The sequence below is a fragment of the Cervus elaphus genome, chromosome 21, assembly GCF_910594005.1.
Source record: "Cervus elaphus chromosome 21, mCerEla1.1, whole genome shotgun sequence".
In the NCBI taxonomy this organism is placed as follows: Eukaryota; Metazoa; Chordata; class Mammalia; order Artiodactyla; family Cervidae; genus Cervus; species Cervus elaphus.
Window position 1 is genome coordinate 37,956,653 of NC_057835.1, and position 288,358 is coordinate 38,245,010.

Below are 288,358 nucleotides of genomic sequence, written 5' to 3' on the forward strand. Positions count from 1 at the left end.
CTGACACTTTGCAACGCCACGGACTGCAGCACGCCAGGCTTCCCTATCCTCCACTATCTCTGGAGGTTGCTCAAGTTCATGTCCATTGAGTCAGTGATGCTATCTAACCCTCTCATCCTCTGCTACCCTCTTCTCCTGCCCTCAATCTTTCCCAGCATCAGGGTCTTTTCCAATGAGTTGGCTCTCCGCATCAGGTGGCTAAAGTATTAGAGCTTCAGCGTCAGTCCTTCCGAAGGGTTATTCCTTTAGGGTTGACTGGTTTTATCTCCTAAGTGTAATGTTATAAGATGTGGACCTTGCTTGATACTGCTGAACTTGAAATGTGGGCTTTTTGAGGAGGAAGGATGTTGATGATCAGATGGACTCCATTTTAAATTTTTAAACAGTTTTCTTTTCACATCTGGAAACACTAGCTGCAGATTTAGTATGCCATATGATGTTTGTAAAATCAAAAGGAATTTGTTGGAAGATCATGAAGTTAGGTGACAACTCAGCAGAGTGCCTAGGATGCAGATGGCTCTCAGTCAGTGTTCATGGGATGAGTGAGTGAATGGCCAGGAGCACTTAGCATTCATTGAGGGGATGAACAAGACAACAGTGCTCTTGACACAGCTATGGAACTCAATCAATGGGTGGCCAGAGGGAACATTTTACCATTACAATTTGTTATTGATACAACTCACAGGACAGCTGCTCATTAGAAGACAGGGAATTAATGAGGCCAAGGATCTCCGTTGAATGCCTCTAGGGGCCAGTTATCTTTGTTCTGTCCCAAGGCTGCATCCACCACCCATAACCTTTGCCAGCTGTCACACACCAGGGCATGCCCTTTGTCACACAGAGGCCCCAGAAGGAGACAGTGAGCAGATTAGTTCAGGCCCAGTACCACTCAGGAGGAAGAAAGCTACCAGCAAGCACTCTTTAGAGAGGACCATCACACAATGGAGTAAATGGAGAACAGTCTGTTTGCAGCCAACTGTGGCTGTCGCCACATGTTGCGGTTGTATGTGGGCAGTGCCCAGCACAGTTGACTGTAGACAACCTAGCCACGTTTGCTGAATGTGGAGTCGTTCCAAAGCCCTGACTCTAGCAAAACGCTCTGTACACAGAATTCAAAATGGACTTGGGCATATTACAACTGCTTACCCCTTCCAGAAACCTCCTTTTGCTAAACCCATATATTTCAGAGGACTCCAGCATTACCTAGTAACATTCTTGGAATAATGGACTAGTATATTTTCTTCCTGGCAAGCCTCACCTTGATCTGCATTATCATTTAGCCCCCATCTGAAAACACCATTCATTTAAATAAGCAATAGAGACTGAAATAAAATTCCATTCATGCTTAACTCTCCAATGTGGTTTGGAAATGCTTTCTTCTTCAGCCAGTCTTATGTTACATGCTGGATGGTCTTTTCTTTGACCACCTCATAAAAAAGGGCTCATAAATACTTTTCATGTGTTATTTAAACTAGCGGTACTCCCCGAGGCACTGCACTCCTATTTTTTTTTTTTTTAAATCCTTTGTGTATTTCTAAAGCATTTCTAAACCAGTAGCAGAGGTAAAAGCATATTCTAACTTGAGAGGGCCATGTTCTATCACTATCAGGCCACAAATTTCCTTTACTGATAAAAGAATTTACTTCTCAGCGAAATGTTGCCTGATTTATATGTTTTCTTTCTAAAAATAATCTGGTGTGAGCAGTAAGTGCCAGAGTTAGAATGTAAGTGTCTTTTCTTAATGCTCAGAAATTGTGACTTTTCAGTACAAGGATGTTCTAGGATATTTTGCTAAATAAGAGCTTATTCTCTCACAACAATCTATTAACTTCTGAATAATAAGGCAGAGAAGATAGAGGAGTTGATGTTGCCCTGTGTACAGGCTCATCAGGCTATGCGTAGCATAGGCTTGACTCAGAGCTGAAATGGTCCATCTCCCGTTTCTAACATGGCTGGCACTTCACCCATGCCCTGACTCACATGTTTCTTTTTTCCCTCCAGTGTCTTTGCTCTTGTATTTTCATTATGCTTGTCCTTCCCACTCTGAGATAAATTTTCATTGGCTGTACCACTGCCTCCAACTACTGTGTTCTTCATCTCAAGTTGACACGAATCCATCGTTGCTCCCTACTTCTCACTCAGATCATAGAATCATAATATCTATTAGGGTTAGAAGGGGGTTGACAGACCATCCAGTCTTTGCCTCTAAGTGCAGAAATCCTTCCTTGGATAGTCCTCATCGATACCCCTTTAGTATTTGTTTCCATCATCTTAGGAACAAGCAGTTTTCAGCTTTGCAGGTTGTACTGTGGCTCAAACTGAAAGAGATCCTGAACATGCATTCCATCTTCAGCCTTCTGTCGGCACTTACCTTCAACGTTTATGAACTCAGTGGAACTTTGTACCTAATTTTGCTAGACTCTTTAACGATTTGAAAATGTCAGCTCTAACGCATCTAACTGCCTTATTTGCCATCATCTTTCAATCTACATGGGCTGCCCTGGTGGCTCAAACAGTGAAGAATCTGCCTGCGATGGAGGAGACCTGGATTTGATCCCTGGCTCGGGAAGATCCCTTTGAGAAAGGAGTGGCCATCTATATATTCCAATCCATATGAACAGATGTGACTTCTGGACAAAATTCATGGACCCATATTTCTAGTTGCTTTCTGGTCTTTACCTGGATTGTTTTTTGTTTTATTCATTTAGCAAATCTTTATTGTTCTCCTCCAGACATTATGCTAGACACTGGTGGTACAGGCATAAACCAGACAACACTCTTGGTCTCCTAGCGCTTACCTCTGATGGGGTATTTAGACAACAAACATATAACCTGCCCCATAGGTTCCTCAAACAAACTGAGCTTGGAAATTAACCTGACAGCTTCCTTCCTCTTGAACTCTTCATGCCCTGAAATCCTACATGCGTGCTTCTCAAATTGTGTTCCCCAGAGTAGTGGCAGATCTGAGACCTTGTTACTGGGTTGAAACTTTGGGAACTGGAGTCTAGAAATCTATGTTTTCATAAGCCCTCTAGGTGATTCTGATGCATGCTCAAGTTTGAGAACTTCTGTCTATGTGTAATCACTATATGGCAGTCCCTTGATATCTGTAGGGTATTCGTTCCAGGACCCTTGTGGATATCAAAATCTGTGGATGCTCAAGTCCCATATATAAAGTGGTTCAATGCAGTGGGTTCTCTGCATCCACGGGTTCCACGGTTGGTTGAATCCATGGATGCAGAGCCCATGGATGTGGAGAGCAAAGTCTAGAGCCTCTCAAATTAGAGCAGTCACAGCCTCTTGATTTCTCTTTTTCTTATCTAGTCACAAAATCATGTTAATCCACCTTGGGATCTTCTTCCAGGCTTTAAATTCAGAAGTTTCTTCTGCCATTGGAATCTGCTAGGTTTTAAGTTCAGACCCTTATATCTTGCCTGGTGTAACTTCCTAATTGGCTTCTTCCCCATCATTTACTTTCTCTTCTGGTGCATCCTATACATAGTCAACAGAGTTATCTTCCTAGGTTAAAAAAAAATTTCTTGTCCTGAAAAGCAGTAGTGATCAAACAAAAATTCCTGTTGTCTTCTGGTTACCTTCTGGATAAAATCTAAAATTAATGAGACACACAGAGGTCCTGAATTTTGAATGGACCTGATCTCGCAGACTTGCCTATGTATGTTTGTGCTTATTCCCTGCTTTTCCCTGACCCCTGAATACACCAGCTCTCCATTCCCTTTTGTGATTTTCTCTGCAAATAGCTCTTGGTTCTGACTACGCAATCACCAAATCTCCTATCCCAGAGTCCTGTCCCTGTCTTTTTCAGCTAGCAAAACTCTCCTTCTCCTTCCAAAACTAGACCGAATGTCATCTCCTCTGTGAAGCCTTCTTTGACTTCTCCTGGGGGATTTACTTGCCCCCCTGGCTCCCCACAGTGCTTTGTTCATACATAAGGGAAGCACAGCTGTGTTCAGTGTCCATTTTAATCAATGAAAATGTGAGACACAGAGACTGTATGCTTTGTCCAAGGTCACACAGCCGGACAACAGCAGGGTCAAGAATGAATCAAGGTCTCCTGGCTACCAATCCAGGATAGTATCTTCTGTGCTTACAAATCCTGTTTGTTGTGTTGAGTGGTGGGAGTAGCAAGCAATTTTTCTTTTCTTTAGACAATGCCAGTGAAATCCCGGAGATTGTTTCTAATCCCACTTAAAGTGGGAGCCTTTGTTTTCGCTAAATTGAGAGCTAGAGAAACTTGAGGATCATTTTATGCTGCTGGAGTCTCCTGCCGAATTCCCATACTATCAAGGTTGTCTTACAACATCTGGCCACTTTACAGGGCATTTCATGGAGCAAATCAATTAACATTAAAAAAAAAAAAAGTCAGGGCTGAGAGAAAGAAAATATTTGAATGGTAGCATAGCCCTCTCCAAATTCCTGAATTGAGATGGCTGAATTGCACAAAACCTTGTAACTAATCACTTCTACATGACACAACTTATTCTTAAACAAAATATAAACATTTTATTTTCTAATTTAAAATGGGATCATCAGATTCTTTGAACCACAAACAAAATATAGACATTATTTAATACCAGTATCCTTAGCCATATTACTAGTTTATCCTTTCTCCAACAGTGGGGTCTGAGACCAAGACTATGGGTTGTGAAACTACGTTTAGCAGTTAAGACCCCAGGGGTGGTTCTTTTGAGGTGTAGTCACTGGATTCTGTCTAAGTAGTGTGGAAGAATCTTGGCAATGGCTACTGAATCACTTAAACAGTGCTTGCTGAAAACATAGAAGCTATTTCCAGTTGTGACGTTAAGTCCTGGTAAATTCACTTCAAATCAGTTGTTCCTACAGAGACTCAGTAAGTGTGTGCACACACACAGAATTGTAAAGTCACTCATTTATCTCTGTTTTGAGCATGTAAACATCACAATGCTGATATATCTGAAGTACCCAGAATAGTGTTTGATGCATAGTGGGTGCTCTTATACATAGGTTGTCAAATTAATAAAGGAGTGTGATTAAAGAGGGGCTTCACTGGTGGCTCAGACAGTAAAGAATCTGCCTGCAGTGTGAGAGACCTGGGTTCGATCACTGGGTCAGGAAGTTGCCCCGGAGAAGGGGATGGCAACCCACTCCAGTATTCTTGCCTGGAGAATTCCTTGGACAGAGGGGCCTGGTGGGCTACAGTCCATGGGGTTGCAAAGAGTCAGACATGACTGAGCGACTGACCCTTCACTGTGATTAAACAATAGTGTTGGTGCTCTAATGGCCGATTAATCTAGTGTCACTATTTGATAAATTCTGTGATATTTTGGAAAGAACCTAATTGCTTTGATTTGAAGAAATCCTCACCCGTAATGAAAGAGAAGAACCCTTCTCTTATGGGGCTGGTATAAGAATGAAATGGCATTTATGAAGGGGCTCAATCACTAATTAACAGTTTTACAGAAATAAATATATTTAACTTGATTCTATTTCTTTATCTATTAAACTGGGCTTCAAATGTCTGGCTTCTGACTCTCTTAGGGTCCAAAAAGTCATAAATGTGACCATACTGTGAAATAGATGACCAGTCCGAGTTCAATGCATGAAACAGGGCACTCAAAGCCGGTGCACTGGGACAACCCAGAGGGATGGGATGGGGAGGGAGGTGCAAGGGGCATTTGGGACCGGGGGACACATGTATACCTGTGGCTGATTCATATCAATGTATGGCAAAAACTACCACAATATTGTAAAGTATTATTAGCCTCCAATTAAAGTGGATAAATTAATTTTTAAAAAATGTGACCATACTTACTAAGCTGCCAGTGCCATAGAATGTAAGATGCTGTTGTCACATACCTCTGTTAAGAGTTGACAAGCCAATGCCCTTCCCAGGCACCTAGCTTGACCAAAGTGAGGAGTATTAATGAATATGACTTTGAGATTACAAGGTTTGTTTTGTTTTTATTCACCTCTCAAACTCAACTGAAATTACTACTAAGTACCTTTTAAAAAATTAAAGGTTCTTCACTATCACTTAACTGATATAGACAGTGCTGAGACTAGAGGAGAATATTCCCAGTATTCCAGTTAATGGGAAAGGGTTTCCCTTCTTTTATCCACTCATGGAACCTCTTGGAAGGAGACTTTTTATCTAGTTATTTAACATACTCTTTCCCTAGTCCTTCCCCACTAGACATTGCCTGCCTCAGACACACACACACACACACACACACACACACACACACACACAGATATTGAAGTGATACAGGCTTCACACTTTGTTTCTCTCTCTCCTTTCCCTAAGTCTTTTTTCATGCTGTGGATGGTAACGGACTATATATACTCTTTTGGAAATGAGAACATAGCAGTAATTCCAACAGAGAACCTCGCTAGTTTGAAAAATTTAGCCAAGCTGCTTGACTTTCTAAACATTCCATTGCATTAATACCTTGTAGGTCTATGGGGACCTTTCTCTAAATCTCTCCAAACACTTGCCCGAGTTTGGTTAATCCTCAGTGTAGCCATAGTGAGACATTCCCACATGTTGGAGGGGCTGTGAATGAAGCCCCTACCCAGGCCAGGAAGCTGCTCAGGGACCTGGGTGGGAAGAGGAAGCTTCTACCCTGAGTTCTGTTGTCTCTCAGCCCATGTGGGCACAGCCAGTGAAGACGTGCAGCCAGACATGGGGAGAAGACAAGGAAGTTTGTTTCAAATCAAAATAAACTTTCAGATGAAACAAGAAACGTATTGCTTTATTTTCCATAGCTGAAAGATTCTGTATTTGCCAAATGATAGAATCAAAAGACTCTGTCTGTAGTCAGCTGCTCTCTGTGGCCCCTGCCTGGAATTTCCCCTATGACCAAATTAATTATTAATAATGTTATTCAACAAACATTTACTGAGCACATTCCAGGCACTTTTCCTAGGTATTAGAAAAAATAAATGTGGACCAAACAGTATCTCTTGCCCTCAAGACACTTGCTGTGTAATAACTGAGAGAGACAAACAAATGATTAAAATAACATGGGAGAAATTTACATGTACCACACAAATGCTTGTGAATTCATTGTTCAGTCTTAAAAACAAAAAACCAACTTCTTTCAGGAAGCCTTTCCTGAGTGTTCTCCACCTAAAATTATTCCTCTGACTTTCCCTAGGCTTCTATCTGTGCTTCCCTTGTGGTTCTTTTGTCCTCTTAATTGTGATACCTTGCATTATCATTATGTACATACATTATTTTCCTCAGTAATCTAAGTCTCTTGAGTATTCTGAGCACCTAGCACAGTAACTTGTACACAATAGCCACTTAATTAATAAATGTGAGTTGAATGAATAAAGAATAAGTCAAAACTTGGCCAATAATGTAAGAGATGTTATACTTTGAAACATAACAATATATATCTTTGCTCACCACTTACACTCTTGGTGGGAATGTAAATTGATGCAGTCACTATGGAAAACAGTATGGAGCTTCCTTAAAAAAACTAAAAATAGAACTACCATATGATTCAGCTATCCCACTCCTGGGCATATATCCAGAAAAGATGAAAACTCTAATTCTAAAAGATACATACACCCCTATGTTCATAGCAATGCTATTCATAATAAACAAGACATGGAAACAACCTAAATGTCCATTAACAAAAAATGGATAAAGAAGATGTGGTACATACATACAATGGAATTCTACTCAGCCATAAAGAGAATAAAATAATGCCATTTGTAGCAAATGGCATGTAGCAAATGGATCTAGAGATCATCATACTAAATGAAGTAAGTCAGAAAGAGAAAGACAAATACCATATGATATCACTTATATGTGGAATCTAAAATATGATACAAATGAACTTATTTGGCAAAACAGAAACAAACTCACAGACATAGAAAACAAAATTAAGGTTACCAAAAAGGAAGGGGGGGTGGGGAAGGGATAAATTAGAAGTTTAGGATTAGCAGATACAAACTGCTATATATGAAACAGATAAACAACAAGGATCTGCTGTACAGCACAGGTGAATATAATCAATGTCCTATAATAAACTATAATGCAAAAAAATTAAAAGTCTCTACATATGTATACACACATACACATACATACACATACACGTACATATTAATGTGTGTAGTTGAGTCACTCTGCTGTATACCTGAAAGTGATACAACATTGTAAATAAACTATATTTTAATTAAAAAAAACAACTTTGTTCAATAAATGTTTCTAGTAGCTAGTCAGGTGTAGAAAGGGAAGGAAGGAGGAAGGACAGAAGGAAGGAAGTCTACATGTGTATGAGCTGAACATCTATAGGGAATTTTCAACTATATGAATGAGAATTTTCAGGCAGTACCACTGATTTAAATGGACTTTTGTTCTTATAATTCACTTCAGTAGATAAATTGAATAACAAATGATGGGATTCCCAAATCGTTCAAAGCTCAAATATCAACCCATATCATGTGTGTGTAATTCATGTTATTCTTTTTTTTTTTTTTTTGATATGACAAATGTAGGAAAGCTTATGCCCTATGCTCTTTCCTGTTCAAAATTGGTATCTGGTGAATAAATTAGGACTACCTTTAATTTTCTAAGGGAAAATCTTTGGTGCTACACCAGTTAATCTGGTCCATGTAAATGTGAGAAGAACTTGTAAATAACAAATGAAAACATGTGAGGGACAGTAGAAATCACAAAACTCTATAATATGAAGCAGAAAAGTCAAGGCATGCATTTAAAAAAATAGGCATAAGGAAAGATGTTAATTCTGGGAAATAACCAGCAGGATCCAGGTGTACAAATAAATGCCAGAGCCTAAGTGTATGGGTGATGACATAATATTAGCCATAATAGAATAAGCATGTGAGAAAAAAGTGTCAATTCATTTTTTGGAGCGCCTTAACCATCTGGAAGCATGCTTACATAGAGCTTAGTAACCAAATGTTTAATTTTCCTTAGATGGTTGCAGGACACATTTGGAACTTAGAACTGTGGCCGCCTACTCTGCTGGGTCCTTCTCGTCTTACCAGGCTGGGGAGGTGGCTTTGCAATGGGGTTTTGGCATGGTGGATACATGGACGAGATTGGGGAGAAGAGGGGCGACGTTTTCACCATAAGGAAAGCTGGAGCTACTTCGTATCCTACCGGGATTCCCTTTCAAGGAATACCTTGGACTCAACTGTCTTTTTCCTGATGGATCATGTTTTGGATCATCCTTTTCCAAGGATATAATCATGGTCTGTTAACATTTTTTTGGACTTTGATTTGGCTGGCAAAGACACTGTTTTTGGAAACCTGTTTTCGCTTAATTTCATTTCCTCTTCCCTGTTAAGCACATCATTGGACCAGAAGAGCAGAACCTCTGGTTTTTGGAAGTCTGTGTTCAGTGCTGCTGCTCCATTCATTTTGGGGAGAAAACTGAAACACTCTTCTGACTTGTGTGGTTCCCTCCACGGGTAAGCCAGAACCCACACCCCAACCTGCCTGAGGTGGTTAACATAAGCATGGAAACAATAGTCATTTAATACTATCATAACATTACATAAGTCATTTCCTTCCCTTCTAGAATGTGAAGGGATATATGAGAAGCAAAGAAAAACTCATATTTTCCACAGGCCTCCAATTACCCTTTCATCTGTCCCAAAATATGGAGGGTGATGTTAAAACCTTGTGTGAGAATCTGGCTGGGTTTTGTATGTGCGTGTTGTCTCTGGTCTGGTTTCTAAAACCAATCTAGTGATCTGGAAGATTTGCCAGTAAGGGCCGATTGTTCCGCAGGAGTTGTCAGTTTAATTCTTAGACAGTGGCTTTCCGTGGTTTTAAAGAATACAGAATATGGCATGGCAGGATTCCTGCTTACTCCCTTTTGGCAAGTGTGTTTGGCATCCATGCAACAAACAAATTAGTGGCACCTTTAGAAAACACAGGAATTTTATGATCGGAGAGAAACGTGATGAAAAGGAATGAAGAAAAGTCTGAGGGACTGAAATTTATTCTCAGACATGCAACTTTGTGAATCTAATGGGAGACAGCTTTTCCATTGCTATCAAATAGGTAAAATGGATTGGTTTCACGTATCCATTCATCTAACAGACATCTTTTGAGCACCCACTGTGTGACAGCACTTAATCAGTTGTCAAGTCCAGTCTGACTCTGCGACCCAACTCCATGGATTACAGCACACCAGGCTCCTCTGTCTTCCACTATTTCTCGAAGTTTGCTCACATTTGTGTCCACTGAGTCAGTGATGCTATCTAACCATTTCATCCTCTGCCAGCCCCTTCCCCTGTTCCCTTTGATCTTTCCTATGATCAAGATCTTTTCCATTGAGTTGGCTTTTCACATCAGGCGGCTAAAGTATTGGACTTTCAGCATCAGTACTTCCAATGAATATTCAGAATTGATTTGCTTTAGGATTGACTGGTTTGATCTCCTTGCAGTCCAAGGGACTCTCAAGAGTCTTCTCCAGCACTATAATTTGAAAACATCAGTTCTTTGGTGTTCAGCCTTCTTTAGTCCAACTCTCACATCCATACATGACTACTGGAAAAACCACACTTTTGACTACATGGACTTTTACTGGCACTATCTGACAGTACTGTTCTTACACTAATGGTACACAGACAGACCTGGAGATTATGCAGGTTTGGCTCCAGACCATTCAGTTCAGTTCAGTTCAGTTCAGTTCAGTCACACAGTCATGTCCGACTCTTTGCGACCCCATGAATCGCAGCACGCCAGGCCTCCCTGTCCATCACCAACTCCTGGAGTCCACCCAAACCCATGTCCATTGAGTTGATGATGCCATCCAACCATCTCATCCTCTGTTATCCCCTTCTCCTCCTGCCCTCAATCTTTCCCAGCATCAGGGTCTTTTCAAATGAGTCAGCTCTTCGCATTAGGTGGCCAAAGTATTAGAGTTTCAGCTTCAACATCAGTCCTTCCAATGAACACCCAGGACTGATCTCCTTTAGGATGGATTGGTTGGATCTCCTTGCAGTCCAAGGGACTCTCAAGAGTCTTCTCCAACACCACAGTTCAAAAGCATCAATTCTTCGGCACTCAGCTTTATAGTCCAACTCTCACATCCATACATGACCACTGGAAAAACCATAGCCTTGACTAGATGAACCTTTGTAGGTAAAATAATGTTTCTGTTTTTTACTATGCTATCTAGGTTGGTCATAACTTTCCTTCCAAGGAGTAAGCGTCTTTTAATTTCATTACTGCAATCACCATCTGCAGTGATTTTGGAGCCCAGAAAAATAAAGTCAGCCACTGTTTCCACTGTTTCCCCATCTATTTGCCATGAAGTGATGGGACCAGATATCATGATCTTAGTTTTCTGAATGTTGAACTTTAAGCCAGCATTTTCCCTCTCCTCTTTCACTTTCATCAAGAGGCTCTTTAGTTCTTCTTCACTTCCTGCCATAAGGGTGGTGTCATCTGCATATCTGAGGTTATTGATATTTCTCCCAGCAATCTTGATTCCAGCTTGTGCTTCCTCCAGCGCAGCGTTTCTCACGACGTACTCTGCATCTAAGTTAAATAAGTGGGGTGACAATATACAGTGATGACATACATCTTTTCCTATTGGAACCAGTCTGTTGTTCCATGTCCAGTTCAAACTGTTGTTTCCTGACCTGTATACAGGTTTCTCAGGAGGCAGGTCAGGTGGTCTGGTATTCCCATCTCTTTCAGAATTTTCCACAGTTTATTGTGATCCATACAGTCAAAGGCTTTGGCATAGCCAATAAAGCAGAAATAGATGTTTTTTGGAACTCTCTTGCTTTTTCAATGATCCCGTGAATGTTGGCAATTTGATCTCTGGTTCCTTTGCCTTTTCTAAAACCAGCTTGAACATCTGGAAGTTCACAGTTCACGTATTGCTGAAGCCTGGCTTGGAGAACTTTAAGCATTACTTTACTAGTGGGTGAGATGAATACAATTGTGTGGTAGTTTGAGCATTCTTTGGCATTGCCTTTCTTTGGGATTGGAATGAAAACTGACCTTTTCCAGTCCTGTGACCACTGCTGAGTTTTCCAAATTTGCTGGCATATTGAGAGCAGCACTTTCACAGCATCATCCTTCAGGATGTGAAATAGCTCAACTGGAATTCCATCACCTCCGCTAGCTTTGTACTCAGTGATGCTTCCTAAGGTCCACTTGACTTCACATTCCAGGATGAGTGATCACACCATCATGATTATCTGGGTCATGAAGGTCTTTTTTGTACAGTTTTTCTGTGTATTCTTGCCACCTCTTCTTAATATCTTCTGCTTCTGTTAGGTCCCTACCATTTCTGTCCTTTATTGAGCCCATCTTTGCATAAAATGTTCCCTTGGTATCTCTCATTTTCTTGAAGAGATCTCTAGTCTTTCCCATTTTATTGTTTTCCTCTATTTCTTTGCATTAATCACTGAGGAAGGCTTTCTTATCTCTCCTTGCTATTCTTTGGAACTCTGCATTTAAATGGGTATATCTTTCCTTTTCCCCTTTGCTTTTTGCTTCCCTTCTTTTCACAGCTATTTGTAATGCCTCCTCAGACAGCCATTTTGCTTTTTTGCATTTCTTTTTCATGGGTATGGACTTGATTCCTGTCTCCTGTACAGTGTCACAAACCTCCATCCATAGTTCATCAGGCACTATGTCTATCAGATCTAGTCCCTTAAATCTATTTCTCACTTCAACTGTATAGTCATAAGGGATTTGATTTAGGTCATACCTGAATGGTCTCGTGGTTTTCTCCACTTTCTTCAATTTCAGTGTGAATTTGGCAATAAGGAGTTCATGATCTGAGCCCCAGTCAGCTCCTGGTCTTGTTTTTGCTGACTGTATAGAGCTTCTCCATCTTTGGCTGCAAAGAATATAATCAATCTGATTTCAGTGTAGACCATCTGGTGATGTCCATGTGTAGAGTCTTCTCTTGTGTGTTGGAAGAGGGTGTTTGCTATGACCAGTGCAATCTCTTGGCAGAACTCTATTAGCCTTTGCCCTGCTTCATTCCGTACTCCAAGGCCAAATTTGCCTGTTACCCCAGGTGTTTCTTGACTTCCTACTTTTGCATTCCAGTCCCCTATTATGAAAAGGACATCTTTTTTGGGTGTTAGTTCTAGAAGGTCTTGTAAGTCTTCATAGAACTGTTCAACTTCAGCTTCTTCAGCATTACTGGTCAGGACATAGACTTGGATTACCATGATATTGAATGGTTTGCCTTGGAAATAAACAGAGATCATTCTGTTGTTTTTGAGATTGCATCCAAGTACTGCATTTCAGACTCTTTTGTTGACTATGATGGCTACTCCATTTCTTCTAAGGGATTCTTGCCCATAGTAGTAGATATAATGGTCATCTGAGTTAAATTCACCCATTCCAGACCATCTTAGTTTGCTGATTCCTAGAATGTCGATGTTCACTCTTGTCATCGCCTGTTTGACCACTTCCAATTTACCTTGATTCATGGACCTAACATTCCAAGTTCCTATGCAATATTGCTCCTTACAGCATTGAACCTTGCTTCTATCACCAGTCACATCCACAACTGGGTGTTGTTTTTGCTTTGGCTCCATCTCTTCATTCTTTCTGGAGTTATTTCTCCACTGATCTCCAGTAGCATATTGGGCACCTACCGACCTGGGGAGTTCATCTTTCAGTGTCCTATCATTTTGCCTTTTCATACTGTTCATGGGGTTCTCAAGGCAAGAATACTGAAGTGGTTTGCCATTCCCTTCTCCAGTGGACCACATTCTGTCAGACCTCTCCACCATGACCCATCCATCTTGGGTGGCCCCACACAGCATGGTTTAGTTTCATTGAGTTAGACAAGGCTGTGGTCCATGTGATCAGATTGGCTAGTTGTCTGTGATTGTGGTTTCAGTCTGTCTGTCCTCTGATGCCCTCTCTCAGTGCCTACCATCTTACTTGGTTTTCTCTTACCTAGGATGTGGGGTATCTCTTCACAGCTGCTCCAGCAAAGTGCAGCCACTGCTCTAAAGCAAACATCACAGTAAAGCAAATCATATGAATTTTTCAATTTCCCAGTGCATGTGAAAGTGTTACATACACTATAGTGCAGTCTGTTAAGTATGCAATAGCACTATGTCTAAAAAGTGCATAGGTTTTCATTAAAAATGCTGTCCTGCTAAAAAGGCTAACCATTATCTGAGCCTTCAGCTAGTCATAATCTTTTTGCAATAGTAACATCAAAGGTCACTGGTCACAGATTGCCCTAATAAATATTATAACCATAATTAAAAGGTTTGAAGTGTTACAGGAATTACCAAAATGTGACAGAGACACAAAGTGAGCAAATGACATTGAAAGATAGTGCCAACAGAGCTGCTTGATGCAGGGTTGCACAAACCCTCAATTTGTAAACAACACAAACAAACATGCAGTCCCTGTGAATTTGAAGTAAAGCAAACCACAGTATCATGAGGTGTTCTTGTAAGAGTTAATAAAACTGTGTGCACATGCTCAGCTGTATCTGACTCCTGCAACCCCATAGACTGTAGTCCACCAGGCTCCTCTGTCCATGGGATTCTCCAGGCCAGAATACTGGAGTGGGTCGCCAGTTTCTTCTCCAGGGTATTTTCCTGACCCAGGGGTCAAACCCGCTTCTTTTGTGTCTCTTTCATTGTCAGGTGGGTTCTTTACCTGCTGAGCCACCAGGGAAACTAGGGCTATCCTGAAACTTAAAGTAGTGAGATCATACAGTAGTGAAGCAATGTTTGATTTGAATAGAAAAAATATTACTGGCACTCAACGTCCCTTTCAAAGTGAAAGTGTTAGTTGCTCAGTCATGTCTGACTCACTGCCAACTCCATGGACTGTAGCCGGCCAGGCTTCTCTGTCCGTGGGATTTCCCAGGCAAGAATACTGGAATGGGTTGCCACTGCCTTCTCCAAAAGCCACCATGAAAATAATTAGAGATCGACATGATTCTTTGAAAAAAAGGACAGTGATGTGATGACTGATACCCCTTTTATGCTTTTCAACTTTATAGCTGTTATCTTCCAGTGTAGCTTCTGGAAGAGGTGGAATGGATTATGATGGCACAAAGTGTAAGAGAGAGAAGACGTAAGCACAGGTTGTGCACGTGGCAGCAATGACTTCTGGGGAAGGATTTATTGGTCCATCCAGGTGTTGGCTTCTATCCCTCAGTGTGCCAGCTGGAACCCTGGTTCCACATCTCAGTCCCAAGCGTTTGATTCCCATCAGTGCGCTTTGTTGTTCTGACACACTTGTTCCATGCAAAAGCTTATCATTGGCCAAAAGTGGCAGGACACGGCCAAGCTCACCACCTCGCACCGCCTGCCTTCTCCCAGTGTCCTCGCTCACCATCGTGCCCCCCATAAACTCAGCATCAAGCAAATAATATGCAGTCTCTGGGTATCTGTAGAATAGTAACAAAGTACTAAAAACATCTGGTGCTTACTGACAGGAGTGGCAGGTCTTGCCTAGAGCAGTCAAGGATCATATCAGAGAGCAACTGGGCTTTGAAAATAGCTTCTCTCAGCATTCCCAATTCCCCACCTGATACAAAAAAAATAAAATTAATAAACGCACACATGCACACAGAGTTTTTTCCCTCTTTTTTCACCATGTGATAGATATTGGGATAGATTTCGTGTCCCATGTACTTGCCAACCAGCAACTTAAGTGCTGACATATTTGAGAAAGATGGCTATTATAGAATGGATTTTACTTAAATACCAATAAACAATAAGCCTCCTTCTATAATATTATTCAGCAGAGATGAAAGTTAATGCCATCTTCTCCCAGCCTGATGCCCAAATCAAATATGATCACTAACTGGAATTTTTTATTGGATCGAAACAGTCAACGTTAAGCAGTAGTCCTACCATTTCTTTTCCACCAAAAAAAAAAAAAAAAAAAAGTGTTCTCCTCATAAAAGGAAAGGGGAGAAATAATTAAAAGGATAAAAAACAACCCTTAAATAGCATGTGCTCCCTTCTTTCCTATTGAGAAGAAATCGGATTCTCAGCTTGTTAATTAGCTTATAAATACAGGAGTTTCCTGGTTATTCTCTCTTTGGTGGCAGAGTGTGACTTTGAAGTCAGCTTCACTGTTGAGTGGTTGGATGTTGAGCTAATGAGATTTTACTGTTTTGAACAGCTGGTCAGATTTGGAGGTCCCTCGAGCCTAAAGGCAACTGCTGATTTACAAGGATCCTGTAATATACGCAGTCGTGGCTGATGCTTTTGTTGTTGATTTAGGCTGGAGCAAAGGTGTAGATTTTGTGATGCCATAAAAACGTCAAGTGATTGATTTGAGAATATGTAATACCTATAGGTAGTCCCCACTAGGAGCCAAGCATCTTGTGTGGCTCATATTCAAGACTGTTTTAGGAAGATTTGGGTGTTCAATGTGCCATGTGTTTTAAAGGAGGCCGCTTTGGATGAATTGGCTGTTTACAGCTGGGTGGAGCTGCAAAGAAGCCTTTGAAAATTCAAACTGCCTACTCTTCTCCCTCCCTTGTTGTTAAGGATGTTAAAAGCAAATTCCAGAACTCAAATCTTGTTACCCGTACATCTGTGTATCTCTAAAAAAAAAAAAAAAAATAGACATGTTCTTCAAAAGATAAACATCATAATTCTTTGCTATCATCTAATACCTAGTCCATCTTCATTTTTTTTTTTTTTTTTTGATTGTCTCGGAAGTATCTTTTGAAACTGTTTTGTTCATCCCAGGATCCAAACAAAGTCACTCGTTATCATTTGGTTGTTAAATCTCTTCATCGAGAATAGTGTCCTCTGAGGTAGATACTTTTATTCCCATTTACAGACAGGAAAACTGAGGCCCAAAAGAACCCACAGGGAATGAGAGGAGACAGTGGTCTCTCAGAACCCAAATCCCTTCCTATACTGCTTCCTTCTTTTTCCTGACAAATTTATTCTTCCTGTTGAGGTTGGGTTGATTTCCTCTCTTCCTTTCCACCTTACTTATTATTATTTATTTATTTTTGGCTGGGTCTTTGTTGCTGGTGAGTTTTTCTCTAGTTGTGCTGAACAGGGACTCCTCTCTAGTTGCAGTGAATGGCTTTCCTGTTGCCATGGCTTCTCTTGTTGCAGAGCATTGGCTCTAGCCTGTGGGCTTCAGTAGTCGCGGCTCCTGGCTCTAGAGCACAGGCTCAGTAGTTGTGGTGCACGGGCTGAGTTATTGTGTGGCATGTGGGATCCTCGTGGATTGAACCTATGTCTCTGGCAGGCAGATTCCTTACCACTGAGCCACCAGGGAAGCCCTCCACCTTACTATTTGATCCTCATTGCACCTTAGTAGAATTTCAGATCAGAGTTCAGCTTGTACTGCATTCTTGTTCCATGTGTTTGGAGCTTTTTCCTGAATGATTTCAGAATAAAGAGTGGCTGAATCAAAAAAAGTCATGCAGTTTGTCCTAGACCCTGGAGGTGCGATGCTGCTGCTTCCCTTGGTCACTTCCAGAATCTTGCTGGTTGCTTCAGTCAGCTCCCTGGCTCTTTATGGAAGAAGTGGAGGCTGCTAATGAGGAGATGAATAATTCCCTGATGGCTCAGACGGTTAGAATCTGCCTACAACATGGGAGACCTGGGTTCAATCCCTGGGTTCGGTAGATTCCCCTGGAGGAGAGGATGGCAACCTACTCCAGTATTCTTGCCTGGAGAATCCCCATGGACAGAGGAGCTTGGTGGGCTACAGTCCATGTGGTCGCAAAGAGTCAGACACGATTGAGCAACTGAGCACACAGCACACACAAGACAAGTTTATTTCTCTATTCTTTTACAGAATTAGAGACAGGGCCTCTGTATTGAAGCCGCTAACTAGTCTAGGTACATATTAGAGACAGAATTTATGAATCATGTGTTCACTAATACCGGTTCAGAAAATAGAAGTTCCTTTCCGGTACCAGTGAGAGCACAGAGTCCCCCTGCTGCTCCCCTCGCCGTGGTGGGGTGGTGGGATCAAAGGAAAACACAGGAAATATTTCCCACATCCATAAAACCTAGGCTTTACCTCTCTTCATCTGGTCCAGCATTCCATCTCTCCCAGAGGCAACCCTATTCCAGTCCCACCCTCAGCCAAGCCCTCGCATCCTGTCGAGGAACGGTGGTGTGTTTGAAACCCCAGTGCTGAGGTCTGCCTTGGCTGCTGCCTCTGGGTCTCCTCCACTGATGTACTCATTTCCCCTCTCAGCCCCAACCCCTCGCCCTCCCGATGCTGAGCCCTGCCAGAAGTTGCCCCTGTGCTGTGGCCCAGTGCACTCTGGACTTGCTGTGTGCTTTTACACCGAATGAGCGTGAGTTTAAAGCCCAGGTCAGCCACTTACTCCCTATAGGATCTTGTGCAAGCCCCCTACTCCCATCATTCCAGTCATGCAGGGCCTGCTTTCTGATGGCAGACCCAGGATGGGAAGATCTAGCCCGCTGGGTTAGGGGAGCTAGCTGTTTTTTAAAAATATGTTTATTTGGCTGCACTGGGTCTTTGTTGCAGCACATGACCTTCATTGTGGCATGGAATCTTTTAGGTGAGGCATGAGAACTCTTAGTCGCAATATGTGCGATCTAGTTCCCTGACCTAGTATCAAACCCCAACCCCACGGCCTTCACTGGCAGCATGGAATCTTAGTCACTGGATCACCATGGAAGTCCCAACCCTTTGTAATTTTTAGTCTCCATTATCTTAGAGAAACTGGTATAATTTTTTTCTTGTTATCTTTCCAGAGTACTAATATCCTCAGACTTAAGTTAGTGATATTTCTTTGTAATAATCATGATTTTATTTAGGTGACCTAAAATACCTATTATTCCATGTAAAACCTGGCACTTCTTCTGTTCACCCCTAAATATCCCTCTCTTGAATTTATAGTAAGTTGTCATTTATTTGCCCAAGAATAGAGGGTCTAGAAATCCTCTAACAACTTATAGCTCACCCCGGGGAGCTGATGGCCAAGGGCTTGGGTGGTGCTGAGCTCTGCTTGAAAGTGGCTACACAGAGAGCCAAATTGTGAGGTTAGGGCGTAGTCCTTCAGACTGCCAAGTCTGCCAAAGACTCATGGAAGTCACTGAAAGCTATTATACTTGCAGCTGTGATTTATTACAGGCAAAGGATACAGACTAGAATTAGTAAAAGGAAGAGATGTGTAGGGCAGAGTCTGAGAAGGTCCCAACACAAAACTTCCATCATCCTCAAAAATGTGTTACTCCTGGGCATCAACATGTGACAGCATATATGGAATATTGCCACCCAGGGAGGGTCGCCTGAACTTGAGTGTTCAGGGTTTTCGTCGGGGCTTCATTACATAGGTATGATTGAGTGATTGCCCACATGGTTGATCTCAACCTCCTGGTCAACTGCATGATCTAAAGCCTTCACTCAAAAGCACATGTTTGGTCTCTTTCAGAAAGCTGGTCACACCAGATGTTAGGGTGGGTCAGAAATATACAGTAATCTGAGGTGTGAGCTGGCCACCTTTCATCTGGTGTGGTCAGCTTTCTCCCTGAACAAAGACCCTCCTATCACGGATGACATCAATTCCCTACCAGGAACTGAGGGCAAAGGCCACACCTCTTATTGGGCAAGTCCACATTCTTTACCAGACAGTGACTTAGCAAGTCTCTTTTCTGTGCCTACTCTTCAATTTCTGGGGCTGTTTTCCTGGCAAGTCAATTAAAATAAACCAGCAAAGCTGTTATTCTCTAACACTTCCCTTTAATCCTTGGACCCAAACATCATCACTTGCCAGATTAATGTATATGGCATTGTATTAATTCACCTAGCACAGTTTATAGGACAAAGTTGGCATTCAGTAGACCAGAAGTTCTAGTCTGTGAGCCCCCTGAAATCATATGTAAAACTTTGCAAGTATGTTTACATTTGGGTTTGGGTGGGGGAATCAGGGTTCATATATTTCATCAGATTTCAAAGAGGTCTATGTTCCATAAAAGTTGGAGCCCTCCTGGCCTAGATAAAAGTGAGTTCTCTCCCCACACATCACCACTGTTGGCCTATTTCTTCATGAGCTCTAGGAATTTTGTTTGCTAAGAGAAGGAAGCACAGAGGAGACAGTGCCTGGGCTGGAAGTGTAAGGGCAGTTTTGCTATCTTGGTTTACAAGGCCTCTTGGGTTAATTCTAGAAGCATCAAAGCAACCATTTCTTCTGTCTTTCCTGTGCTCGGCAGGCCAAGAGTTTCTGGTGCTAAAATAAACAACTGGCAGTTTCATTAGACTCCACAGAAGGAAGGAAGAAGTTTATGTTTCATACCTTTTACATTATATAACTACATTACTATGCGATCTTCAATTCTTCAATCTGTTTATTTAAACTTAAAAAACAGTACTGATGCTATAAATGGAATAAACCATCTCCAAACCTGAGCATTTACAATAAGCATGCAGCCAGTAATATAGCCCCTGAAATAATAAACCACTTACCCTTGATGGTCAAGAGATATATAGAGAAAATAGATAAAGATCTCTATCTATATATCACCTTTAAATTTCATTAAACTACAGCTAGCTGGGGGAGGGAAGGAGAGAGGTTCTAGTTATTTTAAACTATAAAAAAAATTCCACACACTTTATTTTGCATCCCTCAAAGCTTTTATATAATCATGAAAATTATGTGTTTGCCCCAGTCAGGACTCAACTTTGTTTTATTTTATGGAGAAGAAGAAATCTGGCTAATTTTCAGTTTGCTCAGTTTCATTATTAAAACATCTTGGCTCTTATCAGACAAGGAAATAAGGATTTGATGCTCAGTAATCCTGAGTCATTCAGAGGCATTAATTGAGTTCTGCCCAGCACATGATTCAGTAATATATTCTGAGGGGATACCTATGAAATAATTACCCTTTAAATGCATAGAGTCTAGTGGAAAAGATTAGTGCTTCTCAACACTCACAACATTTTACTACAGTTACTGATTTACATGTCTTTGTTGTGAACTGTTTTAAAATCCCAATGAATTATTTTTGCAGAAATAGAAAAATCCATTCTAAAATTCATATGGAATCTCAAGGGGCCCCTAAGTGAAGTATAGTGAAATGAAATCGCTCAGTTATGTCCGACTCTTTGCGACCCCATGGACTGTAGCCTACCAGGCTCCTCTGTCCGTGGGATTTTCCAGGCAAGAGTACTGGAGTGGGTTGCCATTCCCTTCTCCAGGGGATCTTCCTGACCCAGGGATAGAACCCGGGTCTCCCACATTGCAGGCAGATGGTTTACCATCTGAGCCACCAGGGAAGCCCCAAGGGGCCCCTAATAGTCCCCCAAAATCCTGAAAAAGAGTTGGTCTTATATTTCCAGATTTCAAAACTTAATACAAAGATAAACTAATCAAAACAGCATTATACTGATATAAAGACACAAGTATAGACCAATGGAATAGAATAGAGAGCCCAGAAATAAACCCTCACATATACCGTCAAATGATTTTCAATAAGGGTGCCAAGACCATTGGAGAAAGGTCAGTCTTTTTAAGAAATGGGGCTGTAGAAACTGAATATTCACATGCAAAATAATGAAGTTAGATGCTTACCTCACATGACATGTAAAAATTAACTCAAAGTAGATCAGAACATTGAAGCTCAAACTATAAAACTCTTAGAAAAAAACAAAAGAGAAGCTTCATGACAATGAATGCGGCAGTGAGATTGTGTTTTAAGCTCTAATAGAGAAGAGCAGTCAAGTTTAGGCTAGAGTCAGAGACCTGGGCTCTGACCCAAGACCACCACTGTCTACCTGTGTGATCTTAAGCACATTACGTACTCTGACTTTCTCTGCAATTACCTACTCTGATTGCCTAAAGCTGACTTTCTTCTCTGTGAAAAGATGACAATCATGAAGCAATAGTGGCAATTAGATAAATTAATGCAGGTAATTAATTAATCAGTGCTGGTATCTGGCATAGAGCATACGATCAACCATTCCTGTCCATTTGGGGTAAGTGGGAGGTGGCATAATATAGTAGTTAAGTGGGTAGGCTTTGGAGTCAGATTTTCTAAGTTCATATTCTTGTTCTACTCTTTACCAGCTCTGTGACCTTTGGCAAATACTTTACATTTCTATAACTGAGAAGTTTTTAAAAAATTCTGAATACTAGAATGAACAACAGTACTCATAAAATTGTAATGATCAAATGAAAGAATCCCCTTCTCTAGCTCTTAGAAAAATATCACTCTCTAGTATTCTCACAGCTGCTATAGTGCTCAGCACAGCATTGGACAAAGAGTACATGCTCATAAAATGAGCCATCATGCTGCCCTAAACAATGGTTTTTAGGAAGTGCTTAATGACAAGGGTAAATAGTAATCATAAGCTGTCAGGAAAAACAGCATGTGCATACCCTAATTCAAAAATAATTTTACTGCTAAAAGATGTTAACCATCATCTGAGTCTTCAGCAAGTCGTAATCCTTTATGCTAGAGAAGGGTCTTTCCTCTGTATTGGTGGTGTTGACTGATTGAGGTAATGGTTGCTAAAGATTGGGGTGGCTGTGGCAGTATCTTAAAATAACAATGAAGTTTGCCACATCGATGGACTCCTCCTTTGAGGAAAGATTTCTGTGTAGCATACAGTGATGTTTCATAGCATTTTACTCACATGAGAACTTCTTTCAAAACTGGAGTTGATTCCCTCAAGCCCTGCAACTGTCTTATCAACTGAGTTTATGTCATATTTTACATCCCTTGTTGTCATTTCAACAGTCTTCACAGCATCTTCAGCAGGAGTAGATTTCATCTTAAGAAACTACTTGCTTTGCTTAGCCATAAGAAGCCACCCCTCATTTGTTAAAGTTTGATCATGAGTATGCAGCAATTCAGTCATGGCTTCAGGCTCCACTTCTAGCTCTCTTGCTATTTCTACTACTTCTGCAGTTAGTTCATCCATTGAAGTCTTGAACCCCTCAAAGTCATCCATGAGAGTGGGAATCGGCTTCTTCCAAACTCCTATTGTTATTTTGACCTCTTCTCATGAATCCCTGCTGGTTCAGACGGTAAAGAATCCGCCTGTAATGCAGGAGACCTGGGTTTGATCCCTATGTCTGGAAGCTCCCCTGGAGGAGGAAATGGCAATCCACTCTAGTATTCTTGCCTGAGAAATCCCATGGAGAGAGGAGTCTGGCGGACTACAGCCCATAGGGTCACAAAGAGTTAGACACAACTGAATGACTCACACACACACATGAATCACAAATGTTCTTTATGGCATCTAGAATACGAATCCTTTCCAGGAGGTTTTCGTTTATTTTGCACAGATCCATCACGGGAATTACTGTCTATAGACACTGTGTATGTGTGTTAGTTGCTCAGTCATGTCTAATTCTTTGAGACCCCATGGACTGTAGCCCGCTCAACTTTTCTGTCCATGGGATTCTCCAGGCAAGAATACTGGAGTGGGTTGCCATGCCCTTCTCCAGGGGTGTCTCCCCGATGCAGGGATCGAAACTGAGTCTCTTTTGTCTCCTGTTGGCAGGGAGGTTCTTTACCACTAGTGCCACCTAGGAAGCTCTAACCTTACAAAATATATTTCTAGTAAGGCTTGGAAGTCAAAATTACTCCTTAATCCTTGGGCTCTAAAATGGATGTTGTGTTAGCAGGTATGAAAACAACATGAATCTTGTACATTTCTATTAGAGCTCTTGAGTGACCAGGTGCATTGTCAATGAGCAGTAATGTTTTGAAAGGAATTTTTTTTTCTGAGCTGGGTAGGTCTTAACAATGGACTTAAAATACTCAGTAACCATGTTGTAAACAGATATGCTGTCATCCAGGCTTTGTTGTTGCATTTATAGAGCACAGGCAGAGTAGATTGAGCATAATTCTTAGGGGCCATAGGATTTTTAGAATGGTAAATGAGCATTCCCAGGTGGCTCAGAGGTAAAGAACCTGCCTGCAATGCAGGAGCCATGGGTTTGATCCCTGCATCAGGAAGAACCCCTGGAGAAGGAAATGGTAACCCAGTCCAGTAGTCTTGCTTGGGAAATCCATGGACAGAGGAGCCTGGCAGGCTTCAGTCCATGGGGTTGCACAGAGTTGGGACACAGCTTAGTGACTGAGCACGCACACAGGCAAGTAAGCATTGGCTTCAGTTTCAAATCACTGACTGCATTAGCCCCTAACAAGAGAGTCAGCCTGTCCTTGGAAGCTTTGAATTCTCCTCTGTAGCTATGAAAGTCTAGATTGCATTTTCTTCCATAATAAGGCTGTTCTATGTACATCAAAAACCTGTTGTTGTGGCCACCTTCATGAATTATCCTAGCTAGATCATCTGGTTAACTCACTGCGGCTTCTGTGTCAGCACTTGCTGTTTCACTTTGTACTTTTATGTTATGGACAATGACTTCTTTCCTTAAACCTCATGAACCAACCTCTGTTATCTTTAAACTTTTCTTTTGCAGCTTCCTCACCTCTCTCAGCTTTCACAAAATTGGAGAGAGTTAGAGCCTTGCTCCAGATTAGGCCTAGGCTTGAGGGAATGTTGTGGCTGGTTTGATCTTCTATCCAGACCACTAAAACTTTCTCCATATCAACAATAGGGCTGTTTCACTTCCTTATCATTCCTGTGTTTATTGGAGTAGCACTTTTAATTTCCTTCAAGAATTTTTCCTTTTCATTCACAACTTGGCTGTCTGGCACAAGAGGCCTCACTTTCAGCCTATCTTGGCTTTCGAAATGCCTTCCTCACTAAGATTAATCATTTCTAGCTTTTGATTTAAAGTGAGAGATACGTGATTTTTCCTTTCACTTGAACGCTTAGAGGCAGTTGCACTGTTATGAATCAGCCTAATTTCAATATTGTTGTGTCTCAAGGAATAGGAAGGCCTGAGAAGAGGGGGAGAGACTTGGGAACAGCCAGTTGGTCAAACAGTCAGAACACACAATATTTATTAGGTTCGCTGTCTTAATATGGTTGTGACTTGTGGCACCCCAAAACAATTACAATAGGGACATCGGAGATCACAGATCACCATAACAAATATAGTAATAGCCAAAAAAAAAAAACTTGAAATACTGTTGAGAATTACCAAAATGTTGTACAGAAACATGAAGTGAGCAAATGCTATTGGGAAAATGGTGCTGATAGACTTGTTTGATGCAAAATGAAAGTCAATCAGTTGTGTTTGACTCTTTACAACCCCATCAACTATACAGTCCACAGAATTCTCTAGGCCAGAATACTGGAGTGGGTAGCCTTTCCCTTCTCCAGGGGATCTTTCCAACCCAGAAATCAAACTGGGGTCTCCTGCATTGCAGGCAGATTCTTTCCAACTGAGCTATCAGAATGCAGGGTAGCCACAAAACTTCATTTGTAAAAAATGCAATTATCTGCGAGGTATAATAAAGTACAGTAAAATGAGGTATGTCTGTATATCAGTTTCAGGTGTAAAACATAATAATTTGTATGTGTTGCAAGGTGATCACAGCAGTAAGTCTAGTTAACATCTAATAACACTGCATATAGTTACAAATTTATTTTTCTTGAGAACTCTTAAGAACCACTCATTTAGCAACTGTCAAAGTACAATATAAGTAAATATAGTCACCACCTTGTACATAATATCCACATGACTTATTTAGTTTATAACTGGAAATTTGTACCTTTTGATTCCTTCACCGATTTCACTCACTCCCAGCCCCTCCTCTGGCAGGCAACAATCTGTTCTGTGTATCTATGAGTTTGGTTGTATTTTTAGGTTTTTTTTTTTTTTTTTTGTGGGAGAGTTTCAACATATAGGTGAGATCATAGTGTATTTGTCTTTTTCTTTCTGACTTATTTTACATAGCACAATGCCTTCAAGGTACATTCCTATTGTTGCAAATGGCAAGATTTTATTACTTTTTTAATCACTGATTAATATTCCATTGTGTGTGTTTTCTTTATCCATTTACCCATTAATGGACATTTAGCTATTGTTTTGGCTATTGAAAATAATGCTTAATGATCATATCATTTTGAATTAGTGATTTTTTTATTTTTTGAATAAATAACCAGAAGTTGAATACTGGATCATGTGGTAGTTCTATTTTTAATTTTTGAGGAACCTCTGTACTATTTTCCATAGTAGCTGTACCACTTTACATCCCTACACACACTGTACAACCAATTCTTTTTCTCTACACCCTCTCCAACATTTGTTATTATTTTCTTTTTGGTAATAGCCATTCTGACTAAGGTGTCAGAATGTGTAAGGTGATGAGGTGTAAGCTGATATGTCATGGTAGTTTTTATTTGCATATCCCTGATGATTAGTGATGTGGAGAACCTTTTCATGTACTTATTGACCAACGGTGTCTTCTTTGGAAAAATGTCTATGCAGATTCTCTGCTCATTTTTAAAATCAGAACTCAGTTGAGTTGTGCGTTCTTTGTATACTTTGGACACTAACCTTTTATTACATGTGAGAGTTATAATTATCATCTGCCACTAGTAGCTGCCTTTTCATTTGTTGATGGTTTCCTTCTCTGTGCAGAAGCTTTTCAGTTTGTCTTGCTTACTTTTATAATTAGTCCTACTTGTTTGTTTTTTATTTCATTGTCTCTGTTCTTGATGTCAAATCCAAAAATTCCTTGCCAAGACTGATGTCAAGCAATTTACCACCTATGTTTTCTTCTAGAAGTTTTATGGTTTCAGGTCCTGCATTCAACTCTTTAATCCATTTTGATGTAATTTTGGTGTATGGTGTAAAGTCCAACGTCATTGTTTTGCATTGGCTGTCCCGTTTTCCCAAAACCACTTGTTGAAGAAGCTGTCTTTTCCTAGTGTATATTTTTGCCTCCTTTGTCATAGATTACTTCCCCTTATAAGTGTGGATTCATTTCTAGGTTCTCTATTCTGTTTCATTTATATATGGTGTTTAATGCCAGTACAATACTATTTTGATTATTATAGCTTTGTGGTACAGTTTGAAATCCGGGCATATGATGCCTTTATCTTTGTTCTTCTCTCTCAAGATTGCTCTGGCTATTCAGGGTCTTTTGTGTTTCCATACAAATGTTTTGAAATTACCTGTTCTATTTCTGTGAGAAATGTCATTGGAATTTTGATAGGGATTGCACTGAACCTGTAGATTGCTTCAGGTAGTATGGACATTTTAACAATAATAATTCTTCCAATCAATGAGCATGGAATATCTTTCCATTTCTTTGTATCATCTTCATTTTCTTTCATTAATATCTTGCTTTTTAGTGTATAGGACTTTCATCTCCTCGATTAAATTTATTCTTAAATGTTTTATTCTTTTTGTTGCAGTTGTAAATAGGACTGATTTTCTAGTGTTGATCTGCTAGTGAGTGGGGCCAGTTCCTGACACAGCTGGCTGTGAGGTATCCCAAAGCTGTGCTGTCCTGCTTGTGAGAGTTGGGTCCCAGGGTGGCTGGCTGAGAGTCCAGGGTATCTTGGAGTTGGTGTTGGTCTGCTAATGGGCTGGGAACTAGGTGGTCCTGGGTCTGGTATTGGCCTGCTGTCATGGGGTCCTATGTTGGCCTGAGGCATCTCCATACTGGTGCAGACAGACTGGTGGGTGGGGTGGGGTCCCCCAGCTAGCAAGGCAGAAGAAGGATTCAAAACAGCACCTGCCAGCACCGGTGTCTTTGTGGTAGTGTTCTTGGGGCTTATCTTTCTAGTCAGGACCACTGGGCTGGGGTGCCTGATGTGGGGCTTGGCCCCCCGTTCCTTGATGAGAACCTCTGCTATTCTAATCTTTCTCCTGTTTATGGGTCTCCCACCCAGGGATATGGATCTTTACTATATCTCCTCCCTGCTACCTGTGTTGTTTTGGCTTCTTCATTATATTTTTAGTTGTGGCAGGTCTTTTCTGGTAGATTTTGGTATGTTTCATTAATTGCTCTGTATATATTTGTGATTTTTGGTGTGCTCATGAGAGAAAGTGAGCTTAGGGTCTTCTTACTCTGCTTTCTTCATCAGTTTCATAACTTTTCCTCCTTAATTTCTGATTTTATTTGAATGCTCCCCCACTTTGATGAATCTCCCTAAAGATTTGTAAATTTTGTTTATCTTTTCAAAGAGCAAATGATATTTTTATTTTTGCTTTGAGTTTTGTTACTACCTTCCTTCTACTAACTTTGTTTGTCATTTCTTCCCCTGGTGCTTTGAGGTACAAAATTAGGTTGCTTACTTGAGATTTTTCTTGTTGCTTGATGTAGGCATTTATCACTATGACAATCCCTCTTAGAGCAGCTTTTGCTGCATATGATATGTTTTGATATATTTTCACTTTCCTTTGTCTCTTTTTCAGTTTATCTTTTGGTTTCCTCTTTGACCTATTGGTTGTTCAGTAGCATGTCTCTTCGCCACATATTTATGAATTTTCCAGGTTTCTTCTTGTAATTGATTTTCTAGTCTCATACCATTGTTGTTGAAGATATTTGATGTGATTTCAGTTGTCTTAAATTTGTTAAGATTTGTTTTGTGCCTAATATATGAACCCTCCTGGAAAATAGAATGTTCCATGTATACTCGAGGAGAATGTGTATTGTTCTGCTTTTGAATGCAATGTTCTGTGTATAATATATATGTTAAGTCCATCTGGTGTAATATGTTGTTTCAGGTCAATGTTTCCTTATTGATTTTCTGTCTGGGTGATCTATCCATTGATGCAAGTGGGGTGTTAAAATCCCCTACTATTATTGTTTTGCCATCTTTTTCTCTCTTTAGGTCTGTAAATGTTTGCTTTATATATTTAGCTCCTCTTGTGTTGGGTGCATAAATATATACAAATGGATGTCTGTTTTCTTCCCAAGATGAGGGAAGTTTTCAGCCATTATTTATTCAAATAAATGTCTGCTTCTTTCTCTCATTCTCTCTTCTTTTTCTGGGGTCCCTATTATGTGAATGTTAGTCTGCTTACTGCTGTCCTTTAAGTCCCTTAAATGATCTTCATTTTTTTCATTCTGTTTTCTTTGTGCTATTTTGTGCTGCTCCACTTGGGTGATTTCCACTGTCCTGTCTTTGAATTCACTGATAGTTTCTTTTGATTTATCAGTATCATCTTCGTTGGGTCTTTAATTTTAGTCTATCACTAGTACTTATATTTTCTGTCTCTTTTTTAAAGTTCTTGCTGTGTCATACATTCTTCTTTCAATGTTTATGAACATTACTTTGAACTCTTTATCAGGTAAATTATTGTGCTTCATTAAGGTTTTTTCCCCTTAAGGTTTTATCTTGTGGAACATATCCCTCTATTCCTTCATTTTGTTTGATTCTGTGTTGGTTTCTATGCCTTAGAAGAAACAGCCACTTCTCCCAGTCTTGAAGGGTTAGCCTTGTGTAGGAGATACATCTTATCCTTCAATCCTGCTCTGGTTCTTAGCTGTCTGTCAGACCTTTGTAATTGTCTAAGAGGTCTATTTTATTTTTACTGGCTCCCAGTAGTTAAGGGCGTTGTAAGAACTACGAGTGATCTGAAAGGAAAGATCTTAGCACTGAGATTCAGTCTGACAGGAAGCCTGAACTTCAGGCAACACCTTTTAAAGTATACAAGTATATTTAGTCCTATGGGACCACAAGTGTAAGCTCCATCGGCCACCAGAGCCAGGCATTCTAGAAATGTCACTTGGGTGACAGTTGCAAAAATTTGGGCTTCAGATGAGTGTATAAGTGCCTTTCTGGGAGATACTGGCAAGGTACACTGAGGCAGAGAGAGAGAGCAAAGAGTGTGTCCACTGGCCTGTGTTTCCTGAGAGCATCTCCATCAGGCTCTAGATGTGTGCCAAACCGGAAGTCTGCCCCTTGGATCGAAGCTCTAGGACAAGCAAATGGGTTTCTTTTGCAGAAAGACTGGGTGTGTGTTTCTGTCTGCTGTGCTGTGCCTTGTGGGTAGTAGCCAAGAACTGGGTTTCCAGTTGTTACAGTCCTGTGGGGTCCAGGAACACAAGCCCGCCTGGCCATCAGAGCCAGGTGATCAAGGGGTATCCTCTGGGTGGAAACTGCAAAAAGCAGGGTACCAGATGTGTATAAAAGCTCACCTCTAGGAGATACTGGTGCTCTGGAGCATAGCAGAAGGATAGCACAAAGATAGCATCCATCCTCCAAGATCTCTGGAAGGGATTTAGTCAGCCCTTAGATGTAGGTTTAGTTAGAAGCTTGTCCCTCAGGCTACAGCTGTAAGATAATAGGCTTCTTTCTTAGAAAGACTGAGTCCTGGGTCTGTTGCTTTTTACTGTTCTCTGGGGGTGGGAGATGGTAGCCATTTAAAAACTCTTTCTCCATTGGCTCCAGTCCTGTGGGACTCATGAGCTTAAGCCCCACTGGTCTCCTCCAACATAGAGGTTCCTCTGATGTCAGCCACAGAAATAAGGGCACCAGACAAGGATGTAAGCTTCTTTCTGGATATACTAGTGAGCTGGTCTGAGGTGAGCTGGAGAGTGCAGAAAGAATGTGTCCACTGGCCTCTGTTTACCAAGGGCACCTCTATAGGCCTCAAGATACATATGCCAAACCAGAAGTCTGTCCCTCAAGCCAAAACTTCTGAACATGCAGAAAGGTCTCTTTTACAGGGGTGTGTTTTAGTCTTCTGCCTGTACAGTACCCTGGAGATGGTAGTCTGCCAAGAGCTGTCTTTTCAATTGTTACTGTCCTGTGGGATCCAGGATCCAGAGCCAGGTGACTAAGTGGCATTCTGTGGGCAGCAGACCCCAAAGTTGGGCACTAGACCTAAAACTCAGGATACCAGATGCATATCTTCTCCCCTCCAAAAGATATTTGCACTCAGGAGCATGGCAGAGAGAGAGCACCACAATGGTGCTTACCAGCCAGCAGGCCCCTAGATAGGCATTAAATGAGATGGCTCAGGCTAAAGGCTTAAGATTCATGAATGAGCCTCTTTAGCATAGAGTCTGACTGCTTCTAACGGAAGGGCTGCTATTGCACTGAGCCCTGGGTTGGATGGGTCTGTATGTGAGTCCTTTAACAACTGTTTCTCAGATGGCTATAGCCTATGAGTCTCATGGACACAGGTCCCATTGGTTTTTTAGTCTTTTTTTTTTTTTAATATTTATTTGATTGTCCCGGGTCTTAGTTATGGCACACAGGATCTTTGATCTTTGTTGAGGCATGCAGGATCTTCAGTTGCAGTATGTGGGATCTTGTTCCCTAACCAAGGATGGGACCTGGGCCCCTTGCATTGGGAATGTGGAGTCAGCCACTGGACAACCAGGGAAGTCCCCTCCCCCATTGACTTTCAAAGGTAGATTCAGGTCTTAGAAGTTGGGGTGCCCACTGTGGGGTTCAAATCCTTTACTCCTCAGGGAGATACTTTAGGTTTTGAATTCCCACAGTTGTGTGTTGCTGTGCCAGGAATGGGATTTATGGAGAGACTGTGTCCCAGCCTCTCCTGCCTGCTTTGATGGGGAACTTCTCTCATTCACCCAATGAGTAGGAGTTGCTCAGCTAGGTTTTAGCTTTTTTTTCAGAGAGAGTTATTCCATATGTACTGCAGATCCAGGGTGTCCATGGGAGGAGATGAGTTCAGGCTCCCCTGTGTCACCATCTTGAACCATAACCCAAGTATTCATTTTTATGCCCTGGTCATGATTAGTCCAGCCAGGTAATTATTTTTGGTTCCCATTGCATCTCAGCTGCATTATGCCTAATACAACTTCTGGTGAATAAATAAATCAATAAATAATATTCCTCTGAATATATTCCCAGAAATTGAGCTGTATAGAGCTTATTTATTTAAAATCTAAGATACTAGTATATTTAATATGGAGAAGATATCAAAGAAAAATGAAATAGTGGATTATGATTTTTTGGGTAACATAAAAACATGTTGTTGAGCTACACTACAAATCAACAGTACTTTCAACTGATCCTGAATGTTTACCCTGTGATGACCTGGATACTCTATTGGAACAGGAGGTGAGGAATTGTTTCCACTCTAAGAAGTTTAAAATGTTGGGTAGGGGGTTAAGAAATATCAAGGCAACAGATAATACAGAATAAATGGCATAAAGAGTATATTCCCAGTAATGCAGAGGAGTCCAGCATGATCAAATTTAGCAAATATTGCCAGTTTTACAAAGAGACTATACTAATGTATACTTCCACTTGTATTATCTCTTTTTCATTTCAGCCATTCTGGTATAATAGAAAGGTATCACATTACCGTTTTATTTTGCATTTCTTTGACAAACAATGAAGTTGAGCAACTTTTTCTGTATTTATCAACCAGTTGGATATCCTCTTTTTTAAAATTTATTTTTAATTGGCAAGTAATTACTTTACAATATTGTGTTGGTCTCTGCCTTACATCAACATGAGTCAGCCTTAGGTATATATATGTCCTCTTCTTCCTAAACCTCCCTCCCACCTCCCACACCATCCTACCCCTCTAGGTTGTCACAGAGCACCTATTTGAGCTCCCTGCATCATACAGCAAATTCCCACTGTCAGCCAATTGGACCTCCTTTTATAAGGAATGTTCATTCAAATCTTTTACCTGTTTTTTTATCTTGAGATTTCTTGTTTGTTTATATTGATTTATAAGACCTCTTTATATATTCACTTTATGAGTACTTTATCAGACATATGTATTGTAAGAATCTTTTCTCACTGTACCTTGCCCTTTCATTCTTTAAATAGTATGTTTTGAGCAGAACATCTTTAATTTAGTCCAATTTATAATTTTTGAAATGGTTAATGATTTTTTGTGTCTTATTAATAAATCTGTCTGAATTCATAAATATATTTTATATGTATTTTTCTAATATCTGTATCAATTTAAATTTAGACATACATCTCAATATGTTATTTGTGTGTATGGTGAGAGTTAGGGTCAAGTTTCATTTTTTCCCCTAAGGGAGATAAAATTTTCTGATCAACACCATTTATTTAAAAGGCCATCTTTACTGTACTGTAGTCTCCTAGTCATCAGTGACAGAATATATGGAGTTTTTTTTTTAATTCTTTTCCATTTTTCCTTGTCTCTTCTAGAGCCAATACCACACTAATTGATATAGCTTTTGACTGGTTTTGACAACTGCTAGTATAGGTCTTCCTTCTCTTGTTTATTTTAGCAATCAGCCTGTGTTTTCTCTCTCTTTCTCTCTCTGTAATATTCAGTATTCTAATTTATGAACATTGTACATCCTTCTGTTTATTTAGGGCTTCAACTTTTGTCAACAATATCCTTAGTTTTTAGATTTTTGTTGCAATTAGATAATACACAATTTGATGTCTACTTGTACTTTTTGAGTACAAAAGCTGGCAAATGTTAGAAATACCTGCAGAATTTTTAAATAATGTGGATTCTAGATACTACCTCAAAACTACTGCAGCAATATCTCTGGGAGCAGGGCTCTGAGAGTCTAAAGGACCTTTTAGATTTCACAATACTTTGAGTGAAAATGTAAAAAGTAGTGCCATTTTTTTGCATAATAATTTGGCAAATTTTATTGCATTAAACAGTCATACCTGTTAACCTTGCACTTATATATCTAGGAAGTTACTTTCTATGAATTATTTGTGCACCTTTATAAATACCCATGGGGTTTCCCCAGTGACTCACAGGTAAAGAATCCACCTGCGATGCAGGAGCCACAGGAGACCTGGCTTCAATCCCTGGGTCAGGAAGATTACCTGGAGCAGGGCATGGCAACCCACTCCAGTATTTGTGCCTGGAGAATCCCATGGACAGAGGAGCCTGGCGGGCTACAGTCCATAGGGTTTCGAAGAGTTGGATATGACTGAGTGACTTAGCATGCAAAAGGTCCTCCCATGTTTGCGTGCACATCTTTAGCCAAGATGGATTCTAGAGAAGAGGTCTATGGGTAGTTGCATCACTTACTATGAGGTGGCACCCTCCCCCCCCCTCCCACCCTTTTAACCTCCAAGGAGCACATGCATAGTCAGGGTGGTCTCCTTAACTTTGAGAATGAGGAATATGTCATCTTTTATCTGGTCAATTCCAGCCTCCTCAATCATCCTGCTATTATGGAGGTTTTGTTCAGCCTGAGGCCCTTCTATCTCCTGCCTCAATCCTGTTCCTTACTGTTCAAGTCAAAATCACCCAACAGCACCTTTATCTCAGCAGCCCCCCAACCCCACCCTGGGAATCATGACCTTCTCAGGGCCAAGACTCTGTCAGCACCTTGCTCCAGGCTGGGCACACAGTGGGTCTTCAGTACGTGTGGAAAGATTACATGCCAAAGGGAACTATTTTTTCAGCATCTCATTTTCTTTAAAGTCTGTTGATGTTAGGCTGTTTGGAGCAGTCTGTTGTTTTTCCTGGTTCCTGCATTTCCCTTTGTTTTTCATGGAACGCGTAGCACTGATTTCCTGTAAGGCTTTGCAAATAAATATCAAGGTCGGGCTGGGAGCGTTGCTGGAGTGATCCTGTCACCTTTTGATTCCACTGGGCCAAGAAATGCTTTCAACCCCAGAGGGCAGAAGTTTTTCAAAACAAGACTGTTCCAATAAGGGCGTGGGCTTCCTCCATCAGCGCAGGCACCCGCCTGCTTGCATTTTAACTACTTGGAGAAGAATGGAAGTTCTGCAAAACCCTTGGTGTTTTTGAACCACTGAGTTGGTTAGGTGATGGGGCCTGTGGTGATCTCTCAGTGAGAGGTTGGTACAGACAGGAACACGGTGGGAAGCGGTGAAAGAGGCCCTTTCTGAAGAGCCAGTGGAAGGGGCAAGGCCTCTTCTGCTCAGACTTCCTCTCCCCTTCTTCCTTCACCCCAGGGCTGTCCAGGGCTCACGGAGCCTTTGATCCCTGTGACTCGTGGGGGTGGGGTGGGAGAGCTGTCCAGACCTCCTGCACGGCAAAGTGAGGGCACGTGCAGGGGGTACTGTTCAGTGGCTTAGTTCTTTTGAACGTCCAAGTTGACACAACAAGCCCTCCTCTTCTCCTTCACACTCTGTCTTGGTTTTTCTTCTCTTGTCTTTTCCTCTTCTTTAGTACTTTGCCATCTGTCTGAGGTGAGCTCTGTGCTTGTAAACAGGGAAATGCAAGGGACACCGTCAGAGGGGTTTTGCATTTAAGGATCTTGGAACGCCCTCTGGGTACCTGGTTCATCCCTGGGGATGCAGTGTCCCTTAAGGGGAGGTGCAAGGAGTGAGAGTTTATGGGGACCCTTGTCCTTCTGGAGATGTTACCTGAAAACTGGGTTTGCCTCTTCTTGGGTGTTGAGCCAATAGACACAATCAAGCCAAAGATGGGAAGAAGGAGGGATTTATTATTACTTGCAGCCAATAAGAAGCCTGGGGATATTTCCCAAAGCAGGGCCTCCCTGCACAGCAAAACTGGGGAGTATTTACGCTAAGGGTCCATGCATGTTCATGAATGGGTTTGGGCAGTATATGCATATTCATGAAGGCGGTTGAGCAGAGCAGAATTCAGCATAAAATTGGAGCAGATGTCTACAGAGTTCAGGCTGTAGTTGCCTCAGGTCAGGAGGGTCAACATCATCATTCTGTCCTTTCCCCATGGATGAGGGCGTTAGTTCCTTGAAGAATTCAGATATATTATTCTGTATATCCCTTGAGGAGACATAGGACTCTGCTTTGTCACTGCACTGTTGTTTGGCTGCCTTTTCTCTGTTCCTTTATTCCCTTAAGATCATTGATCATTGAGACCTGTTCAAGGTCAAGCCTGTGGCCTGGCTTACATCACAAAATGCTGAGACCAACATGGCCCTCTTTTGTCAGGAAAGCCATTCCTACTTCTTTTTCTCTGGGGACCCTGTGATCCATCTGCTTACAATATTACAAAGGTCCCGTCCCCTGTCTCCCACCCAGGTTATGTTTTTAGAGGATGATAGTAAGGGCCTCCACAGAAGGGTTTAGCTTCTTTAAAAACTCCTTCAGCCAATACCTGCCCTACCCCCGCCCCGCCCCCCCAATTTGAAATGAAAAACTGCCATTTTCTCAATTACTTCAGCCTGATTGATGCATTTCTTGGAACCATCAGGGAAACCTGGTTACAATTCTTGCTCCTTTAAACAAGTCAGTGCAACACACACACACACTCTCACAAACAGCAAAGTCTTCCAGGTTTGGATTAGAGAGAAAATTTAGAAAGAACCAATACCTTACACACACACACACACACACACACACACACACACACACACAAAGAACCAACACCTTACACACACACACACACACACACTCACAGATAGCAAAGTCTTCCAGGTTTGGATTGGAGAGAAAATTTAGAAAGAACCAACACCTTCCCCTTAGCTATAATCCTGACTGGATTTTACACAACTTTATACCTGGCTGGATCCAACAATATCCTTTCCAGTGTTGGCTGGAGGTGGGGGAGGGGGTCAGCAAGAGGACCTTGGAAGCTGGCCCTATACACTCAGACTTGCCCTGCCTCTGAGACACCTGCTGTGTGGGTTCTGAGTTTCTATCCCCAGGGCTGCCCTAGGATAGACCCTCCTTCCATCTTGCTTGGGTTATCGCCACCACCTCTTGCATGTGTCCCAGCGACAGTTACTATACATCTCTCTCTCGTTAATCTGGGGAGGACTGGAGTCCAGGTTTAGCAGCCTGAATGCTGTGTGCTAAGTCGCTTCAGTCATGTCTGACTCTTTGTGACCCCGTGTACTGTAGCCTGCCAGGCTCCCCAGTCCGTGGGGATTCTCCAGACAAGAATACTGGAATGGGTTGCCATTTCCTCCTCCAGGGGATCTTCCGGACCCAAGGATCGAACCCACAGCTCTTCCATCTCCTACATTGGTGTAGCGCCAATTACCACTAGCGCCACCTGGGAAGCCCTATCAGCTTCTTATTCTCATATTTCATTTAGGCCAGTGAAAATGTCATCCCTTTAATGACACCTGTTTCCCCAGCCAACATTCACCACTCTAGCCTCTGGGCTTCCATCATAAATTAAAATTCTTTGCAACAGTTGCCCGCCTAGATTTCCGGTGTTCTTGCAGTCCAGTGAGGCCCTCATCATAGTCTGCATTTTCTCACAGTATCTGTTTTCCCACTAGATGGCCAGCCCCCCTGGGACACCCCTGACACCAAGCAGAACTCTTCATTCACGGAAGGAATTCCCTAGATTCTGGGATGGAATTGAGTTGGGGGTCATAAGGATTTTAGGGGCACAGGCACGGCCAACCAGGAATCAGAATGGTTTGGAAAGGAAGAGCCAGGAGCTGGGAACACACACTCCACACACAGCCCAGCCTTGCGGGGAGCTGCCCTAGGCGGGGGTCTTTCCCTCACACCTGGTTGGCCCACAGCAATGGCTCTCTGCCTTGGCTGCTGCTCAAGCCCCAACCTAGACAAGTTCAATGAGAATCTCTAGGGAGGAAAGGGGGTGGAGGGATGAACTGGGAGATTGGGATTGACACATACACTATGATACTATGTATAAAATAGACAGGGCTTCCCTGGTGGCTCAGTGATGAAGACCTTGCCTGCCAATGCAGGAGACACCGGTTTGATCCCTGGGTCAGGAAGATCTGCTGGAGGAGGAAATGGCAACCCACTCAGTATTCTTTTTTTTTTTTTTTTTTTCCCACTCAGTATTCTTGCCTGGAAAATCCCATGGACAGAGGAGCTTGGTGGGCTGCATTCCATGGGGTCACAAAGAGTTGGACAGGTAACTGAGCATGCATGCATGCACATAAAATAGAAAACAAATGGGAACTCAACTTAATGGTCTGTGGTGCCCTGAGTGGAAAGGAAGGCCAGAAGGGGGGGGACACATGGATACATACAGCTGGTTCATTTTCTTTTTTTTTTTTTTATGTCCAAGTAAATATTTATTTATAAAATATTTATATTTTATGTCCAAGTAAATATGTCCAAGTAAATATTTATATTTTGTTGTCTTTTCCTTTAGTATAGCTGTTTATATAGCTTAACTTTTCTGTGTATGTAAATCTTTTTCATGTTTTAAGTATGTTTTTATGTGTTGTTTTATTTCTCTTTATTAGTTTGCCATTTTCTCAGGTTAATGAATTTTTTTTGCAATCATTATTTTAATAAAACGATACTTAAATTTGGGAGATTTTCTTCATATTATTCCTTGATAATTTTAATGTTAGCATATAAATAACAATATTTCTATTCATATAATTTATTTTTTCTTTTTTTCATATAATTTCTTTAATTGGGAAGTATATACATTTTTACTGTTTTCTTTAATTTTTATTTGGTTTAAAATTATCTTTTTCAAAACTTGCATTCTTGTTAAATGCCTAAATGCTGCTGGTTCATTTTCATGTGCAGTAGAAATGGACACAACATTGTAAAGCAACTATATTCCAATAAAAATTAATTTAAAAGAAGAATCTATAGGGAGGGGCTCGGGGAGTTTTCTGAGCACCCAGGTGATTTCAAGAGGGCAGCCCTTTGAGAACCACTAGCAGAAGGAAATCAGAGCTTGTGGTTGGGTGGGGTGGGGGTGAGGCTCTGATTTTAGGGAGTTAGCAGAGGTCCCTGCAGAGTCCTGCCGAAGGGGCAGCAGACAGAGGAACAAGGTAGGGGTGAGTCGGTGGACAGCACTAGGAAAACACCCAGTTGATCTCCTTTCACACCCGGGGGCACCCTGTCATCTCTGGATCCTGGGGTTTTATATCAAGCCATGAGAGAAGGTGGGACAGGCCATGGAGTGCTGGGAGCAGAAGAGGGAAGTGGGGGGAGTCCATAATCAGGATGGTCAGTCTACCTATGGTCCCAGGCAGCCAACTCGCCCAGTCAGACGAGCCCACAAACCCAGAACCAAACCACGGTGTAGTATGTAGCTGCTAATGCACTGGCTCTGGACACACTCCGTCCCTCTACCAGAAAGTTCACTCCTAAGGGCTTTCCTCTGGAAGAGGATCCAGTTTTCTTCTGTTGCCAATAAAAATCCCCAGCGCTGTTCTTTCTCCTTCGCTTCCTTCTATTGCTTCTGACAGAGTTTGCCAGTTAGCTGAGGTCAGGATTTCCTTTTTACAAACAACCTGCTTTCAGTCAGTGGGGCCAAAAGGTTTCCTAAATTACAAACTCTTTCATTTCTTCTGCCACAAGTTCGCCTGTCAGTTTGGATAATTGCACAGAGCGGAGAGAAATGGAAACCTTTCTGAGAGACACTGGAAGAAGGAAGTGCTGTTGTTAGTTCTCTCCTTTCGGATTGTCAAAAATCCATCCTGAGCAGGATGGACAGGGTGACATGAGTCGGCTGAAGGTTTTGTACCTGTGGGGACTGTTGGGGGGGGTGGCGGGTCCCAGGATCTGGGAGGGAATTTCTTAGAGGTCTTAAATGAACACATAGTGTTCATGGGCCCATCTCCACATTCTGTTAAGCAAATGCATGTGTGCTAAGTTACTTCAGTTGTGTCCGACTCTCTGCGACCCCGTGGACCGTAGCCTGCCAGGCTCCTCTGTTCATGGGATTCTCCAGGCAAGAAACTGGAGTGGGTTGCCATTCCCTTCTCCAGGGGATCTTTGGGACCCAAGGATGGAACCCTGGCCCTTCCTTATTGCAGGCAGATTCTCTATCATCTGAGCCACCAGGGAAACTCTTTCAGCAAATGGCCTCCTTTATATTCAATTGAGTTGGGGAACATCCAAGCCCTATTCCAGTTTTGAAAAGCAAATTTGAAAAGTTATTACAAAATGTATGTGCGTGGGACATGTGTAAATGCTGATTGGGAGTCAAATTTTAAATCAATGTCTGGAAGGATAGCATAGAATTGAGGTGCTATGAGCATTCAGACCTCACTGAACAATTGTATTAATGACAGGATGTGAGATACCCCTTGAAAATGGAAAGGGCTGCCTAAGCCCTGGTGTGGAGCGATGGAGCCAGAGGAAAAGTCAGCTTATACTGACCTGAGAGCCCGTAATCTTTTCATGATTCTGTGTTGTATCCAAGAGTCGCTCAGAGCCGTGACTGCCTGATTCGGCTGTGATCTCTCAGGAAAGAGCGTTTAACCTGAGTTTTGTAATCTGTAAAATAAAAGGGGCTCTGCTGGACACTACTTAGGGCTCTCATCTAATAGTTTAATGTTGAATCAGGGGCCCCAGTAAAGGGTCCCCCAGGCTGTATGTGCTAATGTAGGAGGCTGAGAACCTCTGATCTTGTCTTCTTGCTTTTCTGTCTTCCATAGAGGGGGAACAGCCAAGCTTGTGGGTAATAAAAGCACTAAGTCTGAAGTTTTCCTTGGAGGTGAAGGACAGTTCACAGCCTCCCCTTTCCCTCTCCTGGCCACTCAGACCCACGCTGCCCGTGCTCCTGTAGTCCTGTGGCCTCTCTCCTGTGCTCCCTCCTCCCCACTCTGCTCAGGCCAGCTTCAGCCTGCAGGGCTCAGCTTCGGGGCAGGGTTTCCTCATGTCCACAGGACCGCTCACAGAAGTCTCCTTTGTCATTGTGATTCTTTTTTTTTCTAAAATTTATTCATTTATTAAGGACTGTGCTGGGTCTTCATTTCCGCTCAGGGGCTCTTCGTTGTTTTGAGGTGACTTTCTCTAGTTGCGGTGCGTGGGCTTTTCTGCTGTGGCTTCTCCTGTTGTGGAGCAGGGCTCTAGGGTAGGCACAAGGGCTCAGTAGTTGTGGCATGAGGGTCCCGCAGGATGTGGGATCTTAGTTTCCCCGGACCAGGGATTGAACTCGTGTCCCTGCATTGGCAGATGGATTCTTAACCACTGGACTGCCAGAGAAGTCCTTTTTTTTTTTTTTTTTTTAATTAATTGTTATTGGAGTATAATTGCTTTACAATGTTGTTAGTCTCTACCGTACAGCCAAGTGAATCAGCCACACATATACATATATCCTCTTCCTTTCGGATTTCCTTTCCATTTAGGAAACTCGTTAATTCCTGACCTCAAACATTGGCATGGTGGCTATTAAAAAAGAATTGCTACATAATGGTTGTCTTTTTCATCCTGTTTCCTAGACTTAGGCCTACCTGGTGGCTCAGACTGCAAAGACTCTGCCTGTAGTGTAGGAGACCCAGGTTTGATCCCTGGGTTGGGAAGATTCCCTGGCGAAGGAAGTATCAACCCACTCCAGTATTCTTGCCCAGACAATCCCATGGACAGAGGAGACTGGTGAGCTACAGTCTGAGCTATGATTAAGTGACTAACACTGTAACTTTCACTTTCCTTGACTAGTCCAGAAAAATGCAATCCCCTTGTAAATGGTCTGTGCCATCAAAGAGCTGATTCTTTAGTTGGAGAGAAAAAAAAAATGTCTATGAATACTTAGCAAGCATGTGAATGAATAGCATTCAATAATTTGCCAAGTGGTGTCCCAAGCACTTTATTCACATGAACTTACTTGGTCCTCATTGTAATGGTCTGAAGTGAGTGATAGTCACTCAGTGTAAGATAGTCACTCTTTGCGACCCCATGGACTATAGCCTGCCAGGCTCCATGGAATTCTCCAGGCAAGAATACTGGAGTGGGTTGCCATTTCCTTTTTCAATGGTCTGAAGTAGGTATTATTGTTATCCCCATTTTACAGATGAGGAAACGAAGGCACAGTGAAGTTAACTTGGCAAGATAAAATGGGGAAGCCAGGATTTGAACCCAGGCAACCTGCCTGCAGAGGCCAGGCTCTTAACCACTAGGTGTACTATCTCACAGTGGGTAGGGAGACGCCTTACTCTGGGGGTGTCCACTCTCCTCTTGTGTCCCACTGCTCACCTCTTTCAACTCATCAGCCAGTGCTGTTGTTGCTATTGCTAAAAATAAATCCAAGTGTTCTTTTTCCCATCCTAATCTGAATCTGGCTGCTGCTTGCCTGGACCTTGCTGTTGGCCTAATGACTCATTTCCCCAGTTCTTCTCTTGCCCTTCTGTAGTCCACTCTCCACCCAGCAGCCAGAGTGGTCATTTCAAAGAATGTATCAGTTTGGGTCATAGCCCTGTGTAGACCTCTCAGTGGCTATCCTTTGCAAAATCATCTCTTCTTGGACCCATGAGTGTGATTCTCACTCCTAGAACACGATAAACAGAAGTCTTCTCCTCCAAGGACCTTTGTGCCTCTCTTTTCTACCCCTCATCTTCACATGCTGCCTGCCTCTTAGCAGCTGGTCTCAGTTCAGCTGTCTCAGCTCTGTCCATCCTTTCCAGGGAAGCCCTGTCACTTACATATATTCCCTGTTTTAATTTTCCACAAAGAACGTTTCCAACTGAATATATCTCATTCATTCACTCATTCACTCATTCATCTGTTCACACCTACTCTTGATGTAAACTCCATCCACAGGAGCAAGGACCTCCTATCCTTAACATCTCAGACAAACACTCCCCCACCCTCACCATGGTGGGTGCACAGTGAGCCTTTATTGAAGGGGGTATTATGAACAGTCAGTAAGACTATGGACATTGGAGGTGGGGAGAAGTTCAAGAGAAGGAGCTAACACTGTGTGCCATGATGGGAAAGAAGGTTCTGCATAGAAGGCTCTGGAGCTGAACATGGCTTGGGTGGATTGAGGGTGGAGGAAGTCACTGATGGTAGTGGGCAAGCTCTGAGTAGAGGTGAGGCAAGGATTCTTAGGGGCTGTTTGGTCTATTAAAGAACTCAGTTAACATGGACCGAAGGTTTGTTCGTAAGAATAATGAGAGACAATGTTGGAAAGAAAGTAGAGTTTGTATCTGAAAAGTCTAGAATGGCAGGGAGAGAAATGTGGCCTCTCATCTATGGACCAAAGTGTATCATGTTAGAAGTAGCACTTTAGAAAATCCATCATTTGAGGGTATGTGCTCCATTTGACTCTTTTCCATACTTTCTTCACCTGAGACCTAAAAGTCCTTCCACTCCCCACCCCTGACTTTCTCTACAGACATTCTCCAAATGTCTCACTCTTGGGCGACCAAGCATGCACAGACACTTCATTATTCAAGCCACTTGGCCAAACGTGTGCATGTGAAAAATGAACATCCTCGGCCTGAAGAATGAGTCAGACCACTGCATGTTTGATGTTCATGTGTTCTGTATGTGTGAATGTTGTGTTTCTAAGATGAAATCCCAGGAGGAAGCAAGTTGTGCTGTTATATAGCTTTGTCAGTGATGAAACTGGCCACATCTTAGAGATGTATGTTGTGGGCGTTCTTTACAGATGAAATGGAATGGAAACTAGTTTCCATTGCTGTCCCTTGGGTATTGAAGTGGCTAAATCTATGCTCTGACATCCAAGATACTTGATGCTGAATTCGGTTCCATAGCAGATAAATCTGAGTGAAGGTCTCGTTTATATAGTTTCAGAGGAAGTAAAAGGCTTTTCCATTCATCTGTTCTTAATGGTGATCAAAGAGACAGCTGTTATTCTCCTAGCTTAGTTCCTTGCAAGGGCTGATAAAGCCATTACTACAGTTGCTCCATACAGCTTCCTTTTGTTGGACTATGAGTGTTCTACCACCACCAAGATCCTGCTATTTTACAGAACCAAAAGATGAAGAAAATACTGACGGGGAGCTTACAGTACTTCACAAATCAGTTTTATTAATTTAAACACAAACTGAAGAAAAAGTCTGTACACAGTTGTGGACACGACACACCTTTATACAGTAAGGCCAAGATAAACTTTAGTCTTTTCAGTTTGCAGAGTACAAAAACATAAAATGGAAAGGCTAAAAAACTGTTGACTTCTGTTTGCTTCAAGCAAGAGAGGAAAAAAACAATTGAATTCAATGATTAAACAATTTGGAGATATTCACAACTGACTAATTCTAGCAGCAACATGAAACCTTAGGAAAGGATAGGGCAGCTCTGTAGCTACTTTGGGTCAAAGCTGGTGGGTTTTTTCCCCTCCAATATACTATTAAAGAAAATTCATCCAAAAAGTAATTTCATGACAATGGAAGGCCTTTAGATGAGAGAAACTAGTGTCTAGATAAACTGATGGATTGCTTTTGGATAAACTTTTTTGGGGGTATTACAAATGTGACAAACTTCATTTCTCAGATTTATGCTTGTCATATAATTAGAATGGGGGTGAAAAGAGTAGCATTATTTTCTTGGTGATGATGACTGGACCATGTCCCACTGCTGGCAATGAACTTTTCTGGGAGGTGGGGGTGGGGGGTGTAGGGAAAGAGAAAGAACATGAATATAAGGAAGTAATACAAAGTTGTGCTGATTTGCAGATATGTGGTGATGGCCTTCCTTAAACAAGAAAATATCATCTGGACACATGATAGTGTCCCTTTGCTAATGTCCAATTCATGAACCATTTCATTTATAAAATCTATCCATCATCTACATTCTTTCTGAGGGAAGAAGCATTTGAATAACTGTCCTTTGCCAAATAGCTATACTACATTAATGCTAAAAATGAAAAAGTGAGGTTTTAAGAGGACTTGTCTTCCCCCTCAATTGTTTAAGACACTGATGTGTTATTTACCAAGGCCCTCCTAACAGCATTTTTTTTTTAAAAAGTACAGATTGGGAAAAAAAAAATTAGAAAACAAAATCCTATTAACACTTGACATCCATGCTTTTGGTCTTGACAACATGATCTTAAAAAAAAAAAAAAAATCCATTATCTACATATTTATACCCAGTACTTGGAGAAGGCCCTGCATGTCTGTGCAGGTCCACCTCATACTTCACTATCAAGGCATTGCTACCTTTCAATATCATTTTCCTAAACAATATGTAAAAGAATCATCCATTATTACAAATTTACACCAAAAATTCTTTCTGTACATGATTGTCTCAGTGATGTACATATTATACGTTTAAATTAGACATATTTTAAACTACTTTGCAATGTGCTAAAATTCAAAGTACTTGCTGTGTCGTGAGGCCAGGGCCTTCGATTGCTTCTGTCATCATGCTACTGTCTCTTCAGTTATCTGATGTCAAAAGTCTGTTTGCGTGAACTGTATGGTTCTTGAATTATACCTCGATGAAGCTGTGTGTGTTTTTTTTTTTTTTTTAAAAAAGTCTGTTCATAAATAAGTAGAGATGTACAGAAGACCCTGGGTATGAGACACCAGAAAAAGTAAACCTTTACAAGAAAAATCCCCCCACTGGTACTCAGGAAACCCATTTCAGTCTTTGTTGTGCAATCGAGTTTGCTGTACTGGAGAAGCTGTTTCATGTCACATTGAAGATGCCAGAAACATAGAGCGTCTGCAGGTCCTTTCTTCACAGGTTCGAACCATGGTTGGTTAATGTGGCCAAGACACGCCGCACTGTGCCAGAACATTCTCCTGGCTTATTTGCAACGGATTCACAGTACTAGGAGTCAACAGCTGTTCTGAAGAAAGGGGTGTGGTGTGAGGTGGAGGCGAGGACCCACAGCGGCTGGGTGTCAAAATTCTGAAATGTTAGTTTGGAGTCCGGCGCCCACTTGGGACTCCGCCTGGTGGACATGTCCCCCGGTCACAGGGCGGCTGTGCGGCTTCAAAGTGCTGGGTGACTGTTACAGGTACTCCAGTTCCAGGGCGTGATGGAGGGCCATGAGGTCCGAGTGACTGGAGACCCTCCAGAAGGGCATGGCGTGCTGCGGAGGGGCAGACAATGTGGTGAGGACGGAGGACACTGCCGGCACCAGCCCTGGGGGCTGCTCTGTCAGGCCCCTCACGCACGGCCCACCCCCTTTATTCCCAACTGTGAAAACTGCCCGTTAAGGTCTCAGCATCACATCTGTTTAAAACAAAAGTCCAAACTTACTCCTCCCCTAAGAATACCAGTGTGCGTTTTAAAATGCAATTCGGGAGTCTGTTTTTTTTTAAGAGGGTGATGGGTATTTCTTAAGCAGACCTACACTGCCACTTGAATGCCGATTCCAAACTTCAAATAAAACCCAGTAGCTGTGAACAAAAACGTGTCAAATATTTGCCTTTCAAAATCTGGATCCACTGGGGCTTTCATGCTGCAAGTTTAAGCGATTTTCCTTAGTTGGTAGTATTTTACATTTTGTAAAATTTGATTTTAGAACTAAAATCAAATTTTGATTTTAGAAGCAATTTTTTTTTTCATTTATTTCCATCAGGCATTGTCCACACTGACCTTAAAACAACACTACCATATGGCAAAATTTTAAATGAACATCTAAGGTAGCTTTTTCAGCTTTTTTTGGTGGTAGTTTAAAACATCAATCTAAAAATCTGCCTTATATGATGGGGATATCTTTGTAAAACATCTGAATTAACCAGAGACAAGAAAAACAGCCCCTTTCTCCCCCCCAAAATTTCATCATCCATGAAGGATAAAAACATGATTATCAACTTTATGGCTCAAAAACATTATAATAAGTATGTATCAGCAAAATCTTTTTAGATAAGAGAAAGATAATCATCACCTTTCAGAGAATAAAATTCTATTAAGCCCACAGAATACATTTTTTTTTAACACAAAAAATAATGTGAAGGTCTGAGTATAATTCATAATTATAGTTCTAGGGAGTTTTTAAACAATTCAGACTATTAGAATATGACATGAAAACAAATAGAATTTGGAACTGAGGAGTTTTGGGAGGACTATCTAAGTGACAGTAGAAGCTACTATTTTGGCATAGATCACATACCCATTATTATTCTGGGGATGCAAAATAGTTACTTATTGACAATGTCTTTGTCTCAAGTGATCCGCTAAAAACATATACCATAGTCCAATATCACATGTAGGCCTTTCTGGATTCTATACTATTTTAGGGTATCTCTATTTTTGTTATCCTTTAATAACAGTTCAGTACCAAGTACTAGAGATCTCTTTTCAAATATTTATGATGTTCCACTGGGCAACTTTAGATCATAAAAATATACTATACTATTTTGCATTCATTCATTAGAGATTTTTGTGTTTGCATGCATGGCATAGAAGACACCCCTGACTAACCCTTTCATAGTCTGTGGTTGAGTAGTAGACATGAACAGCAATCATGCAAGTTCACCTCAAAGGAGGAGGAGGAGGCGATTCCCTTTGCCTGGGGAACTGAGGGAGACACTTGGTAAGAGGAGAGGTAATAACTGAACTAGTTATGAAAGGATGATCGTTCAGAAGAGCACTGCAATGGCTGTGTGTGTGTGTGTGAAGGGGCAGAGGATGAAGGACAAGGTCATTGTTAGAATACTAGCTGAGTGAGAGAAAGACATGGCTCTGACATTATTGGCTAAAGGAGTCAAATGGTGCAAGACCTGGTTCGTCCTGTTAAAGAGTTTATTAATAATAATAGTTATTATGAACATTTAATATTAATTATAAAAAGACTGAGTCTAGGGAAGAGAACAGGGGATTCAAACATGTGTTAAATAATTATATTGCAAAATAACATTTTCTCTAAGTAGGCACGTACCAATGTGAAGCTTTTATGGATCAACAAGAGCTTCCCAGACCCAGTAAGTACAAAGTAAATAATTTTTTTCCTGAATCAGTGTTTAGCTTGGAACAAATATTTCTTATATCAAATCAGAGAGTGATGGTGGCAAAAGAGGAAAAGAAAAGTAGGTTCTAGAATGAGGAGACCTGGGTTATACTCTCAACTCTGACTTTAGTAACATGACTTTGAATCATGACATCTCCTTGGAGCCCTAGTTTGTTTATTTGTAAAGTAACGGGTTAGGGGAAATGACTCAGGGTTGCTCCTAGGTTTAATAAAGTCAATAACTTTTTCATTAAAGTATTACTTGTTCAGCACTATAGCTAGAGCAGATTTATAAAATAATATACATACATAACATATCCTCCACTGCCAAGAACCAGCAGGCAAGACATATCTGCTGAAACTTTTTTATTACAATGTAAGGCAGTGTGGGATTAAGACTCAAAATGACCTAGCCAGCACATCAGGTAAGAAAAATAAAAGCATCAGAATTGGAAAGGAAGAAGTAAAACTATTTGCAGATGACATGATTTTATGTATAGAAAATCCTAAAGACACCAACAAAAAACTGTTAGATCTAATCAATGAATTCAACAAAGTTGCAGGATACAAAATTAGCCTACAAAAATCAGCATTTCTGTACACTAAAACCAAATTGTCCAATGATAAAATGATTCCATTTACAATAACATCAAAAACAGTAAAAGTGAAGGATTTTCTACACTGAAAACTATAAGACACAGATGAAAGAAACTGAAGAAGACACAAATAATAAATGGAAAGGTATGTTAAGCTCATGATTAGAAGAACAAATGTTGTTAAAATGTTCACACTATGTGTGCATCCTTAGTTGCTCAGTCGTCTGACTCTTTGCAACCCCATGTACTATTGCCTGCCAGACTCCTCTGTCCTTGGAGATTCTCCAGGCAAGAATACTGGAGCGGGCTGCCATGCCCTCCTCCAGGGGATATTCCCAACCCAGGGATAGAACCCAGGTCTCCCGCATTGCAGGCAGACTCTGTACTCTTCTGAGCCACCACCTACAGATTCAGTGCGATCTCTGTCAAAGTTCCAGTAGCGATTTTTACAGAAGTAGAAAAAACAATCCTAAAATGTACATGGAGCTAAAAGACCTCAAATTGCTAAGCCAATCCTGAGAAAGCACAAAGTGGGAGGCATCACACTTCTGATTTCAGGCTGTATTATAAAGCTGTGGTAATCAAAACAGTATATAATAGAATGAAAACAGATACATAGAAAATGGAACAGAATCAACAGCCCAGAAACAAAGCCATGTATATATGCTAAACTAATATAAGGGAGCCAAGAATACTCAATGGAGAAAAGATGGTCTCTTCAATAAATGTTGCTGGGAATACTGGCTAGTCACATATTCTTTTATAAAAGAATGAAAGAATTAACCTGTAAAAGAAGGAAACAACCTAAAAGGGACTAAAGGCTTAAATGTAAGACCAAGAACCATATAAAACTCTTGTAAGAAAACACTGGGGAAAAACTCCTCGACATCAGCCTTGGTAATGATTTTTTGGATCTGACACCTAAAGCACAAGCAAGCAAAATAAACATGTAGACTATATCAAACTAAAAAGTTTCTGCACAGCAAAAGAAATGATTGACAAAATGAAAAGATAACCTACAGAATGAGGAAAAAAAATTTGTAAACTATATTCTGGTAAGGGGTTAATATCATAAAACTCAATAGCAAAACAATCTAATTTAAAAATTGGGCCGAATAGACATTTTTGTAAAGAAGATAAACAGATGGCCAACAAGTATGTGAATTAGCGCTCACCATCACTAATTAGGGAAATGTAAGTCAAAATCACAATGTGATAATCACCTCACACCTGTTAGAACAGCCTTCATCAAAAAGATAAGGGGTAACAAATGCTGATGAGGAGGTAGGGAAAAGAGACCCCTTATGCACTGTGGGTCAGAATGTAAACTGGTATAATCAGTATGGAAACGAGTCTGGCGGTTCCTTAAAAAATTAAAAACAGAACTACCACATGACTAAACAATCCCACTTCTGGGTATATACATGCCCGAAGGAAATGAAAATAATACATTAAACAGATATCTGCATCTTCACGTTCACAGCAGAACTATTACAATACTCAAGACATGGAAACAACCTGTGTCCAACAGATGAATGGATAAAGACATTGTGAGATTATACTACATATAGATGCAGTTATTCAGATGGATGAAATGGGACTTAATGGACATGAATTTGAGCAAACTCTGGGAGACAGTGGAAGACAGAGGAGCCTGGTGTGCTACAATCAATGGGGTGGCAAAGAGTCATACAGGACTTAGCGAATGAACAAAAACAATAACATGGAGATACTCCATCGGGTAACTAGAGCCTTGAAACCAAAACAGCTAACAATAGCCTAAACTGATGTGTGTGTGATTCGTTTATCAAGATTAGGCATATGTTGAGAAAAATGGGCACCAAGACCTAACTTTTGGGAAGTAGCACATGTTTTTGGGTCACTAGAACCAAAATATTCCCTAATGGGAAGATGATGACACATCCTTTCTGTTCCTTTTGCCCACATGTGCAGTTTTCCAAATTTTCTTCTGCCACCTTTCCTGTCTGGTATTTTGCATTTATCCCTTCTGGTTATACATAAGATCAGTAATATAAAAAGCTGTGTGTGTGGACATTCACATGTAATTTGAATTTTGCTGAATTATTAAAAAGCATTTCAAAACCATAAAAGCACATAGCCTTTGCCCTAGGCATTACACTTCTAGGAATTTATCCCACAAATATATGGATACTTGCCCACACATGAACCACATAAGAACTGTCTGTAATAGTAAATACTGGAAACCACCAAAATGTTGAGCCCCAGGGGACTTGTTAAATTATAGCACATCAGTGTAATGAAATTCTGATGTGGTCATTTATAAGCATTAGAGATACAGAGCTCCATGTGCTCCTGATATGAAATAACTACCAGGATATATATTAAGTGAAAAAAAAAAAAAGGTATAGAAAAAAGTATATAATTACAATTTGTATAAAAAATAAAAAACTTATCTGTGCTTTCCTATGCATATATGTAGAAAATTTGCACATGGAGGTACAAATACTTCACAAATTGTAAATAGATTATTCTGAGAATTTATGAAATTTTCAGCACAGCTTTGCTCTATGACTATTTGTATATCTGCATTCCCCTCTGGACAAAGTGTGCACTTTATGCCAGATCTTAAATTGGATTTCATCTTTATAGTTTGTGCTCATTAAGTTAAATAAGTGTAATGGCTTTAGAATAAAATTCTGTAATCAGTGTTAGTAATCCCTTTGCCTCACTTAAAACTAAAAGCAAAAACTTGCATCAAAAATACTGTCTTTTTTTTTTAACAAAAGTCCTTATTTTTCTCCCAAATAAACTCAGAATCAAGCACTATGAAGCAGATTCTTAGCTTCATCTTGGTTTTGGGCAAGGTTTGGGATACACATTGAAAATGGACATTTTTGATGAAGCTGCTCTTATTATGCAGAATAATGGATTCTTGCCATACCCCCTTCCCTCCATGTTATTCACAAGAGATTCATTTTAAGTGGTTCCCTGAAAAGTAAATAAAGTCAGAGTTATAAAACAAGGCCATTTTGCTCCAGAAACCAAAACTGCTGTCAGTGTGCAGAAGACTATTACTTACATTTTGATTTTCAAATCATGCTTAACTATTTTCACTGGAGGAATGTTAGGAAAACAAGAAACTTTGTGGTTAAAAAAAAGCATGGCAAATTTTGACAACAAAAGACATACATACATCAAAGGAAGATATTGACAGGTAGGGAGATAGTTTCTCTGAACAGTCTTTCTAGGAACAAAGAGGTGCTTGAAGAAAACTCTTACAAGAGATCTTTTTTAGAATTTGCTTATTTCTTCTAGGGTGAAAAACTGAAAGCATTTCCTCTAAGATCAGAAATAAGAAAAGGATGTCCACTCTCACCACTATGTTTCAACATCGTTTTGGAAATCCTAGCCACATCAATCAGAGAAGAAAAAGAAAAGGAATACAAATTGGACCAGAAAACTACTAGAGCTCATCAATGAATTTGGTAAAGTTATAGAATACAAAATGACACAGAAATCTCTTGCATTCCTATATATTAGCAATGAGAGATCAGAAAAAGAAAACCGTAATTAAAAAAGAAACACACACCCCAGTGTTCATTGCAGCAATATTTACAATAGCCAGGACATGGAAGCAATCTAAATGTCCATCAACAGAGCAATGGATAAAGAAAATGTGGTACACATATACAATGGAAATATCAGCCATAAAAAGAATGAAATAATGCTATTTGCAGCAACATGGATGGACCTTACTAAGTGCAGGAAGTTGGACACAGAAAGACAAATACCATATCACTTAAATGTGGAATCTAAAAGAACAGTACAAATGAAGTTATTTACAAGACAAAGAGTTACAGATGTTAAAGCAAGCTTATGGTTACCAGGGGATAAGGCAGGGGGAGAGATAACTTGGAATTGACATAAACACACTAATTAATATATATATTAATTATTAATTATTATATATATAATTATATATATATATACACACAATGTATATATATATATACACACAAGACCTAGTGTTGCAAAGAGTCGGACATGACTGAAGTGACTGAGCATGCAGATATAGCCCAGGGAACTCTACTCAACAGTCTTAATGACCTACATGGGGACAGAATCTAACAAAGAGTGGATATATGTATAATTGATTTACTTTGCCATACATGTGAAACTAATACAACATTGCAAATCAACCATACTCCAATAAAAAAAATTTTTTTTAGATCTTTTTAGAATAATGTTTTTTTAAAAACAAAGGTATCTCTAACCTTTTCTCTTTGAAGGAATGTTTTTTAATGATACAAATTATAGAATTAGATCAAATTACTGATGAAACTCCTGGCATTGTACTGGAAGAGAGAGCAACGGTGACAGCAGATTTTGAGCATAACAAAAACAGGTAATTGGCAGAATACTTCCTAGTTTTCATTCCTGGGCTAAAAAACAAACAAACAAACACAGTACATCTAGCAAAAGAACATCATTTAGGGAGATGAAAGACATCTCTACCGGTAGGAGGCAAGAGTGTTGTACTAGATTTTTAAAAGGACACAGGAAACTAAGACACAAGCTAAATGGTTAAAACTGATTTAGAAGAAAAGCAAAATGTTTTGATTTTGCAAATCATTTTAGTACTCACTCTTGCAGCACTTCACTGTTTCACTGTCAGTCTTATTTAGTAATCTGAAATGCTTATGAACCAAATTATACACTAGAATTAGTGATTTATTTTTAAAATTTTAATCATGAGTGTAAAATGGGGAGAACACTTGACACAGTTCTAAATACCTCCCAAAAGGAAATAAACACTGCACACTATAAAATTATTTAAATCAAATCGTATTTAAGATGTCTAAGTGAAGTTTATAATTTGAAGGAACTTTGTGCGGAATCTCAAAGATATAATCAGCTTCATATCTTAGTTTGGTAGCTTTCAAGCCATGTGATCTTGGCCAAAGTATTCACCTTCCTGTGACATCTGAATCACAGGTGCAATTTTTAGAAATCTGAGTATTTCTGAAAAATCTGTACAATTTACAAACACACATAAAGATCTTACAACTCCGGGTTACAGTTTCATTAGAGTTTCCAAGCTGGTAGGTCTCCAAGTGCAGAGTTCCTTTGTAACAGAGTACTGCACTGATCACAAACACTTATCCCAAGAAACTAAAACAAAGTTGAAGCTCCAAGTTCTCATTCATGGTCAAACAATTTAAAGAGGATGTTCTTTGTAAGCAGTTGTCTAATTTTTTTTTTTTTGGTACAGGTATGTGTGTTTGTCCTGAATAAAAAGAATAATATGTCCAAGGGATAAACAGTGGAAACAATTTTAACTGCTGAACAAATACTCTCAGTACTGTTTCTACTTTCAATTCTAACATCAAACCAGTAATTCCTTTTCTTTTTCCATGTTGTGTTCACCCACACAAATATCTAAGAAAGAAAACTTCTCAGAAAGGCTTAGGAGGAAACTGGTCTACAGAATCCTCGACTGGGGACCAAAGACTTGACTTATGTCTTTTTTTTTTTTTTTTTCATATTAAGTCATCACTTTCATAAACATTCTTCTGTCTACCACAAGCTAGAAAGCCACATTTTGGCTTCTCTTTAAAATATTTTGCTGAATACCAGATGGAGAAGGACCAGCTTGGAGGGCACATTTCACACCTTGGCCCTGGGCCATCCTGGCATGCAATTCTGTTCTTCAATTCTATGATGCTCAGAGGTGCAAAACTATTCCATGTTCCCATCGCCACTAGGAGGTCTTGTCTAGAAATGGCTGGGGATTACAGAGGCTTTCTCAGGAAAAAGACTTGAGTCTTGATTTGCACCAAATATTCTCTTTAACTCTCCAGGGTTGAGTTTGGGGCACTTTCTTTAGTCTAGGAAAGATTTCTTTTTATGAAGACAGCCCAAAGGGCTAACAGATGTACCTGATGACAATGGCCATTGGTGAAGCTGGAATGCAGAGTGAGTGCTTAGATGGCAAATACTGCTTAGAATCAAGTTTTTAAAAAGTGTGGGTGGGTCTCCACCAGTGCTGATCACACTTGGGGACACTGTAATCCTGGGCATATGGTGTATCTATGAATATGAGAAATAATCTATTATTTATAGAATTAGGGTCAGTTTCTATGCTTTGGTGGGTTTTCCTGGTGGCTCAGATGGTAAAGAATCAGCCTGCAATGCAGGAGACATGGGTTCAATCCTTGGGTCAGGAAGATCCCCTGGAGAAGGTCATGGCAACAACCCACTCCAATATTCTTGCCTGGAGAACTCCACAGACAGAGCCTGGCAGGCTACAGTCCATGGGATCACAAGGAGTCAGACACAACTAAGCGACTTACACTTTCTATGCTTTTACTGGAATTCAGGGTTACTGAAGGTGAATTTACCATTCTTGGACTCTGTAACGAGGCTGGCCATGTGCCATACTCCATCTATTGTGTGGTGCCATTTCTGGAATATACTGTCATATTCCAGAAGAGCTTGCCTCCTTTATGGACATATATTGTCATTTCTATGAGTGAGGGTGTGGGCAAGAGATGAAAAAATTATCCTATTGGTTAATCTCAAAATATTTAAAGCTCTTCAACTTAAGAAATATTAGAGCATGACTGTGCCAAGATTTAGGGAGTTGTAAAAAAGAAATGAAGACTGAGGGTCAAACAAAAGTCAATCAAAATATAAGATTCCTACCTCTCAGGAGCTCATACTTAACTGCTGAGACAGGCACAAATAGTTAATAATAATGGCTGCCACTTGTTGCATACTTCATAGGTATCGGCTCTGTTTTATATCTTAACAACTTATTTACCAGAGACATATCAATATATCTCTTGTTACTTGAATGTTATTGACCAGAGTGTTTCAATATTCACTTAGGTAACAAATTGCCAGCCACAGTTGCTAGATTCTGCAAAAGTCTCACAGTCAATAATGTGTTAACTAAATCTAAACCTTAAAATAGCCCCACGAGCTAGGTGCTGCTATTGTCCCTATGTATAGATAAAGAAAGAGAAGGATAAAGTAACCTGTTCAGAGCTGGTAAATGATAGAGCTGCAATTCAAATGCAGGCTGTCTGGCTCAAGAATCCAAATTATTTCCCATAGCTTCTCCAATTAAGGACTGACATCCCTGGTGGTTCAGATGGTATAGAGTCTTCCTGCAATGCTGGAGACTCGGGTTTGATCCCTGGGTCAGGAAAATCCCCTGGAGAAGGGAATGGCTACCCACTCCAGTATTCTTGCCTGGAGAACTCCATAGACAGAGGAGCCTGGTGGGCTACAGTCCATGGGGTTGCAAAGAGTCGGACATGACTGAGTGACAAACAATTTCACTTTTTTCGCTTTCTCCAATTATAGAATAAGTGGTGCTACTTATAACTGAGTTCTTACAAACAATAGAAACAGAAAAGGTGGTACATAAACTGGATTTTGAAACATGAGGAAGACAGTGACATTCAGGCCCTGGGGAAAAGAGCAACAGCAGGGAGGAAGCCCTGGGTGTGGCCAAAGGAAGGTAAGCAGACCAATGTGCCTACAGTGTTTAAGGGGCAAGAGTGGAGGAGCCTGAAAGGTAGGTTGTTACTAGATTGTGTAGACCCTGAATGCCTGGCTAAGGAATGTGGTCCCCTCTCCTTCTCCCTTTTAAAATGTGATGAAGGACATTCATGAGAAAGCTTTTGCTAAAGGAAATGACAGAATTATACTTGCAGGGATGCAGAAAAATAGAAAGAAATATGATGGGTAAACTGGGTTAAGAGACCTAATAGTTAGGTCTGCTTCCTTCCTCCTTTCTGCGCATCCCCAAAGGGTTAATTCACTGACCTCGTGATCAAAAGAAGATACTATACTCTAGGGCAGAAAGTTTTGCATCCTAGCTCTCATCAGCTGGTAGGGTCTTTCTGAACTGATGTTTAGAGGGTTCTCTGAATTGATGTTTAGAAGGTTCATAGGCTACATCCAGGCTTAGGTAACAAAGGTTTAATCACCTGGTGATGTCTGCCATGGGTGCAGAGAGGGGCATGCTGGCATTAGCAGGCATGTATGCTGTCTCTATTCCAGGTGACAGATGCAGAGCTAAGCCTCCTTTTCTGTTCCCCAAGTCCACGTTCTGTGAAGATGAACCATCCATGACCCCTGAACTTGTGAATATCACTCTTCAAAAAGATTATTTCAATAATGATTTAATTCTACTCTGCCCTTGATCAGTGCTTACAGTTCTGAACGCATTCACAATCTGTTTCAGAGAAATGGAATGTGTTTAAATGATCCAGCTCAGAATTTTGAGGACTAAGAAAAATTAAAGGGCACAAGAAACACCAGTGAGGAACACTCACCTTTTTTGCCCCTTGTTCCTCTTCCACACCATCTCCTATGACAACATACACCACTTTTCTTCCAAACCTCTGAATTATTCTCTCAAAACAGCTTTCCTTTCCTAATGAACAAAAGTAAATTATAAAAAAATGTAAACTTTGGGTAAGTCAGCACTCTAGGACTTAAACTTTTTATATAAAATGCTTTGTTTATGCTTCTGATCCAACTCTATCATAGTTGTGTGAACTAGGAAAAGCATGCTTTTACATGCCATTTGGGGAGTATGCAGAACAGCACAATACAGCAAAAACTGTAAATGAATTACCCACGTGGCATCCTGTCCCTGGGAAATTGACAATTTTAGTACTTTTTCCTCCCAGACTCATTTATTAAAAAGTAGGATCTAGTCATTCACAGTATAAATTTGGTAGAGAAAGTATTGTTTTGTAGTAGTACTTTGCCCACTCTGAGCTGAGACTAAACAAAATCATGCCATTCTGCTAATATATTTTAACTTGATTTAAAAAATGTTTCATGGTCTATCAAACACTGAATATAATATCTGACTGACAGGCCATTGAGAAGGATGAACAAAACTGAAGGACTGGTTTTGTTACGGCAAGAGAAATCAAACACTGGATGTAGTTTATCCCTTCATTTTCAGGTTGGAATACTTCTTTGAATCAAAGACACCCCCCAAGGCCAAATGTATTGACTGGAAATATTCTTGGAAAACTATTTCTGAAATGAATGTCAGGTAATTTGGGGCCCTCCAAGAGCATGCTTGCCTGACCCAGGCATCTAATGTTCAGTAAAACACTTTCCTAGAGGAAAAGCGGGATCAAGGTAACAGGATACCTTTATCTGCCTATTATCTTTCCCATGTCAAGACTTAGTTTGGGCTCCAGTGGCAGCTATGCTGTCAGCACATCCCGGCGGTTAATGCAGTCATTGTTGCTTCATAGAACAGGAACTGGGGTTCCAAGTCCAGGGCTGCCAATAAGGTCATTTTAATGGACAATGGGACAGTTTATAGTTTTCAGATGTGAATGGCTGAGCGGGACCTGTACCTCTTTCAAATAAGGATCAGATATACACACGAACAAATTGCTTGTTTGCTTAAACAAATGTCTGCTTTATATTTGTATTTTGCACTAAAATCTCTAGTTTGCATCTGACAGAATGAAATGGAGCCAGCCTTATTCAAAGATGTCATTTCAATGCTTCTGTAGTTGCTCACTAACCTGTGAAATATTAAATCACTTTGAGAAACAAATACAAAGGCTGGTTTTCACTGCAAAAAAATATACAACCGAACACTTGGATGTCATGAAACTTTCTTTTCCCCCTTAGAGGGAAATGTTTACATGTTTTTGTAAAGTTTCCTCTTCACAGGAAAAGGAAGGTAAACTCAATGTGACTTTAAAATAAAGCTGTGATGGACAAATTCTCACCCAAGGTTCATTGTGAATACACAATAAGAATTAATATGATGAAGTTCACTTTTAGAGGTTAATTTGAGGTCTTACATGGAATTTTGATTTTGATGTATCCATTTTGTCTGAAAGAACATCACAGCTCTCTGCTGAATGAGAGACCAGTCCCTTTCCTTCTCTGATTTTGCCATTTTGCCTACGGTAAAAATCCCTGGCTTTTCTGCACTGATCCCCATATTACATCTCATTTGATGGCAAGATTAGCAGTAATTAACAGGAGTTTCAGTCTCTATTTTTATTAGTAAAAAAAAAAAAATCACAGGAATGTGATTCTACCACTGGTTTTGAGATCACTTCTACCACTGTACAGTATTTAAATTGAACTTTTATTCTATACTGAAAAAAATTCCAATATTGCAAACAATATGTCCATTAAAAATACTTTCTTGATTGTTATTATAATTTCCTATTATCCTCACATTTTCAGATTATTTGGGATTAAACTTCAACTTGCAGAACATGTAATATACTATTATTCCTTTCCTTCTAGGAAGTTAAGTACTATCCCTTGTATATTATATGCTTATTTGGAATATGTTCTTTCTTTCATATGCCTTTAAATAAAACCTTATCTTGGATCCCTGTTCACAAAACATGATTTCTCTTAATTGATACACATAAAGACCTGAGTTAATGGAAATTGATTACTAATTTATGTGAGAACATGTAAAAATTCTGGGTATATCAGGCTACTAGGAATTCTTTGTTTTATAAGGGTCTTCTAGTTTTCTGTTCTTGGCCCTTCTCAGAAGGCAGCAGTCATTCTCAAACTCCAACTATTTCCAACTTTATAGGGTTATTTGAATATCCTACAGTTCTTCAAATTCACATAAGTAGGATCAAACTCTTATTTTTGTCATCAAACCTGATTTCCCCATCAGCTAATAGTGTCAATACTGATGCAGTTGCCTAAACGAAACCTCTATTGTCAGTTTTCTTCTGAATAAACAACCATATATTCATCCATTTCATTCAACATTGAGTACCTACTATGTGCTAGGCCCTATGGCTACAATGATGAATAATACAGACAGACTCAGTTATCAAGGAGGCTGTGAACAAATAACTAAACAAGTAATTTTTTAGTGATAATTTAGTAAATTCTTTGAAGAGAAGAACAAGTCAGAGATAGTCTGTTTTGCCCCTTTTTCTTTAGCCAGAAACAACCTTCTTCCCACTTACCAGGACACTCATCCTCTGTCCCTAGGACTCAATTATATAACATTTACCTCATCATAGCAACATATAAGGCCACTTAAAATCCAAATCTACCTTGCCAGCTACCCATGAACACTGTATGTTAATCACCCAGGAAAACTCACAAGTCCCTCAGCAGGGAATACATTTTAATTTCTCTGTTGCTTTGTTCTCACTAGCCATCTGCCTATATAAAAACTCTTATATACCCTTCTATACCCAGCTCTAATGTCATACCTTCCCTTTAACTTTCACTGACACTTGCCCTTCTGCCTCCTTCTGAGTGGGACTGAATGCTCACCCACTGAAGTGTACACTTGGGCACTTACTGGTAGGATCCCTCAGTGTGTGGAATGGTTTGCTGGGCCTTAGACTCAGAGATCTACTCTAACCCTCAACTTTACTAGCTATTAACTTAAACTGACTTACTTACATCTCTGAGATTTAGCTTCCTCAGTTGTAAAATGAAAAGGTTGCAAAGATGGACTTTAATATGTAAAATGTTTAGTACAATTCTGGGCACCTAGTAAATACTTGATAAATGTTCATTTATATACCACTGAATATTTTGTCATACTACAGTTATGTTGTTGTCTGTTTCCTCCGCTAGACAGTGAATTCCCTAAGAACAAGAGCCATGTCTTCTTTTAATTCCTACTTTTGTTTTGTCTTGATTGATATTTTAAGTAAATTTCACAGTAATCTTTCTTAACTACATTTTCTTCTTGCAAGAATCTAATTTTTTGATCCCCATAACAAACATGAGAACTCAATCATTTACACATGTTAAAGCAGAAAAAAAAAAGTTCCAGTAATAATAATTTATTGGAGTTGCCTAATTAAAGCTGCTATTAGTTATTTCTGCTTTGTATATTTCTATATAAGTACTTGTTCTAGCTTATAAAATAATTTTTGTTGATGCTGCCTAAGAGAATAAAAATAAGATAATAATCTGAAAATGATGCTAAGTTGACTACAGTAAAATGCATAAGTTTTAATGTCAGCCAGTGAAGTAAAATTTTCTGAGTTCAGTTACATGGATTATGCTTTATATTTCTCTTGATATCTAAAGGCATTTTTGACAATAAAATTGGTTTAAACATTATTCTAGTTTTCTGACATTTAGAATTCTGTAAATAAAATCCTATTTATTGCCTTGCATGTTCACTAGCCTGAAAGCAAAAGGTTGACTGTTATATAAATGATTAAAAAGTAGCTTACCTATTTTAGTTGCACTGTAAATATTTTCTATTGGAAATACAATTCCTAAACCATATAGCAAGACTTTCGCCAATGCTGGGATAAGCTGAGTAGTTGTTACTAAAATATTCACACAGTTCGTTCTATGAGAACAGAAAGAAAAAAAATACAGTTGAAAAATAAGTCTCCAAAATGAACAAGCAAAGCCTGTCTTCAGGCAGAGGCCCTACAAAGTGACTTGGGGACAACTTACCGGGAGTGAATGAGCGTGAGGGCTTTCAGAGCCAGTGTCAACCAGGAGTCTGTCAGGGCTTCAATTTCGGCCCTCAGCTGCAACCAGGCTTCCCTCTTGGCTGGACCAAGCAGACCTGTGGATTTAAAAGCAAAGGAACTACTTCCTTACCAACGAGTCTTGCCAACTTTATAAACAATAAACATTTAAAACTACTCTAATACCGCCCTCAAGCTTTACATGTACTAAGCAATTTTTAACACATCATTCAACAAATATTTAGTACTGTAGGGGACATCTATTGTTTCTGCATTCCCGGCATCCCTTTTTCTAGTTCTAGAAGTCCTCTCTTCTATTGAGGGAGCCTACTCACCCCTATTCCTCCAACTGCATAATTTGGGCAGAGACACAACACTATCCTCTGGCTCCCAGAATAGGCATATGACCTTGGCTTGGCCGCTGAACATGTCTGGAACTTTTTTGTTGACTCTATTGGGAAAGAAGTTTCTCTACCCCATGGAGGTGCTGGACTGGTTGAATAGAAGTCTGGGTCTACTGGTGGTCACTTTTGCCACCTTTTGGGAGGGACTGACCCCAAAGGAAATCACAGGCGAAGGATTACTGATTGCGTCACCAGAGCATCTGAATTTAGCCATACCAGAAACCAGCACCACCCTAAACTTTTCATTGTGTGGTAGCTGCTCAGTCGCGTCTGACTCTCTGCAACCCCATGGACTATAGCAGCCCGCCAGGCTCCTCTGTCCATGGAACTCTCCAGGCAAGAATACTGGAGTGTGTTGCCATTTCCGTCTCCAGGGGATGTTCCCAATCCAGGGATTGAACCCAGGTCTCCTGCATTGCAAGTAGATTCTTTATCATCTGAGCCACCAGGGAGGTCAATATATTCCTTTTCATACCAAAGTCCTTTAGAAACACAATCAAAAGATGAACTAATACAAGCATCTACCTGATAGAAGGATGCTTTATGATTCTTCTTAAGTCCTTTAGGCAAGAGGTCAAGAAACTTACTCTAGTAAGTTTACTAACTCACACCACTGCTAAGAAAGGGAGCCAGGACTAGATTAGCCTGGCCAGGGCAGCTGGTTCTAAGTCTATTACTTCTCTCATTCAATCACTGCAGAATAATCACTGGTTAGATGAAACTACTCTTAGCAAAAGCTGTTCTACCCCAAAAAATGTGATGTAAATGTGTGATGCTCTTGAGTATTTTATTGAGACTGTCTTAGCCAACCCAGCAAGCTACTGGTTATAGTCACTTGCCTCCAACATTATTTTTGTAGGTATTGTAGATCTCTTTTACTCGTCTGTAGCGGAAGGCCAGCTTTCTCATCCAGTCTACACCGCCCCGCACACCGGTTGCCAAGCATAAATTAGCACTGGTCGCTGCAGCAGGAAAGCCATCTGTTCCAAAGTTATATGTGCTATTTAGATGCAAGAAAAGCCCAAAGTTAACCAAAGAGAAAGTTCATCTTAATGAGCTGAGCAATTAAACTATAACACGGGGCCCATAGCATCCCAATCATGGGCTCACCTTAGGTCTTGTCCATTGTCATCGGAAGAGACATCGTCTATGTGAACTTGGTCACATTCCTAAAACACAATTAAAATTGATACGTGTTAATTTTCAAAAAGCATCTACATTTTTTGGGGTAAACCATACATAGCTATTTAAAAAAAAACCACCACCAAACACTGAAATTGGTAGTGTTTGCCAACCGCGTCAATCAGTAGGTGGCAGTCTTGTTAAATTGACATTTTTACCTACTGTGGGTCCTTTTTCAATGTAAGAAAGGAGCAATGTCAATAAGGACTACTGTTACTCAAGTTCAGAAAACACATTTTTGTGTTTAGAAAGGAAAGTGATTGAAAACAATTAGCATATGTGTTCCATAAACCTCAGGTACCTGAAGACATCACACTGCTCCGAGCTGATTCAGTCAATGCCCGAAGTGTAACTGAAACCAGACATTTCGGTAAATCTAACATGCTAGAAAAATTAAACCTGATGCTAACTGCCAATGAAATTATGACCTTTGATTGCTGTCGAGCCACACACCAACACAGCCTGAGGCCAGCGTGGAGCCCAGACCAGAAAATCTGTTACTAGTTTGCCATTGATTTGAGAGATGTGAGTTTTATTTTGCTCGCGCGCGCGTGTGGGTGTGTGGGTGTGTGTAGGAAAAAAGCATGGGAGACTTCCCAATCTAAAAAAATTAGCCATGAGGTTTATTTTTTTTTCTTCTACTGTTTTCAAAACTTAACTTTTTTTTTCCCTTTACTGTTTTTCTGTTATTACATATTCATTTTAAATAGTGGATTTATGAGTTGATTATAAAATAATATGATTGGAACAGACCTGATTTTAAAATCCCACACCATGCATAAACTGTTTAGAATAGCGGGTGTACTTAAAGCCCAGTTGGACGGATTCACACTGATACACCTGCTCACGTGTAAGCACTTCTATATCTTACTGCTGTGCCCCAGCCTCCAGCATCTTTGTGGGAAGAGCAACACTCAATAAACATTTGTTGAACAAATGAAGGCAAACTATAATTTGGAGACAGATATGGTCTCTAGTCCAGAAACAATAATACGCACTTGGCATGTTTTAATATTTTAGCCATGATTCTTCTCTTGGCAGTCAGCCTCCAAATACCACAGTGGCCTTTCTGACACTTATTTCCATTAAGAGTTTTAGTGAAAAAAATCTTATAAGAAATCGGCAGGCGTGCATCTTGTATTTTAAAAGGTTCTTTGGACTAAAGCTCTAGTCATCTTTCCCATAGAGTTCACCTCATCAAATCTATCCTATCCCTCTAGTACTTGACATCCAATGTGTAACAAAGATGCTGGAGATAAAGCACCCTAGGAATAGAAGGTGGATTTTTATGTTGCCAGTTCCTTCTGCACAAATTCCTTCTCTCCACGGATTTGTGAGGAAGGGAGCAGGAGATAGAAGTGGAAAGAAACTCAAACCAGCTGTTGCTTAACAGAATTAAAATCCTGACCCCAACCTCTTCCTTCTAAAGCATCTATTTTCCAGGCAACCCTCTCCCAGCAAGCCGCAAGTTCCAAGGAGGAAAAGGCTTTGACCTTGTAACCCTTCCCTGCTCTCCTGAGGTCCATAACCCCAGATAAGAAAAAAAAAAGGAATAAAAGTCTAGGAGGCCTCGCAGGCAGGACTGTGAATTTAAGATTTTAAAAACAGGTCATTCTTGCAAAACACGATGGGAAATTTCTTCGAGTTATTATACATAATTAGGAGGGTGAAAGATAGTTGTGTTTTTTCAACAACATACTTATTCTGGGTTGAAAGAATAACTAAATCGTGACTTTCTACCATCTAGCCATTCATCTAGACAGAAATACAGAAATGCTGTTGGTACACGACTCTGTTAGGGTGTGTGGTTAGTTAAAACACAAACAAATGCGAAAAAGGGTACTCCCGCAAACAAACAGAACCCCCCAAAGCCTCGGTGCTGTTAATGCAGGATTTTTCTCTCTGGGGAGAAAGAACAGAGAGAGGGAGGAAGCTGGGGAATCAGAAGAGGAAAAGATATGTTTAAAAGAATTGAATTTAAGGAATCAAAGCTGACCCAAAGTTACTTGGTTAATTCTAGGGGTGGGAAGAATGCTTTGGAAAAACAAGGTGTTAAGAGGCTTTTCTTACGCTAATGCAGTTGTAAATCTCCATTACTAACAGAGCAGCCTTATCTTCTAATGACTGTTGATGACTCTACCGTGGCTATTGTCCGCCCGAATCCTGCATTTGTTTTCTCCCGCCAGCTTTCCTCAAGGCTTTTTGTTCCCAGGCTGGGCCCTCATTTGAAGTACTGTTCAATATCTTGGTTTACTCTAATTAAGGGTCAACTGCTCCCAGCCTTTTTACCTGCAGATAACCAAACTCACTTCACAATGATCTCATTAAAGCAAAGTCTGGTGTGACAGCAACCACAAAACCCTGCTGTTTAGCTGGAGAATTTTTTTTTAGAACTTTTTCTCTGTTGGAGCATAATCGATGAACAATGTTTTGACAGTATGAGGTGGACAGCAAGAGGAATCAGCCATAAATATACCTTAGCCAGAGAATTTTTGTAGAACGATTTAAATAAAAATAGATAACTAATGAGAACGTACTCAGGGAACTACTCAGTGCTCTGTGGTGACCTAAACGGGAAGGAAATCCAAAAGCAGAGGAGATACACGTGCAGATGATTCCCTTTGCTGTATGGCAGAAACTAACACATATTATAAAGCTCCAATAAAAAATAGATTAATAAGGAATAGATTTAAAAATCAAGAGCATTTTTAAAGGGCCTAGTTGGCGCTTTTAGGAATTGAAACATCATTAAAGCGTCTATGTAAAATGTGTTTTTGGGATGGGCTCTCAGTTTACTTAACAATAGACAAGTAGTCTGTTGCACAAACTTGCAATTGATAACATGGCTTGGCGACTGAATAACAATATGAAAGATGATAAGTCACTATTATGAGTTTACAAATAATGGTATGAATGTCTTGGAAAATAAGCTGTGTATTTTAAAAATTTTAATGAGAAACTATAATATTACTATTTTGATGCTTACCCATAAAAAACTCACTCCTCAAAGAATGGAGAATATTAAAATACTGAAATATCATTTTCATTTCTCAGCTGAGCCCTGAAATGTGTGAACTTGTGCTCAGTGTACTTACTGTTAAATTAGAAAACTGCAGTTCCCTGCATTCTGATATCCTGAAATTGTCTCCTCCATGGCGATAAGGCTTCCCTTCTCTCACTTTTCAGAAGACATCCAGCTTTTTGCCTGTTTTCCTAACAGCCTAATTTGAGGTTTCCATTTTTGCTTTCTGAATTTGGTTGCTTTTCATTTGCAAATCTATTCTAAACCCAGACAATTAGGTAACGGAGGGGTAGGAGAAGAAACGAAACCAATGAAACAATAACAGCAACAAAGTTTAAAGCCCCACTGCAACAGTCAGTGGACACTGAAGACAATAACGGAAGCTTTCTATATTTTCAGGGGCCAAAATCTATGCCTACAAACCTTAATTAGATGCTTAATACACAGAGTGCAGAATATATATAATTTCGTGAGAAAATACAGTTTTATTCCCAAAAGACTGAATGTGCTGAAAATGTAATTGAAATAAACTTCCAAAAAGTATGCAATAAGATTTTAAGGAATTCAAGCCATTACCGAATCCAAGTCTTGGGGTAGCATCCACATAGGGGCCTCCCATGGCCAGTTCAACCAATTTAGTATTAATTAATTAATTGGTCATGCATTATTCTGGCCTGCTGAGGCTTGAGATACCTAAGGAACCCCAAACATACATGGGTGTCAGGCTTGGGGTCTCAAGTAGGGGTGTGAAGTTGTATTTCCTTGTCTCCTGATAGACTTTGCACTCAACACAGATCCAAACTGGCTAATGGGTGCTTTGGGTTAAAAGGGTGATCATTTATTTATTATTGTGTCTGATTCCTTATTAAGGAATACCTGTCCTGGGTATTGTTGTAGATGCTAAGGACACACCACTTAACACAAAAATCCTTACCATCTTGGAACTACCATTCCAGTTGGGACACACATCCAAACAAGAAAATATGCAAAATGCACAATCTGTTAGACAGTGATAAGTGCTAAGGAGAAACAATACAGCAGGCAAGGGGAATATGCAATGCTGTGGGAGTGTCTGGGGAAACAGCTTTGCAGGCCAAGGAAAGAGCAAGTGTAAAGGCCCTGAGGCAGAAGGGGAAGAGTTACATGGACCAGCAGGTGACAGGGACTGTCAGTGCTGGTCCTCTACTTCTGAATGGCTGCAGTGTGAGGGTGGGGAAGGTGACCTTTTGGAGGCCAGCCATCCTTCTCTCTAGAAAATACCCCACAGATGCAAAGGGACTCTGTGCAGTTAATCAACAGGTCTCAGAGGTAGGAAGGAAAGATCTTAAACACAGTTTCTTTTAACCCCCAAACTACAGATATGAGAACTGATGTAAGGCTGGAAAGGGATCAAGAGATAGGCAGAGAACTATTTGTTGTTCATGGCTTTCCAAAGGGATGTCAAAATCAATGTTTTTGTATAAAGGTTTACATCATGTCAAGTCAATACTAGAGGAGTATATAATAACATTTTTATTTAACCAGTTTTAACATATACCCACATCCCTCAAAGAGCTTCTAAGAGTCAAGCCAGTGCCAGGCAAAGTTGTGGTTATCCTTCACTAGGTAAATTTCATAATTATTACTGAATTAGACATTGCTAACGCATTGGGCCCACTGTTCCCACCCTAAGCTCAGTCCCTCCCTTTCCAGAAGTCCTAAAGCACCAGGAATACACCACCCACTGACACTGGATTACGAAGGTATCCTGTCTTGACAGTCTATCTATCCCATGAAGAATGGGTTTTTCCTTCCCTTGAAGGATGATTAACAACTCCAATAAGAGCTGTTTTCTATATGTGTGTGGTGGTAAAGAACTCCATGGATTTTGGAGGAGACATAAGAGAGGCGATTTTGTTCCCTGGGTCGAGAAGATTCCTTGGAGAAGGGCATGGCAACACACTCCAGTATTCTTGCCTGGAGGATCCCATGGACAGAACAGCCTGGCGGGCTAGTCCATGGGGTCTCAAAGAGTCAGTCATGACTGAAGTGACTTAGCACACCTGCAGAGGCAGGCCATGGTTGCTCCTACTCACACTATTTCAAGACTCCTATTTCTTGTTGAGCTGAATTACTGATATTTATGTTGAACACAAAACAGTATTGAATGTTACAGCCTATTTTACGGCTGCAAATAAACGAAGACTCAGAAAAGCTAAGTAACCTCAGTGCTGAGACACTATACAGGCCTTTGATCCCCAAGCACTATTTCTCCCCAGTATCCCTGGATTTTGCACAATTTAGACAACTGCCCACTCCACAACCTAGGCCCCTGCTGGCTTGTCAGTTGCTTAATGTTTACGGGATTCCTGCTCCAGGATGTATCCTCACCTCTGTCTGCCCCATGCCCACCTGGGGGTCCAGCATTGTCACCACTGCCCCTCTTCTGGCCCAGGGCTCGGAGGTTCAAGCTCCATCCTGCAGTTCAAGCCCCACCCCTTCACCTGGCCTCCAAATGATCGGCACTTTGGAGAGAAATTATCCCAGGAGGAAAGCCATCATGAAAACTCAGTCTTTACAAGGGTGGAGGGGACAGAGCACAGTGGTAGGCAATGAGAGCACAGGTATTAGCAAGACTTTGCCACATGTCCTACTAGAAGGCTCAAAGCCTAGGAACAAGGATTTGGTCACAGGCACGGTGGAGGGGGACAGGTGGCAATGATCAGGGACGCATGATGCTGAGTCCACAGGCACTGGCCTGCAAGCTCTGTTGTACCTGAAAAGGCTCCTATAAGCAAGCATCCTTCAGATAAACACCACAAACCCAAAGCCCAAAGTTTAGCCTTGTATGGATTCCCTTTATGTTCCACGGCTTGTGCTTCTCACAGAGCAGTAAAATCAATAAAATCGGCAAGCTTCAGTGACTCTGGGCCCTCAGCTTACAGACATCTCAGCATTTGTGGGGTTGGATTATAAAATGCTGACATGCATGGCTGGGGAAAACTGCCAACCCATGAAGCAGCTGAATACCAGGTCCAGTGTTGGGAGCAGGAAGAAAGCCACATGGGGTCCTATCTCACGGCCATGCAGCAAAGGCATGGTCTCCCTCAGAACTCTAGTTGCACTGTTATTCTGCCTTTTTGGTTCTTTCTGTCATTATTCTTGGCACTGCTACTCAAACTGACCTCTTTCCGATCCATCATCATCTCTGGCCTTCCAGGGCTGGGCCACAGACATGTTCTTTTGGACTGAGCTCCGGGGATAACTCAGATTTTGTACAGGGGCTCATATGCAAAATATTAAGTTATGGCAGAATTTTTCTGCAAATATTTATTCTGCTTTGATACCGTAGTGGTTGGACTTTTCCCCCAAGCCTCTCACTTGTGCCATAATTATGTAAAAACACACCATGCCATTCATGTTCATTTAGGAAAATTAATGAAAAGAATTAAGACAGTTACAATGGGTCTTATTCTCTATGCCAAACACAGTGACATCACAGTCAGGATGCTGAGGCGTTTACACCCCTGAACCTGACACTAGAAACATAAACTCCAAGTAAACCTGCAGGCTTTGCATAAACAGACTTGAAGACTTGGAGGCAGTCTGCACGTTATGAAAGAGAACAATATAAAAATGTTACAAACATGTCTTGGGAGAAGTTGAGTTATATAAGTCCTGATTCTGCTGACTGAAGCGATACTTGCTCCATTTTCCAAATTTACCATGAGAAAACGAACACCATACTGCCGACTAATTGTTTCAATACCTTCCTTTATGAAGTAAAAATGGAAAGAAAAAGCATCCCCAGAGAAGGAACTATTTTCATTGTGTCTGTGCATCACTGAGCCCACTGAGACTTGCTGGACTTGGCTAGGGACACAGTGGCTGGGTTCTCTCTGTCCCCTTCTGTCATCAAGCAATTACATCCACTGCTCTGACCTCTCCACCGAACAATAAGATAACGAGCTTAACACCTTAGACATCTGCAAGTTATCACAACGTTTTCCTTATATTCCTAAATATGAAAACTATAATATATGGAGTACAGGAGTATTTCTAGTGCTTTTAGACAACTCACTCAAATGGGCTTCCCAGGTAGTGCTGAAGAACCTGCCTGCTAATGCAGGAGACATAAGAGATGTGGGTTTGATCCCTGGGTCAGGAAGATCCCCCAGAGGAGGAAATGGCAACCCACTCCAGTATTCTTGCCTGGAGAATTCCATGGACAGAGGAGCCTGGCGGGCTCCACAGGGTCACAAAGAGTCAGACACACCTGAAGCGACTAACACACATGGCAGGCACTCACGTAAGTTGTCTGGAAGGCAAGTGATTAACAGTGCTTTGAAAAATTAAAAGAAAAAACAAAAGACTCTCCCTGTGGATCTGCTCACACTATCCTCTTTCTAATCAAAAATCTAAATTGTACAGATGGCATTACAGGGTGACCAGTCTTTGAGTGACAGAGGTTTTTAAGGGAGTGATTTCCATGTGGCGTTTGGAAATAACTCCCGACTGCCTAGATATCTGCATAACTTCGTTGGAAAAATAAGGTAAGATGGGTCAACTCTAGAGATTTTCTGTGACTTGGAAGTTCTATGGAGGGGGGAGGGGTGGTCCAGAAGCAAACTAATTGATGGCAAAGATGTGAAGAGTCCTGCTCCTAATTCATGGATAATTAGATTCAGCTCCTTGAGCTCTGCGGTAAAGAAATTCTGTCTGTATGGCGTAGCACAGGGAACTGTATTCAATATCTTGCAACAACCTATAATGGAAGAGAACCTGAAAAAAATATATGTGTAACTGAATCACTTTGATGTATACCTGAAACTAACACAACACTATAAATCAATTACATACTTTGCTTAAAACAGGAAAGAAAGACATTCTGTCTGTTAGTAAATTTGCAGAAACCTGGCTTTTACTGGGATATTTTGCTCTGTATAAAGGAGGCTGTTCAATCAACGTGCTGTGTATCTAGACTCACTAATCTAAAGAGCAAGTCTAAATCATGTGCTTGTAGTGTGCTTCCTAAAGCTGTGTCCAAACCCGCACTGCACTTCAAGTGGATGCAACGAAAAGTCGCAGCACTGCTGGGTCCCTGTGCCTGTCACCGTGGACCGGTGGCATGCCTGTGGCAGGGGCCACCTGGAAAGGAGGATGTGGGGGCCGCAGCTCTGTTAGTCTGGCTCTCAGCAGCAGGACCTGTCATGTCTGTCTGGGGTGCACCTTGTGACCTGTGGATCGCCCTTGCTTCCCCACACAACGCTTCCTTGCAAAAGAAAAGGCTGCAGATTACCCGTGGCTGCGGCACAGGAGACGGAGAACAAAGGGAGTTTTTGAAATCTGCCTCATTCTGTTAGACAGTTTGGGGAACACAAGGAATTAAAATACAGCTGGACAAATTTATCTTTACATTCCCACTTTAAAACTATCTACTCAGCACAGCATCAGTGCCAACACGTGTTAATAAGTCAATATTTAAATATCCCATTCTATTTTGATAGGAGTAGGATGACACAAATATAGAAGCCAATAGGGAAAAAAAAAATAAAAACAATTTCAAAATCTCAAACTAGGTAAGAGGAATTTTAACATCAATTTTTGAGATCTGGTAATAAGATGCAACTTGTAGAGACACATGCTGTTTTTAATTATTGTTTCTTACTTAGAGAAACAATATTTTAATGCATTTAAAGTTACAATATCCTGTAGGGATTATCTAAACAAAAGAGATATTTTTCTAGAATATCTCTACTACCTGTATTTGAAACCCAAGACGAATTATAGCAGTTTCAGCAAAGGCAAGACATTAGCTATTTCAATCTCATTCTGTTTAGCTGAGTATTTATAAAACATTTAGAGGATAAAATCTTTACTGAAAAGTATGTGAAGATGGCATGTTAAGGCAGAAGATAAAGTGCTTACGCTATGTTTTCATATATGTACAAGGTTATACTAAATATTTAAGATCACTAAATAAAAATTATAGGGCTCTCAAGCTTCTTATTAATGAATTAAAGATGAGAACATGTTTTCAAATTTGTAATATTTTCTTATAGTATTAATTCCTTTAAAAATGTGCTCATTAGAAGTGAGATAGCATGATAATACCACCACAGCACACTTCTCCAAGAATCCCAAAGGAATGGCATGAAGCTGGTTTCTTCTTAGCGAGTGGTACAGTGTTAATAAATATGTCAGTTTCACTTTGCTTGGAGTTCCTTCTTTCTAACCATGAATACCTTCTTTACCACATGGTCATATTAAATATATTTGTCTTTATTCACATCCTCCATCTTCGGGTGAGGAAAAGAAAGGCTTACTAATCAAAGCCAGAAAGAACTGAAAATAAGTTTTTAAAGTGAAATGGGCTTATCTGAAATTGTTCAGCATTGTGTCTCTAAAAGTAATGGATTCATTTAATTGATAATTATGGCAAGTTATTACATTTGATCAAATGATATCAACACATAATTTTCCTTTCTTTAAAAATACAATAAATTTAAAAATACAGTGAATAAAAAGCACCAAGTGAAAAGGTATATGGTGAATGCCTAATAATTTAATTCTATAAGATCCATCTTTTATTGATTATGTTTTGTGCAATAGCACAAAATACATTTCAGTGCATTCTGTACCATTACCACATGATACTATACACAGAAAGCTTTGGCCCAAATATAATAGCTTCATTTATAGTTCAGCTAATATAAGAAGATATGGCATTTTACAAATCTGCAGAGAAATAAGTGAAAATGTTACATACCTTCAAATACAAAATAGGGTAGTGCATCAAATGTTTCATAGTATGTCACATTGTATTACATAGTTTTTCATTAAAATATCATATTTTTAATTGTATCATGTAATTTAAAATCAAGTAGTAAGACAAAACAGTAAAGGCTGACAATGTACAAAATAATAATTCAGAGCTTTGAAAAAAAGAAAACTTAGCACATGTCTAATATAAACGTCATCTTTTGAATGTCAGGATCATTCTTAAGAATAAGTCTTTGATTTACTGCTGAACTGATTTCTCAGTTTTCAATGGGTTTGCCCATCATTTTGCAAACATAATTTGTCATTGGCCACAGTGTTCTTTGTAATTCCTGTTGCCTTTCTTTTAGATGTATTATTCCTGCTGAGAGTATCTACCAAAGAAGGATTTTTCATAGTGACACCAACTCCAGTCTTGCTGTGAATAATCACATTCTTATAAAAATCATTCTTTTTATTACAAACTTGCTGCCAGAAGCACGGAAACATACTCAAACCAGGAAACCTTTTATCCTTTCCTGCAATCACTTTCTTTTAACTGTCACTGCCATTTGAAGAAAATTAATCACATACTAATTCATTCACCAAGCATTTAACTAGAAGTTTTCATTTACATGGACTATTTCTGTTTTGATCATACATAAACCAATGAACTAAAGTTGTAATATTAAACAGGTCATATTTTAAGAGAGCTCTTTTTTTTTTTAATCTCTGAAACAATGTTTCACTCTAAAATTCAGTGTTTGCAACAAACGGAAGTTCTGGTTTATTATCATTCCATGCCTATTGATTCATTTTCATTGACCTTCAAGCCATTTGTCTATAATCTTTAAAAACATATTTCAATGTAATTGGTTTTTCAAGTGACTCTTTTTTTGCAGGGGTGGTAAGTAAAATTTGAAAGTTTAAAAGAGACCAATTTGTCAATTTTAGTTAGCATATACAGCGAGATGACACTATACTGGTAAAAGAGACTCAATTTTGTATCAAAGAATGTGTAGCTCAGAATAACACCCTCAGTTCATAAGTGAATAAAAATGTTCCACGCTGATTTCCTCTGCCATATAATTATTGCTGACTCCCAAGAGAAAAGTTGGCAGAACCGGATGTAGGCACTTAAAAAAATAGGTTCCCCATGAGCTGAAGGAAGGTTCCATCATCACCTTCCCTCACTGTCAGCCCCTCAAGTGGGGAGTGAGGACCTCTCAGGAGGCACTTTCTTACTCAAAAAGCTCTCTCTTCTCTTCTAAGTATCAGGGGCTCTGAAATTCCATCCCTTGAAATCTTCCTTTATAAGACAAAGATTTCCGGTAAGGGTAAATGACTTAAGCTCCATTACTTTTGTGTGAACTGTCTTATCTGGTAAATTTCCTCTAGCATGGGGGTGCAGGGGGCTCTAGTGTGCCCCAAACCAATGCATGTCAATAGCAGAGGGAAAAGGAGTGGGGGGCTGAAAACTAAGGGAAAATTCTGTTCATACTCACAGTCTCATTTCCTATGAGACTCCCAGTCTCACCACCCCCTTTTCCTATGATTAAACATTTCAAGCCACAGAGAATATCTTTTGGTTGTTTGTATATTACTTAGAAAAATATTATATAGCATTAATATGGTCTATGTTATATATTACAGGATGCACATTCTGTATTATTTCGTTATGTACTCAACTAATAATGACTGACCACCTATACTAGGCGCTAAGGACACAAAAATAAACGAAATGCAGATATAGCCAGAACGGCTTCATAAACGTGGGAAGAGCTGCAGAGACAGGGTACAAGTGAGTGCCACTAGAATTTTCTCTAAGGGAAGGAACTAGAATTCTAACAAAGCTATGAGAATGGAACATGGATTCACCATGCTTCTAGTCCTTTTCCTTTCAATCCAGCCTGTGCATCAAATCACTGTCAGATACAGTTCTCTCAGAGTAGGTTTTGTCCACCCCGCCTCCCACCCCACCCCTGAAATACAATTTCCACTCTGGAGGGTTAACTTCTTGGTGGCAGGTAATACACTTCACTTCTGTTTCTGTATCTGCCTTTTAACCAGAAGGTGATCAACAGATGCTTGCGTGTGTGCTGAGTGGCTTCAGTTGTGTCCGACTCTGTGTGACCCTATGGACTATAGCTCACCATGCTCCTATGTCCATGGTATCCTCCAGGCAACAACACTGGAGTGAGTTGCCATGCCCTTCTCCAGGAGATCTTCCCAACCCAGGGATTAAACTCACGTCCCTGAAGTCTCCTGCATTGGCAGGCGGGTTCTTTACCACCAGTGCCACCTGGGAAGCCCTAATAGATGCTTAGGAAAAATTAAGTTAGAAACACTAAATATATGCCAATGCAAATGGGCATTCAGGGGCTTCTCTACTGAGCCTTAACCTTGCCCATCCAATGCCATGTCTGTCTCTCCTTCACAGCCCATCTGGAGGGGTCACATGCTCCTGGCAGGCCCGTCTCAGCCTGGTCTCCACGTCCCTATTTCACTGATAACGGTTGTGTCCATTGCTTGCTGGAATGCCTCGTCTCGCCCCTCTCACCTGTCAAGGCAAGGTTCCTTTTCTTTGTCAGCCCTGACGTATGCTCTGGAGCTCACTGAATAACAGAAGCAACAATCATTAAGAGCTACTATGTGTCTGGCCCCTATACTGCAAGTCTATCCCTTCTCCTGGGGATCTTCCCAACTCAGGAATTGAACCAGGATCTCTTGCATTGTAGGCAGATTCTTTACCAGCTGAGCTACCAGGAAAGCCCATGGTATTTCCAACCCTCCCTGAACCTCTACATTTGATGGATAAGGAAATGAAGGCTTACAGAGATCACGTCTGTGTATCCCAGCAGGTAGTAAGTTCTTAGAAGGAAGAGATAACTTTTTATGGGTCTTTTTCTCTCTGTTTTCTAAGTTGGACCTTATTTCTGCCTATTCCTTTTCTACATGGGCGGAGCACATGGATGATACTGAAGGAAACCTTCCAGATTATCTGACAGAATTTAATATGAAAGAATGGGTCAACCCAACTGGAAATTAATTGCTAATATTTTTATGTTTTGTCATTGTAGTATTAAAAAGTTAGTAGTTTTAGGAAAATACATTTATTATCTTGTTTGATTGTAAAATGATACATGCTTATGTACAGCATTCATGAAAAACAGAAAAATATATAAAGGAAATAAACTTCAATTCCATCCCTCAGAAGTAAGCACTGTTAAATTCTTCCATCATTCTTCCTGGTCCTACTCACTCAGTCAGCCTTCCTCATGTTTTTCATAGGAAAGCTTAAATTTTGATAGGTGATACATCCCCCCCCCCAAAAAAAAAAGTGCTTCCCAGGTGATGCTAGGGGTAAAAAATCCACCTGCCAATGCAGGAGATCGAAGAGACAGACGTCTGATCCCTGGGGCCGGGAAGATCCCCTGGAGTAGGAAATGGTAACTGCTCCACTATTCTTGTCTGGAAAATTCCATGGACAGAGGAGCCTGGCAGGCTACAGTCCATGGAGTCACAAAGAGTTGGACAGGACTAAAAGACTGAAGCACAGAGCACATACCAAAAAAGCAAATAAAACCAGGTACCTGTTTTGTAGCCACTTTCTCTTCCACTCAGCAATATGGAATAAATATCATTTTATATCAATTAATCATCTGTATTATCTTTTAAATTGCTGACTACTATTCCATAATTATACATGTCTCATATTTCTCTTAACCAAGCAATGGCTGATAGTTCTTCAAACTGTTTTAAAATGCTGATAGAATTTTTTTAAACTGTTAATAAGTAGGGCAATGGCTGTCAATCTTCCTTACAATTTTAAGCATCTAAAAGAATATTTAAATTAAATTTATTATTAAAGAATAATTAATATGTAAGCATCTTTGTGCACAGAACAGTAATCACTTGATAAATTTTAAGTGAATGACCAGGTTCATGAACAAACTTAGATTCATGACATTCAGTTATCTCTTTAGGCTATATTATACTTTCCTTATTTGACATTTTCTTCACTCAAATCTCTGATCCTTGTTCTATATCCCTTCTACTTAGAACATTCTTCTCATCAGTTCACCCCATACAGCTCTGCCGATTCCTGTTAATCCTTTGTGGCAGTTTCAATGTCACCCTCATCTTTCTGAGTCCTTACTCTGAGCTTACATGATTTTAAACACTTTGAGAACACAGATGGATATCTGCATCTTGTTTACTATCACCTCTAAAAAGCTTTACAAAATTCATTTCTTTCTTAACTCTAAGATAAAGTTTTACATTTTCTCTTGGATTTAGGGAAAGCTTTTATCAATTTCCTTAAGGCTTTGACCAGTTATGGGATATGACTTCTGCTTACACCCATCTGAATAGGTATGTGATTGAAAGCAGAGTGAATCTTTCATTTTTGGCATTTCGAATGCAAGTAATTTCCCCTATATTTTGAAGAAAGCAAAGATTATAATTTCTACTTTGCAAAGAGGAAGTATTATTTCACCACACTTCTACATGTTCTTATTACATACATGCTAAATACTAACTTTCAACTATTAATGTTCTAAGCTACTTATTTTTTGTTTAGTAGAAACATTTTTCATCTGCAAATCCAGGAGGACTACATGAATGTGTGTTTAAAACAACAATTTCCACCAATTAAAAGGGATGGTATCTTGGACCTAAGATGTCCCTTTAATTTCTTGACAAAGCACAATACCAGAAGATACTTCTTAGTTGATTGTTTTTCCAAGAGGCAAACAGAATCATCAGATAATGTTGATCAAAAAACAGCATCCTCTCTGCCTGCCCCGATCCTCTACCTGCCTTACAAAGGAGTAGCACACAATTAGCAGCAGAAGAATCTGGGATTTAAAAGCTTTTCCTTAGAAATGCCGTTAGCATACTAGACTGGCTGAGCCCAGATAGAGGCTCTATTGTAACTGCCCCGAAACGGTAGAAGACTCCAGGGACCACAACTTAAGCACATTTTGGGGAAGTTGAAGTTACAGGCTTTTTCTTGCACTCGTCAATTTAAAAAAAAAAAAAAAAAAGACGACTTTTTTTCTCTACTAAGAAAACTTCCTATGAAGGTAAGTGAGTAAAATCTCCCAGACTAAAGATTACTGGGCACCTGTCAAAATGAAGAATCGAAACAAAAAGCCTGACATAGGTGACACCAACAGGTCAATTTCTCAGGATTTTTAAATAAACTGACAGCCCTCAGCCAATTATGTGAAAGCCGAACATGTCTGTTCGGCAAGAAGGAAAGGCACTGTTATACGCTGAGGCCCACCAGGTGCCAGGCACTGACCGGGGCTCCAAATATTCTCTCCTAACTGTGCTGCGCCTCCGAACCATCTCTGACGCTCACCAGGGTTGATGGGCGAAGGTCATGCATTCATCGTTCTGGTGAGGCCTGAGCCTGGGCCTGAATTTCAAAGAAGTGTTCACTGTTTCCTCAGACCATGCTGCCTCCTAGTTGCTTCATCCATAGAATGAAGCCAGTATTTTATTTTATTCTATTTTTCAGGAAATAAAGCCAGTATTTTAAATAACGATAAATGGAATATAACCTTTAAAAGTGTGAATCAGTATGTTATACATATTATTACATATGATTACATATTATTATACATCAATTATACCACAATAAAAAAATAATAAAAAAGAGACTTTGGTAAAACTAGGAAGATAGCTTCACAGGCAGGTCAATTACCAGTTTGTTAGAACATCCACTTTTGTTTTACATATGTTATCAATGTATGTTGAGATTCTGTGCTGCCAAACAGAAGTCTCACAAAGAGACCCCTGCTCTGAGATGTCTCTTTTTCACTCAATACATTCTTCTTGGAAATCTTAACCAATTTCATGAGTGATGACTTCAAACTCACTTCTCTCTGTTGAGCTTCAGACCTGCATTTAATACACTTGGAGTCTGTCTGATGTCCAGAACACACTTCAAATTCAACAACTCAAAAAAAACAGTACTTAGCATCTTCCTTTTAGAGCCAGCTCACTGTCCCGGGTTTTCCATCTCTACCTTACTGTTCAAGCCTGAACTAAGATTCTGGTTTCCCAACCCAGTGCATCAAATCTACTCCCACATCCTCTCCAGACTATTTTCTTAAGAGCTTCTCCATCTGCCCCCATACTCTGTTCGCACACACAAGCCCTGGTGATTTCTCCTCTAGATTATTGATACCCCTGACTTCATGATACAATTCATCTCCATAGCAAAGATAAACACTCGTTCATGATTACCCTGGGCATTCATATGACGTGGCACTTCTTAGCAGAGCTTACAAAGCCTCTCGTGATCTGGCTCCTCTCTGTCCTCTTATCTCCCAAATGCTCGGCATGCAGTCTGTGCTTGTGTCTGGGGGTGTTCGCTGCTCAATCGTGTGCGACTCTTGGCAACCTCATGGAGTGTAGCCCACCACGCACCTCTGTCCATGGAACTCTTCAGGCAAGAAGACTGGAGCAGGTTGCCATTTCCTTCTCCAGGGCATCTTCCCAACCCAGGGATTGAACCCCAGGCAGGATTCTTTACCATCTGAGACAACACTTTAGATCTACTCAAACTGTTCCTAAATGCCGTGCTCTCTCACGCCAAAGGTTACATACATCATATGGAAGTCATATCCCCTGCCTTCTTAGTCTCATCACTCCTCCTGCAGACTGTGTTGGTGATCTTGGTTTTGGACTCTGCTGATATCATTACATGTCTCCATTACTGTGGAGATTCACTGTGCTATAACTGTTCTGTTACTTTTCTGTCTCCACCTCCCATCCTGACTCCTTGAGGGCAGTGAATGTATTTTATCTCTTCTCCTCAATGCCTAGCACAGTGTCCAGGATGGAGTAAGCATGAGTAAATGTATAGTACTTTTTCTCTGTCACATGTGGATGTGTGTTAGTTGCTCAGTTGTTTCCAACTCTTTGTGACCCCAAGGACTGTAGCCTGACAGGCTCCTCTGTCCACAGGATTCTCCAGGCAAGAATACTGGAGCAGGTTGCCATTCCCTTCTCCAGGGGCTCCTCCCAACCCAGGGGTCAAACCTGGGTCTCCTGCATTGCAGGCAGATTCTTTACTATCTGAGCCACCAGGGAAGCTGCAATGTAGATAGACAGAGGCAGCTAAAGTAATATTTTTGTCTACTCAACAATAGGAATTTACAAGTACATCCGTCTGTCCATCATCTAACACTCAAGCAATCTATTTACCCACCTACCTCCAAACCTTTTCAAAACAGATTTTAGGTTGCTTGAGCAACTACTAATAGTAGAGGACAACATATAAACAAAGCTAACAAATAATACATCAGAGAAAACAAGTTCTGTTAATGGGATCTGCTATATGACAATGGCATGTGACAGCATCAACATGCCACTATTGCCTTTACGTTGCTGCAGAGAAATTGCCAGGCTATGGGACATGGCTAGAGAGGTTTGTGCAATGATACTGAGGCAGGAAATCCCTTTTCCCATCTTAGCTTTACTACTACCTAATCAAGATGTGAAGAGCCGATTCATTGGAAAAGACTCTGCTGCTGGGAAAGATGGAGGGCAGGAGGAGAAGGGGGCAACAGAGGATGAGATGGTTGGATGGCATTATCGACTCAATGGACATGAGTTTGAGCAAATGCTGGGAGATGGTGAAGGATAAGGTAGGCTGGCATGCTGCAGTGCATGGGGTCGCAGAGTCAGACACGACTGAGTGACTGAATCATCACCACCACCACCACCAAGTGGCTTTGGGCAAAAATCACTTCATTTCAATTGCCTACATGTGTACCCTGGAGATAAGAAGCCTGAGTTTCCAGTGCTGATGGAGGTCAAGGTTGATGCTCTGTACTGATGTGAGAAGAGCTTCCCTTTAGCCAGCTTCTCCCTCCTACGTCACTCTGCACACGGCAAGGCTCTGCTCTATGACACAGACACCACTAGCAAGGTCCACAAGTAAGCCTTCAAAACATGAGGCCGGAAGAGAACAAGAAAAGGCAATCAGCACAACCCAAGAAACACATTTCTTTTGGACAAGAAGCCAGAATCCTTGTTTTCTATGAAGGGACAGAACAGAGTGAGGGGAGCCAGACATAAGAGCTTTTTTTCTTTTTTCTCCCATTTATTTTTATTAGTTGGGGGCTAATTACTTTACAATATTGTAGTGGGTTTTGCCATACATTGACTTTTTAACTGCCCCAAAGAAACCTTCCTTCTTGGAACTGGGGGTGGGGGAAGAACGTAAAGGAGGAAAGAACAAAAGGAGTGCACTGTGATGTGCCTGGAACCATCTGCATTTGCAAACTGAACATCAGCAGAATTTCTGTTGTTTTTCCAGTGTGATTTCTGTTGGAGTTCTACATGGGAATTTTGGCAGCAAACCACTTATTATTTCAAATTTTTCATTCCCTAACTATTCCCTAAGTTACCCCTCTCCTTCCTCCATGGCCCTACTCTCCAATTTTTGCATCAAAGATACTCAGGAAAGAATAGCAGATTGAACTTCCTTAGTGCCTCCCGTGTGTCGGAGCTAGTTCTATGCACCTAACAGGTGTTTGAGGGGGACTTCCCTAGCGGTCCAGAGGTTAAGACTCTGCACTTCCACTCCACTGCAGGGTGCATGTATTCGATTGGTGGATGGGGAACTGAGACAGCACATGTTGCATGGTCTGGTCAAGAAAAAAAAATTTTTTTAATAGGTATTTATGTACTGAATCTTCATACTGACCCTAGGATACTATCATTATCCAAATTTAAAGACAAGAAATTGAGGCATAAAAGGGTTCCTCAAAAATGAATGAGTACTTGAGTTCAACCTCTAGTACCCTAGAATCGTTAAGATGTGCTGTGCTATGCTTAGTCGCTCAGTCATGTCCAGCTCTTTGCGACCCCATGGACTGCAACCTTCCAGGCTCTTCTGTCCATGGGATTCTCCAGGCAAGAATACTGGAGTGGGTTGCCATGCCCTTCTTCGGGGGGTCTTTCTGACCCAAGGATCGAACCCAGGTGTCCTGCATTGCAGGTGATTCTTTACCATCTGAGCCATCAGGGAAGCCCAGAGTTGTAAGATAACACACTACATAAATGTAGGGCTTTGAGTCAAGTTGGAATAGTTGATTATAATTATTCAACAATTTTCTAATTATAAGAAACAGGAACTACAGAAAAGAAAAATACAAAGAGAATGTATAGTTTAGTTCATGGTAGTGTTATGCCCACTGGTGGTAGCTTAGTTGCTAACTAAGTTGCAACTTAGTCAGTTGTGCCTGACTCTTGTGAGCTCATGGACTATAGCCTGTCAGGTTCCTCTATACATGGAATTCTCCAGGCGAGAATACTAGAGTGGGTTGCCATTTCCTTCTCCAGGGAATCTTCCCGATCCAGGGATCAAACCCAGGTCTTCTGCATTGCAGGCAGATTCTTTACTGACTGAGACACCAGGGAAGCCCACTCTCCAGAGATAAATCCTTTATTGTAGAAATTATTTATTTTTGGTAACATTTTTAATGTGAAAAATCTTTCTTCTTTTTTTGGATGTATATACATTAAAAAAAAAAACTTAAACTGGAACTACACTGAATATCATTTTATGTCATACCTCTTGCACCTCCACTGTGTTTTGCCACATTTTCAAAATCTGACTTACAAAAAGAATAATATCAAAATTTAATCTCTTGGACAATTTCAATTATTTTTAGGATTTGTGATTAGACATTTACTTTTAAAAAGTTAATGTCTGCAAATTATTAAAAGTAGTGCTCATTGTAGACTGTTACTTTCAAAATTTTGGAAAAAAATTAAAAAGACAGAGAGAGCCTTCTATCTACCAAATCTGGTGCTTAAGCTTCCAGTGGATGAGTCATGGTCCCTGCCATCAAGGGACTGATGGGGGAGGATAAAAAGGGATGGACAGAAAATCACGAGATATGAGGGAGGTATTTTCACAGTGAGAACAGCCTCCTCTTCCAGCATCTGTACCTGGCGACTCTTCCTTCCTTCTTGCTGAAGTCCAGCTGTGTCATTGGTGTTCTGAATCCTATCCTCTTGCTACCCAAGGACTTGACTCTGCTGCTTCCTCTCCTTTCCACATCATTTATCATTTCTATTGGATCATTCCAAATGACACTCAAACACGTCTAACATATCTTCTGTTTTAAACTAACCTCCCCACACCATGATCCTATGATCCTCTCTACATATAGACCAACTCTTTGCATCTTGTCATTGTGGAAACTCCAATCAATCTTTCCTGTTTTCACTTCCTCAACTCTCATTTTATTTTCAGCCCACTTCCATTGGGCTTACATGTTCTGCTTAATGAAATGGAGCTTATCACAATCATTACCATCAACATTCTGGGCAGATCCAATAGTCACTTGACACAGTAGTGAACACCCCTCATTCCTGAAATACTATTCTCCAGGTCTTTGTGATGCCTTGTACTTTTCCACCTACCTCACTGTACACTCCTTACCACTTTCTCTTGCAAGTTCTTCTCTCTTGGTCCTATTTCTAATTGTCTGAGTGTCTAATGCCCAATCTTACACCCTCTTATTCTTTCCCCTTTGAGATGATATATCATCTTATGCCTTTATGACTCCCACAACTACACCTTCACATTTGCTTCTCTCCTCTGAGATCCAAACCTAAATGTACATAACCTCTTGATGTGGATGTTGAACAGGTATTTCAAACTTAATCTGCTCATTTCAGAAGAGTTGAGGACAGCTCTTTCCCCAGTCTTACTACTCCAAACCCACCCTTCCTCATCTCAGGTAAGGTGACCATCCATCTAGATACTCAGGTCAACAGTTAGTGGCCATCCTTAACTCTACTTTCTCTCTCCTCCCACATCTTGTCTATTAGCAGATCCTGCCAGGGCTTTCCCCAAATTATATGTCAATCTTCCAACTTTTCATCATGTCCCGAACTGCAACTGCCTCTTAACTGGTCTCACTGATTCTAGTTCCTTATATGATAAGCAGACCAGTCATTTAAAAGTATAAACACTAGTCTATCATATTCATGCTAAAAACTCTCCAATGGCTTCCCACTGCAATTAGAACTTTCTTTACTATAATCTACAAAGCCCTTTATGATCCAGATCCTATAACTTTCCCCCATTCACTCTGCTCCAACCACATGGATGGCCTTGTTTATTTCTTGAAGAAGCAAAATGTATTCCCACCTCCGGGCCTTTGCACAGGTTATTCCCCTTCCAGAATGCCTTCCTGCTGTTCCCGGTGCTTCTTCCCACCTTCCTGGCTTCTTTACAAATGTCCTCTCTTCAAAGACACCTCTTCCCAAACATCTCAGCTAAAGATATCCTAGTCTGCAACATCCCTTATCCAATTACTCTTCTGATTTTCTTCCTACACTTATCTCTACCTGAATCTGTTTCATTTACAATAAAAGTGTTTATTTTCTACTTGCCCCCCAGAGTGCAAGCTCCATGAGGACAGTAGCCTTGATTTAATCATTGCTGCATCCTCAACATCTACAACTGTGCTTGACACCTAACAATTAATAAATATATATTGGCTAGTAAATGAAGTGTCTCAGTTTTGGAGCATCACAGAGAAACAGCATTTATAACCTCCAAAAAAACATCCAGACTGGCAACATTTTAATGGATTTAACTCTAGTTATTTTATAAGTCATAAGTGCTAAAATCATAATCATACAGTATAGTATGATTTATTTTGCTGACTGTTTATTTTTAAAGTTATATGCTGCTGCTCAGTCACTCAGTTGTGTCCAACTCTTTGTGACCCCATGGACTATAGCTTGCCAGGCTCCTCTGTCCACAGGATTTCCAAGGCAAGAATACTGGAGTGGCTTGCCACTCCCTTCTCCAGCAGATCTTCCCAACCCAGGGATCCAGCCTGTGTCTCTTGTGTTTTGTAATAGTAGTTTTAAAATTTCCCTCCAATTTCTTCAACAGTCCATACTTTAAGAAAAGTTAATAAACTTAATTAAAAAAAATATTAGGTTTACGGCAAAACTGACCAGAAAATGACAGTCTCCATATATTCCTTGCTCCCACACACGCATAAGGTCCCCTACTGTTGACATCTCACACCAGAGTGGTACATTTGTTACAATCAATGAACCCATATTGACACATCTTCACCACCTGAAGTCCACAGTTTACATTAATGTTCACTTTTGGTGTAGTACATGCTATGGGTTTATACCCACCACTGCGGAATCATACTCAATAGTTTCACTGCCCTAAAAATCTTCTGTGCTCCACCTAATTCATCTCTCTTTACTCCCACTCCCTGGCAGCTAGCTGATCCATAGTTTTGCCTTTTCCAGAATGTCAAATAGTTGGACTCATTCAGTATGTAGCCTTTCCAGATAATTTACCATACATTTTAAAATCAAGGCTACACTGTACTGTACAGTCTATTTTTAAACCTTGGAATTAACCATGAATATTTTCCCTATATTTAATAAGCCGTTTTAAAACAATTTTCAATGAGGATGTATCATTAATCACTATTCATCTATTTTAGAATTTTTAAAGTATTTTTATATTTTATTGGTGAAAAACAAACAAACAAAAAACTCCAAAAAACCCACTATGTGAGAGATACAGCGTGGGGTTGAGTGGATTTCTAGAAAGCACTGAACCTGAGTTAGAATCTGCCACTCAGTAGCTGTGTGGCCTTAGATAAGTTTTGTTTTAGCCACTCTAAGCTTCTCTTGGATAATCTATAAAAAGGAGATAATACCAGTGCTCCTATCATAGAAATACAAGGGTATTAACTGGAATAACGTATGTAAATCACATAGGACAAGTGTTCAGTAAGTGTTTATTATTCTATCGATTCTCTGCCTATAAGTGTTTTCTTAGAATAGAAGTTAAAAGTGAAACTACTGAGTAAAAGGATCCGTACATTAAGGTTCTGACGTATTATCATCAAGCCACCTTTCTGAAAACTGTACTAATCCATACCCTTATCAGTAACATAAGTGTTCATCTCACTGCACTCTAGACCATATTACTGATTTTAAATCTTTGCTAATTTGGTGGGCAAGAGGCTGAACACTCACTCTGACATTTTTGACTACTAAAGGTGAAATCCAACATTTTTCTTTTCTTTATATGTATTGAAAATTCAAACGCTTTTCTCTTGTGAATTATCTGTTTACGTCCTTTGCTAATTTCTTTAGGTTTTCCTTAGTGCACTGCAATAATACTTTTTATTGGTTAAAAATAATTTTTATTTTTTTTTAATTTTGTCTTTTAATATTATCTATGGCTTTCAAAAATAGTGTTTGTTTTCTCCCCTGACTACAAAAGAAATAAGTATACGTTATAGAGAATTTGAAATACACATAAAAGAGTAAGAAAATAATCAAATCTCAAACTGCAGATAAAAATAATGTTAAAATTCTATAGAACATCTTTCAATCTATTTTTGCTCCTCCATTAATTCTAGGTGAATTATACTTTTCTATTAAAAAAATCAACTTCTAAATTAGCTTGCAGCTCCTCCACTTTTAGAAGCACAAACATTAGGACAGAACACTTCACTTGAGATCAAAAGTAATTAGCATTGGCATTCCTTCCTTTGAAAGAAGATTCTTTTCCTAGCTAAAAATCAATTTCTTAACAAGATATCAAAATAATTAACACACGATAACCTAAATTTTAAAGTTATCCAAGTTTATCCTAGTTATTCTAATTTATCCTAAGTTTAAATTATAATGAAACCAAGGGGCAAATTAAATTCTTTCCTTTATAAGAAAATTTACTGCAGCTTACTTCCTTTCAAGTATGGCATTCCATTCAAGTGTGATGCCCTTCCTTGGTCTTTGAGTTATCAACCCCAGGTCTATTGAGATCAGAACCTTAGTCCCAGGCCTTTTCTTAATAAAAAATTATGAAAACGAGCAGCTATAAGAGGAAATGCTTTGAAAATCAGACCTGGGACAGGAGTCCACACGTCAAAGGCCCAAGAAAGGACTGTGGCATTGACATTGTAGAGCTCAACACCAAAGAGTCCTCTGGCCTGTCCCAACTAACCAACATGCTAGGAGTGTGAGGGAGAAAGTTGCAGCACAGCTCCACACTTGACTAGGAGAACATGGTGTGCACAACCCCAAAGACAAGAGGTGGGGTCCTTCTGAAATGGAGCAGGACCCCATGGTCCTCGCCCCCCATGTCCTCTGCCTGCCTTTTTGCCTGTGGAGAAACTAGCTAAAGAATAAGTTTAATCAGACAAGTGAGAAGGTGCAAAAATAAAGGAAAATAGTCAAAGGAGACTAAATAACAACAATGTACTCATTAAGCATAGTCAAGGACCTTTAGTTCCTTCTCAAGGGCTATAGGTATCCTGTGAGCTGTCTTAGAGACACTGAAACTCCCACCAGACGTTAGAAGTTAACTACTTGATGACCAGACTGTAGCCATGACATGAGCTGCCACAACTCTGAGAACCGGCCTCAAGGAAATGGGAACAAACTGACCTTGGAACTGAAGATTAACTGTATCTAAAGCAATCAAGATGAAGTGGATCAGTCAACCGATGACCAATTTCAAGATGACTGCCAAAAGTAACTGTGCTGTTTCTACATGTAGCCCCCCACCCAGCCTATAAAAGTTCTTGTCCCCTGATTGTCAGTGGAGAGAAGTCGGCCTATGGACATGTGTCCACCCTTCCCTCGGTTGCCACCGTTGAAAATAAAGCAAACTTTCCTTTTGACCAACCTGGCCTCTTTATTGGCTTCTGAGCAGTCAGCAGCCAGACCCCACTTTCTGTTACACTTCTGTTTCCCCACCTTGACCCCTGTGGTCTGAGAGAAAGATTCTCAGAGGCTACCACGTTGATACAATATCAGTTTGGATGGCAACTGTAATGTCAGTGAGATGATACTACTTAACATCAGACAGAAAATTCAACATAAACGTGTGCCTTATTTTTCCTTAGACTTATATCCATCTTGATCAAATATCTTCCTATAACTGGAGATCTCCAGTAGGAGAACCAAAACAAAAGGCAAGTTAAACTGAAATGTTATCATATTCAGAAGGCCCATCACCTTTCAATAAATACCCAACAGAAAGAGCTCTTTCTCCATTCAGTTAGAAAGAGACACGCTTTACTCAAGAAGCTGGAAAAAAAATCCTCCAATATCATACTGTCATTCATAAAAAATGACTTTCCATAATAAGCATCATAGGATTGCACACAGAGATCTTTGGTAAAATGATACAGAGGGCATTAGACGTGGACATAGGAAAGCCAGGAGTGCATAGAACTCAAGTCTAAACCCTTCTCTGGCAGGGTTGGGGGCTAGAATAGTATTTTCTTTGATAATTGTGTCTCTCTGTCACTCATGTTCCTTCACATGTCACGTATTTTTAATGGCTCAAAAAACCAATCTTTCTCTTTTTTATTTTCTTCCTTAAGTGGCAACAGAATTAATTTAAATTATGACTGCTTTTGTTAAAAATTGTCAGTAAGTGAGATGACAAGATTTTTAAAACGAAAAATGGGTAACTTTTTAACGCCTTAAAGTACAATGAAGATATTTGTTAGTTACTTTAAAATCATATCTAAAATTTCCCAACTAATATTCTAATTAGCACCTTAAGCAACTATTTTGATAATGTAAGAATTGTCACTGGAAGCTCCTCACAGTGTATTTCTTTATTCAGCATCTCTTATAAGTCACAGCTGCAAACTAACCAAATTATACAGACAGGCTGGCAAAAAGTTAAAATTTTTAAAGAAAATGAAGCTACAGTCAACAATCAGAGTTCAGAAATCACACGTCAAGCTAACCAACAGACTATTAATTTCCTTAACATTACTTGAACTTTAAATCTTCAAAAGCTAAAAACATGTAATTAAAATATATTAAAATATTAATGCCCCTTACCACAGTGCACTGCTAACTGGACTGTGAAATCAGGCATTACGACATCATTTTTGCCTGATGAGATAATTTTGGTTTTCTAAAGAGTATTAAACTAATACATTTATTTTTGCCAGGAAATAATTTCACTCTTCAGTTTGAAAGAAACAGATATTTGAAGTGACCATTCTCAGCTTTGCTGAATTACAAAAATATAAAATGAAAGATTGAAATAAGTTTAAGAACCAATTTATTTTTTAAACATTGTGCAAATCTAGAGCAATGGCTGAGTCCTTCATATATACTTTTGCTGATACCTTTATATTATTCTCAGGTAAAATAATGTGAAGTCAGCTTTGGTAAAGTTAACAAGCTTAAATAATTTTTCACTATTGATTTTTATATGTGGTTGAATTAGTCCTTTGTCCTCTTTTCTACCTGACTTATAAGAAAGAGTCCTCAGAATAAAATCTGGTATTTCAGTATCTTTATGGATCCTTAGTTCTTCTCCTTTTTTAAAATTTAGGCTTATGAAAAAACTACATCCATCACAAACCTAAACTAGAACTTTTAATATATACTTTTATTTCAGACCTTCTCTGTATAGTTCAGCGTGAATAATGTTAGTAAACAAATAAAAATCTGACTGTATTACATCCAAACTGAGTTTGGAAGCTTCTCTGTCTTATATTACACCAAGTTATTATTTTGCCTAACTTCTCACTCTTCAGCACATAGTTCTGGCATTGCACAGACTAGCTTTGGCATTTTTAAGAAGGTAGAGTTTAAAAACAATAGAAAATTACTGCTAATTTCTTCTTATTTTTTTGCTAGGAAATTAGTTTATTTTTCATTTATTTTTTTTCCATTTATTTTTATTAGTTGGAGGCTAATTACTTTACAATATTGTAGTGGTTTTTGCCATACATTGACATGAATCAGCCATGGATTTACATGTATTCCCCATCCCAATACACCTATTAACAACAGTAAGATTAACAAGGCTGAATCCAAGACAAAATATCAATCTAGTCTGTATCATTGGAAACAAAAGGAAACCCAAGAAAGGGATTTTAATGTATTAGTAAAATACAGAATTTTTTGGTGCTGTTCTCTTATGAAGGGAATCACAACCAAAAATCAGAAACAGCTTTTGAAAGTAAGTATGATTGTTAAGTTTTTCTAAAGCAATTAGGAAATTGTCACTCCCTTGGAATATTTCTACCTTAAAAGTAGTAAGGCCTTACATGTAATTTCCTTAAGGAAAGCAAGCACATTAAAATGTCAAAAAAAAAAAAAATCTGTATTTTATTCTATGTATAAAAATAAATATTTCACTAAAGGAATGGGGGGAAAATGAAGCACATTTAAATAATTTCATTGCACTGGAAGTTGCCAATTCGTCTGTGAGTAGTTTCACTGCAGATGAAAAGAAATCAAAATACAGGACAGATGTTGAACAAACCGCATTTAAATTCTGTCACACACCAGCATTTTTAAAATGATTTTGGCTCATCTATGAAATAAGGTGCATTTTGCTTGATTTTGAAAAGGGGAAACATCAGGAAATATTTAAAGGCCAATTGCTGCCAATTAACTTTGATCAGTAAAAGTTCTACTTGAATCTTTCAGATTCTTCTCCTGTCTGAAATAACATACATTTATAAAATCTAGCAAAACAACAACCTGATGATTAATGCCTCTTGGCAGCCCTACCACAAGCTTGCTTAATAGCAGGATTTAAATAAACAACTATCTCTATCAAGAAGAGAGTGAAAACAGGCTATTTTCTCATAGTGTAGACATGAAAATCAATATTCTTTATTCTGAAAAATGCTTCCAACCAAGATCAGCATGTTCATCACTACCTGTAACACATTTTACTAGCCACTGTACAAAAATTTCCTCCCAAACTATAAAGGACAAATAAAACCATCAGCAGTTTGACATAAGGAATCCTGGCAACCCCGAGTAGAGGCTTGACTAAACTGTTATATAACCAGCTGGACTAGCCTGACAGAAAAGCACCTGACTCAATATGATAAGAGTCTGACATGGATAACATATAACATATGCAAGGATCACTAAAGGTAACACATCTCAACAGTGATTATTAACTGAGAAATCTGTACTTCTGATAATCAACACAGTTTAAAGATTCTTGCCACCAACTGTTAATCCATATCAATGGTTCCACAGAATCAAACTTTGAAATACAACAACCAAAGTAAAGCAAAACAAATTCCACGAAGGCAAAACACATTACCATATAATCAATAATTACGTTACCTCACCACTCCAATTGTATGTTCAAAAAATAATATTCCACTGTTATTTCAGGACCAATCACCCGTTTCCAAACATGCAACATGAAGAGTATATAGAAGAATCATAACTTACTTCTAAATCATTAAAAAATAGATGTGTGTCAGCCAAGTTGAAAATCATTTCTTCCATCCGCAGTCCAAGGGAAACTGAAGTAGGTGGATCCTGAAAGAAGAATTTCACAGGTCAAGACCATATCTACATCAGAGTACAGGAAATAAGGGGTCTCATCAAGAGGGACTTTACATCAGGATAGGCCACAAGACCTGGGCTCCAGTCTTTGTCAGATTATGTGGTTTATTCTGTATTTGGACTTCAGTAACTTATTTCATTTGAAAAGTACCTCTAATGTTGTTGGTACTTTGCCTAACAAAGAAAATAACTTGCTGTTTATAATAATACAAAAAATATAAACTCCAGGGTTACTCAGACATATAGAGTGGAGGAAATTCACCTTCACACATCTGTTTCAGAAGCAAGGAAATCAGTGACTCAGGAAGACATGTTTTCTATGTTCCACTATAACTCATATTTACTACTGTGGGCAAGAATCCCTTGGAAGAAATGGAGGAGCCCTCACAATCAACAAAAGACTCTGAAATGCAGTTCTTGGGTGCAATCGCAAAAACGACCGAATGATCTCTGTTCATTTCCAAGGCAAACCATTCAATATCACAGTAATCCAAGTCTATGCCCCAACCAGTAATGCTGAAGGAGCTGAAGTTGAACGGTTCTATGAAGACCTACAAGACCTTCCAGAACTAACACTCAAAAAAGATGTCCTCTTCATTATAGGGGACTGGAATGCAAAAGTGGGAAGTCAAGAGATACCTGGAGTAACAGGCAAATTTGGCCTTGGAATACAAAATGAACCAGGGCAAAGGCTAACAGAGTTTTGCCAAGAGAACACGCTGGTCATAGCAAACACCCTCTTCCAACAGCACAAGAGAAGACTCCACACATGGACATCACCAGATGGTCAATACTGAAACCAGATTGATTATATGCTTTGCAGCTGAAGATGAAGAAGCTCTATACAGTCAGCAAAAACAAGACCGGGAGATGACTGTGGCTCAGATCATGAACTCCTTATTACCAAATTCAGACTTAAATTGAAGAAAGTAGGGAAAACCACTAGACTATTCAAGTATGACCTAAATCAAATCCCTTATGACTATACAGTGGAAGTAACAAATAGATTCAAGGGACTAGATCTGAAGACAGAGTGCCTGGAGAAGTATGGACGGAGGTTCACGACATTGTACAGGAGGCAGTGATCAAGACCATCCCCAGGAAAAAGAAATGCAAAAAGGCAAAATGGCTGTCTGCGGAGGCCTTACAAATAGCTGAGAAAAGAAGAGAAGTGAAAGGCAAAGGAGAGAAGGAAAGATATACCTATATGAATGCGGAGTTTCAAAGAATAGCAAGGAGAGATAAAAACCCTTCCTCAGTGATCAGTGAAAGAAATAGAGGGAAACAATAGAACAGGAAAGACTAGAGATCTCTTCAAGAAAATTAGAGATGCCAAGGGAACATTTCATGCAAAGATGGGCTCAATAAAGGACAGAAATGGTATGGACCCAACAGAAGCAGAAGATATTAAGAAGAGGTGGCAAGAATACACAGAAGAACTATACAAAAAAGATCTTCATGACCTAGATAACCATGATGGTGTGATCACTCACCTAGAGCCAGACATCCTGGAATGTGAAGTCAGGTGGGCCTTAGGAAGCATCACTATGAACAAAGCTAGTGGAGGTGATGGAATTCCAGTTGAATTATGTCAGATCCTAAAAGATGACACGGTGAAAGTGCTGCACTCAATATGCCAGCAAATTTGGAAAACTCAGCAGTGGCCATAGGACTGGAAAAGGGCAGTGTTCATTCCAATCCCAAAGAAAGGCAGTGTCAAAGAATGTTCAAACTACCGCACAATTGCATTCATCTCACACGCAAGCAAAGTAATGCTCAAATTTCTCCAAGCCAGGCTTCAACAGTACATGAAGCATGAACTTCCAGATGTACAAGCTAAATTTAGAAAAGGCAGAAGAACCAGAGATCAAATTGCCAACATAGGTTGGATCATCAAGAAAGCAAGAGAGTTCCAGAAAAACATCTATTTCTGCTTTATTGACTGTGTCAAAGCCTTTGACTGTGTGCATCACAATAAACTGTGGAAAATTCTTCAAGAGATGGGAATACCAGACCACCTGACCTGCCTCCTAAGAAATCTGTATGCAGGTCAGGAAGCAACAGAACTGGACATGGAACAACAGACTGGTTCCAAAATGGGAAATGAGTATGTCAAGGCTGTATACTGTCACCCTGCTTATTTAACTTATATGCAGAGTACATCATGAGAAATTCTAGGCTGGATGAAGCACAAGCTGGAATCAAGAATGCTGGGAGAAGTATCAATAATCTCAGATACGCAGATGACACCTTATGGCAGAAAGTGAAGAACTAAAGAGCCTCTTGATGAAAGTGAAAGAGGAGAGTGAAAAAGCTGGCTTAAAGCTCAACATTCAGAAAACTAGGATCATGGCATCTGGTCCCATCACTTCATGGCAAATAGGTGGGGAAATAGTGGAAACAGTAAGAGACTTTATCTGGGGGGGCTCCAAAATCATTGCAGATGGTGACTGAAATTAAAAAACGCTTGCTCCTTGGAAGAAAAGCTACGGCCAACCTAGACAGCATATTAAAAAGCAGACATTACTTTGTCAACAAAGGTCCATCTAGTCAAAGCTATGGTTTTTCCAGTAGTCATGTATGGACTATACATGACTGTATAGTGAGAGTTGGACTATAAAGAAAGCTGAGCGCTTAAGAATTGATGCTTTTGAACTGTGGTGTTGGAGAAGATTCTTTAGAGTCCCTCGGACTGCAAGGAGATCCCACCAATCCATCCTAAAGGAGATCAGTCCTGAATATTCATTGGAAGGACCAACGCTGAAGCTGAAACTGCAATACTTTGGCCACCTAATGAGAAGAAATGACTCCTTGAGGAAGACCCTGATGCTGTGAAAGACTGAAGACAGGAGGAGAAGGGGACAACAGAGGATGAGATGGTTGGATGGCATCACGGACTCAATGGGCATGAGTTTGAGCAAGTTCCGGGAACTGGTGATGGACAGGGAAGCTTGGCGTGCTGCAGTCCATGAGGTTGCAAAGAGTGAGACACGACTGAGGGACTGAACTGAACTGATAACCCATAATCCTGGGCTTCCCAGGTGGCGCAGTTGGTAAAGAATCCGCCTGCCAATGCAGGAGATGCAAGGGACACAGGTTTGATCCCTGGGTCAGGAAGATCCCCTGCAATAGGAAATGGCAACCCACTCCAGTATTCTTGCCTGGAGAATTCCATGGACAGAGGAAGCTGGTGGGCTACAGTCCATGGGGATGCAAAGAGTTGGACACGACTGAGCACCCACAATCAACAATATAATCCATAAAGTGTCTAAAACCACTGTCACAACTACCAGAAAATAGATACGATAAAGATAAATTTCAGAAGGACAGTAAAGAGCAATTTTACTCCAGATGATAACTACTATTATTTTTTACTTATTCAGCCTGCCTCCCAATTTTGAGTACACTCAAAATAGGAAGTAATGGCCACTCTGACCAGCTGGCACCATGCTAACTCAGAAGGTTGATCTTGACATTCTTGTGACACTATTTAGTCATCAAACAACCAGTACCACACACACAGGGGAGCACCAGAATCCTCAACAGTGGCTTCTACTCAACACTTCAAGCCTTTGACACTAGTGATAGATGGTTTGTGTCACACAACCTATATCCTGATGACATCTGCCAGCATTGAGATGGGGAGTGTGGAGGTATTTAATGTTGTTACTATGTTCAAAATGCATCTCACCCACGAAGCAACAATGTTCACGGTGAATATCCTGCCTGTGTGTGTGTAAGTCACTTAGTCATGTCCGACTCTTTGCAACCCCATGGGATGTAGCCCGCCAGGCTCCTCCATCCATGTGATTTTTCCAGGCAAGAATACTGGAGTGGGTTACCATTTCCTTCTCCAGGGGATCTTCCTGACCCAGGGATCAAACCTGGGTCTCCTGCACTACCGGCAGACTCTTTATCATTGGAGGTACCAGGGAAGACTGCATAGTTAGTGAAAAACAAATAAAAAATTCTGGAAAGTACAAGGATATAATGTGAGTTTCTCAAGTTTTTATTGGCATTCTAACTGCAATACCAACTTTTACCTTTATGGCATTTAAAAATTTTCCAAAGAACAATAATTTCTGATCTACTACTTTATAGTCACAGCAAACCTTTGGATGTACAGGTATCATTTAATGAGAGAAATTATGACTAGAGAAATTACACCTTCATGTCGCCCATCCATCTGGCTGGGGTGTACTATGTGTATCAACCAACTCTGAGTCTTAAGAGTAGAGAACAAAAAACCCAGAGAAAGTAATAATCTTGCTTCCTAATACTGTCCAACATAAACCTTGCCCATTTTCTCTATTGTCTTCTAAACACACTGTCTTCATTTTAAAGCTCAAAACTTGCCTGTGTTTTACCCCCTACCCTGCAAGCATCTGAAGTGCATCAACAACCTAAAGCCCCATCTTCTCATGGGCTTTGAGATGTAGCAACAAGTGGAGGAAGAAGAGCCTAGACCCAGGGGCCAGGCCCTACCCTTGCTCTTCTACTTTGGTGTCTTTAGCTCACTAAGCCTCAGTTTTCTCATCTAATAGATGGCTAGATAGCAAATATGGGATAAAATATTTTATCCCATAGAATAAAAAAAACACCCTCCATCTTTTAATTTGACACAATCATAGGGGCTTCCCAAGCAGCTCAGTGGTAAAAGAATCCACCTGCAATGCAGGAACTATAGGAGTTGTAGGTTGATCCCTGGGCCGGGAAGATCCGCTGGAGGAGGGCATAGCAACACACTCCAGTATTCTTGCCTAGAGAATCCCATGGACAGAGGAGTCTAGCGGGTTACAGTCCACAGGGTCGTCAAAAGTTGGACATGACTGAAACAACTTAGGATGCATATGTGTTTATACACATGGGAAAAAGGAGGGGCCTGGGACTCACTGGGTACAGCCATGGGCCAATCAACTGTGGCCAGGGAGGCAGAGTTAACCCCATCCCTGCAGGACCCATCCCACTAGCTCTGCACACTCTACCTTTGCAGGAGTCCCAGAGAAGCACAAGACGCGGTCTGGGGAAAGACAGCAGGATGGTACTGCTAGCCTCAATCCCCCTTCCCCATAGGCCCTCTCTGCCAGCTGACTGGCAGTGGAAAGGAGGCAGAAAATACATCATTGCCAAAAATCTGGGGTGAGATTGGCAAAAGGGCAAAGCAAATACCCCAGGGCTTTTGTAAGAGGGCATGCAGGAAAGAAAAATACTTAGGCCAGCAAAGTGTCCAAGAGTTGTGTGTGGAGGGACAAATTTCCTGTGCAATCAGATGAACCTATTTGTGAGGCAGGAATAGGGACACAGATATAGAGAACAGATATGTGTACATGGGGGGAGGGGAAGGTGGGATGAATTAAGAGAGTAAGATCAACATATATATACCATCAAGTGTAAAATAGATAGCTAGTGGGAAGCTGCTCTCTGGTGCAGGGAGCTCAGCTCAGGGCTCTGGGATGACCTAGAGGGGTGGCACAGGGGTGGGAAGGAGGCTCATGAGGGAGGGGATATATGGATACAGCTAGCTGATTCACTTTCTTGCTAACACAACATTGTAAAGCAATTATCCTCCAGTTAAAAAAAGAAAGAAAAACATTTCCTGTGCAATGATTTAACCTTGATCAATCTTCCCCACGAGCTACCACCTAAAATCTGAAATTTCATAGGCTGTAGAAGAATTAAAAACAGTTTACCAGTGAGTAAAGAAAAAGTCTTATTGAATCTTGGTTTTATAGGAAAATTGCTTACTCACAAGAATTCCAAGTAGCAATAAGTGTGCTAGAAAAAACAAATGCTCAAATACAGCCCAGAGCAGAATGGACCAGCAGGGAAAGTTCAAACAGTTGTTTCTGAAACAAAACACCTGACTCAGGTGTGTCTTCCCTCTCGTTGAGGCCAATAAAAATACACTGACTTATCTCATAACCACGTCAATGAATCTTTTTATGTGACCAGGTGGAAGAGACACATGGCAATTATTTAATTGGCAATTCTAGAATTTATGTGCCACGGTAGCGTTAGTCCTGAAAAATGATTATTTCTCCTTGATATGGTTGCTTATTTATACCACCATCAAAAGAATTACTCTATTGTTTGTGAATATATAGCATACTCTAACTTTTCTTCATAAATTACAGTAATGACCTGCGAGTCAGAATACTAATAAATTTTAAAGGCTCATTGAGTCTTGTGGTCAAATATAACACAGATGTTGGCCTTATTTACCTCTTAATGCTTTTCTCTTCTGTTATTAGCTGTCATTCCTTAAGTTTTCATACCTGCCACTCCACCATACTATTAGGAAACATTACTACACCTAAAGAAGGGTCTGATGATGAACTGGAATGGAGGAATTTTAGAATAGGAAAGGGATCGAGTCAAAAGCAGTATTCCTCAAATACTTTAAAACAATCAATAGGGGGGAAAATCATTATATACTATGATCTAGTAACATCTCTCTCCGTCACACACACACACACACACACACACACACACACACCCCCCCCCACACACACACACCCACACACACCCACACCCCTGAAATGCGTGCTTGGCAAAATGAGACTTTCCATACTGTGTGGAACATATTCTGCCATTTTCCGTTTTATCGCCCGTTAATGTGTCGAAGTCTATAGTTTGAAAAGCAGAATTCTAGAGCACATGTACTTTTGATTTCTGAGATAGGAAAACTTATTGGCAACTGTGTTGTGATTTGCTTGTGATGCTGGGAAAGACTGAGGGCAGGAGGAGAAGAGGGTGACAGATGATGAGATGGTTGGATGGCATCACCGACTCGATGGACATGAGTTTGAGCAAACTCCACAAGACAGTGAAGGACAGGGGAGCCTGGCGCACTGAAGTTCATGGGGCCAAAGGGTTGGACGTGACTAAACAACAACAACAGCGCTGTGAGGGTGCAAAGTTGTCCCACCCCAAGTGTTCTACCTGCTGGAAGAGCAGACAGATAACCATGGTCACAGACTTATTCCACATTCTAGCAACTGGAGTTCTCATATCAAGATTAGATTCCATCTTCCTATTATAATAAGCTTTTAGTATTTTCACATTTTCCCAACATGCCTGATAGAAGTCAAATGTCACAAAAGCTAACACTGAACAGTTAATAAATGAGTCGCAGCTTGATGGCTTATTTTGGCATACTTAGAGGAAGAAAGGGAAAAAAACACTTTTTAAGACCCAAACTGCGACATTAAAATCACCATGTCTTTGGCTAAATCTTACTTTTCTTGTGCTTTGCAGTAACAAATTCCAGAGATGCATTATGAAAGAGTGGTTTTTAAAACACCATTTTTGCTCTATCACTTTTGAAAAATTATTTAGAACCTTGCTTCCACTTCAAAGAAATATTTCATTTTAAGTAAAACTTGTTGCCAAATGTTCCCATTCTCTGAATTTGACTCCTCAGTGGTATTTGCCACTCCCGTCTAATTTCTCTTAACATTTCTCCTTCTCTGATGTCTGTAATATCATGAATTGTTTTTCTGAGCATCTTCCTACAATCAGATTATCCATTCCCTATCCCTTAAGTGATGTCGGTTCCTAGGACTGTTTTCATCTGTTCCTCATTCTATTTACACTGCCTACAGAACCCACATACTCACACCTTCAATCACCACCCCCATCCCCCTCTATTAAACCTTAGATCTCATTTGTAGGCCCATATATCAATCACCTATTGGTCATTGATACTTGATGTACCATGCTGTTGTTCAATCGCTAAGTCATTTCTGACTCTTTGAGACCCCGTGAACAGCAGCATGACATGGTTCTCTGCCCATCACTATCTCCCTGAGTTTGCTCAAACTCATGCCCATTGAGTCAGTGATGCCATCCAACCATCTAGTCCTCTGTTGACCCTGTTGTTGTCTTCTCCTCTTGCCCTCAATCTTTCCCAGCATCAGGGTCTTTTCCAATGAGTCAGCTCTTTGCATCAGGGGGCCAAAGTATTGGAGCTTCAGCATCAGCCCTTCCAATATACCCTAGAGTACTTGAAACTCAATGGGCTGCAATCTGGACTCATCATATTCCCCATATTAAATGAATCACAACCTCCTGCTGCTTGGAGCTAGAATTCATACCTTCCTTATATTCACCACCATTTTCTTTTTCCCCAGGCCCATGTCTCTTTATAACTATCTGCAGTAGCCTCTCTCACTGGACCGGTCTTCTCAGGTTATCAGTATAAAGACATCAAGGTCTCTGTTCAACCCCCATGCCCACATCCTGCATCCTTGCACAGGGCTTCTCCCACTGACCCTTCATCAGTCCACAGTTTTCCTCCCTGACTTCTCTCAGACAGGCTTGTCAGCTTCTGGGTACCACAGCTGTATGTGCTCTTGTCTGTGGCAGAGTCATACCCCTGTATCTTTCTCCTCCATCCTTGGGACCATGCATAGTGCCTGCCCAGGGCTTTCCCAAAGTTCGGTGGAGAAGTAAATGAATGACAGCAATAAACAGCAAGTATTTCAAATAATTCTAACTAAGAAAAATTATTAAATGTTATCTTTAGTTAGTGTCCAGCATCAGTATAAAAAAAAAAAATCCTAGGTACTTAGCTCAGGAGGAAATGGGTGTTTGACTCCCAAAATCATTCTATCTATCTAAATACTATTAAACACATTCATTCATAATTTGTACCCGATTAAAGAGCAGCTCATTTTTAGAAACAGCTGCTTACAAAGCCTTTCTTATCTATGTGATGCACTAAATAAGACTAGCCTAAGAACAGCATACAATTATTTATATTTTAAACTCATCAGTGGTATGTGTTAATACATCTTGTGAAATATATTCTCATATGCTCTGCAACTTAGTTCCCTAGTAAAAACTGAATAGTTCAGTGAAGAGGCTCAAATAGAGAAAATATAATCAAATGTTTTATCATTTTTGTTTAACGAAGAAACACTGTAAACTTACTATAGTTCTTATGCTCAGGAAATTCTACTAGCTGTTCCTTGCCAAATCAAGACGAACAGTATCCAGCACCACACACATACACACACAAACACACACAGAGGAATGAAATGTAACCCTGATCTTAAATTATTTTGATATGATATTCAATTTCAAAGCAACTTGAATGATAAATATAAAAAGAAGATGGGGTATAGATATACAATGGGATTCTAGAAAGAAAGAAAGTGGAAGTTGCTCAGTCATGGCCAGCTCTTTGCGACCCCACGGACTGTAGCCCGCCAGACTCCTCTGTCTATGGAATTCTGCAGGCAATAATACTGCAGTGGGTTTCTATTTCCTTCTCCAGGGGACCTTCCCAACCCATGGATTGAACCCAGGCTTCCTGCACTGCAGGCAGACTCTTTACCGCCTGAGCCACCAGGGAAGACTCAGCCATAAAAGGTATGAAATAAAGCCATTGGCAGCAACATGGATGAGCCCAGAGACTGTCATACTAAGTGAAGTAAGACAGAGAAAGAAAAATACCATGTGATATCACTTAAATGCGGATTCTAAAAAATGATACAAATTAACTTATTTACAAAACAGAAATACAGGCTCACAGACATAGGAAACGTATGGTTACCAAAGGGGAAAGGAGGGTGAGAGGGAGGGATAAATCAGGAGTTTGGGATTAAGAGATACACAGCAGTACATATAAAACAGATGAATAGCAAGGACCTACTGTATAGCACAGGGAACTATAGTCTATATCTTCTAATAACCTATAATGGAAAATAATCTGAAAAAGAATATATGTGAATATTTATATATACACATATATATGAATCACTCTGCTACACACCAGAAACTAATATAACATTGCAAATCAACTACACTTCAATTTTTTTAAAATGGCAAGTGTCTGCTTAAAGTCATGAAAATAAGGTGAAGGAACTCATTGCAAGGCTAGGCTACTCAAGGTTGCTTTGTGTAAGTCGAAGATGGTTATGTCTACTGAAGAGAAAGCAATATTATACAGAAAACTTAGGTCCAAGTCTAAAGCAATTCTTTTGCTCTCATCCTCTATCCAGTGAATCCCACAGCCTCAAGATCTTTTTTCTCCTGTTTCTAGAAAACAGAACTGCCCACAGAGACAAAAGTTATTATCATCCTGTATCCAAATCATCAGCACCATCCCCGGCCATTGTCATTCTTTTATTGTCTCTTCCTTGATTTTTTTCAGCCAGATCACTGCCATTTACACTAGATCTTCATGTGATGAAAATGCTTTGAAGAGAAGAAACTCTAGACAAAATCAGTGCATAGAAATGCTGAAATACCACTAAATTCACCTTTTAGGGAGATTCATGTGTCAGTCTTGAATTAACACGTTGACAGTATATACACTACTGATACTATGCATAAAATAGATAGCTAATAAGAACCTGATGTATACCTCAGAGAACGCTACCCAGTGCTCTGTGGTGGCCTAGATGGGAAGGAAATCCAGAAAAGGGGCTATATGTATATGTAATGTAATGTATGTAATGTATGCAATGTAATATGTAATGTAATGTATATGTATATGTAATGTATATGTATATGCATATGTAATGTAATATGTAATGTATATCCATATGCATATGTAATGTATATGTATATTATATATGTATTATATGCATATATGTATTATACATATAATACATATTATATGTAATATGTAATTAATGTATATGCATGTGCAATGTATATGCATATATAATGTATATGCATATGTATATGTAATGTATATGCATATGTAATGTATATGTTATGTATATGTATATGTAAAGTGATTCACTTTTCTGCACAGCAGAAACTAACACAGCATTATAAAGCAACTACCCTCCAATAGAAATTGATTAAAGAAAAGGCTGTTTATAAGTATATGTGAATATTAGAACACTGGAAGACTGGGCTCTCGTCGACTTGTTTTGTCTTACAGATGAGCTAGGGCGTTTGATAAGTGCTTCCCTGGCGGCTCAAGGATAAAGGATCCACGGGCTAATGCAGGATACATAAGAGATGCTTTGGGTTGGATTCCTGGGTCGAGAAGATCCCCTGGAGAAGGAAATGACAACCCACTCCAGTACTCTTGCCTGGAAAATCTCATGGACAGAGAAGCCTGGCAGGCTACAGTCCATGGGGTTGCAAAGAGTCAGATACAACTTAGCCACTAGACAACAACAATGTATGACTTAAGAGACTAAACAACAACAAAGGGCATTTGATAAGCTTCAGGCATCATTAAAAATGCACTTTTCAGTAAGCACAATCCACAGCAACTCAGAAATTTGATTTTGCCAAGACTCCACCACCAGACAAAGACACTGTTGTGACTGTAGAACTGTGTCACTGTTTCTAAATTTCCATCTAGGAATTCTCTTAGGATGACGAGGAATGAAACTCCTTTCATCAGAGCTTATGAGGATGCCATCCAGTTCATCTCTTGACTGAACTAGGTCTAACACTAGTCCACACATGAGGCATTGGCAGGAGTACATTTTTGCTACATGTCAAAGAAATGGAAGGAGTTTCTTCTAAGATAATTGAGTTCCCAACCTGTAGGCATAAAGGGTAGAAGGACACCAGAAGTGTACATTCTCATGGTGGTCACACCATGCACTTTGCAGTCATAGCATCTAGACTGAAACTCTCACTTTACCATTTACTAGCTCTGTGGTGGGCAGTTCAGTTACTTAACCCCTGGACTTCAGGTCCCAGATCAGCAAAATAGGAATACAACAGGTTTGCTTGAGGTTTTAAATTGATGATATATTTAAAGTTCTGAACATAGTACCTAGCAAGTATTAAGCTGCTGCTACTACTACGGGGTGGTGGTGGTGGTATTTTATCTCTATACTATAATAATAACTGCAGATCAGTCCAAACAGGGGACACCATGTCCCTACTACAGAAAGGTACATGAACATTCTGTGTTCAGACTGGATGTGCATGCTTTTTAAAAATAAGGTCACCGCTAAATTCCTCATGCCAATATTTTTGAGGTGATTGTGTTTTTAAGAGACCAATCATCGGTAAAGCTGATTTGTGTGGATGTTAACCTGGGAACATGCAGTGTGACCGCTCCCAGGAGCAGTGCGCCACTGGTTCTCCCAAAAGATGCTAACCAAGCTTCTTATCACTAAGAGCAATGATTCCAATTCTAGGAAACCAGCAGAGGTGTCGTCCCATACTCTGAAGATCTAGGAATGGAGGGGAAGGCACTGTCATTCATATAGGATCCAAGCACTACACCAATTCCATAGAAATCCAAAAATGCTCTTTAAGAAAAAAGCAATTACCTGCATAGCCAAGCAGTGTGATAATCGTGGGTGGGTCACCTATACCTATTAGCTTACACCCTTTAATCATTAAAGGGTTAGATTTGTGGACAGGAACTTAAGCAAAGCCCAAATCCATTGTTTATAGTCCAAATGACTTGGCAGAACAGGTCATGGCAAAATCTTGATAAGCCCAAGCTTATCAACAAATAGCTGGTAGTGACAAAGGGCAATAAACCATAATTACTGAGGTACATTCCAAATGTAATACGTTCAATGTAGAGTCCCTGAAAATTTTCAGGGTTCACAAAATGACTTTAGCATTTGAGGAATACATAATTCAAAGAGGCCTTGTTTGTGGTAGGGTCAAAGAATAAATCTGTGGGAGTACTTTAAGAATATCAACATCATATAAAATTATCTGCTACTATAACAGGAAAGAAAAGTAGGGTCCTTCTAGTATTAGTTGTTCAAAAAATAGCAACTCTGATTGGAGTCATGTGACCGATGACCAGGGAAAGGTATTCCACTCCTCAGCTCCCATGTAAGCACAGCATCCTTTCCCTAATGTAAATAGTTGGTTACTCCCAAGTTAAGATTACCATGTATATGCGTTATACATGAAAGTGAAAGTCACTCAGTCATGTCTGACTCTTGTGACCTCATGGAACTAGTCAGTCCATGGAATTCTCCAGGCCAGAATACTGGAGTGGGTAGCCATTCCCTTCTCCAGGGCGTCTTCTGAACCCAGAGATTGAACCCCACTCTCTTGTACTGCAGGCAGATTCTTTACCATCTGAGCCACCAGGGAAGCCCATGGTGGCCACCATATATAATGTAGATAAACCTCTGCTAGACACTTACACAGAAAATGCCCAAGGCTAGATTTAAGCTTCAAGGAGCAGAATTGGATTTACCTTTAAAGTTAGCCACCACGCATCAGGCACACCTACAGATTAATCATATTAGTTCACTGGCTCAGAGCTGTAGCTGGTAAACTGAAATTCACCATGCTGTTGAAAAGATAAGGAATGTGGCACCTACTTGAGCCACTAAGGATACCTATCTGTCTCCAAGAGGTGACCAGGAAGCCTTAACAAGGATCTGCACTAATACTGGAGAGATATTGAAGGAAAGAAGACACTTGAGAAAATCTCCAAATTCAGAAAGCGGTTTAGGTTCATCTCAAAACTGCTTCAAATCAACCCTGAATATTCATTGGAAGGACTGAAGCTGAAGCTTCAATACTTTGGCCACTTGAGGCGAAGAGCCATCACTGGAAAAGACCGTGACGCTGGGAAAGGTTGAGAGCAAAAGGAGAAGGGAGCAGCAGAGGATGAGATGGTTAAATAGCATCAATGACTCAACAGACATGAATTTGAGCAAACTCCTGAAGATAGTGAAGGACAGGGAAGCCTGGCGTGCTGCAGGCTTCATGGGGTCACAAACAGTTGGACATTGCTTAGTGACTGAACAACAACAATACCTCACCAAAAGTAGCTATGGGCTAGTATGTATAAAAAACACTTACTCTTTTTATTTCTTTCATGGGTCCACACATACTTGGTTCTGCTGAGTTAATGAATTTATGGTTTAAAAACCCCTCAAACTGGAGTTTTCTCCTTCCTAATCAACTTTGGGTCAGGGATTTACAGGATAATTGAGAACATTCTACAATGGCTTGTTAAATGAGACTGTTCAATCAGAATGTGGAAGTTTAAAAAAACAGAGCAACCAGACATTACACATCTCTTATTGAAAGATTTACCCCACCCATGAAATCTTGTCCAAAACAAACAAACCAACCATCAAATCTAAATCTAATTCAGCTTCTGGATCTAGCTACTGATGTGTAGGAAATACAGAGAACAGAAGACTATGTGATAGAGGGACACAATGGAGATGCAATCAAGAAAACCCACTGTCAGGAATGCTACAAGAGAGTTGTCTGATTATTTTAACAGATATACCAGAGGTTAAAAAAAAATAGAGTAAGTGAAAATGTACTAATAAAATACATATTAAAAGACATACAATAAACTATCAAAAAAAAAAAATTGGGAAAAACACTTTATAAACTAGGAACAGGAGATAGAAGGAAACTATCTCAATACTATAAAGGCCACATATGAAATGCCCACTAGCAACAACATAGTGTTTAAAGTCAAAATGCTTTTCCTCTATGCACAGGAACAAGTCAAGGATGTCATTTCTATTTGACATAGTACTGCAAGTCCTAGACAGTAAAATTAGGTAAGAAATAAAAAACATCCAAATAGGAAAAGAAGAGGTAAAATTATCTTTATTCACAGATAACATGATCTTATACAGAGAAAATGCCAAAGAGTTTCTAAAAACTGTTAGAACTAATAAATGAATTCAGCACAGTTACAGGATAAAAAATCAGCACACAAAAATTAGCCGCATTTTTATATATCAACAATGAACAATCCATAAAGGAAATTAAGAAAATTTCACTTAAAATACCATTAAAAGGAATAAAACACTTAGAAATAAATGTAACAAAGTAGTCAAAAGACTTGTATACTGAAAACTATAAAATGTTGCTGAAAGAAATCAAAGAAGATACAATTAAAAGGAAAAACAATTCATCCTCACAGATGGAAGACTTAATATTAAGATATCAACACTACCTAATGTGACTGACAGATTTAATACAATCTCTATCAAATTTTTGTGTGTGTTAGTCATTCAGCCATGTCCAACTCTTCGTGACCCCATGGAGATATACATATATAGCCCACCAGGCTCCTCTGTCCATGGAATTCTCCAGGCAAAAATACTGGAGTGGGTTGCCAATCCATTCTCCAGAGGATCTTCCCAACCCAGGGATCGAACCTGGGTCTCCCACATTGCAGGCAGATTCTTTACCATCTGAGAGAATATTTTCAGTAGATCAAATTTTTAAGGGGATTTTTAATGGTATTTTTTCTTTTTTGCAAAACCAGAAAAATCCATCCTAAAATTCATATGCAATCTCAAAGGATTCCAAATAGCCAAAACAATCTTGAAAAATAAAAACAAAGTTGGATGTCATACTTCTTAATTTCAAAACTTAATCATAAAGCCACAGCAGTCACAACAGGATGGTATGTAGAGAGGTGGATGGACGGAGAGACTGTCATACAGCATGAAGTGAGTCAGAAAGAGAAAAATGTCATATATTAATACATAGATGTACAATCTAGAAAAATGGCATAGATGATCTTATTTGCAAAACAGAAAGAGAGACACAGATGTAGAGAACAAACATGGATACCAAGGGAGAAAGGAGAAGGATGGGAAGAGTTGGGAGATTGGGATTACCATACATATATAAATATATACACACATACATATCACATATACATATATATACACACACACACTTGATACTATGTATGAAATAGATGACTAATGAGAACATACTATATATAGCGCAGGGAACTCTACTCAATGCTTTGTGGTAACCTAAATGGGATGGAATTCAAAAGAGAGGGTATATATGTACATGTGTAGCTAATTCACTTTGCTCAACAGCAGAAACTAACAACACTGCAAACCAACTATACTCCACTGTAAATTAACTGAAAAAAGTCATTTATAAAGACTGACATAATGACAGACACAGGGACTACTGGCATGCAACAGAGCTCAGAACCAAATTCCCACACATATGGTCAAATGACTTTCAAACAGAGCGCCAAGATTATTCAATGAGGAAAAGATAGCCTTTTCAACAAATAATGTTGTGAAAACTGGATATCCACAACAAAAGAATAAAGTTGGATCCTTACCTTACACCATATACAAAAATGAATTCAACATGGATCAAACACCTAAACATAAGAGGGAAACTATAAAACTCTTGGAGAAAAACACTTTCGACACTGAATCTGGCAAGTGACTTCTTGGCTATGACGTGAAATGCACAGGCAACAAAAGGAAAAATAGATAAATGTGACTACATCTAAGAACTTCTGTGCATCAAAGGATCCAATTAACACAATGAAAAGGTAACCTATGGAATAGTAGAAAATATTTAAACCCATATCTGATAGGAGGTTAATATCCAGAATATACAAAGAACACCTACAACACAGCCATTTAAAAAAAAAAACCAACAACCAGTTAAAAAATGGGCAAAGAACTTAATAGCAATCCTGGTGGTTCAGCTGGTAAAGAATCTGCCTGCAATGAAGAGGCCTGGGTTTGATCCCTGGGTTGGGAAGATTCCCTGGAGAAGGGAATGGCTACCCACTCCAGTATTTTTACCTGGAGAATTCCATGAACAGAGGGGCCTGGCAGGCCCCAGTCCAGAGGATCGCAGAGTCGGACATGACTGAGGGACTTTAACTTTCAAAGATATACAAATGATCAGCAAGCACATGAAAAGATGCTCAACATCACTAATCATTCAGTTCAGTTGCTCAGTCGTGTCTGACTCATTGCGACCCCATGAATCGCAGCACACCAGGCCTCCCTGTCCATCACAAACTCCCGGAGTTTACTCAAACTCATGTCCATCAAGTCGATGATGCCATCCAACCATCTCATCCTCTGTCGTCCCCTTCTCCTCCTGCCCCCAAGCCCTCCCAGCATCAGGGTCTTTTCCAATGAGTCAACTCTTTGCATGAGGTGGCCAAAGTATTGGAGTTTAGGGAAATGCAAATCAAAATCACAATGAGATACCACCTCACACTCACTAGGATGGCTACTATAAAAGAACTGAACAATAACAAGTGTTGATAAAAATATAGAGAAACTGGAACCCTTGTGCACTGTTGGCACAGCTTCTATGGAAAACTGTATGGTAATTACTCAAAAAGTTAAGCATAGGATGACTATGTGATCCAGCCATTCTACTTCTGAAAGTCAAAGTGAAAGTTGTTCAGTTGTGTCTGACTCTTTGTGACCCCATGGACTGTACAGTCCGTGGAATTCTCCAGGCCAGAATACTGGAGTGGGTAGCCTTTCCCTTCCCCAGGGGATCTTCCCAAGCCTGGGATTGAACCCAGGTCTCCTGCATTGCAGGCGGATTCTTTACCAGTTGAGCCACAAGGGAAGTCTAATTCTACTTCTGGTACCCAAAATAACTAGCAGCAGGGTCTCCAAGAGATATTTATACAGCCACTTTCATAGCAGCCTTATTTACAATTGCTAAAAGGTAGAAATAGCCCAAGTGTCCATTGACAGATGAATAGATGAAATGAGGCATTCCCATACAATGGAGTATTATTCAGTTCAGTTGCTCAGTCATGTCCAACTCTGCGACTGCATGGACTGCAGAATGCCAGGCTTCCCTGTCCTTCACCATCTCTCAGACCTTGCTCAAATTCATGTCCATTCAGTTGGTGATGCCACCCAACCATCTCGTCCTCTGTCGTCCCCTTCTCCTCCTGCCTTCTATCTTTCCCAGCATCAGGGGCTTTTCCAATGAGTGGGCTCTTCACGTCAGGTAGCCAAAGTATTGGAGCTTCAGCTTCAGCAGCAGTCTTTCTAATGAATATGCAGGGTTGATTTCCTTTAGGACTGACTGGCTGGATCTCCTTGCAGTCCAAGGGACTCTCAAGAGTCTTCTCCAGCACCACAGTTTGAAAGCATCAATTCTTAGGCGTTCAGCCTTCTTTATGGTCCAACTCTTACATCCCTACATGACTACTGGAAAAACCATACCTTTGATTATACAGACCTTTGTCAGCAAAGTAATGTCTCTGGGTTTTTAATATGCTGTCTAGGTTTCTCATAGCTTTTCTTCCAAGGAGCAAGCGTCTTTCAATTTCATGGCTGCAGTCACTATCTGCAGTGAGTTTGAAGCCCACAAAAATAAAATCTGTCACTGTTTCCATTGTTTCCCCATCTATTTGCCATGAAGTGATGAGACCGGATGCCATGATCTTCGTTTTCTGAATGCTAAGTTTTAAGCCAGCTTTTTCACTCTCCTCTTTCAACCTTCTTCACCAAGAGGCTCTTTAGTTCCTCTTCAGTTTCAAAAATGAAAGGAATGCTGACACATGCAGAAAACACGAATAAACCTCGAAGACATTATGCTAAGTGAAGTAAGCCACTTACGAAAAGACTAATACTGTGTGATTTTACTCATGTGCGGTAGTCAGGAGAGTCAAAATCAGATACCCATACTAAGTGCAGTAAGTGAGACAAGGACAAATGTATGATACTGCTTACACGTAGAACCTACAAAACGAAACAAATCAACTTATTTACAAAACAGAAATAAATAGACTCACAGACATAGAAAACAAACTTACAGTGACCAAAGGGGAAGGGGAGGAGAAAATTAGGAGCATGGGATTAACAAATACACACCACTATGCATAAAATAAACAGTAAGGATTTACTGTTTAGCACAGGGAATTACATTCAGTATCTTATAATAATCTACGATAGAAAAGAATCTGAAAAAAAATCTATGTACACACACACATATATAACTGTACATCTGAAACTAACACAATATTGTAAATCAACTATGGTTCAATAAAAATAAAGAGTAATCAATATTATAGAGACATAAAGTAAAATGGTGGTTGCCAGGTGCTGGAGGGAGGGGAAAATGGGGAGTTATTTAACCATATAGACTTTCAGTTTTACAAGATCAAAAGAATTCTGGAGATTGGCTGCACAATAATGTGGATCTGGTTAATACTACTGAACTGTATACTTATGAACTATTAAGAAGGTAGTTTGTTTTACTATAACTTAAAATCAAAATAGAATTGGAGAACTGTAGCTGTTGCTTAGACATTTAATATTAAGAAACTATTAACTTTGCTAGACAGCTAACGTCCTGAGCTCTAGCTACCATTTCTATTCTAAAAATTCTTTTAATGGAGTCTTAAATATATATTGAAATACAGACAAATGAAATAATACAATCTTTATTTGAAAAATAATCTTCCAGCAGACCCAGGCAGGGAGGGATGTGGTAAGGACACAGATGCAACAAGATTAACTAGGATTTGATAATTGTTAAAGTTGGCAGAGGTTACACTGGGTTTCATTATATCAATACTATGTCATCTATTTTTGTAGATATTTAGAATTGTCTATACTGAATTTTTAAAAAATAGGCAAAAATATTCACTGAGACAAGATTGGTTGTCTTCTGGTGGTAAAACTATAGATTAAAAAACATTTTGAAAATGTAAAGCACACTCAAACCATACTTTTAAAGTGACCTTTTTTTTTTTTTAAGTCAAAGTTCCAAAAGCCTTGCAGAGTTCTCAGCATATCCTCTTTTATTGAAAAGAAGATGCTTGGACATGGCTGTTCATCTGTATTCAGACTTAAAGAGATTTGGAGTATACATAGGATGTGTGTCTGACACTGCTTTGTCTGTATTAAAGCTACTAATTTTTGTCAAAGGAGATGATGGCCTTTTCCAGGAAGCCAGGGAAACTTCTATTTAATACATTTATAATTGAAGCCAGAGGAGCAGTATGGTCACACTGCAACACTGATTGGCTGCAAAGGAGAATTCCCGGTGTAATTTAAGAATAGCAGTAACCCTAGAAGCATCTCATTTAGGACCTCTGGCATTTAGATTTTGGTTGTGTAGCTCCTGATCCTTTTTTTCTGGCTCATGATACTAGTGTTATCATTTTACATCCTACTATTGGCCTTTTCTTACTAGTTAAGTGACTGTAGTTACCAGAGAACACTTGTCATGAGTAATACAGAATACTTGTTTCCTTCCTAAGATTGTTATTTCTTTAGATATTCTGTGGCTTCCCTCCTTGTGGGTTTAGTGGTGTTGGTTTAGATCAGCCCATGAAGGACTGCTACTGAAGATTCATTCATTTCCTACTATCTCCTTTATTAATCTAAAAGCTCCCTGAAGCCAGGGATTCTGGCTAGACACCTATTACACCACTATGTTGTATTCAAGAAATTATTAAGGACGGACTGTACTTTTTCAACTTTTTATTTTGTATTGGGGTATAGCCGATTAAAGGACGCTTACTCCTTGGAAGGAAAGTTATGACCAACCTAGATAGCATATTAAAAAGCAGAGACATTACTTTACCAACAAAGATCTGTCTAGTCAAGCTATGGCTTTGCCAGTGGTCATGTATGGATGTGAAAGTTGGACTGTGAAGAAAGCTGAGCGCTGAAAAATTGATGCTTTTGAACTGTGGTGTTGGAGAAGACTCTTGAGAGTCCCTTGGACTGCAAGGAGATCCAACCAGTCCATCCTAAAGGAGATAAGTCCTGGGTGTTCATTGGAAGGACTGATGCTGAAGCTGAAACTCCAATACTTTGGCCACCTCATGCAAAGAGTTGACTCACTGGAAAAGACCCTGATGCTGGGAGGGATTGGGGGCAGGAGGAGAAGGGGACGACAGAGGATGTGATGGTTGGATGGCATCACCAACTCGATGGACATGAGTTTGAGTAAACTCCGGGAGTTGGTGATGGACAGGGAGGCCTGGCGTGCTGCGATTCATGGGGTTACAAAGAGTCGGACATGACTTAGTGACTGAACTGAACTGAACTGAACTGATAGCCGATTAACAATGTTGTGACAGTTTCAGGTGAACTGAAGGGACTCAGTGAAGGGACTCAGCCACACATATACATGTATCCATTCTCCCCCAAACCCCCATCTCATCCAGGCTGCCACATAACACTGAGCAGAGTTCCCTGTGCTATACAGTAGATCTTTGTTGGTTATCCATTTTAAATACAGCAGTGTGTACCTGTTCATCCTAAACTTCCTAACTATCTGCTCCCCCTGGCAATCCCCTAAGTTTGTTTTCTAAGGGGGACATTTTTAATGACTCATTGGTATCAAGCCAGGAGACAAATGGTGACTCAGGCAGGAGAGGCAGGCATGGCCAAGTGCGTATCTTGGGTACCACAGCCCATATAATATGAATTGTTTCGAATGTGCAACTAGGGAATGGTGACATTTGGGGGTACAATTTTCTGAAATACTTCATGGATGTTTTCAGTGATCATTACCCACAACAAAACTACTATAGGCCAGAAGACTAAGGTACTGGGTATCATCTACTACTTCTGTTTTGATAACTTCTTTGGATGGGCTCTTAAATTTTGGTTAGTCCTAACATGGAGACCCCAAGGCATTATCATGGAATCCAGATCTGGGGGGAAGAGCAGTAGAGAGTACTTTCTAACATGACTTTTGTTTTATTTCAGTGATCTAGCTGAAGTTCATGCTGCTCAGATTATTTTGTTGGCCATTTATGTTGAGAAATATCATAGTTACATCTGCATTGCTAATTCGAGTATTTGAACATGATATTTGATCTTACCTATCTGTGAAATTGCTTTGAATGGTGGTATGCACTCACTCATAATTCTCATTTCATGGCTTCAACGGCAATATAATCTATTTTTAATGGCCAACATGACCGCCCCCTGTACCTACCCACCCTCCCTGCCACTGCTTTCGCCAAACTGAGACTGATTCAAAAATGCTTTTCTTAATTCATTTTCATTTACTTTCTCAAAATTCTATTTTCAGCTCAGAGTATTCATGGTCCTTTGAGCCTCAAAATAGTTTAAGGAAAACCTGTTTATCTTTTCTTGGGTTTTTAGAACAGGATTCAGCACGTTTTTGAGTATAAAGGAATGTCCTTCCTCTAGAAAACTTAAAGCTAACCATTCATCTAGCCATAAAAATATCCCTTCCTTTTATGTAACTATTTTGAAAGCTATATCCCAAGGTTTTTACTTTTGGTTTAATGCTCCAATTTCTCACTTCCACCGTATAACCATAAGGGATCTGATTTAGGTCATATTTGAATGGTCTAGTGGTTTTCCCTACTTTCTTCAAGTCTGAATTTGGCAACAAGGAGTTCATGATCTGAGCCACAGTCATCTCCCAGTCTTGTTTTTGCTGACTGTATAGAGCATCTCCATCTTTGGCTGCGAAGAATATAATCAATCTAGTTTCAGTATTGACTATCCGGTGATGTCCATGGGTAGAGTGTACTCTTGTGTTGTTGGAAGAGGGTGTTTGCTATGACCAGTGCATTATCTTGGCAAAACTCTATTAGCCTTTGCCCTTGTTCATTTTGTACTCCAAGGCCAAATTTGCCTGTTACTCCAGGTATTTCTTGACTACCTACTTTTTCATTCCAGCCCCCTATAATGAAAAGGACATCTTTTTTGGTATGTTAATTCTAGACTCTGAAGAATCGATGCTTTTGAACTGTGGTGTTGGAGAAGACTCTTGAGAGTCCCCTGGACTGCAAGGAGATCCAACCAGTTCATCCTAAAGGAAATCAGTCCTGAATATTCACTGGAAGGACTGATGCTGAAGCTGCAACTCCAATACTTTGGCCACCTGATGTGAAGAACTGACTCATTGGAAAAGACCCTGATGCTGGGAAAGAATGAAGGCAGGAGGAGAAGGGGACGACAGAGGATGAGATGGTTGGATGGCATCACCGACGTGATGGACATGAGTTTGAGTAAGCTCCGGGAGTTTGTGATGGACAGGGAGGCCTGGTGTGCTACAGTCCATGGGGTCGCAAAGAGTCAGACACGACTTAGCAACTGAACTGAACTGAAGTCACCTTAAGTTTTACCGTTAAAACAATTAAAAATGGCACCAAATGTTAATAAAAGTTTCTGTTTATTGCTTATATATACCATATATAATTATGTCATTCTAAATATATATTATTGTGTGCTCAGTCACTTCGTTGTTCTGACTCTTAGCGACCCCGTGGACTGTAGCCCACCAGGCTCCTCTGTCCATGGGATTTTCAGGCAGAACACTGGAGTGGGTTGCCATTTCCTCCACCAGGGATCTTCCTGACCCAGGCATCGAACCTGTGTCTCCAAATTGGCAGGCAGATTCTTTACCGCTTGAGCTACCACCACTAGACTAGATATATGGGCAATGTATTAAAAGAAATAATTGTTCATATTGTTAATATAACTCCAGTTCCTATATCCACACCTTTGCACATTTTGCCCTTTCATTCTTTTTCTTTAACCATCATATTTTTCTAAACTTAAAAGCAAAAAAAAAAAAAAAAACAACACAGTGAAATAAATCAGGCAAAAGTATAGGCAATATACACTTATCCTATTTAAATTCTTTAAGTTGAGACTTCTAAGAAATATTTTAATACCTAAATTGTTGTTCTACTTTTAGATACCTGAAGCATTCCAAGTTAGGAACTGGGTTCTACAAAGCACCAATGATGCCAGGGGTTTATTTCACTGAAAGTAAAAAATTAGTTTTGCTTTTTAATTTTTACCTATTACTATTTTCAATTTCCAAGTACATTTTAAACACATGATAAATGTCTTTCACGTCGCTCCTATTGAATAGGTACCCCATGATGTCTATGTGATCTGATCTATACGGACTCCTGGCAATTGCTGTTCTATTTTGGATCAAAAAGTAGAATCTGTCATGTTTTTACACCATTATTTAAAGAATTTATCTTAGGTTAAAAGATGGTTCAGCTATTTCAGAAAGTCTGACTAGTACCCTGGGATGTGGTACTTATATTTTAAATTTGTGGAATAAAAGATAAGGTTCCTAAAAATTCTATTTGCCCTGACCCTGTGTGGGCAGTTAAGCCTCCAGTGGTGAACAATTATCAGGGCTGATGTGGCCCAGTGAGGTGTGATGGGAAGCTTGTGAGCAGGTTTATGAGGATTTGTGGGTCAACGTGAAAATCTTGTAAAGTCTACTCAAAGCAACAACAATATTGGCCAGTCTCAATCCAAGGAAAGAAAAAAAAAACAAGCCATTCTGGACCCCTTAAGCAGCTACTTATTTTGAATGCTAGTATTACAGCCAGGAACAGGCCCTGCATGCCATTGAAAATATATTCTCTTCATTCAGGATCTTTTGTTTTGGAGAAAAAGAAGCTGAAAAACAGGAATGGGCAGGCACTCTTGAGTCCAGGGGTGGCTTATTTTCAAGGCCCCATGCTGGTTGCTCACAAGGGAAGGATTAAAGATAAGATGAGAAAATTAACTCCTTTACAGGAGAGAAGAAAAAAAAAATGCTAAAATGTTATTTCTTTCAAATATATTTCTAAAAGTGTTATGTAAATAATCTGTATAGACCATGAGACCCAAAGATTTCATTTTTTTCTCTAATCTGTCTAAAGTTATCAATACCACCAAAGGAATATTAACTTTTACAATTTTCTATAGCCCTATCATGTCAAGTTTTAGGAGCTGGGTGTAGCTGGGTGTAGTTCTGATGCCAATTAAGAAATAATCTGGATTACCAGGAGAGAATGTACACACATGAGAAATAAATCATAGCTGAATTACTGGATGAATGACTTAAAAAAGTAAAAAAAAAAAAAAACCACAACTTACGGTGGGGCTAATCAGGTTATTTTTATTGATCAGATATGTGACACTCGACTGCTAATTTTCTCCTTATTTAAGAGACTCTCTTACAACATCATGAAAATAATACCCAAGTAGAGAATAAGAGTAAGAACGTCACCACTCCAAAGATTAATTGTGCTTGTGGAAAAAACCCAATGAATCCCAAACATGAGACAGCTGCCAAGATGTGGTACAGAGAGGGAAGAACAAGAATAAAGCCAGGACAGATCTGGCCAAGTCAGGGCTCACACAGTGCTGGCAAAAAGCCTACACAGCTAAATCCAATCAAAAGACCTATCTAGATTTCACTTGTAACCTCTCCTATCTCTCTCTCCTTCCTAGTGTTACAGCCATTCTCTTAGACCTTGATTATTTCCTACCAGGAGGACTGCAATAATCTTCTCTGCTATCAGATCAATCTTCCAAATTGTACACGTCCATCATGTCACTCTACTGTTTCAATACTGTTCATGGCATCCCCATGCCTACAGCACAAAACCTCAATGTTTACAACTTTCTGTTTCCAAGTTTTTTTCTAAATATGTAGGCATGAGGGATTTTATCAGCCAAACACGGTGTTGGCCACAAGATCATGGACACATTCTCAAGCATCAGTTTTAATGTCTTGACCTTGAAGGGGCAGATGCAGGGGAAGTGAGATTACTTTTCCAAATTTTTATTAGGTGTATGTCCTTTTTTCAGGCAATGAGCCCATCAAAAGATAGATGAATTTCCTAATGTTGTCAGTTAACAGATGAGCTTCTTTGGGGCAATCATTTAATTTTCTGAGACACAGCTTCTTCATTAGAAAGAAAAGAAGGGACTTACTGGATGTTTAGTAACTGTGAGATGGCAGTATAGGTTGTAAAAGCTGAACAAAGGTGCAGTATTTTTATTACCATTTCAGAACATTTTCTGTTACTCATCTTCTGCAAATACGATCCTTTATATATCCTTAACAGATATCCAGCTACTTTGCTGCTCATTTCCCTAAATGGTTATGCTCAGCTACCCCCTCTTCGTGTCTGCTACCTAGAACAATAAAGTATGCACTATTTCCCACTCCCTCTTCTGAACTCCTCAAGGTAAGCAATAACAGCTCTTATTTAGAAAGTGCCTGTGAGTATTTTTCTAGGTGCTTTATACTGTTTTCCCAAAAGCCCCAGGATTGCTCCCATTTTACAGACGGGAAGATTAAGACAGAACAAGTGAGACTGGATTATCTTCAAGGGGCTATTCCAAAGGCCGTAGAGCAAGGGAGGTCCAAAGCTGGTGATGGCAGACCAGTGTGGTGGTTTGAAAACTGTGATGATTGATGTTTGTTCGCTGCGTTTCCTTTTATATGTGTGGACTTGAAACATAGAGCTTTACTCAAAAGGTAGCAGGAACATACATTTCAGTATGCTACTGCCAGTAAGGAGGAAGAGGCTGACAGTTAAATGGAAAGAGAACCACTGTCAGAATAAGGGCAAAGGAAAGGGATGAAGGAGGTTCTTTTTGCTGGAAATCCCCTTAATAGTCAAAAAATACTGTGCTAGTTCATTTTGAGAGTTTAGATTCCAGGTCATTTCACAGTATTCAGAAATTATATTGACAACCCTAATTTATTTCATCATTCTGATCTAACATGGCCCTGATACACAAAGTAGAGAACAGAATCATGGAACGATCCTTTGGGACTAAGCGGCCATTTGGCACATTTGACACACAGCCCTAGGGCACTGGTCTGGTGGGATGGCCAGAGCCACCACAAGGGTTTTAAAGCGTGTTCTGGGTTTTACTCATTTGTCAAATATTTCTCAGCTGAGAACTGTGGCTGTCACTGCCACCCATCCACCGAAACCCACTTTCTGTTTTTTCCTGGTCACACAACTAGGTTACCTCTCCTGGTCTCCCTTGCACTAGGCCAAGGACGTAGAGGTGTGTACCCTTCCCTCTAAGGCTGGTCCTTACAGCGTGCCATTCACGCTCCCCCTGCTTTTCCCCGCTGGGGGCTAGAAAGCTGATGACGAGGTCCCAGAAGCCTCAGAAGCTAGCCAGTAAGATGGTACAATCGTACCTGCACTGCCAAAGACTGCCTAAACCATACAACCTAGACAATCCACTCAAGACCATTCAATAGGACAGAGATGTTTCTGTTGTTTTTGAGCATGAGACTCAGGGCCTATTTGTAACTGCTGATTTGCCCACCCTGACAAATTCATGTGCTGGCTTGTGCTTTATTGGGGCCCCAGATGCAGACACACATTGAGTTCACTGTCTAGTCAGCCACACTGTGACCGTCACTGAATTTGTCCCGGTGTCCTGAAGGCAGGAGTAAAATTAACCAACACAAAATTCAGAACATGATCAGAACAGGGGCAGGCAAATGTTTTCTCTAAAAGGACAGACAAAAAATACTCTAGACTTTGTTGGCCATATACAGCCTCTGAGAAAATTCTTTTATTTTATAATAAATAAATATATATAAACCCTTTATAGGGCTTCCCTGGTGGCTCATGTAGTAAAGAATCTGCCTGCAATGCAAGAGACTCAGGTTTGATCCCTGGGTCGGGATGATCCCCCGGAGACGGGAATGGCAACCTACTCCACTATACTTGCCTGGAGAATTCCATGGACAGAGGAGCCTGGCGGGCTACAGTCCATGAGGTTGCAAAGAGTCGGACATGACTGACCAACCAACACTAATTAACTAATAAGCCTTTAAAAATTCAAGCAGCATTCTTAGCTTGGAAGTGCTACAAAAATAGGTAATGAATCAGATTTAGCTTTGAGATTCGATCTGTCAATCCCTGGTCAAAATTTTTAAAATCCAAAGGAAGGAACATATTTCATGACATGGAAAAACTGCATGAAATTCAAACTTAAGAACTATTAATGTAATATCTGGTGACATGTATTCATTTACATATTGTCTGTGGCTCAGTACCAGGGCAGAGCTGAGTAGTTATGACAGCATACGGCCCAAGAGCTTGACATATTTATTCTTTACCCTTTACCAGAAAAGTTTGTGAACCTCTGGTCTGGAGGTTCCAAAAGAGAGATCATTCCGTTTAAGTAACTAAATCCTCTCTAGTCCAAGGAGGACACTAGATGTCTAGCTGCTTTGATACTATGCTGAGAATCCAGCATCTACAGCCATCATGGAAGGTGGTCATCCCTCATTAGAGTCTGGAGTTTACCATCATGCCCTGAAACAGACACAGTACTCTAAAAAGCAGCAGTCTTTACTGGCTACTTGGAATGTTCTGATGAAATGGTGTAAACTGCCGTCAAGTTTTTCTTCCCTCAATGTGCTGAATGATCACAGTAATACACTCACTAGGGAGGTTTAGTTGATCTAAACTTATTGTGACAACTGGGACCATCCTATAAGCCTGGCACGTTAGAAAAGAAAAGCTTAGACAGCAGATACAAGACCAATCAGTGATATATGCTGTATTTATTATTAGGTTACTGCTGTTAGTAAGACATAGTGCTGGACCCTTCAAATTCATGACACAACTTAAATCTTTTTTTTTTTTTAATACCTTCTAGCTTTACTGAGATATCATTGATGCAAGTGAATTCTTAAAGTGATTACAAGCAGTCAGATTTATGAATATGGAAACCAGGCTCAGCATGGATAAATAGTTTGGCCAAGGTAAGTGAACTGAAAATCAGAGCTTGGATCTGAGTATAGCTCTATTTGAATTCAAATCTGATGCTCCTTCTATTACATCATAAGGCCAATCACATATTGGTACTTCAAAAACTTAAAGACAGTATCATATATTACCTACTGGCCACTATGTCAGATTCAAGGGTTTTGTGTGTTTTTTTTGACAGTCAAGGTTCAGCTACATTAAAATCAGCTAATATGTATCTTATGCCACAAATGTTACTGTTTTTTACATTTGATCTCCAACCTCTTTTAAACTTCAGCTTCCTCCTCTGTAAATGGGTTTGGCAATAGCAGTTTCAGAGCACTAGAGTTGAGTTAAATGAGTCCTGGTTACATGGGAGATTCTTAATAAGTAGGGCCTACAATTGATGCTTTCAAGCTGTGGTGCTGGAGAAGACTCTTGAGAGTCCCTTGGACAGCAAGATCAAACCACTCAATCCTAAGGGAAATCAATCCTGAATATTCATTGGAAGGACTGGTGCTGAAGCTGAGCCAGCTGATGCGAAGAGCTGACTCACTGGAAAAGACCGTGATGCTGGGAAAGATTGATGGCAGGAGGAGAAGGGGACGAGAGAGGATGAGATGGTTGGATGGCATCACTGACTCAATGGACATTAGTTTGAGCAAATTCCGGGAGATGGTGAAGGACAGGGAAGCCTGACATGCTGCAGTCCATGGAGTCACAGAGAATCAAAAATGACATAACAACAGAACAACAACAACAATTAAAATGCTAAGCTTCATGCTGTCTTAAGTGTTCACATTTAGGTTTCTGTGTAAAACAAGGAGTAAGGTTCAAGACTCTGAAGACCTAGTCTAGCCCAAATCTGTATGAGACACAGGTGTTAAAGCAACAATAAAAAGAAAGTATTAAAACAATCAAGATACTGGGTATCTTGAGAAGTCCTCCCCCAAGAAGGATTCATGCTTGGGACATCAGTACAATGCTTATTTTAAATATAAATCTGGGGTCTGTGCTTTGATGTCAACAACTATATTATTACCTTGTCTACTTTAAAGAGACCATTCAATGAAAAAAAGCAAGGCTTGTTTTCTTCAGTAAAATTAGGGAATTTGGATTTGGTTTGAAAGCAACTTTAAAAGATGCTAGGACAGATATTAGGAACAACAACCTAATTTACATTAACATCCATAGACTTCATTTTCCTTTTAATATGCTGTTTCTTTTCTCTTCCCTAAAACCTGAACTGTACCCAGTATTTTCTTTTTGTTCCCATCACCTTTGTTATAAAACAGCACTTCCTTATAACACCCAGCAGGCCTGCTTCCCACAGCTAGGATTACATGGAAGGTGAGACATTCTCAAAGTTTTTTTGGTACATATTGCTGTAACATGCCCTAATTTTGCATTATATCAACCAGATCCTGTATCCCTTTACTGAATGGCCTACTCATCGAGCAGTCTAAGCTACTGTGACTAAGCTACTTCTCAAGTATCTGGTTCCCATAGAGACCGAACAGCAATCACATTGTCAGGCATTCACTGCTTTATATGCTTGCAGAGTAAGGCTCAGCCACATGTCCCCTTGACAAAGCCCAGTAACATCCCGGAACCTGTGCTCTAAGAGAGGTGGCTTGCCCCTGAACTGTCCTGAGACTTCTCTCCTGCATCCCAGGTAGAAAACAAGGATGCAAGTAATGATCAAAAGCATCAATTCTTTGGCGCTCAGCTATCTTTGTAGTGCAACTCTCACGTCCATACATGACTACTGGAAAACCATAGCTTTGACTAGACAGACCTTCGTTGGCAAAGTAACGTCTCTGCTTTTTAATATGCTGTCTGGGTTGGTCATAGCTTTTCTTCCAAGGAGCAAGCATCTTAATTTCAAGATTGCAGTCACCATATGCAGTGATTTTTGGAGCCCCCAAAAATGTGGTGTTGGAGAAGACTCTTGAGAGTCCCTTGGACTGTAAGGAGATCCAACCAGTCCATCCTAAAGGAAATCAGTCCTGAATATTCATTGGGAGGACTGATGCTGAAGCTGAAACTCCAATACTGTGGCCACCTGATGCGAAGAGCTGACTCATTGGAAAAAGCCCTGATGCTGGGAAAGATTGAAGGTGGGAGGAGAAGGGGATGACAGAGGATGAGATGGTTGGATGGTATCACTGACTCGATGCACATGAGTTTGAGTAAGCTCCAGGAGTTGGTGATGGACAGGGAAGCCTAGCGTGCTGCAGTCCACGGAGTCGCAAAGAGTCAGACATGATTGAGCGGCTGAACTGAACTAAACCGAAGTCCTGATCAGTTTGGTTATTATTACTGTTTGGAAGCATCCTTGCTGAGCCACACATTCTTACCAGACACAAGTATCATATCCTAGATTCTAAAGTATCAGATTCTAAAGTTCTCCAATAAAGAGATCATACAGCAAGCTTTCTTGCATGACTTAGGCTACAAGTCAACATCCTTAGCAAGGAGTCCTCAAAAGTCAGGAAAGAGGCATGTCCCACCAATGAGAGGATAGGTTGACTGACAGTGCTCAGCTCAAAGAAGGGGTGTGGGAAGAAATTGAGCTAAATGTGTCTGAGGACCTTCTCATCCTGAGCTGTGTACTGTTCATTCTAAATCTGACATCTGCCCCAACCACTCTCCACCATCTCCTGTGGTCCCCTTCCAAGCGTCACCTTACCTGGTCTGAGCAGATGTCTCATGGGCATTTCAAACTTGAGCAACACTGAATTTTCCATTTTCCCTCCAAATTAGTTCTACCCCATCTCAACAAATTTATGAAAATTCTTTCAGTTTCTCAGGACAAAACCCTGGGAATGATCTGATCTCCTACTGCCTATCGCCCACTAGCACAGTCCAATTAAATCCTAATTCTCTACCTGCAATAGAATCCATAATCCAATCATTTCTCCATCTTCACTGCCAGTGCATCTGATCACCCTGAAACCTCTCTGTTCCTCATCCTCTCTCTCCCTACCACTAATTCTCCACACACAGCCAAAGAAATCTAAAACACTATATCAGATTTCATGTCTCCCCTTGAAGACTTTCTTACAGTGTGTGAAATGAGATCAGTGCTGTTGACTATGGCTGGGAGGTGCTTCATACCTGCCCTCATCCCAGCACATCTCTCTCCTGACTGCATCTCTTTTCCCTAAGCTCGGCAACACTGTCCTCTTTGTCTCTCAAACATTAAACCCTTTCCTGCCTCTGTGCTTGCTGTTTCCTCTGCTTATAACACTCTTGCTCCTGACGGGCACATTATCCACTGGACTCTTTGGGTCATTCTGACCTCGGGCTCAAGGGATCATGCTCAGGAAGACATTTCCCACCCCGACTTTCTGAAGTTACTCTCTCTTCAACATCCATCAACTCATAAAGGATAACCTTACGTTTAAACATCTCAAATCATCTGTATTTGAAAGAATACATACATTTGGCTTTGGGAAATTATAGAAAATAAAAATTTTTATCACATATCCTCGTATGAAAAAACTAAACAAAATACTATGGGTTGAAGTCTTAAAATACTAATAGCTGACATTGGTAAAAATAAAATTCATGATATTTATAATATTTGGCTTAGATATCGTCAAGAATCCAAGTGAAAAATTCTAAGCTGCCATTGGTTTCTATGTTAGGTATGAATTCCATGCGTAAACCAGTAATTTATGGTCAGAGACTGACACAAGGCCAGGAGGTCAGGGGATATTCACCACCTCTAAGCAGGCCCCTTTCAATGGCTCAGAGCACACACATCAAGACAACTCTCCTTAATCAACCTGGCCTCTAGTGACAAAGCTTTTTAAAGACTTGAGACTTCCTGGATGGTTTTTAAATGTTGATTTCCTAAGTGTTGCCTTTTCAACACTTTTCTGTGAGTTCCAGGGGCCAGCTCTCTTCCTCCAGGAGTTAGTTGTAGGGACATTAAAATGGCTCAGTTAAGATGATCTTCAAGACTCTTCCTACTTACTATACTTTGATACTTCAGGCTTTTAAAGGAGCAGTTTTTGTATAAATAGGGATAGTAATAATACCGATCAAAGAAATAATAAATAAAAATAACACAACTAATATTTATGGACTCCTTCATATGTGCCAGCCACAAAGTAAAGACTTATTCTGAATGATTGACTCTATGACTTCTGCACAGCAAAGTAAACCATAAACAAAACAAAAGGACAGCCCTCAGAATGGGAGAAAATAACTTGCAAATGAAGCAACTGAAAAAGGATTAATCTCCAAAATATACAAACATCTCATGCAACTAAATAGCAAAACAACAAACAATCCAGTCAAAAAACGCGAAGATCTAAATAGACATTTCTCCAAAGAAGGCAAACAGATAGCCAAGAGGCACGTGAAGAGATGGTCAGCATCACTAATTATTAAAGAAATGCACATCAAAATTACAATGAGGTATCACCTCACACCAGACAGAATGGTCATCATCAAAAATACCTACAAACTATAAATGCTGGAGAGGGTGTGGAAAGAAGGGAAAATCTCTTCCACTGCTGGAAATGTAAATTGATACAACCTCTATGGAGAACACTATGGAGGTTCCTTAGAAAACTTAAAATAGCCTTATTTTTAAAATAATCTGTGTTTTTGTTCATTATCTTCTTCTCATAGAAAATCTGTTTAACAATAAATTGGGGGATATTGTGTTTTACAGATATTTCTGACAAGACATTCAAATGGTGGAATATTCTTGCTCTTACAAATGTGCATTTTTCCAGCACACCCCCCCCCCCTTTTTTTTGTATTAGGTATATATTTAGGGTTTGAGAAAGGAAGGCTGCACTGTGAAGCTCAATGAGCATTTCTCCACTTTCACCTCCAGATGCCTACATATCAAGCACTAAATATGTATTTATTGAAATATGATTTATTGAAAGGATAAATTCCTGCAGTCAGTAATGAAAGCATGACCATCTTATGAGCATCAATTTTAACAGTTAATGCTGAGAAACATCTGGAGTCACCAACACATAAGAATTCAGTTCCTAAGACTTCCAACCAAAAGCTTCAAGGATCTAAGACTTGTAATATGATTTCTTTAATGATTAAAAATGAAAAATATGATATTCACAGGATAATTTCACTTAAGACACTTTTAAATAACATGATTTTTGCATGAGAAAAAGTTATGGAACCAGCAAGGAAACAAAAAGAATTTCCAAGATTTTGGGAAACCCAATGCAAAACACTGAAATTAAAATTATATTCATGGAAGGTGATCTGTAAAATTATTCTGTACCTACACCACCAAGATAAGTGTTGTAACAACTAAGAACTGGAGATATTGTTCCTCTGTCATTCAGAAGCCAAACTTTTACAAACTATTCACATATTTTTAGTTCCACAGCAAAGGGACTGATAAAGACATTCATAATAAGTGCTTTGAAAATAAAATACTAACATTGCTAATCATGGAAGACAATATAGTGAACTATCTGCTCCCCTGAATATGTTGGGAATGAAGAGAATAAAAATATGTGGCAAATAAAAAAAAACACAACACAAAAGATCTTTTTATATCATCTATGTATTCTACTATTTCACCCTAGAATAGCATCTGATCACCTTTATTCATTGGGGTCTGAAATAAGAATGAATTTAATTGCATAAAGTTTATCTTTATGAGAGATCTTTATCTTCTTAACAGCCTAAAAAGAACTCCTTCTGTTCATTTATGGCTTCGTCTTATATATATATTTCAGTAAATCAAGTTACTTTCATTTTTGTATTTCAAATATATTATTTAAAGTTAAACCACATTCCCATTTGGATAAAAAATCTAATTCTAGGCAGATTTACTCTAAAGAAATGAACAAATGATGCCTCTTGGTACTCACCCTCCCATATCTGTTGGCATAGGACCCAGTGAGCAAGGAATGGAAAACAATGATTGTCTCGTCCAAGTCCCAGATGAACACCCTCTAGAAAGGAAGCACCAAATCAATGTGTCTTGCCCTTGTCTGAGAAACCTGCTAGTCATAACTTCAACATGGAAAGGTAGTCTTGAAACGGGAGACAGATGAAAAATCTGAATTTACTATTTTTTAACACAAATGTTCCAAAGTGTATGCCCTAGCTTTTCTCAGATAAAACCTCAGGTAAGATACAAGAGGATAAACATATCAGCAACACTGTCAAAAATGCAGGAAAGAAATAAGACTACATGTTCTTTCTACTTCTGTAGTCACTTTTCAGTTCTAAAGACATGGAAAATAAGCTAAAACGAGTCTGTTTGTAACTTCACAGACAGAGGGGCAATCAGTGAAAAATCATTCAGTTGACTTTTTCTTTGCCTCTGATCACTGTGGATTAAGAAGTATTAAAATAACTAGTCTTATGGTTTATTCTTAATAAGCCGAGTATCTAAAAATTGCATATAAAAACTTAAACTTTACATCATCTATTCACCTTGTGTTACCTATTGGGATGTTATCAAATGGATGGTATATTGTTCCTGCCTGATTTTATTGAGATTTCAGAGGTAATAACTTAAGTAGACGTAACCCACATGCTCTTGGCATACTCTTGGGGTTTTTTAGAATTGAATTAGTGAAGGAACTCATTTCAAAAAGATCTTTGAGATATCACCAAAGGCTTCCATTTGCTTTTTTCTTCCCAACCCCACTCACACCAGCACATATTCAAACACAAGTTCTGCTGGTAATCTGTCATCTTTTCGGCCAAAAGAATCAAGTTTTCTACCATTAGTTTCACTTGGGCAATGAAAAGAAAGTTAATATCAGTGGATTCAACGTTACAAAATCTATCACCCTGTAAAGTTTTATTTAATCTCTCCTGCTTTGAACTCCACCAAAGCATGTCTCAAAAGGTGATAACCACTTTTGTTTAGAACATTCTGGTTTCCCCTCCCCGCCCCCAATATACACAGTGTGCCTTTAATTTCCAAGTGAGTTTTATAAAGCATATTTAGTACAACACTTAATTTAACGGCAATGACACAGCAGTACAAGAGAATTCTGTTAAAGCAGAATGATATAATTTATGACGTTTCACTAAAGAGGAAAAATAAATGCTTTACCACATGAAGTGGAAGAGAAAGCAGAAATAAATAGTTGCTTTACCTTTAATATGGAAAAAAGAAAAAAAACTGGCTTATTTATGTTGATAGGGAACAGAAAGCAGTAACAAAAGCATTTGGACACCTTGCTCACAGCAGGTATACAAAATCAGCATTTAGCTTCTAAATCGCTTGCTATTTACTTAGGCGTTGGCAATAGCATACCTCAAGATCAGAATCCGGAGGAGGAGAAGGGTTATTGTTTCTTCGGCCCCGTCCACGTGACTTCCCATCTGAACCTCGACGCAATCGATCAGAATCTGAATCTTTAATAGGTGTTGACGGGCTGTGGATTGTACCGTACTCTGTGGAAATACAGGAAGGATTTTCATCTCTTGTTGTATCACTACAGTGTCAAGATTAACCCTGTTTTAATTCACAGGGAAGTCGGAAGAGTAAAGCTCTGCTCAAATTCTCCATTATCTTTTACTGGCATTGGTAAATAATTTAAGAGGAAGTTGAAAAAGTGTGTGATTAGAAATACTTAAAATTTAATGGAAGGTGGGAGACAACAGGTTGTATGAAGTTGGAGAGACTGCCTTTGTGGTTCTCTGTGATGAAACAATGCACCCCCATCTCCAGGTCCACCTTCTCTCTCATCCCACAAATGGCCCCTGGCCACACTGAGAGGTCCACGCAACTGCCTTATAGGGGCTCTTCCAACGACAGAAAGGCTTCTGGTTCATGGAAAGAAATAAAGAAAAACCCCTGGGCCAGGGAAAACAGAATCAGATGGATTTTTCTTTGAAAATTTAAATTCTCCATTTTCTCCCTCATTTTATGTGAGAACAAGGGGGTGGGCAAGATGAGGAGAGCTGGTGTATGAGCAACACCACACTCTGCATGGTATTTGTCACAGGCTCTTTCTGTGTCTTAGTCTCTTTGGACCAAATATCCCAAACCAGGCAGCACATTAAAGTCACTCATCCGGGAAACTCAGAGAAACCATGGAAACAATCGCACAGAAGCCACAAAATTAAAAACAATCCGCAGCATGCTCAGAGGAAGAGCTGGACAGTGGTTGTGGAGCTGGGAGGAGACTGTTTCCAGAAAAAAGACATCTACTCTTACCCCTAGGTACGTTCTCCTCATAGTCCATCCAGTTCACCCATCAGACATCTCTACCCACACAAACTTCAGGTAGGTGTACAGGTGTGCTGACTCCCCCCAAACCTCTTTGCCAGATCACTCTACTAGATATGGCTTGAAATCTCCTAGTCTAATATGAGGAATATTACTTTCACAGAGACAACAGCACTACATCTCACCAAACAGGAAACCGTAGAGAACAGCTAGAGACCTGGTAGCCATTGTTAACTGGTACTAAGTTATTGTACCAGTTACTCTACCAGTTGAACAATGGTACAGTTGTACCACTGACTCTACCAGGACCTTCCATGAGTCAAACTGCAGCATGGTCTCAGTATAACCTCCAAGTTGAAGCGCTTCTGCAAAGCCTTAAGAGTCAGGGTAGGTAGGAATGGACTTTGACAGATTAAATTTCATTTCTAAATCACAAGAGATAGCTCGATGTCTCTTGTTTCACCTTAAAACCTAATTGGTTCCTATCGCTTTTAGATGTAGCTTCTGCATGTCCTCTGGCACAGCGAACCAGATGGCAAACTTCCTCATATAAACTGGTCATGTGATTCTTGCACCCAGAAACCACCGTGAGGACTTAACAAAGTTACTAGTTAATTACAGCCAGAAAATCCAAAACAATGCCACTCAATGCTCAATTTATGTTAATCAAGATGCATTTCTGAGCTAACTCATCTGGTAGAACTGTTAGAATACAGTGCTACACGGTCAATGACAAGCATTCTCTAAAATCTATATTAGATTCTTTTCCTGCAGAGGTAGATGTTTGTGGCAAATTCTCAAGAGGTTCCAAACCAAGCTTCTCTCTTCCATGTTTTATAGAGAATTGGGAACTACCCACAAATTTTATTTTTTACAGAGTTCATTAGATACAAAGTTGTGTTTTAAAGAAAACATCTTGATCTCTTTTTTCTTTAAATATTCTTCAATCTACATCTCCATACAGAACCTGAATAGCCACTACCCTATACAGAACACACACCAATCTCTTTTAATAGTTTCAAAATGGCATATTTACTTTGTCTCTGGCATAGCTGAAATCTAATTTGCCCTGGATGTCAAGCACTTGTCGTAAAGTCTATCTTGGATGCAACGAGCTCTCTAGCTCTGGAGGTTCATCTTTGTTAAGAAGCTGAAGACACCAAATAATGTGTCTTACCACGTGTTTTACACCTCGACTTCCAGAAAGAGAGCATTTTGTCCTCAAAGTAATTTCTCTTACCTCTTTTCTGAACCCAGATTTCCTCCAATTGACTGCCTATTCCTTTACTTCTTGGTGTTTACTTCTTTGTCCTTTTTTTAAAATCTCAGTTAAATCTTTAAAAATACATTTTGTCTCAATTTGTTTGAAAATAGAAAAGCTAGAATGAAATCAATTACTTACTTCTGTAAACCTCCCTCCAAAGAAAACAAACTGAAAGATCAAAGTTTACAAAAACATTTTTACACCATGTTATGTAGTTTTTCCAGGTGAAGAAAATAAACCCTAAGAGATGAACAATCTGAAGTTTTAAAATATTAAAACACACACACATACCCCTCCTTATAGGCCTCAACTTATTAGAAGGAATATGAAATCTGAATAATACAAGCTATTTTTTTTTTATTCTTCCTCTTTGTTTTACAAGGCAGTATGAAATGCTTCTACTCTCCTAACCAGCTTTCCTGTCTCTTAGTTCTCCTTCCTCCTATTGGGGCAAAACAACTCAACAAATAATTTAATCTTCTAATCCACCGTCTTATGTTTCATTAAAATCCTCTCTAAATTGTTCCACTTTACCCCCACTGAGATAATGGATGTGAAAACATTCAGAAGAGCATTCATTTCATTTAACCAACATTGACTGAATGTTACTCTTCAAGCACTGTACTAGGAGCTTGAAGTATAATGATGTACCAACCAGGTATGGTTCCTGCCTTCTTGGAGCTTAACATTCAGAGGAGGGCATTGATTCATGAACAAAAATGAGAGATTACCAAACAATATGGCAAATGTAATGAAAGGGGAAAGGAGACTAATGGGTGACCACAGAGGAACTCCATGTAATTCAGATATGCAGGGTTACAGAAGTTTTCTGATGATGGAAGTCAAATTTGCCAATGAAGAGGGTATATAATAGCTCCAAACAGTCACAGATCATGTTCGAAGGTGCAGAGAGAGAGAGAGAGAGCATGTTGGGACTTCCTTAGTGGTCCAGTAGTTGAGAATCCGCTTGCCAATGCAGGAGACATGGGTTCCATCCCTGGTCTGGGAAGATCCCACATGCTATCGGGCAACTAAGCCCATGTACCACAACTGTTGAATCTGTGCCCAGAGCCCAGGAGCCACAGCGACTAAGCTCATGTGCTGAAACTACTGCGAGCCCGTGAGCTCTCGAGCCTGTGTTCCGCAAAAAGAGAGGCCACCATAATGAGAGGCGCACACCCCGCCACTAGCGTAGCCCTCACTCTCCACAGCGAGAGAAAAGCCTCAACAGCGAGGAAGCATAGTGAATCCAGCATAGTCATAAGTAAAATTATTTAAAACAGACAGAGAACATACTGGAGAACTGAAAAACAATCAATGTGACCTGACTCTACTGAACACAGAGAGAAGACTGGAGTGGCAGGCAAAGAATTCAACAAGGAGGTGATGTCAAATTTCGATTACTCTAGCTCTAGTGTGGTGAGGGTCCTGGAGAGAAAAGAAGACTGAGGAAGGGAGAGAGATCCTCACAAGAGGATAACTCAGTCAAGGTGATGGATGCTGGGGGCCCAGATGCAGGGAGCGGGGATAAGGGAGAGTTACAGATTCAAAGAGGTATTTGGTAGTGAAATCAATCACTAATGGGATAAAAAAGGGGGTGAGGATGATGTTCACACTAGTGGTTGGCAGCTAGGCAGATTGCAGTATGAGCATGGGGCTTAGGAAGGAGGGATGGAGAGAAAAATGTAGGTGACAATTTGGGTCCAGCTTTGGACGTATTGAAGAATCTGTGGCATTTGAGTAAGATGTCTGATAGGCTGATGGCTCCGAAGCTCAGAAAAGAAAGGTGGGTTGAGTTTAGATTTGGAAACTGACACCATATGTAGTGGTTGAGAGGTAAAGAATCCTCCTGCCAATGCAGAAGACATAAAATACATAAGAGATGCTAGTTCAATCCCTGGGTCAGGAAGATCCCCTTGAGGAGGGCATGGCAATCCACTCCAATATTCTTGCCTGGAGAATCCCATGGATAGAGGAGCCTGGAGGGCCATCTATGGTCAATATGGTCTCAAAGAGTTTGATATGACTAAAGAAACTTAGCATGCACACACGTAGTGGAACAAATGGATGTCATTAAAAACATGCAGTGTGTGTAGAAGAAATGGGCACAGAATGGTGGGTGGGGTGTGAAAAGGAATACCAAGGTCAGTGCATTATAGATGAAGGAATATGACAGGAAGGAAAGAGGGATCAGTAACTTCAGATCACCCAAGAGATAAGGAAAAAGGAAGACTGAATTCAAAAGTATTTTAGAGCCAAAGAGGTCTTTGGTATACATGGTGAAAGTATAGGTTTGGTAAGTATTTAGAAGGTAGATTGGTGGATAAAGATGAGAGAGAAGAAAGTAAAAGAGCAAGCAGGGGGCAAAGCTCCTAAAATATTACCGATGACCCTAAAATGGCCAAATCCAATAAGTTTTAGTCTTCAATCTTATCTGACCTCTCTGTGGCTGTGCTGGCCACCTGCTCATTTAAACCATGAACCCATTAGAATAACTGAGCTTCCTATCCTTCTGTTCTTCACTCTACCCCTCACACTGTACCTTCTGTCTCTTTGGCTACCACTTCCCTCTACCTAAAGTTTAAATGTTCTCGATGTCAGTGATACTAAATATGATCTGCAACAAAAAAAAGAAAAAGGAGTTTGCAAAATCAGGATGTTAAGCAATGCAAAGTAATGCAATGTCTTGCTAAGATTTGTTAAAGTCAGCTCAAATAAATAGCAAGCTTATTTACATGCAACAATTACATGCTGAAGCAAATCCCATCTCTCACCATGGACCAGTGATAAATAACTGGTGCACAGCCAGCCCCTGGGTAGACTATATTCTGAGAAGCAGTGCACTAGAGTTTCCCTCCCTAGCCCTCTTATCTCACTATAGGCTCTAAGTGGTTTGTAGCATCTGTAAGAAGGATTTCAATGATAATCCAGGCTGATGATGCTAAAGCTTTACCTCATCTCTTGATCTGACTATCCCACTGTTTGCCAGACCTCTTGATCTGAATATTCCATGAATACCACAACTAAAGTCGTTCTAAACTGAATCCTGCGTCTCTGTTCTTCAGTCTGATGAGTGGTACATCTATCCAGTTTTCCAAGCCAGAAATTCTTTAGTAGCTCCATCAAATAAAGACTAAGTTCTGCGACTTTTCTCTCCTAAATACTTTTGCTCCAAGATTAGGCCTTCATTATCCTTTGTCTTGATTCTTGCAAGTGGCTGTTTCCAAGCTTGCTACCTGCAGCCTTTTACCTATCTTCTGCACCACCGTGACAGCAAGCTTGAAAACTATTCAATGCTCTAAACCCTCCGGGGGGAGGGAGACAGGAAAAAGAGTCTGCCACATTTCAAATCATGACCCCACTACTGATTAGACTTTGTTCAAGTTATTTTCCTTTTCTTGGACTTAGTTTCACCATCTGTAAAATGGAAATCAATGGCATAAAGTAAAACTACTGTGTAAAGGTATTTAGAACCATGAATGACACTAGCAGAACAAAGTCCCACTGAGTCACTTTCTGACACCTCATCTCTAACCAATCTGACTTCAGACACATCTAATTATCTCACCTTGCCACAAGTGACATGCTGTTTCATGATTCTGCACAGTTTCCTTTTCTTAGAATGCCTTTTCTCCATACTTACTCCCCTCATTAGTCTGAGAAATTCCTAGTAACCTCTGAAGATCAAGCTCAAGTACCTTTTCTGTGATTTTCCATCTAAATCTTGGTTCCTACTTTGAATTTACATTTATCTCTATTATAGGGTTATATAATTTTTGTAATCACTTATGTTTATTGTGTGCTTATGATCTGTGGTGCTGGAGAAGATTCTAGAGAGTCCCTTGGACTGCAAGGAGATCCAGACAGTCAATCCTAAAGGAAATCAACACTGAATATTCATTAGAAGGACTGGTGCTGAAGCTGAAGCTCCAATACTTTGGCCACCTGATGTGAAGAGTTGACTCATTGGAAAAAAACCCTGATGCTGGGAAAGACTGAGGGCAGGAGGAGAAGGGGGTGACAGAGAATGAGATCACTGGGTGGCATCACTGACTCAGGGAACATGAGTTGGAGCAAATTCCAGGAGATGGTGAAGGACAGCGAAGCCTGGTGTGCTACAGTCCACGGGGTTGCAAAGAGTCGGACATGACTTAGCAACAGAACAATAAATGTTCAATATAGAAAAACTTGTTTGATTTATTTTAAGCAAATGTCCATCACTCCTGCTCCTGGAGAGCAGCCCTGGAGGTTATTTGTTTTATATTCTGAAAGCACAGTAAGCGTGCAGAGCACTAAAGTAGACAGTAAAAAAAAAAAAAAAAAAAAAATCAGTGATCAAAAGAATGAGTGTTTCTCTAGTTTTTACTCTATTAAATCTATGAAGATTATCTAATTATTTCTATTGGCAAGTCAAAATATTTACAAGTGGGAAAGAGCTGGAATTCTTTTTAAAGCTTATTTAAAAGTTAATGTTTACATATTCAATCATAAAATATTAAAATCTACACAAGAATATTAAAATTCTCCATTTGTAAATACTACCAAAGAGTTCCATAAACCCTTTAAGAGTAAAAAGAAAAACAGAAAACTGGAACTCAGAAGAGTCCATCTAGTTCATCTGCGCTCGTAACTCCTACCTGAACCTTGGGGAAGGGATTTCCATATTTTTTAGTCTTCAGTCTCCTGGTTTGTCAAGCTGAGGACACAACCTAGATAATATAAAGTCTGATGATCTACAAATGTAAAATATTTACCAAACTGGCTCAGATGGTAAAGAATCTACCTGCAACGCAAGACATCTGTGTTCGATCCCTGGGTCGGGAAGATCCCCTTGAAGAAGGGCATGGCTACCCACTCCAGTATTCTTGCCTGGAGAATCCCATAGACAGAGGAGCCTGGCAGGCTACAGTCCATGGGGTCACAAAGAGTTGGATATGACTAAGCAATTAACACACACACACATACCCCAGCTGTTAGTCTTATTTCTCCCTCTACACACACACACAGGCGCACAGGCTACAGTCCATGGGGTCACAAAGAGCTGGACATGACTGAGCAACTACCACACGCACACCCCAGCTGTTTTTGTTTCTCCCTACACACATACACACAGACACCCACCCACCCAACTTAGTGTTTGTTCCTCCCTCTCACTCCCCCTCAGAATAATGGGTCTAAAATACTTCAAGCAACTTTCAGAACCAGCAGGGTTTATTGTCTACAGAATCTAGTCCAGACTCCTTACCCAGTTTTATTTCTCATGCCTCCCTCGACATGTTACCTACTTTCTCATATACTGTGCCAAACAGTTTTTAAAAGGATTTTGTCCATTTAAACTGTGTCAGTTTGACCACAGCCTTATAAACACTGGCTGTTACTGTTTTAAAGATGTCCTTACTATTTTATTAGGTGCAGAAAATAGTGCTTTATTTTAATTGGGAAATATTGGAGATGCTTGTATGTATGTGCTTGAAAAGTAACTTCCATGAACTGTCCAAATTCTTTGTCAACTTTAAAATATTCATTTACTGATTTATATAAAGTTTTAAAACCTTTTTTTCGTATTTGCAGACACTCTTCCAAGCATGAGAACTCCTCCAATTATGTTGATGTTTCAAATAATGTTTTTCTTCAGAGAAGCTTTTGATTTTGATGGAGTCCTGCTCCACAGCCTAAAAGCTTGATTGGCTCCTTGAAGATATAGGGATAAGAGTTAATACTTAATCTAAGGTTGCTGGGAAGTTCTGATCTAACTTTATATTCCTGGGAATATACATGCCAGTGGAGTTGTAAGGAAAGTAGGATACAGGGCTCCTCCCGTTCCCTTCTCTGTGCTTAGGGATGATGAAGGCCCTCCTTACTCAGTCCAAAGTCTAACCAATGGGAAAGACTACTCCCCCGAAAAAGTAGTACGTAAGCGAGCTCCTTGCCAAGAGGAAGCTCTTGCCACGTGCATATGACACTGCGTTCAGGCCAGGAGAGCTACTATCTCTGGACCCTGAATCTGCGTTAAAATGACACAGAAGTGCAGAGCTTTGGGGGAAATGTCTTTTAAGATTATTTGAATTTAGTAAACATGAGACCTAGTGATCAATTTTTATATAGCTGACCCTTGAACAACTTGAGATTAATCTGCCTATAATGGATAGTCAGCCCTCTGTATCCACGCTTCCTCCATTCACAGCATCAACCAATCTCATAGTCCTGTATGTGGTATTTACTAGTGAAAAGTATCCCTATATCAATAGACCTGCACAGTTCAAACTAATGTTGTTCAAGGGTCAACTGTATTCTATTTGCTGCTAGGGAGGACTCAGATAAAAGGAAAAGAGTATATTACTTCCTTAAAAGCAGATATTGCCATGTTCAAGACTCAAGTATTCAAGGATATGGGGTGAGTAGGAAGAAGATGCCAATCAACACCGAGGCACCCTGAACTTTGGGACTCTCAAGGTCAACCTAAGTACACACACAAATTATCTTAAAAGGTGGTCTATCAAGACAAAAATCATGAAGACTGAAAGAAAGAATGAATGAAGAATGAGAGAGGTTGATTCTGATTAGTGCGGAAAGGTTATCATGGCTCTCTGGAGGCAGGTACATCAAGTTTGATGCTACTGTGGCCACAGGAACCATATACCTCCACTGGGTATGTTCCTGTTAATAATTTTTATACTTGGTTTTCCTAGGTAGGGGAGAGCTGCTGGGTAAGGATGAGTCCAATTATGGTAACCAAGGAGGATTGTATCTTAAGCTAGATATAGGTTCTGCAATCAACACAAGGTGAAAACCACCTATAATCAAAATTACCCCCAAATTCTCTCAACTGAGTAGCAAATATACACTGAGTAGCAAAGAGTGGGACAGCTGGGTACGGATCACACAGGCCCTGGTGAGGCAAGGAACCGCCCTGCCCGCACTATTAACTTCAACTCTCCTTTTTCAGAGAGGCAGGTGTCTATACATTCTAATACAGAGGTCAGCAAGTGTTTTTTCTTTTTTGGTAAAGAGTCAGCAAATGGTTTTGTGGACCATATGGTCTCTGTGGCAATGACTCAATCCTGCTGATATGGGTCAAAGGGAACCCCAGACAGGATGCTGGTGAAGGAGTACAGGGGTGTTTCAATAAAACTTTATTTACAAAACAGATTTGGCTTGTGGGAACATATAACTGTATTCATTAATGTAACCCTGTGTGATTATGAGATTCAGGCAAGTGACTGTCACCTGACTTTTCTGGGTATTATCACTTCTCCAAAAGTGTTAAGCAATGGTGAATGGTAAAACTGTGTGGTAAAGACAGTAAGTGAAACATGTTGCTGAAATAATTGGAAAACAAGGTCCAAAACAAGGTGCTAATTTTGGGAGAGTTGATAACAAGTAGAAAAGGAATTTAATACATACTTTTTAAAAGGCACTATCCCAGGTGTTAAGAGAACTTAGCCATCATGTCAACCCATCATCCCTACCTTGAATATGCAAACAAGGTTTGTTTTTCTTATGAACACAGTAACTTGATGCAAAACAGATTACAGAGTCTCCTTGGGTTGATATGGGCACCAGACACCTCCATCCTGGGAGGGATTCTGGGTTCTCATCTCCAACAGAACAGGTCTCCGTGCAGGTACCATGCCTGATGAAGCTGCTTTAAGGTGGGCACTGCTCCGGGTGTGCAACCTTGGGGGACACTTGTTTCCCGGGCTCTCTGTAGCTGACTAAATTCTGTCACAAATGACTGGAGCAGGCAAGCTCCAGTGACACTGGATGATAAGCTAAGCTTGTTTCTGAAGAAAGAAAAATTTAAAGGCCCTGCCTGCCATCGTCAAGTCACACTGTTCACAACACAGTCAGCCCTCTGTATCTCAAGTTCAGCATCCATAGATGAAAAATATTTTTTAAAAAATCCAGAAAGCTCCAAAAAATAAAACTTGAATTTGATGCTTTTGAACTGTGGTTCTGGAGAAGAATCTTGAGAGCCCCTTGGACTGAAAGGAGATCAAACCAGTCAATCCTAAAGGAAATCAGCCCTGAATATTCACTGGAAGGACTAATGTTGAAGCTGAAGCTCCAACGCTTTGGCCACCTGATGCAAAGGACTGACTCATTGGAAAAGACCCTGATGCTGGGAAAGATTGAGGGCAGGAGGAAAAGAGGACGACAAAGGATGAGACAGTTGGATGGCATCACCAATTCAATGGACATGAGTTTGAGCAAACTCTGGGAGACGATGAAGGACAGGGAAGCCTGGTGTGCTGCAGTCCATGGGGTCTCCGAGAGTTGGACACGACTTAGTGACTGAACAACAAGGAATAATTCACATAGTATTTCCATCATAATAGGTATTCCAAGTAATCTAGAGATGATTTAAAGTATACAGGAGGATGTGCCTAGGTTATATGCAAACATTATGACATTTTATAAGGGACTTGACTATCTGTGAATTCTGTATGGGGTGGAGGGCCCACAGGAACCAAACCCCCAGGATACTGAGGGATGATGGGGCAGGAAAATTAACAAGTTTAGGTGAAAGGGCACATGGAAAAGGGGCATGGACATGTCCATGTTCTTTTCACGATGAACACTCAAGATTTTCCTTGATTTCCAGTGACCTCGGACAACTGTATCTGACAACCATTCTTTCCCAGGCCTACCCCCTCAACCCCAGCCCCCTGACAACACTGTAAAATGGATTCTCCTTTCCTATAAGTCATCCTGGAACCAACCTCTCTACTCAAAGATCCTCAGACTTAAAAAGTACGATTTCTACTATTCTCAGAACTCTACAGAAGTTCCCTTGGTGGCCTAACCTTCATACTTGCATTATCTGGTTAACAGAATCATTACCATGGAAGACAAATGCTCACAGCAGAGCACAGGTGTATATATACATCTCATTCAGTTAATTTGATTTTTTTTCCCAGTAAAAGGGGAACAATGTTGGAAAATGTCTTCAAAAAGGTCTTTTAGATACTGTTTTTGGAAAGTAACCTTTGAAACAAGTCAATTTTAAAGCAGCTACAAAATCAGTCACCTTATGGGTATGTGATGTTAGTCCTCAGCTGTGTCAGACTTTTTGTGACCCCATGGACTGTAGTCCACCAGGCTCCTCTGTCCATGGGGTTTCCCAGGCAAGAATACTGGAATGGGTTGCCATTTCCTTCTCCAGGAGATCTTCCCGACCCAGGGACTGAACCCGGGTCTCCAGCATTGCAAGCAGATTCTTTACCATCTGAGCGACCAGGGAAGCCCCCACCTTACTCATGCCTTGGATCTAAACTTCCATTCACACTGTCCTTCTCTGCTGGAGTCTGAGAAACGAACGGGGAGGATTTTCTTATGTCTTTTCTTTTTTAATCAGTCATCAACGCCACATCTATACTGACAATGAACCGTAACCTCAGTTTCGCTTTTCCCACCTTCCCTTTCCCACTACTGTGATTTGGGGAATTCTGACTCGGGAGATGGCCCTAGGGCATGTTTTCAGTGATGAAAGTTCCTAACAGTGCTGATGCATCTTCTGCCCACTTTCTTAGAACACTGCTATTCCCTCATCTCTGTCCATCTGTGATGACGGCAGCTTCTCTTTCAGATTTGACCTTTCTTAAACGTTTAAAAGAAATGTAAACATGGAATGCTATCTTCTCCTGAAGTCCTAGCTCCGGCCAGTGCCCCTGGGTCTACAGCCCACGGATGTGTTTGATCAGATTCAGCCGGTAACCATGTACCAGGCCACCTCCACGGACGTGCGGCCTGTGTGCTCACATGGGGCCCCAGGCTCAGAAAGGCCCTGCATGTGGTTGAGTGCCCTGCTGTGCTGTTTCTTTCTGTTTTAGAGTCTAGTGTTTATTTTATGTTATGGCAGGTACACTTGAATTTCAAAAACTTAAGACATAGAAAAAGTGGTTAGGGACTAACATTTCTATCAATAATCGATAAAGGTCTAAGATTGTTTATTATATAGCACGGTACAATGGTAGTGCTAATGCTAACAGGGCACCATGGAAATGAGTCTAAAAATTACCATTTAGGTTTTATATAAACAACAGCATTTGCTGCTGTTTTAGAATTTGGGGACACAGTCTGCTGTGCTGTTTTGAAAGTCCTAATTTATGAATAAAGGGCATGCATCTTATGCCCTTTGGCCCACAAACCCTTTAGCCTTCCTGCCTGTGGCTGTCACAAACAAATCCCTGAGCCAGTGGAGCAAGCTCCACCTTGGGATGATGTGCTTAGAGCACCTGCCTCGCACCAGGCAAGATGCTAAGTGCTGGGAATCCAACTGAACAAGACAATATTCCCGCCCTGACAGAACCTCAGAGCTGCTGTGTTCACTGCATATCAAGGCATCACATGGGACAGCTTGCCACTCAGGACCAAGTCTCCTTCTAGCCTCAAGCAAGAAACCTGTCTCCCCAACCACTGAGAAAATAAAAGCACCCATTCTCCATGCTTTCCACGCCTGGGTAAACCCCCTGCCAGTACTTTTCAGGCACTGTCTCCTCCCCTCTTGTTAGGGCGGACAAATTTCTGTGCTCCTAAAACTGACCTCTCATTTGGGCATGAGACCCCAGCCCCTGTCACCTACTTCAGCCAGTTTGTTCCTCTGGAGCACTTACATATGCATACAGGCCAGATCTATTTCCTGCCTGAAAAAATATCCCCAATTTCTCCCTCCAGTTTCTGCACCATTTCTCTATTACCTTGTAATGGACAGCAGAAATAACTGAAAGAATTGGGTTTGCTGCATAAATTTCTTCTCCTCCCATTCTCTTTTACATCCATTCCAATCATGTTGTTTTCTCCAGCGTGTCACCAACACTCCCCTCTGTCAGTATCCCCAGTGATGGCTTTCCCTGGTGGTCCAGAGATTGAGAATCCGCCTGCAAATGCAGGGGACATGGTTCAATTCCTGGTCCGGGAAGAATCCCACACGACTCGGGGCAACTAAGTCCATGTGCCACAACTACTGAGGCCTGCATGCCCCGGAGTCCATGCTCCACGACAAGAGAGGCCACCACGGTGAGAAGCCCACGCACTGCAACTGGAGAGCAGCCCCCACTCTCCGCAACTAGAGAAAGCCCGTGAGCAGCATCGAAGACCCAGCACAGCCAAAAAGAAAGAAAGAAAAAAATAGAAGCAATTCTTAAAGAAAGAAAAAAAGATCCCTAGGGAGTCCCACTCTGTCAAATCCAATGATCAAGTCTCAAGTTCCATGTTTTCAAGCCCTCACTGGCATTATGCCTGGCGGATCACACCTGACTCCCATGCCACGCTTACTTCCCACAGCCTCGCGCTCCCTCTGGCTCTCTCCCCTGCTGTATTCACATGCAGTGTCCTGCTCAACTTATCCAGACACACCGGCTTTAAATGGCATCTCTGTTGACAAATTTAGACTCTAAATGTTCCTGTGAACATCAGACTTACTTATCCAACAACTTCCTTGCCATCCCCCCTCTGGATTTCTCAGAGGCATCTCAAACTCACATGTGCCAAACTGGAAACCCTGATGTCCTCAATGCCACCTTCTCTCCCTGCCATTTTCCCAGATTAGTCAATGGCAAATGTGCTTTTCTAGCTGTTTGTACCCCAAACCACGATGTCACCCATGAGTCCTCTCTTACTCTTCACATTCAATCCACGGACAAATCCCAGTAGCTATACTCTAACCTCTCTCAGGTCTGACAGCCATCAGTGCCTCCACCCCAAGTCCCAAGCCTGGCCCCCACTACATCTCACCTGGATCACTGGAAGCATCTCCTACATGATAGCCCCCAATCCCCATCTTGCCTTGCCCCAGCTCACTCTCTGCTCAACAACCAGACAGATTCCTTTTAAATGTCATGACATCTCACCGCTCTTCTGCTTAAACATTTCTCATCGCACTCAAAACAAAATCCAAAATCCACCCCATGCCCACACACCTGCTGTGATGTGGGCTCTGTACCTCCCACCCTCACCCCCACATTCTCCTCTGCCAACGCACTCCAACCACACTGACCTTCCTACCGCTCCCCAAATCCACCAAGCACAGTCCCTGGTCCAAGCCTTGGTAATTCTGTTTCCTCTCCCACAACAGTCTTCCTCTAAGGTGAGGTGTTTCTCTCCTCATCCCCTTTCCAGTATCTGCTAAAATGTTACCTTGCTGGATCGCGATTCAGAAATAATTCACCTGCTCTAACTCTTCTCTTTATGCACCATGTCATCCTTCCAGGTACTTCTGACTACTAAATGCATTTTTATATTTACTTATCGTCTGTGTTCCCTGGTAAAATGTAAACTCCCAGAAGGCAGAGACTATTTTGATCACTGCTAAGTCCCCTGTGTCTAGAACAGAGCCTGGAACATTCGAGAGGCTTAGTAAAGTTTCTTGTTGGATGAACTAACAATCTGGCACATGGAGCATCCCTGGTTCACAAAATGCACACGATCACATGATTGATATTCCCTGATGTAAAATTTAATTTTCAACACTCTCTTAAAGGATCTCCCTGGCAGTCCCATGGTTAAGACTTCGCCTTCCAATGCAGGCGGTGCTGGTCTGATCCCTAGTTGGGGAGCTAAGATCCCGCATACCTCATGGCTGAAAAACCAAAACAGAAAACAGAAACAGTATTGTAAACAAATTCAATAAAGACTTAAAAAAAATGGTCCATGTAAAAAACACCAACAACAAAACACTCTCTTAAGGAGTGTGTCACAGGTAAGTACGTATCTATGTGGCTTCACGCTCATTCAGGGAGAATCTGACACACACACTCAGTTCCTTACTCCATTTTCTGGGTTCAATCAACTTCATCCAGTACAGAACTAGGAGCTTTTATTTATATATATAAAGTTATGACAAGCCTAGACAGTGTATTAACAAGTAGAGACATCACTTTGCTGACAAAGGTCCATACAGTCAAAGCTATGGTTTTTCCAGTAGTCATGTACAAAAGTGAGAGTTGAACCATAAAGAAGGCTGAGCCCTGAAGAATTGATGCTTTTGAATTGTGGTCCTGGAGGAGACTCTTGAGAGTCCCCTGGACAGCAAGGAGATCAAACCAGTCAATCCTGAATGAAATCAACCCTGAATAGTCATTGGAAGGACTGGTGCTGAAGCGCCAATACTTTGGCCATCTGAAAGGAAGAGCTGACTCATTGGAAAAGACCTTGATGCTGGGAAAGACTGGAGGCAGGAGGAGAAGAGGATGACAGAGGATGAGATGGTTGGACGGCATTACTGATGCAATGGACACGAATCTGAACAAATTCTGGGAGATGGTGAAGGATAGGGAAGCCTGGCATGCTGCAGTCCATGGGCTCACAAAGAGTGGGACATGACTTAGTAACAACAACAATTCTGTGTAACATGTTAGTGCTGTCATGTGAAGTGAATTGTTCAAAGTCACCTCTCCGGGCTCAGGTATCTTATTGGTAAAGATAATAATAAAGTGACTTCCAGCTTAAAAAAGCTTTGATCCTTCAATGAAATTTAGTTTAAGTTTGTTCTGACAGAAGTGATACTATCATTGAGCTCATTCAAAAGGGTCTGTATCTCTAGCCTTGGATGGACAGCCCTTTCCTATCCTTTCTATCCCACACTCATTTGCATCTTTTGATGCTGAGGATAAATTTCACCTCCTTTATTAGTTTTTTATTCAAACACTTTACATAAGAAATCTCTGGTTCCTGAATTCTTCTGGACACTGTGCTGCTTCTCCTAGCTCTAAGGATACATTTTAAAGACAACCTTTCTTAGGCATGGTTGTTCACACGGGATACTCCTTAAGGATAGAGAAAAACCCTCCTGCTCTCTGTATGAGTACTTAGTACTTAGAGAGTACCAAGTACTCTCTACGAGTACTTGGTAATTAAGAGATGCTCCATAATTAGCCAAGGGACTGTTAGAGAACACCATCAAATCTTCATTCACAAGTGGCAAAAAAAACCATGCTTCCTGCCTTTCCTTCACCTAGAGAACAGTGTAACAAAATTTAATGGCAAGATGGAGCAATACCTCTCAAGAGAACTGTACCTCCTCTAAAACCTTTATCAACATCACAGCTGAGTCAAGGGAGGTAATTAGATGAACAAATGTACTGAAACGGACACGTTAGGGAAAAACTAAATGGGAAACTGGAAAGGAAAGAGATCCCTCAGAAAGAAAGTGCTTAGAATGCTCAGAACATTTAAAATGTCCTCAGGGATGGAAAAGAAAAGAAACTGCAGAAGTCAAAAATGATGTCAGTGGTAAAGAAAATGAATCCTTACCTTTGGGAAGCATATTACAATTGGCAACATGCTTTTTATATAAATTACCTGAATTGAATACAAGCCTATGAACTAGGCAAGAAGGAATGAGACTCAGAACAGAGAAAAGGAAAGATGGAGATGTGTGTGCTCCTGGGAGGCTATTATTAGGAGAATCTTGAAGGGGTTTTAGCCAAAATGGTGGCACTTAAAAGATGGGTGTAAGGTAATTTGCAAAACAGGCATTTTTTCAGCATGAGTAGTTGCAGTAAATCTTTTCTCTGGCCCTTATTCTTATCATATAAAGCATTTAAATCCTTCATCTTATTTTCTGAGTAATTCATATCCTACATTCACCAAAAAGGGTTTAAGATACCCACCAAATATATACACAATAACTATGCAGCAATCTTTTGAAACAATGAATGAGTACATTAGAAGAAACACGGAGTAGGGGAATGTAAATAAAATGAAGCTGGGATAAAGCCCACTTGGTCGTGGTGTACGATTTTTTTAATATGTTGTTGGAAGGATTAATCTCAAAAATATACAAGCAACTCCTGAAGCTCAATTCCAGAAAAATAAATGACCCAATCAAAAAATGGGCCAAAGAACTAAACAGACATTTCTCCAAAGAAGACATACAGATGGCTAACAAACACATGAAAAGGTGCTCAACATCACTCATTATTAGAGAAATGCAAATCAAAACCACAATGAGGTACCATTACACGCCAGTCAGGATGGCTGCTATCCAAAAGACTACAAGCAATAAATGCTGGAGAGGGTGTGGAGAAAAGGGAACCCTCTTACACTGTTGGTGGGAATGCAAACTAGTACAGCCACTATGGAAAACAGTGTGGAGATTCCTTAAAAAACTGGAAATAGAACTGCCATATGACCCAGCAATCCCACTTTTGGGCATACACACTGAGGAAACCAGATCTGAAAGAGACACGTGCACCCCAATGTTCATTGCAGCACTGTTTATAATAGCCAGGACATGGAAGCAACCTAGATGCCCATCAGCAGATGAATGGATAAGGAAGCTGTGGTACATATACACCATGGAATATTACTCAGCTGTCAAAAAGAATTCATTTGAATCAGTCCTAATGAGATGGATGAAACTGGAGCCCATTATACAGAGTGAAGTAAGCCAGAAAGATAAAGAACATTACAGCATACTAACACATATATATGGAATTTAGAAAGATGGTAATGATAACCCTATATGCAAAACAGAAAAAGAGACACAGAAATACAGAACAGACTTTTGAACTCTGTGGGAGAATGTGAGGGTGGGATGTTTCAAAAGAACAGCATGTATACTATCTATGGTGAAACAGATCACCAGCCCAGGTGGGATGCATGAGACAAGTGCTCGGGCCTGGTGCACTGGGAAGACCCAGAGGAGTCGGGTGAAAAGGGAGGTGGGAGGGGGGATCGGGATGGGGAATAAGTGTAAATCTATGGCTGATTCATATCAATGTATGACAAAACCCACTGAAATGTTGTGAAGTAATTAGCCTCCAACTAATAAAAAAATTAAAAAAAAAAAAAAATGAAGCTGGGGGAGAGTGGTCAGTGCAGGTCTGCAGTCGACAAAAATAGTGGGTTGGCCATAAAGTTCATTCAGCTGTTTCCATAAGATGGTATTGAAAACCCAAAAGAACTTTTTCGCTAACCCAGTGACTCATGGGGGATATAAAGTGAGACAAAACAATGTCTCTACAATTTTTGTAAAGAAACGAGACAGAAATACCTCACAGGATTGCTCATCGAGAGGGTGTGTGTGATACCAGGAACATGCCTTCCTGGTAAATAAAACAGCACGTTTCATAAGACTCTTAACTCCTAAGGCTGACTGCACTGGATTCCACATGGCTGACTTGGTGGTTCAGAGCAAAGAACACTGACTTTGGGCGTCTTCCTTCTTTTAAGGATGAAACTCAAGGTATCTAGATGAACAGGGCCATTACTGCCCTTTCTGGCACCTGCCAGAAGCAAGTTTCCACTTGAGTTTCAGATGGCAACAGGGAGGAGGTTATACTGATGGGTAAGTTGGAGGAGAGCGATACTTGGCTGCTGAGTTGAGAGAAGACTCACAAGCTTCGTTACTAAGTTAGTTACACCGAGAACAGAAAAAACATTCTCTTATGAAAATTAAGAGGCCTTACCAGGAGAGATTCCCAGGCGGAAGGCCACAGACCTGAGGGAAGGCCAATGATATTCCTCAAAAACCTATTGAGGACCCTTCGAGACCTACGAAGTAACAGGCCAACAAGCCCCCAAAGTGACCTGCCAATTTTATACTGGAAGGTTTTTAAAGTGGGAGTTATCTCTCTTGGCAACAAATAAACAAACAACCTCATAAAATCCTTGAATAAATTACATTACACTATATAAGACTCTCAGTGACTATTACCTCACCAAAGGAAGTGCTCGGTCATGTCAGACTTTTTGACCCCATGGACTGTAGCCTGCCAGGCTCCTCTGTCCACGGGATTTCCCAGGCAAGAATACTGGAGTGAGTTGCCATTTCCTACTCCAGAGGACTTCACAACCCAAGGGGATCAAACCCACAACTCCTGCATTGCAGGCAGGTTTTTTTTTTTAACCACTGGGCCCCTGGGGAAGCCCCTATCACAGGATAAGACAAGACTTAAAGAAACTGATAACTTCAAGTTACCAGTCACAGAAAAACATGTGTAAAATAGGCCAAGGCAAGTATGCTTGATGACTAGTCTTACAGAAGTAATCAGAAGTCAGAGACCAACAGGTATTAACAAACTTTCAGTTCAGTTCAGTCACTCAGTCGTGTCCAACTTCTTGGGACCCTATGTACTGCAACATGCCAGGCTTCCCTGCCCATCACCAACTCCTGGAGCTTGCTCAAATTCAAGTCCATCAAGTTTGTAATGCCATCCAACCACTTCATCCTCTGTTGGCCCCTTTTCCTCCCGCCTTCAATCTTTCCTATCATCAGGGTCTTTTCTAAGGAGTCAGTTCTTTGCATCAGGTGGCCAAAGTATTGGGGCTTCGGCTTCAGTGTCAGTCATTCCAATGAATATTCAGGACTGATTTCCTTTAGGATTGACTGGTCTGATCTCCTTGCAGTCCTATAGAAGTAATATATAAGAAGTCTTATAGAAGTAATCAGAAGTCGGAGACCAATAGGTATTATTTAACTTTAGGGAACTGTTTTGATTTCTTGGTCTTGCATGACCATTGCTTCTCTTTCACGAATCACTAATTGAGGTCTCCCAGGTAAATCAGATCCTCAGTCAAGGTCTATTAACTAAATTAAGAGAATTTTGTCATCCCTGGAGTCAGGCCACCATCCACTCTCCAGTGCTTTATGGATGACCTTAGAGAAACGTCTGTCATCCTTTTCACCTGCTTCAACCTCTGACTTAAACCCTCAGTCTATGGGAAAGAAAGAAGCACACACTTTGGAGGCTTTACCTTAAACCACAATGCACAGCTCACCCCAGTTATCGTCTTCAAGAGGGGAGAACTCATTGGCTCCTGAGGCCAGGCACCTTGCCCTTCTAGTCACCTCTATGTCCCCAGCACACAGCAAGCGGTTACACACATCTGTTGAATGCATAACTGAAAAAACAAATATCTGAAGGCCTATATCTGCAGTCACTTTGTTAACCACCACATAATTTTATTCTCTCATTCGTCTCATACACAAGAGTGGTAGTATCCTCATTTCATAGAAAACTGATACATTACAGAACTAACTGACGTGCCCAGAGTAAACAACAGAACCAGTACTACAAGCCAGGTTAACTCCACTCTGAATCCCAAGTCACCACGCCAGTTTCTCTCAATTAGATTCCAAGGAAGTGTGATGCCCAAGAGAAGTTCACAGATGTGCCTTGTGGGGGGTGAGGGTAGGGGGAGAGTGGTACCCAGGTAGGTGTGATTAGGAAACACTGTGCATTATACTCAATTCTCAGTGAATATCACTGCATCAAAGGATCACAAAGGACTTAAAGGAACCCTGCTAGCTTTAAACCTGAGGACTAGTGACCCTAACTGATCTCACCTTGGGAACTCATTAAAGGACATCCATCCCAATCTTCTGGAGACAGCAGTGCTGCCTGGGGCAGAGTGGGGAAGTCTGTTCTATGTCATGACATCTATCAAGGCTGCCACTCCAACTTGCCATCAAGAGATGCCGCTGACAGCAGGCCACACCACTCTGGAAAAACTTAAACTTTCTGGACTCCTTATTCATAATTAGTAGAGTGAATGTCTAAGGCAAAAGAATCTACTATAAAAATTCAAAACTGTCCCTAGGGTTTAATGGCTCTAGGCTAAATTTCCTTAAGTGGGTTTGTACCTTGAAGACAGTGTCAGTTTTCAAATCAGCTATGTTCTAAATATTTTTGCATCAGTTGTTTAAAACTCAGAAGCTATTTTCTCACAGACACATAGTCAACATGAGTGTCAAACCAAACCATGACCATCAAGTCTAATCAACAGTCCCGGTGAAAACCGCACACACACAACATAAAACATCAGAAAACTGTACTCAGATATCAGCAGTTACATTAAAGTGAAAAGTACAAAAATTTGTCTTAAATAATGGCTCTAAAGAAAATGCAATTTTAATTTTACAGAGTTTCTGAAGGGGTAACAGAAATATTTTCAAATGTGCTGGAAGGTGACTGTACTGGATTAAGACTGCCTGCTTTCACTTTAAAATGGGTGGCTTCCCGTGACACTAGAGTATTACCATCCCTATACTGGTGCTCATCAACCATGAGCTGTGAGTGGACCAAGAAAAACAAAAAGAGCTGGTAAGGTAGAGAATGAGGTCATCTGCAGGGAAAGGGTTAAGGGATGCTGTGAAAACTGTTTCCTAAGCAGGCCCATGGCAGTCATTATTAAACAGGATAAATAGGGAGTAGGAGAGAGAGCAGATTTAGGGAAGTGGAAGGTAAGAAAGAAAGTGTACATCTGGCTGTGGATCATTTAAGAGCCTACAAACTGATATTATAATTCAGGAAACATGGTACAACATCACCTTAGCTATATTGTATACCATTGTCCCTATAATTTCAGACAGACCTATGCTATTTTATCAGCAAATAGTGTTCATTCAAATGTTGAACATACATTTAAACTGAATACCTTCTAACAGATGCTTTTGTTGAGTGATTATGCTCATACAGGCTATGACTGATTAAAGAAAATGAACACCACATAGCTACTACCTTTTACAGTTCTGTTTACATTTTCATTTTTCTGCTTGCTTGAAATCTCAGACCCAGCGGTTTCAAGAAGCAGCATGCTTTCCTGATTAAGGACACAAGTTTGAAGCCAAACTTCTAGAAGTTTAATTCAGTGCTGCGGCTGACTGCTCCTTAGCTTCCCTGTCTATAAAATGTGGGTGACGATGACACTGCCTATTCCCCAGGGCCTGATGGAAATGAACTAAGTTCATACATGAACAGTGCTCAGAATGATGGTTGGTACATGGTAAGTGCTCAAAATGTACGTGCCATCATTACACATGTGTTTTAAATCACTTCAGTCGTATCTGACTCCCTGCGACCCTATGGACTGGAGCGCATCAGACTCCTCTGTCCATGGGATTCTCCAGGCAAGAATACTGGAGTGGGTTGCCATGCCCTCCTCCAGGGGATCTTCCTGACCCAGGGATCAAACCTATGTCTCTTATGTGTCTGGCATTGGCAGGTGGGTTCTTTACCACTAGCGCCACCTGGGGCCATCATTATACTGGCATATGAAATATAAAAATCAACAAAGCTATATATTGAGTATTTCTCTGCATATTACTGAGAGAAAAATGTAGGGTGCAGAATATCTTTAAGGAAAAATAAAACTAATGAAAAGTATACATACTTGAATATGAAAAAAGAAGTGCTCAGGGTAGGTGCTATGTCTACGTCTATAGAAACAAAGTGCATCACTAGGAGACACAAAAAGCTCTGCTGGAAGAAACGAAGGGTAGGGAAGATGAAGGGGGCTTTATTCTTCTCTGTAAACCCTTGTGGACCTTTGTAATTTTGTCCATGCTCATTTATTATTATTCAATACATTTAAAAGATATTCATTAAACTTCAATTTATTTTGACAATGAAGCTAGGAATAAAATTGATAGCCATTAATCATCATTATCACCTCTATTGAAAAGCTAATCCCAAACTCATTCATTAAGCCATCCAATCCCAATTAAATGGAGAGATGGGAAACACATACAACTTTCTACATCCTTTCCTCAACCATCTCCAATTTAAAAATTTAATATGTATGAAAAGATAAAGAAGTTGTGTACATATATACAGTGGAATATTAACCATAAAAAAGAATGAATTTGAGTCAGTTCTAGTGAGATGGACGAACCTAGAGCCTGCTATACAGAGTGAAGTAAGTCAAAAGAGAAACACAAATACAGCATATTAACATATATATGGAATCTAGAAAAATGGTACTGATGAACCTGTTTACAGGGTAACAACAGAGAAAAGCAGAGAGAAAAGAGTTGTGCACACAGCAGGGGGAATGAGAGGATGAAAAGGATTGAGAGGAGGATTGAAACATGTACACCACATGTAAAACAGCTAGCTAGTGGGAATTTGCTATATGATGCAGGGCGCTTAACCCACTGCTGGGTGACAGCCTGGAGGGGTCGGATGGGGTGGGGGGTGGGAAGGAGGTTCAAGAAGGAGGGGACATACGTATACCTATGGCTGATTCATGGTGATATATGGCAGAAACCAACATAACATTGCAAGGCAATTATCCTCCAATGAAAAAGAAAACAAGAAATAAAATTAAAAAAATTTTTAATCTGTAAATGCTGATGTCCTTCAACTTAAACAAGGGAACTTATATTGATTTGTGTTGGTCACAAAGGATACTTAAGACTTTACAGAAACAATGACTCACTTACCTACAAAAGATAATGTGATAAATGCCTGGGAGATATGTAAACTAATTAGCTCAATAATACATGCTTTCTGATCTTTATTATTTTTATACCAATTATCCATTACGCATAAATATAAGAAAGAATGACATAGTAGAATCCAAGTGTACTAAGGCATCCTGATTTCATGCCAGCTAACTGAAAAACTTCATCAAACTAGTAATGAGGCCCAACATGGGTAAATGTGAAAACACTGGATTTTTCACTTCCTAGAAATAAGTCTAAAATTCAAAGCTATGGCGATTGACAATATTCCTGGCAAAATAAAAAAAGGGTGAATTTTATAATCTCATTAAGGTCAACACCACACATTCCCTGGGGTCGGGGGCAGGGGTGGGTGGTGGATGACAAATAAATGCCATCAAGACAACCAAGCACAGGAACCCCAAACATCTGTTTTCTCACATCTTAATAGCCTGGCTATTTTAGATACAAATATTTCTTTTGCTGACAAATGTTTCCAAATGCTAGTTCAAATTCTATTCAAATAAGTTGCTTTTTGAGCTGAACAAACTGTAAACCCTTCTGAAGTCCATGAGGCATCTGTGGAAAGGAGCAAATATGGCCTAAAGTTTTGCAAAACAGTTCACTCAGCAAAATATAGGTAATATAGATGTGGCATTCATAGTGTTCCCTGCATTCACTGGAAAGACGGCCGGCAGTTTAGTTTTTCATCCCTTCTCAGCAAACTCCTGTTAGAGTTCAGAGCTCTCCTGCCACTTTGCACAAGAATGTTCCCCTGTTTTTCATGTGCCTTGCTCTACTTTCTAGGCCTTGGCAAGGATCAAAGAAGCAGAGGGAACAAATGGTTTCCCATGCATATTGAATTCCCTCTTATACTGATTTTTCCTCTGTCACTTGAAATTCAATATTGGCAAGATTCCTGTACATCACCTTAACCAGTAAATTGTCCACATGCAGTCAAAGCATGAAAAGGTAGATTTCAACATTAAGGTTTTTGTAGGAAATTCAAATGAACAAATCCTTTGAAAAAGGAACTTTTCTATGTGATCCATGCTAACATTCATAAATACATAATTAGCTTTTATTTTCATTTGATCTAAAATAATTATTTATCATTTACTTTTATCTCTCTCTGATTGCTTTGTACTACTCTAAAAATACAATGTTACAGGTGAATAGCCCTTTCATAAGAACTTGGCTTCAAAATTCCTGATCAACTTAAATATTCAAGAGTTACATGCCTATTTTCCTCACCTGTAAAATGGAAACAAACAGTACTGACTTCATGGGTATGTTTATAAGACTACAAGTAATATGTTGTAAAGCTCTAAACACAATAATTATACTTTTACTATGTATTATTAGTATATTCACCATCATAATAATTGTGAGATGTTCTAAGACTTTATGGGCAAGAGTAACGTTTTCAAACCAATTTAACTATAGCACAGTAATTAGATTACAAATGAGTACTCATATTTTAATTATACATATATGAGTCATATAATAAAAACATTTTTTAAAGAATATCTGAAGTGTTCTTTTTATAAAAGTCAATTTCAAAAGTCTCTTTGTGAATGACTCTCAAAGTGGTTAAATTATCTTCATCTCATTTTCTTAAAAAATGTATTCAGTTATGTTGGTAACAATATGACTTAAGATTTCAGGGCTCAGTTCAAGGAAAGAAAATATTCTTTTCATTTCAGTGGCTAAGAGATGATAGTATCAGAGCTTAGATGTTAGTACAAAAGGAAAACATCCTAAAATGTCCTTTTCTTTTTTCTTACTCTATATATTTTTAAACAGAAGAAAAATCATTCACTTTGCAAAGAAAAATTGTTTCAAAAATAAAAAGATGTTCTTTTAATGTTTTAAAAGGTATTTAAAATGAAAGTCATGATTTAAAAATGAAAGTAATATTGGATTTAATTTTGATGTTATTTTACAGTATTATATTTGAGCAGAGTTTACTCTGACCAAAATTTTCTTATAGTAGATAACAGAATGTCAATGTACTATGTAATACCCTTCTCTCAGAAACAAAACACATTCTCTAACAATGAAAAGTCATATAATTGGGAAGATGTGAATAACTGGATGGCTGTAATAAAAAATATATTCTATGCACTATCAAATTTCTAAGATTTTTCTCCAGTAAAATGTATATAAAATATATGTCTCTTTACAAGGTAAGGTTTCAATGATAGTGAAAATAAAAATATTCTGAACTAAATGAAAATAGAAAAAACCTATCAAATATTGTGGGCTGCAACAAAAGCAGTGTTTAAAGGAAACTTCACAGTATTAAATGTGTATGTTAGAAAAGAAGAAAGATTTAAAATCAATTATCTAAACTTTAAGCCTTAGAAAAGTAGAAAAAGAGGGGCAAATTAAATCAAAAGCAGAAGAAATCCTAAAAATCCTAGAAGTCTTAGTGAAACTGCAAATAGGAAAACAATAGAGAAAAATCAATAAAACTAAAAGCTGGTGAGAGGAGGAGAAGGGGACAATAGGGGATGAGATGGTTGGATGGCATCACCGATTTGATGGACATGAGTTTGAGCAAGCTCTAGAACTGGTGATGAACAGGGAAGCCTGGCGTGCTGCAGTCCATGGGGTTGCAAAGAGTCACTCACACCTGAGCAACTGAACTGAACTGAAAAGTTGGCTCTTTGAAAAGACCAAAAAATTAATAAACTTCTAGTTGGGTTAACCAAGACAAAAAAAGAGATAAGACACAAATTTCTAATACCAGAAATAAGAGAGGGGTCCATCACTAGCAATTCCATCGACATCAGAAGGATAACAAAAGAATATTCTGAACAACTCTATGCCCACAAACTTTATAGATCATAACATAAGAGAAAACCTAGGGTTTGGCAATGAGTCTTCAGATACTAAACCAAATGGATGAAAGGGAAAAAAAAAAAATTCACTCAAATTAAAAACCTCTGCTTTGCAAAAAATAACGCTAATAAAAAGACAATATATAGACCAGGAGAAAGTATTTGCAAAAGTACATGTGACAAAGGACATATCTGAAATATACAAATAACTTTTTAAAACTCAACAACAAAATGACCTGATTAAAAGGTGGGCAAAAGATCTGAACAGATACCTCATCAAAGAAGATACACAGAAGGCAAATAATTATACGAAAAGATACTCAACATCATATTTCATTAGGAAAGTGAAATTAAAACAATTAGATAGCAGAACACACCTATCAGAATGGCCCAAAGCTGAAAGCTGACTAACCAAATGCTAGTAAAGATGTGGAGCAAAAAGAACTCTCATTCTTGCTGGTAGAAGTGCAAAATGGTACAGCCACTTGGAAAGACATTTTGGCAGCTTCTTATAAAACCGAACATATGCTTACCATACAATCTAGCCATCAGACTCAGGAATTTTCTGAGATGAGTTGAAAACTTATGTCCATATAAAAACGTACATGAATGCTTATAGTAGCTTTATTTATAATTGCCAAAATTGGAAGCAACCAAGATATCCTTCAGCTGGGAGTGGGCACAATTTTCATGAATCCAATAAGTTAATTAAAACTGTGTTGAATGATCAGATAAATTTCACTATACTTCTCAAGGTATATGGATTCTTACCTATCTCCAAATGATGTAAATTTTTTTAAGACTGTCAATGCATGACTAACAAATTCCTTTTTTCAAATGAATGCAAAGGCACTGTTTTTAGTTTTTAAAACTTGAAATTATGCTTTCACATTCAAGTTATGTTATTCTTAATGTATTACATATGTCTACTTAAAGGGGGATACAGCTTTCAATATTTAACTACAAACATTAAAATAACTTATGAACTTAAGATTCATAAGGAGGTACATATTTATAACTAATACTGCATAATATCATAGACTTGAAAGATTACTATCATGCATATAAATTTCAAAATGTACAGTTAAAAATAAGTGAGTCCTGGGAATTCCCTGGCTGTCCAGTGGTTAGGACTCCATGCTTCCATTTACAGTTTCAATCCATGATCGGGGAACTAAAATCCCATAAGTTGTAAGGCACGGCGAAAAAAACAATAAAAATATAAATTCCTCAATTGAAAAAATGAGTCCTTACCTATTCACATTGAAAAAAGCCCTTACAAGGTCATCTTATTTGTGCATTATGATACAACAATTCTATGAACAATAAAGAACAGATATCATAAAGTATGGAAGAACTCATGGATGATGGATTCATCTATACTGTGTAATTCCATGAAACTGAAAGGCAGAAACTTAGTTATATATGAGATAATGACTAGAATTTAACTTCCCAGTATTGCAAATACTGATTTTAAACCAAATAGACTATTAATAGGGAAAAAAGCACCTGAAATAATTTCAACAAAAATAAATATGTTATTTTAACTACTGTTTCAAATCAAAACAAAAATATTAGGTTATATGTAATAAATCATTCTTCTAATTCTTTAGCTTAATGATTTTTATAGACTTTATCATCAACACTCTTTTGTCATCCATAATGTTCTATAAGACTAGTAAGAAAGTAAAGTGAATGCCAAACAACTTAGGCTGAATCCACAGTCTTACCACAAATGTTTAAAAAAAAGATGAAACTTTCCTTGAATTTTTAAAGTAATCCACATTTCTTTTTCAATGTGTAAACTCACTCAACTTTTCACTCCTCACTATGTAACACAATAAAGGTTGACCCACTGCAAACACATTTTTAGTGGGAAGTGATGAATATTGAAAAAATCTGAAAAAATATTATTTTTTTCTCCACTTCAATTCATTTCTATTCTATAGCAATAAAGATACTGAAATTGAAATAAGTACCCAAAACACTAAGCATACATTCAAATAAAACCTAAAATAAATCAATTAATCTTAAAATAAAATTATATATACTTTTCAAAAATTATAATTTCACACTTTTCCCCATCTGGTGTGGCTTGGTGCCCACTAATCCCCACTCTTTCACATGGCATCCCTTTTATAAACAAAATTCACTTAGAACAATGTCAAGTTTCAGAGAGAAAGTTTTATGATATGTCCAAATGGCCTTTTTATAAAGCTCTAACAAACTTAATTTAAGAAACATGATTAAGTCTTCAGTTTGTTTTATACTGTGCTCTTCACAACCAAAATGTCATGAATTAAGTAAAATGATTCTGCTGTCTCCTTTCCTCAGTATCTTATTCCACAGACCCTGAAGAGTTTTTCTGTTTCACATTCACGTATCTGTCCTCGTTTCAAAGTTCCTTTTGGTCCTCAAGAACCTTTCATGACCCAGAAGATTCATGTTAAAACACAAGTTATCTCTAAATTTCAACAAACCATTCTCTCTCCTCTTGATACCTACATGAAGTCAAGGTGACAAGCAGAGACAGGAAAGGTCTACAGTAACTTCCACCAGACATTCAATTCCTTTTATAACAAAGTTTACTTAAGTGGGATTATACAGAAGTGCAATCTAATTAAAAGGCAGAAAAACACATATATGAGGTTCTATGAATACTGTTTTTATATATGTGAACTGAGTGAATATATCAAGCTACTTTTAAAAATTGAAGTGTAGTTGATTGACAATATAATGTTAGTTGCAGATGTACAGCACAGTGATTCAGTAATTATATATACACACACGTATATGTATATATTTAGCACAGTGATTCCATCTTATTTATATATGCCTTACATATTTTATATATATATATTCTCCTTCAGATTCTCTTCCCTTATAAGTTATTACAAAATATCAAATATAGTTTTCTGTGCTTTGCAGTAGGTACTTATTAGTTACCTAATAAGGACCCAGTGTTAATCCCAACCTCCTAATTTCTTACTTCTCCAACCTCCACTTCACCCTCTGGTAACCATAAGTTTCTTTTCTATGTCTGTGAGTCTCTTTCTGATCTGGAAATAAGTTAATTTGGATTTTTTTCTTAAGTTTCCACATATAAGCCATGTCATAAGATAAAAGCTCATTTTTTTCTTAAATAAAGGTAAGTGGAATATGATAATCAAGATAAACACGTCTAGAGTTGAGATATGCAGCAGAAACTGTATTTACAGTTAGGTGGAACAAGATTAAGAATGATTTAACTTCCTACTCTCGAATAAAACAGTGTCCACACCCATTTAAGAGAAAAAGTAAAACGATTAAACACTTAAAGGAGTTTTGAGGAGGATCATCTGCTAAGATTTACAAGGTAAATCTAGAGTCAAAATTTAAATCAGCATCTATTACATAAAACTTTTTTCTCACCATGATTTGGGATAACCACTGAGAATTAACACTCTGATCATGTCATAGAAGTGAGTTACAATGTAAGACCATTTTAATATGACTGACTGGGCTCTGGCTTTAGGAGTAAAAGGCAAAGGGAACACACTCACGGCTTCTTTAAGGATAATATTTCACTTCTAATCTATGAAAGGAAAGATTATATTTTTAAAAAGTTAAGGATGCAAGACTTCAGTGGTGGTAGAGTGGTTAAGACTCTGCACTCCCAATGCAGGGAGCCTGGGTTCGATCCCTGGTCAGGGAAATGGATCTCACATGCTGCAATTAAAAGTTCACATACACAACTAAAAGATCCAGTGTGCTGCAACTAAGACCTGGCACAGACAGACAGACATTTTTAAAAGTTAAGAATTCAAGAAGTACAAGAGAAAATGTAAGAAACCTAGGTGAAGGCCAATTCAGAAAATTAAGCATACACTAATAAGAGTTCCAGAAAAAATTAATGGAGGGGAAGAAGTATTAAAGACATAATAGACAGACTTCTGGAGACAGACTTTCATTTAAAAGGGCCCATCAAATGTACACTTGCTCCTTAAGAAAAGCTATGACAAGCCTAGATAGCATATTAAAAAACAGAAACATCACTTTGCTTTCAAAGGTCCATCTAGTCAAGGTTATGGTTTTTCTGGTAGTCATGTACAGATGTGAGAGGCGGACCATAAAGAAGGCAGAGTGCCAAAGAAATTGATGCTTTTAAACTATGGTGCTGAAATAGAAAGCCCAGAGATAAATCCACGCACCTATGGACACCTTATCTTTGACAAAGGAGGCAAGAATATACAATGGAAAAAAGACAATCTCTTTAACAAGTGGTGCTGGGAAAAGTGGTCAACCATTTGTAAAAGAATGAAACTAGAACACTTTCTAACACCATACACAAAATAAACTCAAAATGGATTAAAGATCTAAACGTAAGACCAGAAACTATAAAACTCTTAGAGGAAAGCATAGGCAAAACACTCTGACATAAATCACAGCAGGATCCTCTATGATCCACCTCCCAGAGTAATGGAAATAAAAGCAAAAATAAACAAATGGGACCTAATGAAACTTAAAAGCTTTTGCACAACAAAGGAAAACTATAAGCAAGGTGAAAACACAGCCTTCAGAATGGGAGAAAATAATAGCAAACAAAACAACTGACAAAGAATTAATCTCAAAAATATACAAGCAACGTCTGCAGCTCAATTCCAGAAAAATAAACGACCCAATCAAAAAATGGGCCAAAGAACTAAACAGACATTTCTCTAAAGAAGACATACAGATGGCTAACAAACACATGAAAAGATGCTCAACATCACTCATTATCAGAGAAATGCAAATCAAAACCACAATAAGGTACCATCTCACGCCAGTCAGAATGGCTGCTATCCAAAAGTCTACAAATAAATGCTGGAGAGGGTGTGGAGAAAAGGGAACCCTCTTACACTGTTGGTGCATGCAACAGTGTACATGCAAACTAGTACAGCCACTATGGAGAATAGTGTGGAGGTTCCTTAAAAAACTGGAAATAGAACTGCCATATGACCCAGCAATCCCACTCCTGGGCATACACACCAAGGAGACCAGAATTGAAAGAGACATGTGTACCCCAATGTTCATCACAGCATTGTTTCTAATAGCCAGGACATGGAAGCAACCTAGATGTCCAACAGCAGATGAATGGATAAGAAAGCTGTGGTACATATACACAATGGAATATTACTCAGCCACTAAAAAGAATACATTTGAGTCAGTTCTAATGAGGTGGATGAAACTGGAGTCTAATATACAAGAGTGAAGTTAAGTCAGAACGAAAAACACCAATACAGTATGTTAACACATATATATGGAATTTAGAAAGATGGTAATGATGGCCCTATATGTGAGACAACAAAAGAGTCACAGATGTAAAGAACAGACTTTTGGACTCTATGGGAGAAGGTGAGGGTGGGATGATCTGAGACAATAGCATTGAAACATGTATATCATATGTGAAACAGATCGCCAGTCCAAGTTCAATGCATGAGACAGGGTGCTCAGGGCTGGTGCACTGGGACAACCCTGAGGGATGGAATGAGAAGGGAGGTGGGAGGGGGGTTCAGGATGGGGAACACATGTACACCCATTGCTGATTCATGTCAATGTATGGTAAAAGCCACTATAATGTTAAGTAATTAGCCTCCAATTACAATAAATTAAAAAAAATAAACTGTGGTGCTGGAGAAGACTCTTGAGACTCCCTTGAACAGCAAAGAGATCAAATCAGTCAATCCTAAAGGAAATCAACCCTGAATATTGATTGGAAGGACTGATGCTGAAGTTCCAGTATTTTGGGCACCTGAAGCAAAGAGCCAACTCATTGGAAAAGACTTTGATGCTGGGAAAGACTGAGGGCAGGAGAAGGGGATAACACAGGATGAGATGGTTGAATGGCATCACTGACTCAATGGACATGAGTTTGAGCAAACTCTGGGAGACAGTAGAAGACAGGGAAGGCAGGCATGCAGCAGTCATGGGGTTGCAAAGAGTGGGACATGACTTAGTGATTGCACAACAACCACCAAATGTTGTGCAAAAGTACAAAAAATGCCCACTCTCAGAAACATTGCTATAAAATTCACAGTAGGTCATGAGTGGGAAAGGGTAGGCCAAAAGAATCACTGTCTTCCATGACTGATCCTTAGAGGCTATTTGATTTTTTGAAAAACATTAACTATTTCATGATGATAAACATTACATTCAAGATGATGTCATTTATATTCATGTGTCAACACATTTAAAGTTACAGTTAAGCATCCTAGCTAAATATTTATAATTATACATCCCCAAAACTACATATATACCCTGAAAATGGAGTACCTGTACAACTAAATAAAATCTCATGTATTTTTACATGAGATCATATCTCATCTTATTTCATGTATTTTCAAGTTTATAACTTCACATGAAAGCTTTTAAACAAATAAGTAAAAATAAAATTAATGTCACAATCATGCTGCTTGACTAAAGGCCTTGCCAAAACTTGCCAAAAGTGTGCAACCATTGTCATGAATATATGACTATAGAAAAATGCATTTAAACCATCAGAAATACAGCCTGCGGGACTAATAAAGGGTAAGTAATTACCTGCTGCGGGATCTGTAACTGCTTGGCTGGTAATGCCAGACGGCGGCTCCTGAAGCTGGTAAGTGGCATTTGTGGATGGCGTTGTTGGACTGCTGTTGCTACTCGGCATGTAATGTGCTGGATACGGTGAGCTGTTATAATACTGTGCATACTGACCCTGGCCGAAACTGGGATAAGACGGATAGTCCTACCAAATTAAACCACACAAGAACAATCAGTCAGAATACAGCTGCTGCCTTCTTACATTTCAGAGTGTAACCGTAAATACGTTGGCATCTCCGTCCTCTCTGAATTCACAAAGGAACACACAAGCACACACTCACTGAAGTGCACAGACATGCAAACCAATTTTAGGTAAGATTGGATTCCCTCTTCATATTTCTTCTATTTCAGGTTGCATTATTAGGTAAAATTTAACCAATCTGAAAACCAAATGACTCACCATATAGGAATGCTGGAGACATTTTTTGAAAAAAAAAAAAAAAAAAATCTATCAGAAAGTTTAAGAACGCTCTCAATTATAGTGTAATATAAATGGATCTTTCTTTATATAAGAAAATCATCTATTGCACTTTTTTTTAGTTTCAGAAGTCAACCTGGCTTTTAAAATTACCTGCTGTGAGCTGTTAAATCCAGAGGAATTTGTGAGTGAATTATTTCCTGTATATAATCCTGATGATGTTGTAAAACTGCTACCTAAAATAAAATGAAAAGAAACATGAGTGACTAAGCCATGTCGAGTAATGTGTCTATAGGAAATTATTATTTAGATAAAGCAGAGCTGGGGTTCACTGCAAATGCATTTGGTTTATCTTGAAACCCAAATAAATTGCCATAGCTAAAATGCTGGTTTCATAAAACGGCTGACAATTTTAGTATCAATATACAACTGAGAATTCATAAGTAAAGAGGTTTACATTTCTGAGGACATGAGGAACTCATAAACTATGGACAAAGTTATTTATTTGTTTAAAATATCAGACACCTAGCTTTCCATTTCAATTTGTAAAATGCATAGAATTTTCACATCTTTACATTAAATATGCTTATTGTAAAGTAGTGGGATCAGATTAGATGATCTTTAAAATTCCTGCTAGCTCAAAAACTATGATGCTCCTTCCAAAAGCTCAAGATGCTTTCCAACTGGCACTTGTTATCTGAATGGCCCATGGAAAAAGCTGATTATTTTATTTCACAGAAGAGTGAATGGAAGCACTTGGAGTATTCAATAAAACAAAGATCAGAGAGGAACACATGCTGTGTAGGTAATATTCTATTTGTCGAATGTCTCTGTACTCTAAAACAAACAGCAGAGTTGTACAGGATTCAAACCAAAAGGCAAATTTTAGTTTTATCCTTCAACAGATTTACTATCTTTTTGTTTAATCATGTAAAGCAACAATATACTGTTTTTTTTTAATTGAAGTATAATTGATTAACAATGTTGGGTTAATTTCTGCTGCAAAGTGACTTGGTTTTATATATATATACATATTCTTTATATTCTTTTCTATTATGGTTTATCTCAGGATATTGAATATAGTTCCCTGTGCTATACAGTAGGACCTTGTTGTTCACTCATTCTATTAAACAGTTTCCATGTGCTAATCCCAAACTCTCGATCCATATCTCGCCCACCCCATAGTCCCCTAGGAAACCACACGTCTGTTCTCTACGTCTGTGAGTCTGTTCCTGTTTTATAGGTAGGTTCATTTGTGTCATATTTTAGATTCCACATATAAATCATATGACATTTGTCTTTCTCTGACTTACATCCTTTAGCATGATAATCTCCAGGTCTATCCATGTCGCTGCAAATGGCATTATTTCACTCTATTTTATGGTTGAGGAGTATTCCATCGTGTGTGTGTGTGTATTCAGTTTAGTTGCTCACTCGTATCCAACTCTTTGTGACCCCATGGACTGCAGCATGCCACGTTTCCCTGTCTATCACCAACTATATATATGTGTGTGTCTGTGTGTGTGTGTGTATATATGTATAGGTATATACACACACACACACATCCCATCTTCTTATCCATTCATCTGTGAATGGACACTTAGCTTGTTTCTATGCTTGAATATTGTGAACAGTGCTGCTACGAACATAGAGGTGCATGTATCTTTAATAATACACTATTTTTGACTATCATTTTAGTGAAGATTTTTAAAAGGCCAGGGATTAGCAAACGTGTAAAAAATGGCATTCAAACACAAAAAATTAAATAAGACAAGCTACCGGGCTATTTGGTCATAGTCAAGAATTTTATACACCATTTTAACCCAGTAATTATATCGCTAGGCTTTTACTCTAAGAAAAAAATATGATCTATACTACGAGGTAATTAGCAAAGATGTTCTTCAGTGTTGTTTCTAATAACCAAACACAGAAAGTAACCCCAAGTCCTTAATAGACATTATTCAGAAAATGGAATATTAGGAAGCTGTTGAAACAGCATCATAATGACATTTAACAACATTGGAAATAGTTGCATACTAATTTTTTAAAAGAAAAACTTAAGCAATGAAAATGTTTTTGTGATCTCATTTGAAATATTTTTAACAGCATAAAATATTTACAAAAAGCACAAAAGTCTCAGAATCTATGGAGGGGTGCAGTCTATGTTCACAGAATATTCATGGAGCCAATGATCATTTTTAAATTTTCTACTCAGAACCTGTGTTACTTTTGTAAATAGAAGAACCATTCTTTAAAACAAAACTTGCAGCAAATGAGCAGTCTAGGCAGTAAATGTGTTGGTGGTTTAAGGAGGATGTCTCCAGTGTGAACCACCTATTCACAGATGCCTTCAGGTACGACATGCTAGTTAATATACATCAATTATGTACTTACTACTGAACATTTAAGTACTGGCTAAAGAGTTAGAAAACAGTAGAGTTTCCAGTTCATTACTTATGAGCTGTTTGGACTCTGGACAAATCACCTAACTGTTCTAAGACATAATTTCCCTAGCTGCAAAAACTCTATTTCATAGGCTTCTTAAACAGATCAAATGAAGTTTTGGAGAATCTAACGAACAAGCCATAGTAACACACAAATGTTCAGAACTGTTACAGTTTATTCCAGCAAACCTTTCTAAAATTCTCTACTGTATTTATGTATCTTCCCCCTCTTTTGACTTTCCCAAACTAGAGAAGTATGGCAATATCCTTGCATATCTAAAATTCTTTTCCTACCTACTTATCAAGTAACTACGCACTTTGAAAAACCAGTCAAGGGCTTGCTATTTTTATTAAGAAAAGAAAATATCTCCTAAGATAGTTTAAATGTTATCACAGAATCATATTTGAGGTTTCCTCATTTGTAAATTTTAGGAATACCAGTTGTTCAAAGTTCCCAGAACACCTATTATAGAGAAGCAGAAAGTTATTATACTACTAATACTTATTCTACCACGAAAGTAGGAGTATCACTATAAAAGTTTTTTATATTGTTCATCTGCATGTGGCAACTACATAGTCATTTTAAAAGTTTTGAATATTGGGCTCATGGTGATAAATACATGAGGAAAGAAGAATGATTAAGATATAGGCTTGGACCTCGAAGGCTTATCAGGTTAACATTAGCTTTTTTTTTTTTTTAAAAATGGACTTCCTGGGCAAATGTATTCCTTCTATATATCTATATATCAGGGAAAATTAATATGAAATCTATATATCTATATAAATATATGACAAACTTATAACGAACATTTAAAAAATTCCTTGTAAAAAACTCAAATTGTGGATAAGTGTGTGACTATCAATACTTTTCAAACTTTATTATATATATATGATAGAAAAAATTACTCTGGATTATGACTTGTAACTTTCATTTAAACTACACATTTTTGGGTTATGACTTGCTACTTTTATTTATAATACAAATTTTTGAACAGTAAATACTGACCTCAATAATCCCCATCCACTGAGAAAACGAATAAGATATAGAAAATATATTTTAAAAATGGATGTTTTTGTTCCATAACTTATTCCCTGGAACAAAGTAGAAAAGACCATGGAAGCTATATTGGCACATATAGGCCACTAGGGTCTGACCATGTAAATCACAGCTCAGTACTCTTAATGGTACCCAAGTGACTTCCCAGACTTCATGCTACTTCGACGACTGTACATTAGCTGGAATTCACCATAAGTTACACTCATTTACTGGCTGACTGCAGGCTGAGATTCCATTCCGTTTCATATGCAGGAGCAGGAATTTAACGGCACTCCAGTGGCCTACGAGACTTAATGCAACTTCCACAACGATCTATGTCAGGCAGAGGTGGACAAGCTGGGAGAATCAGGCTCAGGCAATATTAATTTTTAACCCCCAGAATCAGACCAGTAGGGCCTCCCCACCCACCTCCATGTGTGACAGAGAGCTGCAAAACTTTTAGTCCAGGCCGCCAGCACTGGATGTCTTCAAGAGCCTCCTTTCCTAGTTTCCTGCCCATCTTCTGGTTCCCTGCAGCTCACTCTCCACACCAGCAGTAGAATACTTTCTCTGAGGTACATATTTCATCTTCTTACTCCCCTGTTCAAAAAAGTAACACCCCCTAGTACCCTCAGGATCAAATTCAAACTTATCAGGGCTTATTTATTAGGCCCTAACTGAGCTTCCCTGGTGGTTCAGATGGTAAAGAATCTGCTTGCAATGCGGGAGACCTGGGTTCAATCTCTGGGTTGGAAGATCTGAAGGAGGGCATGGCAACCCACTCTAGCATGTTTGCCTGGAGAATTCCCATGGACAGAGGAGCCTGGTGACTACAGTCTATGGGGTCGCAAAGAGTTGGACATGACTGATCGACTTAAGCTCAGCACAGCACCTAGTGTGAATTCAGTCTCTTAGATTTCTCTTGTCTTTTCCTAGGAATGCTGACCACACACCCACACAGATACACATTGCAGCCTCGCACATACTTTTTTTTTTTTTTTCCGCACATACTTTTTTATACTAAGAAAGTAATCACACTCATCAGGCATTTACAGAATGGAAGCTTCTCAGAAACTGTTTTGGGTATCGTGGCCCTTAAACTGGGCTAAACAAAGCTCACAGGGAACAAAAAAGTGAAATAAAATCACTCAGTCATGTCTAACTCTTTGCGATCCCATGGACCATAGTTCACCAGGCTCCTCTGTCCATGGAATTCTCCACGCAAGAAAACTGGAGTGGGTTGCCATTCCCTTCTCCAGGGGATCTTCCCGACCCAGGGATCAAACCTGGGTCTCCAGCATTGCAGGCTGTTTCTTTACCATCTGAGACGCCAGAGAAGCCCCAGGGAACAAAGGGTCCCACTCTAATAGCTGATCTGATTCAGACTGGGTACCAGTACTTCCAGATGAATTTCACCAAAGCTTAGAACACCACAAAGCAAAGGCAAAACAGCGATGACAATACTCCCAAGAAAGCTTCTGTGTATATAGCTACTAAACCCACTTCCTACTCTACACAGGCCTGAGAGACAAGACACAATTGTGCAGAAGGCTGCCATGTACCAGACTTAAGTATGGATGGTACAGGGGAGAAAGGGCGAGCCATGACAAGGAAAAACAGACTCCCTTCTTCCATTAGGATCCATCCTCTAAGACAGCAGACCCCAACCTTTTTGGCACCAGGGACTGATTCCAGGGAAGATAATTTTTCCACAGACCTGGGGTGGGGGGTGGGTTATTTCAGGATGATTCAAGTGCATTACATGTATCATGCACTTTATTTCTATTATTATTACATCAGCTCCACTTCAGATCATCAGACGTTAGATCCCAGAGGTTGGGGATCCCTGCTCTAAGATAGTTTCTGTCTGATTCGTTAAGTCTTCATGTTAGATCACAGAATTAGGCTTAGTATTGAGAATTCATTTATCAAAATAAAATACAGAAGTATTTTCCTTTCTAGACACAAATGATTTTACATGAAAAGTCATCTCCAGATAAAAAGAGAACAGAAATATTCTATGATAAATTGTTTGACATTTTATATAACATTATATCATTAAAATTCCCCAAAGTAGAAAGAGCTCCCATTTAGAATCCATTATTTCTCACTCAAGGAGTTTGACCGAGTTTGGTTCAAACGGAGCTCCAATAATGCTCAATATTATTCTTGGTAGAGTTGGGAATTAAGTTACCTTCCGAGCAGGGTGGCAGTGGGACACTTTCTTTCCCATTAGTGAAAAGGAAAATCTTACCTGTTTAAGTAGTTTATTATTGTAAAAAAAAAAAAAAATCACAGCCATTCTTCTTTTCTGGCAGGAAGAGGAGAAATTCGTTTCCTGACTAGAACAGTGGAAAAATCTTTCCTTTCAGAACATCTCTAAGACAAAATTATTTTTCATTCCAATGTTTTTTTTTTTCTTTTTCCCTATTTTTTGGCTGAACTGCACAGCATGTGGGATCTTAGTTCCCAAACCAGGGATTGAACCCATGCCCCCATTCATTGAGAGTGCAGTCTTAACCACTGGAGCACCAGGGAAGTCCCTCCATTGCCTTCTTTTTAAAGTTAAGAACTTTTACATTTTGAATGGAAAGATTATATATATTATGGGAAAAAAAACTTTCAAATAAGTTCAGTCCACAGTATCTATGGGCACATCTAATTGGCATTACAGTCTCAGTTACTATCCTAGAGGGTGCTGTGGACCCAAAGAAGCCAACATCATGAGGAAAGTTTAAAAACACACAGTCTCATGAAAACAACACTACGAAATATTAGCTTGTGTTACCTACGTAGGCACCATAAGTTCTGACAGGGAGCTGCTCAGTCAATGAAATGAAAACATCTAGTTTGACTGGGAAGGACAATACACAGAAAATACACAAAGAATGTCAAGAAGGGTATTCTTGGCTCGGGGTGAAGATAAACGATCCAGAGGAGAAGATCCAAGAGTGAGAGGTTTATAGCCCAGGAGAGAGAGAGACTCAAGGAAGGTGACAGAAGTTTCCTGATCATTTAAGAAAAGAATAACAGTTCAGGAAAAGAAATGGCATTCTTTATCAGAAAAACCCAGGGATCTGAATGTTGATCATACTGTATTAGGACATAGGAAATGTTATCATTTCTGATTCTCCTTTTAAGGATTGCAGGAGGTGGGGAAAGCTGCTATAAATGCAAAGATACAACTGGAGCTGGAAAAGGGGAGTTGGGGTTTGGGGTGGAGAGTTGCGGATGGAGGTGTCCAGGGGAGGAACAGCCTGATCGAGCTACTTCCTAAGGCTTGCCTGTCCACAGCTCACTACATGAATTCAGGATGTTATCCTGAAAACTCATCCATTGTTGCTCCTCTTACTTAATGCTTCCCTCTATCAGCCCCCATTTCTCATCTTCACGATCTGGCTAAGGTCCTCTCTTCCCAATCAGCTTTCCCAGACAGTTCTTCTCTGCATTGACTTGACCTCTGGGAACGTGAGCTCAAAAATAATCGATACCATTGTTCTTGTACTGAACAAGCCTTCATTAGTCTTGTTTTCATAATGACCATAAGTTCCTTAAGTACGTGTGTTATATTTATTCACGCGGCTCACATGGAAAAGAGGGCTTCCCAGGTGGTAAAGCATTTGTCTACCAAGCAGGAGATGTGGGTTCGATCCCTGGGTCAGGAAGATTCCCTAGAGAAGGAAATGGCAACCCACTGCAGTATTTCTGCCTGGAAAATTTCAGTGGACAGAGGAGCTGGCAGGCTACAGTCCAGGGTGTTGCAAAAGAGTTGGCACAACTTAGTGACTAAACAATAATAACATGTGGAGAAGAAGAAACCACGTTCAATTCATGCCTTTGCAGAATTTCCTGGAGGCTCCAGCAGAAGACAGAACAAGTTATTTGAGAGTTTCAATTCAAGATGGTAATGACAACAGCATCCAGAGACGCCACAACTCTCATAAAGAATCAGGTATAGGAAGAATGGAAATTTTTCCATATATATATATATATATATATATATATATTTTTTTTTTATATGGTGAAGGTAGAAGGCCATTTAGAAGGGGGATCTGAAGGCCCAATAGACACGAGGAAAGAAAACATTTCTCAAGTTCCTTATTTATTCAGCAACAAAAATGACAGTGGGGAAAGGAAAAAATAACCATATAGTAATTGCTTATTTCTCAGATTTTTATCAAGAGGACATACACTTTGCTTATTTCTTTTAAACTAGATGGTGGTGTATAAAGGCTTATCTTTAAAAAGTAGATTATAATCACTACTTCAGATACAAATTATACAAAGAATATTAAATGCAGGGCCTATAAGCACCTTCTGGAAGGATTTAAAATGTCTGAGTTTCCAGAAAGAAAATCCCGCAGAGTTTTAAATCAAATTAAGTCTTAAATTGACTAAAGCATCATGAATTTTGAACAGCTCATAAAATATCACTGATCTAGCTCAGTCAGATATTTATGTATCATCAGTGTGTACGTGCTAAGTCACTTCAATCGTGTCCGACTCTTTGAGACCCTATGGACTGGTATCATGGGTATATAAATGAAAATAAGAGACTTGGTTGCAAACGAAAAATTTCAAATTCAGAATGCAGTAACATTCTGTGTGTTTACCGTACATTTATATCTCAGGATTTCCATATCCACTATCTGAGGTTATTTCCCACATCAGTATGTGAGATAATAATAATTATCGGCCACCTGTGACTTTCTAAAAAGCAGAAATGGTGATTTCTGGTGATTTCCAGAAATGGTGGTTTCCTGGCCCAAGAACTCTGAGTTAGGGAGAGGCCATTAACTCCACTTTCAGATCACTGTTCACCATTCTACCACACCAAATCCACCCTTTACATGCTCTGATTCAGTAATGTTGAAGTGAATTATATATTGTGAAAAGTGGCATTTTTCTTTTAGTTTTTAGTACTGAAGTAGAGCTGACTTACCATGTTGTATTAGCTTCTGATGTACGGCAAAGTGATTCACTTACATGTACATTAATACATACTCTTTTTCATACTCTTTCCAGTTTGTTATTATAAGATATTAGTTTCCTGTGCTATCCAGTAGGTCCTTGTTTATCTGTTTTGTATATAGTAGCTTGTATCTGCTAACCACTTATATGTGGAATCTAAAATATGATACAAATGAACTTGCTTACAAAACAGAAACAGACCCACAGAGGTAGAAAACAAAATCAGGGTTACCAAAAGGAAAAGGAATAAGGCGGGTAGAAAAGTGGCATTAATTTTTGGCTACACAAACATTACTGACACTCAAAGCGAGAGACAAGGGCATCTGAGAAATTTTTTCATAAATGAATCTGGAAACAAACTATCTCATTTCTATAAGACGACTTCATCATAACTCTTTGGAAGCTGGTAAATAATTTTAAAAGTGAATTATACAGTCACCCAAAAGATAGGGTATCAGAAAGACTGGCTTTCTTCTTGTCACCATGAGGGGTTCCTACAGGGAAAGGGTGGTGGTCTCGTCAACCGTAACAAACAAGAAACAGTCCTGCTAGGAGACCCTGTGTGGCCACCCGGTTCTATAGATGCAAAGCAATTATAGTTTAAAACTAAACTGATCCCACCAAATCTTTATTAATAAATCCTAAGTACTTTTTCATAATTAAAAACCCAGTCTATGTTGATTTATAACATGATTTAAAATGATAAATCAACATTTTGTGTGTGATTTAACCTAGAGAACACTGCCTAGCTATAACTTCAAAAAAGTTCCAAAAAAAAAAAAAAGGTAACATGTAGGTCAAAGGTCTACTTCACAGAGAACAAGGACTCGCATTAAAAACCAGAATCCTAGCCAACATAAGAATGCTGGAACCTGCAGGGGCCTGTCTGTACTTCCCATGTTTTAGAGCATTTTCTAGCACTTACTCAGCAAGCAGGATGCTATTTGTCCCCCGTGTATTTTCACAGAAGTCCATTTGCTTTTCTTCCCTGGCCTCTTTGCCATGGGCTATGTCCATCATCAGGCGCGATCTATGTGGCAGAAGTCAGCGCAGCTCCCTGGGGAAAGGCCTCTGACGGCCAGATGGGCTACTTTTTAAAACCAAAGTTTTCTCCTTTTCTTATAAGAAGGATTTTAAAGGACCAAGCCAAAGACTATTCCTTTTTATCTCAGTAATAATTTTTCTATGTCAAAGATAATTTTTAACAAACGTCATAAAGGTGGCAAAGCCTTAATATTTACCTTTATTGATCTATTTCTCTATATTTTAATAAAAACCAGTTCATACAGACAAGAATGTGGATACTGATAACTAATTACTGCTATTACTGACTTCAAAAGATTTCCGTACAATTTCCAACATTTGTCACTTGAAATAACATAAGATGCCAAAATAAGTAAAACCAAATATTACTGCTAAAAAATCAACTTAAGCAAGAAAAAAAAAATCTGCAATGCAAAAATTTCCACAAATTCAAATATAAATGTGAGCAGACTGGTGAAGCAATTAAGAGAAATGGTGAATAATCAGGGTGAGCTGAAATGGCAATTCTCCAATTATAACTTTCTTCTGTCACTTTATGCCAGAAAGTGCAAATCTCAAATGCTTTATCAGAGCAGATTATTAAAAAGATTTAGTAAATATTTCCTTAAAACTGTATATTTGCAAGCTAGGAAAAATATCATTTCTGTAGGTAATGGAAAAACTTTAATAGTATATTTTGCTAAGCCATTTTGAATTTCTAAAAACCTAATAAACTGAAAGACTTCAGCTATACATTCAAAAAACTACAGACAGACAGACCAAAGGAAATCAGGGTGGTTGCCCTTATTAGATTATTATTGGATGGTTCCCACTTGATAACAAGCCCTAGAGCAAGTAAGCTTCAGAGAACTATGGAATTGTCACCCTTCCATGTCCCATTAACAAACCTTTGTCCTTATTTATGGCCCTTCTACACTGGGTGGGCCTCCAATCTCTTTAACAGAACAAACAACATTATACACTGAATAGAAAGAGGGAGTTAGAATGTGCGGTTCTTTTCTCCTCTAAGAGACAGCAATAAAGCCTAAAAGAAAATAAACAAAGTAGGGTTTCGTGCATGTACATCTGTGTAGTCCCTCTCATCTACCTAGGCAAATCCTGACACCTTCTTGCTACAGAATGACAGAATGTCCCCCACCTCACTGCTATTCTGGGGCAATAAAGCACTCAGAAAGGCATTCTACACAACCACTGCAATTCTCCAACACCTCCATCCACTCCTCCTACGACTATGAACACAAGGGAGGACTGCTTTGAACACACCACGATAATAAACTAATCAAGGATTTTACAATGGGTAAATTCCAAATTCATTTCCCCAAACGAACAGAATTAGAGTCTTTATGAATCTTAACTTCTAACTGCCATTGTGACAGAGGCCTTTCCATGACCAGCAAAACATTCGTGTATTTCAGACATACTACCAGATAAAACAAAAATACAAGATGGTCAACCCCTGCAAATGGAGATCAATGGAACTAAGTTATTATGGAAAGCTGGGTTTGCTCAAAGCTGAAGCTTAACCAGTTAAGAGGCCAGACTTAGTCTGAATTGCTTTTAGTGTGAAAATTGTTTGCATTTTCCTTACCTCAAACAGATTGCTAAACAAAATGTCATTTTCGTCCTATGACTCAGCCTCAAAATTATTATTTTTGTCTGTGTCGCATAGTATGTGGGATCTTAGTTCCCTGAGCAGGGACTGAACCTGTGCCCCTTGCAGTGGAAGCACAGAATCAACCACTGGACCACCAGGGAAGTCCCTCGGCCTCACAATTATGAACACTCTCTTGTCTTCGGTGGCTGATGGTACTCTTTAAGTCTATAGTGTATAGGATGTGGGGGTAAATGAATGAACGGGAATGATAACAATGGGTCAAGAACTTGTGGTTTTAAAAATACTATAACTAAAAGCTTGATTTCAAATCAGATGCCTCTTTTATACAAAAGGAGAATAAAGTTTGCTTTTGATAAACTGGGCAGATATTCCGTGAAACAGGTTGGTGAATCAAAGGCTAAAGTTGTTTCTCCTAAACGGTTTCTCTGCTCTTAGTACATGTAAGCATGTGTGTGTATACACACACGCACCGTCCCCCCAGACATAAACACAAACTTGCACCCTCCTCTTCATTCTTGTTGTCAGTGTCCTTTGATTGGCAGCATTGAAAACACTGTCTATGGGATCTGCGCAGTTGACCCAGGGGTCTCCAGACTCCCTTTGTCAGTCTACACTCCCTCATTCAGTTCGCTCATTTGCATGTTTGTCAATGGCATGTGAAGAAAAATCTCATACCATCCAAAACTTCTTCCAGAAACAGAGACTGACCCTGGGGAGCAGGAAGATATCAAAAAGTAACAGTAAGTATATTTCACCTCTGCAGTTGTCGATGAACAGAAACACTTTGTCCTTCTCTGTTAAACTGAAATTTCTAATCTTTCACTGGATGCGCAAAAGAGATCCAATGAAAGCAGAGAGAGAATTTTCCAGACTCTCACAGCAAAGGTAAAAGCAATCAGATTTTCAAGTCCCTGAGGTTTTACTCCATGGGCTTTTACTGTTAGTGCATCTTAAGCAAAAATCCAAGCCTTTTTGGCTTAAAACAGCAGGTACTGGATTCACAGAAGCCTGCCATAGACAGAAGTGTTGAGCATTGGAGCTGGAAGGATTCAGAAGGTTCACCTGGACAAAATGAGGGCACCAAGGCTAGCCTAGTTCACAGGGCCAGACAGGGCCAAAATGCCCACAAATTCCCAAATAAATCTTTTCCTTAAGTTCCATGAAAAAAAAAAAAGAGTGCTCAGAAATGAACTGTCTAAAAAAATTTTTTTTCTAGAGCTTCGTGAGCTGGTATTTTTGACTATATAGTGGGCTATGTGACGCAGTATGTCTCAGCTATAAAAAGAGCAAATCCACCCTTCAGAAAATAAATGCTACATTTCTTTTTTTTTTTTTTGGTAGTTTTCTATAGGTGCTCTCAGCACCTATAGGACAGCACCTCCCCTATAGGTGCTGTCATGCAATTGAATAGAGACATGGCAGGGTCTGACCGTTCTAAACCATTCTCGAACATTTTGACGTATTCATCACCATTTTCAGGTTCTTATACTTTAAAGCCATTGTTCAAGGTTATTGTAAGGACTAAATGAGACAATATATGTAAAATAATTAGAAAATTCCTGGGCCTATGACAGGTGCACAATAAACTGTAGCTGTTATTTTGTGTCATGGGCTGGAGAGTTTTCTACCTTGATAGAGCATAGCTTATCACGTTCCCATAGTCCTCCCTAATTGTGGCTTCCAAACTAAATAATGTGGTGTTTTAAGTGACTTTCACTCCATTTTCCCCACCAATTCCTCTCAAAGTTGCACTGTGACTGCAGGGATTTCTGGGGCATAAGGACTCAGTTTTTACTTCTTTCGTTCCCACTCCTGTGTGCTAAGTCGCTCAATCGTATCTGACTCTTTGCGATCCTATGGACTGCAGCCTTCCAGGCTCCTCTGTCCATGGGATTTCCCAAGCGAAGACACTGGAGTGGGTTGTTATTTCTTTCTCCAGGGGATCTTCCCGACCCAGGGATCGAACCTGGGGTCTCTTACATCTCCTGCATTGGCAGGCAAGTTCTTTACCACTGGCACCACCTGGGAAGCTCAGTTCATTTCTTTGTCCAGGACCCTTCTGTGTTACCCATGGCTCCTGCTCTCCAGCACCCACCTCCACTGTTGCCAACACAGCCTTTCCTCTCTTCTTGTTCTTTCTTCATGTTCTTGGCTGCTTTCTCTTGTTTCTTCTACATTTTTGTACCATGTACACAAAGCCTGACCTTTGCTGACAGTGATTTTCCTTCCTTGCCAACACATTAGTTAGATCCGGCTCTTTTCTAGCTATGATTATTTATTTGATTACTGGGTTCGTGGAACAATCTGTGCTGGATATATATATTAAATATATCAAATTTATATATTTAATATATCAAATTTATATATTTATTTCATATATATATATATATATTTTTTTTTTCCTCTTGGGAAATGCAAGAGAAGGAGAATTTGGCAGTGCTTCCTAATCTGGAACTATTACATGATGACGATGATAATGATAATAATCACCACCACCACATCACTATCACAATGAACACAGCTAAGTGAAACTAAGCATTTAAATGCTTACTAGTGCTAGATGTTGGTCAGAGTGATAAGTCATGTCTGACTCGCAATCCCATGGGCTATAGCCCACTAGGCTCCTCTGTCCTTGGTATTTCCCAGGCAAGAATACTGGAGTGGGTTGCCATTTCCTTCTCCAGGGAATCTTCCCAACCCAAGGATCCAACCAGCATCTCCTGCATTGCAGGTGGGTTCTTTACCACTGAGCCACCAGAGAAGCCCATACATGGATAACCTCCATGAAATCTCACAATACTACATCGGGTGTGTGTGTGCACTCAGTTACTCAGTCGTGTCCAACTCTGCAATCCTGCCAGGTTCCTCCATGGGATTCTCCAGGCAAGAATACTGCAGTGAGTTTCCATTTCCTCCTCCAGGGTATTTTCCTGACCCTAGGACTGAACCTGCACCTCCTGAATTGGCAGGCAGATTCTTTATCACTGAACCACCTGGGAGCCCACTACTGTGGGAACAGACAATATTCAAGAGACTCCAAAAATGGAGTCATGAAGTTGAGCCCCACGCTGAAGTCCCACCAATAGCAAGGGCAGGCTGTTCAACAGGCAGCTTGACTCCAGTACCTACACTGTTTGCCAGAAAGCAAGATTATATCTTTAGTCCAACCTTCTAAATCTGACAGAACCAAAGAGGTGATCATCATAAATTTCCTGAAGTTAATTAGCACAACACCCTAAAGCATATATGCCACCACTGAGTTAGTTCAAGTCATCTTGGTTACTAAAGTATTTCTTCTAATATTGTGAAATCCTAATATGGAATCTTAGCAACTAAATCTCTGAACAATTCATCATATTTTATATTTTAAAGGTCAAAAGATCTTGGAGGAAAAGCTAGGTAAAATACCAATACTCCCAAATCACTAAAATATGTATACTGTCATCCAGGATTCTAAGAATTTTTAACAGCTGTAAGAGTGATATGAACAAAAATCACTGTTATCCATTAAGGATAATAGAATCTGGAGAATTTTAAAAATAATTTTAGACACTATAGAAAGTTTTATATTGAAAAGCAGTATTGAAAAGACAAAGGTCAACAGACTCCCATGACTGGACATATAATATTACTTCATCCATTTCATTTTTTTTTATAATGCACTTAATGTTTAAGAAATTCATATTAATCAGAGTTTAATTATTTATCCAAATGTGACTATAAGTAGCCTACAGAATATCATGTATCATTATCCATCATCATTTTGGCAAGTTTCAAGTTAACTGCATGGTATTCTCTGGCTTGATGTGTGAAAATCATATTTTTAGATTACTCTAAAAATGAACGAAGTGCCATTATACAAACATTCATATGAAATAAAATTTTAGTGAAAATGGGTTCTAAAATCCCACTGGAAAGGCCATTCAACCAGGGTATACCTAAAAACAAAAAGTTTTAATGCAACATCCCAGATGCAATGAAATCTATGACTAGAGAGCAATGCTACATTTACTATATTTGATTCTACAAATGTCCTTATTTCTGCTTTAAAATGAAGACTCTTTTCCTCCTCCAAATTAACTTTCTTTTCTTCTTCATTACCATTCTTCTCTATACTCTAAAGCTATACGTACATCTGATAGCTAGCTAGTTCTCTCAGGAATTTTCTGCCACATAAGCTTTTGATCTGAGAGGAAAGGAAGGAGGGGACATTATATATATACATACCTATGGCTAATTCATGTTGATGTATGGCAGAAACCATCACAATATTGTAAAATAATTATCCTCTAACTTTAAAAGATCTTGAATTTCTGCAATATGGCCACTTGATAATACAGTTATTGAAATAAACTTGAATAAATGAAAAATGAGTTGTATCTCCAATATCAGGACATATGCAAAACTAAAAAGCAAAAGATTATAAATGCCTTAAAAAAGAACTCTCAAGTGCCATCTTTCTTGAATTCTCCAAGATACAACCCTGTTTTTACTTCTAATCCTTCTCAGCCTAACAATTTAGCAAAATATAATAGTTACATATGACTAAAATAATGAGGTGAAAAAAGAAAAGACAGAGTACATGTCTGATTTCTTAATGTTAGTGTTTCATTTCACCAACAGAATAAGGTTTACTATGACATACCATAAACATTTCTAAACACTTATTCACAATTTCTGTACTCAATGCATTGTGGATGGCAGCCAAGGGGCTGGCTGCACGTGGGCTCAAGCCCAGGAATCACACATGTAGCTATCTCTCTTCTCTGGAGGGCACTTCACCTATTTCATTTGGACTCTTAGGATCCACTTCTCCTTAAAGAGACCTGGATGCCCAGGGTAGAATGGGACCCATCACAGCACCCAACTTTTTCCCCCAAATCTCCCAAGACTCCGTAATTGCATAGTTCATTTATCTGGTTTGTCTCCTTTCTCACTACTTCACACAAATGAACCTTACAGACTTTGCTCACCTTATGAATCATTTCACTATTAAAGCCTAAGATGGTTCAATTCTTCAGTGAAGTCTCATCACTTTCTGTTCTTTTTATCCCTTTACTCAACTGACGTTTAGCATGTACATAACCATAGTTCTTTTCCAAGGCAGCTTTCAAGTTTTGCAATCAGGCACAAAAGTAGTAACCTTCTAACAATAAACATCATCCATTGTAAGATAGTTTTAAACTTTGTAGCCATCAAGTATTTCAAAACTTTATAATTCAGCCCTTTTTATACCAAAGGCAAAACAAATATGAAAGGATTAATGGATCTGGTCCCATAAAATTTTAGCTTCCCCATGCAGGGTAAAAAGCTCTTTAAAATGATAAACTGGAAATGTATCTATAAAACATTATAAAATATAGAAATTTATGTTTTATAGAAACCATTATAAAATATAAAAATATTTTATAGAAAAATATCTATAAAACATTACCAAAGTTTAAGAAATGTAAGTATAAGAAATAATAAGAAAAGATGAACATCGCCATGATAGAAAAGAAAAAATGGTTTATCAGCTCAATTTTCTAAAAATGCACATGAAAATAACAATAAAATCTCAGACCTTCCAAAATGACAAATTTTTAAAAGTTAAATATTTAATGTGTTCACTCTAATTCACAGCTCTTCCTTGTGTAAAAACATTACAAATCCCTAAAAGTGTTTAAAACAGTTTACCTAGCCACACTTAAATTTACTCAAAGGTAATAATTAAGGATGCACATGAGACCTTCGTAGAATCACTCTAGATGTCTAATAATGGATTAGATAAGATATACCTGTGAAACCATGCAGCCATTAAAATGCTATAGAATGTGTTGATATGAAAAGATATTTATATTTGTTATTAAAAAGAGCAGGTTGCTAAGTGTCTTCAAACATATGAATGGATAAAGATGTGATGTGTATGTACACGTACACACACACAGTGGAATACTACTCAGCCATAAAAAGGAATGAAATTTTGCCACTTGTAGCAACATGGATGGACTTGAAAGGCATTATGACAAGTGAAAAAAGTCAGACAGAGGAGGACAAATACTGTATGAAAAATTATGTGCCAAGTTGAAAGGAGGCCTACCCCTATCTCGTCCATTCCCCTTTTTCTCTCCCCACTGGTAACCACTAGCTTGTTCTCTGTATCTGTGACAGAGAAGCCTGGCAGACCACAGCCCATAGAGTCACACAGAGTCGGACTCAACTGAAGCAACTTAGTACACACACATGCACAAGTATGTATACAGAGTAGATGTACAACACAGGGAATATAGCCTGCATTTTGTAGCAACTATAAATGAAATACAACCTTTAAAAAGGTTAATCATTATGTTGTACACCTATAATTTATATAATATTATATATCAACTACACTTCAATAAAGAAAAGCAAATAAATTTTTAAAACATAAATATTTAATTCTACTATAGATGTGCTCAATCGCTCAGTCATGTCTGACTCTTTGCAACCTCATGGCCTGTAGCCCACTAGTCTCCTCTGTCTGTGGGATTTCCCAGGCAAAAATCCTGGAGTAAGTTGCTATTTTCTCCTCCAGGGACTCTTCCTGACCCAGGAATTGAACTTGTGTCTCCTGCACTGGCAGACAGATTCTTTACCACTGTGCCACCTGGGAAGCAATCTGACTATAGTTTGGCACTATTGAAAGGATATGATTTATTGAACTAATTAGTAGTAAAAAAAAAAAAAAAATATATGTATATATATATATAAGGAGAATGTTTAAATTATGCAAGAACAAATTTCAAGTACTTTACAGACACATTTGCATGACAATAACCTGCCAATTACAGTAATGCCTACTCTTGAAACAGTTTGACAATGTAAACTTTCAGCTGTCATTCTTATGACATGACATGCACTTAACATTATGTTTTGTCTACAGTTTCAAAATCAGAACCCAGGAATGGGTCCTTGGAAGCAATATCTTGAAGATGCATTGAATATGGCTGTCAATTTGATCTCCTGGTCTTTGACAGATCATTTAGTCAACATTTATCACAGTTCCATTTCCAGAAATGTGATAATGAGGAAAACAGCCCCTTGCAAAAAACTGAAAGGCCACAAGTGCCAGTTTTTAGGATAGTCCACATTAGGATGTTACATCATTGACTTGTGCTTTTTTCCATTCCTTTTTTCACTGATAGAAGCAAAGGCAGAAAACTTCAATGTCACAAAAAATGGTAGAGCTTTTTGAAAAAGAATGTTAGTGATCATCCTGTCTAACCCCGGGATGTTAAAAATAAGGAAATTAAGGCTCGGAGAATAGGTGTGTAAAGAGCCAAATGAGAACCCGGTATCTTGTCTCCAAGCCTAGTACACTTAGCATCATCCACAAGTTATACAGAATACCAGGGTCCACTTTAGAATCTAATTATCCTGTAGGGTTAATGAAAGGAGCGATGTCAGTATATATACAGACCTTGCATCTGGTAGCTGTACGGTGCCTGTCCAGGTTGAGGGGTCCCAAAGCTTGTGCCATAGCTGAGAAATCCTGTCTGCCCAGGTGACTGAGATTGTGACAATCCACCTTCAGTCTTGATGCCTGCCCACAATGCACCTAAATCAGTTAGTGATAGCTTATCTATCTGTTCATTTTCAACAGCTGGTGAGTATACAAAAACCTCCCACAGCTATCCAGTCACAAACTCTTCCCAGTATTATCTCAATAGCCAAGGCCAAACATGCTTAGGGTGAAATACCCTTAACTCTATCTTCAATTAAAAACACAAAAAACAGGATTATGACGGATTGGAATGCCTGTCTCCACTGTTCTTTTTTGTTGTTTTCCTGAATTCCATTTTTTATAAAATTTAACTCCAGTGATTAGCTGTTACAAAATTTAGCTTCTGTAATTAATTGTGTTGTTTTCACAAGAGTTTAAGATCATCTTTACAGTCCAGAAATGGTCATAATTAAAATGAACTATATAGTTCTAAACATTGTCACATTAATGTCAAAATCAAATTTTTTTTCTAAAAAGTGATTAAGAGTCTCTAACTTCATAGCATTTAAAAAGTTTTTTCTTTACTCTTTCTACCACAATGCTGATTTTAGTACATAATTTATTCTGAGGTCAGAGGTAGCAATACTGGACATAGAACTAAGCAACACAGGAGGAAATCTTTCCCCAGGTATCCACAAAGTAAACACAAGGAAAGCAGAATAGTAAAGAATTCAGTCCTACAGAACAGCATGAAGGAAACCAATGGTTCCCTTATTGCCCCTTGTAGTTTCAAGTATTTATTCAAATATAATTTTTTAAGTGTAACCTAAAGTACACCTTTTTATGTATTTTTAAAAGTACACTTTTTAAAAATCACATAATATAAAAATAAAGTATTTGTGCCCCCAAATACTTCCCAAAGTACTAGGCTGACATCCTAATTTCACGACTTGGGTTTGGCAGTATCGTTGCACAAGGCTTAGCCTTGGATCATAATTAAAGACAGTCATGAAAGTTAACAACTGTCTTTAATTCCCACAGAGGGAGGGGAGGAAAATGTCTGCCAAGGGAATTCACATTTTGGAATAATTTTACTTTGCACTTAAGATAAATAATATCTTTGAGATCTAGAATACACAGTAGTCTCACTGTTTATTTCCATTTTAGGGGAATTTCATCAGTAGAATGAATTTAGGTAACTTTCCTAAGGCAGTGGAAGAATCTGACTCTTGGCTGAGAGAGCTTACTCTAATTTCTGAAGTATCTCTAAACAACCTCATAATGGCCTTGCATTGCAGTCTTAACACAACCTTAGCATTTTAAAAAATGTCACTTTCCCTGCAAAGGCAATCCCAAACCAATGAATAAGCCACACTTATAAATGGTCCCTGGAAAAACAGCTGCCCCAGACAGGTGGTTTGATGGCTCCAGAAACTCACTTCCTTTTCATAGGGTCACAATAGGGATTTTCTCCTCTCTCTGATGCTACACTGTTGTACTTTCGGTCTTCACCTGTGCCAGCTCTGTTTTCAGACTGGAGGCTCAGAATGGGAATCTTTGTGGTAAGAACAGATAAAGAAAAGCAGGAAGAGGTAGAAAATGCCCATAGCCACACACATCTCCATGGCTTCTAGCTAGAAGCTGGCAAACTCATCCGACTGGTTGACTCCATGCAGATCCAGTGAAGAATGGCATGACCCCTTCTTCCCCACGGACCCACTGCTCTTACTGTGAAAACATTTGCCTATCTTTTCTCACTGGGTCTAATTAAAAAGTCAGGGGATACACGTCCTTAGAGATAGTCAGAATTCTAAGACCATCAGAATCTTAACTATCAGTTTAAGGTTAAAACCCATAAATTTAAATTATGTGCTTTTCTTCCAGGAGCAAACAATGAAAAGAAAGCTGCCATATTTTTCCATGCACTGGCCCAAGAAAAACAGAATGGCAGGCCAGAAGCACTAGGGCATCTCCTTGCCCTCAAGGCATAAAAAGAGAAGAAGGGGGGCGTGGATCAGGAAAGCGCTAAGGATTGAGAATTATTCATTCCCAGATTTATAAGCATGGAAGGCTCTGGGATCAAGTCCTTCACACTTAAGCCTTACTCTCAGCACTTTCCCAATCCACACCTACCACATGAAAATCCCCATTCTCACTTTACTAGTTGGGAGTATAACCTTAGAACGTCTGCTCATCTCACCCTACTGGACCAACTATTTCAGACAACAGAGACATCTGTTGATGGTTTAAAACTAGAGGAGTCCTTACCCAGAAACTAGCAAAGGGCCCAACCATGACTGAATGGGGAGGAGCAAAAAAAAGAGAAAAACCAAGAGAGGTGTGTGAGTAACACCCAAAGCAGTACCAGGAAAGGTACCTTCTCCTGGCATCATTGATACATCTATAGTACCTGAATACTGTTTGCCCTAGAATATACATTTATATTTCAAGTCATCAGCTTGTAAATAAATTTTGAGAATATAAATTAATACTGTTTGCCCTAGAATATACATTTATATTTCAAATCATCAGCTTATAAATAAATTTTGAGAATATAAATTGGGGGATTGCCTTAATTCACATTATAGAATTTGAAGTCACACAATTCAAATCATGGGACCCTTTTCCTCTGTCAGCACAAGAACAGTTTAAAAGTAAATTACAGATAATTTGATCTATATTTAACATCATTTTGAGAAACTCAGTGAAGTCATGGAAATGAAAGATAATTCTAAGAAGTCCATTTGATAGCTGTTTTTAAGTCTAGTTGAAAAACACTTCACTGGATCACATTCAGTTGTGATCTTTTAAAAATAAAACTATAAAAGCTGAAGTAATACATAATTTAGATTTTCATTTCTATAAAATGTATATATGGGAAATTTGCCTGGGGTAAAGACAGGACAAAAAAAAACAAAGATAATTTACCTTCTAATGATCAGTGAAATACCTAAAGAAGAACATTATTTGTTTCAACATATTGAGAAAAGATTATGAAGCAACAACAGCAGCAGAAGCAAAATTAGAATATTGATCACAAAATAATCCACTAGTCTTTTCTTTCAGTCATTGCTTCCAAAATTTCATGTATTTTTTTTTTCTGGATCACTAGGTTTTATTTATTTTGTAATCAAATGCCAATAATTCATAGTTTTATATTCCAACATGTTGCAATTTAAGATTACAGCTACCATTCCATGGAAAAGAAGGTATTTTTGGAATCCGAAGATTTTTAAGAATTAAACTCTGAAGTTTGGCTGGCTTTATTTTTAATTTACAGGTATTGACCCTGTTAACAATTGAGTTAAATTACACCAAGATAAAGATAATCCCCAGGTGAGAGGGAACAAATAAGGATGTGAGCTTTCAATGTTTCCTGATTGGGCTCTTTAAAGTGCAGCCCAAGCCACGATATAGATCACTTTTCCTAGTGGCTGATAACACTGACATGTGAGACGACTACTCTGACATGTGAGACGACTACTCCCATCAAGTTTAGAGCCAGGGTTTGTTGAATGTGGCTTGTACTTCGCTAATCATAGCTCAGCACCTGATAAATAGGAAATGAATCTTCACCCCCAAAAGACTTCATTCACAGAAGTTTTATCAGAAATATGCACCAGAATACTTTGGATTCCCGAACCAAGTGTTCAAACGGCAAATTAAGAACTGAGATATAAATGGGGAAAAAAAACAAAGAGCAAGAGAGCATACGAACCATGCTATCTATCTGCCACTTCTGACCTCAAGATAAGTAGCCACCCCTTCTTACAATGCTCATTAGAAACAATCATATTAGGAATTCAGACACAAAAGGTGATAACCCTTTCTCAAGTGACCAAGAGCTCCATCTCTATATACCACTCCTGTGACACTTTCACATGTACAAGTGTGCCCACTAGGCAACACCACCGCTAAAGCAAAGGGATTACTCACCATAGGAGGAGATTCCATAGGGCTGTCCCGGCTGTGGGTACGTGGCGTAGGCTGTAGCTTGTTGCATTCCTGTAGTAAACTGTGTTTGCCCATATGCAGCCATAGTTTGTGAGGAAGGGGTAGGAAGAATATGTGGGTATGGTCTGCTATTTGTCAGAAATGACAGAAAATAGAAAGCCCATGCATTAGATGGAAACATGCAAGGTAACTGATTAACAACCAAATCACAAATTCTAGTTAAAGACTGTTTCTTCATGTATAACCTTCAACTATCATAGACAAAGTACTGAAATATTTCAGTGTCCCGTCTAGGTGATGCTCCAAATAAATTTACTCAAGTATACTTAAGTCTCTATGAAACACACTTTAGTTTCACTTAAGCTGTAACATGTGGGCACCAGACCTGACTTGAAATAAGGTAAAAGACTACTCAGAAAAGTTATTTATTGATTAAGAGAAAATACATCTTACTTGGAAGGATAAATCTGTGGTGGGGAGAACTGGTGAGTTGGTCTTGGGCTGAAGCTGCTGCTCCCAATGGCTGGAAAAGAAAAATAATGCACAATCATGAAAGAAAAACACAAAATATGTTTTTGATAGCATTGATATAGTTTCAGCTCTGGGTAGACCACATGAAATCATAGACCTTTCTGACTTGGAGAAATAGCAATTTCCTAAGTCGACATAATAGGAAGTTAGACTATATTAAGGAACCTACAGACACGGATTAAGTGATTCTGATTTGACACCAACTCTTATAAAATATACTCACAATCTTCTTAAATACCAGTCAGTGATGACTTTCACAGTGGCAATACTTTAAGAGCACAGGGAGTTCTAGCTACTGTTTGGAACAAGACACTGAAAGGCAGGGGATGAACTGGAATTACAGGGCTAGGCAGGACCGGCAAGTCACCTGGCCTATTGTTTGGGCTCAAGGGGAAACACACCCGAGACCATGGTACCACGGAACACAGTCCAGTCTCTCAAGGGAGTAGAAATAGGACAGATTCTCATTTTCCTGCGCTGATTCAGCAATTTTTTAAAATAAAAATGCATTTCTGTATGAAATTTCTCAAGCTGCAAACTCAGCCTTTTATTTTCTTGCTTGGAGGTGGATGTTCCTGAGCCTTTCAGTGATATGTGCTCCACTTCAGTATCCACGTCACACAGTTGTTTTTTGTTTTTATCTTAAAGAGAGCATTTAAGCATTCAAGCAGAATTTCATTTCTTTTTAATCACAGACTTGACTCAGTAAGTCTCAGAAATGCACTAAACCCTCTTAGCAAATATTCTACACTCATTCTGAACTAAAGCAGCAAAAAGACATACTTTTTGCTAACACAAGACCTTAAAATGTTAATTCTTGATTTCTATTTATGTACATAACTATCTACATGCATTTACCCATACACTCATTTACATACACACATTTACATATATGTACACATTTATATATGTATTTCCCCCTTTACCCTCAAATTCTTCCTGTTCTTTTCCTGATTAAGGTGCATATATGCTTTGGGTACAATTATTATACGATGTAATATGTTTGTTTTCTTTTTCTACTAATAATCACTGCAGAGGCTATTATTAATTATATTCCACATTAAGACTCTGTAAATTTCCATGCACCCCAAGTTTTATATATTTCCACAACATCACATCAATACAGTTATGTTTTTCAAAAATGTACTTTTCTAGCTTGTGTTCGGGAGAATAGTGGTGGATTTGCATTAGAATCTCAAAATCTATGATTAATCCTTTCCTGGTAAAGCAGACTGGCCTAACCCAGTGACAAGAGAATAGCTGGAGGTCAGTATTACTCTTCCAAGTTGCTAGATTTCAACTCTCTAGCTGTTGGTCTGCAAGAGACGGAGGCCAAATGAATAAGAGAAGGTCGGCTGGCCTGGCTGAGGTCCCCTCCCTCGTCTCTTGGCACATGTTGGGTTGCCACTCTATTCCAGGCATTGAGTTCCATGCTGCAGTTGCAAACATGCAAAGACAAGTCCCGGGTGTCACACGTGGGGAGGCCAACACAAATAGCCATGGGAGGACAAGTTAAATGTTGCAATTTATAGAAGGGAGAGGTTAGTGAAAGAACGCTTGGACCACAAGTGCTGCCACTGCCCGGGTCACCTGTGACTACAGTCTTTCTACTCCTCTCTTCTAGGCCTGGAAAGAGACCAAGGGCAGAGTAGATTTATCCAGTAGAGTTGCTGGAGAGGTAGTGTCTTCCCCGGATAATTACAGATGGAAAGGAAGTTTTTAAAAAATGAAACCACAACACAAGTATGTACTATAACACACAATGAACCCCAAAGCCATCTGATGATAGAAGCCACAGAAATCCCTTTTATTCTTTTCAAGTTCTATCCCTGTATTTTTCAAATTGTGGGTCATGACCCATGAAAAGACCCATGAATTCAACTTAACAGGCTCTTAAATTCATCTTAATAGGCTCCACTCAATAATTTTGTTTTTACAAACAAATAGAATAATAGAAGCTATCAGCATTATTATACAGGGTAAGGTAGGTTTGGAGAGGCTTCGATTTAGATTATATGCATCTTCTGTGTGTGTACAAATGAGGAAAGATTTAGGAGGCTACAGAGTGTGGTAACACAAGCACAGGTTCTGGAATCAGAATTTAATTTCAGCTCAGATTCAAGATCCAACTCTTCTATGAGGTCTTAGTCAAGTTGTTTGTTCCCTCTAAGCCTCGACAGGACTTCACAGGTGACTCAGTGGTAAGGAATCTGTCTCTCCCAAAGCAGGAGACTCAGGTTCGATTCCTGGGTTGGGAAGATACCCTAGAGGTGGGCATGGCAACCCACTCCAGTATTCTTGCCTGGTGAATCCCATGCATGAGAAGCCTGGCGGGCTATAGTCCATGGGGTGGAGAAAGAGTCAGACACAACTTAGCAACTAAACAACAAAGCCTTGACATGTTCTCATGTAAAATGATGATAATAATACTACCCACACCAGTAGACTGGCTATGAGGAGTAAATAAAATAATGACAAAAAGTGAATAATACAAAGTTTGTGTAAGAAATGCTTACCATCTCAGATTCCTAAATTCCCACTATCTTTGCCCTATATCTGCCCCTCCTTTTGTACTTTTAAGTCCACTCAAAGGACAGCATCACCATCTATAATATCCAGTAAAATGCTTAAAAACAGGATTCTTTGTCCCCATTTTATATATGGGGCTAGAAATTAAGTAACGCATCCAAACAAATAAGAAAGTTGGTATTTGAACTCAAATCTGCCCTTTCTTTCCACCCAAACATGCAATCTCCTCAACCCCTTCTTAGAAATCAGAAACTTCAGAATCATCCCATCCCCCTCCCCACATTATATAACTCTCAAGACAACCATCCCCAATCTAAAAGAGACTGCTGAGCTGTCTTCATTCTCCATTCCTACCCTCCAGTCCTGGGGTGGGTTCTCAGTAAGTCTTACCTGGCCTGGAACAAGAGCCATTGAGCTACTCTCCCTGTATTCTACCCCAGCCCTTTGACCCTCACTACTGCCACCATATTCTATATGGCAACTTCATGTCCATTCTCCAGCTTACAATGTTTCAACTACACTCACATTATCCATAGAAAAAGAAAAAGAAAAAGATCCTTGGCAGAATGTATCAAGATACTGAAGCATCCACCCACCCATGGGTTTAGAGTTACAGTGCATCCCTGGACTTGAAAACTGCCCATGCATGCCATGTATTTTCCCATCTGCTTTGGTTGTTCTTCATGTCAGATCCTACTGCCTCTTCTTTCCTCGGCCTGTCACTCACTCATTCCTCCACTGGGACTAAAACATCATTTTCTCTTTAGGATAATGTCTTCCTCCCCTGTACTTTTTGGAATGTTGTAAACACTGGCAATGTGACGCTTACCATACTAACAAACACTGGCATGATGGTTAGTGTATGTAATGTATAGGTGTTAGTTTCCTCTGCTAACCACGAGCTTCTGGGGTCAAGGACCTCCTACTCTCCTTTGTTTCCTGGCATCTGATAGGGCCCAGCATGTGGTAGTTGTGTGTGTGTGTGTGTTAGTTGCTCAGTCATTTCCAACTCTTTGCGACCCCATGGACTCTACCCCACCAGGCTCCTCTGTCCTAGTTTCTTCAGGCAAGATTACTGGAGTGGGTAACCATCCCCTTCTCCAGGAGTTCTTCCCAACCCAGGGATCAAATCTGGGTCTCTTGCATGCAGGCAGATTCTTTACCATCTGAGCCACCAGGGAAGCCCTCAGCATGTGGTAAGTTAGCAATAAACCATGTGTGTTTAATGAGACTGTGAAGTTTAGGTCAAAGGCAAAGTAGAATTTTTAAAATCATAATGACATGAAACTTAAATAACATTTAAGTTATTTATAGACTTGCCATATAATATAAATGGGAGTTTTCCTTATCAAATAGATGCGAATAAGAACCTATAATGCTGCCCAAGTGTCCTGCTTTTTCTCTGTGTGCACTTAAAACTATTGACCATGTAATGACATATAAACAGCCACATCCTTGGGGCTTTCTCATTCAAACCCCTATGATCTCCATGTAGCTTAAATTCAAGAATCTTCTGCCTTCTACCTACAGTACTTTCTCCCTTAGTTGCCTAAAACACTTTTAACTTTTTTTAAAGTAATAGTCAAAGAATTCAGGTTAATTGCAATTTCATGAGACCAGAATAGCCTAAGGTAAAAAGAATGCTCCCAGGCCATTTATCCAGGTAAGTAAAATGGCCCTCACACCACAGGTAAACTCCACAGGATGGAGGCCAGAGCCCTGGGACACAGGGACAATGGCTCCTTCTCTGTTTTAGCACACTTGTCTCCTATCACTTCACACTTTCTCCTACCTCTCATGTGTAAATTAAAGAAGCTCCCCAAATACTACTGTGGGAAGGGAGAGAAGGCCCTGAGATAAGTAAAGTCCAAAAGCTGGAGAATCCTTTGAAAAGGTTGATAGAAATATCAAAATTAGCAAGTCCTCAGTTCACGGCTCCCCTGGGCTCCCTCTCGTTCATTCAGAATCATTCAGCTGGACAGTCAGCTCAAAAGCCTAAAAGCAAGTTCTGATTCTCCTCTTTCCCTCATATCCTTTTATCTTAAGTCCAGCCAGCTCTCCCTCCCAAATATAAGCTAAAAGTGACAACTTTTTATTTTTTTATTTTATTTTATTTTTTATTTTATTTTATTTTCTCTCATCTGCCACTCTACTCCAATCACCAATGCTGGCTGTGACCAGCGGAGAGGACAGCCAGGATACCTCCTTCCCTCCTTCTCCCTCCACTCCTCTCCCCTATTAGGAGCCGGGCAACTACATTCTGCCTTGGTGACTCCTCCAGGAGGCATGTGAGCTAACATGCTCTTCCAACATCTTGTTATGAACTAGGAAGCACGGGTCTCCCTGTTTCTCCTTATCTTCTCCTAAAGAGAATGTTCTACGTGACAGTCAGTGACCTCTTAAAAACATGAATTAGATCATCATGTCACAACCCCCACTTGCCCTCAACTCCAAGCCCTGTTATTCCCTCACTTCCCTAAGAGCTCTGCTCCGACGCCCTCTCCTCAGAGGAAGCCTTCCTCTAAAAGAGACCCCTACCCATTCTTCACTATAGACTTTGACCTGCTTTTGTTTTCTTCAAAGTACTTTTCACTGCCTATTTATTTACACTGCTACTTATCTATTTATCATCTGTCTCTCCCACAAGAATGAAGGTTCTATTAAAAGAGTAACCTGCTTACTTTTTCACCACCATGTTGACCCACAGCCTCGCACACTGCCTGGCACATAGTAGGTGCTCAATACATAATTGTTGAATGAATGAATCAGATCCCCAAAGGTAGATCTTTCTGTGAACAATTACAAAGAAATCATATTTTGTCACACAAGATGTTTTTTCTCCTCCAGAAATTTCCAATTTTCAAATACGCCAGATATCAACTTTACATGATCAATATCATCAACTGGCATGATGAAAACAAATGAATAACAAATTTGGGCTTTGTGTAAGTGGAAGCAGCAGCAGGTAAAGATATTTTGCAATCCCTTCAAGCACATTATTTTCAACCGCAATTGTTCTCAACATTTAAATCATTAAAGTATTGCTTTTCATTGGTCATTCTCATCACTGTATTTTAAAAACATAATAAACAATCTTGCATTTTTCAATTCAGCCACATGCATTGGAAAATCAACCTTTCTCCTCTCAGTCTCCCCACACCAGGATACCTGGTGAATTCCCTGGAAAAGAGTGAGCCTCGCTACCTCCTTAGAGATTTAAGATGCTACAGCTCATTGAAGGACACAGGTGGAAATAGCTATTACCAATGTCAGGATGACTCTTCTTCTTCATTTTCTTTGATACCCATTTCCTTAAGATACCTAGAATATTTGAGATATGAATTTTTAAGCTATCATGGAGAAGGAAGGAGGCATATTGACCTCAGAGATAAAGACCATCTTGGAGTTAATGTCTGGAGATTCCTTTCTCCAGCATCCTCTTCCCTTAGAAACCCTAAGTCCTATTCATAGTCACTCTAGCATGCCACTGGTTTTGCATCTTTACTCATGAAAGAGAGGGAGGAAGAGAGTAGGGGAAGGAGGATAGGAGGAGGAGGAAGAGGAAGAGAGAAGAGAAAAACTAAAAAACAATAGAAAATGAAGGTCCATCCCCATGTTGTTCTGTGTCTGCTATGCTTTGACCCGATTCCCCAGCTCATGTGATCCTTTCCTCTGTGTCCAACAGAGACCACCAATCTACGGCAAACAAGATCCTCTACAGCTTCAGTCTCTTCACCAAACAATCTCTCCACCTTCCACTAAGTCCACCTTTAAGGCCCTAACATTTTTTGCATATCTTTTCCCAGTAGAGGCTGCTCCTTCTCTCAGATTCCAGACTCATAAAGACCTGAAAATACATCCTCCTTGTTGTTTCTCCCAAACCACTGTTTTTCTGCTGTCCCAGGAAATCCTCCCATCTCTGAAGTTCATGACAAATCTTTAACACTTCCATGAATGACCCATCACCTAAGAACTGCCTCGAGTTTATAAAAAATTTTAGTATTAGACTGCATCCTGACATATCCCAACATCATCTTGGGTCATGCATCCAGTGCTTTCTCATTGAGTCTTGGCCTCAACTCTGGTCTTCTACTCTGGTCAACCATGAAAGCTCAAGACCACATACTGGACTTCCTTCTCCAGCCCAGCCTTAAACCATAACAGCACCAACTGATTCACTTGTTTATTTACAAACATGTACTGACCACCTCCCATGGACTCCAGTCCATAATAGCCACTGGGACGCTAAGTGTGAACAAGACAAAAAGAATCTTGATTCTCATCGGGCCATGGTTTAGCAGGAGGAAGTGAAGTGAGTGAAAGTTGATCAGTTGTGTCCAACTCTTTGCGACCACATGGGCTGTATAATTTGTGGAATTCTCCAGCCCAGAATACTGGAGTGGGTAGCCATTCCCTTCTCCAGGGGATCTTCCCAACCAACCCAGGGATTGAACCCAAGTCTCCCATATTGCAAGCAGATTCTTTACCATCTGAGCCACCAGGGAAGTCTGGTGGAGGAAAGACAATGCAAGATAATTTTTAAAGGGCTGATAAAGGCTGAGGAAGGGAAGTACAAGGAACCAACTCCAGAAGCATGAAATGGGGACCTGAGTTTTGAGATTAAAGAAGAAACATCCTCTTTTCACAGGATTTTTATTCCTTATTCCCATCTTATCTGTTCTCCAAGCCATCATCCAAGAGATGCAGGACCCCTGACATGTTCTCTTCTCTCAATTTATTAGCCCCTTCCTTCAGTCTTTTCTACCTATTCTAGTTAGGCAAATAGTTATTTGAAACTGGTCTTTTACTGATGCCCTCAGTTCTCTTCTCATATTGAGTCACTTCAGAGAAAAAAGCAGAAGCCATCATTCACTCATGTATTCAAAATGTATATAGTAAATATCTGAGTGCCTGTGTTGTGAAAGTGTTAGTCGCTCAGTTATGTCGACTCTTTTGTGACCCCATGATCTGTAGCCCACCGAGGAAATCCATGGGATTTCCCAGGCAAGAATACTGGAGAGGGTGGCCATTCCCTTCCCCAGGACCTCTTCCCAACCCAGGGACCGAACCCAGGTCTCCTTCACTGCAGGCAGATTCTTTACCGTCTGACCACCAGGGAACTCCAATCTGACTACCTAACAAATGCCAGGTACTTTTTCAGATGTCAGGGATACAAATGAATAAAAGAAGACTGAATCCCTGCCATCTCAAGCTTACATTCTGATGGGGGTGAGAGACCAACAATAAACCTAATACACAACTGAATGCTATAGCTTGTAAATGGTTCTGTATGTCGTTTGGTGGAGAGGAGATTCAGCATTTAGAGAGATCAGAAGTCTTGACTGACAGTTTTGTAACACTGAGTAGGGTGGTCAGAGGTGGGATGTGAAGGTGATGGAGTCAGGCAGGTACCTAAGTAGGTACCCGGCAGCAGGACTGCCCTTGCAGAGACCCTGATTAGAGGAAGAGCAGGAGGCAAGGGAGGCAGGCAACAGGATCTGCTGGGCATGCAAGCTCCCTGTAAGGATTGGGAGCTGCTGGAGGGTTTGAACAGAGGAATCAGGCAGGAATTCCCTATCTTGCCTCCTACTTCTTCTCTTCAAACTCATCTGCATTACTTCCCATTCATCTTTCCTGAGGTTTCTGTGGAAAAGCTATTCTTTTTCCAGGCTGATTCACTCTCGTTTTGAATGTAAGCCATTGCTATCTCATCAAGCTTGCCTCTACCTTTCACACCTGCCTTTATATGGCATCCCAGACCACCCTGACCTTCTAAATATCATCATCAACCCTTCAACCGTCTTTCTAATGGACCATCATCTCTCTTCTTCTTTTACTATCTATGGACATGAAAGACATTTTTCTCTTCCCTGTCTCCACTTTCTCATTCATTAAGTTATTCATTCATTCAGTAAACTTTATGAGAACATACTACCTGCTAGGAACTATGCTTAAGACACAGAGGCAGGACACATGGGCCAGTGGGCACAAGGGGAAATGAAGCTCGCTTGTCCACTTTGTCCACTAAAACTGGTAAATCCATCCATTCTTCTCATTTTTTAACTTTCCTATTTTGAAATAATTTGACAATTGCAGAAAAGTTGCAAGAATAGTAGAAAAACTTCCCAGATATCATTCACACAAACTTCCCAAATGGTAACATTTTCTGAGATTAGCTTTTATTCTTTCTCTATATATACGTGTGTGTGCATGTATGCACCTGTATAGCTCACATTTTTTGGACATGTGGATATGATACCTCTTTACACATAAATATTTAGTGCATATTTCTTAAAAACAAGAAATTTCTTCACCACAGGACTGTGATAAAAATCAGGAAAAACACTGATGCAATGCAATACCATTATTCATAGATACTTTGAGATTCATAAATACTTTGGGATTATTCATAGATAAGTATGGTAAACGTAGTAATCATGTCTTTGCAGTATGTGATTCGTAACTTGCACTTTAAAATGATGCCCTTTTAAAACTATGACTTCTATACATATGCTGTGCAAAAAAATCATGAAAAAGGCAGAATGAATGAGTCGGTGGTTTGTTCACCACCAACTCCCAGAACTTGCTCAAACTTGTGTCCGAGTTGGTGATACCATCCAACCATCTCATCCTGTCATCTCCTCCTTCTCCTGCCTTCAATCTTTCCCAGCATCAGGGTCTTTTCTAATGGAGTCTTTTCTAATGAGTCAAGGTCTGTTCTAATGAATCAGTTCTTTGCATCAGATGGCCAAAGTATTGGAGCTTCAGCATTAATCCTTCCAATGAATATTGCCAGCACCCTATTTCATGTCTTCACTATTTCTTGCCCAGATGAAAGAAAAAAAAAAAAAAACCTAACTGTTCTCTACCCTTCTGCTCCCCAGCCTTCCTTCCATTCTGCCCAAGTCATTCCATAAGGGAATATGATCATGCAACGTTCTTCCTCTGGGGCCACCCATGGCACTCAGGATAAAACACACACAACCATATGGAACACCCCTGCCTGTGTCAATTCTGGCCCCTGTCCCCCCATGCAGCACCACACGCCCCGCCACTCACACCAGACACACCAAGGAGGTTGATCCATCAGTGGCTCCTCCAAGTTCCAAGCCTCTTTGCCTTGGTCTCCTCCCACAGAATGTGCCATCCGTCCTGCTTCCCTCATCCTCAAATTCTATGTGTGCTTTATTGCTACTCATTCTTAAAGGCGGAGCATAGACACCTCCAGAAAACCTTCCCTGACCAGCCCACTCCAACTCAGTTTCTTCCCGGGTGTTCTCAGGGGTTCCCAGGCTTCCCGCTGGCATCATCGAACTGAACTGTGATGGCCTGGTGATTAGGTTGCCCTATTAAGCCACAAGCCAGGACCGTTTTCACACCTCTTTGAATACATAATAGCACGAAGCACACTGCTTGGCATGAGTCAAATCCCAGTAAATGCTTCACAAAGAACTACAGGTCTAACATTTTACTTCCCATTGCCTCTAGCTGGTACCATTAGCATAAATGTTGTGCATCTGCATTTTGTTTTATATCTACATAATGCGTTTTAGTTGTGTTATATGTGAAATGATCCTGAGAGCTGGATGAACTCAATCACAAATTTACAAAAGTAGAGCATTTCCAATGGAGAGCTTTCATAAACACAGCAAACTACTTGAATAGGGTTAAACACTGAAGAATTACTTCTGATAAAAGTGATTTTTTAATGGAAAGAGTCCAAGCTGGGTAATTTGACAAAGATAAACTCAATTCTCACAGTGAATTTATTATCACAGTCACTTTTTTTAATCAGGAATTTCATTGTAACGGAGGTGAAACACAGATATTTTGTTTGTTGGAGGCAGACTTTATCGATGTGAAAGAGATGAAAGACCAGCTTAATGATCTAAAGCTGCTTTACAAAGTCTAATCTCTAGTGGATACGACAGTTACTTAGGAGAATGACTTGACAAGTCAGTTTAGTGGGTATCAGAAGCCAGTATTTTGCTTGACTAGAAAAATCACACAGGGACTTCCCTGGTGGTCCAATGGCAAAGATCCATGCTCCCAGTACAGGCGGCCCGGGTTTGATCCCTGGCCAGGTTCCCTTGTGGCTCAGCTGGTAAAGAATCCATCTGCAATGCAGGAGACCTGGGTTCGATCCCTGGGTTGGGAAGAGCCCCTGGAGAAGGGAAAGGCTACCCACTCCAGTATTCTGACCTAGAAAATTCCATGGACTGTAGTCCATGGGGTCACATAGAGTCAGGCACGACTGAACGACTTTCACTTTCAGGGAACTAGAGTCCACATGCTGCAACTAAGGGTTTGCATGCTTCAGCTAAAGATCCCACACGCCACGCAACAAAGACCAAAGACCCTGCGTGCCGCAGCTAAGACCCAGAACAGGCAAATAAATAAATCGTTTTTATTTTTTATAAATAGTTTTTAAAAGAAAAAGAAAAATCACACAGATGAGAGACAAAAGGAGTCATTAACATAATAAAGATAATTTCGAGAACAGCACCCATTTTTATTTTTTTCCTCAAAAATCTTCAGCATCACACTAAATAAAAACATCAGAATTGCAAATATGTGACTCTGAGAAAAACTATTTGGTATTACATAGCGAATATACACATACATATGCATCTACACACATACATTTGTACATGTATAAACCACAAAAAATGTTTCATATTAATGTGAAAATCTAATATTTATTCCTTACCTGAACCTGAGAAATTGTCTAAAGACCCGTCTGCTGTTGTTGAAACTATTTCACTGCTGCTCATTGGCTCTGTTTTAACTACAAAAATAAACAACATATATCATGTATCCAATTAATAGTTATTTGTAAACGCACAGTAGAGAAGATATAACATTCAAAAATTTTTAAGAAAATAATCTAAAAATCAACTCTTTCATATTAGCATATAAATCAGATTGATATTCCTAAAAGAGCCTTTTTTAAAGAAATTCACCTTGAGTTTTTCTAAGGAACCTACTGTGACAAGTAACTTTTAAAAGAAACAACTTTAAACTAAAAGTTGCTTTCTCAGTTATCTAGCATGGCTGAAAAACAGAGTGCTCACTTTAATGGATTATTATTACCACCCAGCCACACAAAGCCACTAATTCATCAAAGTCTAACGTACACTTAGTACCAAAACCACACTAAATATAAATGAAGCATAAATAAAATTTTCCACTTAAAAATAATAATGATAGCAGACAGTTGGTGGAAAACATAACCTTTGGTAAAGTCCCTGGGTCTATAAATTAAAGACATTTATATTTATGCTATTGGTTCTCCAAAGCAAATCCACTCTACTGTTATAATGATGGGATTATTACAGATAAGCCAGAACACCTTTTCCCCCTAGTTTTATATTTTTTTAAATAAAAAGATAGAACCATTATCTTCCCGAGAAATTACTAGTAAAGTGCTATCATTGGAATTTGCCCAGCCCACTTTGTGGAAGTTATACATCCCTATTAACAGGTTTTCAAAAAGAGTGTTACAATATTTCAGAGGTTACCTAAAAATCAATAACATGTATCCCAAAATGAAGGCCACAACGAGAGAATATTTGGGGAGGCTTCTCTCACCATGTAAATACATTGTGGAATGGGGAAAGATGGAGAAAATGCAGCTTTTCCTTCCCTTAACACTACCAATCTCATATAAACATAAGGCAAAGGACAAATTCACCCTCTTGGGCCTTCAAATCTTCCACTCGTGCATAATGGGTAGTTTAAAATACACATTATGAATAGTTGCAGCAGATACTCACTTTCAAAAAAATTAATTATTTAGACTGTCTCTAAACCAAGATGAAAAATAAAATTAATTCAAAACATTAATTATTTAAACTGTCTCTAAACCAAGTTGAGTCCAAAGGGAATCACTTCAACTGACTGTTCTAATGTAGAACAAACAATAGTGTGATTGAAGTTTTCACTTTTCCACTTCTTCTTTCAGATTAGAAGTCTTAGTTGATGCTAATAAATTCTGATATAAGCCTGTATTTCCCTCTTCTCTTCACGCCTCCAAGAAACCTAACAGTATTGCTCTTCATAATCATCACACTGCCGCAGATTCAGGGAGCCAGCGACACCAGTGCTGGTGCGGTTTCCTGCTCACTTACCACATCCTTACCCTACTGCTTTAAAAAGAATTCATGTAACGCCCTGTACATACAAAGCAATAGTTCTATTTCACTCTGTACTTGACAGATTACCATTGGGATCTGAACTTAGTATCAAATATCACATGACCAGAAAAAGACCAGAGCTATGCCCAAGAGGAATAGGTCCTACAAAGCACCTACTACGTGTGAGAGTCTATAGACATTCTAACTAATCCCTTGAAATAATTCTACAAGTAGATCTCAGAAGACAACGCACAAACTCTCCAGTTTCACATGCAAAAACTGAAATCAGAGATATAAAGAAACTGCCCAAGTTGCCAAAGTGGGATTTCATGTTAGATATTTTTTTATTCCAAGGCTGAAAACACTGGCAGTTAAGTGGCACATCCCAATAATAAGGGCTACTTGACCACACAGGGCAGCAATGGAGGTACTGCCACACTCTGTAGACATAACGGGAAGCAAAACCCCTACAGTCCTTGTATTCCTAGAGTGATAATGCTTCCAGGCTAGAGAACTCACTGGCAGATCTCAAGTGGAAGGTCCACACTCACCTGGCTGCCCGGGAAAGATGGTGAAGAAGAAATTTACAGTGTGTGATGTTAGCCCAGGTGACTCCTAAGTCTTTGCCAAATCTGAGGTCCTTGATTCTGTAGACTGGACTGCAAAATTCATGAAAGCTTGACTCTGCCTAACTACTGCTACCTTTGTACCCCTATGACCCACCCGAGCTACTCTCCATATTTGGCTTAATCAAGTAGCTTTCACTCCCAAGAGGCATATTTAATTGTCCTTGAGAGGCCATTAAAAATATGCAAAAAGAATAGGAAGGAAAAGAAAGGGGTACTTAACCTTTTAGGCCTCAAGCCCATTGCTTTTTGCCATTGTTCAAATATACTCATCCATAGACTAAAGAATAAAGACTCCTGTTTCCTGATGAATCCATTTTTTTTAAAGGCTCACTGTTACAGAGAAGAGCCAGTTCATAAAGTAACTACCAGAATATTCGTGATCTTATCAGGTACTGTAGGTCAACCTGCCATCACCAGCCACCTGATGCTACAGAGACTGGTGACTTACTGTGATAGAAAATAGTTTCTGAATGAAAGCCAAATAAACAGAGACCACTTCTGGCTCTGGGCATGCCAAGCATACACCCACCAGAAGATTAACAAAGACAAGATAATAATCCTGTGGCCACCAAAGCTTTACATATCCTTACTAGTGCCATGACATTTATAAATATGTCATAAGTGACATAATAAAGCACCTTACCAAAGCTCTGAATTTAAAAACACAACATACTGGATTTTTAAAGTTTGATCATTTTAAGGTGCTGTTATGTCTGACAATAAGGATCTTTTCTACACTACCTATCCGAAAAGAAATCTATGAATAACCTGTTTTCCTCTAAATAATGGTAGGATTCTTCTATCTCCACCACACTTTTTCCTTTGCTATATGATTTCATTCTTTCAGAAAACAGCAACTTTTATTCTCTTTTGCCCCCACTCAAGAATCTGTCTTTTCTCTACCACTCTGAATTTTCAATCTCCTATCTGATATTTAAGGACTCACCCTTTAAAAAATACTCAGAAATCCGTCTTCCCCACTTTAATCTCCCTGATCCTTTCAACAGCTTCAGCTAACCATGCACTTTAGGCTTGAGCTATACTGGGCAACTTGCTATATCCTCCAGAGGTACCACACACTTCCATCTATCAGTGCCTCTGAGCTTTCGTTTTGAAGGCAAATAATTCAATACCCACCATAAGACTTTGTGAAGTTATTCCATCTCTTCAACACTGATTATCTCCTCTTCAAAATTTAAGAAGTGATATCTACAGTGGCATTTACATACGGAATCCACTCAACCATAAAATAAAGAATAAAATCTTTCCATCTGTGATAGCATGAATGGATCTTGAGAGTATTAGTGAAACAAGTTAAAAGAGAAAGAAAGACTGTATGATTTCACTTCTTTGGGGAATCTACAAAGCAAAACTCACAGATAGAGAGAACAGATGCTCACAATACAAAGTGGTTGCCAAAGGGGGTTTAGCGGGCGGGTGAAATGGATGAAGGGGGTCAAGAGATACAAACTTCCAGCTGTAAGATAAATAAGCCATGGAGAGGGTGACTACAGTCAATAATATTATACTGCATATTTGAAAGTTGCTAGGTTCCTGTCACAAGAAAAAAAAAATGTTATCTACATCCTAGGAATGCAGTAACAATCCATAAAATGTATGTAAAGTACCTGGCATACAGAAGGAGCTGAAACTATATTTATCATCATCATTAGTAGCAGTATTATATAACTACTATACTGAATGCCTTCCTCCTAGGGGATAGTACAGGGAGCAACAGGGAATAGAGTTAAAATATATAATAAATAAGTGAATGAATGAATAAAGGAAACAATAAAGAGTTAAAAGCACCAGCTTTGGAATTATCAGCTGAAGTTCAATCTAGATTTGCTATTAAAACAGTATGAACCTGGAAACGTGACTCAATTTCTCTGTGCCTCTGCTTCCTCATCAGTAACTGGAGACAATACACTCATGAGAATATTTTAAAAAGATAAATGCTTATAAATCATTGAACACTGAGCTAGGTCCAGATGCCATGCTTTTATAGTTAGTCTATCATTAGAGTGTCTTATTAAAATGATGATGAGAAATCAAAGTGGTTTCTTCTGGGACAGAATCTGTTACAAACTTCACATTAAAGTGAAGCTTACCCTTTGAAAAGTAAATGAGAAAAATCTGAAGCTAAGTGGCTTGTCTAAGATCAACCATGAAGCCATTGCCTCAGGACAGCCAAAATCAAATCAAGGTAATTTGGATGTAACAAGAAGGCAGGACTAAATCATGATTATATTAATAAAACATACACCTCTGTCATTACAATCAGTGTATACTCTTTCTGAAGAAATGGACTAGAGAAAGGATGCTGACCACGGCAACTGTGATAGAAGATTCCAGGAGAAAATGTGGGCATCTCTCTCTCCAGCACTATTCAGGGTGAATATACTATATGTTAGAGCTTCCCAGGTGACATTAGTGGTAAAGAACCCGGCTACCATGCAGGAGACATAACAGACACAGGTTTGATCTCTGAGTCAGGAAGATCCCCTGGAAAAGGAAATGGCAACCCATTCCAGTATTCTTGCTGGGAAAATTCCAAGGACAGAGGAGCCTGGCGGGCTACAGTCCATGAGGTCACAAAGAATCAGACACGACTGAGACGACGGAGCACGCACGCATACTGTATATGGCCCATGAAAGAGAACCCTGTTTTGATTCATCATAAATTTAAGTGGAGACAGATCTATCACATCACTCTCAAGATCAACCAACTAACCCAATCATACCATGATTCCATGCTCACCAAGCAACTTTATTATTGATGCAACATCCATATATCTTCTTTGCAACAATACCCCGATATTTGGTTACTTGGTCTCAACAACTTCCATTACTTCATCCCAAGGGACTATTTCCCTTCTGCCTCCCCTAATTTTAAAAACAGGCAGCAGAACTATTTACAATAGCCAGGACATGGAAGCAACCTAAATGTCCATCAAGAGAGGAATAGATAAAGAAGATGTGGTATGTATATACAATGGACTATTACTCAGCCATATAAAAGAATCAACTAATACCACTTGCAGCAACATTGATGGTCATATTGAGTGAATTCAGTCAAGATAAAGACAAATATTATGATACCAATTATATGTAGAATCTTAAAAAATGGTGCAAATGAACTTATTTATAAAACAGATACAGAGTCACAGATATAGAAAAACTTTTGGTTACAGGAGGTAAAGTGGGAGAAGGGATAAATTGGGAGACTGAGATAGACATACACACACTATATAAAACAGATAATAAGGCTAATTAAACCAATATAGGGACTTCCCAGGTGGTGCCAGTGGTAAAGAATCCACCTGCCAATGCAGGAGATGCAAGAGATGTGGGTTCAATCCCTGGGCCAGAAAGACCCCCTGGAGAAGGAACTGGCAAACCACCCCAGTATTCTTGCTTGGAAAATTCCATGGACAGAGGAGCCTGGTGGGTTACAGTTCATGGGGTTGCAAAGAGTTGGACATGACTGAGCACATATAAACACATCATCACATATGCATATGACTGTTAGGGTTACTGATGAAAAATTCTAGTTTGCTTTCCAGGTGGCAATCGTGGTAAAGAACCCATGTGCCAATGTAGGAGGCATAAGAGACATGGGTTCAATCCCTGGGTCGGGAAGATCCCCTGGAGGAGGGCATGGCAATCCATTCCAGTATTCTTGCCTGGAGAATCCCATGGACAGAGGAGCCTGGCGGGCTATAGTCCATAGGGTCTCAAAGAGTTGGACATGACTGAAGCAACTTAGCAAGCACTCACAAACCAATATAAAATAGATAACTAATACTGTACAGAACAGGGAACTCTACTTAATACTCTTAAGGGCTTATATTGAAAAACAATCTACAAACAAGTGGATAAAAGCATCTATTTTAACTGATTCACCTTGCTATACACCTGAAACTAACACAACCTGTAAATTAACTACACTCTCATAAATTTTTTTAATAAAAGCAAAACCAAAATCTAAATAAATAAGCAAATAGGCAGATCTCTCCTAATTTAAAAAAATCTTTTCTCAACCATTATCTATTTCTCTCCCTTCTTTCATCACTAAGTTTTCTAAAAATCTGCCTTTGAATTCTTAGTATCTACTCTCTCTTTAGTCCTCTGCAACATCCCTTTATAGCTACTATTTTACTAAAAAGATTTTAATTGCCTAATTCAAACTCTTCTCCATCCTGATTTTCCTTAATTTTTCTGTAGAATGGGCCTTCCTCTGACATTTTTCTCATCATTGATCAATACAACACAGCAATGTTTCCCTGTTCTCCTTGTGGTTTTTCCTCTGGACTGTTCTCCTCTGCATACTCTGTGGTTCGATAATTGTACTTCCTCCTTATCCAACTAAATTTTCCTTCACAATCATGTCTTTCCTTGCAACCATTTAAAAAAATCTTTTCCATGTAGACAACTCTCAAATCTTTATCCACACGTACAACTTTTTCATGGAGACCAATCCTCACATTCCAATTGTGCAATGCCCTTGTCTGGATCAAGGGCAAATCAAGTGCTCAAATGCAATCTCCTCATCCTATCCTTTTGTAGTGGGCAAGCCATCTAGACTGAGTGTTTCACGCTGATTCCTCCCAGCAACTCTTTCCTCACACTCCACTGTTAATCTATCATCTCTACCATTCTAATCCTTCGCAACCACTTTTCCCCTAATTTCACAGTCACAAGCCTAATTACTGTATACCTCTTCTCTCAGAAAAGCTAATCAGTTGGCCTTTCAGTCTGTCTTTATCTTGAACAGAGATATTTATCTTTCTATAGACTAGACTGGAGCAAGTCACTCTGCTGCTGAGGTCTTCAACAGCTTTTCATTTTCTTTGGAATTAAGTTATCATAACTTTATCACTGGAAAAGACCCTGATGCTGGGAAAGACTGAAGGCAAAAGGAGAAGAGGGAGGCAGAGGATCAGACGGTTAGACAGCATCACTGACTCAAAGGTCATGAATCTGAGCAAACTCTGGGAGATAGTAAAGGACAGGGGAGCCTGAAGTGTTGCAAGCCATGGGGTCACAAAGAGTCAGACATGAATTAGCAAGTGAACAACACCACCAACAACTTTATCGTATTCTTAAGGCCCTCTATAAGACCAAGCCTTTTTCTTTTTTTTTGCTTTCTATGCCACTTCCTTTATACACACTTTGTATAACAACTAGTAACTTACAGGAATACGAGAGCACTACAAAATAGGCACATCCTATTTAATCATTCCAACTTTGCTATCTGACACTTATCTACATTTTATAGACAAAGAATCACACACCCAAACAAACCAACCAACACTAGCCTACCAAACTGGCCTACCAAATGTTTAATACTTCCTCAGTTCCACAGTATTGCTAGTGCCTTTCTTTCTGATGTTAAATGTTCTACAATTTCCACTGATCTGAATCCTTCATGGTTCAGTCGAAGTCCCATTTGCTTTGTGAAGATTTGCCTGATCTACTACTCAGGGGTTATGCTTCTTTCCCTTGAGCCACTAAATCTGAGTTTGTACCTCATTTAGAACACATATCCTATTCAACCTTGTTTTACATTTCATAGTCTTATCCAAATATGATATAGATTTCTTTATAGTTGGAACTCCAGCTTTTTATATCCCTATAGAACATAGCCCAGTGCTTCACACATAAGTGGAACTCAATATTCACTGAAGAAATGGATGAAGGTAAAAATGTACAACTGACTTTGAAAAGCAGATTACAACTGACTTCATACCTCTGGGCACATTGTATAGGGCAATTAAACACACTGTATATGATTAAACTGAAAATTATATTTTATTCCTCCGAAATTATCACTGTCAACTTCTACGCAGGTTCTTATAAAACCTCTCACTCGCAGGACACATTTCCCTCATACTATTTCGAGCGAAGTACTCTTTGGAGAAGATATATTCACATAAAGAATATCAATCATTGGTTTTGTATATTTAGAGAGAATCCTTCCTGATCTTTAAAAAGAGAGATAAGTAAGTCACATATATTTAATAATTTGTGGTCCTGATCAGTCCAAGGCAAAATATTAGATACTGCTATAAGCAAACCTTTACACAGACCTTTAAAGAGCTACATCACACAAGATTATGCTGTACAGATAATAAAGAACCTATAAGACAAAACCATAACCATTGTAATGTTAAGTTATAGTTTGGATTCAATGATAGTATCACTCACAGATTTAATGAGTACCCTATCTCAAGTCAATAAAGCAGAAATAGATGTTTTTCTGGAACTCTCTTGCCTTTTCAATGATCCAGTGGATGTTGGCAATTTGATCTCTGGTTCCTCTGCCTTTAGCAAGAGAGTTCCAGAAAAACATCTATTTCTGCTTTATTGAATATGCTAAAGCCTTTGGCTGTGTGGATCTCAATAAACTGTGGAAAGTTCTGAAAGAGATGGGAATACCAGACCACCTGACCTGCCTCTTGAGAAACCTATATGCAGGTCAAGAAGCAAGTTAGAACTGGACATGGAACAACAGACTGGTTCCAAATAGGAAAAGGAGTACATCAAGGCTGTATATTGTCACCCTGCTTATTTAACTTACATGCAGAGAACATCATTAGAAACGCTAGGCTGGATGAAGCACAAGCTAGAATCAAGATTGCCGGGACAAATATCAATAACCTCAGATATGCAGATAATACCACCCTTACGGCAGAAAGTGAAGAAGAACTAAAGAGCCTCTTGATGAAAGTAAAAAAGGAGAGTGAAAAAGTTGGCTTAAAGCTCAACATTCAGAAAACTAAGATGATGGCATCTGGTCCCATCACTTCATGGGAAATAGATGGGGAAACAGTGGAAACAGTGGCTGACTTTATTTTGGGGGGCTCCAAAATCACTGTGGATGGTGACTACAGCCATGAAATTAAAAGATGCTTGCTCCTTGGAAGAAAAGCTATGATCAACCTAGATAGCATATTAAAAAGAAGAAACATTACTTTTCCAACAAAGGTCCATCTAGTCAAGGCTATGGTTTTTCCAGTGGTCATGTACGGATGTGAGAGTTGTACTATAAAGAAAGCTGAGCACCGAAGAACTGATGCTTTTGAACTGTGGTGTTGGAAAAGACTCTTGAGAGTCCCTTGGACTGCAAGGAGATCCAACCAGTCCATCCTAAAGGAAATCAGTCCTGAATATTCATTGGAAGGACTGATGCTGAAGCTGAAACTCCAGTATTTTGGCCAGCTGATGTGAAGAGCTGACTCATTTGAAAAGACCCTGATGCTGGGAAAGACTAAGAGCAGGAGGAGAAGGGGACGACAGAGGATGAGATGGTTGGATGGCATCACCAACTCAATGGACATGGGTTTGGGTGGACTCTGGGAGTTAGTAATGAATAGGGAGGCCTGGCGTGCTGCGGTTCATGGGGTTGCAAAACTTCGGACACGGCTGAGTGACTGACCTGACTGACTGACGATCTCACGTCATCAGGCAGAAGTAGAAATGTATGTTTTTAAAAATGTGACACAAAAAGTGGCATCAAGGGATACCAAAGGCATATAGAAAAAGAATGGATAAAATTACATGAAATGTGAAAGTAAAAGATAGCAATATTCCTACATTTATATATTTTATTTTAGACATAACTGAATAACTAAAAGACTATAAGCAGCCATTCAACTATTTCTCCTTTATTGAAAATAATATATATCCATGAATTAAATGATTTTCCTTTGGTTAATATCCATTTGGAAAACAAGGTATCCCTTTATGTTCAGATTGGTTTTACAGTCTGGAATATGATTATGAGTACTCTAAAATTTAACTTCCTCTTCTTTTTCTTAAAAGGGGTTCCCTGGTGGCTCATATAGTAAAGAATAATCTGCCTGCAATGAGGGAGACCCAGGTTCAATTCCTGGGTCAGGAAGATCCCCTGGAGAAGGGAAAGGCTACCCACTCCAGTATTCTTGCCTGGAGAATTCCAGGGAGAGAGGAGCCTGGCGGGCTACAGTCCATGGGGTTGCAAAGAGTAAGACAACTTTTCAAAATAGCAATACTATCTATCTTATGAAAACCAAATCAACACACATAGACTAAACTTGAACTTAAGGGTATACACAGCCAACAAGGAATGTTGGTCAATCAAAACTCGTTATTCACAGGAAGTATAGCATATTGGAAGGGCACTGCACAACGACTTATGTAGAGGTCTAGACTAATTGACTTTTTGGTGAAAGAAATGATACTTGGTAAATATCCTTTGAAATATCCCTTTGAATGTTTGACTCAGTGGCTTCTAACCTTCTGGAGAATGAAGCCTTCTTTCTAACATCAAAATATTTCAAAACCCAGATGATAGCCTATTTTTAATCTGTTGATTGGGAAAGTGCCCGATAACAAAAACCCACTGTGAATTTTCAGACAAGAAAATTTGTTGTGATTTCATAAACATAACAGAACATCCATATATGAAAAAGAATTAAATAAGGATTCCAGTTTTGTTGTTGCTGTTCGGGCTCCTAACACACAAAATTCAGGCAGATCTCAGGAGCCGCCATTTTGCTACACCTGTCTCCCTCAATCCAATCTACCCTCGAAATTGCTGCCAGATTCATACCTAAAACACTCGCACCATATCAACCCTCATTCAAAATATTCAATGGCTTCTCTACTGGCTCCAGGATGAAGTCCAAATTCCTTAGCCTAATATTCAGGGTCCTCCACAGTTTGGCTCCAGATGATCTTTCCAACTTTATCTGCTATCAATTCCTTTTTCAGCTCCACTAGTCTCCTCCCTGTCTCCAACATTATCCTACCTTTGTTCATATTGGTCCCTCATTTAGAATGCATTCCATCTCTTCTCAATCTATTCAGGTTCTACCCATTTCCCAAACACTCAGCTCAGATTCCATCTCTTCCCTGAAGCCTGGCCAGACCTCAGCAAGCTGAAGAGCTCTTTTCTCTAAACTCTGAGAGCACTTTTGTTTGACTCAGTGGCTTCTAACCTGGAGAATTAAGCCCTCTTTCTAACACCAAAATATTCCAGAACACAGATGATAGCCTAATTTTAATGTGTTGATTTAAAGTGCCTGATGACAAAAACCCACTGTGAATTTTCAGACAAGAAAATTTGTTGTGATTTCATAAACGTAACAGAACATCCATATATGAAAAATAATTAAACATGTATGTGGTCTGTTAATCTTAAATGCCATTTGATGACTTTTAACAAATACCTACATTTAGATGCTACTGTGTTATAAGAATGCAAGCACAGCACAATGGCCTGAAAAGACTGCTCCAATTTTAAGAATTAAGGTAGCAATGTAATAGTCTCAACTTACGGCATAGGCAATATTTATGTAGAATTTTCACCTGGAAGAGTAATCATTTTAAAAATAGCTTATGTTTCTTGAGCGTTTACTACATGTCAGGCATTGTGCTAAGCACCTTACAAGTAATAGCTTATTTTGCTTTTCGTGGCAACTTCATGAGATATTTACTGTAAGTGTCACATTTGAAAGATGAGAAAATCACAGCTTAAAGATGTTTATAAACTAGCCTAAGGTCACACAACTAGGTTTCAAATATCTTTGATTACCATACCTTTTATGAAACCACTGAAAAGTCAAATGTTGTTCAATGAGGGTTTTATCATCCTTAATCACTTAATCTCTGATGGAGAGCCTAACAATCAGTGAAGGGCACAGCAACAGGAATGTCCCAGAAGAGCAAGGCATTGAACAAAAGTGTATCAGTGCATGCTGCAAATTAGCGAATGCTAAAACAAACTAGTGTATGAAGACCGGAAGCAGATGGGCTGGCTCAGGTTCAGAACCTCAATCATAACAATCTGGAAAAACGGTTTACTTGCCTAAAATGTAATCAACCTACCAAATTTACATCTCAGATCGTACCCTTTTCCCATGCTTCACCAAACCACAGGAGCACTCAGACCTAAATCATACCCACACTGGGTATTAATTGAGCAAGTACTTATGGAGTACTCCAGGTACTCAGAGGACCTACAAAGGCTATCAGGGGAAGTGAGGATCTCCAAGGGAAGTAAATCTCTCTTTCCATGGAAACACTGCAGTAGCCATTCTCAGTAGATATGTTTGCTAAAAAAAAAAAAAAAGTCACCTGTATTATTCTTTACTAATAGTTGCTCTTTGAGCAGGTAGTAGATGGCAGTGACTGGAGTTAGTATTTTAAGTCTATAGCTGAAGAGAAGGTATAATCTGTTTGTAGGACACGTATTAAGTGAACCTTAAATATGCATTCCTATATACATTAGGTGGAGACAAATACTATTTGATTCCACGTACACAAGCTGCCCAGAATAGTCAAACACCTACAGTAAAGTACACTGGTAGATGCCAGGGGCTGGGGGATGGAGTGGTGCAGCAGGCGGATGGGGACTTGGTGTTTAATGGGGACAGAGTTTCAGTTTAGGGAGGTGAAAAATTTGGTAGATGGATGATGGTGAGAGTGCCCAACAATGTAAATGTACTTAGTACCAATGAACTGTACAGTTAAAATAGTATATTTTATGTGACTTTTACCACAATAAAAAAATTAAAAAAAAAATAACCTCGAGCCTCCACTAGGTGAAATAGATCCAGTAATAAAGGTGCAACCCCCATTTTACAGTGGGGAGGGCAGAGGCTCAGAGATCTTAGTCGCTCAGTCATGTCCAACTTCTTATGACCCCATGGACTGTAGCCCACCAGGCTCTTCTGTCTATGGAGTTCTCCAGGCAAGAATACTAGAGTGGGTTGCCATTTCCTTCTCGAGGGGATCTTCCCAACCCAGGGATGCAACCCTCGTCTCTTATGTCTCCTGCATTGCCAGGTGAGTTCTTGACCACTAGTGCCACCTGGGAAGCCCAAAACTAGGGGACAACTCGGGCTTGTCTGGGATCAGAGATCTTACATGATAATAACAAAACAGCCAACGGATATTAAATATTTCCTAGGAGTCACTGTGTTCTAAGTGCTTTACCAACTCATTTAACTATCTTCACATCCCGAGAGGTAGAAACTTTTCATTTTACAGTCCAGGAAGCTGAGATAGAAACAGTTCAGTAATTATTCAGCATCGCACTCACTCTCCAGCAAGTGGCAGGGCTGGTATCCTCATTTCAGAGCCTTCCCCCAGTCCTCTGCTCTCTCTCAAAACCTGTATGTCAGTTACAGAGTTATGACGCTGAGATTTTAAGTCCAGGTTAGTCTGATTGCAAAATCCATCCTCTTACTATCATGCAATACTGCTTTGCTACATATATATATTTTATATTGTCCATTCTCTGTTTTCCTTAGGGCAAGTATCAGAAATTTGTGCTGAAATTGTAATATATAAATAAGTACATGATTTCAGATAAAAATGCCCTCATAACTTCTTACCTGCAGTCTTTTCTCCCTACCTATCACCCACTGGAAAAGACCCTGATGCAGGGAAAGACTGAAGATAGGAGAAGGGGATGACAGAGGATGGCATCACTGACTCAATGGAAATGAATTTGAGCAAACCCCAAGAGATGGTGAAGGACAGAGAAGCCTGTGTGCTGCAGTCCATGGGGTTGCAGAGAGTCACATATGACTGAGAAACTGAACAACAACAAATCATCTACTGAATCAAAGTTTCAAAACACTACCTAAGTGTATTTCTCAGACACAATCACATTACTCTCCTATTCGCAAGCCTTCGGGTCATCCAACTCTCTCAGGCTTGAATTCAAACTCCTGAACTTGGTACATAAGGTTGTAGGTTGTTCATCATCTGCTTGGGTGACTGTCTTAGTCCCATCCCTGAGCACTCTACCCATATGTCTCACTTCCCCTGCCACACACAGTCCCCAGGATTAGGGATGGCTTTGCTCCTTCCTGGCATAGCATCCAGTGTTTTTCTACCTCTCCATCAAGATTCAGTTTAAGTATTACCAGTGTACAGACACTATCCTCAATCACCACAGTCATGGCTGGGTATCCCTTATCCTCTGGAGAATACAGTCCTGATCATCAAGTATGGTGGTCATCTGACTACAGGACTGCAAATCGCAGGAGACTATGAACTGCTCCTTGCTAGAATGCTATGTGGTAAATTTCTAGACATAATCAGTTTATAACTATTTCTTGAATTAACAAGGAAATGGTGGATATACAGTATGATCTATATTCTTATACAATATGCATATTCTTTTCACTGCAGTATGTATATATCTTTGCCCCTCTAATTTTTTCACCTTAAAAATGACCTCTAGCCATAACTCCTTGCCATGTATGTAAAGATATTAAACCTAAGTGTACAAACTGCTTGATCTTTTTATCATTCAGCTGTTTCTTAGACTATGTGAAAGTTGATTCATCACTGATAAATACTACTAAGTCCAAGTTGAAGTTTCCATTTTTGAAACAGTTAATTAGTACATATCAAATGCAAGTCAGTTGAGTTCAGTCACTCAGTCGTGTATGATTCTTTGAGACCCCATGGATTGCAGCACACTAGGCTTCCCTATCCATCACCAACTTCCAGAGCTTGCTCAAACTCAGGTCCATCAAGTCAGTGATGCCATCCAACCATCTCATCCTCTGTCGTCCCCTTCCTCCTCCTGCCCTCAATCTTTCCCAGCATTGGGGTCTTCTCCAAAGAGTCAACTCTTCGCATCAGGTGGCAGTGAAGTATTGGAGTTTCAACTTCAGCAGCAGTCCTTCCCATGAACATTCAGGACTGATTTCCTTTAGCATTGACTGGTTTGATCTCCTTGTAGTCCAAGCGGCTCAAGTCAGTTACGATGGCGCAATTTCAAACTCAGCAGCAATGTTGACTGAGGATGTTCTCTGGATGAACAGCCTATGGCTACTGTAGGAACTGGTCTGTGAAATGATCACTTTCAAAATCTGAAAATTGGGCTTGAGTTAACTATTGAACCTGTTAATGCTTTGTAAATAAAATTAGTGAGTCTACTAAAGAGCCTCTTGATGAGAGTAAAAGAGGAGAGTGAAAAAGCTGGCTTAAAATTCAACATTCAAAAAACTAAGATCAAGGCATCCAGGCCCATCACTTCATGGCAAATAGATGGGGAAACAATGGAAACAGTGATAGAGTTTATTTTCTTGGGCTCCAAAAACACTGCAGACGGTGACTACAGCCATGAAATTAAAAAAGACGCTTGCTCCTTAGAAGAAAAGCTTTGACAAACCTAGACAGAGTATTAAAAAGCAGAGACACTGCTGACAAAGGTCTGTACTATGGTTTCTCCAGTAGTCATGTATGTATGTGAGAGTTGGACCATGATGATTGGATGGCATCACCGACTCAATGTAAATTAATTTGTGCAAACTCTGGGAGATGGCGAAGGACAGGGAAGCCTGGGGTGCTACAGTTTCATGGGGTTACACAGAGTCAGACACGATTTAGCAACTGAACAACAAATGATTATAATCATTCACTTGATTAGTATGCAATAACAAATACATGCTGACTGTTTATTCACTACCAAGCTTTCTGCCAGGCGCAGAGAACGCAGTGGTAAACAGGTCTATCCCTGCCTTTGAGGACTCATGAGCCTCTAATAGGTGAAATACATATAATAAATGGAAGCTGTAGCTCTTTCATTGGGTAATAATCTTAGATAAGGTAACAAAAAATCTTAAGGCAGATTAAGTATTTCAGTAAGCATTAAGCTTTTAGGCTACTGGGGAGTCTGTGTTTTTTTTTTTAGTATAAAGGATGTAGGCTTTAAAATCAGCCTGACATGCTGTTGAATCTCTTTTCCAACACAGATACTATGCTGTATAGACAAATCACGAACTCTTTAAAATGAGGTACAAAGAAGTTCTCCTAATCTTTTTGAGGGTAAAACAAATAAGGTAGGTGGAAGGAATAAAAGATGTGTTCAGATAGCTAGTAAGAACTCAATCTGTTCAGCTCATAGCCCTTATTTTGCTAAAATAGTATTCTTCCCACACAAAAGTCCCCTTACAGTAACAGACACAGTGAAAAGATAGGGAAGTATTTTAGATTTTGATTTAATTTTATGAAAGAAAAAAATCTCTGATTTGTATCAGAGGGAATACTTTAAATACCTCCTTGAAATGTGTATGGTAGAGTCTGCCCACCTTTTCTCAGTGTAACAGGATACCAGAAGCATGGAATAGAACTGAAAAATCTGCAAAACCAGCAAACTATTTTGTATTAGGTTAGTTAAATGTTTCAAACACACTTTTTGGCCAACCAAACACATAATCATAGTAAGAGTTTAGTTATAAACTACTTGGGGGTTCTGAAACTTAACATAAATCCTTGATTTGCTTCTCAAAATTTATGCCCTCTTTTAATAAAGGCAATATTTAGCAGTCTTCGCGGATAGCTATGTAATAGATGACTTTTTCCTACCCAAAGTGAAAATGGAAAAATAGAAAATCTGCAATTATGTGCATAATTTTCTATTATATGTTCGGAGGCAAAAGGAGGAGAATAAATTACTCTTAGACCTTACCCTAAGTAAGCAAGATGAGAATAACCATGTGTGTGTATGTGTGTTCTAAGTCACTTCAGTCGTATCCGACTCTTTGCAACCCTATGGACGGTAGCCCATCAGATTTCTTTGTCCACGGGATTCTCTAGGCAAGAATACTGGAGCGGGTTGCCATGCCCTCCTCCAGGAGATCTTCCCGACCCAGGGATAGAACCTGTGTCTCTTATGTCTCCTACCACTAGCTCTACCTGGGAAGCCCGAGAATAAGCATACACATACACAAAACCACACCTCTTTTATCTATATCCTGCTCACCCCACGTCTTCAGGCACCCTCAGAAATTAGCAATTACTTAAAGCAGAGAATCCATGATCAAAGGGATAAGAATTAGCCTAAATAACTGGCACTCACTGAAGATTTGCGTATCTCTCTGGCGGAAACCATAAGTTTCTCCCAGAGACGGGATGTCCTTAAGGAGATACATCTTTCTGTTCCTATGAAAGTTTTAGCCCAGCCAGGGAAGAGGTGAGCCAGAACTATTAGGTATTGGAAATAGATGAAAACTGTCTATATTCAGGTCATTAGTTTATCAAGAAGCTTGGCCTCCTAGAAACTCTGAGCCTTTTCCAGGCAGTATTGGAGTCACCGTATATTAAAGATACAGTTAGTGATATACAATCAGCTAGGGTACGTTTGCTAACCTGTAAGCCCCACACATGACACCCCCCTTGATTCTTCCCACTTGACCTCCTCTACTCCCTGTCATCCTCTCTCCTGTTCTTAGAACGTGCCGTGCACATCCCAGCTCCTGGCGTTGGTCACTGCCCTTCCTATGGAGCCCCCAACAAATGCCATTTAAACTGCTTCTTTGAGTTTTGCTTGGTTACTACAAGCTGGTTCTCAAAGTCAAGAGACGTATGACCAGTGTATCATCCACTTCCAAATATCTGCTGCTGCTAAGTCACTTCAGTCATGTCCGACTCTTCGTGATCTCATGGACTGCAGCCAGCTAGGCTCCTCTGTCCATGTGATTCTCCAGGCATGAATACTGGAGTGGGCTGCCATTTCCTTCTCCAGGTCCAAATATCTTCCGAGGCACAAGACTTCTGAGCTTCCGAGGCATAAAAGACTTCTGAGCAGTAGTAAAACTGCAACCACTTTTTAAATTTCACAGTAATACTGTTTCAATCCAAATGTGCATATAATGACTATGATAATGAAAAGCAGAGATGACTTCCCATCTCTGTTTGATCCCAGAGAGGCTTAACAGAGACAGACGGCTGGTGGAATTATAATTAAGTCTAAAGCTTTGAAAACTAGTAAGAGACAATCCCCTAGAAGTGAACCTATTGATGCAATATGCTATATGCGCCCAACAGAAGGAAGGAGTCTCACACACTCACGTACAAAAGAACTTAAAAACCAGAGTAGGACTACCCTGGGGAGTTGTCCTTAAAATGAAGTCCTTTTGTCATCAAACTCTTTGCCATTGGTCCTTTCATAGGTCTGCTGTTTGCTAGAGAATGTCTCCAGTCATGAAGACAGTGGGAGTACCGATGTTTGGTATGAAGGTATTAGACAAGGTATTGGCAGATGGTGGCAATCGTGGTGCTGAAGACGACTCTTGAGAGTCCCTTGGACTTCAAGACCAAAGCAGTCAATCCTAAAGAAAATCAATCCTGAATATTCATTGGAAGGACTGATGCTGAAGCTGAAACTCCAATACTTTGGCTACCTGAGGCAAAGAGCTGACTCATTGAACAAGACCCTGATGCTGAGAAAGATTGAAGGCAGGAGGAAAAGCGGGCAACAGAGGATGAGATGGCTGGATAGCATCACCAACTCGATGGACATGAGCTTGAGCAAATGCCAGGAGATAGCGAAGGACAGGGAAGCCTGACGTGCTGCAGTCTATGGGGTTGCAAAGAGTCACACACAACTTAGCAACTGAACAACAATTGGCAGATGGTGGGAATAACATATTCTCTCCCATAAGTGATATACTGATTTGAAAACCTAGAGTCTAGACTCAAACAGAACTTGATTCAAATACCAGTGGTACCAATTACAAACCATGTGTCTTTCAATTTGGCATCTAACTTTCCAAGACTCAGTTTTCTTACACTGGATTAGCCAAAAAGTTCATTCGACTTTAAGTAAAAAATGAAAGACATCTGTCATTTTCACCAGTTACTTTACTGAACAACAAGTACTCACTAACCAAACATATATTCTGGTGAACTCAACACATGAGACAGTAATGGTACCCTGTTTAGTTGCTTAAATTTGTATCCAACTCTTTTGCAACCCCATGGACTATACCCTCCAGGCTTCTCTGTCCATGGGATTTCCCAGGCAAGAATACTGAAGTACGTTGCCATTTGCTTCTCCAGGGGATTTTCCTGACCCAGGGATCAAGCCCATGTCTTCTAGAAGGGGTTATTATTTACATATGGTCTAGAAATTCGAAGAGCACTTAGTAAGTCACTAGTGTGTTACAAGTTTTACTTATCATGCTCACAGCAAGTAAGACCTGCTATTATCCCCATTATACAGACGAGACTGAAACCCACAGAAGCAAACACATCTGAGCTCACACAGCCAGCAAATGGAGCTGGGATTCAAACCCAGGGTCCTACTCACTATGTTGGTGATCAAAGGATCCTCTGAAGATTAATGAAATGAATCAGAGAATGGTCAGCTTAGTGACTAATAAGTTATTTATAAAAATTACCCATTATTTTTATTAAGTATCAATAGGTATGTGAAAATTATTCCCATAACTATGTATGCAAATATTAAATCTTAAGTTATTTTTTTTTCATCCTTTCATGGCTTTTGCTAAAGAACAACTTAAAAGAGGCCAATTTTTCGACTACAAACTCTAAAAATGCCACTTAGAAGCTCCTTTACTTACAGTGTCCCTTCATTTTCCAGAAACTAAATCATGCGCAGAATGTAAACAATAATAAAATTAGATTACCATTTTTCTATTGACAACAGAATATTTGACCACAAATATACAAATATAGTTTTTTAAATGTAGCCTCAAACCATAATTTTATACACATTCACTCTAGTTTCCATATTTTTCATAAATAAGATTTCTTAAAATACTCTGGTAGGATATAACTGTACTTTATGAAATTAAAATTATAGTGAGGAAAACAAATTCAAGATAATTTGCATTCTAAGCTTTGTAGGAATGATAAGTAAACTTTAAACTCCTGATAATAGAAATTTGTAAAACTGAATTAACCTATCATCCTAAAATATGCAATACACAATTAAATCAATCTTAAAATGCAGAAAATTTAGCCACCTAATTTGAGATTGCATCTCTTATCATCTTGGAAATCTGATATACCAATTCAAAATTACTATTCAAATTACCATCAGAATTCCTGAAACCCTATTTGCAGTAAAGATTCCAATTGCATCTGGTTTTATGTCACTTCAAGGCAAATTCCTCTGCTTTAAGACAAGTTTAGCCTCTTCTTGAGTCTGTATCTAAATTTACAATCCAGAAAACTCAGATTGAGAGCTTTTAGTTCCGCCGGCTCACACCTCCTTTTTGCCCTTCCCCACTCCTCACCCCCAGACAACCAAAAATAAACACTCACACTAGCAATATACGAACTGACCAATCTTAGGCTCCCATGGTCTTAAGACAACCAGAAAAAACAAAGATGGAAGAATCACTGCTTTGCAAACAAGGCCTTAATTAGGTATGTAAATAAAAATCCCTTTACTGCTAGATCCCCAAGTCCTTCTGAAGAAACATTTCCCAACTACTTCTCACATTTACACAACACAAACATCAACATGCAGCCTCTACCAGAGAGAGACCTGAACATATATGCTGGAAATCCTCTCAGATTAGATGCTCATATTTAACTGATAGAAGCATCATCGCCCAAGAGTCCATGCCTTAAAAATTATTCTTTAATAATCTAATAACAAATATCTTTTCCATTCTGTCCCGGAAGACCAAAAGACTAGGAAAAAAAAAAAATCAGTTAACGAAATGCCACCATAACCATTCCATCAGTCTAAGTCAAGATTTAATTGTACAACAGTAATCTAAAATATTGACTAATTCCTTTGGAAACAAATTACTCCTAACAGTGCTTTTCTGAATGCAAGTCAAGCATCCACTTATGCTATTTTATATTTTTGCCTCTTTATGCTTTCTATTTCAAAGACTTATAAACTGGGTGAAACCCACAGTTCACTAAAACAATAACGATTCACAGAGAGATTGGAATATACAAACATGCAGGCTTGAAACTTTTGAAACCTGAAATATTCAAGCAAGAAATCTCACTAAAGAACATTTCAAGTAGGAAGTAAAAAAGCACAATGTTTGAGGCTGTAGCTCAGTGTCTTTATCCCTTAGATGAACCATGAAAATAGGCACTAGCCTGTGAGGACAGAACCTACAAACACTGAGTCTTATGATAATTTGGCAACAGACTTAAGAAGAAACTTAATATTCTCTGCCTTGCCACTCCATTCCCTTCTTATTTGTTCTTCCGATGAAGTTATGGTTTTTGAGACAGGAGATTTTCATGTTTTCTTAGCCTCATAATAGGAACAAGTGGTTGCAGGAAATTTAAAAAAAAAAAAAAAAAAAAAAGGCCCTGGAGAAAGAAGACAACCTATCTAAGTGGAGTTAAGGTCAACAACTATGTAAACTCAATGGAAGTTTTGTCAACCTAACTAAGGAGATGCATTGCAACTGGACTGCCATAAAATCACTTTAAATATCCACTGTGGCATAGAGAGTCTGAAATACCTATTATGGACTTAGGGGAGGTGATTGATATTTTAAACACTCTTTGAAAAGTTAAGGAATTTCTTGTGGGTTTTTTTTTTTTTTTCATTCCACTAATTCATTGGTGAATATTGCTAGTTTCGAAATAAATAAGATTTCAAAAAAGGGATAGGAAAATCTATAAAGATTCTATTCCAGGAAAGCTTGCAGACACTGTATTCACTGATTTTAAGCTTAACTCCTCTAGTGGTGACTGAAGGGAAAGACACACATGCCTTATGGAATATGTAAGTGGCATGATAAAGTGATTCACAAACTTAATAATAACCCAGAACTTTCTGATGCTGTTTGTATCTGAACAGGCCTGTCACACAGATGATGGGGAAAGTTTGGGTCCACATTTTCAAACTGTGCACTAAAACTGAATACCCCAGTCAATGGACTAAAACTTCATGTATTCTCTGGATAATTTATACTGATACCTCTCACCTCACTTTCTAACTACCATAACCCTGGCAAAGTACCCCAGTGAAGAATACCTGAAAACAAAAGAAGTAAATAAACAGGTATGATAAAAACAGCAACAAGAAAAGAATGCCCTAAAACAGAGTCAGATGAGTAACTGGGTACTTGTCTGAAATAGGACTTAGAAATAGATTTTTTTAGGCCTAAGATAAATTAAGAGTTTCTTTCAGGATAAGAAATAATTTCTAAGTATCTCTCAGGCTGATGGTTTGGCAGGTTACACAGCTATCTAAAATATTTTCTCATTTTTGATTTATTATAGCTATGTAAAACTTTGATGAAGTACATATTCCTGAATATGAACATGATATCAAGCTATTAAATGTAAATATTCAGAAATATGATCATTTCACATGCCCTTAAAAAACTAACCACACATCATTCACACGAAGCCATCCAAGAGGCAGTTTCCAACATATACCCTGTTTTAATATTGTCTGATTCTTCTTTTGTAGAAGATTTGCCAGTGAAATGATGACAAAATGAAAACATTTTACCTCTATTTCTTCACATATGAGAAAATTAACTCTCATCATTTCACAGTTATTCCTACCAATATGTATTGGTCTATTCCCTTAAGCAAAACAATTTAACATACTTAAAGCTTTGTTCTTTAAGTTACTTTAAATGATTGTCTTATTTGGACTTCACAGTGATGAGAATGACTGGAAAAGGTCTCCAACTCTGGTCCCCTGATGCTGCCCTCAGCGGTCGCCCTGGCCGCCGACACTGGTCTAGGGCAGGCCAGCCAGGGCCCTGCAGTGGTCTGTGCACACCCCAAGTCCAGTCCATTCTGCAAAGCTGCCATGCCCACACGTGAAGCCAAATTCCACAGGAGAGAAAGGAAGGACTGCTGGCTTTTTATCTTATTTGCTCTATAAAATCTACTTAAAACACTAGAATGACTTTCCTATATGTAACTGAGATTTCTTTTTGATTGCCTATTGATATGGACAGAGAAGAGTTTCACGTACAAATGAACCTTTTTCAGAGGTTTTTTCTTTCTGGCTGGGTCAGCAAAGTTTCTCCTTTTAACAGAGACCATTTTCCATAACGTGAAGGTATTTACTCAAAAAGGAAAATACAGACTACTTACATGTAAAAACAATCACTGTCGCTATGAAAGTTACCAGTTAACTCCTATCAGAAACAACTGATTTTATTATTGTATCTCTTACCAGAAATTTCATATCATTATCGGTTTTAAAAGGCTTTCCTCACACATACTGGAATACTGCACCAAACAAACAATTTTATGACATGGGGTTTTTTGTTTGTTTTTAAGAACTATGATTAAAGATCATCATGGTGATTGAGAAATGATGGTTAGGATTTGGTTTATGCATGGAATTCTAAGATTGATAATCTATCAGACTTCTAATGAAACTTATGCTCTAAGGTCCTAAGGCTTGATAAGGAATAAATAAGCAAAAATAGCATCTTCGAAGAAGAAATTTTTCAATAGAATAAAATAAAAATAAATACAATACAAAACATACCCTTTTATGAAGCTTTAAAAATATACATAGTACTTAAATAAACATGCACACCAGCTAATGATACACACAAATAGCTTTACCTATATGTTTAGGCTTAGGTATACATGCATTGAAGTAGGTATTTCTACTTACATAAAATTTACATAAATATTCATACGTATTATACAGAAATCATTGAATAGTACTATGTTTGAAATATATACTTAATCTTTACAAAGTAAATGAATTTCATGTTATCTTCCAAATGAGGTTGTATATTTGTAAACAGTATCTTTTACTTCTTTATATTTTAATGGTGAAAGTCACACGAATATTAGGCACACAAATTATTTATTGATATTTAGCAACACTCCAGGCCAATGCTGCACTGAAGCAAATTTGGTTATATTTAGTAAAAAGGGAAAGTAAAGGAAATAATTTCAAATGTTCATGGCTCATAGAGCAAAATAATTACAATTGCTCCTGTGCTGTGAAGAACAATCAGAAAGGAAAAATACACTCAAAGCGTAAATATGTCATGCACACATACACATGTATACTGTGCATATACATATGCATCTCTGTGAAATAACACCAGTCTACGAATGGTAGAATAGTAGTTTCACGGATTTGACAACTGCAATCATAACCACCTAGAAACACCGGGCACAGTGATGAAGAAGCAAGGTGCAAAGTAAACAGTGAGAAGGCAGCCACTCACCTTCGGTGCCATTGGGAGTCATGGAATTACTATTTATATGAGAGTTATCGAGTTTGGGGGATTCACTACTACCACTCAGACGGCTATGCGGGCTGGTTAGATCCTGCATTTCCATAGACCTAAAGACAAGAAGCCTTCCGTTTGACAGATGTACCAAATTCATAACCCCACTATTTAATGCGCTAACGACTTGACACCTCCTTTGAAACACATTCGCACAAAAGTCCCATTGTATCTACTTTCTTCAACTCCAAATAGTTCCCTCTTATATTTTCATTTCAGCCATCCTTTCAAAATGTGGACTATTAAAAGATGTCACTGACCTTACCTATCCAGCCAAACATCGTATGGAGTTTTTTGGTTTTTTTAAAAACATTTCTCTCTCCTTCAATAGCTCATCAAGTGCCAAGATCTAATGAGATGATTCCATCTGTTTTTATTATCAAAGAAAACAGACCGTCCTGCTTTTCTTTTTAGATGGGGGAAAAAAAAAACCCTAAGGTGTTATTTTTCTAAAACACGAAAGTGTAAAATTGAGAAAAAAAATCACTTTTCTATGGAATCTCTTTCATCTAATAAATTAGCACTAGGAACTCCCTTATAATTTACCGCCCAATTGTAATTTAATGGGTCTCCAAACCAAATAAAACACTTGAAGCCTATAGTCCAATGACAGGGAATGAGATAGCCCTGATGCATGTGTTTACTCTGGCAAACTGCTTAATTGTTCCTCTGTTTCCCTTGAAACAAATGCAGCATTAAAACATTCTGATGTCCGCTCACTTGTTTGCTCTGTGGATTACATACAGCCAGCCCAAGTGAGGAGGGATCAGGCCGGCATACAGTGAGCGCCCAGAAACAGGAGCACCCAGGACACCTCAGCTGTCACCTACTTGGGGAAATCAGAACAATGCCACTGCCCTGCTCAAACTGGGCATTTTTACAACACAAAACAGCGAAATCTTCCCGGAAAGTTCTTTGGTTCAGCAGTTACTCTACTGGGGACAGAAGCCCCTATTCATGCTCACAATTGCAGAACCATCCATTTCTATTTCACCTTTTCTTAATGAAGAGAGGAGACCATTTCTTTAAAGTGACTAAAAACACATCTAGATACCGTTCTGTTATCTGCCAGCCAAGTGTTTGGAAGTCTAAGGCCTATTCACTTTATGTTAAACTTTATGTTTTTCTTAAAAAAAAAAAAAAAAAAAAGAGGGGGTTAATGTTACATGTATGAAGCTAAGACTGTCTGTTCCTCACCCCCACCGGGTCAATAAAAGCTAGTCAATTTGGAGGTTCCACTTAGACTGCAAATGTCAGTTTTTATAACGAAGAACATGTTTTACTTCTAAAGTGAGTTTTGACTTCCCCAAGTCTTTGGGATTCAAATGAGAAATGGCTTAAAATCCAATTTTTCTCCCCTAATTCTCAATACACACAGTTTTCCTAACCCCAGAAAGTACAGCCCCTAATCATTTTCAAATCCAGGCTCCTCTTCCCTTTCTACATATTTAACATTTTTTTTTTCTTTTACAAACACACACACACACACACATTGTTAAGTAATTTCCAACCAAGGCTATTAATAGAAATAATTAAGAAATACTAGACAAAAATAGATAGGGGGGTCATAGAGAGGTAAATCTCCCCAAATGTCAAATATCAACAGTATCCTTACCTGCAACTTGAGGAAACAGCAACATCTGAACTGGTTTGAGATGTTTGCACCTGTGATCAGGGGTAAAAAATTAGAAGCTGTTGTTACTCTGCTTCAGTGTCAGCTCTTAATTACACAGAGCACATGGCTCAGGACGACAATGCTCTCTTTTAACCAAAAGAGAAAAAGGAGGATTCTGCAGCGGTGAAAGGCATATTGTCTTTAAGTTGAGGTCTCCACTGTTGTTTCCTCCTCCAGGTCTACCCTCCTCCTCCCCTTGTAGGGGGGAGGGGGGAAGCAGCCAAATGACGGGATAGTGATTCATCACTGGCCTATGACAGCTGCAAACGGGATTACCCCTCCCCCAATCAACATGCAAAGCAGCCTTACCCAGGCAGCTCGGAAAAGGTACTTGAAAAAAGATAGCTATTAGCAAAATGAGCATGTTTCACAGCAGCAGTTCAAGCATTAACCCTCCAGCATCCTCAGATCTTTCATCTTCTGCTCTCACCAGCTGAAACAGAGTTCCCGCCCACGAGTTTGACTCCAGACAGTGTTTCTCCTTATGGTGATGGTGTTGTCCCATATTTACTATTTGTCATTGAACAGTTTACTCCAAAGGGCTTCTGGGCAACTTGCAGGCAATGCCAAACTCAAGGAGAAATGGCCCAAGGCAAGTTCTTACCCATCCTGGAGCCCTGCACTCATTCACCCAAGGAAACCGAAAATTCAGTGAATGTTTTAAGTTCAAGGGAAATCCATGCCTGCCTGGTGAAACAGCCAGAGCAGTTTGCTTTCTGTTTTAATTTTCCATCTATTAAATCAGGAGAGAGAATGGAGAGCTGAATAATCAGTTCAGTATCTCAGTTGGCCAGAGTTCCGGTCTCTTTTGTCCCCAGAGGAATCTGTATTTGGGCTTTCACTGGAGGACTAACTTAGCCTGCAGGCTTTACTAGTCACTGTTCTTCCTCCAGAGGCAGCAAGGTGATAAACTCAGGTGAGGGTGGGCTGCTGGCTCACCAGCTCAGGCAAATGCCTGACTCGGAGGTGAAGAACATTCTGCATAATATTTAAAAGGACTCAGAAATCTAGATCTTTGATGCGCATATTCATTCAACCGGAACAGACATCAATTAGGGTTACAGAGCAAAGATGAATAAACTGAAGCATCTCAAATGGCACAAAAGTTATCCAACCAAGTATCTTCTATTGAGTCCTGTTATTTTTTAATTATGATTTATGACATTAAGTAGTACTACCTTTTTGGCAGGAATAAAAGCATCATTAAAGTCTAAATATCTTGGTCTAATATTACGTGAAATTCCTAGGTCTACTTTTCAAGAATATGTGCAGGATGCAAAATAATTTGAAAGAGATGCCTGCGTATTTAATGAAAAGTATTTGAATGCCTGCAAGGTAGGTCATTTGATGCTAACAGCCTTCTGCAATTTTTTGTTAAATTTTCTCACACAAGAGTAAATGTTTCCATTTAGAAACTACAGTGATATACCTCAAGGATAAATTTCCTCCCCCCAATTTCCATTTTTATACACCTGGAATAAATTATAGGTGAGAACTAACTTAGTTTTAAGAACTCTCTTGGCTTAATTATGTGAAGGAGTATGTAAAACGTCCTTTCTGTTACATGTTAAAATACATTCCTATTTTAACACAGGCTAGATATTATAATTTTAGAAACGTAATGTTAGTTTCCTTGTATACTTTCAAAGTTTGATATTTTTATTTGAGGTTTAACCTATTCTATTTAAATTTCAAAGCCAAATATGTTAATAAAAAATGAGCTTCAAAATAGGAATTACTCTAACACGTTTTCTCACTGAAAACAAATGCATTTTCACAACATACTTTTTTTGTGTGCTGGCTAGACTTTACTGTACTTTGTACAACTTTTGATTCCACATCCATGATCTTCATTTCATTAAGTATACTTCAGATATTCTTTTGTGTCTCAAAGATTATTTAAACCATGTGTTGTGTGTTACTGTTTTTAAAAATGACTCTTTAATCAAAATAACTTTAAAACAACTAATCCTCACTTAGGTTGGTCAGCTGAATCCACATCGTGGTCCAGGAAAAATAAATCTACTCTCAAGAATGCGAATGCAGACAACAATTAGACACAGATGTGAGCAAAATTAGTTACAGTTTACAAAATGCTACACTTCACATGCTTTTAGTTTTTTATGTGTAGTACAAGATTACAGCACAGTAAGGAAACATGGTCTTGTAATGACTTATCTAAAAAGAACACCTATTTCTGATTGGAGCTGATTTTCTCTTATGTTTGCCAAAATCTCTGGAAGGTTCTGGGTTTTCAAGGTCTCAAAACATAATGTGCTGCAAAAATAATTAATTAGGCACCTTTCCATTCAAAAGAAAAAAAACTATTTCATGGCTTTTAGAAAAATGCTGTTAGGCATCCAGTAAGCTCATGTTTTCTGCTTTATATCCATAAACCTAATATGTTCCTTGTCTCCTCCTAATCTGGTATTTTTTAATTCAAATGCTCCTAGGAGTGCAAAAATATTTCCCATAACATTATAAATGGTCATCTTATATTACAATGAAGTCATTTTACTTTAATGCTTTTTAAAACTCTTTGTAGAGAATACCCAAGTAGCATACTGACAGAGTTGTGAAAATACAGAGGGAAAAAAAAAAAAAAAACTTTTTAGAATTTCAATTCAAGAATCCTCAACTAGTAACTTTGACTTCTGATTAGTTAATGAGGTCTTTTAAGTTTGCCTTTTTTCTAATTAAATTTCTAATTCTTCACAGATGTAACTTTTGTTGATGTTCAATTTGTCTCTCTCATTTTGTTAAACCTCACATAGTACTTCGCCAATCCATTGAATAGCCACATTAAATCTGTTAATACCATGCTCTTCAACCCCAGAAATTATTTCCAGAAGGCAAACTTGCTTTGAGAGATCATCAAACAAGACTTAAGGTACACATTTTATCACATTTTTCCCTACCACAGAGCTCAGGATGCAGAGCAAAATTCATGACTTTTGCACTGTTTATTATACTTTGCTAAATTACAAATCAAAAGCATCTGACAGAAGATCATGTATGAAGCCAAAAAGTTAATAATGTTCTGTGAAAAGTAAACTGTAAATGGAAAGGGATTCTAAATCTCAACAGCAGAGAGCAAATAAAATGTAGGTACTTGTCTAAATTATGGGTTTTCCATTGGTTCTTTTGCTTGCTAGAAGCAATTTTTATAAAATGACTATAATTTTAAACTTTTTTTTTAACTCAAAAGAAATTTTCAAAGTGAAAGTACTGAACTTATCTAAATAAATAGAGTTGGCAGGCAAGCTAGTTTTGCCCAACCACAGATCAACGTGAGTACTCCCAAATTTGAAAGACAATGGCAATTTTCTAATCAGAATGTATTTTATAGAGGGGGAAAAAAGGTGCCTTAGGCAGAAACCTGCTTTTAAATCAGAATATATTCTTACTACAATGTTCCTCAATCAATATTTCCTACCATGGTGTCAATGATGTAATAAAAGTCTAAACCTAAAATTGAAATGAACTTTCAGAAAAGGCAGATAGATGTCTTTTCAATGTTAATACTTATCTCATTCTTTATCAAAGACTCCATAAAATGAATGCTTTAAAAGTCCTGATTTCTAGTATATACTGTATCACTTTTTAAAGTATTTCGTTTAAAGAAAAGGCCAAAATAGAGTTCCTAGGAAAACAAAAACAAGTACATATTTAAAAGACTGATTCTACCTATAGACTTCAAGGATTGTGTTTAAAATTAGCATTTAAGATGTTGAATGTAGCAATAATACTTTGATGACTGATTAAATGGAAGAAGGGGTTTATTCTCGCTGCAAGTGAGTTTTTTTTGAAAGATATTCTTTACAAAATAAATTTCCAAATATAAGAGGAAACTTTGAGAAAATCATTTATTATGTCTATCAAACACCCAGAGCAGTTGACTTCCCTTTACCATTCTAAAACTGAACAGTTGTTCTAAAACTGAAGACTGGCTCAATTAGGCTGCTCTGTCACCGCGAAGAATTTTCAGGATTGAAAATCCATGGCTGTTTGCTCACTTACTGAACACTTTGGGCCTTAGGAGAACTCAAGCTGCGAGAAAGTCAAATATCAAATATTTGATAATGCAGAAAAGCATGACTTTTCTTGTGTGCATATCTTCAAATCCCAAACCGTGAGCAAAAAAACTCGCACACACCTAAAGTAAAACCTACTCTGAAAAGACACATTAAAAAAACAATCCCCAGACTATAAAACTACACTGTATCCTTAACTAGAGACTTTTTGTACCCTTGTCATTTTAAGAAATGAAACATAAAAACGCTTGCCTACATTCAGTGACAGCTCTGAATTTATGGGATTCCTGCAAAAGCTGTGCTTAAATGTTTCAAAAACTCCTCCCAAGAAATATAAGCCCATGAGTCATTAGCAATTCATACACTCATTTTGAATGACAAATATTTTAAGTGGTAATTCAAAAGTTGAAGAACCTTGTTTTTAATTTCCAGGTCCATTCAAGTCCTATTAAGTGTCAATAAGCGAGAAATATCTTAATTTGGCAAATGTTTATTATTTCACCTTTTGAAGATGAGCCCATTTAATATGTTTGGGAAATTTGTGTATTGAAACAAAAGAATTTCCTTCCTTAAAAAGGGATTTCAATTTACTTTTGTTATCTGTTGTCCTTTGAAAATGTTAATTCCTTCTTCCTTTTCTCCAATCCAACCAAAATGTGTAGGAAAAGCTATCTCTGTGTTAAAATGGATATAGACAGATACCGCTTTCATCAATATCACATAGTAATAGTTGAGGTTTGTGCAGAAGAGAGATATGAAGTGATCCCTTTACAAGAGTATAGCCCTGCAAGAAACTTTTTTTTAGATATACGGCAACAAGTCATTGTTAACAATTAATTTCTAATTACCTCTTAATGATTCTAATCGCTCAGCTAATTTGGGGGTTAAGAACTTGTACTTTTATGATGGAGCCCACTGGCCCATAAAGCACTGGGCACAAAGTGTCATAATCTTCCCCACGCCCTAATGTTTTTCTTTTAAAACAAATCAAAACAATAACTCAAAGCGCTCTTGTTATCTTGGGCTTTGCCCACAGGACAGCTGGTGTCACGCAGTACAATTTTTCAAACAGTCAGCTTGTACTTACAGCGCTTTACATCTGCCGCGTCCACCAGTTTCCTGGGCTCCTTCGAATTTTCTGGTTTAGCAAACCTCCATTCCAGACATAGTTTTTGCTCCTGGAGGAGGACGCGGGAGGGTCTTAGGGGCTCCCGGCGGAGCCCGGCGCTGTTGGAAGCGGAGCGCGTCCGCCGGGGGAAGCCGGGCCGCGGGGACCGCCGCCTGGGCGCTGCTGCAGACTCGGGCTGCCGAGCGACTGAGCGCACACGCTGGCCCCAGCGAGAAAACCGCCACACCGGACGGCAACAGGAAGGCTCCGAGTCGGAAGTGGCACTGGAGAGTTTCTACCTCGCCCCAAACTCGGAGCCATCAGCTCCCACCGGTCTGTTTAGCCAGCGCCTTGAGCCCCGCGCTCTTTCGTTCTCTAAACGGCAGCAGCTGATAGCATCTGAGAAGCCCAGACAAAGAAACAGCACCATCTCATCTCTCGGTTTGTTTGCGCAGCCTTGTAGGTCTGCCCGTGGAGCCTCGGGGCTTTTTTTGTTTTTGCAACGCAAACCACAGCTATTCTCTTGTCCTAACCTTATTGGTTTAAATGCAACAATTGAGAGGAGCCCTGCTCTCTCTGACTCAACTTTGCTGCTCCCAAAAAATTTATTATGTAAATGAACGCGCCCCATGCTATCTGAATAAACAGCTGTGTGAGAATCAGGAGACACTGTCAACACACGTCTCTTGCTACAGCAGCTACCAATTACGAGCTTTGGGGAGTCGTTTCACGTTATCTTTCATAGTTTCCCAAAACTTGTTTTCAAGCCCTGAAACTTAGGGAATCGGTGCTTTAAAAAAAAAAAAAAAAAATTCCCTGAATGTAACAACCAACAGGTTTGGGGGTAAATGAAAACTAGCATGGCTATTTCCATTTTAAATAAGCAAAGGGAGAGAAAAAGCAAACGTGTAAGCCATCAATATCAGTTTAACAATGAAAGCCTGGATGTTAGCTCTGCAGTGATTTCTAGAATGGCAAGTTTTACGGGAGCAATTTTTTTTTTTGGATATGAACCAGATACTATTTCAGTGTTGATATTTTAAAATGATTTGGGGGGAAAAGATTTATTTTATCTAGAATTCTTTTCTTTACAGTCTGTTCTTTTTAAGAAGAATTCTAACTAAATTCAATCTATGCATGCTAGTCTATAATGCTCACCTGGGTAGCTGAGCTATTCAGATTACAACTAAATTAAAGATTAAAATATTTACTTACCATCATGTTTTAGGCAAATAAATGACTTCAGTTATTAGATCAATGACTTAACCATTATATTGATTTCAGATATTTAAAGAAGGCATCACTTACATGGCTAATTATTATATTTGCCAGCCCTGTACCATAATTAAAATATAAGTGTTTATTTTTTATACTACTCACTCACCATAACCAATTTTGTACTCTAAAATGGAATCTTTATACCCTTTGGATTTTCCTTCAAAGTATCTGCCAATAATACTATTCTGTGGGTCTAGTCTTTTTATTATTAATAATAAGCATCTTCTTCATTAAGGCTCCTGCCTTGGTATGAAAAAACATTTTTAAAATCACAGTAACTTCTTAAATTATTTTATAATATATTTCAGATCATCAACTCGTAAAACAAATAGACACAATTTTACCTTACCGATTCTGATGCAAACAAAACAAAAAGCTTCTAATGACCAAAATTCAATATAGACTTTCCCCCCATCTCCCCCCAAAAAGGGTGCCAATGTAAATTCCTCAGAAGAGAACATTCTGTCAAACCTAAGAGACAGCTTAAACTGCAAACTCACCTAGGATTTCATTTCGTATGGTACCAACAAGGAAACCTGGGCTAGCCATCTACCATATTTGGGAAACCAGGTCAAAAATCAGTTGATTGCTATTGGATCTGTTCATGCAGCTAAACAGAATTATGTTACCACCTACAGAACTTTCTTAGACCAGAAGTATTGGTTATTCAATATACTAAAGTATATGTGCAGAAAATAAAATACAGCCTGTAATGGAGGTCTCTAGTGCCGTGAGATAAAATATAATGATACGTCAATTCAATCTATGATAGCAAACACCCGCACAGTAACTGCTTTTGCCAGCATATTTATTTCTAAGCTCCATAAAATACAAAATTTGAGGTGCTGGTTGGAGAATTCAACTGTGTTTGAAACTTTACATTAAGCTATTGTGCCCATGCTTCCCATGGTTTAAAAATTATTTTAGCTATAAAAAGATAAAATATTATTTTTCTGATCCATGAAAGATTATACTGGCAAATCCAGAAGACAAACTATGAAGTCATCAGGAATATCATGTAAAGTATCTGACTTTTATATATAACTGCCTACATAGTAATCAAATTTATCATATCACATTAGTTTTTATATTATATTGAAACTCAATTATTTTTATTTGTATAACCAAATGAATCATTTTAAAATGATGCATGTCATTATGAAGAAAACAGTGAAAAGCATGATGACTGTAATGTGAGCACTAATTGATATGATATTGGTCATGCTGCATAGTTATATAACAAAGAACAGTCATTGGCTACAAAAAATATGCATGTATACGACTTATTTTTTTTTTTACTCTTCAAAAGTGTATGCCACTTTTAAATGCTTTCCTTTTCCTAAAGCAAAATCAGATAGATGGCCTAGAAACAATTACATGCTTATCCATAAATTTTGGCTGGTTACTACTTCTGAATATCAAATATATAATAAATACAACTCTCACCAAAATAAGTTATCCTCTGATAAATAGCCAAAATGTTAGTCATTACTAAGAAGATCTAGTTGGTAATATACTGTTAACTTCCTATTTCTAAATTTTCACAACTATAATTTCGTGACTTAACCATATACTTTAAGGACCAAGGTGTTCCCGAAACAAAATCATACCCATTACAACAGAACTTAGGAAAATTTGCTGAAAACCCACTATTAGTAAAGACAGATAGATAATAGTAGAAAACCTCCTATCTGACATTTCCTAGAAAAATGTCAACACATAAACACTATGAATAGGAGTAAAAAAATTTCTAATATGACTTTACCCCACTAAAAAATAAATTTCATCTGGAAAAGGAAAACATTTGGAAAAGCCAGTTGTAACAAAATGTTTGAATATCCTCATAAGGATGATACCTTTAATAAATCTCCAAACAAGCTTTATCATAGTGATACAGAGCAAACTGTTTTCTTGTTATATAGATATTTGCTTGGTTACATAGAAGTCTGAAATGTTGACAGAAGCTGTTAGTGCTGTTCAATGAACAGAGAAGATTAAATAAAAGCATGATTACAAGAATAAGCAAATGTGCCTGATTTAAAAAGAAAAAATGTAAGGGACCATTAGAACAATTGAAAAGTTAAGTTGGGACTTTTCTAAAACTACATAAATGTAACAGTTGATTAATCCAATTAAATATAACAAACAGTGAGAAAGCAAAAAAGCTAAAAACATCTTCCCTTCCCTTTTTCCATTCCAGTAATGATAATAAAGTTCTTGAGTAGTTCTGCAGTTTTCAACACAAGATAAGCTCAAATTATTTTTTCTTCTATTTGTGTTTACTTTTAAATCATTTTAGAATTAACCATGCATGTGATTTCCAAGTTTGATGCCAAGCATCTTTTACCTCTCTGTTTCTATCATTCTTATTTTATGAAGATTCTTATTCAACAATAACGGTACAGAAAGTTACATAATAAACACTTAAAGATCAATGCTTTTTCTTCAAAAGTGTTATCCTAGTTATCATTTCTTCCACATTCTTAAAATCAATAATACCTGGAAACAGTCAACATTTTGTGATTGAAACTGTTCAAAGTAGAACAGCAAATATTCCATAATATTTGGTACTTCCAGAGCTTCTGCTTCCAGATAACTCTTTTTCTCATGGTCCATGCCATGGCTCCACATTTCTGGCTTTTAACAGAACCTTTGGAACATTGTCTGGATGGCTGACATGACCATCCTTGCTGGCATGCGGAGTGGTCACTTCCATGACCGACTCTTTCCCCGCTGGCACGAGACCTGCACTGAGGGCCCTGCTCCCAGTAGTCTTCGGCTGAAACACAACCAAGTAAAACATCCTCTATTTATTTTAAGAATGATATTAAATCTGCCAAACTGAATGTCTACCAGTATTTTGCTAAATGTTTCCCATTCAAACTCCAATATGAATAGCTTTTAACAGTGAATTTAAGGAGGCAATTACTAACTAATCACTGCACCATGGAAAATTATTGTAATAAAAATTAGAGTCTTTATACCAACACAATATGGAAATATAACCTATTTCCTGGCCCCCTAATAAGTACATTGGTTATTACATAAGAATAATAACCATTTATTTATGTAGGGTGAGAAACTTGCTATCTTATGTGGTAATGACTGCCTAGAGGATGTTTTTTTAAAAAATTATTATTCTTAATTAGAAAGTTTGAGCAGTACTTCTTGAAACTGATAATGATAACAGGGCAGCATTAGGTTTTTAAGATGAGAGAACAGGATGCTAGAGGTACTTCATCTAAAAGGAAGAAAAGACATACTGGGTTTTCTAGTTTAAAATCAATTGATTTGGCAAAATGGCAGTTACTTTTTCTTCCTTCTGCCAAAAATACGTAAATAATTGGTCTTGGAAGCATATGCTTAATCTGAGCAATAACTCTTTTGCTTTCTCACATTATAAAATGGATTTCTGTTGACATGAAGCAACCTGGAAAACCCAGGTTGTCTCTTCCACTTTTTTTCCTCTAAGCCATGGGCAAAACCAATCTTGTCAGCACCTCCCAATACCTTTAAGAGGATCTGGAAATTTTCTCTGTGTTTTCCAGGTTTCATGACAGCTGAGTTCACAGTTTTTAAATTCTTTGGAAATGCTGACTGTCTCACAGAAGAATGAAGGGAATTAGCGCTTATTGAGTGCTTACTACATGCCAGGCAGCAAGCCAGGCATTTTATATACATTCTTCATTCATTTTAACACATAACATAACAGCTGATCTGTATGAATCCTGTTTTGTTTTGTTTTTTTAAATATGTTCTCTGCCCCCCCTTCCCCAGCCTGGTCTCCCACTATTTGTTCTAGAATCTGCCTCCTTTCTCTAGCACCATCAAAGTTACCACTAAACAGCAGATTGAGCACTAGAACATCATTGTGTCCTAGCTGTACCATCATTCTGGAGCAAGGTGACATCTAATAAAGTTAATAAATCTAGAAAGGTGTGTGATATATTGGAAATGGTATATTCAGTATAGAACAGACATCATCACTATACAATATCTGATTATTTACAAACACATACTGCAAGTTAGTGTGCTGGTTCAAAAATAAAGTATATACAGTAAATGGGCTTCCCGGGGGGAGGGGCTAGGGATAAAGAACCCACCTGCCAATGCAGGAGCTGTAAAAGACGCAGGTTCGATCCCTGGGTCAGGAAGATCCCTAGAGAAGGGCATGGCAACCCACTCCAGTATTCTTGTCTGGAGAATCCCATGGACAGAGGAGCCTGGTGGGCTACAGTCCTTAGGGTTGCAGAGACGGACAGGACTGAATTAGCACGCACACACACACATACGTTAGTCAATAGGGGCAAAAATGTGATGAATCCTTAAACGTGAAATTGCCAATCAGGAGAGATATTTTTTTCTCATTATTTACCAAAAAATGTGAACTATCTTCCTAAAGCAGGATTATAAATATTCCCACCTTTTTCTTTATAATAAAAATAGCAGCTAAGGGTCTGATCTTAGTATGGGCAGTTCTATCAATGTCTTCCTTTTTGTATTCCTTAATTTCATTTATCCAATGTTACAGTGCTTTGATCTTCATAACGATCATAAACATTTGATTTATTCATCAGGGAAATAATTACATTCAAAATGCACTCCAATTCTCCTTAGGTATTTTGAGGTGTGGTTTAAGCACTCAGAATCAAGAGGCTTTCTTATTGTTACAAAGGATTTGCCAGAAAGGGACAAATAAAAAACCCCAAATCTAATAACCTATAGAAAAAATTTTTTTTCCTGCAAACAGCATTAACTGTTCCCCCCTCTAGTCTCCCAAATCGGAAAAGAAAAAAAAAAAGAATAACCTCTAAAGCTGTTTTAGACAGAAGGTCAGAATTCAAAGGATCGGTAACTCAATCCACAGGGTGCTGCAATCACATTGCTATTGGAAACACAACCAGAAGCAGCATTCTTCTACATGTTTTTATTAAGCCATGTCAATAGGTATACAATCTGGAGGTTTCGCTCTACTGTAAAGATTCATACTTGCAGGCGATCAAGTTGCCCTGGCTCTTTGAATCTTACTTGAGAATGCTATAGATTAAGGAAAAACTAGTCTCTGCCTTACATGCTAAGGAAAACAATGGCTTCGGTCTGTTTGAATAGTGAGAGTACCTTGCTTTGGCCAAAAGGTAAATAAAGCTTCAAGTATTTTAGTCTTTAGATGCTCATAATTAATAAGAATTCTTATTTCAGACAGCCTAATATTGGGACTATTAGAGTGATTCTTTACATGTGTAGTTCATATTCGTTTAAAAAACGGAAGTCTGGAAACCTCGGCCGCTCCTCTCAGGGCTTCTGTTTTCATATCACCAATGATTTGGTTTACCTGAATTACAAAGTAAAACCAAATCCAGAGTCAGGGTTTTTTTCTTGAAATCATATATTTTAAATGTGTATGATTCTTAAAAAACAATGCCCCAGTTGATAGGGAGTTACAGGCTGGTGTCTTGTTTTTTTAATCAATACGAGGAAAAACAAATAGTTAACCAAGAGGTCAGAGAGCCAGTAGAGGAGCTCTCTACCGCGTGGTTAGCATCGACAGCCCCTGCTGAAAGATCCGCAAAACCCCCATTAGCTCTGGCCTCCTGGGAGAACTGTTCACTTTTCTTCCTGTCCTTGCCTGAGAGGACTGCTCATCCCCACCAACGCCACGTGGCTTGAGACGGCTATGGAGGAGGCGCAGGAGAACTTGGACAAAAAGTGGAAAACAAGAAAGAAGTTACTCGAGACAATAATTAGAAAGTCAGCTCCATCCTAGGTCTTTTGAAAAGAATGAGGGTCCATGACTTTGACATTCTAAAGAAGAAAAAAGGATAGCATTTTTACGTGTGCAAATTTCATATGTTTTAAATTTATAGAACAGTTAATTGTATGCTCATCTCTTTTGGGAGGCATGGCATTTGATCAATTTAAAAATAAAAAAAGAATGACTTATCTCTCCACAAATACATTAATTCATGATTAATTGTACTCCAATGCCAAATTTGCCTGTTATTCCAGGTATCTCTTGACTTTCTACTTTTGTATTCCAGTCCACTATAATGAAAAGGATATCTTTTTTGGGTGTTAGTTCTAGAAGGCCTTGTAGGTCTTCATAGAACCCTTCAACCTCAGCTTCTTCAGCATTACTGGTCAGGGCACAGACTTGGATTACATTCCGAAAACTAAGATCATGACATCTGGTCCCATCACTTCATGGCAAATAGATGGGGAAATAATGGAAACAGTGAGGGACTTTACTTTGGGGGGCTCCAAAATCACTGCAGATGGTGACTGCAGCCGTGAAATTAAAAGAGGCTCCTTGGAAGAAAAGCTATGGCCAACCTAGATAGCATATTAAAAAGCAGAGACATTACTTGGCCAACAAAGGTCCATCTAGTCAAAGCTGTGGTTTTTCTAGTAGTCACATATGGATGTGAGAGTTGAACCATAAAGAAAGCTGAGCACCGAAGAATTGATGTTTTTGAACTGTGGCACTGGAGAAGACTCTTGAGAGTCCCTTGGACTGCAAGGAGATCCAACCAGTCAATCCTAAAGGAAATCAGTCCTGAATGTTCATTGGAAGGACTGATGCTGAAGTTGAAACTCCAATTCTTTGGCCACCTGATGTGAAGAATTGACTCACTGGAAAAGACCCTGATGCTGGGAAAGACTGAAGACGGGAGGAGAAGGGGACGACAGAGGATGAGATGGTTGGATGGCATCATTGACTCAATGAACATGAGTTTGAGTAAGCTCTGGGAGTTGGTGAGGGACAGGGAGGCCTGGTGTGCTGTAATCCATGGGGGTTGCAAAGAGTCTGACATGACTGAACTGACTGATGATTAATTGCTGAAGACTATTTAAAAGAAGGAATCTACATCTCTAAGCTTTCTATTTACAGCTTCCCAAAATCATACCTATTACTAACCAATGAATGATCTAGATTTGAAAATAGATGTTTTAAATGAGATATTTCACTTGAAGACCTTTGGGAAGGAACATATGATAACCTTGATTTCCTTCCCCTATCTTTCTGTCGTTTTGGATTGTATGTCTATTACTGCTCAAGGTTTAAATGCTTTTTCCTTAAATGTGTAGAATTATTAAAATCTATCTACAATTAAGATGGTACCACCTACTAGACTGAAACAAATGCACAACAGATTCAAGTTTTAATTCTAGCTGTAGCACAGGTTTTTTTCTGTGCCCTTTGTGGTTGTATTATGCATACTCTCAACTTATAATCTGTAAATAGGCTAAACAATAAAAATGATGCAAAAAGGTTTCACACCTTTCCAAAATGGCATGGGGATAAAAGTGTTTATAGCTATGGAAAAGCTCTCATGGATAGTAAAATAGCAATAGAAGACTAAATTTTAGGGACTTCCCTTGTCATCCAGTGGTTAAGACTTCTTGCTTCCAATGCAGAGGACATGGGTTTGATTCCTGGTCAAGGAACTAAAAACTTTCCAGGTGACTCAGTGGTAAAAATCTGCCTGCCAATGCAGGAAACACAGGAGATGTGGGTTTGATCCCTGAGTTGAGAAGATCCCCTGAAGAAGGAAATGGCAAGCCACTCCAGTATTCTTGCCTGGAAAATTTCATGGACAGAGGAAGCTGGCAGCTACAGTCCACAAGGTCTCAAAGAGTCAGACACAACTGAGCGCCCCCCCCCCACCCCCCCCACACACAGCACAGCCAAAAAATAAATAAATTTTCAAAATAAATTAATTAAATTACTTTTAAAAACGGAATTTCAAATCAGTTTAAACAAGTATAGAATGAGTACCTAGAAGGGTCATGATTGTTTCCAGTTTTAGCACAGCTTGGTACACATAATCTGTACTCAGTAACTGTTACTCAAATTAATTAATACAGGCATACTTGAGAGATTATGGCCGGGGCTTTGTGAAAGAAAAATAATTTCCCTAGCTTCTGTTTTCCTTTATTTTCCTTGTTGTTGTTGTTCTTTAGTCTCTAAGTCATGTCCAACTCTTTGCGAGCCCATGGGCTGTAGCCCACCAGGCTTCTCTACCCATGCATGGATTTCCCAGGCAACAGTATTGGAGTGGGCTGTCATCTCCTTCTCCAGGGGATCTTCCTAATCCAAGGACTGGACTTACATCTCCTGCATTAGCAACCAGATTCTTTGCCACTCAGTCACCAGGGGAGCCCCTTTATTTTCCTTACATGTGTTATAGTTGCCTCCACTGGCAACTCTTAAAGTTAGACTGGGTGGGGATTATCATCTTAAGGGAGTTAATTTCATTCTCCTGTTCAAAACATACTTAAAATATTTTGTGGAACAAAATTCAGCCATGGAAAATGTGCTAGAAATTTGCCATCCTAATATTGTGGAATAACCAAACTGTAAAGAAACTAGGAAATTAGAATAGACCTGAAATCACTGTATTCACCTGGTGTATGTGTTTATGTGGGACAGGAAAATGGCATAAAAAATTCAGGTTCACTTTTTAAAAAGCTTTCATACACTGTATTTAAGTTACATCCATCATATTCCTCCTGAAATGCTGTTACTCTAACATCAGTTTATATTTCCCTTTTAATTTCTTAACCAGACCTCCCTGCAGTCCAGTGGTTACAACTCTGTGCTTCCACTGCAGGGGGCACGAGTTCGGTCCCTGGTGGGGGGAACTAAGATCCCAAATACCTTGAGGCATGGCCAAAAAATGAAGGAAAACATTTTTTTTTTTTTTCAAAAAATTTCTTAACCAAGAAAGACAAAAAAAAATAATTTTTAAAAAGTTTAAAGATACACATCTTTAAAGTAAGCCTGTATCTTCTGCTTTTCAGAGATATCTCATTGTAGATGTATCCATAATGCTGTCATTTAAAAGATTTTCAGCTTTTAGGTTATTTAGAAGTCTAATTAATGAAGCTAGTTAGCAAGCCAGTCAGCCATTCAGCAAATATTTTTCATGCATTTAGTATCTGCCAGGGACTGTGGGCACTGGGAAATGAAGCAGTAAACAAGACAGACAGCATTCCCACTTATCATGGATGCCTAAAAGAGACTAAATAAATTAAAAGGTGACTAAAGCATTTATTTCTTCCCTTTCTCTGTGAGCCCCACTAGAGCAACAGTAAATAGATTTTTTTTTAAAGCATAAATCCCAAAGAACAAAGAGAGCAGGTAGTAAGAAGACAGTACATATGTCATTAGCGAAAAAACAGGCAGAACACTGCTGACTGCTAACTGACTTAACAGATCTGAGAAAGCCGAATCTAGTGCTGGCAGTGTGAAACACTCAGTGAAAATGCAAGTCGCTCAGTCGTGTCCGACTCTTTGTGACCTCTAGACCAGAATACTGGAATGTGCCCCTTTTCCTTCTCCAGGGGATCTTCCCAACCCAGGGATCGAACCCAGGTCCCCCACATTGCAGGCAGATTCTTTACCAGCTGAGCCACAGGGGAAGCCCTAGAATACTGGTGTGGGTAGCCTACCCCTTCTCCGCTATCAGGGAAGCTGATAGCTGAGCGATCAGGGAAGCCCACTAAAGAGCAACCCAACTTACACTCATCACCGTGGATTATCTGTCTGATGAAGGCCTCTACCAAGAAAGGTAGAAACCAAATGAACAGGAAAGCACGAGAGTGATGAGGCAAAAGCAAGCAAAACCAAACCAAACTCTCACTAAACTGATACTCCCCTGAGAAATAAGATACTGCTACCATAAAACAAAATATGAAAATAGTAATAACGATTTTTTTTTAAAAAGGAACATCCAACTACAAAAAGAGCCTTTAGAAATAAAAAGTAGAATAACAGAAGTGTGTAATTCAATGAAGTTTGAAAATAAAATTGAGAAACTTTCCCAGAGAATACAGTACAAGACAGAAAATAAGAGAGAACAGAAAACATAATAAAATGAAGAGCTGTAAGAAGACCTAGTGGTCCAACATCCAAGGATAAAATTTAAATAAATAATTCTAAAATATTCCCAGGGACATCAGTTTTTAGAGTTCAATGTATACAAAACCAAACAACTGGAAAAAAACACACACCAACAGAAATTACTGAAAACTTTCAAAACACTAGGAAAAAGGGTATCCCCTAAAATCTTCTAGAGAGAAAAAAATAGGTCAAATGCAAAGCATGGATCATGAATTCAAATTTCTTAATTGGAACATGTATTTCTAGAAGGTAATATAGAAATATTTCAAATCCCTTAAGGAAAAATAACTCAACCTAGACTTTTATATCCTAACAAATTTTATATCAATAGGAAAATTGAAAACATTTACGCTAAGTTAAGAATATTTGCTGATACATCAAGTCTCAAAAATTTATTTTCCAAATATTCTTTCTCAGGAAGCTAATAGAGGGTATGTTGCACTGAAATTTGGGAGCAGAGTTCTCTATTAAATAAGTAAGTGAAATAGGAGCAAGAAGTCTCTGGTCCCTGGTATTGATGATAAGGAGAATTTCTAGGACGATAGCTAGGAGACGTGAGTTTGAGCCTCGTGGGTTGGTAAGATCTGCTGGAGAAGGCAATGGCAACCCACTCCAGTATTCTTGCCTGGGAAATCCTATGGACAGAGGAGCCTGGTGGGCTACAGTCCATGGGATTGAGAAGAGTTGGACATGACTTAGCAACTGAACATGCACACACATATAATTTTGATTAAAATAAAAAATGCTGCAGAAACATAGATATTTTCCTGCTCCTGCGTATGCGTGTGTGCATGCATGCATGTGTGCATGAGTGCATATTGGTTATTGACAAGCAGAAAAAAAATTCAGGTAAAATTTAGTAAAGAAGGACATGGGGGAAGTGGTGGGTGCTATGTTAGCCAGTCAAGGAAAGCCTCCTTGAGGAGGAGTCACTTGAGTTAAGACACAAATGATGAAAATGTGATAGACATGTACAGTCTTGAGGTGGGTGGGTAGGGGAGAGACATATGGTCCACACAGGAGAAACAGCAAGTTCAAAGGAAACAGCTTGGCATACAAAAAGGGAAAAAGAACTGGAGGGTAGAGAACATGAAGGAAAGAACAGGAAGAGGGCTGCTATGGAACACAGGGCATCATAAGGTAGGTAAAGAGTTGGGATTTTATTCTAGGTATGATAGGAAGCCACCAGCGGAGTTTTTTGTTTTTTTTTTTTGGTTGGCTTGCATCTATTTTGTTTTTGAGCAGAAAAGTGGCATGATCTGATTTATATGTAAGAAAGGCCACACTGGCTACTGCGTGTAGGCTGGACAACAAGAGAGAGGAGACAGAGGCAGGGAGGCATATGAGGGTGCTGTTGCTATAGTCCAGGTGAGAAATGGTGATAATCTAGACCAGGGTTTTATCAGGAGATGATATGTAGTCAAATTTAGGGCATATTTTGGAACTAGAGCCAACAGAATTTGTAGAATGGATGTGGGTTTGAGGCAAAAAAAGAAATTAAGGATGACTCCAGTCTCTCCGCACAAACAGTAAACACCACTGATTTGACTTTCATCTCCATTCATTTCTTCTTTCTGCTTTCTTGCTCACACAATAACATGATCTAAACACAAACAGCATGAATAATTAGAATCTAAATAGTTGAAAGTTAACTGAAAGTTTTTTCATGACTATCTAGTTGAACCAGCCTACAAATCTCCCCCTCCCCGACTCCTCACCAGCCTCTTTTCTGTCACCCATACCCTAGGCTCACTCCTGCGTCTGTGTGTTTGTTTATGTTTCCCCATACTCACCAGCCTGATATTAGTGTCTTTATCCCTCTTTTCTACTTAGTCTACCTCTGATCCACTGCTGGCTTCTGTCATCATGGTAGCCTATTAATTTTATAACCCTATTCAACGTGCATGCTAAGTCACTTCAGTCATGACCAACTCTTTGCAAACTTATGGACTGCAGCCCGCCAGGGTCTTCTGTCCATGGGATTCTCCAGGCAAGAATACTGGAGTGGGTTACCACACCCTCCTCCAGGGGATCTTCACAACCCAGGGATCGAACCCGAATCTCCTGCATCTCCTGCTTTGGCAGGCAGGTTCTTTACCACTAACACCACTTCCCAGCTGGGAAGTACCCCCTAATTCAACACATATCTCCAAAAAAAATAATAATAATTCTGGGCTTGGCAAACGGGGCACTAGTGAGGATGATGCAAGCAGAGTCTTGAATTCAGCTTGCACCTTGGAGCTTATCCTCTAAGAAGGGTTACTCTTTGAATCTAGTCATCATTTAAAAATCCCAAGCCAGCCATGTGGTAGAAGAGGAATCTTGGTCTACCAACCATCTCACCAAGGTTCTGGACATGAGATTTGAATCCCTTTAGAACATGGAAGGAGGTCATTCCCTTAACCAAAATCATTAAATGGTCTTAGTCATAAAAAAGAATGAAATAATTCCATTTGCACTAACATAGATGGACCTAGAGATTCTCACACTAAGTGAAATAGGTTAGACAGAGAAAGACAATTATATGATGTCACTTACATGTGAAATCTAAAAAAATGACACAAATGCACCTATTAGAAAACAAAAACAGCATACTAACACATATATATGGAATTTAGAAAGATGGTAATGATAACCCTATATGCAAAACAGAAAAAGAGACATAGAAATACAGAACAGACTTTTGAACTCTGTGGGAGAAGGTGAGGGTGGGATGTTTTGAAAGAACAGCATGTATACTATCTATGGTGAAACAGATCACCAGCCCAGGTGGGATGCATGAGACAAGTGCTCCGGCCTGGTGCACTGGGAAGACCCAGAGGAATTGGGTGGAGAGGGAGGTGGGAGGGGGGATCGGGATGGGGAATACGTGTAAATCTATGGCTGATTCATATCAATGTGTGACAAAACCCACTGAAATGTTGTGAAGTAATTAGCCTCCAACTAATAAAAAAAATAAAAAAAAATTAAAAAAAAAAAAAACAGACATAGAAAACAAATGTGGTTACCAAAGGGGAAGATGGAAGGAAGGGATAAATCAGGAGTTTGAGATTAACAGACACACAAATTACATATAAAATAGACAAACAATAAGGATCTACTGTATAGTGCTCAGTTGCTCGGTCATGTCCAACTCTTTACGGCCCTATAGACTGTAACCTGCCAGGCTCCTCTGTCCATGGAATTTTCCAGGCAAGAATACTGGAGGGGGTTGTATAGTACAGGGAACTGTATTTAATATCTTGTAATAATTTATAATGGAAAAGAATCTGAAAAATATATATGTAAAAAAGTGTATATATATATATATATATATATAAAATTGAATGGTCAATAATCAAGGACTAGTAACCTTACCTGGTATTCTTTCTCTTGGAATTTGGTAAGATCATATAACTCCACGAATATACAGAAATATATTTAGTAAGGAAATATATATGGGTTATATTTTACAATAATGTAAAATGTGAAGATGTGAATGAAGAAATCAGAGACTTTCACTGTTAACATTTAAAGTTTGAGGACCAACGAAGTAATGTATTTTATAATCATTGGGTTGTTCTACATATGCTTCATCAATTTTTTAGAGATATTTAAAACCTTTACTACATCTTGAAATCACAGACTTATAATCATAATTTAAAATGACTAAAGGAATTTGATTAACTGAATGGAGTTAATGTTTAAAGAAAATTCAATTGATTAAACAAATAAGTGAAAGTAATTTTTTTTATTTGGGAAAAATAACCAGATTTATAAGTGAAAGAAGTTCTGTAAATTGACTTTTTAAGCTTTGGCCTAAACAACTACTTATGAAAACAGAAGTGAATGTGTGAATTCCTTTCTATATACAAAAGTCTTCTTCAAGCATGAAAACTCATCCCAGTATGGAAGAGAGAAGGCAGCTAAGAACTCCTGGGTCTTCAGTGGGGACGCAAAGGTGTTGAGAAACTTGATAAACTAGGTAAGGGCCTTTTGTGAAAACGAGGAAGGCACAAGTGGGTCGCTTGAGCCTGGAGAGCACTGTAGAGACCAAGGCCTTGAAGAATAAGGACAAGCGTGGTACTGGACTGGACCAGACAGGACCAGCCGAACATGTATGTGCCAGCTACCAGGCTGGGTTCACAGCAACCCAAGAAGATGAGGACACATCCACGTGAGCCATAGACAACACCCGGCACAGTTTGTATACCACAGATGGAACAGCTACACCTATCCCCAGGCCACCCCCAAGGTCAGGATGGTACATGAATGAGTCCCCCAGGGCACTTAGATCACCCAGGAAGAAGGGTGAGCAAAGGAGTTCCAGGGCATCCAGAAATATTAGGGATTACATCCTGAAAGGACCACCTGTTTACCTAAGGGATTATTACTTTGAAATACAAATAGAGGTGTTTAAGGACTTTGGTTGTTGTTATCAGAATTGCCATTAGTTTTCGTTTTGCTGCTGTGTGCGTGGAAGGAGACTACCATCAGCGATGGAAAATACAATTAATTTTCACTTCACGTCTGAGTCCTGCATAAACTGTCATGGTGCAGCCCTAACAGACGACATCTTTTAAGCGCCAAATACCTTCCAAGCACCAAACACCATTCTACCCACAACACGGTACCTGCATTGCCACACTCTCTTTATAAAATATAAATCTCATCCTCTCTCTGATCGAAATTATCCTTCATAGATTTGAAGGTGAAGTTCAAATTCATCAGTTTATCACAGGGGCCCTGGGCAATCTGGAAGGACGCCTCCTTCCTCAAGCTGAAGTCCTATCCTGCTGCTTATCCTTGTTCCTTTGTGGTCATTCTGAGAACGAGTAGTTCCCAAACCTGACTCACGGGTTCCTGTCTTTCTGTTGTTCCCTGTACCTGAAATTTCCAGTCCCTACCATCTTATCAGGGCTTCCCAGGTGGTGCTACTGGTAAAGAACCCACCCACCAATGCAGGTAGACCAGGGTTCAATCACTGGGTCAGGAAGATCTCCTGGAGGAGGGCATGGCAACCCACTCCAGTCTTCTTACCTGGAGAATCCCATGGAGAGAGGAGCCTGGTGGGCTATAGTCCATAGGGTCACAAAGAGTCAGACATGACTGAAGCAATTTAGCACACACACACCACCCATCACAGTTCGGCTCGGCATTTCCCTGACCATACTTCCCTCATAATCTTACCTCCTGCCCCATACTGTCACCAGCTAGCTTTCCCATAAACATTTGGATTACAATCTGTACCAAAGGAAATTTACATTCTTAGCCCCAAACCTGCTTCTCTATTTCTCTCTTCTACTTGGGGACACAACCAGTAACCCAAGCTGGACATGTTAAGGTTTTCTTGGACTCTTCCTTCTCCATATCCAAATCCAGTGCCAAGTCCAGCCGATGCCACCTCTCCGTATCCTGTCCTCAGTCTCCTTGACTCCCATCCTGTTTCGACTGCCCGGATTAGGCAGCCTCCCAGCGGGTCCCACTGCCTCCAGCATTCTCTTCCATCCACACTGCAGCTGGCATCAACTTCAGACACTGGAATTCTGATGATTTCACTGCAGCACTTAAGATCCTTTAACGGCTGACATTACTCCATTATCAGAGATTAAAACTGAATCCATAAAACAGCTTGCAAGGCTCTGCATAATCTAGACACTGCCCATCTTTCCAGTGTGGTGCCAGGATGACTCGCTTGCCTTTTCTGCTCTAGCCCTAGCCTGTCGTACACACTTCTCCTCAAAGTGCATGCCTTTACTCATATTGTTCCCATCATTTGAAGTGTCCATGGAATCTCCAGTTAGATACTAATTAAAATCAAACAAATTAGGTCCATAATAGCCGCCAAGAGTCAAACACTGCTGAGTGACTGAAAAACAGACCTCCAATCAAGTTTCAATGAGAACAAAAACAGGAGAGAACCTTTAGCACTTCTTGTCTCTGCATTACTTAGCACTTTTCTAATTTCACCTTCTGCCTAGTTTAACAGGCAAGCTCAAGTCTTCTCCATGCCAATAACGACATGAAACTGCCCTTAACTTCTTTCTACTCATCTGGAAACTGGGTCCATGAGAAGGTGGGGAAACTGGAAGAAAGAGGAAAGAACGGACTATAATCAGGGGCGAGGTTGAACCCTGGGACAAGGCACACACAAGCACTTTGTATACACAATATGGGCAATGACTTAGAAACAAGTGGTTTGGTAAAGTGTTGGGTTTTTTTTAAGACAGTGAAAAGTTAGAATTTACTTTTACCAAGGCTAAGGTAACCATCTTTTAAAAAATATGTCCTATGGTATTATCTTTAAAGTCAGAGTTCTATAGATGCAAGTGCCAATCCTGCAAACATGCCTTAGTGCTTTGCTTCTAAAATTGCTTTGAAGATTTCCTCCCTTCTATTTCTCTTAGAGGAGTCTAAAGATACTTCAACATACTCTCTGCCTCAAACACTTCCTCCCATGTACAAGCTTACGCATACATAAACACACACATGCACTGCCCCCCTCCCCCCTCCACCCCTCTGCCATCACATGCACTCTGGTGAACAGACACCATTTATAATTGTCCTGCCTCTGTGTGTCATTTGGGATTTACTGGTATTTTCGTTAACAGGTTGATTCTAGGCTCTTATAATATAAAAAGCACTTTGTATACACAACATGGGCACAGACCCAGAGTAATGTCTTTAAAGCCTGGGGCACTTTAAAATTTGTTTTACATCAAGCTAATCATGTTATGAATCTGCATTTTCATTATACATCATAACCATCCTTATTTTTCCTAATGACATACAAGATGAGAAGAAACAGAACGCATATGTTAAGGCTACCGTCTGATCTCCCATTTGTTAGAGTAAAACTAGACATTTTAGTAGAACCGCAGATGAATTACATAATATTTATGAAGGGATCTTATAATAAAAGTGAAGAAATCAAAACCAGATGAAAGCAGATAAAAGCTTTATTTTCATAATTAAAATTATATTACACTGAATTGAATGAGTACTTACACAGTGGTAACAAATTACTGTGTAGAATATCATGTTACTTTGCATGACAAGTTGCTAAAATATACACAAATTTGTGACATAAAAAATATCTCAAGGTTTCCTACCTTCACAGACAGAAATTAAATTAAAATGATCAAGTATCCCAACTGTTGTCCAAATGGTTAAAGTTATATTAGAGGTAAAGTAACCACCTTAAATAGTTAAGTATATTAAATTTAATTTTATATTCATTGCACATGTATTTAAGCACACAATATTATTTTATACTACAAAGATTTCCTTCTAATTTTTTTAAAGTTGCAATTTGTCTCCTAAACAGGTATGCATTAATAGGAAACAGATAAGCCATGTTTATGTTTTAAAGGGCCTGGCATTTTCTCATTGACTAATAAAGGATATATACGCTTGTTTCTTAAATTACTACCCAAAATAAAGCAGAGTTGGTGATAAACTACGGAATCTACATACCTTAGACAGTCAAACTAGATATAGACAAGACGATGTATCCACAAGTTCACCTCAGAGGATTCTATGACTGAGTGGCTCACACTATCTAATTCAGCAATTCTGTGCTTCAATCTCTGTGCTAGGTCACAGTATAGAATAAACCAACAGCTCATAGAAAGCATGTACATTTTTCTAGGCTCTTAAGAAAATTCTATAATGAAGGAATAACTTAATTTTTAGGATCATAGCAGTATAACATTTGCATCAGTCCACGTTTTACAAGAATGACAGAACAAAATGGATGTGGAATGTCAGACCAATATGAATAAGAAATTCTAATTTTAAAAAATTTGAGGGGCTTTCCTGGTGGTCCAGTTGTTAAAAACCTGCCTGCCAATGCAGGAGACATGGCACTGATCCTGGCTTAGGAGGATCCCACACACTGTGGAGCAACAAAGCCTGGGCACCACAGCCACTGAAGCCCAAGCTCTAGAGCCTGTGCTTCGCAACAAGAGAAGCCACCTCAACAAGAAGCCATGTACAAGAAGCCCGCAGCTAGAGAAAGCCCAAGCACAGCAACAAAGACTCAGCACAGTCAAACAAATAAACGAAAAAAAGAATTTCTAATGTCCTGATTTTGCAGGGAGGTGCACCTTGGCTTAAAGAACTTTTTTTCCCATTGGTCAGTTAAATGAATATATGATATCCATGTGCGTGTTAGTCACTTAGTCATGTCCAACTCTTTGTGACCCCATGGACTGTAGCCTGCCAGGCTCCTCTCTCCATGGGATTCTCTAGGCAAGAATACTGGAGTGGAAGATCCAGAGGATTGAACCCGGGTCTCCTGCATTATAGGAAGATTCTTTACCATCTGAGCTATAGGGAAGTTCATAAGATTTCCATAGTTACACTGTTTCCAGGTATTGAACCTGGGTCTCCTGCATTATAGGAAGATTCTTTACCATCTGAGCTATAGGGAAGTCCATAAGATATCTATAGTTACACTGTTTTCTAAGATTACCATTTTTAAAAAAATAATTTAATTGGAGAATAATTGCTTTATAATGTGTTGGTATCTGCCATATAACAATGTGAAGCAGTCATAAGTATACATATGTCCCCTCCCTCCTGAAACTCCCTCCCATTCCGCCACCTCATCCCATCCCCCCACCCCATTCCATCCTTCTAGGTTGTTACAGAGCACCAAGCTGAGCTCTCAGTATTTAAGATTACCTTTTTTAATATCAATTTTTAAAATATTATATCATTTAAGAAAATGCAAATTAAAACGACAACATTTTATTCTCAGCTCAACTACAATTAAAAATTCTGACAACTCTAAATGTTGTGAAGTTGAAGCAACGAATTCTTATCCACTGCTTTTAGGAGTTCAGTTGAGTTCAGTCACTCAGTTGTGTCTGACTCTTTGCGACCCCATGGACTGCAGCATGCCAGGCTTCCCTGTCCATCACCACCTCCCAAAGCTTGCTCAAACTCATGTCCATCGAGTCAGTGATGCCATCCAACCATCACATCCTTTGTCATCCCCTTTTCCTCCCATCTTCAATCTTTCCCAGCATTAGGGTCTTTTTGAATGAGTCAGTTCTTCACATCAGGTAGTCAAAGTATTGGAGCTTCAGCTTCAGCATCAGTCCTTCCAGTGAACATTCAGGACTGATTTCCTTTAGGATGGACTGGTTGGATCTCCTTGCAGTCCAAGGGACTCTCAAGAGTCTTCTCCAACACCACACTTCAAAAGCATCAATTCTTCAGTGCTCAGCTTTATTTATGGTCCAGCTCTCACATACATACATGATTACTGAAAAAACCATAGCTTTGACTAGACAGACCTTTGTTGGTAAAGTAATGTCTCTGCTTTTTATTATGCTGTCTAGGTTGGTCACAGCTTTTCTTCCAAGGAGCAAGCATCTTTTAATTTCATGGCTGCAGTCACCATCTGCAGTGATTTTGGAGCCCCCCAAAACAAAGTCTTCCACTGTTCCCCAATGTTTCCCCCTCTATTTGCCATGAAGTGATGGGACTGGATGCCATGATCTTAGTTTTCTGAATGTTGTTTTAGGCCAACTTTTTTTTTTCTTTTCTTTTTTATTAGTTGGAGGCTAACTACTTCACAACATTTCAGTGGGTTTTGTCATACATTGATATGAATCAGCCATAGATTTACACGTATTCCCCATCCCGATCCCCCCTCCCACCTCCCTCTCCACCTGATTCCTCTGGGTCTTCCCAGTGCACCAGGCCCGAGCACTTGTCTCATGCATCCCACCTGGGCTGGTGATCTGTTTCACCATAGATAGTATACATGCTGTTCTTTTGAAATATCCCACCCTCACATTCTCCCACAGAGTTCAAAAGTCTGTTCTGTATTTCTGTGTCTCTTTTTCTGTTTTGCATATAGGGTTATCGTTACCATCTTTCTAAATTCCATATATATGTGTTAGTATGCTGTAATGTTCTTTATCTTTCTGGCTTACTTCACTCTGTATAAGGGGCTCCAGTTTCATCCATCTCATTAGGACTGGTTCAAATGAATTCTTTTTAACAGCTGAGTAATATTCCATGGTGTATATGTACCACAGCTTCCTTATCCATTCATCTGCTCATGGGCATCTAGGTTGCTTCCATGTCCTGGCTATTATAAACAGTGCTGCGATGAACATTGGGGTGCACGTGTCTCTTTCAGATCTGGTTTCCTCAGTGTGTATGCCCAGAAGTGGGATTGCTGGGTCATATGGCAGGTCTATTTCCAGTTTTTTAAGAAATCTCCACACTGTTTTCCATAGCGGCTGTACTAGTTTGCATTCCCACCAACAGTGTAAGAGGGTTCCCTTTTCTCCACACCCTCTCCAGCATTTATTGCTTATAGACTTTTGGATAGCAGCCATCTTGACTGGCGTGTAATGGTACCTCATTGTGGTTTTGATTTGCATTTCTCTAATAATGAGTGATGTTGAGCATCTTTTCGTGTGTTTGTTAGCCATCTGTATGTCTTCCTTGGAGAAATGTCTGTTTAGTTCTTTGGCCCATTTTTTGATTGGGTCATTTATTTTTCTGGAATTGAGCTGCAGGAGTTGCTTGTATATTTTTGAGATTAATCCTTTGTCTGTTGCTTCATTTGCTATTATTTTCTCCCAATCTGAGGGCTGTCTTTTCACCTTACTTATAGTTTCCTTTGTAGTGCAAAAGCTTTTAAGTTTCATTAGGTCCCATTTGTTTAGTTTTGCTTTTATTTCCAATATTCTGGGAGGTGGGTCATAGAGGATCTTGCTGTGATTTATGTTGGAGAGTGTTTTGCCTATGTTCTCCTCTAGGAGTTTTATAGTTTCTGGTCTTACATTTAGATCTTTAACCCATTTTGAGTTTATTTTTGTGTATGGTGTTAGAAAGTGTTCTAGTTTCATTCTTTTACAAGTGGTTGACCAGTTTTCCCAGCACCACTTGTTAAAGAGGTTGTCTTTTTTCCATTGTATATCCTTGCCTCCTTTGTCAAAGATAAGGTGTCCATAGGTTCGTGGATTTATCTCTGGGCTTTCTATTCTGTTCCATTGATCTATATTTCTGTCTTTGTGCCAGTACCACACTGTCTTGATGACTGTGGCTTTGTAGTAGAGTCTGAAGTCAGGCAGGTTGATTCCTCCAGTTCCATTCTTCTTTCTCAAGATTATTTTGGCTATTCGAGGTTTTTTGTATTTCCATACAAATTGTGAAATTCTCTGGTCTAGTTCTGTGAAAAATACCGTTGGTAGCTTGATAGGGATTGCATTGAATCTATAGATTGCTTTGGGTAGAATAGCCATTTTGACAATATTGATTCTTCCAATCCATGAACACAGTATGTTTCTCCATCTGTTTGTGTCCTCTTTGATTTCTTTCATCAGTGTTTTATAGTTTTCTATGTATAGGTCTTTTGTTTTTTTAGGTAGATATACTCCTAAGTATTTTATTCTTTTTGTTGCAATGGTGAATGGTATTGTTTCCTTAATTTCTCTTTCTGTTTTTTCATTGTTAGTATATAGGAATGCAAGGGATTTCTGTGTGTTAATTTTATATCCTGCAACTTTACTATATTCATTGATTAGCTCTAGTAATTTTCTGGTAGAGTCTTTAGGGTTTTCTATGTAGAGGATCATGTCATCTGCAAACAGTGAGAGTTTCACTTCTTCTTTTCCTATCTGGATTCCTTTTACTTCTTTTTCTGCTCTGATTGCTGTGGCCAAAACTTCCAACACTATGTTGAATAGTAGTGGTGAGAGTGGGCACCCTTGTCTTGTTCCTGATTTCAGGGGAAATGCTTTCAATTTTTCACCATTGAGGGTGATGCTTGCTGTGGGTTTGTCATATATAGCTTTTATTATGTTGAGGTATGTTCCTTCTATTCCTGCTTTTTGGAGAGTTTTAATCATAAATGAGTGTTGAATTTTGTCAAAGGCTTTCTCTGCATCTATTGAGATAATCATATGGTTTTTATCTTTCAATTTGTTAATGTGGTGTATTACATTGATTGATTTGCGGATATTAAAGAATCCTTGCATTCCTGGGATAAAGCCCACTTGGTCATGGTGTATGATTTTTTTAATATGTTGTTGGATTCTGTTTGCTAGAATTTTGTTAAGGATTTTTGCATCTATGTTCATCAGTGATATTGGCCTGTAGTTTTCTTTTTTTGTGGCATCTTTGTCTGGTTTTGGAATTAGGGTGATGGTGGCCTCATAGAATGAGTTTGGAAGCTTACCTTCATCTGCAATTTTCTGGAAGAGTTTGAGTAAGATAGGCGTTAGCTCTTCTCTAAATTTTTGGTAGAATTCAGCTGTGAAGCCATCTGGTCCTGGGCTTTTGTTTGCTGGAAGATTTTTGATTACAGTTTCGATTTCCTTGCTTGTGATGGGTCTGTTAAGATCTTCTATTTCTTCCTGGTTCAGTTTTGGAAAGTTATACTTTTCTAAGAATTTGTCCATTTCATCCAAGTTGTCCATTTTATTGGCATAGAGCTGCTGGTAGTAGTCTCTTATGATCTTTTGTATTTCAGTGTTGTCTGTTGTGATCTCTCCATTTTCATTTCTAATTTTGTTAATTTGGTTCTTCTCTCTTTGTTTCTTAATGAGTCTTGCTAATGGTTTGTCAATTTTGTTTATTTTTTCAAAAAACCAGCTTTTAGCTTTGTTGATTTTTGCTATGGTCTCTTTAGTTTCTTTTGCATTTATTTCTGCCCTGATTTTTAAGATTTCTTTCCTTCTGCTAACCCTGGGGTTCTTCATTTCTTCCTTCTCTAATTGCTTTAGGTGTAGAGTTAGGTTATTTATTTGGTTAAGCCAACTTTTTTTCATCAAGAGGCTCTTTAGTTCTTCTTTGCTTTCTGCCATAAGGGTGGTGTCATCTATGTATCTGAGGTTATTGATATTTCTCTTGGAAATCTTGATTCTAGCTTGTTCTTCATCCAGCCTAGCATTGCTCATGATGTACTCTGCATATAAGTTAAATAAGCAGGGTGACAATATACAGCCTTGATGTACTCCTTTCCCTATTTGGAACCAGTCTGTTGTTCCACGTCCAGATCTAACTGTTGCTTCTTGACCTGCATACAGATTTCTCAGGAGGCAGGTCATGTGGTCTGGTAGTCCCATCTCTTGAAGAATTTTCCACAGTTTGTTGTGATCCACACCGTCAAAGTCTTTGGAGTAGTCAATAAAGCAGAAGTAGATCTTTTTCTGGAACTCTCTTGCTGTTTTGATGATCCAACAGATGTTGGCAATTTGATCTCCAGAGAAGTATATCAATTTTGTAAAAGAAAAAAAATACCCTCACAACTAGCAATTTCATTTCTAGGTATATGTCCTAGAGAAACTCCTATACGTGAGCACAAAGAAAAATACACAAAAATATCTACTACAACATTGTTTCATAAAGTGAAATACTTAAAAAATATGTGTTCCTGCTTACCTGGTGGCTCAGATGATAAAGACTCTGCCTGCAATGTGGGAGACCGGGTTTTATCCCTGGATTGGGAAGATCCCCTGCAGTATGGAATGGCTACCCACTCTAGTATTCTTGCCTGGAGAATCCCTTGGACGGAGAAGCCTAGTGGGGCTACTGTCTATGACTAACACACACACACATATACTTAAAACAGTAAATCAAGTTTAAGGATGATAATAGACTACTATTTTTTTAAGTTTTAAAACAAGCAATAACAAAAATTGCCTATAGATACACATTTGCAGTAAAACTATAAGGACATGAGTGGGAATGATGAACACCAAATTCAGAATAGTCATCACCTCTGGAAGAAAGGAAGGAGATAGAAAATGAAGAAAATGAACCAGGGCATTCAATGCCTTCTTTAATGTTTCATATCTTAAAAAAGAGTAAAAGACATTTGAACAAGACAAGACAAAAATATTTCATTTTGGCCATCTGGGTAGATGTACACAGGTATTCATTATATTATTATTTCTAATTTTCTGTATTTATAAAATATTTCCAAGTTTAAGAACAAAACAATGACCTCTCTATCCTAATAAACATTACTAGACCATTTGTTGGGCTTCCCAGGTGGCTCAGATGGTAAAGAATTTGCCTGCAATGCAGAAGACCCGGGTTTGATCTCTGGGTCAGGCAGATCCCCTGGAGAAGGAAATGGCAACCCACTCCAGCATTCTTGCCTGGAGCATCCCATGGACAAAGGAGACTGACAGGCTACAGTCCATAGGGTCACAAAGAATCAGACACGACTTGAAGTGACTTAGTACACAGACCATTTGTTACTATGCATATATCACTTTATAAAAGTCCCTGTATCTCAGAGATAGCAACTACAATTTTAAGTATTTTCCACTCCATAATCTCCTCTAGATCTTTAGGAGGGCATCGAACTTCCCAACCTCACTAAGAGACAAGTTTAGACCTCTGATGATACACTATCTAGTAAGGTAATTGGTTGTTTTCAAGTTTTCATTATCAGTCTGCATATATTTTAAGTTGGTGTGTTTGTTCTATATTGAACATTTTTAGGAAAGTGTATTTGAAGAGCTTAACCTCTCTATACAGATTTCTTCTTTTCTATGCACTGTAAGATTCAGGATGGGGCTAACTTATCCCTTAGCAGGTCCCACTGTCCATTCACAGTGGGAGTTTTCATCCTTAGGACCTGCCTCAGGCGGGGCCTACCCTGGGTTGCCTTCTCTGACTAACTGAGGCCAGGTAGGGCTTCCTTCCTGGAATTTCTTTTGTTCCCACAAATATCTGGATTGGGGGATTTTTCACCCTGCTGTCTGGTAGATAATTTTACCTCCTCTCCTGAAAAACAGGTTTCCACAAAAGCAGCAAAATAAGTTCTGCTTTTACCTTTTCAAGATCTTCTTGCAGTCCTATATTTACATGATACATAGCTCCTGAAAGAATAAATGAACAAAAGAAGCTGTGAAAACACCAGTATCTATCTTTCTCTACTAGTATTATTCTTTAGCCAGTACTTTTGTGTCTTAAAAAGGTGAAAGGCAAAATCAACTTTGAATCCGTCTCTTAGGAAATGTCAGTGCTCCCTGGAGGGAAAAATACAACTTATTCTTGAATCCAAGTTTCGAGTCTGAGGGGATATAGTTTGCAGTGTTTTGACCTGATAATGAATAGTTCTCAGAATAGCATATGCACTGATATAGTGATTTTTAAGTAAGTATTAACTACTCCTGTACCAAATTGGGATGAGTAGATCCTCATAGATATAGAATATTAAAATGTGATCTGAAAGATGTTTCTAACTTACTGTTAATAATTGAAGAATGAAGCTAATGGCTTTCTGGGCATAATGTTAGCCTGTATTTTCTAATAAAGACATAAATTTAGAATTACTATTTAATTAAAATGAATGACTAGAAACATATTCTGGAGGAGTCAGACCAGTCATCAAGCAGATCATCCCAGGATTCAATATGACAGAACACCCTCTAACCCTAAGAGAATGAAGGTCAATCTCAAGCTGTTAGCCATCATAGAAGATAGGAATTGGTAGAAATGTAGGTACAGAGGGAGAAAAGTTAAGAGAAGATCCTCAAAAATATCTTATGTGGGGTTGGGGAGAGAAGGGATAAATTGGGAGATTAGGATTTACATATACACACAATGATACATAAAACAGATAACTAATGAGGACCTACTGTTTAGCACAGGGAACTCTTCTCAATATTCTGTAATGATCTATATGAGAAAAGATTCTAAAAAAGAGTGTATATATACATAAATGCGTGCATGCTCAGTCACTTCAGTCGTGTCAAACTCTTTGTAACCCCATGGACTGTATCCTTCCAGGCTCCTCTGTGACGGGATTTCCAGGCAAGAAAACTGGACTGGGTTTGACACTTCCTTCTCCTTGCCAACTGAGGGATCAAACCTGTGTCTTTTGCATTGCAAGCAGATTCTTTACCGCTAAGCCATATACATATGTGCATATATACAGATGTAAAACTCATTCACTTTTCTGTATAGCAAAAATTAACACATTATAAATCAACTATACTTCAATACAAATTTTTAAAAAGTTACCTGTTACAGTAGCTACTAATTATACAGCAAGACCTTAACTTTATATATGCTTTATTTTATTCAAAGAGTAATTTCACCCCCATGTCATCTTGTTAGAGACCACAGCAGTCCTGAGATTAGAAAGATGAGGTAACGTGCCTGTTCTACAGATGAGGAAACGGAGGCTCAGGGAGGCTAAAGATAAAGAAGGAGGGTCAGAAGTGACCCTTAAACCCAATATTTCTTACATTTAATCCGGTCTCTTTTCAAAATGTGGCAGTCATTCTTCCTCACGTAATTTTCCTCCACTTACAAAATGATGCTTCTAAGCATTCTAATAAAGAGTTGAGGTGGAATTTAGAAAAATTTGAAACTCTTCTATAACTGGATAATATCAGGGTTACACTTAGTTGTGCAGTTTATTTCTGATTGCATAAATATTCATACGGAGACACCTAAGAGGAATATTCAAAGCACTGAGCAATGTAGTTCTTATTACATTAACAAAGATCAGATGGATAAATTCCCATTTAATGCTTTGAAGATCTGTCTCTGACATTTTACCATTTAGATAGCTGTAAAGCCTACTCCTGATTGTTTTGGGTTTGTAGTAAAAAATATGCTTAACTGTACTAATCACTCTGATACCACTTAGAAAGATGTTTCTGTCTTCCAGTAATGCTAATTCTCTCCATTAAGTCAAATTATTCCATTACACTTCTTCGGTTTCTTTAATTTCACCATTTCCTGAATCTCTGAGTCTCAAAAATCTTAAACTCCCATTCATCTAAGATCAACAGTGTCTCCAAGACCAGGGTCAACAGTAATGATGCAGGTGACAAGCTGCAATGCCTTCAGGAATCACGATGCGTGAAAGAAAAATGGGGAGGGGGCAGGGCTCAGTGCAGTGCAAGCTCTCATGAATGGGTCATTTGTCATTCAAACCAAATGGATTGGTGTCATGCAGGAGTATGGATTTACTGTTACTGGATCTTCTGAGTATTTGAGAGAAGCCAGAGAGCCATATCTTTTTCATAAGAAAGTTTCTAATCTTTAAATGTTACTATTAAAAATTATTTTTTAAACAGCGTATGGACCAACTTAATCTAGAGCAATCAGCATTTGTAAGCCTTGAGTTTACAATTGCTGGACTCAGAGCATGAAGAATGATGGACCCAAAGTCAGATGAGGAAAGACTGTCTTCTTTTACCAGTTACAGTCCAATTCCTAGGCAAATTTAGGGGGGAAAAGTAGGGTGATGTAAACATAACTAGAATGTTAGAGAGCTACAGAATGAATATGGAGAAAGAAATTGTTTGTTCATGTCAACATAAGTGAATATTGATGAGAAGCCAAGAATAAGGAACTTTATAAAGGAAGAGCTATAACCTTCTATTTTATGACAATCTGATATAAAGACTAAAAAATAACTGGAAACAATTTTTCATTCTGAATCAAATTACTTATATCATCCTATTGAGTAAAGGCTTTGGGAAATGGGTCTAGACATAGATTTTATTAGTAGACAGGGATTAGTTCAATTCATGTCAATAAACATCTTATGGTCCCTCATGTGGGCTAAACTGTACCCGGTGGTGAGAATATAGATGAATGAGATACTTCCCTGCCCTCACAAAGCTCATCATCCAATAGGCAACCATAGCACATGATGTGACAGGTTTATGTGAAAGCTTCTAGGGGGGTATAGGAAAAGCTTAGGGGGCACTGAATAGGTAGATTGTGAAAATTAGTAGTGACTGACTTCAAGTGATCATGGAACTACATACTGAAGAACAAATGGAAGTCATTCAGGTAAACTGGCAATGACAAATAAAACAGCATTTGCCAAGGGTTGGAACACAGAAGTATATGGTGTCTTTATCAGTGTACAAGCAGAAAGTCATTGACAACATTAAAGAAAAATGAACTTGGCCATCTATTTTAGATAGATAATTGGGTGGACTTTGTAAGGGATAGAATGAAGAGAGACAAATATAGGGTAGAAACACCACTAAAGAGATCAAAGTTGTAGTCCAGTTGAGGGATAAGGACCTAGACTAGAGAAAAAAAGATAAAAGCTTTTGAGAGAAAAGGGAGAGACCTAAAAATACTGGGAGGATATATTATTGGAACTGAATGATTTATACGAGGGAAAGGAATGCCAATGATTCATGAACTTCTGCTTTGAGGTCATAATGTAGATAGTGGTCTTGGAATCAAGAGGAACAGTAGTTGTCAGGGAGGATAATAGTAATACATTCAGTTTGGATGCTCTTAAGGTAGAGGTGCTTATGGGATATTCAGGTGGAGATTTTCAGTTTTAAATCTTGGGGCTAGGATATGAGCTGGAAATATACTTTTGAGAACTCTTAGAAGATAAGTGGTGGTTAAAGCATGAGAACAGTAGAGAATGTTTAGGTAGGGTAAGTGCGCAAAGAGAGGAACATAGAAGCCTAGGACAGCAGTGTAACTTAACAGACAAAGAATCATCAGAAAACCACAGATAGAATATGTCAAAAGACTTCAAGAAGTGAAGAAATAGTATTGTACAACCAGTACATGCCAGGAACTGTGTTGAACCTATACACAGTGTCCATAATCCCAGAAGTTATTAAACTGTACTCATCAAGAAAACTGAACTATCCCAAAAGGTAAAATATCTTGCTCAAGTTCACTCTGGAATTAAGACACCTGTGATTCAAACCTAGTCCTGCCCCATTTCAAAGACTGAACAATTTCTACTTCATCAAGTTGCCAGGGATCCTCAAGGTCAAACAACAAAATGGTCAAGGATGAAAAGTGCCCAGAATCGGCAATATGAAGGCCGGTAGTAATCACAGCTAGAATCCCTTAGCATTTGGAAGGACTGGCAAGTCAAGAAATGGATTTAGGAAATACATACAACTCTTGTAAAAAAGCTTGGCTGTGATGAAAGGAGAAAGAAAACAGAGGGGGACATGAGTTAGATAGTGAGGGTAGCCATAGTTATTCAATTGTCTGTTAAGTATTTTACAAGATATTCACTATTATAATGGCTAATGTATCATTTAATACAGAAAGAGATGGTGAAAGGACCTTTCTGGAAGGGTGACTCTACCGATCATCTCTACCTAGCTTCAATCCCAGCTGCATAGGGATAAGAACCAGAGATAAAGGTGATACTGTCCAATCTTCTAATTAATGCCACATGGAACAAACAAAAATACAGAGCTCCTATGACACTCTGATGCTGAAGCCCTATCACACATGTTTGAGAAGAGAAAAATGAGCAGGTCTTTCTTGGCACTGTAGTTTAGATCAGAGGAAGTATATTTTAATAAGTTTGAGAATTGTAGTCAAAATCAGCTTGGAAATGAACTGAATTATGTAAGTCCAGTCTTACGCAGACTGGCCCTGGTTATCAAACATCATGCTGGCAACTTCACAGCATCCAGCTAGTTCCTGGGGATCTGGGAAGCCAGCCAGTTCCTATACACAAGCCCCTCTGTAGATGAAAAGATGTAGAGTATTCCTCTTCCGGGCTCTCCTCACCCTCTGTACCAGGATGCCTGCCAATCTGGTTTACCTCAAGACTTTACCAAAACAATTAAGAAACAAAAACAACAACCAAAAAACAATTTTTTTTTAAAGAAAGAGAGGAAAAACAACAAAGTTTTTCCTAACTCCCTTCCCCAGAAATACATTTCTGCCAGGAAACTCTCATGATCTTTTCATTCTAATGACTTCCCCGATGGCTTGGGGGTAAAGAATACGCCTGCAATGCAGGAAACACAGGAGACTTCTGTCTGATGCTGGGAAAGATTGAAGGCAAAAGGAGAAAAGGGCGGCATAGGATGAGGTGGTTAAATAGCATCATTGACTCAATGGACATGAATCTGAGCAAACTCCAGGACATAGTGAAGGACAGGGAACCCAGGCATGCTGCAGTACATGATGTTGCAAAGAGTCATACATGACTTAGCAACTGGTGAAAATAGGGTGGGGAGGAGTAATTTCCAGTCGAAATAAAAAATTCATCCAAAATAGCAACAAAAATAACATAACAAAGAACAAATTTTACACAAAAGATATGGAACTTTATAATGAAAACAATATTATTATTATTATTAAATGTTATAGACCAAACACAAGAGTAAACATAACATGCTCAAAGATGGGAAGACCTAATCTTCTAAATTAAAAAAGAAATTTAAATGCTAACATATACAATAATGTATCTTTCCATAAGATGTTATGAAAAACCTGAACAAAATTTTTGAGCAAACCAATAATTCAAAGCAAGGCATCTTGAATGGGAGTAATGGCCCAGGTAAAATTACTTTAGAATCCACATGAAATTTTAAAATGTTCGAGAATACCCCTCAAAATTTTGAACTGAAGACTAAAATAGGACTTGACTTCACAGATAATAAAAGTTACTATCAGATTACTTTAATTAAAACAGTGAGCATTTGGCTTAGGAACAAACACAGAAATTAGGGAAACAGAAAGGGAAGACTATAAAAACAAATCCAAGTATAAATGGATATTAATTTATGACAAAAGTGACATTTCAATTCAGGGAAGAAAGTAGAGTTTACTTAATAAACAGTGCAAGTGCAATTGGTTAAGGGAAAAAGTACAATTTTGCTTGCATACTACACAAAAATTAACTCCAGATGGATTAACAATTCAAGCATAAATTATTTTACAAATATTAAAAAAGAAAACTAGGATACCAATTGTACATCTTTTGACTCAGTATGATTTTCCTATGCAAAACAGGAAACTCAAAAACTATAAAGGAAAAGATGAGCATAATTAGTACATAAAGGTTTTAACTTATTGCATGGCAAAAGACAGTATAACTAAAGTCAAAGGTAACAGACTGGGAAAATGTTGAACAGAAATTGGGTTAATAATTCTAAACAATCAGAATGCCACATCTGATCAGAAAAAGACAATCCAATGAAAAATCATTCAAAGAATATTAGTGGGCAATTGGCAGAGAAGGGAATCCAAATGGCCAATAAACTTATGAAAAGAAATGTATCATTACTGGCAAACCAAAGTAATTGGGGGGAAATGGGTGTGCAAGGTGTAACAAACAGTGCTAGTGGAGTTGTGAAGAAATGGAAATTTACATGTGATGAAGTTGGAATTAAAAAAAAATGCCACAACATCTTGGAAACATAAACTGGTACTATTTATTATAACTAGCTCTGAAGCTTGCAGATGCTATGGCCAGCAATTCCACTTCTGAGAATATATCCTGTTGAAAAAAGAGAACTTCTGTTGCATCATTTTGGTAAAGGCAAAAATGGAATCTACTTGATCATCTATTTGATCATTAGAGGAATAAATGAATAGATCATAGACATTAAGAAAATTACATGCTACTTCTAAAAAGAATAAGATAGAGCTGTATCTATAAACCTGAAGGGATATGCATTTTCAAGTTAGAGTAACGTGCATAGTATACCATTTTTTAAATAAAAAACAGAAACTAATAAAGAATATATATATTTAGAAGGGGGTGGAGAAAGTTAAGAAAGCTGCACCCCAAGCTGTCAGCAACAAGTCACATCAAGAAAGCGTGAATGGAAGGGAGTTGAGGGAAGGTTATTCACTTTTTCTTTAAACATATTTGGATTGTTTCACTTCTTAAATTGCATAACTTGGCCTTTTTAATTTTAAAAAACAAACATTAAAGAAATTTTAAAAATAATTGTTCTTGTTGGGGTTCAAATTATAAGTTGATTTGGTGACAGCACAGTGATTGCGAAAGAAAGCATTGTGAAGTTAGGTTGAAAATGGCGGTGGGATTCAGTTCATGAAAGTGAAAGTGTTAGTTGCTCAGTCATGTCTGACTCTTTGTGACTCCATAGACTGTATGTAGCCCACCAGGCTCCTCTGTCCATGGAATTCTCCAGGCAAGAATACTGGAGTGAGTTGCATTCCCTTCTCCAGGGGATCTTCCCAAACAAGGGATCAAACCCGGGTCTCCCACATCGCAGGCAGATTCTTTACCATCTGAGCTACCAGGAAAGCCCAGATTCAGATTCAAAAGATTATAAAGGACTAACATAATTAGCTCTGTTCAGGAATCTTTTGTGTTTAAGAAAGTGACCTAATAAGAAATGTACATTTAGAAAGCAATAACATTTTGGAACAAGAGCAGGAGATTTTTGGAGGAGTCTAGATCAAAGAGCTAATAAAAAGTACCAGTAAGGAGAGGAAGGAGGAATATGGGAATAGTGTTTTTGAAACCACTGTCAGACTCTATTAATGGGTGTTGAACTGATAATAATGGTTTGCTATTAACATTTTTTTTTTTTATTAGTTGGAGGCTAATTACTTCACAACATTTCAGTGGGTTTTGTCATACATTGATATGAATCAGCCATAGATTTACACGTATTCCCCATCCCGATCCCCCCTCCCACCTCCCTCTCCACCCGATTCCTCTGGGTCTTCCCAGTGCACCAGGCCCGAGCACTTGTCTCATGCATCCCACCTGGGCTGGTGATCTGTTTCACCATAGATAGTATACATGCTGTTCTTTTGAAATATCCCACCCTCACATTCTCCCACAGAGTTCAAAAGTCTGTTCTGTATTTCTGTGTCTCTTTTTCTGTTTTGCATATAGGGTTATCGTTACCATCTTTCTAAATTCCATATATATGTGTTAGTATGCTGTAATGTTCTTTATCTTTCTGGCTTACTTCACTCTGTATAAGGGGCTCCAGCTTCATCCATCTCATTAGGACTGGTTCAAATGAATTCTTTTTAACAGCTGAGTAATATTCCATGGTGTATATGTACCACAGCTTCCTTATCCATTCATCTGCTCATGGGCATCTAGGTTGCTTCCATGTCCTGGCTATTATAAACAGTGCTGCGATGAACATTGGGGTGCACGTGTCTCTTTCAGATCTGGTTTCCTCAGTGTGTATGCCCAGAAGTGGGATTGCTGGGTCATATGGCAGGTCTATTTCCAGTTTTTTAAGAAATCTCCACACTGTTTTCCATAGCGGCTGTACTAGTTTGCATTCCCACCAACAGTGTAAGAGGGTTCCCTTTTCTCCACACCCTCTCCAGCATTTATTGCTTGTAGACTTTTGGATAGCAGCCATCCTGACTGGCGTGTAATGGTACCTCATTGTGGTTTTGATTTGCATTTCTCTAATAATGAGTGATGTTGAGCATCTTTTCGTGTGTTTGTTAGCCATCTGTATGTCTTCCTTGGAGAAATGTCTGTTTAGTTCTTTGGCCCATTTTTTGATTGGGTCATTTATTTTTCTGGAATTGAGCTGCAGGAGTTGCTTGTATATTTTTGAGATTAATCCTTTGTCTGTTTCTTCATTTGCTATTGTGTTCTCCCAATCTGAGGGCTGTCTTTTCACCTTACTTATAGTTTCCTTTGTAGTGCAAAAGCTTTTAAGTTTCATTAGGTCCCATTTGTTTAGTTTTGCTTTTATTTCCAATATTCTGGGAGGTGGGTCATAGAGGATCTTGCTGTGATTTATGTCGGAGAGTGTTTTGCCTATGTTCTCCTGTAGGAGTTTTATAGTTTCTGGTCTTACATTTAGATCTTTAATCCATTTTGAGTTTATTTTTGTGTATGGTGTTAGAAAGTGTTCTAGTTTCATTCTTTTACAAGTGGTTGACCAGTTTTCCCAGCACCACTTGTTAAAGAGGTTGTCTTTTTTCCATTGTATATCCTTGCCTCCTTTGTCAAAGATAAGGTGTCCATAGGTTCGTGGATTTATCTCTGGGCTTTCTATTCTGTTCCATTGATCTATATTTCTGTCTTTGTGCCAGTACCATACTGTCTTGATGATGCTATTAACATTTTTGAAAAGTGAAATATAAAATAGAATATCTGGGGGCATCACCTCTAATAAGGGTCATAGCACTCCATAAATTATTTTTCAGACACATAAATGTTCACACATACAAAGGTGATTGTACTGGATTGTGATGGGAAATATTTCCAACTGTGGTTTGCAGTTTAAAAAGTTTCAAGGCAATGCTTTTAGAGGTAAAAATGAAAGAACACATCAACTGATAGGGTGCAAAGTAAAGGAAGAGAGAATCAAATGATGTTTAAGGTTCAGAAGTTTAGAAAATGAAAGGAAATACACTCTTATTTCATTTGGCCATAGCCACCTCCAGGAATCCATCTCTTTAATTAACATCTACTCCGAGATGCCAGAACAAAATTAAGATTCAGACCAATTCTTAAAAATAAGAGTAGTACAGAGGTGCCAACTTGGTATCTTATCAGGCATTCCAAGGTAATGTTTAGAAAAAGGCCCCCTCTTCCAGGACTTACTATTCTATCATTATTGCATTCCCTTTTCTTTTTGTAAATTTTATTTATTAATATTTATTTTTGGCTACCCTGGATCTTTGTTGCAGTGTGGGCTTTTCTCAAGTTGCGATGAGTGGGAGCTATCTTTGTTGCAGTACAAGGGATTCTCGATGAGGTGGCTTCTCTTGTTTTGGAGCACAGGCTCTATAGTTACGGTGCACGGGCTTAGTTGCTCCGAGGCATGTGAGATCTTCCCAGACCAGGGATTGAACCCATGTCTCCTGCATTGGCAGGTGGATTCTTTACCACTGAGCCACTGCATTCCCTTTTCTGAATCATTGTTAATTTCAGGTCAGCTCTGTCTCTCTCTCTCTCTTGCTCTCTCTCTCTCTCTCCCTCTTTTTAAAAAAGAAATTCATTTAGAATAATGGTTCCTTAAGTCATGACCTGTCTCATCTTCACTTTCCTCCCCATATTTACCTTTCCTCTCTAACCTTTATCTGGGTAGCCATTTCTTTATCACACAGAATGTCGACTAGTTAGAATTAAAGACTGGGCCCCTTTATCCTTTGAGCCACCCGCTGTTCCCAGAAAAACCAACTACAAAATTATCAACACTTAATTCCCTTACTAGTTCACATGGTGATCTGTCTCTTTAGCACATAAAACCCTTGAATGTATGGTTAAGTCTTTTTTGGTTTATACTGTACATAGCCCAAAACAGGGGAATAAATGAATACACAATAAGCTGCTCATATATTCTAACTGCTGCTGCTGCTACTGCTGCTGCTGCTAAGTCGCTTCAGTCGTGTCTGACCCTGTGCGACCCCATAGACGGCAGCCCACCAGGCTCCCCCGTCCCTGGGATTCTCCAGGCAAGAACACTGGAGTGGGTTGCCATTTCCTTCTCCAATGCAGCAAGGATAAAAGTGAAAGTGAAGTTGCTCAGTCGTGTCCGACTCTTAGCGACCCCATGGACTGCAGCCTACCAGGCTCCTCCGTCCATGGGATTTTCCAGGCAAGAGTACTGGAGTGGGGTGCCATTGCCTTCTCCGTATAGTCTAACTACGTAACTTATAAGCTTTCTCTTCATAAATGTCTATCTTTCCTGTATCTTAAACTTCTATAATCTGAATCTTTTCCCATCTTATTCAATAAGCATGTATGAACTTTCCATATTAAATTATTTCATGTCACTGCCAAACATTCTGAAAACTAGTCAAATTCTTCTGCCTTCACTGTCTCAACTTGCATTCACTCTTCAACTCTTAAAATATGACTTCCCTGATCAAAACTTTAGATCCAACTGCAATTTACAAGAAATACAATTGACAGAGGAACATACTACAATCCAGCAAAGAGGAGGTGGCCAAGACGGTGGAGTAAGAAGACGCTGAACTCATCTCCTCCCATGGACACACGGAATTTACAAATACCTACAGAGCAACTATCTATGAAAACAATCTAAAGACAAGCAGAAAAGGTGTCGCACAATTAAAGACATAAAGAGAGAACCACAATGAGAGCAACTCTTAGTTTCATTGATCTTTCAAAATTGTTTTTTAGTCTCTATTTTACTTATTTCCACTTTGACTTTTATTATTTCCTTCTACTAACTCTGGGTTCTGTTTGTTCTTTTCCTAGTTTTCTTAGGCCTAAGTTTCATTTATTTACTTGAAATTGGCTTCCCTGATGGCTCAGTGTGTAAATATTTCACCTGCAAGGCAGGAGACACAGGAGACATAGGTTTGATTCTTGGGTCAGGAAAATCCCCAGGAGAAGGGCATGGTAACCCACTCCAGTAATCTTGCCTGGAGAATCCCATGGACAGAGGAGCCTGGCAGCTATAGTTCAAAGAGTTGCAAAAAGTTGGACACGACTGAGCAAAAAATCACACACACACACTACGAGCATGTGGAGAAAAGTGAACCCTCGTGCACAGTTGATGGGAATGTAAATTGGTACAGCCACTATGGAAGACAGTCTGAAGACTTCTCAAAAAATTAAAAGTAGAACTACCATATAATCAAGGAATTCCACTTCTGGGAATTTTCCCAAAGAAAACAAAAACATCAATTTAAATAAATATGCACCTCTATGTTCATTGCAGCATTATTTACAACAGCCAAAATATGGAAGCAACCTAAGTGTCCACTGACAGAAGGATAGATAAAGTAAATGTGGTACATGTACATGCAATAGAATATTATTCAGCCATAAGAAATGAAATCTTGGCATTTGCCACAACATGGTTGGATCTAGAGGGCATTATGCTAAGTGAAATAACTCAGAGAAAGATAAATAATACTCTGTGATCTCACTTATATGTGAAATCTAAAAAAAAAAAAAAAAAAAGGAAAAAACAAAACAAAATCAGACTCACACATACAGAGAACAAATGGGTAATTGCCAGTACGGAGGGCGTGGGGGATGGAGAAATAGGTGAAGGGGATTCAGAGGTATGAACTTCCAGGTATAAAATGAATAAATCATGGGGGTGTAATATACAGCATAAGAAATGTGGTCAATAATACTGTGATAACTGTGTAGTTACTAGACTTATTGTGGTGATCATTTCATAATGTATACAAATGTCAAACCATTATGCTATAGACCTGACTAACATAAAATTGTACATCAACTACATTTCAATTTTAAAATGTCAATTAAAAATAGATAATTAAAATAAAATAAAATACAGCACAGGGGTACTATCAGTGCCATCCAGACTATGACAAACTCTACAGAACAAATGACTCAATTTCTTTATCAGGAAATAAATGGAGGGAGGGGAAGTCAACATAGGTCTTAACAATAGCAAACAAACTCAGTTTATGGACCTTTTTTGACTCAAACTCAGAAAGTAATTGACAACATTCATGCAAAGTCATGGAAAATGACAATAATATGTAAGCATTAACTGGATTTTGATGATACAAAGAAATTATTATTCATTGATTTTAGGTGTATTGATGGTATGATACTTATATATTTTAACTGATCTTATTTTTTAATGATACATGCTGAAATATTCAGGGATGAAATAATATGATGACTGAAACTTGTTTCAAAATAATACAGTGGGTGGTGGATGGAGGCATGTATGAAGGAAGGCCATGAGCTGATCATTATTAAATCTGAGTAAAGGATACCTGGGGCTTATCATATTATACTTGAAATATTCTGTAATAAAAAACATTAAAAAGAATCATGGCTTCCATTCCAACATTCTACTTAAACTGCCTTGGGTATAGTCACTAGTGACCAAACTGGCCAACTTCATGGGTATCTCTTCAAGTCATTATCATGATCCATGTTGTCCTGACTCTGTTACCTACCCCCTCTCTTGATTTCAAGGTCATATCTATCTGCATTCTTCTCTATTTCCTGTGCCCTGATTACAAAGTCTGGTAGGAATACCTCTTTGGAACCATGCTAGGGAAGGGGACTTCAGGACTGAATTAGAGGGGATGAGATGGACTTGTGTGAAGCAACAGAAGGTCAAAGGTTGAGAAAACATAATCATCATCCAAAGCCAGCAGCCAACATCATAGGTAAAAGCACCAAGGTTTAATTCTACAGACTGAGGGGAGGAAGAAAATGGAAAGACTTGCAAAGGTAATAGTTTGGAGGTTCAGAAGCAGAGCAAAATCAAAGATGAGCAAAAAGTCCAAAGATTATCTTTCAAATGTCAGTACAAGTGTGTACTGGAACACCCTTCTTAGGAGTCTCCAGCATCTCTATGGTGGTGGTGATGACAGCCAGGTGCTACACTGGGTCAAGAGCCCGTCTCTCCAACAAGAACCACTCAGACTCCTGCATGAGCAACTCCCATTACCCCTAGATACTCAGCAAGTATTTGAGTGCCTTCCATATGTTCAGTACATTATCCTTGTTCTGATTCTCATTTTACTTATACCAATTGTTCTTAACCTTTTTTGGGGCATGAACTCCTTTGGGAATCCAGTGAAAGGTATGAACCATTTCCCCAGGATAAAATGCCCATAAACACCTAAGCACAAAATTTAGCATGACATTTATTTTATTGCACTGGAAATTTACTTTGAATATGTAGACTATAAAACAATCTTCATGTCACAAATCAACAACGAGTCATTTCTGATGATGAGAAAGAGAAAATGCGTATGGTATACGCAAAATAAAAAGCAACCTACTTGTTCTTAAAAGTACATCTCAATGCTATTATTTAACTCAATAGCAATGCCGTAATTGTCACATGGCTCATGATCCAGTACATTTGTACCACCTTTAGATATTCAATTTGGAATTTCCATTGAGTTAATAACTACTGCTGAAAGTGTTACTCCTAAAGGTATGTAGCAAGAAAGGAATTATTTTGCTTTGTTCACTCTGTTAATTGAAGGCAAGTATTACAAGTTGGATTTCCTAGAAAGTTGTTCAGTGGTTAAGTTGTGTCAGATTCTTTGCAACCCCAAGGACTGCAGCATGCCAGGCTTCCCTGTCCTTCACTATCTCCTGGAGTTTGCTCAAACCTATGTCCACTGAGTTGGTGATGCCATCCAATCATCTCATCACTTGTCTCCCCCTTTCTTCTCCTACCCTCAATCTTTCCCAGCTTCAGGGTCTTTTCCAGTGAGTCGGCTCTTCACATTAAAGTGGTAGAATCTAAGGTGCTAGCCCTCGGTCAATTTATGAGGGTGTGCTGTTGGGAGCACTGTGGAGAGGGAGAGAAAAGCAGGATATGCAGACAGATAGACTGCATGGCAGCCCCTAGGAAGGCCTTGGCTACACAGAGGGATGGTGCTTCAGAGGTAACCTGAGTTGGGGTTAGAAGCAGGACCATTATACTCCCATATTAAATAGTCCTTGGATGACCACGACCACTGGAAGGGTGTGCCCTCAAGCAAGGCTGTGCTTTTCAGCCAAAGCAATTCTGAAAGAGCACTGACAGCTGATGAACACCATCCAACATTGCTGCCAGTGGCCATCTCAGCAGCTGGGGAATAAGCCTTAATTCCTGAAGGGTAGGTCTAAGCAGCACACGACAGTGTCCACTACAGTAGGCGTATCAGAAACATCAGAGTTCTCTAAGACTCCTTGAACTGAATTCTTACCCTGTCATTTCTGTGTCCAATTTACACTCCATCTTTGACAGGGTTTGCAGTCTTTCTAATTTGGACCACAGAGAAATGGCTAAACTGTTCTCAAATGAAATGTCCATTTGATGGGTAAGTGCTTTAAAACCTTGACCTCTGGAATACCTGTGAACTTCAGGAATTCTGCTACTCTGAAGAAGCAGAGAAAACCCTTATGTTGTTTTCCCATTTTGGAACCAAACTTCTGGGAAAGACAGCTTTAAATCTATAGCTCCAATTGAGTTCATGGCTCACATGTAAGATGATTATTTGGAAAACTCTTCAATAAAACAACAAAACCTGACTTGTTCTGGAGCATTGCATATACTCCATTGATTCACAGAAGATCAATATTTTTTTTTTATCAAAGACTTATAAAATAGAAATTCTTTTTTGATGGCATTAGTATGCATATAACAGAAGAAAATGAGAGACACTGGGTGCTCTAAGAGGCATCTGATATTTTATCCAGTTGCAATCTGAACTGGAATCAGAGAAATATTTGTGATTCTTTAGTAGGTGACATTCTTTGATGAAGGAACCGCTTCGGGTTCTTCCTCTGCTTCTTTCACCATTTCCAGAGCACTTAAAGGTCTCACTAGTTTTGACTACTTTTATTTGGAAAGATGGTAATCAACCTTATAACAACAATAAAGATAGTAATTATTGAGGACCTTCCGATGCTATGGATATAGTTCTAAGTGTTTTGCTTGTATCATCTCAATTAGTTCTCACAATAACCCAATGACAGAAGTACCACTATTACTCCCATGTTACAGATTCCCATTGATAGACAAGCAGGTCAACACCAAATGATGCTAATGGCCAGTCTACATTCACTTAACTACCAAGTGGGAAGCTTGGATTCAAACACACGTGGTTGCCTGACTTTGAGTCCACCCTCTTAACTACACTGCTTGGTGTTTTAAGCATCTGTCTGGGAAACAAATCATAGCCTGGGAGTCATGTTAACATTTTTTAATGGAGCCTACCTCTCACCAAAGAATTCTGCCTTGCCTGGTATAATTTCACATGTGCACACACATACACATATACACACACTGCCTCTTCAGTATCACTGGTTCCACACTTCCATCAATAGGACAAAGAAGCACTGGGGATACTGGCTGTATGCTCAGGAACAAAAGCACAACCAAGGATAATTGAGCTCTGTTCTACTTTTGGTAACATTTTCCAATTAAAGTCAGAATGAATACAAACAAGACAAATTTCTATGATCACGATAGCAGGATCTATTAGTTAACCCCCATATACTGGAAACTAAGTTGTTCTTGTTTAGTCAATAAATCGTATTGGACTCATTTGCGACCCCATGGACTGTAGCCCATCAGGCTCCTCTGTCCATGGGATTTCCCAGGCAAGGACACACTAGAGTGGGTTTCCCTTTCCAGGGAATCTGCCTGACCCAGGGATTGAATCCTCATCTCCTGCATTGGCAGGCTGATTTTTTACCACTGAGCCACCAGGGAAGCCCATTGGAGACTATGCTGCTGCTAAGTCACTTCAGTCATGTCTGACTGTGTGTGACCCCATAGACGGCAGCCCACCAGACTCCCCGGTCCCTGGGATTCTCCAGGCAAGAACACTGGAGTGGGTTGCCATTACCTTCTCCAATGCATGAAAGTGAAAAGTGAAAGTGAAGTCACTCAGTCGTGTCTGACTCTTAGCGACTGCATTGGAGACTATACTCGATACCAAAATATGGAGATAATGACAAATACACATTGCTTGAATATGTATATTTTATACTTATGTGGAGTGTGTATTATTTACTCTTTCTGTGTCTCCCCTCCCTCCAGACCGATTCTCTGCTCTTCACCCTCTCTTACCTCAGCAGGCTGATCTCTACAGACTATATCATCGAGGTTCCCATCCAATGGGCTTCACCTGGACTTGGCCAATGGGAAGCACCAGGAGGACAGTCAGAGGGCTAGAGGAGAGAGAGACGGCAGGTATGTCTGCCCTGCTCCTCCAGCTTTATGCCACGGTTCTCCCAGGGACTGCATCCCTTGAGGACCACAGCTCTTCCTCAGCTGTCCTTCCTCCATGGTGCCAGCACTCTTTGGCCATCCCAATGCTGCCACTCTTCTTGTTGCCTCACTATGACATTGCTTTCTTCAACTTTGCCTACATCTGTGCAAAGAGCTACTTTATTAAATGCACTTCATTTACATTATCTGAGTGGAATTCTGTCTTCTGCTGGAACTCTGCTATTGTTAAGTCACTAAGCGTGCCTGACACTCTGTGACCTCATGGACTGCAGCACATCAGGCTTCTCTGTCCTCCACTATTTCCCAGAATTTGTTCAAATTCATGTCCATGGAGTCAGTGATGCTATCTAACCATCTCATCCTCTGCTGCCCACCCTCTTCTCTGTCTGCCTTCATCCTAAATATTCATCGGAAGGGCTGATGCTGAAGCTGAAGCTCCAATACTCTGGCCACCTGATGAAAGGAGCTGACAGTGCAGTCTTCTTTTCATGCAGAAGACTTGAGAGTCCCTTGGACTTCAAGGAGATCAAACCAGTCAATCCTAAAGAAAATCAGTCCTGAATATTCACTGGAAGGACTGATGCTAAAGCTGAAGCTCCAGTACTTTGGCCACCTGATTCAAAGAGCCCACCCATTGGAGAAGACCCTGATGCTGGGAAAGATTCAAGCCAGGAGAAGAAGGGGATGACAGAGGACAAGATGGCAAGGACAAGTTGGATGGCATCACCAACTCACGAGTCTGAGCAAGCTCTGGGAGATAGTGAAGGACAGGGAGGCCTGGTGTGCTGTAGTCATGTGGTGGCAAAGAGCTGGACACAACTGTGTGACTGAACAACAATATTAACATTTTAGTATAGTATTGGCACACAACTTTATGATTTAAATGCATATTTTACTAGCTCTATAATTATTACTGTATGTAAAATATCCTCTATACTTGATATGTTTGGTAAGTGCATAATAATAGAAAAATCCTCTAAGATGGGCTACAAACTAAGAGCATTTACAAAAACTGGAAGTCTAGAACACTAGAATATCTGGCAGCAAGTCTCTTGACTATTTTTCAGACACAATAATTTTAATCTTTATTATAGTTGTTTTTAAGAGATTGAAAACTTATTCCCATTAAGGTCTGCTAGGTATAGTATCCCAAATGTACTTAATAAATTGCACCTCCTTTGAAAAGAAAAGGTGATGGATTGAAAAATGTTTAGCTCAACCATGCATAATTGATAGGTTTCCTAGTGCAAATAAGTGTCTAATAAATAATTAAATTTAATCTCATTATAAGAGTTTTCATAATGGGATAATTTAATTAAATGAAAGTCAAAAAGGTTTCTAAGGGGTTGAAAGATGTTAATGTTGCTATATTTGGCTAATGGTCTGGGGATGCTATAGTGAAGAGAGTAATTCACATGGGTGCATGCATTATTTAATGAATCCCTCTGAGATGGAAGAAAGGACAGATCAATGATAACTTGTCGCTTTATCATTGCTTACAAGGCACATTTAAACAACCTAGGATACGTTAAAGGTAGAAAGCAGTCAAAAATGAACAATTCTTTTAAAGGACAATGTAACTACATTCATAATATTATATTGGAAGCTTTGATTACAATACACATTTTCTATGCACTGTTATTTCTCTCTTTGATCTATTACTAAAATGAAAAATAATAAAATCTCATAAGCTGCTGTACAGTTAGGTCAGATTTGGCTCTAAGTGAAAGTAATAATGGAACAGCATGTATATCTGATACTAAAAAATTGATAGCTGAGTCAGAAGGGACCCATTAACAAGCTTTTTGAGTGAGCAGAGTTTTGTGCTTCAAGTCTCCAGAAGCACTTAGCCAGACTAGAATAGTAAAATTGTAGTCTAAGTAGTTATCTCAGTTACAGGTGATCAGTTATGAGTTAACATGAAAGGTGAAAGGCATCATTCTTCTATCAGATATTACTTTTAAAACCATCATTTTGTGAGAGGCAAAGGGGCAAGTACCACAAAATTTGAGACAGGTGACCCAGTCAGGATTTTTTTTTTCCCTACTAATAACATGGCCAATAACAATGTAAAGACTAGGCACACTCTTGATTTTAAATTAAACATAATTTCATATGGTGACCATGTCCAAATTTGCACTTAAAAGAAGCACAGAATAAATTAGGAATTTGGGAGTAACATATACACACTGCTACTGCTAAGTCACTTCAGTCGTGTCCGACTCTGTCCAACCCCATCCCCCGTCCCTGGGATTCTCCAGGAAAGAACACTGGAGTGGGTTGCCATTTCCTTCTCCAATGCATGAAAGTGAAAAGTGAAAGTGAAGTCGCTCAGTCGTATCCAACTCTTAGCGACCCCACTGACCGCAGCCTACCAGGCTCCTCCATCCATGGGATTTTCCAGGCAAGAGTACTGGAGTGGGGTGCCATTGCCTTCTCCGAACATATACACACTACTATACATAAAACAGGCTTCCCAGGTGGCACTAGTTTTAAAGAATCAGCCTACCAATGCAGGAGATGTAAGAAACATCGGAAAGATCCCCTGGAGGAGGGCATGGCAACCCACTCCAATATTCTTGCCTGGAGAATCCCATGGACAGAGGAGCCTGGTGGGCTACAGTTCATAGAATTACAAAGAGTCAAACATGACTGAAGTTGACTTAGCACACACACATATTTAAAACAGATAAAAGAAGAGGACCTATGGTATAGCACAGGGAACTGAATTCAATATCCTGTAATAACCTACATAGGAAAAGAATCTGAAAAAGAATATATATATATATATATATGCACAGAAAAAAATATATATATATTGTTGTATGCCTGAAACAAACATAACATTGTAAATCAACTATACTTCAATAACAAATATATTAAAAAAGTTTCAGCTGGGGGGGAAAAAAACAGCACAAAACTAACACACTGGCCTTAGAATACAGGGTCTATATCTGCGGCAAATGGCCCATCTCCTGAAACCTGAGTCGTGGGGCTCTCTAAGTCTTGGAAAAGAGGTACTTTATTTACAGGGAAACTCCCTGTTTTCATCGAGGATAAGGAGATGGATGAGCAGTGGTAGCTATTTCAATCCCCAAGAGTGATCCATCAATTGCTGTAATGTTGCTGTTGCCATGAATCCCATTGAAACTTTGATGCATCTTTCTCCCAGATAGGAATTTATAATAGAATTATAGTTGAAAGGACTTGTGACGTCTCTTAGTTTCAGTACCTCTAGGCCAAGAAAGGTGACTTGCTCAAGGCCATCCAACTGTTTAATAGAATGAAATCTGAGTGTCAGTCTAGGGGTTATTTTTATTTTTAAATTTTTGCTATGCCAATTGGCCCAAAGGATTTTTTTAACGATGGTAACATAATAAGTCAGTGTATCTCAAACTGTACATCCATCCCTACAAGCTTAAGAGTGTGTGTGGTGGGGAAGGGCAATTTGTGGATGGGGAAGTCCAAGAAGGCTGAGGAGATAAATGATCTACATTTTGAACAATTGTTTGATGGTGGCAGCGGTCAACTGTGGGTTACACAAATACAGTGAGTTGGCTTTATCCAGCTCTTCGCTTGGCCTCCTCCAAACTTCCTCCCTGCTCACTAACCTTCAATTAAGACATATGGGATGTCAAAAAGGTAGCTGAAACACTGAGCTAACATGCTCTCAACAGCTGCTGTCACTGCACCTGCAATGAACAAAGGTTTGCGTTGTCCACGTGAATATGGGTGTGCAAAGGGTGAAGGGGGACAGGGCTGACCCTCAGATTTCAAAAGCAGGGACATCAATATTCTAGGTATGTTGGGTAGTGTTGAGAGACATGATTATCCATAACGATTGATTTTTAAAGGTGATTTTTCTATTATGATCAGATACTTCCTTTCTGTATTTTTAATCTGAATGTCTGGTTTCACTTAATGTAAAGATGAGAATTCCTTATCTGGGAATTTCTTATGCAGTAAATATCCTTTGCTTTGAATGACTCTGGAAAAGAAATGGTTACTTTGCTTTTGATAGGGAAATCTCCCGGTTTTATTTTGTCCTGTTTTACAAAGAAATCAGTGATAATCTGGTGAGTCTTTCTGGGAAAAGACAGAAGATAGGGGACAACTTTTCTAATCCATTCTTCCTCTGGTGACACTAAGGATTTTACTCTCTAGGTCTGCTGTCTCTCCAGAAACCCTTCTACTGATTATTGATCAATAGAAGTAATCTATAATGGAAATGGGTATATGCAAAATATCTGCTTCTAGCATTTCTCAGGCATAGAAAGTACATGCCTTTGGCAGACACACTCCTAATCTGTTCATAACTAGAGTTCCCTGACTGCAGTTGCCAGTGTGTTCTCGGGGAAGGAAGTTGTATACAGACAACAACTCTTACTATAAATAAAACTATAAGTCTGATTAGTCTCATTTTACAGTTGAAGACTAAACTCAGAGACCTGCAGACACTTATCCAAAGTTATAAAAATAAAAGGCAAAATCAGGATCTCAATTCTCTCTTTTTTTTAATTTAAAGAATATACTTTTCCCTTCATTAAAAGATGCTAAAAATACCATTGTTCAGGGACTTCCCTAGTGGTCTAGTGGCTAAGACTGCACCTCCAAAGCAGGGGGCCCAGGGGTCGCTCCATAGTCGGGAAACTAGATCCCGTATGCCTCAACCAAAATCTGGTGCAGCCAAATTAAATGAATTAGTTAATTTAAAAAACACTATTGTTCAGAAAGGCATTACATTTTCATACTGCTATGGTTAGAGAAAGGTATGTATCTTTGCTATCAATCCAAAGTTTCCATCTCTTACAGTATACAACCAGGTTGGCAAAAATATTCTTAAAGATTGTATTTAAATAGTGATAATAGCAGACTGTTTGAACATCTGAACTAATTTCCCCTGACAACCACAGTACAGACACGATTGACTCTCATTTCAACATTGCTAATTAGGATGTGACTTTTATGAATGTTCTTGAATGTTTTTTATCTTTATGTTTTCCAACCCATTCCATTCTAATGGGATAGTATTTGGTTTTGGTCTTAAAATTTGCCAGAGAAATTCACAATTAAATTGCTTTTATTTCTTTAGAATATACAAATGATAGTAGTAGTTTTCAACAAATGAGTACTATTTTCTTGGCTTTCCGGTTTAGTTACCCCCATTTCCTTCACATTGTAGATTGTATCTCTGCATGAAAGATTAGTGATCCATGACAGATAGCTAAGGGACGGAACAAATATCACCTTTGCTGATTTTATTTAATGTAATTCATGTATGCAATACTTCTATTTGGAAATGTCTAAGGAAATAATTTTGATATTTTCCTCTGTATATCCACTGATTTTATTTTTAATAAAATAGGTAACAGCAAACTATGAAAGATTTTTGATTCAAAGGCACACATCCCCAGATAATTCTATCATGTACAAGTTTTTCCAGAAAATGTATAAGCAAAATCTGAAAAGAATTGAGTAGATGCAAGTTGTGGATAGCAGGCTAGGGTCACTTTCTAGAGAGGTTAACTGTTTTCATTTTGCTTCTTTATGGTTTTTTTGTTATAATTCTTATAATTCTTTTGTTACCTTCAGTTCAGTTCAGTTTAGTCACTCAGTCGTGTCCGACTCTTTGCAACCCCACGAATTGCGGCACACCAGGCCTCCTTGTCCATCACCAACTCCCGGAGTTTACTCAAACTCATGTCCATCGAGTCGGTGATGCCATCCAGCCATCTCATCCTCTGTCGTCCTCTTCTCCTCCTGCCCCCAATCCTTCCCAGCATCAGGGTCTTTTCCAACGAGTCAACTCTTCGCATGAAGTGGCCAAAGTATTGGAGTTTCAGTTTCAGCATCAGTCCTTCCAATGAACACCCAGGACTGATCTCCTTTAGGATGGACTGGTTGGATCTCCTTGCAGTTCAAGGGACTTTCAAGAGTCTTCTTCAACACCATAGTTCAAAAGCATCAATTTTTCAGCGTTCAGCTTTCTTCACAGTCCAACTGTCACATCCATACATGACCGCTGGAAAAACCACAGCCTTGACCAGACTGACCTCATAGCTTAAATTGACTGCTATAGGTAATTTCCTCAGTATAGGAAGTTATAAGCAAGCAAGTCAAAACTTGCTTTTTAAAAGCAAGTAATAGCTTTTAATATGTGATTTTGTAACTTCTAAGGGAACTTTAAATGGCAATATGTTCATTCTCACATGGAGATATTAAGAAGAAAATAAAATTATCACTCACCTGTGAAGAATCCTCAAATTGTTAAAGCTAAGTGAGGATGGGAACCACATCTGAATGGCAGGATCGTAGATGTTCAAGATATATCTGATGTATCCGATGTACAAGATCTCGCATTTGCCAAAAAATCTGGCTAAGGAAACATCACTGGAGTTGAGATGAGAGAAAGAGCAGGGAACTTGGGGGATGAGGTATGCAGGTAACTACCAACTCTGGACAGCTGAGATATACTCTCCCTTGCCTTCTGGCTTCCCCACCATCCGCTAACTAGGTCTGCAAAATAGAGATCTGGTTTACTCAAAACCAAGTAAAAACATTCATCATGTAAAAAATCAGTCACTTATTTTGCTTCAAATCTAACCTCTTTTAATATGGTAGTTCTTAGACTCTTACTAAATTTTTTTAATGAAATAGTTGTTTTTTTAAAAAGTGACTTTTTTTGTACAACTGGACTTTTTATCCTACTTAAAACACAGAAGTTATCCTGCAACCCTGAAGATTCCTAAAGGAGAAAAGAAACAGAAAGAATGAGAAATTTGACGCCCTGACCTGAAATGTGCGTGAAATGGACTGTATAACAGTGTAAAATCTCAATTACAACTAGCAACTTACATGTGATTTCTAACAGTATTAAGCTAGTTGACTTTGAAGCAGTATCTTTCCTTTCCCTTATTCAGAAAGACTGATCTAGACTCAGAAGCGATTTTGGAGCTAGGAGTTTAGTTCTTTCGAAACATTGCCATTTTGTTTGTCTTCTTTCCCATCTCCTGTTGCGTATTGAAGTTGGCCTTGATGTTGCTCTGATGGGAATTTCCACGAGGCAAGCCTGTCTTAACTACGACAGTTTGGGGATGCTTTCTTTCCTCCACTGTTTACTTAGCTTATTATATCGTCTCCCTGCTGTTTAGTGACCTGGTTGTAGCTTTGGTTTATGGACTTTCTTTTTAAATGATAAAGATTAAAAACAAAACAGAATAAATTTCCTGGGCATCAAACCAAAATACACAGAGAAATAAAAAGACATGAAACGCTTAACATAGTTCCATCCAGAGCCACCTATTACAGTCTGAATTGTCTGTATTTTCATCAGTGCCTCACTGGAGGTCACTGAATAAATCACATACTTCTCTCACCTTGTTGTGAACTAAGATTGTGTCTCCTTTGACACCTCATGTAATGCCTAGTGAAGTCATTGAAAAATTAATAATATGTTATACACTAATGTTAATACACTAAATGTTTTACCCACCCTCTCCTCCACCCCACCCCCAATTTTTTTTTTTCTGTCTTTATTTTTTCTTGATTTCTACTATGTGTGTGAGTGCTCAGTCACATCCAACTCTCTGTGACCCCATGGACTGTAGCCCACCAGGCTCCTCTGCCAATAGGATTTCCCAGGCAAGAATCCTGGAGTGGGTTACCATTTTCTCTTCCAGAGGATCTTCCTGACCCAGGGATGGAACCCACGCCTCCTGAGTCTCTTGCATTGGCAGGGTTCTTTACCAATGAACCACCTGTGAAGACTAGTTTCTGGCACACATATGGTTAAATAGAACACCAGATGCAGTTCAATATATATGCTAAACCATTTTTTTAAACTCCAAACCAGGAAACCTAGTGCATCTCAAAACTTGCTAGAGCTGGAGTAGTAATATAATTTATACTCTCAGGAAAGGGTCATGTGGGTGAGTCTGCATTGGCTTGTGACCATGTCTCCACTGAATGAATCAGATGAGATAGGTTAGCAAAATTTGGCGCATGGGAAAAAATACCACTGATTGATGGACTGAAATGGACTGCCTAGAAAATCTTTGTATAGTAGGGTTTTTTTTTTTTTTTTTTTTTTTTTGAGGAGGAGGTTGACAGGGAAGGTGTGGATCAACATTTTTTAGGGGTGAAGAGTATCAGTGAAATGTACTTAATATAACATCAGTTGCTGCTCTAAACCATTAATAGTAACCTAGGTTGTTACATGACAATGATGCAATTTTTAAAAATTCATGAAATGCCAGAATAAGATTTATGCAGTAGTTACAAAACTAAACTTATCCCATGAATTTAAAAAATAACGAACTTGCTTGTATAGAAAAAAATTAGTAATGCAAAATATATGAATAAAATCAATTTTCAAGGCTTAAATTTTCAAATGCTTGGTTTTATTTAAATGCAGAAAAAACTGGGAAATTTTCTGAACAGAACAACAAAAAATATATAAACTTTCCTAGAGTAAGATCTGGTTGTAGCCAAATCTACCCCACTGGCGAGGCTAGCTACCTCAATCTGAATAAGAAACGCTGTTAAATTTAACAAAGAACATCTGTTTTTCATTTGAGGTGCATTCAAGTGTTCATTAAAGTGTCCTAACTGCTCTTTTCTTTTTCTATTTCACAATGGCTTTCCTTTCTAATACTATTGCAAGTTCAGCATGTGACTTAAAAAACCTCAGAGTCATTGTGGCATTTCCTTTGAAATATGCCAGGAGAAACAAGAGAGAAAGCTGAAATCTCTAAGTTTAATAACATTTTATTACCATTCACCTTTTCCATACTTCCTAGGGGTGTTTATTTTCTACAATTATTCAACTAGGCTTCACTGAACCTGAATACCCCAGAGGCTTTCTCTCCTGTCTGCAGGGAGGCCCAGGAAAACTGAGCTTGAAAGTGAGTTATCGGCATTAGCCTCTTTGATGGAAGTATTTGGTCACCTTCTATAGGAGTAGAAATCAGTTCAAAATATAGTTTAAATGCAAGGCCTCAGATTGCCTCATTCTGCCAAATTCTTTTGAATATACAATTTATCCTGAATGTCAAAGTCATTATTTCTCAAACCTTTCTTTTGTTTTCTAGAAGGCATCAGCCCACTGAAATTCACAAATGAACTTGGATACTTATTTCCTTGAAGAAATAGAAAATGTTTCTAGACTTTTAGGGCAGACTCATCAGATTTTAACCAATAAATTGCATGTGAATAAAACCAAAATTTTTAGTAAGTTATTTAAGATGTTTAATACTCAAGTATACCTCTAGGTTGATTTGAAAAAAAAAAAGTATATTTTTAAGCACACTTTAAACATGCTGCTAAATACATCTCTATAATGAAAAATCTTTGTATTTTAAATAACTAAGGTCAAATTTAAAATACACTACATTGGTGAGCACCTGGTAATAGAAGAAATGTAGAATTATCTTATGGTTGAAAAAGCAGCACAGAAATCATTGATCCAAGTATGAAACAGATCTTTGTTAAAGATCACTTAGCTAATATGATGAATTGTCTAAAATGTTATAGATGGAAAAACAAAGCCTGACTCATGGCAAGCTCTCAATAAACACTGGGCCCTCACAAATGTTTAAAGAATAGAGAGGTGGAGGGGATGAGCCAAGAATCTATCATTCCCTTTCATGGAAAAAGGGATTCATGCTATTTCCTGATAACACTTCTGATTCCCTGCCCAATTTGCTCTTTAGGGATAGTCTTTCCCCAGGTTTATTGAGAGCTAATTGATGTAAAACACTGTGTTAAGTTTAGGTGTACAAAGTGATGATTTGATACAAAGACATGTTGTAAATAGGACATTTTGCATAGAATGGTTCTCATATGTTTACCACAGCTATTATATTATTCCTATTGATTACAAAGGTGAACTATAAATTAGCAATTATTAAAAATTTTTTCTGGGCAAAAATTACCTTGCTGTTTAAATTTGGCATTATTAATATAATCAAATACTCTATGGAAATTAGTTATAAAAACTGGCTTTTACATAGAAAACTATAAAACACTGATGAAAGAAATCAAAGAGGACACAAACAGATGGAGAAACATACCGTGTTCATGGATTGGAAGAATCAATATTGTCAAAATGGCTATTCTACCCAAAGCAATCTATAGATTCAATGCAATCCCTATCAAGCTACCAACGGTATTTTTCACAGAACTAGACCAAAGAATTTCACAATTTGTATGGAAATACAAAAAACCTCGAATAGCCAAAGTAATCTTGAAAAAGAAGAATGGAACTGGAGGAATCAACCTGCCTGACTTCAGACTCTACTACAAAGCCACAGTCATCAAGACAGTGTGGTACTGGCACAAAGACAGAAATATAGACCAATGGAACAGAATAGAAAGCCCAGAGATAAATCCACGAACCTATGGACACCTTATCTTTGACAAAGGAGGCAAGGATATACAATGGAAAAAAGACAACCTCTTTAACAAGTGGTGCTGGGAAAACTGGTCAACCACTTGTAAAAGAATGAAACTAGAACACTTTCTAACACCATACACAAAAATAAACTCAAAATGGATTAAAGATCTAAATGTAAGACCAGAAACTATAAAACTCCTAGAGGAGAACATAGGCAAAACACTCTCCGACATAAATCACAGCAAGATCCTCTATGACCCACCTCCCAGAATATTGGAAATAAAAGCAAAACTAAACAAATGGGATCTAATGAAACTTAAAAGCTTTTGCACTACAAAAGAAACTATAAGTAAGGTGAAAAGACAGCCGTCAGATTGGGAGAAAATAATAGCAAATGAAGAAACAGACAAAGGATTAATCTCAAAAATATACAAGCAACTCTTGAAGCTCAATTCCAGAAAAATAAATGACCCAATCAAAAAGTGGGCCAAAGAACTAAACAGACATTTCTCCAAAGAAGACATACAGATGGCTAACAAACACATGAAAAGGTGCTCAACATCACTCATTATTAGAGAAATGCAAATCAAAACCACAATGAGGTACCATTACACACCAGTCAGGATGGCTGCTATCCAAAAGTCTACAAGCAATAAATGCTGGAGAGGCTGTGGAGAAAAGGGAACCCTCTTACACTGTTGGTGGGAATGCAAACTAGTACAGCCACTATGGAAAACAGTGTGGAGATTCCTTAAAAAACTGGAAATAGAACTGCCATATGACCCAGCAATACCACTTCTGGGCATACACACTGAGGAAACCAGATCTGAAAGAGACATGTGCACCCCAATGTTCATCGCAGCACTGTTTATAATAGCCAGGACATGGAAGCAACCTAGATGCCCATCAGCAGATGAATGGATAAGGAAGCTGTGGTACATATACACCATGGAATTTTACTCAGCCGTCAAAAAGAATTCATTTGAACCAGTCCTAATGAGATGGATGAAACTGGAGCCCCTTATACAGAGTGAAGTAAGCCAGAAAGATAAAGAACATTACAGCATACTAACACATATATAAGGAATTTAGAAAGATGGTAACGATAACCCTATATGCAAAACAGAAAAAGAGACACAGAAATACAGAACAGACTTTTGAACTCTGTGGGAGAAGGTGAGGGTGGGATGTTTCAAAAGAACAGCATGTATACTATCTATGGTGAAACAGATCACCAGCCCAGGTGGGATGCATGAGACAAGTGCTCCGGCCTGATGCACTGGGAAGACCCAGAGGAATCGGGTGGAGAGGGAGGTGGGAGGGGGGATCGGGATGGGGAATACGTGTAAATCTATGGCTGATTCATATCAATGTATGACAAAACCCACTGAAATGTTGTGAAGTAATTAGCCTCCAACTAATAAAAAAAAAAAAAAAAAAGAGTCAGACACGAAAAAAAAAAAAAAAAAAACTGGCTTTTATATATATATATATATATATTCACACACACACACACACACATATATATATATATACACACACATATACATATATATATATATATATATATATATATGGTGGTGGTGGTGGTTTAGTCACTCAGTAGGGTCTGACTCTTTGCAACCCCATGAACTGTGGCCCACCAGACTTCTCTGTCCATGGGATTTCCCAGGCACGCATACTGGAGTGGGTTGCCATTTCCTTCTCAGGGAATATTCCTGACCCAGGGATCAAATCTGGGTCTCTTGCCTTGCAGGTGGATTCTTAATGGATTGAGCTATCAAAGAAGCCCTAAATGCAAGTAAGTTAGTGCTAGTAAAAATAACTTACAAATATTCATGAAACAATGTTTTGTTGATATAGTCTGAGTCACTGTATAAATTTGAAAGAAATGAATATTTTACTTAAAATGCATTAATCCTATAATAAAACCTTAATTCATAGGTCTTATTTTCTCTGAGAGGCTCAATAATAACTAGTCTTTATTGAACAACTTCTATGCCAGCAGCCCTGTTACATCCTTTATGGGTATTATCTCTTTTGATTCGTCCTATAACCATCAGGGAGATATCACTAAAATAACATAATTTTTATCCTCATATTACAGCTTCAGAAGAGTGATTCAGAGAGGTTAATACAATGCCCAGAATCACAGACAACTGGTTAGTGGCAGGACTGGAAGTCTTAATTTGCAACCTGCTAACTATACCTGAGCAAAAGAATTACCATGAGAAATAAGTAAGGCAATGAAATAAATTAGGTAAACGAATACTGGAAAACCTATATTAAAATCCTGAACTAGGGGAGATACGAATAAGATGGAAGTCATGAATCAATACTGTTTGGAATTGTGCCCTGCGTCATCAACCCTGAATTGGGCTAAGAACATCCAGTTGAGTCATGCCTAGAAATAACCCGGGGTAAATAATTAATTCCCTTAGGAGAGGTTGGAGTCAGCCCATCTGGGATGCTGGCCAAGGGGCTGTTATCCCTGAAACCAACTGGGGCTGGAGCTGTAAAGGTTGTTGAAGCAGCCAGAAATAGAGGAGCCAAAGGATAAGAACAGAGTCCTTGTAAAGTACAGAGTTAAAAGCTACCTAAGGCATGTTCAGATCCAGCCCAAAACATGAAGTGGGAGAAGATAAGGAAAAACCCAAAGGCTGGAAGAGAACAGGAAGCAGAGACTAAGAACCTACAGAGCCTAAGAACATAGGACAAGAAACCTTGGCTTTCACTAGGTGGATAAAGCCTTTGCAGAGTCAAGGTAAACATCTCCAACTTTTAGGACATATGAAGAATTTTAGTCTGCCTTTGATAGTTATCTCCTGACATGCAGGCTTCCTTGGTGGCTCAGACAGTGAAGAATCTGCCTGCAATGCAGGAGACCCAGGATGCATCCCTGGGTTGGGAAGATCCCCTGGAGGAGGAAATGGCAACCCATTCCAGTATTCTTGTCTGGGAAATCACATGGACAGAGGAGCCTGGTGAGCTAGAGTCTATGGGGTCGCAAAGAATTGGACATGACTGAGCAACTAACACTTTCACTTTGATAGTTCTGGATAGCTTAGCATGTAATATCTGAATAGTCCTTTTGCTAATATTAACTCAGATACTAGACAAGAAATCTGTTACTGCCTATTTGTTGTGTATGGGTCATGTTCTCAGTCTTCTGTGAAGTGCAAAGAGAAAGAGAAATGAAATAAGATACAGTCCTTGTCCCTTGGCCTTACATTCTCTCATCCTCCAAACTTTATAAACAGTCAGTGAGCATCTCTCGCACTTGACGTATAGAGCGATACATCAACTCACCCTGCCTTTGAAATGTGTCTTGAACTCAATAATTTTTTTTACTTTCCTTTTCCACCACTCCATTCTTGGCCCACAAGCCTAGACTAGCAATTCCTAATGTTGCTCTTCTGTGGGTGACTAATTTCATGGAATATGTAGAAGTGTTATACGGTCAACAAAAACAACAGAGTTCCAGGGATAGAAAAGTATAGGATACACAGGTTAAACATAATTAAACAGGTGTCTTTACTGAGGAACAGCTTTGGACCTTTAAAATATGCTAATTAGCTTTGTACTTCCCCAAGAACACATTACAGATAGTTCCAACTTAACAATTTTTCAATTCACAATTTTTCAACTTCAACTTCATGACAGTGTGAAAGTGATACTCATTCAGTAGAAACAGTACTTTGAATTTTGATCTTTTCTTGGGCTAGTGACATCTGTAAACACTTTCTCATGATGCTGGGCAATACAGTGTGCTAGTCAGCTACAAGATCACAAGGTTAAACAACTGATAACAGTTTTAACCATTCTGGATCCAACCAGCCGTCTTCCTTCTCACTTTCAGTGCAGTATTCCATGAATTACACCATAATCAACACTTTATAATAAAATAGGCTTTGTGTTGGATGATTTCTGCCCAACTGCAGGCTAATGTTAGTGGGATCTGGGCACTTCTAAGGTAGGCTAGGCTCAGCTATGGTGTTTGGAACATTAGGTGTATTAAATGCATTTTCAACTTGTGATATTTTTTCTTTACCATGGGTTTATTGGCATGTAACACCACTGGAAGTTGAGGAAGATCTTGTATATGACTTACTTCTTTGCAAGTCCCTTCTTTTGAGGGAAATTTCTTCTGCACAAACTCAGGGAGGCATTAGGGCTTTCCTGGTGGCTCAGACAGTAAAGAATCTGCCTGTAATGCAGGAGATCCAGGTTCCATGCCTGGGTTGGAAAGATCCCTGGGAGAAAGGAATGGCAACCCACTGCAGCATTCTTGCCTGGGAAATCCCATGGACAGGAGTCCATGGGGTCACAGAATTGGACACAACTTAGCAACTAACACTTTCACACTTAACACAGGGAAGCATTAGTCTGTATGACTCCTCTCTCCAAAACAATTGCACACATTTCTACCATGTTATTTTTCCAAAAGTATTATTTTGGAAATAATCAGCCACCTGGTCACAACTTTCTGGGGCCCCTCTGTATCTACTCTATAAAGTCTAAATTTGGCAACCTGTCAAGATAGGTCCCCTCCATTCTATCAGTCTAATCTACTCATATTTCCTAGGTTATCCCAGCCTCCACATACTTGTATGTTATTTCTATTTCATAGAGCTGAATTATGACTACTTCACTAGTCTTGGTATTGCAAAGTTTATAAGATTTTGCTTAAGGAACATTGGAGTTTTTCCTAGTTGCTTCCTTCTTTGAATTTTTGCCATGCTTACTTTAGGGACTATATATATTGTGCTTTCCTTAAATAGACGTTAAGCCTCTCATGGTTAAGAAGCATGTGTTTTTTGTTTCATTTTGTGTTATTTATATCTCAAGGACCCAGAATAATGCTCTCTATAGGTAGGTGTAAAAGATGACTATATAAGAAAAATAATAAACAATCATATTTTAGAATTCAGCAAAGCTGTTTGCTAAACCATCCACCAAACAAGAAGGCCGAATACAGTGCTCTTTCAGAGCAGCTCACTTGGAAGGGCTTGTGGCCATTATACATCCTCATCTGGCATTCACCAAGGTTGCTACACTAGTTTCCTAGGGCCACCATAATAAAATGCCACCGACTCTGTAGCTTAAAATACAGAAGCTTCTTTTCTTACAGCTCTGGAACTAGAAGTTCAAGATCAAGGTAACTTTGTTTCTTCTGACACTTCTCCTTGAGCTTGTAGAGAGCTGCCTTCTTGCTCTGTCCTTGCATGATCTTTCTTCTGGAAATGCATGTCTGTGTCTTGATCTTCTCTTTTTATCAGGACACCAGTTAAACTGGATTAGGATCCACCCATTTTACCTTCTCTACTTCTTTAAAAGTCTATCTTCAAATACAGTACAGTCAGAATATGAGGTGCAAGGGGTTAGGACTTAAATATATAAATTCTGTGGGGACACAAATCTACTCATAATAGATGCCTTTTGAAAAATGGATTCAGATGACTGGAACCAACCAGACCGAGACATTGAACCAAGACACATTGTTGCTGTTGTTCAGTCACTATATCATATCCAACTCTTTGTGATCCCATGGACTGTAGCCTGCAAGGTCCCTCTGTCCATGAGATTTCCCAGGCAAGAATACGGGAGTGGGTTGCCATTTCCTTCTCCAGGGGATTTTCCTGACTCAGGGATCAAACCCACATCTCCTGATCGGCAGACGGGTTCTTTACCACTGAGCCACCAAGGGTACCTGAAGCAAGACTAAAAGAAAAAAATATTGCTCCAAATTTTCATTGTTAAATTGCTTTAGTTTTTTAAGTTTATATCATTTACTCCAGAATAATATCTGGTGCATAGTCATAAAACTTTGGAAACTAAGTGACTACCTCCTCCATTCCAGGAAACATAAGTTAGCAGCACAGTTACAGAGATACAAACTGTGGTCAAATACCAAACTGCCCACGACCGGGAACTCTGCACAGAGGAAGGCCGCCTTCAGTCCCAACCACTGTGGCTTCTAGAAGCATAGAAAGTATATATTTGGCAATTTTCCCTTAGAGCTTCACATTTTTGCAGAGTTCTGATTTCTAGAAAATAATTATCTATTGTATGCATGAAAAGGTAGGGAGAAAGATTTGAGGAGAAACAATATGAGAATTGCATAACGACTTCTTAGACTATTTCAATATTGTTGTTGTTCAGTTGCTAAGTAATGTCCTACTCTCTGTGACCCCATGGACTGCAGCATGCCAGGCTTCCTTGTCCTTCACCGTCTCCCGGAGCTTGCTCAAACTCATGTCCACTGAGTCGGTGATGTCATCCAACCATCTCATCCTTTGTACAATCTCATCCTCTGTACCATCTCATCCTCTGTCGCTCCTTTCTCCTCCTGCCCTCATCCTTTCCCAGCTCAGGGTCTTTTCCAATGAGTCAATTCTTCACATCAGGTGGCCAAAGGACTGGAGCTTCAGCTTCAGCATCAGTCCTTCCAATGAAGATTCAGGGTTGATTTCCTTTAGGATTGATCTCCTTGCTGTCTAAGGGACTCTCAACAGTCTTCTCTAGCACCACAGTTTGAAAGCTCAGACTATTTCAATATAAGGAATTAAATAAGTGTAAGAATATACTCAGTGACATCCCTAGAGTCTGGTATACAGAGTAAAGTAAATCAGAAAGAGAAAAACAAATATCAAATATTAATGCATGGATGTGGAATCTAGAAAATGATACAGATAAACCTATGTTCAGGCAGGAATAGAGATGCAGACCTAGGGTACAGACATGTGGACATAGGTGGGGGGAGACGGGATGAACTGGGAGGTTAGGGTTGATGTCTGCGCACTGCGATGTATAAAACAGATGGCTAGTGGGAACCTGCTGCGGAGTGCGGGGAGCTCAGCTCAGTGCTCTGTGAGGACCTGGACAGATGGGCTGGGCTGGGAGGGAGGTCCAAGAGAGAGAGTTATACACACATATATGACTGATTCACACTGCTATAGAGCAGAAACTAACACAGCATTGTAAAGCAACTCTACTTCAAGGGAAAAAAAAGAGAAGGAATACACTCCAGTGTCACCTGAATGGTTTAAAATAAAACAGAAAACTTCCTCTCTCATGGAGCTTACCTTCAAATAGAGAAGAGACAGAAGAAACAAAGAAAGACCTCGTATGTTATTCTAGTCCAATAGAAACAATAGTTGCCCACTGGAACTGAGAGCACTGCAGTTTAAACGGAGACAGAGGAAAGTAAAATTTTGTCAAAATAAGTTCCCTGTATGCCTCGGCCAGAAACTAGGGCAGGGACAAGCCATGGGGATGTTAGGGGAAAGAACATTCTGGAATATGGGACGAGCACATGCCAAGGCCCTGAGTGGGAGTGCACTTGGTGGGTCTGGGTAACAAGAGAGAGGCCAGCAGGGCTGAGGCAGAGTTGGTAACGGGTGTGAGGAGTAGGCAGTGATGCTGGAGATATACCCATGGACCAAGTCATTCAGGGTCTTGAAGGCCATTGGCTGTTCCTTGCAGGGATGTGAGAATCCAGGGAGGATTCTGAGCAGAGGAGTCATAAGAGGAGACGTGAATTTCAGGTGGGACACTTCTAGCTCTGGAGAACAGACCACAGTAGAAGGAGCGGGAAGTTGAGAGGCTATTTTAACAGCCCAGTTGGGAAATGGTGGTGGCTTGTCCCAGAGTCGCAGCAGTGAAGTTGCTGAGAAGTGATCAATTCTGAACGTTCGTACACACACAACCGACTTTGCTAATGGATTGGATATGGAGTGTGAAGGGAAAAGCTGAATCAACCAAAAGGCCAAGATTCAGGGGCCCGATTAACTGAAGGATGGAGCTGCCATTAAATGTATATTTACTGACTGACTCCCAGTTATAGTAATAATTTTTCAGATATTAAGTTTCAAGTCAAAACTTGGAGAAATGACACGCTTTGACCCCTAGCACAGATTCACACACAGAGGCACTCCAGTCTCCTTGGTAAATACAATAATAAAATATGTATAAGTAATAGAATAAAGCATTTCAGCTTTCTGTAAATCTGTCCCTCAAAGGACATTCTTTGCACATTACCTCAGCGGTAAGAGGATTTTTGCAGAAGGAAAAGTTTAATACAATTGGATAAGTTACGGCATTAATTCAACCTGAAAGGCTATTCACGTTGGTTCTTTTGGTGAAAGATGAATGGAGTAACATGGATTTCTTACAAAAAGAAAAATTAGAGGTTGTTTAGAAAGTTGAAGAAGGTTGCCACAGAAACGAGGTCTTTCAGAAAGCTGGTGACAATGCCTCACCATGAATGCCGTACATTCTAACTGTGACACTGTTCAGCTTCCGACTGAATACAGGTAGATGTGAGTTATTAGAGATGGGGGAAATTAACTCAGCAGTAACACATACAAAGATAAAAAAAAAAAAACACGGTGATCAGAAAGTTATAGTAAATCTGAAAGATAAAACAAGAGAGTTGAGTATGATTTCTAGAAAAAGTATGTGTGCAATCAGAAGCCTAAATATATTGAAAGAAGCAATTCAAGTTTTCTTAAATCAATTTTACCAAAGTAAGCACTATTTAAGTAAGAAAACGTGTGTGTGTGTGTGTGAGAGAAAGTGTGTGTGCTCAGTCGTGTCCAACTATTTGTGACCGCATGGACTGTAGCCCACCAGGTTCCTCTGTCCATAGGATTTCTCAGGCAAGAATACTGGAGTGGGTTGCCATTCCCTCCTCCAGGGGATCTTCCCGACCCAGGGATCAAACCCACTGTCTCCTGCATTGCCAGTGGATCCTTTACTACAGTGCCAACTGGGAAGCCAAAAAAATGTGTGTACCTATCTATCTATATATACACATATACTCACTTTACTCAATAGTATGTGTGTGTGTGTGTGTGTGTGTGTATGTACACAAACATACATACACAATACTTGTAGCTTCCCTTTATAGACTCATAAAAGACTTCACAATTCTGAAAATTTGGCAAATTCACCTTTCAAGTAAGCAAAGTCAGTTTCTCCAGATTTATACTTTCTGTCTATCTAATTCTTATCCATCATTCAAGGCTCTGGGAAGCCACCTTGGATTTTTCCAACCCACCGTGGTTCTTCTTTGAACTCATTCTACATGATTCTACTAGAATGATCCATAATCACATGCCCATGACATCTCTTGTATTGTATTTTAATGTGCTTAACCTGTGTTAAACAGTGTTTAACCTGTGCTAGCCAAATGAATTGTGAGCTTCTTGAGGGCAGATGCCATGTGGCTTATTCCTTCCCAGCTAATTAGGTAGTATATAGGAGCATTAGGATGTTTTATTTACATCTATAAATTGATTCAAATATAGTTGGTAATAAAGATTCATTTTCTTCCTTTTAATTACTAAAACTATCTATTGGAACATAAGCTTAGTAAAAATCAGCCTTAAAATAAGGGTTTATCTTAGGGATAAAAATATATATAAAAATAATCACTTAAGAATTCTGAAAGAAAAAAAAAGCCAATATTACATTAACTAGAAGACTGTTTAGACTCTTTTCTGTGATTTCCTAACCATGTTTACAGTATTTTCTATGCTGCTTAAAGGGCTTCCCCAGTGGTTCAGCAATAAAGAATCTACCTGTGATGCAAGAGCCGTGGGTTCGATCCCTGGGTTGGGAAGATTCCCCTGGGGGAGGAAATAGCAACCCATTTACAGTATTCTTGCCAGGGAAAATCCCATGGACAGAGGAGCCTCATGGGCAACAGTCCAAGGGGTCACAGAGAATTGGATGTGACTGAGCACTCACTCACTCAAGCTACTTAAATTTTAAACCTATATGTTAATAACTAGATATAATGATACGTAAAAATAATTTATTTAATGTTATCCTATAAAGGGGATTTATTGAATTCTATGGAGAGGATCCCGAGTCCTTGCCTTTAGTATCAGCCCCTAAGAAAATCTTCTGACCCAAAGCCTTCTCTCAGCAACATTCATCCCACTCCAGTAGGGCATGAATTCAAATACAGCAGGAGTCCAAAGGCTCTTGCTGTCTGTAATGCCAGTTTTGGAACTGTCTCTCCACTCCATGGTTAACAGTTTCCACTAAACTTAGGCATGATGGATTTTCAAGTATCTAAATACAGAACCATATTTCTCCCATATCACCAAGATCATTTTAACATTAGTCCTCTAAATCTGCTCCATACTGTCAAGAGCATTGACACTCAACGAAGTATTTTTTAACTTGTAGTGCCATAAAACTGCAGAGCTGTAGGAATCTTCTAGAAAAACAATGGGAACACCTGACAATTCCAACATCTTGATGATAGAACCTAAGCATCTTAAATGACGTGAGATAATGTACATGTGAATAGCCTATAATCCATAAATTTCGATGGAAACGCAAGATCAGATGACAGAGCCCATAGACTACCCAATGCAAGATTTACATTTCATTCATGCATATTTACAGTAAGTAAAACCAAAAAAAAAAGAAAGTTTTAAATAACCTATTGTAAGGAACATACCCAAAGAGGGAATCATTATTTGTATATGGTACACTTACACCACACCATCGCTCTTCCCCAACAGCACCATTTAGTACAAACAGAGAAATAATTTGTTTAGCTATCTAATGAGGAGAGGCTGCACACAATAAAAGAAAGCATTCTGGTTTTTAAATGAATAAAAATTGATTGTGTCCCTATAAAAACTAAATTGGCAGAGTGTTAACTGCATTTCACATAAACATCTGTAGTGGGCTGTGCCTCTCTGCTGTGCTGTAATGCAATATGGGATCCAGGAATAAATGCATCCTCCAGATGAGTTCAGAGAGATTTTCTAAAAGTGCCTGATGAGATTGTAAAAATTGGATTAACCAGGACTGCTAATGACACTTAAAACAAAGGGGAATCTTTCAACCAAATTATTTTGCACTTCTCTCTTGATAAATTACATGCAAATGAGTGTGGATTGAAAAATATTTGCCTTGAAGGTAAATTCACACTAATAAAGGAGAGGTCATCCTGCCTTCAACACAGTACCTCTCATCAGGGGGACTTTAAAATTAATCACGTGATATCCTTCCTGCAAACTATTTCGAGAAACCGTGTAATGATGTTAGAGACATTTATATCTTATCTTTAGTGCATTCTTGGGTATTATAGGCATAATATGCATTATTTTATATTATGTTAAATTCCAGGTGTATGTATATGTGCATGTGTGTATATTCATTTTTTGTGTGTATCCTCTTTACATATAGTATAAACATATATCCATCTATACATGTATATATACACTATATATATTATATATAAGAATATATAATATATGCTTTTTATTGGGATGCTAACAGTTTTCCATTTCTTTCAGTCCATTAGTTGAAGAAAAAGCTGCTGTTTCCGGATTTCTTAGACTTCTAGATAGTTTTATCCTTGGCACAATTTTTTAGAA

The 288,358-nt window shown here is 39.1% G+C and overlaps 1 protein-coding gene across 11 annotated transcripts; it reads right to left on the reverse strand.

Moving 5' to 3' along the window:
- Positions 1–43,376: 43,376 nt before the first annotated feature.
- On the reverse strand, positions 43,377–224,386 carry EYA1 (EYA transcriptional coactivator and phosphatase 1). Of its 11 annotated transcripts, XM_043880348.1 has the most exons (18): positions 223,964–224,296; positions 218,783–218,832; positions 217,105–217,223; positions 193,091–193,168; positions 181,774–181,843; positions 181,303–181,448; positions 177,343–177,480; positions 158,951–159,033; positions 158,338–158,524; positions 125,583–125,722; positions 124,177–124,260; positions 89,962–90,051; positions 61,857–61,915; positions 61,586–61,746; positions 60,326–60,440; positions 60,094–60,215; positions 56,201–56,300; positions 43,377–45,412 (listed from the first exon to the last, which is right to left on the reverse strand). In XM_043880348.1, exons 3-18 carry the CDS (start codon positions 217,217–217,219, stop codon positions 45,235–45,237), a joined length of 1,866 nt encoding a protein of 621 aa, XP_043736283.1. In that variant the 5' UTR covers positions 217,220–217,223; positions 218,783–218,832; positions 223,964–224,296; the 3' UTR covers positions 43,377–45,234. The 11 variants fall into 11 exon arrangements, with proteins under 11 accessions (XP_043736283.1, XP_043736285.1, XP_043736288.1 ...); XM_043880350.1 differs by lacking the exon at positions 217,105–217,223 and having other exon boundaries at positions 223,964–224,386; XM_043880353.1 differs by lacking the exon at positions 223,964–224,296 and having other exon boundaries at positions 43,377–45,410; positions 56,200–56,300; positions 177,343–177,465; positions 181,303–181,445; positions 218,783–219,027.
- Positions 224,387–288,358: the final 63,972 nt, after the last annotated feature.

Coding starts and splice junctions, on each gene's coding strand:
- EYA1 (XM_043880348.1), bottom strand. CDS start 217,219: ATGGAAATGCAGGATCTAACCAGCCCGCATAGCCGTCTGAGTGGTAGT. Junction 56,301..60,093: donor TTACAGTGCAACTAAAATAG/GTAAGCTACTTT, acceptor TTTGTTCATTAG/GAAAGGAAAGCTGTTTTGAG. Junction 45,413..56,200: donor GAGGAACAAGGGGCAAAAAA/GGTGAGTGTTCC, acceptor CTGCCCCTCCGC/AGCACGCCATGCCCTTCTGG.